The 288,358-nt window shown below is 44.0% G+C and overlaps 1 protein-coding gene across 1 annotated transcript; it reads right to left on the bottom strand.

Annotated features, from left to right (window-relative positions):
* Positions 1 to 35,827: 35,827 nt before the first annotated feature.
* On the bottom strand, positions 35,828 to 197,927 carry KIT (KIT proto-oncogene, receptor tyrosine kinase). The gene is made up of 19 exons (XM_029587549.1): positions 197,774 to 197,927; positions 114,092 to 114,370; positions 113,549 to 113,833; positions 111,043 to 111,179; positions 108,914 to 109,073; positions 104,210 to 104,396; positions 102,774 to 102,889; positions 98,640 to 98,746; positions 98,408 to 98,534; positions 95,692 to 95,796; positions 95,498 to 95,608; positions 89,600 to 89,750; positions 82,779 to 82,864; positions 80,987 to 81,114; positions 80,123 to 80,245; positions 67,718 to 67,829; positions 67,492 to 67,591; positions 57,596 to 57,701; positions 35,828 to 38,847 (listed from the first exon to the last, which is right to left on the bottom strand). The coding sequence occupies exons 1-19, from the start codon at positions 197,820 to 197,822 to the stop codon at positions 38,722 to 38,724; spliced, it is 2,595 nt and encodes an 864-aa protein (XP_029443409.1). The 5' UTR covers positions 197,823 to 197,927; the 3' UTR covers positions 35,828 to 38,721.
* Positions 197,928 to 288,358: the final 90,431 nt, after the last annotated feature.

Below are 288,358 nucleotides of genomic sequence, written 5' to 3' on the forward strand. Positions count from 1 at the left end.
TGGCTAACTCATATATTCAGACAGGTAGGATGCATTTCACCAGTGATACCTGGACCAGCATAAATGCTACACATGCTTACCTATCCTTGAAGGCATACTGGTGGGACATGGCTGAGAGGCAGGGGTAGGAAGCCACTCTAATAGTGAATCAACATCAGGATGCAAGTGAGCTGTGCTGCACACCCAAGTGATGAATAGCTGCCATACCTCATGCAATATCCTATCAGCCGTAAAAACGATGCTGAAGGATTGCCAGCTAGACCAGAGAGGCAGGAATCTTCAGGCAGGTTTCTTTGTGACAGACAGTGGTGTAAATATGTGAGTGCTGTTAAAGGAGGAGGAATAGCCTAGTGGTTAGAGCAGTGGACTATGAACCAGGAAACCAGGGTTCAAGTCCTGCTGTTGCTCCTTGTGACCTTAGGCAAGTCACTTTACCTTCCATTAAGTTTTGTACCCTCAGGTACAAAAATTAGATTGTAAGCCCTCTGGGGGTAGGGAAATACCTACAGTACCTGAATGTAAACCTGTGATATCTTGATTGAGATCAAATGTCGGTATATAAAAAAAATAATCTACCATATAAATGGACTTGGACCGACAAATGCGCAGGAGAAAGCAGCTCTACTGCGCATGCGTGAGAGCATGTCGGTCAGAGGGGAGCCCAGCGGTCGGCTGTCTTGGCAGCGGCGGCAGCACAGAAGGTTTCCGGGGGGTCTCTCTCTCTCGCGTGGGGAGAAGCGGCGGCAGCAAAGATACGGAATGGGAGGTCGCCGGGAGTCTCTCTCTCACGTGCGCCTCATCACCGAGCGTCGGGCGGGCCAGCAACGAGCCCGGTGGAGAGGCGCGAGAGAGAGACCCCCGGAGACCTTCCCATTTCTGTGTCTGTGCCGCCACCACTGCTTCTCCCTGTGCGAGAGAGAGAGACCCCCCAGAGACCTCCCATGGAGCAGCGGCGGCGGTTAAGTGTCAGGCAGGCCAGAGAGAAGAAGAGGGAGTGGAGGAGGGCTGAGGGAGAGGGAAGGGGTTGAGGAGGTGGGAGGGGAAGGAAAGGGAAGATGAGAAGGGATGGAAGGAAGAGGATGTGAGTAAGTGGGAAGGGTAAAGTGGAGTAGATAAAAGAGGGAGTGGAGGAGGCCTGAGGGAGAGGGAAGGGGTTGTGGAGGAGGTGGGAGGGAAAGGAAGAGGATGTGAGTAAGTGGGGGAGGGTAAAGTTGTGGAGTACAGAAAAGGGAGTGGAGGAGGGCTGAGGGAGGAGGGAAGGGGTGTATGAGGTGGGAGGGGAAGGAAAGGGAAGATGAGAAGGGATGGAAGGAAGAGGATGTGAGTAGTGGGAAGGGTAAAGTGGAGTAGAGAAAAAGATGGAGTGGAGGAGGGCTGAGGGGAAAGGGGAGAGAAGGGGAAGGAAAGGAAGGTGAGTGGGAAGGAAAAGGGAAGAGGATATGACTTGAACAAGTGGAAGGGTAAGAAGTTCTGGAGAAGAGAAAAAAGAGTGGAGGAGGGCTGGGAGAGGGAAGGGGTTGTGGAGGAGGGTGGGAGGGGAAGAAGAGGATGTGAGTAAGTGGGGAGGGTAAAGTTGTAGAGTACAGAAAAAGGGAGTGGAGGAGGGCTGAGGGAGAGGGGAGAAGGGGAAGGGAAAGGGAAGAGGATATGACTGAACAAGTGGGAAGGGTAAGAAGTTCTGGAGAAGAGAAAAAAGAGTGGAGGAGGGCTGGGAGAGGGAAGGGGTTGTGGAGAAGGTGGGAGGGGATGGAAGGAAAGGAAAGTTGTGGAGAACAGAGCGGCTCTAACCGTGCCAGTCTGAACGATGGAATCTCCCCCCGTTTTAATGGGCTTAATGGCTAGTAAATAAATAAAATAAAAATAAATGCAGTAGAAGATGGGGGCTTTCACATGTTATGACCGTGTGGGCGGCCGCGGCTGACCCAACTCATGTCATGTCATGCTCTGCTCTCCACTCCTGGTGAACTCGCGGCTGTGGCTAGCCGCTACCCGTCGCGTTCCTCCTGGCTCTCGAGACTCCATGTGGCGGCTGGGACGCCGCCCGACCTACACTCCAACTCCAGGCCTCCCTAGGCGCGTGCTACCTGGCCTCCCTTTAAAGGCCTATGGCGGGAACTCCAGGGGTGTCCCCGGCTGATGACATCACAAGCCGGAGATATTTAAGCACCTCCTTTGGCCTATGCTAACCGACTTGGCAACATGTTCCCTGAGCACTCTGGTGCTTGTACTTGTTCTCTGGAGCAGGGATCCAAGGCAGTTCTGCCTTGGATCCCTGCTCTTCAACCTTGGACTCTGGCTCTGGTATCCACTCCTCGGGGGCCTGCTCAGCGCTTCCCATTCCGGGACTCTGTCTTGCGCTGCTCTGCTCCTCGGGGCAGCCTCAGCGCTACTTTGCCAGAGATCCTTTCTCCCTGTTCTCGGGGTAGCTTCAGCGTTACCACACTAGACATTCAGTCTCTACGCTTCCCCGCTCCTCGGGGTGGTCCAGCGCTACTACTCCAGAGATCCTGTCTCTATGCTTCCCTGCTCCTCGGGGTAATCTCAGCGCCACTACTCCAGAGTTCCTGTCTCTACAGTTTCCCATTCCTCGGGGTAGTCTCAGCATTACTACACCAGAGATGCTGTCTCCACGCTTCCCCGCTCCTCAGGCCTGCCCAGTGCGTCTCTGCATTGGAGATCCTTCCTCTGGTTTATCCTATCTCCTGACCTGCCTGGCACTGCAATACCTTGGATTGTTCTCTCAGATCCCGCTCCTTGGGGCACCCTGCAGTATTGCCTCAGTGAAGGTGTCTGCGATCATGTGGCTGTGATGCAGACAACTCGTCTATGCCTCCTTTCTCCTGGGCCACAGCTGTGATCCAGTTGCTTGTGTTTCCATTCCATCTCACCTCCTGACTGTGGGGGCCCTGTAGGGCTCAACCCCTCAGGGAGAGACAACTCCCACCTCCGGCCAAGGGTCCATGAAATCTACAAAACCTAACAGCACACTTGCTGCACCTGGCAGTGAGAAATGTGCTGGGGCTGGGGTCCAAGGACCATAGGAATTGATTCCTGAAGAACCTGATAGAAAGGTGTGGGACAATAGCAGGACATTTTCACTGAAGGATGAAGGGTAGGCAGCTTCTCTGTGAGAAGCATTAAGATTCAGGATGCCTCATAAGTATCTGATTCAAGATATTAGCAACCGCTGGAACTCCACCTGTATGATGCGTCAGAGTTTAATAGGGCAGCAAACACCCTTTTATGATCTGTTTCTGGAAACTCACATAGATATGGATTGGCCCCGGGACATCTTGATTGGGTAGTGATGAGACAGCTGATAGAAATCCTGAAACCCTTGAAGATTGACATGGAGGAACTGAGTTCCCCCGATGTACCACCTTAGGTTAATCTGCCTACCTGCCATACCACAGATATACCATCTTAGGGATCTTGTTACCACTCTGCCTACTTGCCATGCCCTTGATATACTATCTTAGGGATCTTGCTGCCACATGCCTACTTGCCATGCCCATGATGTACCGCCTTAGTGATTTTACTGCTATCTACTTACCTGCAATTCATAAATATGCCACTTTAGGGATCTTGCTATCTCTCTGCCTACCTACTATGCTCCTTATATACCACCTTAGGGGTATTGAGACCATTCTGCTTACTTGCCATGCCCAAAATATACCACTTTTGGGGTCTTGCTATTGCTCTGTCTACTTGTCATGCCCCAGATATGCCACCTTAGTGGACTTGCTACTGCTCTGCCTACCTGCCAGACCCTTGATGTACCACCTTGGGTCTGTTATGCCTGTTTGGTCGCAGATGGCTGTTGACCTCTCATGCTCACCTCTTTTTCCCCGCTCCATCTAGTCTGGGAAGAATGGTGGTGTCTGCCAGTTCACGATGACCTCTCCGGCGTCCCTGGGCCAGCGTGGGTGCTGCTGGCCACCATCTTGGACCTGGAGTTACCTAGGCGTGCATGCGCAAGGGCCTTATTGAATACGTCATGGCGGGAACCTCAGGGGCGTCCCCACCTGATGACGTCAACCCACTAGTGTATTTAATCGAACCAGCCCTTACCTTCATTGAGTTAGCAAGGAGTTGGTCTTGCTGTGCTCTGCTCATTCAAGGACTTCCTGTTCTTGATTCAGCTTTGGCATTTGGACGCTTGGATTACCCGCTCCTCGGGGGCTCCCTGGCATTCCTGGCTATCCACTCCTCAGAGGGCCTTCTTGTCTGCTGCTGGATCTGCTTCTCAGATCTACCGTGCTTCAGAACCACAGGTTGTGAGTACTTCTACAGACATCTTCATTTCTGCACTACCCTGAGGAGCCTACACGGCGTACCCCAATCCTCAGGCCACTACCCACCTATCTTCATGAGAGCCTTTCATCCTTCCTGCTCTACAGTATTCCTGCTCACCATCTTCACAGAACCACTTCCGGGTTTGGCATCGCTATGTATAAACAACTGTACAGAATTCCTTGGCGTACCCCGCTCTGCAGGCCACTACCAGCTCTGTATCCTGAGGTGCCTACTCTCGCCAGAGGGGATCCACAGCGTACCCCGTCCCATGGGCCACTACCAGAACTTCTCCACTGTGTTTCATTCTGGGTAATACCCTTTGCCCAGGACTGTACTTCCATATTGCTTATATTGTGGACTTTGCTTTCCTTCCTACATAAAAAAGTCTCCTTCTTTAGCTGTGTGCCATGCCACTGAGACCACGCCTGCTGACAGTGAGGTTTACAGGGCTCCTCCCTGTGGGTGGAGTCATCACTCATCTCAGCCAGGGGTTCACATTCTCCCTTAAACATAACAGGGTCTTGCTACCACATGCCTACCTGCCATGCCCTTGAAGCATAGGGATTTATTGCTCTCATGCCTACCTGCCATTTACAGATATACCACTTTAGGATTCTTGCTACTACTCTGCTTACCTGCCATGTCCCAGATATACCACCTTAGGGATCTTGCCTACCTGCAATGCCTCAGATATTCTACTTTATGGGTCTTGCTATTGCTCTGCCTACCTGCCATGCCACCTGATATACCACCTTAGGGGTCTTACTACTACTCTGCCTACCTGCCATGCCACCTGATATACCATCTTAGGGGTCTTACTGCTACTCTGCCCACCTGCCAAGCTCCTGATATACCACCTTAGGGGTCTTACTCTTACTCTGCTTATCTACTATACCCCAGATATATCACCTTAGGGGGGTTTTCTGCTACTCTGTCTATCTGCATTGCAATAGGTATACTACTTTGAGCATCATGCAGTTTGTATGTGTTATGGATTATCTAGGTCTTCGTGCTGTTTGCAATTGACCACACTTTTTGCTTTTGAGGCTATGACATCTATGCACTGTTTGCAATGGACCACACTCTAAACCTTGGAAGTTTAGCTCCTTCCCCTATGTTATTTGATGATTCTTGGTCTTGCCTTGACCATCCAATGATTTTACAATGACCTTATCCTTGCAGTTATCTTTAATGGTTTCATGACCTCCATTTTCTTCAAACTCTGTTCCCTTATGGTTCTTGTGATTATTGGTCTCATCTGGTATTCAGCCTTTGATGGATTATACCATAACAAAAGTCAAGGGCTACAGATGAATAGCACCCAGAACCAGGACCACATTACTTGATGAATACTGCTTCTGAAGTAATGTAGGTAGTATTTGCAATAACTGATTCAGAAGAAGAATCATGTCCTGGATTCACAGGATATTAAACAGCTAGTGGCTAAAGAACATTTGGTGCCTCTGGTTTGTAGCATGTTATCCTAAAGTAAAGACCAGTTCTAAACCCAAACAGCCAGCTCCTTCACCTAATGATGCCATATAGAAATGATATTAGGCCTCTTCCAGGGATTTCCTATGGCTTCTCACTGCCTAGGGCTTTCTACCAATTTGATTGGTACTCTTTGCCCTCATTTGGAGCCTTGGAGTGTTCTTGCCAATCTGGATGGTTGCTTTGCATCTCTCATGATGCTTTGAGGTCTTAATGCCAATCTTTCACTTGCTTTGACCATCCATCATTGCCTTGGGGGTTTTCTACTTCTTTTGGTGCTTTGTTCCCCCTTCATGGTTCCTTAAACTCTTCATGAACACTTGGTGATACTTTGCCCCTCTTGTACAGCCTTAGGGATTCCATGACACTGTTGTTGGTGCTTTTTACACCACTTTTGCAGCCTTGGGGTGATATGGCCACGCTTGCTGCTGTTTTGCTCCTCTGACAGTGCCTTGGAGAACCTCTACCACTGCTGGTACCATTTTGCCCTTTTGCAGGTCCTTGGGCTCTCTGTGCCATTTTTAGTGCCATGTTGATGTAGTCTTGATGTGCTGGCTTGCCTTTCTTCTTCTGATGATATCTGTCCACCAGTTTCATTAGAAAGTATTTGAAAAGCCCAGTTTGGGAGCCCAAAATAGCTTATATTGCTTCACCTATTTACTATAAAGGTAAATGAATGAACAAATAAAACAAACACTTTATTTTTCATTTGAGACAAACCTAACAAATGACTGTGATCTATAAAACAAATTAATGTACCAAAATGAATTTTTTGACTCTGCACATGCCAAGGACATTTGCATGTATGCTGGTGTAGCTAAAGTTACAGCAGTGTCTTAAAAACTGTGTGGTGTGAGCCACACAATATATAAAACACCGTGCATTTCTGCCCCTAAACCACGCATGCATGTTTCAGTATGCACATTAGGGATGTGAATCGTTTTAGGACGATTAAAATTATCGTCCGATAATTTTAATATCGTCTTAAACCGTTATGGAACACAATACAATACAGATTCTAACGATTTATCGTTATAAATCGTTAGGAATCGTGAGCCGGCACACTAAAACCCCTAAACCCACCCCCGACCCTTTAAATTAAATCCCCCACCCTCCCGAACCCCCCCCCAAATAACTTAAATAACCTGCGGGTCCAGCGGCGGTCCGGAACGGCAGCGGTCCGGAACGGGCTCCTGCTCTGAATCTTGTCGTCTTCAGCCGGCGCCATTTTCCAAAATGGCGCCGAAAATGGCGGCGGCCATAGACGAAAAAGATTGGACGGCAGGAGGTCCTTCCGGACCCCGCTGGACTTTTGGCAAGTCTCGTGGGGGTCAGGAGGCCCCCCACAAGCTGGCAAAAGTTCCTGGAGGTCCAGCGGGGGTCAGGGAGCGATTTCCCGCCGCGAATCGTTTTCGTACGGAAAATGGCGCCGGCAGGAGATCGACTGCAGGAGGGTCGTTCAGCGAGGCGCCGGAACCCTCGCTGAACGACCTCCTGCAGTCGATTTCCTGCCGGCGCCATTTTCCGTACGAAAACGATTCGCGGCGGGAAATCGCTCCCTGACCCCCGCTGGACCTCCAGGACTTTGGCCAGCTTGTGGGGGGCCTCTGACCCCACGAGACTTGCCAAAAGTCCAGCGGGGGTCCGGAAGGACCTGCTGCCGTCCAATCTTTTTCGTCTATGGCCGCCGCCATTTTTCGGCGCCATTTTGGAAAATGGCGCCGGCTGAAGACGACAAGATTCAGAGTCAGGAGCCCGTTCCGGACCGCTGCCGTTCCGGACCGCTGCTGGACCCGCAGGTTATTTAAGTTATTTGGGGGGGGGTTCGGGAGGGTGGGGGATTTAATTTAAAGGGTCGGGGATGGGTTTTTAGGGGGTTTTAATGTGCCGGTTTTTCGATTTTTCGATTTTTTCGATTTTTAACGATTTTTAACGATTTTTCACGATATTTTACCCCCCCCCAACGGCCACAATACGATTCCCTCCCCCCCCCAGCCGAAATCGATCGTTAAGACGATCGAGGACACGATCACATCCCTATATATTTGTAATACAGTAAAATGCATACTTTCTCTGCTCATTTTATAAAATTCCATGCATATATTTTATACACATAATAATTGGAACATGTGTGTGTTATAACCCTAAGTTATATGCAGAGGCCTTTTTTTTTTATATAAAGAAATGCATGTACTCTGCTTATGAAAATAATTATATTTGCATAAGCTTCCAATAACCAATTTGCCGATACCTCCAACAGTTCACCTTGATCCCCCATCACTTAATCTAGATCTCCCAATCAAAAACTGAAGACAAAGAACAAGTGCAATTTCACTTCTGTGACTTAATTAGCAGGTACAAACGTTCTGCAAGATATGCACACATGCCACTTACAAAATAGAAACTGTGTACTTCTGACCCCAGTTGCAGATCGCCTCTCAACTGCCCCTTCTTTCCCCCCTTTTAGCATTTAGGTGCGCCATTGCAAGTACATGCGTACATGCATGTTTCCATAATGGCATATGCGTGTGCAAATACTACTTACATGCATATATAGAGATTTTACGTATGTAACCACCGCATAACTTGTTTGAAAATTAATTCCAAAAGGTATCCATTCTTAGAGGATAAACTTTCAAACAGTTGCTTGTGAACCCAAATCTGCAAGCATATGGGCACAAAAAATTTACTCTTGTATTTTATAACCTGTGCATATATGATATACCTAAGTTACGAAATACATATAAATGCGCTCTGCAACTTGCGCAGGTATGTAAAAAAACATACGACTACATATTGCACTTATCTGGATAAGTTTTGATTTAGTCAGCTAACTAGCGGCACTTATCCAACAAGTTCTGATTTTCTATCTAGGCGGCAGCAAGGCTAAGTTCGTCAGATAATTCATCCTGGATATTCAGAGGGATAAATATCAAATTGAATATCCCCTAATAATGTTATCCAGCTAACAATAGCCAGATAATGTTATACATAACTGCGATATTCAAAGTATATGCACTATGTTTAAATTTATCCAGCAAACTGTAGCTGGATAACTTGATTGCTCACTGGCTTAGTGAATATTGGGACTTCAGTGCTGTACTTGGATGCAGGCCACAGCTGGCCAATGTGGGCCATAGGTATTCATTTTATTTGAAATGCGTTTCACGTCACTGTGCTGGAGTGTATTTAGTTAGCTAGCACTGAACTGTTTTGAATTATTTGGGCTTCTGTATTGCTCTGTATGTTTACTTTTTTTTCCTGTTTCTGTGTGAGTTGATTGCTAGCAGCTAACACTCCTTTTTACATTGTTAATAAAAAGTGGTGCTGTTTTTACTGTTCTTGCAAAGAAGAACCTTCTTGGCTTGTTTTTTTTTTTTAGAAGGCATGCTTTTATCTAAACAAAATCTCTTATTGTTATTGTACTAATCTTTATACCACTAAGAAATCTTTTATACCACTAAGAAATCCCAAAAAGGGAATATTTCTACACAAAACCATGTCTATAATAAATTACAAATCACAGTTCCAATATAAAATCACAATATATAAAAACATTCTTAACCAAACTGCTGAACTTTCATGCCACAAATCTCTAACAATGTCACCAGTGATATCTGGTTCAGCTAGAATGGTAGGCATGCCCTACTCTCCAACTGGTGGAAGTTAGATGAGGCAGGATCAGGCGTGGTGCACCAGTAGATGAGGCAGGATCAGGCGCTCTAGCGTGGGTGCACCAGTAGAGTACAGGTGATGCCTATCCAGGTGATGGATGAGAGCTATATTTTGGCCCCAGTCCTAGCAGCAATAATAGTGATGATGGACAACTGGTGGCTAGGTCAGAAATACATGACTGTTCCTGTTTTTTTCGACACAGATTGCGATGGGGTCATGTTCAGGACAGTGGGTGGGAGCTACTAGTGGATCCATTATGTTGAACACTTGCTGTACCTGGCAATATGGGTTGCCTGGATCTGGGGGCCAAAGAAGGCAACAGATTTATCCTGTGGGAATTGATAGAGAGATGCAGGAAAATAATGGGGTGAAAAGCAAGAAGCAATGGGGGATGGAGAGCACCTCTGCACCAGCATATTCAGAATGTAAGCACCAGGAGGAATTTCACTTGTATGATGATGCAGAGGTTAGTAGAACAACAGACACCCCTTCATGAGTTGACTGTGGATGCCAAAATCAGTTTAGATCATCCTTGGGGCACGCATACTGGTTACATATGACACAGGTGACACAAGTCCTGAAGCCCATCAAGGTATGCCATGGAGGATCTGAGTTCAATATTAACCATCTTGGGTAAAGTCATTCCAAAATCAATATCCTGGAGGAGAGGTTACAAAGTTTCCGGCAGGAACGGGGACTAGTATCAGAGTGTTGGTGCTCATGACTCCACTGCAGTTGCAGCTGCAAAATCTGATCAAACACTTCATCCAGCTGGATCTTTTCATGTTGATGACCCTGTGTGGCCCCCAGCTGAAAGGAAACATTGCCAACCCATCTGGTTTACTGGAAGGAGAAGCTGGTGGTTCTGGTGCAGGAAAGGGAGTACCAGAGGCAAACGGACAGTTGGAATGTAGTAAGGAAAGAGCAGGCTCCCTACTCAGTTCTGTCAGCAGAAGCAGCACCCCTGTCAGCTACCCTCCCCAACTTTATTTACCACTCCCTGTGAATACCACAGAATGGGCTTTCCTGATACAGGCCAAACCCCTGATCAGAATCTTCCTCTTGCAAATGAGACCCCGCACAAGTTTTAGTGATATATTGGAGAGTCCATCGAGGGCACACAAGGCCATGGTGTCTCCAGACCTCATCACAGTGGTCCACCATTTCCTTTTTTATCTGCCAACCAGTGTGTCTGGTGAAGAGGACTTCCTAATGACAAGTGGTATTGTGAGTGCACTACTGTTGTTGGTACTTTTTGCCCCTCTTAGTATTATATATTTATTTAACATGTATTTGCCACTTTCAATTTTTATCTTACAATTCACAAAAAACAACTTCTATTAAATATTATAATTTTTAATCAACAGTTTGTACTACTTTGACTTTTTTCTGATGCTATGGGGTATTCATTCCTCTATTGGGCCTGCTTTGCCCCTCTCATCCTGCCTTGGGGAGTTTATGCTGTTTTGCTACTCTCAAGATGCCTTGGAATGTTCTCACTATTATTGGTGACATTTTGCCCCTCTCTTGATGCCTTAGGCTGTTCTTAACTGTTCTTGGCACTGTTGGTACCACTTTTCTCTACCCTTTGCTTCTTAGAGTGCTTTTTCCTTTGCTGCTGATGCCTGCCTGCAAATTTAATTAAACTTGAATAGAAAGCTAAAATTTCAGAGCCTAAAATATTTGGAGGTCCCATATTCAAATGTATTTAGCCAGCTAACTCAAATGTTAAGTGACTAAATTAATATTTGGGCACATATCCAGCTAAATTCTAGCCAGCTAATAAGTTAGGCATTAGAATTCAGCTGGATAAGTTAGGGTTATTCCAGGGGCGCAACTGGGAGGATTTGAATTAGCCAGCTAAGTTAAACCGGCTAACTCTGATATTATAGTTAACCAGATGACTTAGCCAGCTAAGTCTGGTTGGGCCAAAAGAGTTTCCCTAACAATGGACTGCTATAGTTAGCTGGCTAACTTTAAGATAGCTATTTTCAATAGTGCAGCTGCCACTTATTGACTCTACCTACTCAAAAGTTAAGTGACTAAATTAATATTTGGGCACATATCCAGCTAAATTCTAGCCAGCTAATAAGTTAGGCATTCTAGCCAGCTAATAAGACTGGCAGTAACTTTGCTATCTTGGACTGTGTCTGAATATGGACCTATCAGAAGCTATCCAGCGAAATGAATATTTTGGCACTTAGCTGGCTGTATTTTAACTGGCTATAAGGTAGCCAGTTAGAATTTAGCCAGTTAAGTTAGGCACTTTCTGGGATCATAACTGGGAGGACTTGAATTAGCCAGCTATTTTTCCAGCTAACTCTGATATTCAAGTCTGGCTAAGTCTGGTTGGGTCAAAGAGCTGTCCTAAAGTTAGCCAGTTATATATTCAATAGTTCAGCTGCACTATTGAATATACCTCCAAAGTTAGCCGGATCAGTTTATCCGGACTGGGATTGAATATAGACCCATATTTATTTATTTATTTAAATGTTTGTATGCTGCATTATCCATTGTTCTAAGCAGCTCACTCAGAACATCCATAAATAAAGCAGCTAAATCATAAATAGGACACATTTCTTTCACCTTTGACTTTAATGGAAACAAATTAAGGGGGTCATTTACTAAGCATTTGCCCCATAGACATGGAATGGAAGAAAAACCTTAGTAAATGACCCTCTTATAAATGACAGAACAAAATGAATGAATTAACTTGGAACCCAAAATGAAACTAAACAAATTAAAATAGCAAATGAACCAAAATAACCTAACCAAAATATTTTCTGTGCATATCCCTGATATAAAGTGCAATTTGTTAATAATACACTGAAATGTAGATGACAGCAGGTCCTTGATTATCTTCTCTGTCTTTATTCTTTGTGGACATATTATACAATGGTCAGTCATAGTGTAAGATCTATACTTAGGTAATCTGGATCAGTCATAATTCTGATCAGTGCACATGATTATCATCTGATATTGAACACGAGAGAAATGCTGCACAATTCAGGAAATGTTTAAAAGGAAGAATTGTTTCAAATCAAAGCACTGACAATGCCAGGGGCTTCCATGAAAACATGCAAGCGTTTGGAATGTGTAAATTCAGTAGGACTGTCTTGTTTAAGAATTCTTACTACATAAATAAACTGCTAGGGTAAGAGGAGGTGGCACCAGAATAGAAAGTCAATTGTAAATAGCCTCACTGTGAATCCTATTTGATAGAAAGTTTAAACAGTCTAAGAGAAAAGCAATATAAGGGACTAAATAATTGCTTGTTCTAGGGTTTGCATTACAAATTGTTATTTGTATTTGTCACTAGTGTGTTCTTTGTGATTTTATACGGAAATTTCCATGGTGAAGGTGTTAAAAAGATGTGCAGGAACTTTGCAAAAATGCATTAAAGTCCTTCAGTGTGCATATTTCCTATATCTTTGAAAATATTCATTTTTATTTAAAGAAAAAATACAATAGAAAACAAAAAAAGGGAAATCAGATAATGTATGTAACAAGGGCCTATCCCAAAAAATGTATTAAAACTATTTTAAAAAACCAAGTAGCCTCATAGTTAAATTACTGGACATCATAAAGAGAATCTTATCAATATAATGAAAAAAGGTTCACAGGTTTTAATAATAGGTCCTACCTATAATAATTATGGTATATGTTAGTTGTTTTTTTTTTAGATTGCAAATAAAATGTATCTGGAAATTGTAGTCTCTTGAAGTATTCTTGAGCACAGGCCGATGCAGTCACTTAGAGGTGAATTCTCAAAACTTGAATGCATAAAATTTAGCATACCGTGCATGTAAGTAAGCCTCTAGTCGCTTATTCTATATTTTATAAAAGTAAAAAATTGCGCACACAAAAAGGAGTGGTCTAGGAGGTGTTTCAGGGTGGGGCTAACACTTACATGCAGAAGTTGCTATTAAAAGACTCTTATGCACATATATTTACCAACTTACTTGCAATTTTTAAACTGCTATTATCTGGCATAAGTGATATTAAACATGCTTATTGGTAGGACTGACTAATGGGAGGTCCTGGGTGAACTGGGAAGGATGAAGAACCAGGAAGGTCTTGATGATCTTGAGGACTCAACGAACTGGTGGACTAATTGGTAAACTGGCAGTGATGGATTGGCCTATCGGGATTTCAGACATCCCCAGAGGACCAGTCCAACCAATCATGTGCTCATGTTTTTTTTAATTTAATTTTATTAGATTGTAAGCTTTATTGAGCAGGGACTGTATTTTGTATGTTTGTACGGTGTTGCATATTGGGTGGAGTGCTATAGAGAGACGAAGAAATGGCGGAAATATTAAACAAATACTTCAGTTCGGTGTTCACTAAGAAAAACCCTGGAGAAGGACCATCGCTGGTTAATAAAATTGTGGAAGGGGGTGGAGTAGACAAAACTCCATTTACGGAAGAGAATGTATGGGAAGAGATAGGAAAACTGAAAGTGGACAAAACCATGGGGCCTGATGAGGTTCATTCCGGGATACTGAGGGAGCTCAGAAATGCCACAAAATATTTCTTCACAGAGAGGGTGGGGATGCCTGGAATGCCCTTCTGGAGAAAGAGGTGAAGACTAAAACCGTGAAGGATTTCAAAGGGGCATGGGATAAACACTGTGGATCGGTAGCTTGCTTGGAATGGTGGTTACTACCCTAATCCAATACGCCTTCATACAGTTAATGCAACTCCAGCATTGCTCTCTGCTTCAATGGAAGGGGAAAATGTGGAAAAGAGGATTTACATTCAGACAACAACCACAAGGACATGGAACTGTACAGTGTGGAAAACAAATAAGCATGGGGGTAACTTGCTTGATTGCTGCGGTACTACCCTAAAATGTGGAAAAGAGGATTAGATTCAGACACATGGCACTGAACTATATAGTCTGGATAAACAAGCATGGGGTAACTTGCTTAATGTGGTGGTTACTACCCTTAATCAATAAGCCTGATATTTCACTTTTGATGCAATTCCAACATTACTACTCTGCATCAATGGCAGGGGGTGGCAGGAAATGTACTCAAACAGTACCAACAGGGCCCTGACCTTGGCAGTCTGTGAAAACTGAATAAGAATGAGAAACTGATAAGTATGGGAGCTTGCTGGGCAGACTGGCTGTGCCATTTGGTCTTTTTCTGCTGTAATTTCTATGTTTCTATGTAAATATTAAGTAGTAGTAGTAGATTTGAAAATAAAACATATCCGAAAACTGTAGACTTGCACTGCCATACAATGGGAAACCATGGCTGCCTGAATTTTACAGACACATTCTGGGATCTTCTTTTGAAAAATCTTGTGTCCATTGATTTAAAAGCAGCCTCAAAAAGGTGGGCTTTTAGATGGGATTTAAACAAGGTGAAAGAGGGAGTCTAAAGCACCAGAGCACCAACTCAAGAGGTCTATTTCAAGCATATTGTGCAGCCAGGTGAAAAGCAGAGTCAGGAATTGGCAGTAGAGGAGAAGGTCATAGATAGGAGTGACTTGCCCGATGAGTGGAGTGCACAAGAAGGGGTGTAGAGAGAGATAAGAGAGGAAAGGTAGTGAGGACCTGCAGAGTGAAGGCTCTTGTAGGTGAGAAAGAGGCACTTGAATTTATGTAGGAACGGATAGGGAACCAATGCAGTGACTTGAGAAACTTTATATGGGTATAGTGACTTTGGTGAAAGACAAGTCATACAGCTAAATTTTGCATAGATTATAGTGGAGAGAGATGGCTCACTGTGAGGAGCAGGTTGCAATAGTCTAGGCGGGAGATGATGAGAGAGTGAATAATTGTTCTAGCAGAGTGTTCAGAAAGGAAGGAATTAATTTTGGTGTTATTATAGAGAAATAAATAGCACATTTTAGCAATATTTTGGATATGTGTACAAAAGGAGAGAGAAGAGTCAAAGATGACACCAAGGTTATTAGCTAAGGGGACTGGGAGGATTACAGTGATATCCACAGAAATAGAGAAAGAAGAAAGAGTGGAAGTGGGCTTGGAGCGAAAGATAACGAGCTCTGCCTTGCCATGTTGAGTTTTAGCTGGTGGTAGGACATCCAGGCAGCAATGTCAGACAAGCAGGCTGAGATCTGGGATTGGAATCCTGATGAAATTACTGGTGTAGAGAGCTAAATCTGGGAATCATCAACATAAAGATGGTATTGAAAGCCATGAGAGGAAATCAGAACACTAAGGAATTCATATACATAGAAAAGAGGGCCCAAGACAGAACCCTGAGGCATACCAATTGATAGTGTGATAGAAGTAGAAAAGGATCTACCAGGGGAAACACTAAAAGAGCAATGGGAGAGGTAGGAAGAGAACCAAGACAAGACAGATTCCTGAAATCCAAGTGAGGAAAGAGTGTCAAGGAGTAGGTGATGATCAACAGTGTCAAAAGCAGCAGATAGGTCAAGGAGAATAAGATAAAGGCCTTAGGTTTCAGCCATAAACAGGTCATTGGAGACTTTGGTAAAGGCTGTTTCTGCAGAATGCAGAGGATGAAAACCAGACTGAAGTAAATCAAGAATGGCTTGAGATGAAAGAAAGTCAGTGGCGGTGAATAGCACTTTCAATAAGTTTGGAAGCAAATGGGAGGAGAGTGATAGGATGACAGTTGGCAGGACAGGTAGGGTCCAGTGAGTGGCATATCATCCGGCCACATGTGGCCAGATAACTTTAGACCTGTTCTGAGGCAGGCCTAAAGTGATCCAGCTAATTTATTTTATTTATTTAGGTTTTTTATATACCGGCATTCATGATAAGATCACATCATGCCGGTTTACATTTGAACAAGGAGTGCAGAATAACAATAAAACTGAAACTAGTGCCTAGGAAATGAAGTTACAATGAACAAGGGTAATGGAACTAGGAGAAGAGAGAGAAAGGCATGAGTAGGTTAACATCATAGTTAATTATTTACAGAGCCAGAGTGGATACATTCTTTGAGTAGATGAGGTGAGATTTAGGAGTGTTCTGGGAAGGCTTGTTTAAATAGCCAGGTTTTAACGTCTTTTTCGGAATGTGAGGAGGCAAGGTGTCATGGCGAAGATTCGAGGGGATGGAGTTCCAGAGAGAAAGTCCAGCTGTCGAAAAGGCCCGTTCTCTCAGGGTTATATGGCCGCGTGAATTCATATTGGGTACCCTGGAGGTTCCTCTGTATGCTTCTCTGGTCGGTCTTTTGGAGTTATGTTGGCTGAGAGGGTGTTGAAGGTCGAGTGATGTAGGTGGTGGATGGTTTTGTTATATGATGGTGATGGACTTATATGATTCTGAAAATGGATGGGGAGCCATGAAGGTTTTTTAGTATGGGGGAGATGTGGTCTCTTCTTCTGGTGTTGGTAAGGATTCTTGCCGCTGCATTTGGACCATCTGTAGCGGTTTAATTGTACGATGAGGGAGACCTATTAGGATAGCAAGTACAGTATCTAATTTGCAAAGATAATTGCTTGAAGAATTGTTCTAAAGTCGTGGAAATGGAAAAGCGTTTTATTCCTTTTCAGCACTTGGAGTTTGTGGAAGCAGTCCTTGGTAGTAGGTTGACAAATGCTTTCATGTTCATGTTATCAATTAAAGCTCCTAGGTCTCTGACTTGGGAGGAGAGTGAGTTACTTGGAGGGGTGTTGGCATTGTGGTTCATTTCTGGAGAGATTAGCATGAGTTTGTTTTGGTGGTGTTTAGACAAGGTTTAGGCTGGCGAGCAGGTCATTAATTTTTACGAGGCAGGATTCCCAATATTCGAGAGTTTTGCCAAGTGTTCTTTAAAGGGATCACTATCTGGACATCGTCCGCATAGACAAAGTGTTTGAGTTTTAAGTCAGTTAGAAGCTGGCACAGCGGAAGAAGGTAAATATTGAACAGGGTGGGTGATAAGGAGGACCCCTGTGGGACTCCTACAGGAGCGTCATGTCGGGAAGATTCTTTGTTGTGAATTTTCACTTTGTAGCCTCTATTGTTGAGGAAAGTTTTGAACCAGGCTAGAGCCGTGCCTATTATTCCAATGGTTGAGAGTTGGTTATGAGGATGGCATGGTTAATGGTATCGAAAGCTGCTGAAAGGTCTAATAGAATCAGAAGGAAAGATTGTCCTTTGTCTAGACCCAAAATAAGGTGGTCTGTCAGCGATACAAGGAGAATTTAGCCAGATACAGCTGAAAATAGTTAGCTGGACAACTTAGGCCTGCCTTGGAACGCTTACAGAACACCTTTCTTTATCCAGCTAGATTTTAGTTGGATAATAACTTATTCAGCTCAAACCTAGCCAGACAAGTGCCCCAATATTCAAAAACTTGCTGTTTAGTTGGATAACTATATTTTTGCTTCCCATTTTAATATATGGAATCTTACACAAGAACAGGAAAATGAAAAGTTGTATGAGTCTGACCTTCTTCATTGTGGTTTGTGGCTTAGAAGCTATTACATTTCTATCTTGCATATAAAGAAGGAGACAGAGAAGCAACCACAAAAAGAGGAGGGACTGTTCTACCTGTTAACCCTTTATAGTTTAGTACGGGGCGGCCAACTCCAGTCCTCAAGAGCCACAAGCAGGCCTGGTTTTCGGGATATCCACAATGAATATGCTGGAGATATTTGCATACAATGGAAGCAGTACATGCAAATCTATCTCATGCAAATTTATTGTGGATATCCTGAAAACCAGTCCAGTTTGTCACTCTTGAGGACTGAAGTTGGCCATCCATGGTCTAGTGTTTAGCACTTGGATGTGCCCTATTTTGGTCTGGGTTATTACAGACAATGTTGAGATACCTTAGACTTACAGAAGGAGAAGTTTCAAGATCTTGCCTTTTTTTTCCTGTACCTACTGTCCACTGTGTGGCCTTGACTAGGTCACTTGACATCTTATATTCTGAAGCAAGGAAATTACCATGTGAATTTTCTTGTACAGTATGATTATGGTATGGTGGTCCATTGGCTACCACCTTGAAAGCCTTTCAGACCGGCAGTATTTGTCTCCAAAATCTCTGTGAGCAGGGGCAGATTAAAGTAACTTTGAGCCTTGGGCAGACACTCTCCTCCACCTATACTGTTTACCCTTACCCTAAATCTAACACTGTACGGTCTCCCTATAGCCTTAGATCCCAGGTAACTGCCTCATTCACTAAACCACCCATCAGTATCTAACACCCCAGCCTTTCTGTGTAATTATAGTGACCCTCCTGATACAGTGACTGAGGCGCAATAATGAAATAGGGTTTCAGATGTTATTAGAGAAGTCACCATATGAAGAAAACCAAGAAGGGGAGGGCAGAAAGGCAATTCTCCTTGCAACCAAGTCTCCCTTAAAATTGAAAAAATGGGTCCAGAACCCACCCAACACATTCCTCAGGGGTAAAGGGGGGAAGGCAGAATCAAAATTACAAATGCAAAATTTAAAGGTAATCAGATGAAAACCCTTAGAGCATTCAAGATACTTCAAAACTGATGAATTTTATTTTCAAGCAATAATTATCAGTGTTGTATCTGCAATGAATAATATCTTAAAAACAAAACAGGATGACAGTTCTTCATATACATATTAACTAACAAGTGCCCTTTTCTTATTTTTCTTAGCTCCAGGAACTAACAGAACTGGTTCTGAATATAAACCCAGATAACTATTAGATAAGTCCTCTATTAGTCCTCTCCTTTAACAGTGGACTATTAAGATGAAGATTTAAATCAATAGTTGTTTAAAGAAGCTGATTCTTTGTGCAAACTCTTTTTCAGATGCTAGACTTTCTGGTGTCTGAGTTGTCTGTGTCCTTATTTGAGAAATGTGACATGTTAGTGTTAGGCTGTGCTGGTTCTTCGTCCTCTCATCGAGTCTGGGGGTCAATGATAGGGGGCGCTGTTTGTGTTCACTGCTTGATTAGCTGAGAAGCATTGGTAGATCCTATCTCAGGAACACTTTTTTTAAATCAAATATGCTGATCGTCTCCTATGCTGTACTTTAAATAAATGAAAAACAGGATTCCTGACTACACTAACGTGATATAATCTTCCAGTCAAGGAAACTAAAGTGTATACTAAATGTCTCACCAGCTTGGTGTCACTTAATACTAGCTGTGGCCTCAAGAAAATAAATGATAGTTAAGTTTCCTGAGGCCAATATTCACTAGGCCATTTAGTGGACAAGTTATCCTGCTAAAATTAGCCGATAACTTGTCTTGGATATTCAGCGAGATAAACAACCCAGTGAATATCCCCAATTAAACTTTTGCGACTACACTTAGCTGGATAACTTTGAACATATCCGGATATTCTTTTGAAAATCACTGGTTATGTATAAAGTTATCCAGTCTTGTGCGGCCAGATAACTTTTTAACCGACTATATTTAAAAGAATATAGCCGGTTAAGTAGAGGTTCAATGGAGAAAAAAATTACGGGTTTGCAGGTCCAAACTTTTACCTGCCTCCCTCCTACCTGCTCCAAAAGCCCTGCAGAGTCAAACTTGCTGCCTTCTCATCAGGGTTGCGAGTCCTTCAATTTATTGCCCCCTCCCTCTCCCTCTCCCCCACACCCTACTCCCACTTCCCGTTTTTTTAAATGCTAGTATCTGGTGTCCGTGCCTCCCTCCCCCCACCGGACACTTCAACCCCTTTCCTTACTGTCCACTCCCCACCCCCTTAAATTTTTTTATTTCTTCACCTGGATCGCAGTAGCACCCTACCACGATCTGGGCCCAGCATGTCTGCTATTGCTAGCAGGACCAGTGCAGGGGTATTATGCGCCCTAGGTGAGCCTTCTGCCTTACGTCTGCTCCTCCCATTGCACCCCCCACAGTCTTGGCGGCGAGATGTAGGGCGCTGGGATCGTGCAAGGCACCTCCTCTGCCAGCCCCGCCTCTGCCTCCTCCCCCTGCCTGTCACGAGATGAGCTTGTGCACCCTCTCCCCCTCCTCTGCACAGAGAAAGCTATAATTTAGATGGATAAGTGGCTGAATATGCCACATTTGCCATAGACAGATAGCTTGTGAGTTATCCGTCTAAATGGCTTTTGAATATTGACCTCCCTATGTCTAACATGACAAAGAGGGAAGTTGTGGCGAGTATTGGCTGTGCTGACTCAGACACACAAAAAGCCGAAGCAAGATGACGGGAGGTGGTGCGAGCCAGGGTCCGGCCTGAGGAAGCCTCCACAGGTGAGGGGGGGGGGGATCCAGGTTGCCGCACAGCTGGCAAGCTGTTAGTGCCTGCAAGGGAGAGAAAAGTCCTGGCCAGTGCCCAGGGAGGAGGAGGGGGGACGACACACGAGTTGGCCTGGTGCATTTCAAGGCCGGAGGGCACCTTTTCAAGGGTCAGCTGGGAATCTACATGGCTGCTCTTGGTGCCCCCTAATGGTTGGCGCCCGAAGTGATCACCTACTTCGTATAATGGGACGCGCCGGCCCTGATTGTGTATGCTTCTATTTTTTTTTTTTTTCAAATAATTTTTCTTTATTGGGAAGAAACAGCGACAGACATTACAACCCGCACTGCAGGTATAAACAAATTACATAGCAACTAGTACAAACCAGAGATAATGAGTACATAGTATCAGCCACTAAACATCAGCCGTGGCTCAGTCCCAATTCTTTTATTTGCATATCCCAGTTTCCCCAGCCATACTCGCAGTAACATCCAACACCCCAAAGCCAGGCTTACCATTCACACCTCAATCCATTGATTGTGTATGCTTCTAACGTAGTAGCCAAGCAATGACAGATGTGCCTGGCCCAGATTTTGATAGGATGCTACCCTCATCTGGGTACAGAAATACAAAAACTTAAGGTACCTGGGAGGGGGGGGGGGATCGTAAGGAAAGGGTTGGGGTGTCTGGGAGGGGAGGGAAGCCTGGACACCAGATGCTAGCATTTAAAAAACGGGAAGTGGGAGCAGGGGGGTTGGGGAGGGGGAATAAATTGCATGGACTCGTGAACCTGATATTTTTTTAAATCCTAAAAATGGAGCGCTTTGATGAGAGGGCAGCAAGTTCGGCCCCGCAGGGCTTTTGAAGTTTGGGGAGGAGGGAGACAGGTAAAGGTTTGGGCCTGCAGGCCCGCAATTTTTTTTCCCCACTGAACCACTCCTTAACCTGCTATATTCTTTTAAATATAGCCAATTAAATGTAAAGTTATCCAGCCACACAAGGCCAGGTAACTTAGCCGGTTTTAGTTGAAAATCAGCTGAGTTAGCCGGATAACATTGTGATGCCTCAGGATACCCCCAAAATGCCTCTTTTTTATCTGGCTAAATTATAGCCAGATAACTACTTATACGGCTATAATGTAGACGGATAAGTGGCTGAATATGCCACATTTGCCATTTAGACAGATAGCTTTTGAGTTATCCTTCTAAATGGCTTTTGAATATTGACCTCCCTATGGTTAACAGAACAAAGAGGGAAGTTGTGGCGAGTATTGGCTGTGCTGACTCAGACACACAAAAAATTTCCTCTCACTCTATATGCTTAGACTGACTCAGTCCACAGTTATCATGAGAGTCTTAAAGTTGTAACTTCTACAGGTATTATAAGTAGGGATGTGAATCGTATTTCTGACAATTGAAAATATCGTATGATATTTTCAAAGTCGTCAGAAATTGGGGGCTCCCTGAAACCCGTTTTGGGGGAGGGCGGGAAAAATGGCACGCAAAAACAACTCCTAAAACCCCTAAAACCACCCCGACCCTTGAAAACAGCTCCCTTAGCTTCCCCCCCCCTCCCGACCCCCCCCCCTAAACCTTTTGAAATTACCTGGTGGTCCAATGGGGGTCCCGGGAGCGATGTCCTGCTCTCGGGCCATCGGCTGCCACGAATAAAAATGGCACCGATGGCCCTTTGCCCTTACCATTTGACAGGGTATCCATGCCATTGGCCAGCCCCTGACACAGGGTAGGAGTAATGGAGGGCCGGCACCATCTTTAAAATGGCACGGGCCATCCGGTGCCTGTCACATGGTAAGGGCAAAGGGCCATCGGCGCCATTTTTATTAGTGGCAGCCGATGGCCCGAGAGCGGGAGATCACTCCCGGGACCCCCCCCCCGGACCACCAGGTAATTTTAAAATGTTTTTGGGGGGGGTCTGGAGAGTGGGGGAAGCAAAGGGATTAGTTTTAAAGGGTCGGGGTGGTTTTTTTGTTTATCCGCACGAAAAAAAATTCACGATGTGAATCGGAACCAGAATCGGAACAGATTCCGGTTCCGATTCACATCTCTAATTATAAGTGCAGCTTTGGACTGTAATGTGACTTTTATGTCCTGCCACTGCAAATTAACCTGCACTTCGTAATTCTCCAGACTCACAAAAGCCATTCAAATGGATAACTGAAACATTATCTGTCTAAATGTCTTAGCCGCAATATTTGGTGACCCATCTGGGTAAATTGTAGCTGGATGACTCTTTTTCTGGCCAGAATTAGGCCAGATATGTTGGGAGCATTCTTGGGGCAAGCATTAGGCATTCCAGGGAGGAGTGGAGTTAACTGGTTAGGTTAACCAGCTAACTCTGATATTCGGAGTGAGCTGGTGAACCTAACCAGCTAACTCTGTCCCGGTGTAGGCAGGTTTAATGTTAGCTGGATATACATATTTGGCTAACTTTTAAGATAGCTGGGTATATTCAGTGGTGCTGCCATGCTGCTGAATATCCCAATTAAGTTAGCTGGATAGGTGTATCCAGCTAACTTAACTAGCCACTCAGCAGCTGAATATGGACTCCACAAGTGTTTAACTCTAAAACAACTTTGATCTAAAACAACTTTTGATACTGTAGCTGTAATAAGACAGGGATCACTATTTTCTCCCTCTCCGTGTTTTCTGTTTCTGTTCATTCTTGTGGTATAAAAAAAAAATCGCTTTCACATAAACCCTCTTCCTGCATTTAGAATACCCGGTTTTCTTAACTTTACAATTTTTAGTAATAAACCAGCTTAAGAGTAGGAGAGCTTATTTAAAGAACATTTAATCTCTGTAAGTTTCGCATACACACATCCCCCCTAAATCTTAAATGTGCTCATATTTTCCCTCATATCATTTTTTACAGTAAAAACAGCACTTAAAACAGACTCTGTGAAAGAGTAGTTGCTCGGAACTCCTTCTCTGAGTTGTGCGCCACATCTCTTTGCATGTGCTCCCCTCTCTCAAAATGGTGGGGCTGCAAATTTACATATCATTCAGCATGGGATTCCCATCAGCCCTAACACTGGCTGTGCTGCCTTTGCAAAATGAAAAGTAAAATCTCAGCAATTCTGCTTCTGCTTGGATCAAAATTCACTCTCTTCATTCCTGCCCCCCCTTCTTGGCTATATGGTGCTGCTTTCTCTTTTTACTCGCAGCTTGTCACTGTCTGCATTTTAAAAGCAGACTAACTCACAGTTCCAAAAATCTCTACAAATATGGGCCACTACAGTCACACAAATCAAGCCAGGGACACTCCAGAATTTTGTATTCTCTTCAAAGAGGCTATGACAGCCCTAACAATTCTCTCTTCATGCTGTCTTGTTCACAGCTCAGAGCAGACATGGGGCATTCAGGACTGTTTAGAATGAGCTATAACAACTCCACCTCAGCCTAGTTCAGTCCTGTTTTTAATTTTTAAAAAAATTATAACTCCCCTCCTTCTAATCTTTTAAACCCAGGGGTTACAAATATCTTTGGATATACTCTCTGTTTTCTACAAATCAGGTAGGCAAAAGAAATATGACCCAGGTGTGGAGAGAGACAAGGGAACTGCCTGTCTCCTCCTTTCTTGTTTTCTGGAAGCTTGGGGAAGAGGAATAAGACCCCATTTTATTGGAGCTATCAGCATATGTCTTTCTAATCTTACCCTGACTCCCACAGGTTTGGACCCTTCTCTTGACTCTGAATGGTCCTCACCACAATCCCTCTATTGCCAACATATGTGGTGAGGTGGCCCTCCTACTACCTCTGTAAGGAACTTTCAGACTGGCACATCTCCTCTCCAAAGTATCTGTAAGAAGATTTCCCTATACCTAATCAAGGCCCTTAGCAAATTACCATCTTGGCAACTCTATCCCTTTTTCCACTGGCCTTCTGTTCCATCACACATACCTTGCTAAAGACTCTTAACAATTTCTCTTTAGCCTTGGCTTTCCCCACACTAGAGTTTACTGATATGGTATCCTCTCAGAATTGTTCTTGCTTCCTGTTCTTTGAGATCATGCCTTTCTTTCCTTCCTATGTCATTTTGTTGAGTTCTCCTTTGTCTTCCCCCTTCTTGTTATTGAGGCTGCCTTTCTTTCAAGCAGGGTTTGGAGCTTGGTCCCTTGATTTTCCTGAGCTCTACCATCTAGAGACTCCCTTTTTGTAGCTCATCTGGCCTTTCTCTTTTCTTTTCCTTTGCCAAACTTTATTATCCTTCTTTTGTCCCAGGGTTGACATTGTTATTGCATCTTTGGTGTTTCATTGCTTCATGCTGGATATGGAGTAATGACACTCCTTTATACAATGAATAGCAATGGTAATGTATAATAAATTATTTTTAATATCATGCAACCAAGTATACATAATTATATTATTTATTACATTTTATATACCGCCTTTCTCCAAATATTCACAAGGTGGTTTATAATTAATTCTTCAAGCAATAAGCATTATATACTCAATACATGCCATAATTGCTACAACTCTTCCCACTCCCTCCTATATATATATCTCCATCTCTTCATAACAGTACCCTATAATATTCAACGACTGTCAGACTATTCTTTCCCCAACTGTATTCATGCTGACACACATCTCACCTTCTCCTAATGCTCTCACCAAATAAAGTCAGTGAGCCTCACAGTGACCAATTACAAATAATCCCGCAGATATAAGCCCAATACAAAACCCTAGGCTGTCCACTCACCTCACATCTCATACTTACAGATAAGAACATAAGAACATACGAAAATGCCATACTGGGTCAGACCAGGGTCCATCAAGCCCAGCATCCTGTTTCAACAGTGGCCAATCCAGGCCATAAGAACCTGGCAGTACCCAAAAACTAAGTCTATTCCATGTTTCCGTGGCCTAAGCTTTTGTCATTTTACAGAATTTCAAATAGTTTGTTTCAAATCTCATCTCCAATTGGAGGCTAATCCACAAAGATGGAATCATAAACAGAACACATGTTTCCAAGTGCTACTTAATCTTGCTTGTGAAAAGTGAAGAGGGTGGCTAGCTATTCCAATTCAAATGATTTTGGTGACCTTGGTGCATGTAGTGTTAACATTTTCCACTAAATAGCTAGGAGAATTTCTATAAATACACTTAATAGTACAGACAGAATTTTAAATTTAATCTGCTGACCCCAGCAGCCAGAGCAGGTTTCACATTAGAGAGGTCATATTATTCGTAATCTTAGCCCTCAATGGGTGGCAGCATGCTGTATAATTGAAACCACTTCAAAGCGATTCTCAGGAGGTCCTGAAAAAATGAATTGCAAAAATCTAAATGGTTAATCCACCATACATGAATAAGTGATTCAAGATCCATCATTCCTAAAAAGTACGCAATTACTAAGGAGGTGTGGGATAACTGCTGAAAATCTGACACTGCATAGGTTCGGCCGAATCACATCTCTAATGTTGAGGGTCTGTCTATCTAATTTATTTAATGGGTTTGAAAATTTGGGTCATGCAGATGGTAAACTAGAGCCTGTTAGAGCAGTGGGGCAGAATATTTTTCCCTGGCTGGTCAGGAAGATCATTGCCTATCCTCTTTTTCATGAACCTAGTTCCCATATTTCTCCATTAGTACTGTCATAAATAAAGGATAATAAAAAAAGTCACACCACTCACAAGCCCCCCAAACCTCCTAACTTTATTTTTTCTGGATTTTTCCAGCCAGCAACTATGTACATTTTAGTAGACGGTAAAACAGTTAGTACTGAATAATCAGAGTTCATGGGATACACAGTCAGAGTAAAACATACACTATAAAAGAACTAACTGGTAGTTGAAGGTTTAGAATACTCCCAGTCCACAATTGAACAGAATTAAGATCCTTCAATCTATCCTCCTTATCAGAGACACCGATATCCATCCTCCAAGTTTCTTTCTTTCTTTATGTGTGGGACATGGAGTTTAAATCTCAATTACCTCCGAGCCCACCCACATCTGACCACGAGCTACTTACAACTGCTTGACGTTAGGCACTTCTCTCCCATGGTCTTAGGCCTCTCCCTCCAGCAATGTGTGCAGGTTTCCCTGGTTTCCTCTACACTCCAGTCCTTCTTTGGGGTCTCCTATATGAGGGTCACCCCCTTCACCTTCTTCTCCATGACTTTTATTTTTCTTCCTCCTTCCTTCAGGGGGAAGAAATCGCCTCTTCTCCAACATCTCATTCCCACAAGTTCCTCATTGGAAGGAATTGCCTGCTCTCCAATCCTCAACTTTGGACCTTTTCATAGGGGGGAAAAGCCCATACAGGGCCCACTACAAACTGGAGGGGTCCCATGGACCCCTCAAGTTCACGGGCTGGCTCCTTCAGCCTCTCTAGCCTGGAGGTCCCTCTCTTCCCAAGCTCCAATCTATAAAGAGCAATTCCTGCCAATTTTGACCCAGAATTCATACCTTCCCAAGCCATGTCCCCACCAATCATGTCTTCCTGGGTATGCTTGAAGGGACAAGCCTCATTAAAACCTCTTGTAACCCAGCTTTGCTTTTCACTAATAGTGTTCCCTTTGTATTTTTCCATCATGAGAAAGGTTGGAGTTTTTGTGTTTTTGTAATTCTCCCCTAGCTTTAACCCCACCTTTTTCTGGGAGGCTTGAGTGGGCTATAACCCCCATTGATCCAAAGTATGCTCAGTGGTTGGTGTGTTAAGGAAAGAGATACTGGGAAGGAGTAAGTGCTTTGCTGAAGGTCATTGACTCATCTTTGGAGGAGTGATCAAAAGGAAGAGTAGGAATTTGCTGTTAATCTTGGCCATCTGTCATTGGGATTGATAAAGGAAGAGCATTCCCCCCAGTATCCAGAAGGTCTGAGTCACTGATCTTTTTGCCCAAGTGTTAGTCAAAGGCAAGGGTGAGGAAAATTGTGATACTTGTCATTCCAGTAGGATTTTTCTGGATTTGGTTTAGAGTCTGAAGACTTGTTTTTGATCCTGAAGACTATTTTTGAACCCTGGGATTTTTGTCCCCTTTTCCCAGTTTTTGTTGGAATTACATTCAAGTTACCCTACCCTTTGAGGAGAGGGGGTTGTTAAGTGGTGGTGAATAAGGAAGAAGATCAACTAAGAGTAACAAAATGGACAAAGAAACTATGAATATTCTGACCCTTATATCTTTGGTGCTGTTTCTTATTTTCATAATACTTGCTTGAATACTTAATTATATTCAAACTAAAGTACATTTTTTTCTGTTTGAACACCAGACTATTTTCTTTTTACTCTCTTTTGTAGTTTTAATGTTTGTTTTCTTGTGGTGAATGGATAGTTACTTGAACTGGAAAATGTTTTTTCTTTACTTATTTTCCTGTGTTTCCTCCTAAACCTTTCTTATACCACATATCTGCATTGTGAGGTTGTGAGGAATGATCGACTCTGACTATGCCTAGGGCCCAGAAAGTTGAACTTCCCTCCACTGGATGAACCCCGGCAAATGTAGCTCCCTGGATGAAGTCAAATGCCAAATGCTATATTCTTAATTTACGTTGCCTTAAAATATCTCTGAAACCAGATCCCAAGTGTAACCCTTTGCCAGGGGATTTGTGGTTTCCCCTAAGGCCATAAAAGTATTTTTCTTCAGGGCTACTCTCTCCATCCTTCCTCTTCTTTCTGCATCTCCCAGACAGTGAGCTCTTTCTGTGGGGGAAAAGGAAATCTTTTGTGGCCCAGTTGATGAGAGTGTTTTGTCTCTTCTTCCGGATGTGCGTGTATCTCATAGCTGCAGTATTCTTCTCAGGGACAAAAGGGCTGGACTCAGACTGGGTGTTCAAATAAAGTTTACTGATTATTTCCAAAATGTCAATCGCTATCCCACAAACCTTTCACAAATTAAACTGTACTTTCGAACTATTAGCATTGCCTCTCTGCTGGGGTGCTTGTGTCCATTTTTCTAGCTCCTGGGAGGGAGCTTGCCACTGTCTACTCATCAGTGCACAAACACTCAGTAACTCCGACGGAGCGCACTGTTAACCTGTCATTGGACGCGCATTTTCCCTTACCCCTTATTCAGTAAGGGGCGGAAAATGCGTGTCCAACCCGCCGAACCTAATAGCGCCCTCAGCATGCAAATGCATGTTGATGGCCCTATTAGGTATGCACGTGCAATTCAGAAAGTAAAATGTGCAGCCAAGCCGCACATTTTACTTTCAGAAATTAGCGCCTACCCAAAGGTTGGCGCTAATTTCTTCCGGCACCGGGAAAGTGCACAGAAAAGCAGTAAAAACTGCTTTTCTGTGCACCCTCCGACTTAATATCATGGCGAAATTAAGTCGGAGGTCCCGAAGAGTAAAAAAAGTTAAAAAAAAATAAATTTGAATTCGGCCTGCGGCTGTCGGGCTGAAAACCGGACGCTCAATTTTGCTGGCGTCCGGTTTCCAAGCCCATGGCTGTCAGCGGGCTCGAGAACCGACGCTAGCAAAATTGAGCATCAGCTGTCAAACCCGCTGACAGCCGACACTCCTGTCAAAAAGGAGGCGCTAGGGACGTTTTTACCGCCAGGCCTAATTTAAATACTGAATCTCGCGCAATGGCAAGGCTCTCCCGCGGACTTTACTATATCGGCCTGTAAGTTGGGGAATCCTAGGGGGATCCCCACGCCATGAAAAGATCCTACCTGATTCCAAAGTTCTATCATTTGCTCCCAGCTTGTGTTCTGATCCCTTTGGGATGGAGATCCTATTGGGAGTCTCCAGATCTTGATGTTTTCAATCCTGTTCCCTCCTTCCTCTCTGTGTGACTTCTCTAGGAGAAATCCTGATGTTCCAGTCTTGACCAAAGCTCCCTATCCCCTTCTTTTCAAGTTGTGAAGAAGGGTAGGAAAAAGCCTTCATACTAAGAAAAAAGTGTAAAATTGAAATATCTCTAAGTTCAAAAATCCCATGCTGGGTAGTTCTGTCACTGGTCTTGATTCCTCTAGGTTGTAGAGGGGGTATCTCACTGGTCTCCAGCCACTTCTCTCTGGATTGGGGCTTGTACTTCTCCAAATCCCAGGGTGTTCCCCAGAACGAGAAAAAAAATTATCAAAACCTGACCAAAATCTACAGAAGCCTCTCTTTCTTCAAAAATGAGGCAGACCATACCAGACAAGGTGTGTACTGATAAGAGATCCCTTCTGAATGTAAGAAAAAACATCAAGTTGGGTTAGTGGGCAACTGGGCATAACTCAGCAGGTGAAAAGGAAAACAGCTCCTTACTTTTCAAGAACCAATTCAAAATGACTACACTTTCTCTACCTTTAGCTCCACCTTATGCCCTTGGGATAGCCAATGGAGATACTGAAAGGGAATGGAAAATCCCTCTGCTGTTACTAGTCCTGATGGTAAGGGACCTAGGGTCATCTAGTGGAAAAACCAAAGGGTCAGCCACACATGAATCCCTTATCACACACAGAATGACATCCAGAGGACACTTAGTAGGAATTGCAGGTTCAAATGTTCAGACATTTTCCATAACACTTCAAACAATGACGAATCCTGTAATCTCCTCCACCCAAAATATCTTGTACTACTAAATGAGAACAAGGCATAATCGGGGATCCCCGCACATATGTGAATGTCCATATTTAGGGGCAAAGGTTTTGGGGGGGAGGTGGACAGCTGCACTGGGGCCCACACACGGACTCTGTGGCTGTCAGCAACATCTCGTATTGTGTCAGCGAGCTCTGCAGAGTGAAAGCACAGGAAAAGAGCCCCCCACTGGCAGAACAGCCTGGTCACTGACATCAAATAAGGTCATGTCCTTCCTTCTTGAGGCACTGAAAGCATTTAAAGTTAGTGGAGGGACTGCATAGAAGTTAAGAGTGGCTGCAGCAGTGTGAAAAATGAGTAGCTGTGGAATGCAACTTAGCTCTGCTTTTCACCGATCACTGGTTTACTGACAGCGTGTGACAGAGCAAAGCTGCACGCTGCAGCATGCCCAGAAGCCTCTTTCATACGACTGTGTGTACTCACCTTTTAAGAAGTTCCGATGCTGACTTTAAATGCTCATGGTGTGTCAGAAAGGGAGGAAGCACTCTTAATTGATATCATTGACCAGGCTGTTCTGCCAGTGGGAGCCCCCTGCCTCTCATTCTGCAGAGCCCTGCTGACACTGAAACAGTGGAGCCAGCAGCCACGGGAGCTTCCTTCTAGTGCTCCCCTCTCATTCTGTTGGTCTCAGTGTGCTTGTTATTAATAAGAGCATGGTACGTCAATAAAGGAGGAATTCCATATGAGAGGTTGAGAGCCATGGCCCCCACAAGCACTTGCCACCAATGTTAGCACTATGCTAGCACTTTATTCTCTGGTGCCCTAAATCCCTAGGTGCATATTCCTATCTCTGGCCTCTCCACTCTGTGATGGTCCACAGCTCTGTGCCCCTGTAACTACTTGTGCCTTTCCTCTTCCACCCTCATGAGTCAATGATTAGCTGTTTGACTTGCATGGGGCTCTGTAATATAGTGCGTCATGCAGATCAAACAGCTAAACCTTTGAACTGGGCCAGAGCATGGAAGATGATAGGTTCTGGTGGCTAAAGGCATAAATGGATTAGGGTTGATGAGCTGTGGATGGACCACTGCCACCAAAGCATGGTATGAGGAGGTAAGGGAGAGAGGCATTAGGAGGCTGATGGGAGAAAGTGAGTACTGAGACATTGGCGGGAGGAGTTAAAGAGAGAGCAAGACTTTTGGAAAGGGGAGAAAAACAGGGACCTAGGATTGGGGAGGCAAAGTGGGCTATCAAGATAGTAGCAGTGGGAACTTGGAGACTGTGGAAAGAAAAGCAGAAGCTCAGGATTAGGTAGGACTTGGGAATTGGTTGGAGAGAGATTGGGGATATGGGGAATGGTTGGGGAGATTAAGGGGGGACTGGGAAGGGTAAGTAAGCAGAGAGGGTAGGGACTCAGCAATTGTGTGGAGGTCTGGGTGGGGTGTGTGTTGGGCTGGGAGGGTATGAACGCAGGGTTTGAAAAGGGGCTACAAATGTAAAGCGGGTATAAGAACATGCGATCTGAAGGACGGGGATAAGTCAAGAGGCGGTGTGAAGGATCTGGAGTGCTGAGGAAGAGCTGTAGAAGGGGAAGAAAGGGGTTGAGAGGCAGCAGAAAGGGTCAGGAGATTCTGGAGAGGGAGTATAGTGGAAATAGATGGGCCTGTGAAGGGATGAAAAGTGGCAATGGGGAGGTGGTGAAAGAGGGATAAAGGGATGCTCGGTAGGAGGTAAGAGAAAAATGATGCTAGAAATGGTGGAAGGGATGAGTTACAGAAGATGGCGAGAGCATCCACTGTAATCCGGGGTTGTGAAGGGACCCTCTTCTGCCTGCAATGGCAGTGCTGGCCACTGTTTTGAATTAAGAGAGTGAGTGATGGTGGGTGACGACCCACTGGGTGGGTATTGCTGTACCTGCAGGGAACAGCTTATGGTATATTTATTGTGTGATATGTTAAATTTTCTGTATTTAAAGTAAGACCTTCAGTTTTCAGGCTATGCTGGTCACAACCTCCATGGGGATAGCAAGCACTCTGGTGGCAATATTTATTATTATTACAATTTCTTACTATTGTATATTATTATGTTAAGAGGTGTATGTAAAAAAATTGTGAGTTTATAAGTGTCCTTCCCCCTCAATCAATTTTTTTTTTCTGTGTGGAGGGGATAATGTGGCAGACACCTTGGTCCTCCACCAGACGCCCCTAGGTCCTTTATCACAAAACTAACAGCTCAGTGAGTCTTCCATTCCTTTCAGCCCCACCCACCCTGGAGGGTTGTGATTGGTTGTCTCAGCGTACTTAGTGAAGTGAATGGTAAGTTTGGTGTGGTCATTTTTAGTTAGACCTTGGTAGAGGAGATGCTCCTCAGTACACGCCCTATTTGAGAGGTCCTGCCTCAAAATTTTAGAGGTAGATTTTTGACGGATTCCTTTTTGGATTTTCATTCTGGGAAAAACCTTGGCTCTCATGGAGGGACATACTCAATCTTGGAATCAAAAGACCTGGAGCCAACCCGCTACTCCCTAGGGGATGCAAGCACCAGTGACAGCACTACCCAGCATGGGAGTTTTGATGGCTCGAAAATATAGGGGCAGATTTTAAAAGCCCTACGCGTGTAAATCCAGCTGGATTTACGCACGTAGGGGGGTTACGTGCATAGGCCCGGCGACGCGCGCAAGCCCCGGGATGCTCGTATGTCCCGGGGCTTGAAAAAAAGGCGGGGCATGGGCGGTCCGGGGGCAGGCACAACTTGCCAAAGGTATGGGGGGGGGGGTTAGGTAGGGCTGGGGGGGGAAGGAAAGTTCCCTCCAAGGTCACTCTGATTTCGGCCTCAGAGGGAACAGGGAAAGCCATCGGAGCTGCCCTAGGGCTCGGTGCACGCAAGGTGCACAAGTGTGCACTCCCTTGCACGTGCTGACCCCGGATTTTATAACATGCACGCGGCTGCTCGCACATGTTCTAAAATCGGGCGTAGATACTAAAATCTGGCCCACACTGTTTTTGAACTTGGGGCTGTTGTTTAAACATTGAACACTTTTGGAGAAGTCAACCCCTGGACCCAAGGGTCAAGGACTGGAGAATTGCGAGCCTCTTCTACTCCCTAGAAGAAGCAAGTACCAGTGATAGCATAACATCAGCCACAGAGAAATTTTTTAAATAAAAAGATATTTCCATTTTTGTTGTCGGGAGGATTCAGGTAGGACTGTTTTTCTGTGTTTGAGGGAACCCCTCCAATAGGATTCCCGTTTAGTCGATGGGAAAGCTTTGTGCACTTAGCACCACCATGGGAAGCTTGAAATAAAGGACACCTACCTAACAAGAAACTCACATCTGTACCATCAGTCAGCTGTAACGTCATTGTTAAGGACAAATTGGGACTTTAATTTAAGTCTAGCAAAATCAGTAAATTTTATTTTAACACCCAGAGCCTTGTCCTGCCCAGTTTGTCCCAGCATCTCATGCCTTGGGATGCAGCTACTTACAACACCCGGGGGAGAACACACCACTGTCTGGGCCATAAGTGAGAGCTTCCCCCCACAGAAAGAATGCACCCTGGGATAGAGAGTTAAGCATGGGAGAACTGCTAGCTGGATTCATGGCCCAAAGAGAACTAATAAGTTTGTGTGACCTTGGGACCTAATCCCCCCCCCCCCCCAATTAAGGGTTACACTGGCAAACATATAAATCGGATCATGATCTACAGGGGTAAAGGGTTATGGGCTAGATTTTAAAAGCCCTGCGCGCGTAAATCCTGCCGGATTTACGCGCGCAGGGCACTCGCACGCCGGCGCGCCTATTTTGCATAGGCTGCCGGTGCGCGCAAAGCCCCGGGATGCACTTAAGTCCCGGGGCTTCGTAAAAGGGGCGGGAGGGGGCGTGACCAGGGGTATGTCGGCAGTCCGAGGGTGTGTCCAGGGGGGCGTGTCAGGGGGTGGGTCCAGGGGTGTGGCGATGGTTCGGGGGCGGGACGGGAGGGCGGTCCCGAGTCCCCTGGCACTGCAGCCTGTGCCGGGGGATGCCGAGGCAGCGCGCGCAAGTTACGCCTGCTTCAAGCAGGTGTAACTTGCACAACAAAAGGTGGGGGGGGGATTTAGGTAGGGCTGGGGGGTGGGGTAGATAGGGGAAGGGAGGGGAAGGTGGGGGGATGCGGAGGGAACGGAGGGAACGGAGGCAGGCTGTGCGGCTCGGCGCACGCAGGCTGCAGATTTTGCACAGCCTTGCACGCGCCATCCCCAGATTTTATAAAATACGCGTGGCTACGCGCGTATCTTATAAAATCCGGCGTACTTTTGTTCGCGCCGGTTGTGAGAACAAAAGTACGCGCGCTCGTACTTTTTTAAGATCTACCTCTATAGCTTTAAGCTTTCTTTGTGTCTTTGAGGCAGGGATGCTTCAGAATTGCTGAGATTTCACAGGTATCTCTGGGGTTGTCTTTTGCAGTACCTCCAATAGTCCTTTTCTACTCCTCAATTTCCTCACCCAGTCCAGCTCTATGCAAAGAGGAAGAATCCTTCATAGCTGCCTTGATTTCATTCAGTTGGAGCCAGAGGGGGTTAGAGTTCTGTTCCACCTTATTCTGAAAACCTTTAGCTCCCCCTAAGTGGAGCCTTTGCAGCCATACTGCTTTGCATGCGTCTTCCTAGAACCAAATTAGTACAAGTCCTGAGAGTCACATGTAGGGAATGTAAACACATTATGGTGACGTTTATAATTTAACAGTATTACTTACTCAGCAGAAATTGCTTCAATTTACATATTTTGTTAGGTACCATGGAGGGAGATACAAATTTAAAAAAAAACAAAACTTTGTAAAAGTAATGCAATTTCTAACAAAGCCTTGCATTACAGATTTAAAGTTCTGGAGAAAATCATAATTTTCCATTTTATGCTGCTGCTTAAATTTCCTGGTTTACTTTTATTTCTCCTTCTGATATATCAAAGGCATGCAAGATGAGCCAACATGATTGTCTGATCTTGGTGAGCAAGTTCCTAATAGGCTGCAATCAAATCTGTATTGCCTCAGTTTGCATGACACTGCTGCTGCACCACAATCATAAACAATGACACACTACCATAACTTTGTCATGTTCACTCTGGGAGTGGGTGAGTCTCGACTGTGCTTTATTTGGGGGCTATAAATTTGATGTTGGAGAATACAGGGGCAAATTTTCAAAGGCAATACACAACTTATATGTGGGTGAAAATAGTTAATCAAAGACAGTCATATCCAGGTATGTGGATTTTTATGCGTGTACTTTCATTATGAGAGTACATTTGGTGTTCTGGGACAGAGGGAAACATTTTGGAATCATTTTTTGCAAATTAGGTGTATTCATAAAATTTTGCATAATTTGCCTGCTTTGTAGGTAAGCCACTAATGTAACATACCATTATTTTGAAACATTTAAGGGTACACTCGTTTCTTTAGCCGCCTAACAACCTGATGTTCAGACGCAATATACACGGGTATCATTGAAAATCAGTTTATTTTATGTGGGCCTAAAAGCACATGCACACTTCTGCAGTTAGGAAACATATTGAAAGTTGATCTGTACGCATTTCACCCTGAACGCATTTCACCCTGATGAAGGTCTTGCATTAACACAAGTTTTTTGTTATTAAATATGCATTATTGAATTTTAACTTATTATTGATATACTTGGCGCTTTTTTCCAACTATTATCATTTTACCAATCCTAACAGTGTCCTTCCAAGCTTTCTGGACAGTAAAAATACTATTTGATACAAATTTCTCTTTAATCTTTTATTAGAACGCCTTAGATTTACTGTTCAACAAATTAGGTAACTTATCCAAAACTATTTTATGCAGTCACAACACTTACATATTTATCCATATATAAAAAATATTTTGAAAAGTTAAGGGTTTAGGAATAGTCAAAAAGTTATTGCTACATATTCAAATATTTACAAATATAACACGGAGTTGAACAATTTTAAACATCCATTCACTGTAAAATAATTTTTAATTAAAAAAAAATATAAAAATATAACCTCTTAAAAACATTAAATGAAACAACTTTTCCAACTAAGTGCCCCTGAAGTACCTTAGAGACTACTTTAGCTAACAGTGTGATGCGACACAGCAGAACTTCACTTTCAAATAAGTCAGCTTAGCGATATAAATGCATTCAGGAGGGTGCACAGACTGCTTAACTTTGGAAAGGTGCAACAATAAAGACAAGTTCAGTGCAAATACAAAAAAAATTGACGGGCATTTTAACATCATTGAGCAACAGTCTGTCTGTACTCAACTAAGTAACATACTTTCAACTAAGGCCAGATGGCTATACAAGTTTATATAAACACTGATGGCAATTTGGTATTCTGTGTGATTGCAAAACTGCAAGAGGCGTGATAGGAAAGTCTGTCTGCACTGACACTCCTAGCTACTCACAAACACATTGGATAATGTAAACACAACTGAACAGACTAGCATGTTAACAGAATATATCAGAGTGCTACTGTGCAGACAGAACAGGGAATCCCTTCACAACTGTGCATTATTTCCCCACATGAGAGATTTCATGCACCAGTAAAGGCAGAATCAAAAACTAATTGGCTGACTCAGCCTTTGCCAATATTTACATCTTTTATGTCAGGGGAACACATGCTGCAAACAGCAAGGTTTCAAACCGATCCGCTGGCAATAAATAGATATTCAAACAAAACCTCTGTTTCAAATGCCTTTTGTTGCATGCTTTTGTCACCATTCTTTACATTAGCATGTTTGTAGGCAAAGCTACAAGAGAATATTTTTTTTCTTGCAAACAGAGAATACTTTGGGAGGAGTTTAACAGTTTCTTGAGCTTGATACTTCATATGTAGCCGGAACTCATATATTTAGAAACAAATATGTGTAAAAACTCAGTTTTCTGAGTCTGAAGTTACACATTATTCACATCGGCTGCCTGCCCGCTCCATGCTGTCAAAGGAAACTGCTGAAGAAGCACTATTAACTGGACTCTGAAAAATATCCAGTGTCTTTTTGCTTCTTTCTCTCTGTCGAAATATATTTTATTACTTTTGTTTTTATACTTCTTTTCAATTAAGGGTTTTATTATAGCTACATCCCGTTATATTATTAAAGATCTCCTCGCCTGGATCCATGGTATTACCTGCATTTTAAAAATATCACTGTGGCAACCCAATGGGATTCCTATACGGATGAGCAAAGCAGCCGCCCGATTCTACTTGGATTTAGGATGGTGGGAAAAGTCAACTAGGAACAGCATTCAAAAACCTGAACATAAAAATACTGGGGCAAAAGCCCAAAGTCCAGTGACAAAACGATGTAGGATGTACACGTCAGCAAAAAGCTACACAAGGCTCAGAATCCCCTGCGCTGAAAGCAGCCACAGTCCTTCAGAAAAATCTGCCCAGAATAGGAGTTGTCACACAGCTTCTGAGCAAAACAGGTCAGAGAAGAGAAGGAAGACTGCATGCAAGAGTATGAAGTTGATACTACTCAGGAGGAAATGTTTTATGAAAATATTTGCTTTACAATTACTGTGGAAATGCATATTTAGTAGCCCTGTACTCAGGAACCTATGAAGGGAAAATGAGTTAAGGCCAGCAGGGCTTTATATAGATTGCAGCTGCTTTATTTGCTTGTATTTTGTTTCCTTTATCTTGAGGGGTAACCACGTAGCGCCATGTCCAGTGGAACAAGCCGAGTCAGGTTCTTGTCTTACTCCACTGCATGCATGAAGATGGAGATCTGATATCCCTGCTGAGTTTCCTAATAAAGGCCACGGACAACATCTCACTGGATGCTGTGGGGTAAAACCAGAATGAGCTCAGCTTATCCCCCTAGGTTTGGAGCCATGTGGTCGCCCTTTTTATTTCTAAGCTGCTTAAAAGAGTCTACTCTAGATGGCTCATAGGTCACCTGCAAATGCATTCTCATTTTGCATTCCTGGCACAAAAAAAGTCAGTGATCTTTTCCTTGGCTTCCTGATATTGCCTCCAGCGATTAGAATTGTACATACTGTGGAGCCCCAAAAACGCCACTGTGACAATACTTCCTCACAAGTGAAATCTGACATAACAAAAATGGAGGATCTTGATTATTTTCATTTTCTTATCTGCCACATCATTCAATGTCTATATTTTTAATGGTACTGCTGATTTAAACATTAAAATGACAACAGATTTGTTACAAAATGCAGAGGCCCTATGAGCGCCATCTGGCAAAATCTCTTGAGGTGAACCTCTCTGAAGAATATTTTTTCCATTACGCCCTTTCAAAACAAACCATAGCTAAACTGGTTTATTTCCCTTTTTCTTTGCTTGTAATGCAGAGTAGTTCTCACAGCGCAAAGTGGTAAGGTAGTTTTGGTCATAATCCCATAGATGATTACGTTTTCCAGAGAATGTTCAAGCTTGTGAGAAGGACATTTCACCCACAGTTTCACTTTTGTCAAACAATGCAATCGTAGTTGATGGGAACGTTGGTAAAATGGATTATAAAATCACAGTGGGTAGAAAGTATTGTATTAGATCAGTGTTGCATTTCCTACTACTTGATGGTAGTCAGTCAGAAGGAAGGAAATTATGAAGTAAAGCCATACAGCTCCAAATCATCATCTGGGTTTGTGATTTTTTCTCTGGACTCATTCAGTCTTATTCATCTCCTTGTACCAGTAATGGCTGAGTGGAGGAAGTAGTGCTGCCCACAGAATTCATCCTCATAAATTGATCCGATGTTCCTTCTTTATTGGCAAATACAGTTGAAACATTTGAGTATATCTGTTGAATGGAAGACATAACAATTACCGGGTTTGTTACCTATTACAAAATGCATTCTTATTAAGTTTTTGCAACAATTTATTTTACCTTCTATAAACCATTTAGCATTTTAGGGAAACAAAAACAGAACCATAAGTTTGCTTACCTGTAAAGAGAGTTCTCTGTAGAGAGCAGGATGAATTAGCCATTACGTGTTTGTAATGTCATCCAATCACAGACCCATCTCTCAAAGCTCAGTAAATATTAGTGAGCATGTGCGGGAGTTCCCATGTGCACGTGCTGCCTCATAAGCCCCTTAGTCTCTTCCAGAGCTCAAGTTGTAGCGAGGTAGTCAACTCTGCAGGGAGGAGGGTGGGCATTGAAAATGGCTGGTCCACACAGTGGGGAGACCAAGATCGTAGCTTTAAAGAGGCTTCACGCAAGCTGAGCTCCCGATGATTAGCTGAATATTCATTTATTTGAAGTTCTTATGGGGAAGAGAAAAGGGAAAAAAGAGGACTTATCCTTCAGTCCCCATTATTCCTCCAGCTTTGGGTCCAATTGACTTGTTTGTGCTGTGTATACCCATCTGATACTGAGGAGTGATCAGTGAACAGTGCTGGGGGTGAAGTCCCCCTCCCTCTTTTGGACTCAAGCATTTAGCCCAGTGTGGAGAGTACCTCCAATGGACGCCACAGAAGGAAGAGCTTGGAGCAAGGCTTCCATTTCTGCGCAGGCCGATGAGGCAGCTTGTGATGCGTTGGCAGGGAGAAGTGGAGGACTGCATTCTGTGGTGCAGGAGGATGTTAGTACCACTATCAGAGGAGGTACTGTTAGTTTTGGATGGCCTAGCTAATCTTCTATGGCAAGCTCTGGTGACTCAGGTATTTTGCAGCTTGGGGTCAGCTCAGGAAGAGAAGCGTGAATTCCACCAGTGGAGTTCACTCTTGAAGAAATATGGAAGGCTGTTTTGGGGTTTAGGAAGTCTCTGTCAGCTCACATCTCCTTGACTGTAGCTAATACACAGGGTCTAGAGGGCAGAATGAGTGTCCAGGGATCCTATTTGGAAAAGCTTAAGTCTCAAATTGATACTGCCAAGGAAAAGATTGTTAAGTTGGAGACTCAGAATGCCATCATGAGGAATATTCTTGCTTTTTAAAGCTGAAAACTTGGAGAAGGTGATTAGACACCAGAATCTTCATCCTATTAACTTTTCAAATCTTCTTATTATATCTGCTATGGAGATGTTTAAGAGATATTTGGTGGAGGTTTTAAAGATTCCAACTCAATCTGTTCCACCAGTTTGTAAGATATATTCTCTTCCACCATATAAGAAAAAAACAGTTGATGGAAACTTAGCTGAACTATTTGCAATAACAAATATTTGCTCTCCTGGAGACATCAGATAATAAATTGCCTCCTCCTGCAATGTTAATTGTTTCCTTTGTACATGACCTTGATTGGGACTGGGTAATGAGACTCTTCTTTAAATATCTTGCAGAACTGTTTTGGAGAAGAGGCAGAAGGTTCTGCAGTTAGGAGCAATGTTTGTACTTAGCTCCCTTGGAAATGTTATATTAAGTATCAGAATGTGTCTTCTTTGAGCGTAATCAGTTAATCGTGTTTTTATGAAATAAGACTGTGCAGACAGGAATACCCTTGGCTCCTAGTTCTTAGTCTTCTTCATGATTTAATGCTGTCCTTTAACTTTCTAAGAAGAATTTATAGAAAGTTATATATATTTGCTTTTTATATATATATATATATATATATATATATATATATATATATATATATATATATATATTTGAAATTAGACATTGTGATACTGGACTCTTAATTCAGGGCTTGGTCTAAAATTTGTACAGTTTTTGGTTGATTTCTTTATATAATTGTTCTTATTTTTAATATTTGTCTATATGTTATTTTTGTATTTCAAGTTTATTTTCTTGAATTTTATTTTGTTTAAAATATAACAAATAAAGAGAAAAAAAAAGCATGGCCAATTCATCCAGCTGTCTAAGGAGAACTCTGTTTACAGTTAAGCAAACTTGCTTACTCCGTTGACAAGCAGAATTAATTAGCCATTATATGTAGGGAGTCCCAAGCTGAGGATTGTACAATGGCAGCACTTAAGACAACCCAGCCCCAGCAAGTGAAGAGAACTGGAAAACAGGCTGCATAGAACTGCTTGCCCAAAGTAACTGTCACTTTGGGACATAATGAGCAGTCAATAGTGGGGCCTGAAGATGTACACAGATTAGAGATGAGTTTCGTTTTTTACTACCAGGTCGTTTTTTGAGTCGGACGCTTCGGGGTAAAGTTCGTTTTTTTCCTCGGTTAGTTTTTTTGGAAAAACGAACAAAAAACTAAGCGGGAAAAACGAAACCGGCCCAAAAAATGATGCAGGAAAACGAAGCTCAAAAGAAAACCCACCCCAAGCATTAAAATTTACTATAAAACATTAAATAACCCCCCCCCCACCACCATCCTGATCCCTTCCTAAGACTTACCAACATCCCTGATGGTCCGGCGGGGTCCCGCGAGCAATTTGTCCCTCTGTGCGTCTGGCCTGCCTTGCTCAAATTGACGCCGATAGCCTCTGACCTACTATGCAACAGGGCTAACGGTGCCATCGGTCAGCCTCTGTCACATGGCCATCAGCGCCATCTTGTGCTCCTACCATGTGACAGGGGCTGACCAATGGCACTGGTAGCCCCTGTGACATAGTATGGGCAAAGGCTATCGGCGCCATTTTGATTACTGGCAGCCGATGGCCCAAGGGCAGGAGATCGCTCCGGGACCCCCGCTGGACCCCCAGGGACTTTTGGCCAGCTTCGGAGGGCCTCCTGCCCTCCCAAGACTTGCCAAAAATCCCTGGGGGTCCCTGGGGGTCCGGGAGCGATCTCGCCGTCGGCTGCCAGTAATTAAAATGGCGGTGATAGCCTTTGCCCATACTATGTCACAGGGGCTACCGGTGCCATTGGTCAGCCCCTGTCATATGGTAGGAGCACAAGATGACGCCGATGGCCATGTGACAGGGGCTGACCGATGGCACCGGTAGCCCCTGTGACATAGTAGGTCAGAGGCCATTTTGAGCGAGGCAGGCCAGATGGCACGGAGGGACAAATCGCTCGCAGGACCCCGCTGGACCACCAGGGATGTTAGTAAGTCTTGGGGAGGGATCGAGATGATGGGGGGGGGGGGTGTATTATACTAAATTTTAATGCTTTGGGTGGTTTTTTATTTAAAAAAATAAAATATGCCCCTCCCCCCGTACAAATTTTTCTTGTAGTTCGGGGAAAATCTGTTTTGGGGGGCGGGGCCCCTGAACCACGACAAATTATGCAATTTCATTGAAATTGCCTAATTTTCAATACCTCCTTAGCTCTACTTAAGTTGATTGTAACTGTACATATTGTCAACTGTACATAGTTTCCTCTATTTTGTTTTTACTTCATCTATCTTTTCTGCCTTTCCCATCCCCTCCTTATCCCCTCCCTCCCCCACCCCTCCTTATCCTCCTACCCTCTCTCCTCCCCCTCTTCCCGCTCCCCCTTCTTATCCTCCTTCCCCTCTCTCCTCCCTTGTTTTATTGCTCCTTTGTTTTATTGTTTTATTGTTATTGTTATTATTGTTTTATTGTATTTTTCCGCCTGAGTTCATTGTAAACCGGCATGATGTGCTTCACGAATGTCGGTAAATAAAAGTTAATAAATAAATAAATAAATAAATAATTTGTCATAAACGAAATCACATCTCTAACACAAAGCTTTGCAAATGTCTTCAGTGGACGTGTTCCTGAGATAAGCTTCTGAAGTCATCATGGTTCTCACTTGATGAACCATGACAAGGCCTGTAATCTGAAGGCCCACCAGCACATAACAGTGCATGATACAGTCTGCTAGGCAGCTGAACAGAGTTCATTTGACTACTACCATTCCTGATCTATTGGAATTAAAGGATACAAACCGAAGCATGATGATGGGGTTGAGTCCTTCTCAAATAATATGCAGTTCTCTTACAATCTAAGGAGTGAATAGCCCTTTCTCCTCTGTGCACATGCGGTCTCAGGAAAAAAAGTAGGCACAGACTAGCTTGGTTAATGTGGAATGGAGATACCACTTTTGGAAGGAATTTAAGGATAGTATGCAGAACTACCCTGTTGTGAAAAAAATGCAGGTATGATAAGTGGGAGACCAGAGCTTGCAATTCACCCACTTTCTGAGCATAAGTGATGGCTACATCACTTTTCAGGTGAGAAATATTAAGTCCACCAGCTCGAGAGGTTCGAAAGAAAGTTTCATGAGTTGACCAGTACTATATTGATGTCCCAAGGCACTGGAGATTTACTGACTGGAGGCTTGGAGGTCCACAATCCTTTCATGAATTTGAATACCAAAGGGTAGATCGTTATCAGAGACCCTTCCACCTGCTGATGATATGCCACAACAGTGCTGAGATGAATTTTGACTGAAAAGGTACAAAAGCCTGAGGATGACAGGAAGAAAAGGTTCTGGAGTAAATTCCTTGGACTAAAGGAAAAGGGATTGAAACGGCTGGTCTTACACCAAGCTGAGGTCCTCTTCCTTTTAAAATTGTAGGGCTTACTAATTGAAAGCTTTCTTGCTGAAAACAGCATGTCCTCCATTTTCTTCAGAAGATGCAAGGAGGAAACTAATTTGTGCTCAACATCCAAGCTGTGAGGGCCAAGGATGTCAGATATGGAATGCAGAGCCTGCCTTTCTCCTGAGTAATGAGGGTCACAGATATCCCCATTGGGATTGGAGACTATGCTGATAGACAAGATATGGGAACTACACCTACCGTGGCCAGGCTGGTGCAATGAGGGTCACAGATATCCCCATTGGGATTGGAGACTATGCTGATAGACAAGATATGGGAATTACACCTACCGTGGCCAGGCTGGTGCAATGAGGATCATCCCTGCCTTGTTCTGAAGATTTTCTGGAAAGTCCTGGCAATTAGAGTAATCACACGGTATACAAAATTTAGACTGATATTCCAGTTTAGAAGAAAAGCATCAGGAGTTGATTGGATGCATTTAGAAGAACTGTTCAACCTTCCTGATGTCTTCTGAGGCAAAGACGTCAATCACTGGCTTTCCCTAGTGAATGAAAGCCAATTGTAAGAGAAGAACTGGCATCTAGACGCAATCATATGACCCTCTACTGCAGCTAGAAATGACTGCAGTATGAATTAATGTCCTAAATCAAAGCCACCATCTTCTTAACTTCAGCATCAAACAGGTTATCCTCCGTTCAGTGCACACCAGTGACATGATCATGCAAATCTTCTCAGAGGCTGCCAGCTTGCAACCCCAGTAGCCATTGCCGAAGTTGTGACTGGGATATCGAAAGCTTCCACTGTCCAACATATGTCTGCATTAGTGGTTTACCAAGGGGGGGGGGGGGGGCAAGGTCCCTTGGTGCCAGGCTTTAAGGGGCACTTGGAGGTCTCTACTGGCCATCCTAATTGCTAACCCGTGGCCTCCGGAGGATCCTATTTTTCCTAGCAGCCCACATGATGGAAGCCTGCGCAGCCATTGGGGGATCCCATCCTGCTGGGCGGCCGATGTAAAGAAGGCCCCTTGGTTGCAGGAGGATTGTGTCAGGCTCAGCGGCCCAAGTGGAGGAGGCCCAGGGGGATCTCCTCCAAACTGGAAGAGAGGGTGCAAATGTGTGTGCTTGTCTGTCTTTGAGGGAGCAAGCATATGTGGGCATGAGAGAGAGGGAGGCAATGTGTGTGTGTGTGTGTGTGTGTGTGCTTGAGCCAGTGTGCGTGTTTGACTGTCTGAGACAGTAGGCGCCAGTGTATGTTTGTGTATGTGTCTCCATCTGAGAAAGAGGGAACTAGCCTGTTTGTGTTTGAGAGAGGGGAGCCCGTGCATGTGTGCGTATGTATCTGTGCTTGAGCCAGCATGAGCCAGCGTGTGTATGCGTGCCTGAGAGAGAGGGAGCCTGTGTGTTTGTGTGTGTGTGTGTGTGCTTGAGAAAGAGAGAGAGAGAGCAAATGAGTGTGTGTGCTTGAGAGACTCGAAGCACGTGTGTATGTGTGCTTGAAAGAGAAAGAGCCAGTGTAAGTGTGTGTGTGCATGAGTCAGAGGGAGGGAGCGAGTGTGTGTCTGTGTGTGCCTGAGAGAGACAGAGGGAACTAGTGTGTATGTGTGTGTCTGTGAACATGGGTGAGTTTTGAAAGCATTTGTGTATGTCTGTGTGAGCATGAGGATGAACTTATGTGTATATGAGAGAGGAGAAAGTTTGTACACCTCTCTTCCCCTCCCACTAATCCATGACAATCTCAGGGTGACCAAAAGAGTGAGTGATTTTTTTTTATTCTTATTGATTTTAATTCATTTGGTGTTATTTGATCTGTATGATGTTTTGAAATATTTTATTGGTGTTTGGGAAAGTAAGAAAAGCTAATACGAGTTTTTAATTATTAGATGATGTTCTGTTCCGTCAGCTGTTTTGAAATATTCATTCTTTTTATTTATTTGGATTTACTATTATGATTAATATTTTATATTTCTTGATTTATTGCTTAATGTTTTCTGAGGAATGGTGATGTGTCTATTTTTCACTGGTGCACTACATACAGAGTCTGACTTGTTGCGGTTTCCAGTTCAGTTTTTGTCTGCACTTTTCCCATTTATACTTTATAGTCACTTTATTCTGTGTTTGGTGAGGGTCTATCTTTGTTCTGCATGTAACTGGTAGTTAGTGCTGTTTTGGAATATGAAGTTTTTTTTATTGTAATTGTAATTCAGTTTGCTCATGGCTTCCTGAGGACCAAACCCACACCTAACATACATTATGATAGTGTCTCAAGTGTCTTTTTAGCTTTTATGCAGGATTTTCTGGTTGACACCACAGTAGTACTTGTAAATACATGCTGTTGTGATACTATTACTTCAAAAGACTATATCTTGAGTGTCAATTTTCATGTAAAATCGTTTATTATAAATGCATAATTTTAAATTGTGTGTGCCTAAAACCCTTGCCCTGGCCCTGATTAGAAAAAGAATACAAATTAAAGGTAAAAAACAGAAACTGAATAAGGGAGGGGCCAGCATAGTAATTGTTCGCACAGGGCAGCAAAAAAACCTAGCACTGCCCTGCGTGGCAGCCTCTTGTGGTGATGTGCTGGAGGGATTCCCACCACTTCCCAGTGAGAAGAGAGCCCATGTGGTGGTAAGTGGGAGGGAGTAAGTAACTGAGAGGGAAAGGGAGGGGTGAACGGGAGGAAGGGGTGAGTGACTGAGAGGGAAGGGATGGGGTGAGTGGCAGGGAGGGGTGAGTGAGATCAGCATAAAGGATGTGCTAGCCTCGTGATTTTTGAATACTGTGGGGCTGGCACAGGAGAAGGAGGAGCAGCTGAATGGACTCCTTCCTGCTCCCGGTGGGATCATGCACAGGCCTCTTCTTGTCTTCGCCACTGGTAAAACGGGGTACACACAGGCTGCTTTCTTCTTTAAGAACATAAGAACATGCCATACTGGGTCAGACCAAGGGTCCATCAAGCCCAGCATCCTGTTTCCAACAGTGGCCAATCCAGGCCATAAGAACCTGGCAAGTACCCAAAAACTAAGTCTATTCCATGTTACCATTGCTAGTAATAGCAGTGGCTATTTTCTAAGTCAACTTAATTAATAGCAGGTAATGGACTTCTCCTCCAAGAACTTATCCAATCCTTTATTAAACACAGCTATACTAACTGCACTAACCACATCCTCTGGCAACAAATTCCAGAGTTTAATTGTGCGTTGAGTGAAGAAGAACTTTTTCCGATTAGTTTTAAATGTGCCACATGCTAACTTCATGGAGTGCCCCCTAGTCTTTCTATTATCCGAAAGCGTAAATAACTGATTCACATCTACCCATTCTAGACCTCTCATGATTTTAAACACCTCTATCATATCCCTCCTCAGTCGTCTCTTCTCCAAGCTGAAAAGTCCTAACCTCTTTAGTCTTTCCTCATAGGGGAGCTGTTCCATTCCCTTTATCATTTTGGTTGTCCTTCTCTGTACCTTCTCCATTGCAATTATATCTTTTTTGAGATGCGGCGACCAGAACTGTACACAGTATTCAAGGTGTGGTCTCACCATGGAGCGTTACAGAGGCATTATGACATTTTCCATTTTATTCACCATTCCCTTTCTAATAATTCCCAACATTCTGTTTGCTTTTTTGACTGCTGCAGCACACTGAACCAATGATTTCAATGTGTTATCCACTGTGACACCTAGATCTCTTTCTTGGATAGTAGCACCTAATATGGAATCTAACATAGTGTAACTAGGGCGTGGGTTATTTTTCCCTATATGCATCACCTTGCACTTATCCACATTTTGATGCCCAATTTTCCAGTCTCACAAGGTTTTCCTGCAATTTATCACAATCTGCTTGTGATTTAACTACTCTGAACAATTTTGTATCATCTGCAAATTTGATTACCTCACTCATCGTATTTCTTTCCAGATCATTTCTAAATATATTGAAAAGTAAGGGTCCCAATACAGATCCCTGAGGCACTCCAATGCCCACTCCCTTCCACTGAGAAAATTGTCCATTTAATCCTATTCTGTTTCCTATCTTTTAGCCAGTTTGTAATCACGAAAGGACATCGCCACCTATCCCATGACTTTTTACTTTTCCTAGAAGCCTCTCATGAGGAACTTTGTCAAATGCCTTCTGAAAATCCAAGTACACTACATCTACCGGTTCACCTTTATCCACATGTTTATTAACTCCTTCAAAAAAGTGAAGCAGATTTGTGAGGCAAGACTTGCCTTGGGTAAAGCCATCCTGACTTTGTTCCATTAAACCATGTCTTTCTATATTTTCTGTGATTTTGATGTTTAGAACACTTTCCACTATTTTTCCTGGCACTGAAGTCAGGCTAATCGGTCTGTAATTTCCCGGATCACCCCTGGAGCTCTTTTTAAATATTGTGGTTACATTAGCTATCCTCCAGTCTTCAGGTTAAATGGATGATTTTAATGATAGGTTACAAATTTTACTAATAGGTCTGAAATTTCATTTTTTAGTTCCTTCAGAACTCTGGGGTGTATACCACCCGGTCCAGGTGATTTACTACTCTTCAGTTTGTCAATCAGGTCTTCTAGGTTCACCGTGATTTGGTTCAGTCCATCTGAATCATTACCCATAAAAACCTTCTCTAGTACGGGTACCTCCCCAACATCCTCTTCAGTAAACACTGAAGCAAAGAAATCATTTAATTTTTCCGCGATGACCTTATCTTCTCTAAGTGCCCCTTTAACCCCTCAATCATCTAATGGTCCAACTGACTCCCTCACAGGCTTTCTGCTTCGGATATATTTAAAAAGGTTTTTACTGTGAGTTTTTTCCTCTATGGTGATCTTCTTTTCAAATTCTCTCTTAGCCTGTCTTATCAATTTCTTACATTTAACTTACCCACGTTTATGCATTATCCTATTTTCTTCTGTTGGATCCTTCTTCCAATTTTTGAATGAAGATCTTTTGGCATGCTGGTAATCATTTTGCCTTCCTTCCACCTTTAATGTGTGGAATACATCTGGACTGTGCTTCTCGGTTGGTATTTTTTTTTAACAATGACCACGCCTCTTGCACACTATTTACTTTTGTAGCTGCTCCTTTCAGTTTTTTTCTATTTTTCTCATTTTATCAAAGTTTCCCTTTTGAAAGTTTAGCACGAGAGCCGTGGATTTGCTTACTGTCCCCCTTCCTGTCATTAATTCAAATTTGATCATATTATGAGCACTATTGCCAAGCGGCCCCACCACCGTTACCTCTCTCACCAAATCCTGTGCTCCACTGAGAATTAGATCTAAAATTGCTCCCTCTCTCATTGGTTCCTGAACCAATTGCTCCATAAAGCTATCATTTATTCCATCCAGGAACTGTATCTCTCTAGCATGTCCCGATGATACATTTACCCAGTCTGCCATGGCCCCCCCCCCCTCACCTGCGAGTACCAAGCCTGGGCAGGAGGAAGAGAAAAGGCTTCATGGTTGCTGATGGAGCACAGCCTGGCAGAAGGAAGAGAAAAGGCTTCATGGCACAGCTTGCCAGCGTCAGGAGGAAAGAAGAGGCCCCCCCATCTGCCTGCTGAGCTCATCTCTTTCACCACAACAGAAAGGGGAGACTGAGCCTGATGGACAGCATGTGTGGGTGGGTATGTGATAGGGCATGGGTTTACATGAGAGAGAGCGCATCTCCGTGAGTATGTGTGCGTGTGTGTATGAGAACATGTGCCTATGTGAGCATGTGTGAGAGCACCAATGTGTATGGGTGAAAGCGAGTGTATGTATATGCATGAGAGAGCATCTATGCAAGTGCCTGAAAGCATGTGTATGCATGAGAGGGCATGTGTTCTGTGTTTGTGTGTGTGTAAAAAACAAGTGTTAGAGCAGGTATGTGGATAAGAGCATGCATATGTATGAGAGCATCTATGTGTATGTGAAAACATATATTTATTTATTTATTATTTTTATATACCGATGTTCCTGTATAATATACATATCACACCGGTTTACAAGGAAATAAAACTGTCGCCTCGCGGGCGGCTTACATTAAAACAAATAAGAGCTTAGGGGGAACTTACAAAGAACAATCATTTCTAATTAAGTAACAAACAGAGAACTAATCTGAAAACCTATGTACAGAAGGAGATCTATGTATATATTTATATATAGCAGCAAACGTAAACGCTAGTGTCCCAAAAGTTTAGAATATTATATAAACGTGAAATCACAGCATCATATAGAATGTATCTCAAGGAAGACCTCATACAAGGCATACATTGATCAGTGCTGATTAGCATCAAAAGTACACCGCCAATATAATCATGGGTCTGTGATGTGCTGATCAACTTTTTTTCTTTTTTTAGCTCAAGTGAGTGTGTGGTCCATTTTAGACCCGTATTTCATTATGCATAATAGCACTTAACTTAATGAAGTCGAGGAACGCCAAGAACATGGTCGCGAGGTCGTATCCAAAGCCAAGCCCGACACGGACCGCGTTTCGGCTTTACAAGCCTTCTTCAAGGGCTGGAAAACTCTGTGAATGTAAAAATTATTTGTAACATCATTTATAAAAAATCACCAACATTAAATCCTTACAAAGCGTAGGTACTAACGTGACAGTGCGGTAGTGGCATACTACAGCTAGTAATGTTTCTCCTCTACCGGAGGGGCCGCATTCGCGCGCTTTTTCAAGATATGCAGACCAATGGGACAGAAGGTCCACCCAGGAAATGACGTCAGCCGTTGTTAAGAGACACAGAAATGGGTAGGTCATAGCAACGAATACCATTCAATGGCTGCGTTAAGACCATCTGGGTGCATGCAATTCAGATTGAAAATCCAGCGTTGTTCACAGAAGTTGAGGAGCTTTTGAAAATCACCCCCTCTCTTCGTCAATAGTATCCGATCAATGACACGCCACCTAAGGTCGCCAAAAAGATGATGCATATCAAGACAATGTTGAACGATAGGGGCATTTACTTTGCCTGTATTCAGACAACTACGATGCTCAATCAGTCTCGTGCGGATAGGGCGCTTTGTTCTCCCCACATAGAATTTAGAGCAGGGGCACACAATGAGGTATATGACGTAAGATGTAGTACAGTCTGAATGAAAACGAGATGTGTGAACCAGCCCAGCATTATCAGTCCACGTAATGCCATCCAAAGATTGAGCACACATAGTACATTTCCCACACGACCAGTGTCCTACCGGTTCTTCGGATTGTGTAGAAAAATCTGTCTGAGTCGAAGCGTGAGTGAGAAGGTCACGGAGATTTTTGCCCCTACTATAAGCAATCAAAGGACGGTCTTTAAACACTTCATGAGTATGAAGTATATACCAATGGTTACGTACAATTGATGCAATCTCCTGCGACCTGGTGGAAAATCTGATGGTACATACCAATGGAAAATCCAACGAGGTATCTGTAGATTCCAAAAGGAGCCATTCCCGCTCAGCATTAGTGGCCCGTTTGAGAGCCCTTTTAATAACAGAGGTAGGGTAGCCACGGTGAAGTAGTCTAGACGCTAAAAGTTGAGCTTGCTGAGCAAATTCATTTTTATCTGTGCATAGTCGCCGGAGGCGCAAGAACTGTCCGATGGGTAAACTCTTCTTCAAACTATACGCATGGAAACTGGAAAAATGTAACAAGGTGTTGCGATCGGACGGTTTTTTATATATGGTAGTGACAAAATGGTCATCAACAAGCCGAATATAAATGTCCAAAAAGGGGATCTGAAATAAATGATACTGCATAGTGAAAGTGATGTTAGGATCTAGCGTGTTTAGCCATTGTAAAAAATCATTTAGCGAGGGGATGTCGTTGTGCCACAGAAAAAAAATATCATCAATGTAGCGGGTCCAATTGGAAACATAAACAAAAAGAGGGGCCGGATAAAGAAAGTGTTCCTCAAAATTAGCCATGTAAAGATTGGCAATACTGGGGGCCATGGTGGCCCCCATAGCTGTTCCATGAATTTGGTTGTAAAACTGGTCACCGAACAGAAAATAATTATCACATAAGGCAATCCTAGCTAGCGTAACAAGGAAGGAGGTGGGTACTCTATGAGGACGAGGGCGAGTGTCCAAGGCTTGCTCGAGGATAGTAAGAGCCGCGTCTTGGGGTATACTGGTGTAAAGAGCTTTAATGTCCAACGTTACCAGAAGGCATGGGCTCGAGATCCGAATGGAATCCAACTTAGTAAGCATGGTTTTCGTATCTACTAGCTGTAGTATGCCACTACCGCACTGTCACGTTAGTACCTACGCTTTGTAAGGATTTAATGTTGGTGATTTTTTATAAATGATGTTACAAATAATTTTTACATTCACAGAGTTTTCCAGCCCTTGAAGAAGGCTTGTAAAGCCGAAACGCGGTCCGTGTCGGGCTTGGCTTTGGATACGACCTCGCGACCATGTTCTTGGCGTTCCTCGACTTCATTAAGTTAAGTGCTATTATGCATAATGAAATACGGGTCTAAAATGGACCACACACTCACTTGAGCTAAAAAAAGAAAAAAAGTTGATCAGCACATCACAGACCCATGATTATATTGGCGGTGTACTTTTGATGCTAATCAGCACTGATCAATGTATGCCTTGTATGAGGTCTTCCTTGAGATACATTCTATATGATGCTGTGATTTCACGTTTATATAATATTCTAAACTTTTGGGACACTAGCGTTTACGTTTGCTGCTTTGTTGACCCGCTATCCCTGCCTTATTTTTAGTGCTATAAGAGATCAGTTTTCTATTTGATAGTTTTATATTTATATATAAGCATGAAAGAACTTGTGTAAGAAAGAGAAAGGTTTTCCTGCTCTCTCCTGCTCTCTCCTGCTCGCCCACTAACCCCCGGAAATCTCAGAGTAATCCAGGTATGGAAAGCGGGAATTTTTTTTTCTTACTAGTTTTAATTAGTGGATGCTATTTAATGTGTTTGCTAGTCTGAAATATTTTATTTTTTTTTTTAATATTTTTTGTTTGATGTTTTATGAGGAATGGTATTTTTATTTTTCCATTCTTGCACTGCATATAATCTGGCTTGTGCTTTCTAGTTCAGTTTTTGTCTACACGTTTATCCTTTATGATCTCTTTATTCTGCATGTGTGTGTTTGGTAAATTCATTGCAGATTTATTGTGGCTTTCTATGCTGCTTTACCTATTGTTTGGAATCTGCCTTTATAATTGTTTGTAACATTTAATTTGTGTTCTGTACTTTTAGATATTTTGTTGACTGTTTTGCATTTTGCCGATTTTATTATATGCATTTATTGTTATCCACTAAGAATTTTGGATTACCAAACTACAAAGTTTCTAAATAAATACATAGACAAATAAATAAATAAATGTGCGAAGTGTGAAGTTTGTGTTGGGATCTATAGCAACCTGCATTGTTCTGTTTTCCTAATAGGAAGTATATTGGTGTTTAGGGCTTGCTGTAATATCTGCAGTGCTGCATTTTCATAGATAAGGTTTTTACTTTTTGAACTAATGCTATTTTTTAGTATAGAAGGCTTACTATATTGCAATTGTAATTGAGTTTACTCACGGCTCTCTGAGGACAAAGCCCACACCCAACATGCATTACAATAGCCTAATACCAGATGCATTCCAAGTGTGTTTTTTGCTTTTTTGCAGGGTTTTCTGGTTGGCACATGGCGATGCATTTAAAAATAATATATATGTTATTGTGATACTTTACCTCAGAAAACTGTATTTTGAATGTCCTTTTTCATGTAAAAGTAGTTATTATAAATGCAGAATTTGTAATTCTGGGTGGTGCAGGCAGAAGGCTGTACAGGGCCTAGTCTTCTTTATGCCCTTGCAATGGCTCGGAGAGAATACGCCACACACAGACCACCACCATTCACCCATCTCCCACTTCTCCAGGAGGAAAATGCTGGGGGGAAAGTGGGAGGCAGGTCTTAGGGTTCCTGGGAATAGGGCAGGTTTGCCAGCTTCCTAGAAACATTATCACTCTGCCACTCTGAGAACTGGGACCCCCTTCTTTCCTCCCTTCCGCAACATTTCAAATCACTAAAAGGGCCAGACTGCATAGAGACCCCTCTTGATGATTTGACCTGTGTCGTTCCCTGGCTGGGTGAGGTGGGGTGGGGCTGGGGGGACGCCATCTCATTCCTCACCTCAGGCAGCAGATTCTCTTGAGCCGTCCCTGAACAGATGGGGATCTTCTGCACCATAAATGTTTAATGTATTTGACAAAGGTAACGCATAAGTTCCTGCAAATTTTGTTTAAATGTAAACCGATGTGATATGTAAAATCGAACACCGGTATATAAAGTAAATAAATAAATAAAGACAGCACCTGCCCAGATGAGGCTACATCCCTCCTTGGCAGTGGGGAGGGGGCCTGTGGGGACCTGCACAGGAGGCACTATCCCTTTTTTCATTCGTAATGTGGATAGCCTCAATGGGGATCCCCCCCTGTCACTTAGGGGCCTTTTACTGTGCCTCCTCTCCAGTGCTGATAGCTTTTGCACCATGCTAAACCTCTGACCTGGAACAGATCCAGAGCCTGGATACTTTGTTGGAGGGGGTAGAAGTATTCTCGTGCTTGTGGGGATGAGAGGGAGAAACCTCCTGCCTCGACTCCTTGTGTCGGGATCCCGAAGACACGTCCCGCCACGATAAAGAGTGGCTCTGTTGCTCAACTTCTCACTTATGCTTAAGACTGTTACCCATCAGTATCTTCATCAGGGCCTCCATCTTCCAGACACAACGCTGTTTGCCCTGGGGCACGTGTGATCACAACTGTAACAATTTAATAATCGGGGTCTGGGCTGGTAACAGATGGCATAAATATCTATGATGGACAAATAGCAACCACAGCTGCAGGCCTTAAACTGCCTACCACAAGATTCTTGACCTTGAGTTTCTCCGATTTTGACATCCATTCTTTCTTTCTTTTTTTTCATTAGAATTTAAAAATTCTATTGGAGTGGCTGCCAAATCAGCAGTGAAATGTTTGCAAGGAGGCAGAAAAAAAACAAGAAGGTGCTAGGCCTCAAGGATAGAAAAATTTAAGAGAGAATGGGGAATGTTCATGCAGTAGCTCAGATGAAGAAAAACTGAGGGGCTCACGAGGCAGCGTGTTTACAAACATGGGAACTTCCACACATACTCGATAAAGTTTTACTGAGATTTGAGAAATGGACCTGTATAGACGATGCTGGATGACTTCACCCTTGCAAAATGGCTAATTCATGCCTGCTTGTCGATGGAGAATGTTTCAGATCTCCCCTCCCCCAATCATTAGCCATCTAAATGGCTAATGCGACATATTCAGCTACTTATCCAGCTATAATCTAGCCATATAAAAAAGGGGCATTCTGGGGAGGAGCTGAGATATCCAGCTAACCTAGCCAAATATAGAGTATATCCGGCTAGGTTAGCCAGCTAACTTAGATATGTGGCTTTGTATGGCCAGATAAGGTGCTACTTAATAGGGATGTGCGAAGCCCGAACCTATTTGTTCGGGCTTCGCACTAAACCCGAAATTTCGTGAAAAATTCCTTTGGATTTCGGGCTCCCCGATCCAGGACGAATTAGGCAATTTCGTTGAAATTGCCTAATTCGTCCTGGACAAATGTACATCCCTACTACTTAACCGGAAAAGATATCCAGCTAAGCAGCAGTGTCATCACCTACTAAACTCAAGGTAAAAATAAGCTGCCCAATCCCTTCACTCCCTCTCCCCCTAAAGCATAATAGAAGTCAGCCTGTGTATCCCAAACCCCCTGCCCCTAAATCTTTTTACACAGTGGTGAATTGCCTGGTACTATGAACCAGGCCCCGTCCCGATTTTCCCACAAAAAACAGATCAGCCTGCTTCCCCTCCTTTCCTCCCACAAGGAAGAGGTGTCGCTCCCGCATCCCCTTCCCCTGCCCCTCCCCACTCCCGCTGATACCTTTTGTTAAATGAGCCAAGAGGGAGGGACCCTCTGTCCCGCTCCCAGCTCCTCCAGCGCTGCCTCTGTTTTTAAGAAGGTGTCGGCGGGGATGGGAAGGGGCAGGGGGAAGGGGAAGGGGATGCAGGAGAGACACTTCTTCCTTGTGGGTTGGTGGAAGTGGGGAGGCAGGCTGATCTGGTTTTTACAGTAAAATTGGAACCGGGTCTGGTCCATAAAACTAAGCAATTAACTACTGTAACAAGCTTAGGAGCGGGGGGGGAGAGGGGGGGGGGAGATGTTTGGGATACACAGACTTACTTCTATTATGCTTTGGGGGGGGGGTGGAGGGAGGGGATTGGACAGCTTTCTTTTACCTTTAGTATAGTAGGTGTTGACAGTGCTACTTAGCTGGCTATCTTGTAAAGATATCCGATTAAGAAGCACCTTATCCGGCCACACACAGCCACATAACTATAAAAAACCCTATCTGGCTATATTAAAAAAATAGCCAGGTAGGTTTTTTTTTAAGTTATTCGGCTATATGTAGCCGGATAACTTTAGACTGGTATATTCAGTGGGACGTTTCTTCTGCTGAATATACGGGACAAGTTATTCGGCTAACTTGTTCACTAATCAGCCTACCGAGTGTGTGTTATAGTTTTAAAATAGGTAGGAAAAGTACAAGCATCCAATGCACTGCATATATTTATGTGAACGCCTTCATACATGCGTATGTTGCAGATAAGACATGTGTATTTTATAAAATGCGTGTATATCATACGCACAGTTTATAGAATACTAGCATAGATCTGCTAGTAACCATATATGCACATATATGCCGCTGCTCACATTTCTTTCAAAGTTATCCTCCCTGGTTGGAGTTGTTTCTATGAAGGGAGCCATCTGCTTCTAAACTCAAGAAGGTTTTCCAGTCCCTAGGCTGGAGGGATAATGGGTGTCATCTAAAAGATTGAGTTTCTTTGTGGGGGAGAAGAGGATTTTCCTGGATTTCAAGGGTTTGAATGAGAGAAGATTCCTAGCTCTTCCAAAAGGTAAGATCCCTTGAGTCCCTGAAGCAGTCTCAGGACATATCTTTGTTCCCTGACACTAAAGAAATCACTTTTGGGGCATTTTTTATTTTCTTACAAGTTTTATCTCTGAACTGTTTTGCTTTGTGTAATGCTAGACTGATTTGTATATTTTTTTTCTCTTCAGCAAGAGTCCTTCTTGATTTGGAACACAACACTTTGAGTGTGCACGTTTTAAAAAATGTATCCAAGTGTGATCCCCTGAGCCTTACAGGTTGACTTGTCCCCCATTAGCAGAATGTGGTTTCCCCATGCTGGGTTGAACTGAGGAGAGCTCTGCACTCTATGAAGTGTGGTCCCTTGTGAAAGGGGGGATGGGGGAGCAGTACACACAATACTAAAATTTAAAGACGACCACATAGGGAAAAACCCATGAATGAAAATATGTAACACTACTAACCATTTGCTCTACCGCATTCACACTTTGCTGTGTGAGCAGAGCACAGCCAAAGTTTGGTATTTTGTGCTAGTTGAAAAATAGCCCTGCAGTATCACTGGACAATCTTTTCTTTTATGTTCTAAATGCTCTTAGTGTCCCATAAAGCATTCTAATCATGGTCACATCATGCAACTCATTAGACAGGTCTTAAAGCTAGAACCTATGGGCCGGATTTTCAAAAGGTTACGTGTGTAAATCGCCTTACGTGCGACAAGTCTATTTTAAAAAGGCCCGGCGGTGCGTAAAGCTCCAGGACACGTGTAAGTCCCGGGGCTTTACAAAAGGGGTGGTCTGGAGGCGGGGCGTGGCCAGAGGCCTCTGCATGGCTGCTGGGCCGGGGATCGCGCGCCGGCAATTGGCCAGTGCGCGCAACTTACTTCAGCCACAGGGCTAAAGTAAGTTTTGAAATAAAAGTAAGAAGTCATCAAAGGTAGGAGGGAAAGGGCGGGGGAGGTAGGGGAAGGGAATGGAAGGTGGGGTGGGGGGGGGGGGGGTAGGGAACGGGAGAAGGCAGCATGGCTTTGAGTGGCGCACACAAAGTGCACAATTGTGCACTCTCTTGCTTGTGCCGACCCCGAATTTTATAACATATGCGCGCCTGTGTGTGTATGTTATAAAATCTGGTGTACACGTGCACGCGCCGTGTAGCGCACACACATGTAGGCTGCGTGAACTGCTTTTAAAATCTACCCCTATTTGTTTCTCTTATACTGCCTTTGCGTTTTTTGAAGTTGTTTGAAACAAGAATGGAGATTTGAATGGAAAACAACACTCACATGCTTTGTACCATCTGACAGCTGCTCCTGAACAAGCTGCACAACTTGTTTGAAGGTTGGCCTCTGTAAAGGATCTGCATCCCAGCAACTTTTCATTATGTCATACCTGCAAACACAATCACATTTCATGGTCTTCTGACTGGAAGTCACATGTGGGCCTGATTCATTAAACTTTGTCTCCACCGATACAGAATGAGAGAAAAGCCTTAATGAATCTGGCCTATACAAAACAATCAAAGAGTGAAAACAAAAGTAATAACTGAATAAAACAGAGTATAGGAAAATTGGTTCTTACCTAATTTTCATTCCTGTAGTACCACGGATCAGTCCAGACAGTAGGTTGAGCCTCCTGTCCAGCAGATGGAGCCAGAAAAAAACTGAAAGGGTATCCTATATGAGGACAGTGCTCACCCTGCACCCCTCAGTATAAACATTAGCAAAGCAGATAAACATAACCAGAAATTGAACCCGAATAAGAGCAAGCAAGTAAACAATCCAACATGAATAATAGAATGCGAATTTGGAACAGTGCAAAAAACAGCTCTTATCTATTTGGTAGATACATCTGGTGCCTTAAAGTTCTGTTATAGAAAAGTTCTGCAAGGAAGAAGGCATTCTCCATATCTGTAAAGAAAAAGACTATGAGCGGACTGAAAAAAGTAGAACGGGAGGGAGTCTGGACTGATCCGTGGTACTACAGGAACGAAAATTAGCAGGTAAGAACCAATTTTACTTTCCCTGTACGTACCCGGATCAGTCCAGACAGTGGGATGTACCAAAGCTTCCCTAACTAGGATGGGACCGAGACAGTCCAGCACGGAGTACCTGTCTGCCGAAGGAACCAAACACTGGCGCCTGTACGTCAAGACGATAATGCCGAGCAAAAGTAAGCAGAGATTTTCAAGTAGCTGCTCTGCAAATTTCCTGCGGAGAAACCAGCTGGCTCTCTGCCCACGAGGTAGCCTGCGAACGCAGAGAATGGGCTTATAGACCCTACGGAACTGGCCAGTCCCGGCAAAGATACACAGACAAGATTGCTTCATTTAGCCAGCGAGCTATGGTGGCTTTAGAGGCCTTCTGTCCTTTATGAGGCCCACTCCATAAAACAAAGGTGATCGGAGACCCGGAAGTCATTGGTAACCTGTAAGTACTGTAGAAGAACTCTCTTAACATCCAAACGTCGTAGATCGTCACCAGACGTGTTAGCAATATCCTCTGGAGAAAAGGCAGGGAGCTCCATTGACTGATTTACATGAAAAGAGGACACTACCTTTGGCAGAAAAGAGGGAACCGTCTTTAGAGAGACCATCGAATCAGAGAACCGCAGGAAGGGCTCCCTACAGGATAAAGCTTGCAGCTCGGAGACCCTCCTGACTGAGCAAATAGCTACTAGAAACACCGTCTTAAGTGTCAGGTCCTTGAGCATGGCCTGTCGGAGGGGTTCAAAGGGCGCCTCGCAGAGGACACAAAGGTCCAAGTTAAGATTCCAAGACGGGCAAGTAGCCCAGACCGGTGGTTTGAAATGCTTAGCCCCCTTAAGAAAACGTGCGACATCCAGATGGGCCGCCACTGTGTAACCATCTAGCCTCCCCAAGAGGGAACCGAGAGCTGAAACCTGAACCTGCAAAGAGTTGAAAGACAAACCTTTAGAGAGTCCGTTCTGAAGGAAAGAGAGAACCAGAGAGACCAAGGCCCTGCACGTCGATACCCCAGCCTCTGCACACATATTGTCAAATACTCTCCAAACCCGAACATAAGCCAGAGATGTAGAGGTTTTACGGGCCCGCAACAGCGTGGATATCACTTCCTCCTTACAGCCTCTCTTCCTTAGTTGCCGCTGCTCAAAAGTCAGGCTGCAAGACAAAAGCGATCCGCTGGATCAAAAAATACTGGACCTTGTCGCAGAAGGTTGTGGAGGTGAGCGAGACGAAGAGGGCCGTCGAACGTGAGATTCACGAGATCCGCGAACTACGGTCTCCGGGGCCACTCCGGCGCGATAAGAATGACCGGCCCCTTGTGAAGCTCTATCCTTCTGAGTACCTTTCCCACCAGAGGCCAAGGTGGAAACACGTAGAGGAGGATATCGCTGGGCCAGGGCAGGACCAGAGCATCCACGCCCTCTGAACAGTGCTCCCTTCTGCGACTGAAGAACCGGGGAGCCTTTGTGTTCCTCAGGGTGGCCATCAAGTCCAAGTGGGGAGCCCCCACCTGCGCACGACTAGATCCATCGCCTCTTCCAACAAATTCCACTCTCTGGGGTCGAGATGCTGACGACTGAGGAAGTCGGCATGAACATTCTCCTTCCCTGCAATGTGGGAGGCCACCAGGTGGTCCAAATGGTGCTCTGCCCATGCAAACAGTTTTCTGGCTTCCAAGGCCAACAGGCGACTCCTGGTGCCCCCCTGGTGATTGATGTAAGCTACCGTGGTGGCATCGTCTGAGAGGACTCTCACCGCTTTGTGACAGATCAAGGGAAGGAAGAACTTGAGTGTCAGTCGGACCGTCCGGGCCTCCAGGCAGTTGATGTGCCACTTGGATTGGATCGCGGACCAATGTCCCTGTGTCGATTGAGACTGACACACTGCTCTCCAGCCTGAGAGGCTGGCATCCATGTTCATGACAATCCACTGTGGAGTCTCCAGGGGCATACGCTTCGACAGGTGATCGAGTGAGAGCCACCACTGCATGCTGGTGGTGGTAGATTCGGGAAGCGGTAGGGGCGCTCGAAACTTCTCTGAGACTGGCTTCCTACGGGCTAGCAAAGCTTTCTGCAAAGGACGCATTTGCACAAACGCCCAGGGAACCAGATCTATAGTGGAAGCCACAGAGCCCAGTACTTGGAGGTAGTCCCAGGCCGTGGGTACAGAGAGAGATACGAGATGCTGTACCTGCTTTATGAGCTTAAGCACCCGGGCCTCGGGCAGGGAGACCTTGGACACGCGAGTGTCAAAATGAATTCCCAGAAATTCCAGAACCTGGGAGGGTATGAGCTTGCTCTTGGAGTAGTTGACTATCCACCCGAGGGAGGTGAGCACAGACACAACACGATTGACTGCTGTCACACAGAGCTTCTCCGACTTCGCCCGGATGAGCCAGTCGTCCAGGTAGGGATGGACTAGGACTCCCTCTCGCTGGAGAAAGGCCACCACCACCACCATCACCTTGGTGAACGTGCAAGGAGCGGTTGCAAATCCGAACAGGAGAGCTTGAAACTGGAAGTGCTGACCCAGTATGTCAAAGCGAAGAATCCTTTGGTGGTCCTTGCAAATCGGGATGTGAAGGTAAGCCTCCGTGAGGTCGAGTGAAGCCAGGAACTCACTGGAGCGAAACGCTGCTATGACCACTCTCAAGGTCTCCATCCGAAAATGGGGAACCTTGAGCGCCTGTTGACTCTCTTGAAGTCCAGAATTGATCAGAAGGAGCCATCCCTCTTGGGAACGACGAAGTTGATGGAGTACTGGCCAGATCCCTGTTTCTTTGGGGGAACAGGAACTATGGCCCAGGAGCCTGTTGAGAGTCTTGACACACTGCTGGCCGTTTCCGACTGCCGCATGGAGAGATCAGGTGGCTGTCCAGAAGGTCCTGAGCAAATTCTAACATGTAACCTCTTCCGACCACGTCGAGGACCCACTGATCATTAGTGATTTTGGCCTATTCCTCGAGAAAAAGGGATAGACATCCACCTAAGGCGCGAGCGGAGGAATGGGCCGGCCGCAACTCATTGTGAGGACTTGGGGGTTGCCATCCTGGAATGGCCGACGTCCCCAAAAGCAATGAGACCATGCCTGCGATCTGATGGAGGTATTCCGCTGAAAGGACCCCCACGGTTTGTTGTACCTGCACTGACCCCTGAATCGAGAGCGTGAAGGAAAAAAGGATTTGGACTGTTTAGGGCAGTCCTCAGGCAGTTTATGAACCTTGTTGTCACCCAAGGATTTAATAAGCTGTTCCAGGTCCTCCCCAAAAAGCAACTTGCCCTTGAAGGGGAGAGTGCCCAACTGTGACTTGGAAGACCAGTCCACCGCCCAGTTTCACAGTCAGAGGAGTCACCTGCACCCGGAGGAGATCATAACGGGCATCAGCTACATACGCAATCGCACTTTCGAGCCGCTGTGCTTGTTCGGCCTCTGCAGACGGGAGGTTCTGGGTGCTGAGTAGTTGTTGAATCCACCTGAGGCTTGCCCGCTGCATGAGACTGCTACAAACCATCGCCAGGACTCCTAAGGCCAGCACCTCGAAGATCCTCTTGAGATGTAGCTCCAACTTGCGATCCTGAAGATCCTTTAAGGCCATCACACCCACCACCGGGATGGTGGTGCGTTTGGTGACAGTGGACATCGAAGCATCAACCTTGGGGACCTTAAGCATGTCAAGAGCCTGATCCGGCAGAGGATATAGCTTATCCATCACCCTGCCCACTCGGAGACCAGACTCGGGGGATTCCCATTCCCGGAGTAGGAGCTGCATGAGCATAGGATGAAAAGGAAAAGTATGAGGCGGAGCCCTCAGGCCCACTAGGACCGGGTTGATGGTACGGGAAGTGGAGGCACTGGTGGGTTCTTCCGAGGGAACCTTAATCCCAAGTTCATCCAGAACAAAGGGAATAAGCGGATCAAGCTCCTCACGTTTAAATAATCTCAGGACCCATGGGTCATCTCCCTTCACAGGCGGATTCACAAGAGACAGATCTGGATCCACATCTGGATCTAGTAGCAGAGTGGACTGAGGAGGGTCAAATGGGTCCTGCCACCTGGGCACGGTCCTGACCCTAGTAGCACCCTGCGGTTCTGGGGCACCAGAGCCCTGGCCACCAACTAAACGAGGGATTTTTGCCGAGGGGGGGCCGGGGTTGGATCCCCCTGTTCCTCCAAGCTTGCCAAAAAAGATCTGTGTAACAGGAGCACACACTCCGTAGAAAAATGGTGGTGTGCTTTGCCAGGCAAATGGGGGGAGGGGCCCCGTGGGGAGGGTCAGAAACGGCACCAGGAGAGCCCATAGGGCTTAAGTTAGGCGGCGAATGGGAAAAATTCGGATCCCCTCCCCCAGAGGCTCCGAGTCTGCTGCGAGGTCCGGGCACAAAATGGCTGCCGTTCCCGCGATTTTCTGCGAGGACAATGGCCCAGATGCATGCTTCCCAACCCGACCTCGGGTCATCGATTTTAGCGGTGCTACAGAGGGTTCCTCCCCTCCGGGCAAGCAGACCGAGCAAAGCCCGTCACGAAAGAGCCGCGAAGCAGGCTCCTCGCAGGCGATACAAAAAGCTGATCTCGGCATCGGGTAAGTGCAGCTTTGAGGTAATCAGCTGTGCCTGTCAGCTCTGAAGTGCGGGAGCCGGCGAGACAGCTCCGCGCTGCTTCTTTCCCTGCCGGTCGGCGTACAGCCGTGAAGAATAGACTTTTTCCTCTTATTTTTTATTAGTTGTTTCTCCTTTTATTTTTTTTTTGAGAGGATTCTCTTAACAGGCTTTACTGTTCTTTGCCACAGCAGAGGAATAAGATTGTCTCTGCAACAGGACCCGAGGCATGTGCATCTCTGGGGTCACCAAACTCAAAGAGGGGGAGTGACTGGACCACCAGTATCACCCCTAGGCAGGGAAGTTCAAAGGCAACTGGGTATAAGAGACCTAGGCTGATTACTCAAATGGGAACCCCCCCCACCTAGGACTCCACAAGAGCTAGGAGACAGGACTGTCTCCTGTGAAAATAAAACACACTGTTCCTCTTTTTTTTTTTTTTTATAATACTGCTTGACCTGAAGGAAAAACTTCTGACGAGAAGAAATAAAGAAATATCACTACAGAGAGGGAACCACAGGTTCGTCTGTCTGCATCTGCTGGAGCCAGAGAAATACTGAGGGGCGCAGGGTGAGCACTGTCCTCATATAGGATATCCTTTCAGTTTTTCTCTGGCTCCATATGCTGGACAGGAGGCTCAACCCACTGTCTGGACTGATCCGGGTATGTACAGGGAGCCATTAGTGAAAATCATGCATGAAAGTCTATAATCTTGAGGTCAATATTCAAAAGACATTTAGATGGATAACTCAAAAGTTATCTGTTTAAATAGCAAGTTTTGAAATATTCAGCCTTTATCCGGCTAAATTATATTTTTAGCTGGATAAAAAAAAGAAGCATTCTGGGACCGTGCCAAAGTTATCTCACTAAGGACCAGATTCAGTAAGGCTTATCTCCCATTTTGTGCCTATGGGAAAAACCCTTAGTGAATCAGGTACTAACAGCTGATTTTGTAACTATAACCAGTTGAGAGATGAATCAAGCCGTGGTAGGGCTCTAACGTGCGTTAAACAGTGTATATCATGCGATATTACCTTATCGCAGTGACATCTTGCGATATACATGATATTTAGCATAGCCCTGCCTAGATTCCCTTCCCTATTACAATGAGCTGCTATGCTGTGATTTGTATACATGAATTTTGCAAATCCACGCAAAGCAGCACATTAATAGGTAATCTGATGTAAATAACTTATTGCAGCCCACTTAGAAAGTTGTCAGCCGCGATAAGTTAACTACATCTCCTTTCCTTTCATATATGTCCCACCATGGACCATCACCTCCTTTCTCCGTTGCAAGTTAAAAAACATTGTTGGTGTATAGTGTTCCCTCATCACCCAAATATTAAAAAAAAGTAATTGGCTTCAAATTTTTACCCTAAACCCCATCCCCCATACTCCTCTCCTGCACTCTCTAACCTTAAAATAGCCAAAGGGATCTGACAATGGAGCCCAGGGCACCCCTTACCCGGTCGGCGCCATTTTGAAAAACGGCACCAACCTGACCTTTCCCCAGTCATGTGACTGGGATACCAGACCTCGATGAAGTGGGGCAAGGTCAGGTTGGCGCCATTTTGAAAAATGGCACTGACCAAGCCTGGGGCTAAGGGGCACCCTGGGCCCCATCGCTGGATCCTTTTGGCTATTTTAAGGTTAGAGGTGCGGGGGGGGGAGGGGGTGTTTGAGGGGAGTATGGTTTAAACCAATAACCTTTTCTAACAATTGGGAGATGGGGAGTGGGGAAGGTATTGGGGGGAGACACTATACAACAATGATTGTGTTTTTTAAATTGAGGGTGGTGGTAGGAGGAAAGGGGGGGGGATCTACTTGATTATTGAATGAATTGGGGGGTTAAGGGGGTCCATTGTCATGAGAGCAAATTTGATTTTTTTTTTGTGTTTATGTTTGGGTGTTGGGGCTGCCTTGAGTTGCAGCCCTTGGATGAGCAGGGGAGTCAGCCATGACCCCCTCACACCTTTGTCCTATTCTGAGCCGCTTTCTTTTTTTGGCATCAGCCCTTTAAGGTTGGGGCTGCCATCATGCATAAAGAGCCGATGCCGCATTGTTTTGACCTGCAGTGTTTTGCCATGAGAGAAAACAACACCACATTAGAGTCGCAATGTTTTTTCAGGGGAGGGGCTCACTATCGTGGTAACACCCCCCTGCGATAGTGGGACCCTTCCCGTGAAAAAACACTGCGGCTTATTGTTTCTAAGTCATCCGGCCATGTGCGACTGGATATCCTGCCACTTAACCGGATATCTTCAAAAAATATCTGGTTAAGTGGCAATCCTATCACTCCCCCCATCAGGACCCCCTCTAACTCCTCTAAATTAAAAAGGAACCTTAATCTGTGCTGGCCCTCCAGCACTTCTTCCTTCACTCACCAGTAAACATTAAACAAAATATATAAAAATATTGCCTCCTCACTTCACTTCATATGTTACATATTGAACTGGACAATTTTCAGCTCATTCAAGGTTAATACCTTGTGCAATCCAAGATCTCTATGTGGACAGAGCCCATAGAGATCAATCTTCTAAAAGCCACTGAGCAGCAAAGATAACCAGTTAATTTTAACTAGCTATCTTTAAGCAAATTGTCAGCTGAATCAAACTGGCTAGGTTTGCAGCTAAATATTCAGCTAAATCTACCACTACTCTCTCATCCCTTCCTGGGCAAGATAAGTGGCTAAGCCTCCTTAAAAACATAAAACAGCCCCCATGCCAAGACCATGATCTCCTTCCCTCCTTCCTCCTCTTGATAGCCAATCTCCAAATAAACGTCCTCTGAGTCCCGAGCTCCCCTTAGCTCTGAAACAAAATGTAATGATACTGACCAGGAGCCATGCTCCCCCCTACTTTATGACAGTCAATACTAGAAAAGACTGCCTGTCAGCTAGGATCCCCTCACTCTGACCCTGCTCCTCTCAACAGCTGACATTTGTAAAAACTTCCTGTGCGTCTGGATCCCCACATCCCAATCCCTCCTCACTCCTGATGTCTCAAAAGTATGAATCCCCCACCCCATTCTCTCCCACTCCCAAACTAAGGGGCCGATGCAATACGGTGTGCTCAGGTGAGCACACTGTTTAACCCGCTATCGGACATGGGTTAAATAGGCGCTAATCCACCCCCTAATGCAATAGGGGATTAGCGCCTATTTAACGCATGTCGGACGCGGAGTGAATGAGTTAGCGCTCATCACATACAAATGCATGTGAACGAGGCTATTACTCATTCACTCCAAATGCAAAAAGATAAACGTGCATCTCAGATGCACATTTATCGCTCAGATATTAACGCCTGCCTGGAGCAGGCGTTAATAGCTGAGCGCATTGAAAAGAAGTACAGAAAAGCAGAAAAAACTGTTTTTCTATACTTCTTTTTTAAAGTAAAAAAAAAAAATAACTCGGCAGACCACCGAGTATGGCGACCAATGCTAGTAAACTCGGCGTCGGTTTTCATAACCTGCCTGTCTGCCAGTAATGAAAACAGCTGCCGAAACTCGACGAGTGGGTGACATTTGTTCATTGTTTGCTCTGTGTAGGGGCCGGTAGGGAGAGGGCTTGGGAATATATATTTTTTTAATTTGGAACTTAGATTTCCATGGCTAAGTTAAATGATTAGTGGTGACAAATTAGCATCAGCCGCTTAACTTTCTCCCCCCCCTCCCCAGCCTAACCAATTTTAATTGCTCGATTTGTGTGCCTTGCACATTTTGCCAGTTAAATTTGGCCTGACAGAAAGAGTCAATTTTTAACCAGCGAGGCCGAAATGGGTCCATTAAACTCTTTGAAAATTGACCAGATAGCCAAAAAAAAAAAATATCAAAACTTTGAATATAAATCACAGAAAAGGAGAATATGATGGCAGATAAAGACTGTAAGGCCCTCACAGTCTGCCCACTAATAGAAAGGGAGATCCTTAATATTAAAACCATATGCAAAATAAATTAGAGAGCAACATTCAAAAGTGTTTGCCCTGGTAACCTGGAGTTATCCAGACAACCTCAGAGTTTTAGATCTTCCACCCTGCTGGGCAGATACCTTTTACCCAAGAGAGGCAGGGTTGGGTGGGGGAATGACTAAACATGAGGCTGGTAGCGCCGACATTCAGAGCTACCCAAATACACTTAAACCGGGTAAGTCTGGTTGGGAAAAATCACTGTCCCGAAGTTCCTCGGGGACTGTTAGGTAGGTAAAATCAGCAGCAGCCTTATTTGACTCTATGGTGCTGAATATCTGTATAACTTTACCGCTCAGCAGCCTGCTGGGTATAGCTCTCCCTACAAATCACATTTCTGTGCAGAGATTTGTTTATAGTACTAAGGCTAATTTTTTTAATTTTTTTTTTTGTTTAATGAGAGAGCTGCATTTTGAGAGGCTTTCTCCAATTTTGAGGAACTGTGACAAAACCCCTATATATATATATATATATATATATATATATATATACACACACACAGTAGTAAGATCAGAAGGCATGACAGGCCCTATAAAAGCAAAAGTGTATGGTTCTGCTTAATTTGTGTTTCCCCAAGACAACGAATACTACTATTCAATCTTTTAAGAATAATTAGACCAATAAATAAATGTCTCTTACATTTTAAAAGGTGCACATTCTGGACTATCCATTCTGTATCCATCTTTAATCATTTTATAGAATTTTGAATCCACTGGCATTCGAGGATAAGGACTGCCTCCTGTTAATCAGAGTTATTAGTAAATTTTCAAATCAAAGATATCAGAAACAAAAACATGCATTTTTTTATAGACTAACATTCATAAGAATATATTCATTAAATTAGTATTAATGAACACTAAGTTACCTAAAGAAAATATTTCCCAGAGCAATATTCCATATGACCAGACATCACTCTCGAATGTGTACACACAGTTGAAAATGCTTTCTGGTGCCATCCACTTTACCGGAAGTCGAGCCTTAAGAAAAGATATGTGCACACATATATATTAACTGCAAAAAATATCTGGTGCGAAAAATACCCACATTAATGTATCAACTCGCAACATACAGAATGACAGATCAATTTTATTAGTTATAAAGTGTCATACAAAGAGGGTAATTTTAAAATGTATTTACATTCTTAAAACTGGGTTTTACAAATGTAAATGCAGTTTACCCGCATAAGTGGGCTTTTTAAAATTGCTACAACATATGCCATTGAATTGTCCATGGGATTTTCATGTGGAAGTACACTTTACACACGTAAATCGATTTTTAAAATTGCTACAATAGTATGTTACATTTACACGTGTAACATCTTCTAAAATTCACCTGTATGCACGTAAATGGCTTTTGAAAATTACTACAATGTTACATTTATATGTGCAACTCCTTTTAAAATTATCCTTTTTAATGTGCATGTCAAACTTAACCATCAATGGTGTAATCAGCTCTTTTGCACAATCACACAAGAATCTGATCATTCACCATACATTTTTTTTTTTACAAATTTTCATAAAAGACTGAATAAATCAATAACAACTTATCTTGAAATCATGTAATTCCAAAGAAATTCCTTAGATGTCCTTTGCAATAAATAAAAAATACAATTCTTAGAAGGTGTATCCCATATGTTTGTAAAACGTTTACCATTCAAAGATCATGAAACCTGAAAAAGACTTCCCAGTGGAACATCAGATGAAAATACCCGATGCTAGCATTTCCACAGTCCAAATGGTCTGCTTCAGGGCATTTTCAGCAAAGCCAGGAGATCTCGAAGATGCTTCTTTGTAGGTTGCCCACCATCTCCAAATTTTTAGATCAACGTGTGCTTTTCTGTATCTCTGCTTCTGCCAGCTAGCCTTCCATTTTCAAATTTCATGATCTTTAAATGGTGAACTTTTTTTTACAAACATATGGATTCACCTTCTAAAAATTTTCTTCTTGATTTTTTACATGGAAAATCTTAGAAGTTTCTTTGGAATTACATGGTGCAAAGTTTGTGCTTCAGTTTTACCCGTGTATTTTGCACCACTTTTCAAAGTGAACATATTTACATACTTTCACTTTGAAAATTAGTCTAGGAAAGATACCCACACACATTGGTACCTCTTTAAAGTTGTGTGGATGGTTTTCCCCACAAGAATAAATGTACGTGCATACTTTTGAAAATTCATAAATATTCGCATAAGTGCAAAAACCCTTCACTCTAATTGTCACCCCCTAAGAACGCCTCTTTACAGTGCAGGTAAAGCTCTGCGTGCGGTGTCACCGCATGCCTAAGTGTACCCTCACACATGGAGGACATTTTTCTGTAAGCCTTTTTAGCAGACAAAGTTTTGAAAAACAACATTTTGTCCAGCTCCACAATTGATTCCAAGAACTTTCATTATGTTCAGCACTTGACAAACAATAAATATTTAGGTCAGTGATAGTGGCAACCAAAACCAGGATGGGCCATGCTTGGAAGAGTCATAGAACACAGCAGTAAGAGCAGGCAGAAGAAATGAGAGAGGAGGCTTGAGTGTTTGCTCAGTCATATGAAACGTTAACGAGGACAAAAAGGGAAGCATGGAAGCGAATATGCACAGGCACATCAGGCTTACAAGGTAATTGGTGTAACCTGCATGGCACAGCCATGGTTATAATCCTAATATCAATGAGCATGGAGTGTCTGGATGTTTTGGACAACAGTATGACTAGTTTTGTGACTGTGTGGATTAATATAAAACTTGGTGCTAAGAGGAGAAGGGGGAGAGCATCTGGACCCCAGGAAAGGAGGTGAAAGATGAAAAGACTTCAACGAGAGGAAAAATCAGATGCCACAGATGTCTGCTAAGAAAGAGAAGAAATAGCATCAGGAGCCTCTGACAGTCCTAGCACATCCAACATTGGGAGGAGGTGGGAGGTTAAGTTTCTGTAGTTGAACTGAAGTGCTCATTCTGTTTGTTTACTGCTTTTGTGCCTATTACAAAAATGCTGAGAGTAATTTTCTCGTTTGCCCTCCCTTCCTGCTCTTTACCCACCCACCCCATTTCCTGTTTTCTTACATATAGGGTTATGGTGTTTTCACATGCATGAAGCGCCTGCGATGGCGCAATGCAAAAAAGAGGAGGAGCAGACTTTACTGGAGAGGGAGAGAGAGAGAGAGAGAGAGGGAGAGAGCGACTAGCCGTAATGCCCTTGTACTAGATAGGTATTTATATCTCTATGGGAAGCCCACCTAGTAACTCAAGCTGAGATTTAGGTATTAGTGTAGGGGTTAGGGGCCACTTTGACATTCAAAGTGAGACGTACGAACAGCACAAGGCTCTCTTGTGAAGATTTCATGACCTTCGGAGTGAGGAAACTCAGCCAAAGATGAGATTTATGCAGTGCTCTCTCAATCTAGCTTGATGTTACCCAGGTAGAGAGTCCATCAAGCTAGGTTGAGAGAACATTGCTCAAATCTCATCTTTGGGTGAGTTTCCTCACTCCGAAGGTCATCAAATCTTCACAAGAGAGCCCTGTGCTGTTCGTACGTCTCACTTTGAATGTCAAAGTGGCCCCTAACCCCTACACTAATACCTAAACCTCACCTCGAGTTACTAGGTGGGCTTCCCATAGAGATATAAATTAGGGATGCGCATTCATTTCAAATGAATGTGCAATACGCAACGTATAGGTCCCTATTCATTGCATTCATGGGTCCACAAAACATATGGCAAACCCCCACAAATGCAACATATCACTAACTAATAACCCCCTCCCCCCTAAGACTTGCCAAAAGTCCCTGGTAGTCCAGCGGGGGTCTTGGAGTGATCTCTTGCACTCGGGCCATCGGCTGCCAGTATTCAAAATGGCACCGATAGCCTTTGCCCTTACTATGTCACAGGGGCTGCTGGTTCCATTGGTTGGCTCCTGTCACATGGTTAGAGCACAAGATGGTACCCTACCATGTGACAGGGGCTGACCTATGGCACTGGTAGCCTCTGTGACATAGTAAGGGCAAAGGTTATCAGTGCCATTTTGAATACTGGTAGCCGATGGCCCGAGTGCAGGAGATTGCTCCAGGACCCCCGCTGGACCACCAGGGACTTTTGGCAAGTCTTGGGGGGGGGGGGGGGAGGGGAATCAGGAGGGTGGGGGGTTGTAGTTAATTAAATTTAAAGGGTTTTTTTTTTGTTTTTCCAATTTTAATGGAAAATGAATACTGAATGCAACTAATGGATGAATCGGGTTTCCCCCTATGAAAACGGATGCAACGGATTTGGGTCCCGGCGCAATGAATACCGCATAGCAACGTATATTTGCCCTCTGCACATCCCTAATATAAATATCTATCTAGTGTGGGGGCATGATGGCTAGGGTCTCCCCCTCTCTCTCCCCCTTCCCCTCTCTCCCCCTCCCCCCCCCCCCCTCTCTCCCTCCTCCCCCCCCCCCCCCTCTCTCTCCTAGGCTGGCTCTCTGGGAGCTTCAAAACTACTAAACATGGTCCACCCAGTGGTTGTATGCAAGAAATACAACAATTCCAAAATGTATTGGAAAATGTGAAAAGTTTAGCATTTCGCATAGGTATTAGTGCACTTTGTGATAAACTGCCTATTACCATAAAACACACCCATTTTCCTATCACATGCAATATTTAGTGCATTTTGATAAATCCAGGCCATAGATTGTTACAGAGGCACAGTCTTGATTTCCTGCAGATTTACTCAGCTAGTTTATCTATTTACTCACCTCACACAAAATTCCCAGAACCTCTTATTTGTCTTGCATGTGAATCTTGACTAGATTGTAAGCTCTATGGAGAAGGGACTGTTTCTTAGAGTGTCTGTAAAGTATTGCATATGCTTTGTAGTGCTACATAACTGAATTATAATAGTTGATGCAAGAAAAGGAAATCTGCCAGCCCAGAGTCAGGAGGGCACTGGCATCTGACTATCCATCCTCTATGAGCACCCTGTATTGTTGGGTCAGCAGCATAACGATGACAGTTGTTTATAATGGAATCTCTAAATGTCTTTAGTAGTCTTTAGACAGGCTTGCCACAACAATGGCCATCACAATATGCTAGCAAACAAGTTCATGTAACTGAGAACACAACCACATGCCCCATTCTCTGAAGCTTCTCCCATCTCTTTCACTATATATGCATAGTCTAGTCCAAATGTGACTGAAGATTGCATAATAACAACTGGAGAAACCTCATATAGTACCAAAAATAGACTATTAAAATGTCTATATGGCTACTGAAAATCTGACTCCACATCTGTGGATGTCAGACAAGGTTATAATCATTGGTGACCCCAGGAGGTATGATGCTTTGATTGACTGTTAAAGCTATCATATGAGTCAGGATAAAAACGCTGGTATCCAAAGATGTTTTACCAGACCATGTTATGCTCACTGTTGTGACGCCAAGATTATGCAAAAATCTTCATGCTGTGAGTGTAACAGTCCCGACACTGCAATGTTTCGAATAAAGATTATTCATCAGGGAATCACTTTTTAGCATGGATTAAGCTCAAAAGTCTTGGCTGTATTGGTACTCAGATGTTGGTGGTCAATGCATTCCCATGGTGAAAAACTCTAGGTGCAATTTGCGGTCTCTGCACGTACGGCTGGTATGACAGTGACCTCTTTCACAGCATCCACGCCACCTCAGAGGGATACAGAACAAGGATGGAAAGACTGGAGAGAGATATCCAATCTTGGGAGGGAAAAGGCTGAGTTGCAAGCTTCTCTTCTATCTCCCATATGATGCCTTCTGTGAGGGACTTATGGCTCAACTACTGCAGCATGGTCTCCACTGCAACACCTGTCCATACCATTTAATACCATGCAGTATGTACAGCACATGCAGTGCAATGGTTTGGCACAATGACATTCAAATAGAACTTGTGGGGTTAGACTTATATGCTGTGCAAAGTACTTGGAACTTGTGGGGATAGACTTATATACTGTGCAAGGTACTTGAAACTTGTGAGATTATAACTCATACTGTATACTGTGCACCTTTGCTTTGAAAATACATGTTCTTGTTGAAATAAATGTGGATTGTTTTTGGACGTGCTCATATACACTCTTTCATATACATCTAGCATCCTTTCACTTACATCAGATCTTCGTAAGGATTATGATGATCAAATTTCTTCCTTACAGACTCAGGTATCAATGGAATCATATGAAACTAAACTATCGGAGTTGAAACAATCCATTGAATCTTTTCATTTTGAATTGAAGCAATTGAAATTTAAAAACTTTAAGCAAGATAAGAATGATTATGTTAATGGTTTACCCCTGGCAAGCTCCATAACGTAAGGGAGGTGTTAGAAAAAAGGTAACTTTTGATTCATCCTCTGAAGATTCTTTGGATGATGATCTACATAGGGGTCAGTCTTATTCAAATAATTTTTTAGATGATACCAGCCACAGGAGGGGCAGACCTGTGCTCTGCAGAGGGGATTTCTAACATTCACAAAGCCCCATGCATCTACATGATCGATCGAGACCATACATGAACAAAAAAGGGGTGCTTCGATGAATTCCTCCTCAAGGAATGTATTGAATTTATCTAAGTGGGTGCGTACCCCAACTGAATTACATATTTTTGATAGAGGTTTATCTTTTGACCCTACTACTTTTTCTATTTTTCAGTTTTATGTTTATTCATTTCATCAATTCAAGCAGGACAATCTTATTAACAATAAGTCATTTTCCCAAAAGGAAATTCTATGTGCAGGGCATGTAATATTGGGAGAAAAATAGGAATCAAACATTCAAAGAAATCAGCTTAACGTGAGATTGACTACCTTATATCATGGCTCTAAGTAGACCTGATTTTTCCAGGAGAAGAAATCAATATACTCCTGAAGTTAATAAAGGATTTATGCTGTTTTGGAAAAAAGAATACAAAGCATTCGTTCAATGAACAAATTATACATTTGCAAGGGTACCTTAATACAAAGGAAAACTCCAATGATATAATCTGAGGGTGGAGAGTAAGGAAACTATGTCTTCGTTCTTGGGTATCATGAGTAAAGTCCTAAAAGATATGAATTATCTGCCCATAAAAGGGTACAGAAATGTTCTTAAAGTATCTCTTTATTACTTCACTCAGTTCATATTCTGAAACAAAGGAAACAAGAAGCGTTGAATGATCATAAACTTCTGCGGTAGAGTCCTCCAGAAATTAAGTTAAATCAGCAATAGCATCAGGACTTTGATCTTGAGAGTTTTTCCCTTTATTCATAGCTGGTAGGAAAAATGACTTATTTATAGAGGGAGTTTTTCCCTCTTCATACTGCAATATTTCCAAAAAATATTTCTGAAGAGTTTGGTAGGCGTTTTCACCTATAACATTAAGGGAATTCAAAAATCGGAGATTTAAATGCTGAGTGTAATTTTCTAAATACTCCAACCTTCTAGAGCAGTTACCAAAATCTTTAATCAATTTTACATTACAAGATTGGGTCTCAGAAGCTATAGCCTCCAGGGCCCTCATCTGAGACTGTAGTTCCCTGTATTTCTCCTCCCATTTCACCTCAAAAGTGTCCACCTTCGTAGTAAGGTTCTTGATCTTCACCTGACAATCTTGTAAAGAACAGTCAAACCCAGCAACAAGGTCCCATAAGGCATCTAGAGTGACTATTGCTGGCTTAGGTGGTAGATGAAAAGTCTCAACCAAAGCTCCATAGATGACAGTCTTTGGAACACTTTTTGCCGGCTCTGCAAAAGCCCTTTTGAGCTCTCCCTCAGACTCAGCCGGGAAGGAGGTGGCTGGACACACAGCTGCTTCATTGATATCCAACACTGCTGATAAAGATGGGGACTGCAGGGGTACCAGGGGCTGAACTCCACTCTCTCCCCCCCCCTGCAGTCGCAAAAGGCGCGTCACCGCCCTGCGCCATGGTCAGAGTTGAAGCAGGGCCGGCGGAAGCAGAAGATCTGGAGGGCTCAAGGAAACTTCCCCAGGTGAAGCCGGTGCTTCCTCACCGGTTTTCACAGTGGGGTCTAATGCCCCCTCAATTGTGGCCGATCCAGAGGTGAAGGTAGTGATCAACCACCATAAGGAAGAGGAGAATCCAGGGGGTAGATTCGGACCTTCCCTTTATGTTTGAATGGCATCTTAAAGGTAATACAGCTGAGTGGAAATAAGGAGCAATTGAGCAAAGGAGCATCTTGCCTCCATTGACCCTACTACTAAATATGATTCTTTTGAAATTCAGGTTTGTCTTTTTCGCTTTTTGTGTACATTAAAGTTACATTATTTTTTTTGTGATACTATTATTAGCACTGATGGTAAGCAAGAAGTCAATATGGATCCCTGTTGGTCCTTTTGATCCATTAATCTTGGCATTTGAAAAGCTAGTAGAAAATGATTTGCACGCTTTTGAGTATTGTCCTCTTAAGCCATCATATAAAAATTTGTCAGTACAAAAATGGAAGGCAGTACGTTTTTTGTTGGAGGATCAAAATATAGTAATTAAGCCAGACGATAAAGACAGCTGCATAGTAATTTTGGATTGAAATGATTATATTGTTGAGATGGTTTGTCAGTTATCTGGTTCAGTGTACTATGTGAAATTGCTGGAAGATCCTACCCCCAGTATTAATGGAAGAGATTTCAATGCTTGTGTCCATTGCTTTATCATGGAAAAGGAAGCTAATTTTTTGATAGAAAAACATCCTGTTATACCAACATTTTATATATTGCCTAAGATTCACAAATCTGTTACCAATCTTCCTGGTCAACTGAATGTTGTGGGCACAGGATCCATTTTGGAACCATTATTGATATTTGCAGACAAGCTCCTGCGCCCGTTTGTACTTTAGAACACTCTTATGTTTGTGACTCTTCCAAATTATTAGAATGTTTGCATAATGTACCTGCTTGTTCAGAAAGGATCATATTAATCACACTAGATACTGAATCCTTGTACTCAAATATCCCTCAAGCTGAAGTATTTGTAATCGTTCAAGAGACAATAAACAGTTGGGGCTGGTACGAGTTCCAACTATTTTTAGTGGAGTTAGCATCCCTGTTGACAAAATTTTTTTGTGTTCCAAGGAGACTTCTACCAGCAAATTAAAGGTACGGCAATAGCGGCCACCATGGCCCCCGATGTAGTATGTCGATATGCATCATCTTTTGAGGAAATCTTTTTCTATTTTAGCATGTTTTGGATTCAGGTGTTGCTGTCACTTCGCTATACAGATGATATTTTTTTAAATTTGGCATGGGGATTAGGGCTCGTTTAGTCCTTTTTTGATTACTTGAATACATATGACCATAATTTATGTTTTACTTATACAGTTGACTCCTCTCAAATAACTTTTTTGGATATGTGGGTGATTCATTCTAGTTCAGGTTATGAAACAACTTTGTATAGAAAGACGACAGATTGTAATTCTTTGTTAAAAAATGATAGTTGCCACCCATGTTGAATGAAAGAGGGGATACTGGTGAGTCAATTCTTTCGACCTTGCCAGTTGTATTCATCCCTTGAGGACTTTAAACAAGCAGCATGTTACTGATCTGTTGCTAGGGGTTAGCAATCTGTTATTGATCTGTTGCCTGATGGGAGGAGCAATCAGATAGTAGTAGCAATCTGTTGTTATATGAGAGTTGAGGGTGGATCCTTGGACCAGTGGCAGATGACCACGCCCTCGGGGGATGATTCTGACAGGGACCACCGGGTCAGGCTCAGAGTTAGGAGACAAACACACACTAGTTCTTTTGTTAGACAGTATACTGAACCACCAGAGATGGCAGTAGTGAGCTGGTAAGCCCGGCTGGGCTGTAGTTCCTCAGATACTGGAACAGCGATCCCTGGAGGCTGAGCTGAAGAAAGAGACTGAGATATAGTGAGTAGGCAGAGTATGCAGATGGTAACACTCACACAATGTCCCAATGCAGCCCAGGAGCTAGAAAGTATAGGCCCTCGAGGAGCGAGTACCTGGTTCCAGGGAAAGCTCAGAGAGAACGATGGTAACTCACTGATGTAGCTGATATAGTTGGTAGTGAAGACTTCCAGGCAGAAGAGTATACGAAGCGAGTCTGGGATCAGGGCCCTCGAGGAGCGAGTACCGATACCAGACTGTCACCTGAAAAAACAAAGAGAGAGCGAGGCCCCCGAGGAGCGGGTACCTCTGGTAAGTCCAAGGAGGCAGAGTTGCTTAGGTAGCGAAACCCTTTGCTAACTTGATGTGTTAGTAAATTCCAAGACCCTAAATATCCATCGCGGGTGACGTCATCTTCGGGGGACGCCCCCGAGGTTCGTGCCAATGCTGGTACTTCAATCGGGGCCGTGCGCGCGACCCTAGGCCTCCAGGAACATGGCGATTGCAGCGTTGAGCCGGTCCGGGAACGCCCGAGAACAAGTGGCAGAAGAACGCCGCGGTAGCCAGTCTTCCCACGGACGGAGAGGGAGGCGCCAGAGAGGTAAGGAGGGCGGAGAGAGGGCGTCGGGCACCGACGGACACAACACAGCAGTAATGAGTACAGCTTTTTTGGAAAAGGGATATCCATGGAAAATGATAAAACAGGTATATAAGGGGGGATATTTTTGTGACTGTGATTTGTTGTCAAAGAAGAAACCTTTTGTTTCTACTGACAGAGTAGTTTGTGTTCTGCCACATACTCCAGTCGCACATAAGGTGGTTGGCATTATTAAATCTCATTGGTCTTTTAAAAGGATTCACTGCAGTAACTTAAAAAATGGATGTATGGAGGCGCCTTTAGTCTAACATTCTATTGAGGCTGGACATGACAGCTTAGTTTGCGGATTTTTACCATACAACAGGTGTGTTTACATTAAAGATGAGGAGATTCACCTTGACATTTGATTAAAATAGAACAAAAATGGATTCATCTGTTGAACTCGATAATACAAGTGGGGCTTTACTATAAGATTGACGGGGGGTTTTTCTTGTATTTTTTCATCGGTTGAACTTGATAATACCAGTGGGGCTTAACCAGAGGATTGACTGGGGGGTTTTCTTGTAAACAAGTTTGTTTATTTTTTTGACTTTTGATGTCTGAGGGAAGATGATGCTGAATTGACATTCCTGATAATATAACTGTGACTGGCCGTTGCAAATATGTGGTGGCCAATTATTGGTACATTTGTAAGTTGACATTTGGTTTATAAACGTAACTGGATAGAATGGCTGGCCACCTATCAATGGTTGTTTGCTTTGAGAAGGTGAAAGTTTGGTGTTTAAATGCATTGTCTGCACTGGTAAGAATACATTGAGATTCTTAAATGTTTTTAGGGGATTGATAAGTGATTCGATTTGGGATTAGCCCTTTTTATCTTGTTTTTTCTTTTGGTTTATTTCTATGGGCTTGTCGTTCAGAGACGTTGACAATGAAGTAAGATATATAGCGATTTTCCTCGCATCTGTTCTTTTAGGAAGCAATTCTAATATTAATTTTTTTTGAGGAGCTTTGGCAGATTGCGTTATGCAGTGGGTACTGTTATTTTGAATTTATCTGAATATATATATTCCTTTGTTTCAGAAGGGTTCCTTAACGTTTTGTGTCCAACGGATTGAGAGTATTTATTGTGCATCTTTGTTGGGTTCAGATATAAACCTTTTGGTAAGTTTTATAGTGGGTATAGTTGGGGACTTTAGGTGAATGTTATATTGGATTATAATGTTTTTCATTTGTGATTTTTGTAGTTCCCCTGAAGAAGCCTCGTTTTGAGGCAAAACTTGGGCCCTGGTCAGGAGCTTGTGATATTACAGTTTGTGATATCATCAATTGAAAGAAAAGGGATTTGTGATGCCACGACTCTTGTGATGTCATTGCACTAGCAATTGAAGTTTGTTGGGATATATTTCCCTGCATTGAGGATTGTTAACCCTAGAGATGCTTTACATCTGTTATTGAATAAATATTTAAAAGGATGCTAGATGTATATGAAAGGGTGTTAAATGTATATGCTTTTAAAATAACATTGTGGAGATAATACATTTGGTGTGGGTGGGATTAAGTTTTATAGGTTTGATGTATGCCATTGGTAAGTGAGAAAGCACTTTGGGTGTGTATATGAATGCTTTTTATGATGGTTTTATGGGATATGATAAAAATGCTTGAAAAGAATGTTATTTGGATGATGCCAATATGCTATGTATATTCGCTACTTTAATTATTGAAAGTTTTCTATCATTGGTAAATAAATATTGATGACTGAAATTGATGAATGCACTTTGCCCCATAATATATTAATATGTACATATAAAACATATTTCATTTTTGTCTATTGTGCTTTTTGTGTGAGTATACTGCATCCACTCATTCAGAATCCTCGTAAAGACACACATTTCCAGATTGTGAATGTCATATCTGTTACAAATTGAAACAATCCCTTTAAACTCTCCAGTGTCATCCTATCAATGAGAATTAATCTAGTATCTGTTAGGGATGTGCAGCAGGGATGGATTCGTCCCATTCGGTATTTGTATTTGTCGGGACCCAAATCCGTTGCATCCGTTCTCGGGGGACCCCGATCCATTCATTAGTTACATATGTATTTGTTTCCCAAAAAAAACCCCATCCCAACCCTTTAAGTTTAATTTACTACAACCCCCCACCCTTCTGACCCCCCCAAGACTTGCCAAAAGTCCCTGGTGGTCCAGCGGGAGTCCTGGAGCGATCTCCTGCACTCGGGCTGTTGGCTGCCGGTATTCACAATGGCGCCGATAGCCTTTGCCCTTACTATGTCACAGGGGCTACCGGTGCCATTGGGTGGCAGCCGACAGCCCAAGTGCAGGAGATTGCTCCAGGACTCCCGCTGGACCACCAGGGACTTTTGGCAAGTCTTGGGGGGGTCAGGAGGGTGGGGTTTATTCGTTAGTGATACATTGTATTTGTGGGGGTTCGCCATACATTTCGTGACCCCCACGATTACAACTAATATGGCATATACGCTGCGGATTGCCAATACGTTGCAAAAGAATGCACACCCCTAGTATCTGTTTATGTGATAAATAGCAACAAATGTATAAAAATACAGACGTGTACTGGTGTGTGATTATTTATGACCATGTGTACAGCAAACACAGTGTAAATGCTTATGACAAAGGCATTTCACAGAGAAGGAGAATAGCAGCTTTTCATTTCTGGATTACAAAGAAATCATTCATACCATATAATGTATAAGAATCTTTAGGAGACTGTGATATGACGTGTTTTCAAAATGAATTTTCTTATTCCAAGTCAATAATTAACATGAAAAACTAAATCATTTAGGACAAATTGTTATTGTCTTGTACTTACATTTCCCTTGACAACATAATTTGAGTCATTCCTGATATCTCTAGCAAGGCCAAAATCACATATTTTTGTTATTCGGCCATGAGTGAGAAGAATGTTTCTTGCTGCCAGGTCTCGATGAATGCACTGACAAAGACAACCAATTCCAATTATCATCTAGCACACATTATTAACATAATACATTATGCCATAAGTCTCATTGACTACAAATAATGATATTAACATAGGAGTGTAATTTCAAAGTAGTTTCTAATATGTTATATGTAGAAAAGACTACTTGAAGAAGTCGTTAAAATCCAAATGTTTTCAATATTAAAATACACACAAGATTTGGAATTTTGGTCTACCAGAAGGCGCTCTGCTACATTCAGCCGCCTGGCCTGCAATCTGATCACTACAAAGGAGCAAAGCTTTTAGGTGCCAAAGGAAAAAAAAACTTTGATTCGATTCAAAATAAGCTCTGCTATATCTCAAAAAGGATCATCTGTACAGGTCCAAAAGTTCATACAATAAAAACAACCTATTTTGCTTTTTGGATTCTGTCTCAATTAGCACAAGTTTGAAATCTCTGAGCAGCAAAGGCGCGTCAAGCCTTTGGCCTTGTAGTTGTCCACTTGCCTTTCACTAACATGCAGTCTTCACAGGCAGCTGCCAAAAATGGTTTCAAGAAGAAAACGGAGAAAAACCGTGAGAATATCGATTAAGGAAGATTAGGCTGAAATGTCATTGCTTTTCTGTAGATTACTGAACACAGCCTCATTCCACTCTAGATGGTAAAAAGAAGGGAAAGGTAGCGATGTGTGGGAGGAAGTGGTGGGGAGGAGGAGGAGGAGGAAGGCACCCTCGGTTTCTCATAATAGCACTTACATTTTTAGAGGCAAGGAAGCTCATGCCCTTTGCAACCTGGTAAGAAAAATTTAATAGATCTTCAATATCCAGAGCAGATTCATCTTCCTCGGGCAGAGCTATGGTAACATCTCGATCTATGTATAATCCTAACCAACACACAAGGAGAGCTCATGAATAGATTATCTAAGTCTAAATCATTCAGTTAAAGCATCTAAAATATAGTAGCATTACCCGGTCAACACTTCCCACCAAACATTTTGGGAAAAAATTAATTTCTTATTTAAGCTTTTTTCTACGTGTTCTTCTTTCTTACTCAGTCTTTTATAGCATTTGACAGCAAGAGAAACTGAACTGTTCTATTTCTCTAAAATGGGTATTATATGAGTGGTGCCAAGCAAATGCAGATTTCCCCGCCAAAGTGTTTCTCTTTTTAAAACTTTTTATAAATAACTCATGTAAAATACAGAACACAACAATTCAAAACACAGAGACAAGGTAGAACACATACACAGGGAAATCTCACATTGCCACAGTACCACAAGGTCACTCTTCTCTTAACCAACAAATTCACATTTAAATAACTGCATTTACAATATACATTCCATGCTAGAACCTATAACCACAAATATTATATTAAATAAAACCCTGCATTTCATTTTTAACGTAATCTGTAAAAGGTTTCCAAAACTTTGCAATATCAGAAATATGTAACCTTGCAGGTAAACTGTTCCATTGAATAGGAATTCCATAAACTTTGGAGCCTCAATTCAAACACTGGGCTTATTAGGGGGCTTCCAACATTTGACTAGACTATGCCTTGCTATGACTAGGAAATAGTTACTAGCTGGACCCCTTTTAGTTTCTGCGGGCATGGGCATAGAGATGGTGAACAAATAATACCACAGCTGGCAATTTTCAACATCTGCAAGTAGCTCCAGGTTTTCTGTCAGGATGCACTGGTGTACTCCTCTAGCTTTCCTTTGAATGTGATGCATTAGGCTGGCCCTGGAGATATCATTTTCATTTCTGCCAGCTGAAGGCACTTCCAATATGGTTTCTCTGAACCCTGCCACAAATCACGTCACCACATCTCTCAAGGGAGAAAACTGATCAGTTAAATACCAGTAGCACCTAATGCAGCAGACTCTCCCTTACTTTACATATGTATTTGGCCCATTTACAGCAAGACTGATCTCTTGTTTCTGGCTGTGATTGCTATTGAGGTCTGTAATTGGCCACACTACCATCTTTGGGCCAGCGCTCCCCTCAAAATATTTCTACTTCATTCTGCAGAGACCATCTCTTAGGATAGCAATGCAGTTCAACTTCTCTGCTGATTTGGTGCTTAATCTCTGCAGTGAGACTGACAAGTTGAGATACCAATTGGTGGCAGCTGTGGTGTGGATACCTGCTCAGTTCATTTCAGAGGCAGCAGTAATCTAGTGGTTACAACACTAAACCAGGAGTCAGGAGAATATCTTGCAGACCTGTTTCGGTTTCCCCTCTACTACTCTGTGTGACCATGAGAAAGTCATTTTCTCTCTTTCTGTCTTTTTAATCGCCTTTGGAAATTGTCTTGAAGGTGCCCAAAAAATTGTCAGATCACATATCCTAGAGTTATGTTTGAGTATTAAACCTTAAAGCACATCTACATCATCTCTGCATGGAAGGAAATCTAAAAAAAAAATAATACAAACTAACACAATTATGTTGATTTGTTTGTTTACAAATAAGACATTTACTGAATCTCTGAAAATTGTTACAAGGGAATATTTTATGTAAGGAACAGCTTACATAGTGGATTATTTACCTGTCCTCACTGATCTTTTTTTGTCTGCTTTTGTTGGAACATAAGGCACTCCAGGCTTCATATCCATGTATTCATTGATGCCATCACTGTACAAAGACAGAGGGCAACAAACAGTCAGAGCTTACTATATAAAACTGTATTGTAATACTTAAGCTTCAGAAATAATTTCAACATATTTTGAAATAAAATAGGAAAAGCAACAAAATTATTAGTAAAAATCAATCAAACCTTGCCTTTATTCAGCTAGCAGAATAAAGTGATGGCAAATACAAGCAGGAAAGACTAAGATTAATAACATGAAATGTAGAAATAAAAATGTATATAATCTGGACTTTACATGGGTGTCAGAATGGGGAGGGTCACCCAGGCTCTGCTCCACTTGGATTTTTGGGCCACTGTCTCAGAAGCAATGTTATTGCTGCTGCTGCCGCTGGAGGCATCCCATGGATTTCTCCCTAACTCATGCTGGTCTTGCAAGAAAGGAAGAACAGTGTGAGAATACAGGCATTCGCATAGGTGCCCATATTCATGCTCTGTTCTGTAGGGAATATCCCAATGTTTGCTGACAGGACAAGCAGCTTAGACTCTCTGGCATCAGTAAAAATGGACATTGGCCTGTTTAGCTATGTGCAGCCAAAGACAGATATGAGAGAGAGACTTTGCAGTTGCTGTATATGTGACCAGAATGACAGATTTATATGCCCCTCCAGCCTAGATGGCACCCAGTGAGGCCAAGAGAAAACACAAAGACAATTGGTACTCTCTGAATCTGGGATGCCAGAACATTAGGGACCTCTTTTTATGGATCTGGGGTCAATCTGAAAACAGGACTTATCAGTGCACTGTTTGATGTGAACAGCTGGCAGTCATTAGGCTGACTGCTTGCTGAATCTGGAGAAAAAAGGACCTGGAAAAGGGTGTGAAAATCAGCCTACCAAAGCCTTAATTGTATATTCACCTGACTATGCATGAAGCTGATGAATTATGCATTGGTAAGCCCTTAAAAGCAGCAGGGTTCAAGGGTTCATCCATTCAGGGTCATTATCGATTGATCATGAAGCATCTTGGGGAGAAGGCACTTGCAGAGACAAAGGGCACAGCAGTGCAAGTCCCACCACTACAGGTATTCAAGATTGGACAGCTGAACAGCCCCCCCTGTTGCTTCAATGACAGAAACTGTCCTCTCTACCTCCTTGCTGAAGACCTGAGAAGGGAGAGACTGCTAGACCGAAAACCCAGAGAGTGTATGTCGCTGAAGTCCCATATTGGTGAGAAACTGTGGGCTCTAATCCCGGTTTAATGGATGAAGAAGTTAAGGCTCTTTAGCAGTTTATATATGCAAGTCCAGGCATGAGGAATGTGAAGCTAGCATTAATTCTGTATTCTGATAATCATTGGATGTCAAGCATGCTTTCATAACTATTGTTTTCTTATTTTTTGTTTCCCTAATGATGTGCTGTCCTTGTATTAGTGTCATTATGGGAGCCCCTGAATAAATAATATTTTCCTCAAACAGTTTGATAGATTCTCTAACAGACTGACAGGAGGACTGCTGGTGAATAAAGGAGTTAAAAGGGGATGGACTAGGAAATCCTAACTCTTTTCCCTACAGTTCTTCCTGTCTTGCAAGACCAGCCTTAGATGGGAAGAAAGCCATCTGATGCCTCCAGCAGCAGAGTTTCCTGAACAGATTCAGATGTCTGCACTAAAGGCAGGTAAGGAACTGGTCGAGGTGGTGAGAATCTGAGGCTGGAGGCAAGCTTGCTGGGGGAAGGGTTTATGAAGCTGGAGGTTGGCTGAGGGTCTGAAGTCAAAAGGCTGGTTGGGAGATGTCGAGGGAAAGTCTGAAGCTGAAGGCTGGCTAGATGGAGGAGTGGTCCTATGAGGTTGGCTTAGGGAATGGATGTCTGAAGCTGGAGGCTGGCTTGGGGAGACAGGAGTGGTCATCTGAGGCTGGAGGCTAGCTGGGGCAAGTTGAGGCTGACTGGCTTTGAGATGGAGTCAGGGCTGGAAGCTGACTGGCTGCTATGCACAGGGGAAAGAGAAAGAATCAAAGGCTACTGGAGCCGGGGAAAGCAAAGTACCACAAAGAAGAGCGGGTATGGGAAGTGTTGTGTTAGGGCCACGAAGCCCATGTTGTTTTTATGGATGGTGATACAATGCTAGGGATTATTAGGAAAGGAATGGGGAATAAAACAGAGAATATCATAATGCATCTGTAGGTTCCCAATGCTCCCGTGCTAGAATAATGTTTTCACAAAAACTGAAAAATTTCTAAGTTATGTGCATTATTTTATTTGCATAGAATTTACTATGCATTAGCTGCTTTATATGCAATATGCAAATCCTGTAACAGGGTCGGATTTCATGCAACAACAAAGCATAATATTGTAAATATTAGCATAAATCTCCGCATGTCCACTTACATACACAAATATTGTCCCTCAAATAGATTTGAAAATTAGGCTCCTGAGGGACAGCATTTCTATGCATAAATGGACACATGGATATTTATGCTAGTATTTTATGTTTGCTACTGTATGTATGCTTCAGTACGTGCAAATATTTCCAATCCAAGAAAACACATACTTTCTCCAATCATTTAATAAATATACACACGTATATTCTAGCTGTACACAAATATGTATGCATAATAACCCCGATTTATACATGAAGGCAGGTATTTTATAAAGTATGTGTGAATACCATTTTGAAAATAGTTACTTGCTGAATTATCAGTTCATTGATACCTCTGTCAGTTCTCCCAGTCTATCTCCTGTTCACCTAGATCCTCTAGCACTTCACCCTGAACCCTCACCAGTTCACCCAGACCTCGCACCTAAAAACTGCAGAAAACAGGCAAGTCTGGTTTAACTGGCACAAATATGTTTGCTAATCTATACACCTATGTCTCTAACAAAATAGTAACTACTGTGCGAATTCTGAATCCCACCCTGGAATGCCCCAGCCTGCCTCTTTTTTCCCACCAATAAAATGTACGCGTCATACTGGAAATATGCGTGCACTCTTGATGGTTATAAAATAGCATATCTGTGAGTACATGCTACTTTCCCTCGTGTATGCTATTTTTACATGAAAATCTCTTTGAAAATTTACTGCTGTATGTGTAGCTCACATAAATTATACCTTCCAAAGACAAGCTGTAACTTTATACGAGTTAATCTATGTGAAAACTGGACCAATTACCTGAACATTTTCAAAGCAAATGTATGCATATGCATATAAGTTTGCTTTCAAAATGCTGCTTATGCGCGTAACCCCGAAAACCTGTCCCTCGTGAGCCGAGCCTATTTTGCATAGGCTCGGCGACGCGCGCAAGCCCCGGGACACAGGTATGTCCCGGGGCTTTGAAAAAGGGGCGGGTGCTGGTCTGGGGGCGGTCCTGAGTCCTCCGGCTCAGTGGCCGTGCCGGGGGATGGCGCGCCGGCAGCTGGCCGGCGCGCGCAAGTTATGCCTGCCAGGCCAGGCAGGCTTAACTCCTGAAATAAAGGTAGGGAGGGGATTTAGGTAGGGCTGGGAGGTGGGTTTGATAGGGGAAGGGAGGGGAAGGTGGGGGGGAATGGCCTTGGAGGGAACGGGGAACGGCCTTGGAGGGAACGGCAAAAGCCATTGAGGCTCCCCTAGGGCTCGGCGCGCGCAAGGTGCACAAGTGTGCACCCCCTTGCGTGCGCTGACCCCAGATTTTATAACCTGCGCACGGCTGCGCGCGCATGTTATAAAATTGAGCGTACATTTGTGTGCATCGGGTAGCGCACACAAATGTAGGCCATGCGCGCAAGTTATAAAATCTGCCCCTGTGTGTGTACAAATTACACACAGACCATATCACTACCCACAGAAGTCTAAAATTACCCTCCTAAAACACCATAAAATTACTCTCATAAATGCAAAACAAAAACACCAACCAACCGTACAGAATAAATCAAAAACTAAAGACACATGTAAAAGCCAGACAACGTAACATCCTCTCCTAAAGTCCGCCACTCCCAAAGATAGACCTGGGCCATGTCAATCTACTACCACATTTTCCTACCTCAAAAGTCAACCCAGAAAACTTAGAACCACATTCATTATCAAAACACTGCAAATTCTCAGTATCCTCTTTAATGCTGCATCAGATTAACAAATCACTAGACCCACTGTAAACTGAATGTTAACAGCCAATTGCCTCCCTAAATAGGGTAATCTTAACTAACATTCTAAAATATGAGTAATCTGATCTTACTCTGGTCTCAATAAGTAGTTTGTTTCACAAATGTGCCTTGTAGCCATTAGTCTGGCTTCCTTCAGAGGCTGTTTTACTAACTGTGAGGCCTGTGAAAATCAAAAGGCCTGAGTGGGAGAATAGCAATTTAATTTATCTTATGGATGTCCTGAATTCAATCCTCTAATACCTTAAAGGTCGAACAGAAATAGATTCTGTAGCTAATAGGTAGCTAGTATAATGATCTTAAAACAGGCATTAGCCTTTTCCTGCTGTTACAGCCAAGTAAGGATTTATTTATTTATTTATTATTCATTACAGCTATTTATATTCTGCCCAATTTCCAAAATGTTCTGCACGGATTACAAGCTGTAAAATCATAAAAAAAATATAGGACAGATAAATCTGATTTACAAGACATAACATTTATAGCAAACTTGCTTCAAAAAAATATGACAATCTTTAAACTTACTCTCAAAAAGATACCAGGAAATACCCATGAGCTATATTTAAAACATCCAATCAGGTCAATAATGCTTCCTGAAAAAGATATGTCTTTATCATTTTCTAAATAATTTTAGGACTTCAATTTGATATAAAAATAGTGGTTGGGTATTCCACAATATTGGGGCTATTCTGTAAAAAACCTGCCTACAAGTTTCCTTCAGTCATACCTCCTCAGACTCCAGGGACAGGCAATAAGTGAGAATTTGCTTACTGTAAAGCACGAGCTGGCTTGTACCATTTAGGTAGGCAGGACTATGATTGTCATATAATAGACATAAGGTCAGTACCAGAATTTTGAACTTTATGCATTGTTCTTTAGGGAGCCAGACAACTATCCAGTAACTAATCTGGCCACCGCATTTTAGAGCAGCTGCAAAGCTCTCAGAAAACAGCTCGGCAGACCAATATATAAGGCATCAAGGTCATCGATTGTAGGCATATTAAATGCTTGAATTTCTGATCTGAAATCCTGTCTCTCTAAGACACATTTTAGTTTTCAGCTTAAAGAAACCATTTCTTATGAATGATTTTATTTGAGACTGAAAAGAAAATGAAAACCTAGATTTTTAACTTCCTCAGAAAATGATATGATATGGTAAAATCCTGAAATGAGAAATTAGGTAATGAATACATGACACAACTGGCCGAATTTTAAAACGGCCCGGGGGTTACGCGCGTGGCCGGGCCTTGCGTGCAGTGTGCGCATTTTCAAGGGGACTTGGCCACGCACGTAACCCCCGTTACACGCAGAATTGCCGGGCCCAGAGAAAGGGGCGGTCCGGGGCGGGGCGGGGCTGGAGGCAGCCGGTACAGCAGCCATTTGCTGCTGTGCCGGGGAAGCGCACGTCGGCAGCCTGCCAGCGCGCACAAGTTGCTACTGCTCCTAAAAAGGAGCGAGAGGTAAAATAAAAAATTTGGGGTTAGAAAGGATGGGGGAGGGGAGGAGAGGGGAAAAGGGGGGGGGGGAGAAGGTCAGTTAGGTGGGTTGAAAGGTTCCCTCCCAGTCCGCTCCTTAATTGGAGCGGACTGGGAGAGAACTGGGAGAAGCTCGATCTTGTTGCCGCACGGAGGTTGCACAATTTCTCCCCTCCTTGCCCCCGCCCCCTCCCTTTTCATTAGATTTCTCCTCGAATCAAAAGTCAGACCCTGCCCTCCCCCCACTCTTGGACCATCTCTTACCTACAACATAATCCCTGGTGGTCTGGTGGGCCCCCCACCCCCGGCCCCACCTTACCTCAGAAAGTCACCCTGGTTGTCCAGTGGGGACCCAGAGTGCCCTTTAGGCGCCGGGCCAGTCGCCGCTGCCCCATCGTGTGAGAGGTGGTGGGGGAGTGTTGCTACTGGGAGCACAGGGCTTGATTTTTGAATCTGGGAAAAATTTATTATGAAAGAGGAGGGGTCGGCAGAAAGGAGCAGGGCAACACCATGCAACTATTTTCTATTTGATTTTATTTTTTGTTTTATTCTTGGCCACCTCTAGAGGCAGCAGGCTGGGGGGGGGGGGGGGGGGAACTACTCACACCCCCGGGAGGATTTGAATTTGTCAGGGGGGTTGCTTTAGGGCCACTGGTAGCCCTTTAATGTGCGTTTTCCCGTTTCCCCACGATATTTTTGTCATTGAGTTTTTTTCATGAGAAAAAGCATCGCAGAGAAGCCACTGCAATATTTTTCGTGGGCGGGGAAAAATATTGCAGGAATGACCCCACTATGGTGTTTGTCCCCTCCCACGATAAAATATCATGGCATAATAAGTGATCCCTTGAATTATGAAGGAATATACAAAGCCAGTGGTCTCCCCCAACATTTGGACCTTGAGGGTCACAGCCCAGTCGGGTTTTTGGGTTTTACACAATGAACAGGCATGAGCTCTCAGTGTTTGCAAACAGGTCTTATGCCTGTTCATTATGAAAATCCTGAAAACTTGACTGGGTTGCAGCCCTCGAGGACCGAGTTTCAGGACCCCAGCACTACGCTGACAAATAACTCTGAGGTATGCAAAGCGAGCTCTAATTATGGCCTGAACCTGTACCATTTCTACCAAGTGGCTCTTTTCTCCCGACATCTTCTACATAATCTCTATAGTCCTTACCAGACAAACTCTTTTGAATATAGAAGATTCTTGTAAAGTGCCAGCTCCACATGATCCTCAAGCTTTGGGCAAATAAATGAATCACGTTTTCTCCTCAGATAATTCAGGAGATCTCCGTAGCAGCAGTATTCTGTGATAACTAGGGTAGGACCTGAAAATTATAATAACACTTATTTGTATCATGCAACTGGACATGCACCCATGCTGTACAATGTTGATAATTATTCAGGTATGATATGTCCCTACCTAGAAGGGCTTTGTGAGTACCAGAGGCAATGGGAGTTACAGTGAGTTGCTTCAGGTCACAAGGAATGTCAATGACCAAGGTAGGATTTGAACCATGAGATTCCTTGGTTTTTAACCTGCTACTCCAACCACTAGGCCATTCCCTATCCAAATTAGAAAGCCTTCTATTTCTAAGCCTGATTATGTACTACATTCATGCAACATGGATTTGCACAGATATTTATCTTCTCTTCCTATTAGAAAGCGCCAAACCCCTTTAGTATCAGGCATCAGGATGAGCTACCAGAAATGGTGCAGCTCCTGATCTGACTAGTGCCTATAGGTTAATCACAGTTCTGCTTTGTACTTCAGGCACAATATGTTTAATGCTTATCCTGTTGTCAGGTTATATTTAAAATAACATTTAATATTCAATTTAGAAATATTTTATTAAAGATTAAACAAACAAGGAGTCAGAAAAGTGCATTTGTTATTCTCTACTGGATGTCTCAGGTTCCCATAGCTCTATTTAGTTTTCCTCACTTCCACAGAAGAGTTATTTCCAAATATTTCAGTAAAATTTCAAACTTTAATCTGTCTGATTTACTTCTGTATACAACACAGTTCAACGCTCTTAACAGTATGACACAAGTTGCACTGTAGGATTAAATGCAAAATGAAGTGGAATTGCTCAAGGCAGAATTCAAACTAGTATATGCTAGATCTTGAAGTATAAAGTATAAAATAAACACATTGTGCAGTCAGATTAATTTGATTGGTTGAACTATAGGGTGTTAATCCCCTAGGAATGCTGAGTTTCTGAATTTAACAACTGGTCAGTGGCAGCCACTTCCCTTAGAAAATTATAATGAAATAAAGACCTTAAACCAATTTTAGTTTAAAATAGCAATAATCAGAAGAACAAAAAGAAATGCCATGTTGGGTCAGACCAATGGCTTAAAATGGTTTAAACCTACTATCAGTAAGTTTCATAGTGTGTCTCCTAGTCCTAGTAGTATTTGGAAGGGTGAAATAATCCTATTTACCTGCTCCATCCCATTCATCATTTTATGAACCTCTATCATTTCCTCTCTTAGTCACCTCTTCTCTATGCAGTAAAGCCCTAATTTATTTCAACTTTCTTCAACCCCCTTTATCATTTTTTGTCCTTCTCTGCACCTTTCTTGTTCTCCTATATTTTCCTTGAGATGGGGCAACCAGAATTGTACACAATACTCAAGGTCTGATCACACCGAGGACAATATTCAAAGCCACTTAGCCGAATAAGTAACGACTTTAACTGACTAAGTGGTGCCTGCTGAATATCCAACTATGTTCAGCTGTCACCACTTAACCAGATAAATACTTATTAGAGATGTGAATCGGAACTGGAATCGGATGGCCCGCGCCATTTTTAAAGATGGCGCCGGCCATCCATTACTCCTACCATGTGACAGGGGCCAGCCAATGGCACGGATACCCTGTCACATGGTAAGGGCAAAGGGCCATCGGCGCCATTTTATTAGTGGCAGCTAATGGCCCGAGAGCGGGAGATCGCTCCCGGGACCTCCACTGGACCACCAGGTAATTTTAAAACGTTTTTTTTTGGGGGGGGGGGCGGGAGGGTGGCGGAACCTAAGGGAGCAGTTTTAAAAGATCAGGGTGGGTTTAGGGCTTGTTTATGTGTGCCGTTTTTCCCGCCCCCCCCCCAAAAAACGATAAGAGAACCCCACGAACAATTTCGTAGGGTTTTTCTATCAGTTTCGGGGAGCCCCTGATTTCTGACGATTTTGAAAATATCGTACGATATTTTCAATCGTCAGAAATACAATTCACATCCCTAATTACTTATTGCATCTGGCTAAGTGGCAACAGCTGAACATAGCTGGGTAAGTAAGTACTTATCTGGCTAAGTAGTTAGCCAGATATCTTACGGGCGGACAATGGGCAGATTGGGGAAGAGCTACTTATCCAGTTAACTTAGCTGGATAAGTGCCAATACTCTTAAGTTAACCGATAAGTTAGACCTGCTCAACAGCAGGTCTAAACTAAGCTGAATATAACGTAAGTAGCAATTTCTAATGGGATATTCTGCAGCATGGCCAGATTATCTGGTTAATTTACATAGACATTAAGGTTGCAATATTTATCCCACCATAGTTTTATATGTTTCTAATCCTTGATGGGTTGGGTTAGGGCTTTTTTCAAGGGGTACTTGCCGGTACTGAGTACCAACATCTTCTTCCTCCACCTGCTTGATTTGCCTGTGGCTCCTCAAAAAAGGAAACATGCATCCTCAATATGAGTAGCGACATCTTTTTTCCCAGAAAAAAAACACTGGGCAGAGTACTTGCTGTTAATGCTCTGTATGGGTTAAAGACAAGGTTCCTTGATGAATCGTATTTTAGTATGCATAAAATACATACTTATAAAATGTACCATTCTCTACAAGAGAGAAATGACAGTGGCAAATGAACTATATCAAATTACTTGGATTTGGGTTTTCCTGGCATGATCCACTAATGCAAAATAGTTATAGACCATCTGCCACCTAGACTAATCTATCATGTCTTAAGACACTAATGTGAATAAACACCTCTGCAACATTCTTGCTCATTACAAATATAGGAAAGAAAAGAAAAATATTTAATGGTCCAGGTAAGGACATTTCTGTGACAGGCAATGCAACCTTGTCTCTGTATAAGCATTTAGCTGTCTTGTTCCAACAATGAGGTCCTATTCTCATGCAGCATGGCTCAGGCATAGGTTTCTTTCATTTTTTTGTGTATGGTAAAAGTGCATATACACATTTAAAGATGAATTCTCAAAATCTGCATGCGTAAAACAACATGTACGCGAGTACATGCTTTTTTAAAAACTGCAACATACACATATAAATCAGGGTCTGTGAGTAAAGCTGAGTATGTTAAAAAGGAGAAGGCCAGGAGCATTTGGGGAAGGGGCCAACATTTATGCAAATAAGTTGCTCTTTTACAACCTGCCAAAATGAAGTCTTTTACTTGTGTATATTTACACCTGATCATTATCTGGCGTAAGTGATCGTAAACATTTTAAAGTGAAAAAAATGACTGGATAGGGGGTTTGAGTGAAATGGGGGACTTCAAGCTGAAGAGCCAGAAGGGTCTTCATAAGTTGCAGATGCACTGGGTAAACTGGTAGACTAATTGGTAAAACTAGTTTCATTGCTGCAACGTTTCTAACAAAATCCTCTAATTTACATGTGTAAAACCTAACTTAGGGGGGAGGGGGGGTAAATGAATTTAGATAACATGTGTAACATCTACTCATATATCCCTTTAAAACTGGAAGTATGAATATGCAATTATATCATTGGCGCACACTTATCTGGCTAAATCCTTTGCCACTACTTAGATGGACAGATTTGAACTTATTCGGATAACTAGCATTTTTTTTTTTTTTACTTATCCAGCTATCTTATATGCCCAGATAAGTCTGAAAAGGGCTACTTGGATGGACAAATAATGCTTTTCAGAATTATCTGGCTAAGTGCTACTACTTAGCCTTAATAAATTGGAACTTATCTGGATAAATGACACTACTTTTCCAGATAAGTCCAAACGGGTGTGGCTCGTGGTTTTTACATATGCACACATTTGTGCAAGTATATATACTCTTATTTTACAATTTGTACATACTGTATCCATGCAGGTTATAAAATAAAGTAGCAACTTTGTGTATGACCATATATAAATGGGCACAAGGAAGCAGTTTTGAAAGTTACCTTTCCTAGAAATGCAATGGGCCGGATTTTAAAAAGGTTAAGCGCGGCGCCATCTTTAAAAATGGCGCGGGCCATCCATTGCTCCGATAGCCCCTGTCACATGGTAAGGGCAAAGGGCCATCGGCGCCATTTTGATTAGTGGCAACCGACGGCCTGAGAGTGAGAGATCGCTCCTGGGACCCCTGCTGGACCATCAGGTACTTTAGAAAAGTTTTGGGGGGTTGGGAGGGTGGAGAATTCTAAATAATGAGATTTACAGGGTCGGGGTGGGTTTGGGGGTTGATTTTGAGTGCCCTTTCTTCCCTCCCCCCCCAAAACGATAAGAGAACCCCACAAAAAATGTTGTGGTGTTTTCCTATTGCTTTCGGGGACCCCTGTTATTTGACGAGTTTGAAAATATCATCCGATATTTTCAATCGTCAGAAAAACGATTCACATCTTTACAGAGAAGGGCAACCAAAATGATAACGGGGATCGAACAGCTCCCCTATGAGGAAAGGCTGAAGAGGTTAGGGATGTTCAGCTTGGAGATGAGACGGCTGAGGGGGATATGATAGAGGTCTTTAAGATCATAAGTGGTCTTGAATGAGTAGATGTGAATCAGTTATTTACACTTTCGGATAATAGAAGGACTAGGGGGCATTCCATGAAGTTAGCAAGTAGCTCATTTAAGACTAATCGGAGAAAATTCTTTCACTAAACGCACAATTAAGCTCTGGAATTTGTTGCCAAAGGATGTGGTTAGTGCAGTTAGTGTAGCTGGGTTCAAAAAAGGTTTGAATAAGTTCTTGGAGAAGAAGTCCATTAACTGCTATTAATCAAGTTTACTTAGGGAATAGCCACTGCTATTAATTGCATCAGTGAAATAAATATTCTGCTATAGTAAAAGGCTCTTATTATATCACTTAATGAAAATTGAAAGTGACCATCATATAGTGTCTCTGGTGCTAAAAGACTTATTTAGTGAAGCCTTTAAAGCCCGAGGACCTGGTATCTCTGGTGCAAATGGCTTATTGGTGAAGCCTTAAAGCACAAGGACCAGTTTAATCATCGGTCACTCTTTTCATTATCTTGGCTGTGGCTGTCTTAGCTGTAACTGTTCAATGTCTCAAAGTTGTGCACAATTAAAGGGTATGTAATGAACATAAGAACATAAGAAAATGCCATACTGGGTCAGACCAAGGGTCCATCAAGCCCAGCATCCTGTTTCCAACAGTGGCCAATCCAGGTCATAGGAACCTGGCAAGTACCCAAAAACTAAGTGTGCACTTATCTCCTTAATATGGTCCTGAAGTTGATCCTCCAACGCTGCAGGGTTTCGGAGTATGAAACTCCTTCTTCAGGGATTTTCAGGAGAACATAGTTATATGCAAATGAAATCTGCTTTGATTAGCCCATAAATAGCTTTGGTGTGGTCAGCTGTGCTCGCTGATAATGAAAATTGTTTATGGTCTGCCCAGCTGTGTGCTACATGCTTCGGTTTTTCTTCTCCGTGCACAAGTTATAAAATCAGGCGTACATGTGTGCTCGCCGGGTAGCGCGCGCAGATGTATGCTGCGTGTGGTCCTTTTAAAATCTACCCCAATGTGTTTAGAACACCATAAATTCCACCCAGAACTGGAATACCTATTTTCTGGGATGCAGGCACATGCATGTTTGCAGTCCACATATATGTGTGAATCTGAAAAAAAAAAAAAAAAAAGCCACCCCTATCAGTTGTTCATATTCCCCTAATTGCATGCTGATAATCCGGTGTGCATAGGTCACCAAATAAAAAAGTTATTAGGAGGACAGACACAAAGTGATCTCATAAGCCTTCTTGTCCTTCAGAAAGTAGGGTAAAAAGCAACAAGAATTTGTTTTCAATTTAACAAAAAGCTAACAAAAAATAATATTTTTAAAATGTTTACCTCCAATAGTACAGGCTCCAAGAAGATTCACAATGTTCATATGATGCCCGAGGTAACTCAAGACCTTAAGTTCAGACATGAGGGCTTCTCTTTCAGTTGCATGAGCGCTCGCTGAAATTGAAATATATGTTAAACATAGCAAGTGGTGCAGAGCAGAATATATGAAATATTTAAATCCATTAAGAACAACTTACATTTGAGCATTTTAACTGCTACTGTCAATGCAGAGTCAGATTTAAACAGACCATATGCAGTAGCCTCCACAACTTTTCCAAAAGCTCCGGCACCAAGAATTTTACCTAAAATAAAATAGAATGATATTGTTCCTTGTGCTACATATCATATATTTGTTTCATCTCTGAACACAAAACATTACCTATTGTGGTGATTATATCTAACTTTCCTTCTCAATTAGTAATGTTTGGTCATTTGAGAAGGCAAAGGAGAAATGCATGCTACTCAAGTGGATTCTTTGAAGACTAAAATATTTTCATTGGATCAGAATTAAATTTATCCAGCATGAGCTATTTATGGAGATGTGTCAGGTTGGACACTATCATACAGAGAGGGAAAGTGAAGATTCAACCTGGTAAGACCTGCCTATGCTGCTTATTTCCAGGCTGTTTATGCTGCCAGGATGCTGAGGCCCTGCCCTCTTGCTGATGTCACTGTGGGACATCCTGAAGAGGTGACTTACTGCAGGTAAGAGACATTTTTGAAGGGGCTTCTCAAAGAGGGCCGCCCCTTGGGGAATTCCTTAGAGAAGGTTTAGCATTGTTTAAGCTGTTCTTTTTAGGGAGGTATCATAGATTGGGGGAATCTCATGAGTTAGGGTGTTTTATGGGTTCTGTTTGTCTGTCTTGGTTATTGAGGTTTAGATTTTAATTTCGTTAATTATTTGTATAACTTGTGTCCCACCTATCCATTCCCTAATAAGAGTAGAAAGTGGGATTTAGTTGGTGTTAGTGTTTTATTATTGTTCAATATTATTATTTTAAAATGTGTATTAATTTATATTTATGCATTTTGTAATGATATGTTTGTATTTATGAAATGAATTTATATTTATGAAATGTATTTCTAAGGCTTTAAACCATTTTGGGCAGTCTTATAAGATAAAAAATGTAGGCTATGAAATTAGATGATCTTAGTTTAGTTTTTTGCATCTCATAGGCTCTTTCTTCATATGTTTAGAACTCTGCATTATATGCTTCTCAAATTATATGCAAAAAAGGTCAACATTGTTACTGATTTTTCATTCGAACATGACTTTGAAAAATATCAGTTTATACTTTTACTAAATACAGTTAAAATACTGACAAAGATATGGAACGTGATTTATCCAGAATGGCATGATACTGTTCAAACATACTGTTGATTCTTTGAAACTGGAATCAAACACCAATAAGCTATCAATAAACATAAGGCCTAATTTACAAAGGCTTTTTATTCTTCTGCTGCGTCTATGGGAAAAAAATTAGTAATTATCCATACAACCTGATTTATTATGGCTTTTCTGTCATTTTATCTCTATGGGAAAAATGCTTAGCAAATAAGGCCCATACAGGGTCATTTATCAAATTGCGTTATGGCCTTATCGAAGGCCCTAACACCTGTGATAACGTACACCCACAATAAATAATGGATTGCAAGGGGAGTATGCAAATTTTAAAATTTTTCCTGAATGGGAGGAGTTTGAGTGGAGTTAGGGCAGATTAAATTGAGGGGTGCTTAGAAATGCATGCAATAGCGTAACACAAGTTATCACGGGTTTTAGTGCCAGAAATAACTACACCTTTTTTCCTGTCGTTATGCTGTGCCATATGCCTGAAATGGGATTTGCGCTAAAAATCACAAATCCCATTTTGAGCAGGAGAGGGAGAGGGAGCCTATAGGGAGGCACACATATTAGTCAACTTTTTATATCACTGTAGGAGGAGCAACTAAAGACTCAGGGTGAGGTTTTGGAGGCAGCCTGTACATGTAAAACTGCACCTAGTTTTGGGGGCAGTTTTACATGTACAGTCAGAGGTTATTAATGCATTTTGATGAATCTAGGGGTTAGCCGGCTAAGTGGCCGATATTCAGTGGTGCCACTTAGTCGGATAAGTAGTAGTAATCCGGCTAAGTGCCACTTTGAATATCAGCCTCAACAATTTTAACATATAGATCCTCCCAAATTAAGGGGGGGCATTTTTCAAAGCGATTGCACGCGAAAAGTGACTTTTTGCGTGCGATCACTAAAAAGGGGCGGCATCAAGACCGGAACAGGAGGAGTCGGGGTGGCACTGGGGCGGACGCCGCGAAGACAGCGTGGACGGTGAAAAGGTTAGGAGTCTTTTCGTTGCCTGTTTCACGCCCAATAGTACCACCTTTTACGATGGCTCTATTGGGTGCGAAAGCCCGCCCCCGCTTCAATCCCCCCGCCCCCCGGTACTGCATGATTCACGACGCTGCGGTAGGTTAGAAAATCTAGGCCTCAGACTAGTTCAGCAGGAACAATTTGTATTTGCATAAGTAGACAATATTTGATTGAAAGCAAAATTAATAAATATTATTATAGTTGTAGAATATTTTAGCAGGAAGTTAACAATACTGTGTTGCTCTTATTTACACACTGAACGAATATCATGGAAGAATGGAATTGTGAACCAATCTGTGCCAGTGAATTTAGGGAAATATGATGTGGAGAGCACATTTTATCAATGTGCCCTTTTGCTGAACATGGCGACCTCATCTCTCATGAAAGCAAAGTCTCTTTTTGGACAAAGCACAAAACTGAAGAAAGACAAACCCTTCTCAAATTCACTAAACTGTGAAAAGATATTAAACTGAAGGTAAATGAAAGGTAAGTCATGAACACAGTCTTTGGCAAGAATATGTCACAAGAGAAAAATGTTATAAACTAACCAAAGCACAATCTGTCTCTTGGAAATTCCCATTTTTGATCATAAGGAAGCTGGGTCGGGTCTATATAAACATAGTTGTTTCCATTGATTTCCTCAACAACCTTCCATTGGATTTCATACTTTGGTTTCTAAGAAATAAAAAATAAAACTTTATACCCCGTTTTCACTGGTCAAGAAAGCATGCTGAGTTAATTAAATAAAAACAACCCAAAAGTGATACTGCATGGCTGTACCTGTAGGTATTTATACATGAGTACTGCAACTGCAAATCCCATCAATCCTGCTGTTACTGCAAAGCCAATCAGTAAAGGAGTAAAGAGTGTGTGGGAACTGAGATTTTCTAGAAAGAAACAAATTATTTATTTACATTATCAACCAGTATTAATATTGTTACCAAGAAAAAGAATACGTTTTCTAACACTAAGTAGCATGAAGTAATACATTTGGCCACTGGTACTCTGTAGCTAAAAGAGCTGTTTACCTTCTCTGCTGTACCTCAGTGCCTCAGCTCCTCTCCTCTTCCAACAGATAGCAGGTCACCTTTTTATACATTTCACAACAAATGAGAATGTATGAAAACTGATAATTGACTAAGAATCGCACGTGAAAAGAAAAAATACAGGATGTGGCTGAGGCAGCTCTTCTAATTATTGTTTTGGCTTAAAAGATGGCAAAACTATACGGGTGCCTCCAGGATGGGTTGTAAGAATATTACTCTGGAGCCGAGTGCAGTTTAAAAGGGAGAATGTTAGAAGGAAGTTTTGCACGGAACAAAATTCCATTCTAGACAGAGAAAGTAAGTTTCTAGATCAGGGATAGGGTAAAGAGCCATCCCCTCACATAGAATGCTTTTCCATCTGGCTCATGCTAAGACAAAACCTCCTTTGTTTTCCTGGTTCACTCTTCTATCCCAGTCCAAGTAGTGCAATGACTTTGTGATTTTAAACCTAACCAGTGATATTCAATGACAGCTGATTAGGTTTAAAGATTAGCTAAAGGTACTTGGATAACCTTATTTGTGGACATTCAGCAGGACATTTATCCCACTGAATATCCAGGATAACTTCTCTGGCTAACTTTAGTCAGACAAGTTATCAATTTAACAGGGTCATTCAATAAAATGCGCTGGGCTGTTATCGAGTGCATTAGGGCATTATCGCACGTGATAACGCCTTAACGCATGTGATGCGAACCGCATCGTGATGTTAAGATTTAAAGGGGGGGTCATTTTCTATCCCTATCGCACGCGAAAAGGTGGTGCTATTGGGCGCGAAAGCCGACAGCGATAACACCGCGTTGGTGCGATCGCTGCCGGCTTTCGCAGGCCCGCCTCCCCGCTCCCCCCCCCTCCCCGTTTATGCGCAATTCACAAACATTTGCAAAGATAGAAAATCCAGGCCTAAAGGAGGGAAAGGAGCGGGGTTAGGGTGGGGGTTAGAAAAATGTTGATTCCGGTACTACTGTGGGCGATAATGTTTTAGACATTATCACCGGCTGTAGCGCCAGAAATAACTACACCTTTCCCACTGGTGGTACGGAGGTGATAGTTCATGCCGCGGGCAAAAAACGCACCACCACCGTGAGGCCAGGTGCACACTATCGTCCCCCTGCCCTTTCCTGGCCATGGCTCATCATTTTGCTATATTTATAGTAAAATGATGAATGTAGGCCTTAGGGTTTGTTATTTTTTAATATAGGCCTCTATATGTCTGGTATTTAACTTTGTAAGAAGTATGATTGAAGGTCTTTAGATTCCAAAAGGAATAAGGTTTAAATCTCATTCAAACACCTGAGGCTAATATAAATCTTCCATCAGAAAAAAAGTCTACTCTAAGAGCTGGTTAGGGATTGAATTTTAACAATTGTCTTCCAAAAATGAAATCTAAATTGTTTTGGTCTAAAAGTCAGACTGTATCCACTTCAGATGTTTATTTTGTTATTTAAAATATTTATAACTCACAGTATAAAATGCAACTTGTTCTAATCTGGTAACTATGTTGGCTTACATAATAAAAACAAAAACCAATAATGAACAGACCTTCAAATAAATTATAAGAAACACAATCTTGCAGAAATGTTTCTTGGCCAACACCAGGAAGATGGAACATTTTTTTAGTTTTAAACAAGATGTTCTGAATATTGATACTGAATTTTCAATACAGTATCCTTGCACATGTCAAATGAAATCTAAAATTGTAATTTTCATTTCTCAGAATCTTAAATAATTGTCTTTTTCAGGGTAATTTTCAAACCTCCAGCATATCTTATGCTATACATACACAAATATGCCAGTTTTCAAAATGAATTTACGAGAGTAGGTACACTCTGAAAATTATCCCACCAAATCTAACCCCACAAATGTTACATCTGCAATTTAGTTTGCAAACAATTTTCCTGAAATTTTAGGTGCATGCCATCAAACTTTACAAAGTATCTGCCTAAGCCCAAACCGTACTCCATACTCTGCCCCCAGGAATAGCTCCAATCAGTCCGGGTAACCTCATCCAGGAGCATGACCTACGTGTGTAAGGAATGCGCTGATCCCTTACTGAGCAGATTGCCCTTGGTTAAGTCTAAGGGGTGAATTCCACCAATTCTTAAGGACTCATTTTTTCAGCTTGATCAGCCATCCTACATAAATGTGCACAGTACACGTGTAAAGCTGAGGTTGTAGTTTTGTTTTGTGGGGGACGGGGGAGGAGGGAGAGGAGAGGAGAGAGAGAGAGATAGTGAACTACTATTCAGACAAGCCTTCCCATAACACTCGTCCTTGCCTCATCCTCCACGGACCTTCTTTTCCTAAGCTCAGATGCCTAAGCACTTTTTCTTCCGCTGCCTAAGCTATTTAATTTATGTATATTAGTTTCATTAAATCTATGGTAACCCTCCGCTACCCTCCCCCCCCCCACCTTCCAACCCCCTTCCAATCCCTCATTCCTACCCCCTCCCTCGGAATACCTTGTTACCCCAAAAAAGCCAACTCTTATCAGTTCTTACCAGTTTAGGACACGTTACTCCCCATGCTTAAGCTGTATCCAAGTTTTTCTCTCCCCCTGTTCTATGTAAGACAACTTTGTCACTGTTTTTTATGGTTGCAATGTAAACCGGAGTGACTATTAACTCTGTTATTTGAACTTCGGTATAGAAAAGGTATAAATAAATAAACTATTTTTGGGTCCCCCAAGGCCTATTCAGTGGGTTGGGGGCTTTAGTTTCTCAGGTGTCCTTACAGGACCTGGACACACTGTCCCTGAAGGAAGAAGAAGAGATTTTTAAGGAATTGTGTCCTTTTTGGCAGAATTTATTTTGAGACCTGTTCTGGACCAACGCTGCAGCCTGACCCAGAGGCCGGGTCCCGGCGCATGACTACCGTACATCAAAATGGCATCGTCCGCAGGGGTGAGTTTAATTAACTCCGGTGTGACCCCAGCGGATGCCATCATTGAAGAGCCGAAGCAAGAAGTTCCGAAGATGAGCTCCCGGGCTTGGAGGTCCGAGGCCTGCGACTGACCCTGGGCCTGGGCCCCGGCGTCAGGGCCCAGCCTCTGGGTCGGGTCGTGGCTTTGAGCTTGGGTCTGGATCGAGGTTTCAGCATCGGGACTCTGCCTCCGGGCTGGGCTGCAGCATTGGGCATGGGTCTGGGGGCTCCAGCCTACGCCTCAACCTCAGCCTTGAGTAGGCTGAGGCTGCAGTGAACTACCACGGTCGCCTTGGCCTATGCATGTCCGAGACTTCAGCCTGGACCTTGCCGGCAGATCCCCACCAGACCGGGTAAGTGGTGGTGAAGAACCTGGACCCGACATTTTTCTGGGAGGTAGGATTCAGTTTCATTTTTTGGCTGGTTTTTTTTTTTTGGGGGGGGGGGGGAGGGGTTATTGCTTAATTTGCTTTTTTTTCACACGAATGAAATGAATCAAGCAATCCACAAACTGAAATTTGTGGGAAAAAACCCTCCCAAAAACAAACCAAATAATGAGATTTAATTTCTTTCCCCTGCACATCCCTAGTAAGAAGAATTTAGAAAAAATAAGTCAGGCACATGCTCTGTTTTACATGGACTTTTTAAGTGCGTTGCGGAGAGGCATTCTGGGTCAAAATCTTTTTATTTTAAAAAGTATACACACATAAGTTAGTCTGCACAAACTACAGGTGTAATTTTCTGTTAAGTAATTTGTGCACATACTTGGCCAACTGCCCAAGGATTTTCAAAGCAAACTTAAGTGTACAATGTGCATGCAGACTTTACCACTATGAGAGCTGCTATAAAATCACCTTCTTTACATTTAAATTGACTTAACTGCATATTTCTGCTTTTATGCCTGGCATTTTTCTTTTCAAAAAAAAAAAAAAAAAAGCCATTTACTTACTTTTCACATTGACTTCAAACGAGAGAATGGAGGAGGCATCATCATTGAACACATAAAATGTATAAAATCCTCCTTCTGTTCCTTTCAGTCTGATCAGATGGAGTTCACTTACATATCTGAATAATTAAAATATAATTTTACTTTTTTTTTTGCAAGAATTCTTCATCTTGAAGAATTCTTGGCATCTATGACATCTGTCTTTAGCTAGCATGAAAACACTGGCACTGTTTTGACTCTTTCAATTTTCTTTTAATGATTTATATATATAAATCATATATATATATATATATATATATATATATATATATATATATAAATCATTAAAAGAAAAAAAAATATATATATATTGGGAGGGTGGGAGGTAGGCAATACACATTGTAATACCTACATTCTAGATTAAGAGGCACCAGGAACAAGAGAGTCCTTTCAGGAATCCCTTTAAAACTGTTGAAAGTGCATACTATACACAAAATATCTATGTTGCTACCCTTATAAAGTAGCAATACGATGAATAGGATGCATATTTTTTCTATTCAAGGCGGTGCTTTGGAAGCGTAAAACAAGCTCAGCTATCCATTGTTTCAGGGTTGTCAGGAAGCAGAGCCCCAACAAGATAGGAATTCCACTTATCATGTGCACAGTACGAGGCAAAGCAAAGATGTGGACAAGCAAGAATTCTAAAATTCAAGCTTCAACCACCAAAAAAATAAAAATTCTAAATTAAGCTGTGGCCAAAAAAACAACAAACATTAACCGTACCATGATTAAACTTGTTTTTACTTCTGGCTAAGCCCAAACCCGAACTGTGTGTTCTGAGCACTAATTTTCTTTTAAAAAAAGAGCACTAACCTCCCTCAAGTGACTCTCCCTAAAACCTCTTCTAAAATTCCCTCCAGTGGAAGTCTGACTACGCCTCTGGTTTCAATTCCTATACCTTTGCTACCGCTCATTTTGCCAACACCTGACTCGGCAGTAGATTTCCCAAGATGTAGCAGTAATTTTGTGTTTCAAACAGGACTGAATATTAAATAAGGTGGCCTTCTTCTAACTGAAGATGAGGACAGATAGCTTTTTTCACATGAATGAAATGAATCAAGCAATCCACAAACTGAAATTTGTGGGGAAAAACCCTCCCAAAAACAAATGTTTGTTTTTGGGAGGGTGAAACTACCACAGTAGCCCAATTTTACTACCAAAAATGTTTGTCGTAATCAGACCTCTGGTTGCATTCCTCTATTGATTCAATTTTAAAAAACACATTAATTTTGCTATGTTAAAAATTCAACTAGAATCCTCACTTGATGCAATACTACATACTCCACGCCTTTCAGAGCACAGTGTTTTAAAGATTTTCCCTATAATGTTAAGCTTTTATAATAAAATAGGGAACCAAGAAATCGGTATATAGAATTAAATTTATATAACTATCCTATTACCTGTGATCTTCCTCTTCTTGTGTTCTGACATAATGATCTGATGTGTTCAGCAAGGTTTCATTCATATAGGTCCACAATCCATCTGGTTTTGGATATGCCTCATAATCTGCTCTCAAAACCAGATTTTCTCCTGCATTTACTTCTATTGTTGCATTAGGCACAGCAGACAAGTTGATGAATCCTACCTCTGGTAACCAGAATGAGAAAGGAAAAAAATCAGCACGCAGGACAATTCTCAACAGAATTCTCAAGTCCTTCCACAGCACTCCAAAATGTTTAGTTGGTGCTAGTGGAAGGGTTTTTGCCAATGACATATTCAAATTAAACACAACATCTCAGCAGCTGTAGTAGCAACATGTTCTATAAACTTAGGGGCAGATTTTCAAAGGGGTACGCGCATAAGATACGCGCGTACCCCCCGAAAACATGCCCCAAGTTCCCCCTGCACGCGCCGAGCCTATATTGAATAGGCTCGGTGGCGAGCACAAGCCCCGGGATGTGCGTAAGTCCCGGGGCTTTCCTGGGGGGGGGGCGTGTCAGGGGCGTGTCACGGCGGCACGTCATCCGGGGGTGGGGACACGGGGCATGGTTCCGTCCCGGGCGTGTTTCGGGGGCATGGCCGAGGCCTCCGAAACTGCTCCTGGGCTGGGGAATTGCGCGGCTGGGGCAGGCGTAACTTTTCAAACAAAGGTGGGGGGGGGGGTTTTAGTTAGGGCTGGGGGGGTGGGCTAGATAGGGGAAGGGAGGGGAAGGTGCGGAGGGGTGGAAGGAAAGTTTCCTCCGAGGCTGCTCTGATTTCGGAGCGGCCTCGGAGGGAACGGAGGCAGCCTGCGCGGCTCGGAGCGCGCAGGCTGCCGATTCTACACAGCCTTGTGCGCACCGTCCCCGGATTTTAAAGGATACGTGTGGCTACGTGCGTATCTATTAAAATCCGGCGTACTCTTGTTTGCGCCTGGTGCGTGAACAAAAGTACGCGCGGGGCGTACTTTTTTAAAATCTACCCCTAATTGTTGTTTAAAGTTGTTAAACAGATCTGATATCTGTTGTGCGGTATATAAGAAATAATATATAAATAAATAATGTGCCATAGCCAACTGATTCAACAGAAGGTCTTGGAGCTGCCAGAATAAATGGCAAAAGGGTTAATATAAAATGTTGGCTTTTCTAGGGAAAACAAAGGCAGCCATGTGGCCAGATTTTGTAAGGTTTCTATTCATCTCAACATTTTACACCGCCCATTTTTATTAGCTTGAGGCGGTAAACGCACAAAAATACAATACAAGGCATAACATAGTAACAAAAATAAATATTTAATAAATGTTATGTTCTCGTAAAAGAATACACATCCCATTGTGGCCCAGATTCCTACTGAAGGAAAGGGAAACCTATTCCCAGCCCTCAAAGACGCACGGCAGGTTCAAAACAGCAAGTAAGCCACAGAAAGAGTATAGGGCCTTGGTGGCAGAGCCCACTGGAGGGGGAAGGCCCGAACTCCTTCCCCACCCCTACTGTGAGGTAAAAAAAACAAAAAACCAGAGGATACGGGATAGTGGCTGCAGGGTAAGTAAATGAGTGAGAAGTCCAGTCAGCTGCTAGTAAAGATTTAACTACTGGATAAAGTGGAAGCATGTGTTTTGTGAGTAAAGAAACTGATAGAGGTAAGCACAGAACTGCTTTGCTTTACTGCCTTGTTGAACTGAACCCAGCGCCTGAGGGGGTGGAAGCACCCAGCCTATATATATATGGAGAAAAGTCTGCCCAAGCACTAAAGCTTAGCAACTGTTTGGGGCAGGGGAGGGTCCTTCAGATTCACTGAACTAAGCTGAAGGCATGGCAACATCTTCAGCATTTGTCAGTGAAAGTCTGCTGAAGAGTAAAGAACCAGGAACTAACTGAGGGGTTTTTTGGGGGGGTTTGTTTGCCTCACTGAGCTAAGCACCCGAGGGTGTATGTCATATGTACAAGGCTTTGCAGAGAAGCCTCCGGCTAAGGAATATGTGTGCGTGCTTGTGCACGTGTGAGTTGGGGGTCCTTTTCTTGTCTTTTGTGCTGCTGCTGAGCTAAATTGGGAGAGGGAGACATGGTACCTCAAACCTACAGCACCTGAATGTAATGCACTTTGAAGTGCCTGAAAAGCGGAATATAAATCAAATCAATAAATAAAAGAAATGTGTGAGGCAGCTTTCTGTAGAACAACAAACCGAAGGCTGTTTACTTTGCTTTCTTAATGCTTTTTGTTGCGTGACTGTAGAACTCAAACTGAACTCAGTCTGCATATGTCAGTTCCCTGAAGCACAGAGAGGAAAACCTGTTTAAAACAAAATTTGATTGATTGGATTGATTGAATTAAAACAAAAGTGCAACATGCATCATACAAGGCCGATTCATTAAATTTGGGGGGCCCCGAACTGAATAAGGGGCCCACCGAATAAAACAAACCAATTTGTTTTAAACTAATGCATCGGGATTAGGAAGCCAGGGCCTTGCCTAGGGCATAAACCAAGGCACAAAGCAAGGGCCACAGCCTATGCAAAGTGCGACGTCAGCACCTCGGCCTCAGCCGGAAGCCGGGTCCTCGTCTAGGGCATAGGCCAACGCCCAAAGCAGGAGCTGTGGCCTAGGCCGAGCACTACATCAGAGTCTCAGTGGAGGCCCGGGCCAACGCCAAGGCCCCTGAAAATTAAAAAAAAATTACCTGATCCATCGGATATCCAACGAAGGCCAGGTCCCGAAACCTGGGCCTCGGCCTAGGCCAGGGCCTGGCCCCAGGCCCGACACCGTGGCCTTGCCTGGAGGCCAGGTCCCGATGCCAGGGCCTCAACCCGGATCCAGGCCCGATGCCGCAACTCAGCCTGGAGGCCAGGTCCCGAAGCCTGAGCCTTGGCCTAGGCAAGAGCCTGGACCCAGGCCCAACAGCGTGGCCTCAGCCTAGGCCACAACCCTGACCCAGGCCCAATGCCCTTGACCCAGCCTTGAAGCTGGGTCTTGGCGCCGGGGCCTCATCCCAGACCCAATCCCAGAGGCTGGGTCCCAAAGACTGGGCCTTGGCTCAACACTGTGACCAGGTCCTGAGTCCTGGGCCTTGCCCTAGCCCAGAGCCCAGACCCTGGCCTGACTCCGCGACTTGGCCCGGAGGTCCAGTCCTGACACCAGGGCTTTGGCCTGGACCCAGGCCTGATGCTGGAGCCCGGGTAGGTGTTAATTTCTGAGTGCACAAATGTCTTAGATGCACATTTTCTTTTCACATGCGGAGTGAATAGCTAATAGCCTTATTGTGATAAGCACTACTAGTTTCACTCCGTGTTGGACGCACATTGTGGAGGCGCTAATTCCCTTATTGCATCCAACTGCAGATTATACAATGCGCTTGGCTGAGCGTTCTGTACTGCATCGGCCCCTAGGTTTCTAATTTAAAAAAAACAAAAAAAAACCCTCTATCATTTGATAATACTTCCGTTGATAAAAGTACTATTTAAATTGCTATTTGCAATGTTAAGTTAGTTTTCTTCATTAACTCGTTACTTTGTCCTAGAAGATAATGCTCTAATTAGCATTAAAATGTGATAACTAGCATGTGCGCGTATTTCTAGAGCTTGACATGCAATGTCAATTTGGTAAAGAAATGCTACAGTTCTTAGTTTCCTCAGCAGAGCTGGTTACGGTTCAATGACTGACCACATTCTAAAATTAAACACAACTTTCACAACTGCGCAGGCGGCTGTAAAGCCTGAGCTGCTTTTGCCCACAGATTTTGCGCCAATCTTCAAAGGTAAAATATGAGCAGACTTTCCCTTTGAAAATGTCCAAGGAAAAAGTATGCGAGGGGTTTTGCCCCCGTTTTTCTTCTGCGTCGACTTTACCCCGGCCATAACTACACATGTTACTGCCTCTCCCAGCTATAAACTCTGCCCTTGGGACGCCTTCATAAAAATGGGAGTAAAAGTAGGAGCCTGCCGTGGATCAAGGAGGACACTTTTTATCTGCAGCATGGTGGGCAGTGTTCATATCGCCCTTTTACTCAGGTAACTAGCCACTTATTCAGACAACTGGCTTCTGAAAACTGCCTTCTGACAGGACAAGAATAATAGTCCCTGTGGAGCTTGCTGTCCCATGGGAATTTGTTTCAAAGAGAAACTCCCTCATGGAGTTGCCCTTTTGAAAATCCTGTCGGCCAGGCGCAACATGACTACAAGTTAAAAAAAAACAAAACCTGCTTCAGAAGCATAACAGGGTTTCCGAAAGGATTAGGAACAGGAGAGAAAGCTCCAAGAGGGACTGGGAGTTTCACGGGGAAGTTCTCTACAGAGGAAGAGCTCCAGAAAGACATTGCAAACTACAGGATGAGTAGTGAATTCTCTGGGATAAGGGCAGAACCTAGGAAGTGTGGGATAATTTAAGAGATTAAGGGAGTCTTAACTAGATGGTGGATGAAGAAACAAGTCAAGCGTAACTGTTTTCCTTGGGATATCAGAAGTGAGTCCTGTATATAAGAATTTACGGAGCGAGGTTCTTGATCTGGCAGAAAAAGTAACAGTAACCACAGAGTGTTGCCTCTGAAGAAAGTGAGCTTTTTCTTTTAGTGCAAATCACTCCAAATTTGCCCCTAAGAAAACGGCCAAATTTATTTTATGAATATTTGCTTTCATTATGAGACTACAAAACCCTGAAACAAAGTTTCTTACAAAAGCTAAGAAATGTATTTACCTATAACTTTCAAGCTTATTGAGGCATTTGACGATCCAATGGTGTTAACTGCAAGACAGGTGAATGTTCTGGAATCATTGACTTCCACAGACTCGCTGATCAATGTCAGATTACTCTCATATGAATGACTATTGGGGAATGTACTTTGGATGTTTACCACCTGTGAGAAAAAAAAATCTGCCAATTTAAAAATAATATTACATTTTCTTACTAATATACCATCCTTCCAAGCACATAGGGATGACAAAAGCAGTACATAACTATAGAAATGCAGTAACTTTTGCGGCTAACTCTGCTCCTTCCGGAAAAATCTCCCACCACCTCCGGCCTGCCCCTACCTTATGTCGCATATGGATTTTTCAGTTATTCACCTAAATGGCTTTTGAATATCAACCTCATTATTTTCAAAGCATTTGTTAGAATAAAACTGTATGTTGAGTTTAAAATGTGTCCATTTTAACAAATATATCACTAAGCTTTTGCATTATATTTCACATACGATATACCTCAGATGTATGCCAATGTTGGAATGATTTTCTATTTCTCAAGACACCTTTAACTAAGATGCCATATTAATAATTAAGAAAAACTTGTTTCACAATGAAAAACTCTAAAATAGCATTATGACCATGACAGAGGAGGAGAAGGTAGCAACTCTCACGTGCCAAATAATTTTACTGACCGAATAAGAAATATTAAAATGAATGAGATCGATATTCAAATGGTTTGTCCTGCTAACTTTTGGAGTTAGACAAACAAAACCTGAAATCTGAATATTCCTTCAACTCTCTGGCTACATATTATCCAAGCAGCTTGCACAGAATTTGCCCAGGTGAAAAAGGACAGTTCCGTGGGAGTTCCCGCATCACGGTTTCATTTTCATATTAATGCTGCCTGGACAGAGTTAATGGGTTAAGTCTGCTTGGACAAATACCTGTCCCAAAGTTACATGAGTAAACTATCTGGATATTCAGCAGAGTAAGTTCTGCTGAATATCTGCTTAAAGTTATCCGTGGAATTTTACAAGGATGACTTTTTGGCTCTCTGTCTTATTCACTCCCAGGCCAATGCAGAAAGGTGTGTTCAGCCGAATGCACATTTCACCCCTCCTTCAAACGTACATTTTTTTGAGCATAAAGCTTACTGCTGATGTAGCAAGGAGTTTTATACTCACAAAATGTGCATTCCAAAATAGGAATACTGTTTACTAGGGATGTGCATTTCAATGAAATTGCCTAATTCGTCCTGTTTCGGGGAACCCGAAAAATGAATGCAATTTTTCCGAAATTTCAGAAAAATTTGTTTTTCAGGTTAGTGGGCACTAACCCGAAATTTCAGATTCTCCCCCAAAAAAAAGCCCGAATCGTGGGTTAAATGAAATTTCCTGTGGTGGGCCGAAACTGAAGCCCGAACCGAATGGTTTGGGTGATGCACATCTCTACTGTTTACTACTCTTGCATGGAAATCCCATGTAAGTGAGGGCATTAAGCAGTACTTCCCGATGCCGAGAGGTGTGCTGGCCAAACACAGTCTTTCTTAACGATGGAAACTTAATTCCTGGGTCAGAGATGGAGTTAGGTTTCTAGCACTGACACTCAAAATCCATAAAAACAGTTTAAAAAAAAAAAGTAAAAAAAAAAACCCCCGAAGTTGGGATTTATCAGGCTAACTGCAGCCACTTAAGACAGAGAAATACTATCTAGCTATCTGGCCATGGTTTTGCCATTGATTCTTAGCCAGATAGGTCAGTACTTATTCAGCTAAGTGGCAGCCTTGAAATCATGGCCAGATAGCTGGACAAGTTAGTACTTAGCCAGCTAAGAGGCAGTGGCATATTGCGGCCAGATAGCCAGATAAATCACTACTTATTGAGCAACATGGCAGTGGCTGCCACTTAGCTGCATTATCACTGTCTCCTCCTGGCTCCTTATTGGGTTCTTGTCCTGAGTTAAAATGTATGTTTGGTCTATGCCGAACACACATTTTACAGTCTGAAATCCAGCGTAGTTTCTTAATGCCCAGATAACTGCATTGGCCTGTCAATATGGATTTCAATATTTCTCCCAAAGCATTGGAAGTTTAGTACCACATTATGAAACATACTAGTAGAAAGGTAAAAAGTACCTCACCATATTAGAAGTTTCCAGCCAGCTACCAGTCACTGAACTAAAAACATCCCTTATTGTGCATGTAACTTCAAACTTTTCTCCTCTTTTAAGAAGTTGCTTAGTTTTTGATAAGAAGATGGTAGGAATCTTCTTGTGAACTGGAAAATAGATGAGAACATATATTTTGTTTTATTTCCATCACATTTGAAGCTTCCATTACAGAGAAATTAAAGCCCTTGACTGCCACATTTAATTTCCAGGTCTTCTACTCAATAATTCAGCCTCCTCATAGATTTCTAAGTGCCCCATATAATTAAAACTATGCATTTGTCCCAGCTGAGCCTGTCCTGGATTAGTCTTCAGACTTTCCATGTTTTTTCTTCCCCCACCTGCACCCACAGATGGCAAATGCATGTAAAAGCACTGTTGGACATGCAAGATGACTCTCTCCGTGCTGAGCCTTAATCTGAAACCCAGGCTCAGGATCAGCCTGATGCATGTGAGAGGAATAATCGAATTTCTGTGAAGTAGACTCTCCGCAAAGCGAAAGGGCAAAGGAAAGTGGAAATGGTTACTCAATAGCAAGCACTCTCTTTATGGACTTTGTTTACAAAACCTTGACAAGATTTCTCTCATTGAAGGTAAGTACTAAACATTTTCCCCATACCCATAAGATAGGAGACAAGCCCGAGTGCACTTGGCCCATTCTACCAGCACTGTAGCATGTGATCCACGGCACAGGCTGTCCTTTTGAATGAATAATTATACATTCATATAGGGAAAAAAAATGCAAAATGAGAAAAGTCAGCTTTGTCAGAATGCATCACTATGACCTCTGAAGTTTTTAAACATTGATTTGATCTACAGTTAAAACATTCTCTTCTTGTTAACTTAAGGCAGAAGTTCTTAAACGTTAGAGGCAGCATCTTCTTTCAAGACCACACAGATAAATATATATTTAAAAATAAAGGCCAAAGCTATTTTTGTGCAAGATTCTATTATTCCCAGTGGTAGATAGCAGCAACATTTTAGGAATCTGATTAGGGTGGTCGTACATTGCTACATCAAATGATAACAGGCATTTTTGTAATGATGGCAAACTTCAGTTCTCAGATACAGCAATGAGGTGGCTCACAAGCTAATTTTTAAGTCAAATGTATGCAAACATTTCATGAATATTCATAGTGGAAATTATGAAATTTAAGAAACTTCATACATTCTCCAGGGAGTAAAACTGGCTTAGCCTGTCCCTACTGACATCGAAATATATGGTCACCCAGGCCTGATGGAAAGGAGCATGGATCATCTCCATTGCAGGTCTACAGAAATTGGTGAATTTGCAGTGAAGCTGTCAAGCAGAGCAATGTCAGGAAGGGCTGAGGAGGAAGGGATTAGAAATATAATGAAGGATAATGTGCTCAGTTTGATTAGAGGCAGCCTACAAAAAGGTGAGCAGATGCACCACATATCCCAATGAGACAAACATACATTTGTATAAGAAAGCCCATTAAAACCATATAATATGCAGGAGCTAGTGATTGTGGCAAACTTTATGGAAAGGGACATAGGGCCTCATTTTCTAAAGTATCGCAGGCCTGCAATACTTTAGAAGATGAGGGGCGGGGGGCCAAAACGGGGGGAGGGCCTGTGCTAGTCGGCAGCGATCGCACCGTGACGGTGCGATCGCTGCCGGTTTCGCACCCAATAGTGCCACCATAGGAGGTGTAGCTATTGGGAGCAAAAGCTGCCGCGAAAAGGCACTTACCTTTTCGCTGTCTGCGGCGTCGGCCCCGGTGACGCCCCGACTCCTCCTCCTCCGGGGCCGACTCCACCCCCATCCTGGTATCGCACGCGCCAGGTTCTTATGGCCTGGATTGGCCACTGTTGGAAACAGGATGCTGGGCTTGATGGACCCTTGGTCTGACCCAGTATAGCATGTTTTTATGTTCTTAAAGTAATGGTACAAGGACCCACTCAATGGCTCAGTTGGTAAGTGATGTGCACTGCTATACAAAAGGTCCCTGGTTCACTCCCTGAGTTGACTGGAGCTAGGGGATGCTGCAGATTCCTGGGGAGCAATGGGGGTTGGGCAAAGTAGTCATGGTTGTTTCCTAAAGATTACACCTGCTGCCTGGATTTAGGCAGTCCGTGATTGTAGAAGGAGCTTTGGTGCATGGAAGCTGGAAGGGGGCTATAAAGGAAGGGAAATGTTTCCAGGGTAGTTACAAGTGAAAGTTTGTTGTGGCAGATCCCAGCCCTGGTTCAGATTGAGCTAGAAGTACAAGGAGCAGGAGGAAAATTCCAGTTAAAACAAAAGGAAGGACATGAAAATGTCATCATGCCTGCAGATCACACAACTGCATATATATATATATATATAATCAGGTGTGATGAAACTATTCTTGTGGTGATTATAGGTAAGAGAGAAACACAAGCTGGACATGGTAATGCAATGACAGAAATGGTAAAATAACACAAAGAACTGTAACAAGCTCCTTGGAAATGCAAGTGCATTGTTTGATTTTACCTGGTGTTACACTTAAGGTAAAGTCATTTGATGTTCTCACAATGCCTTCTTGTTGTGCTGAGCACCTGTAACAGCCAGCAAAAGACCTCTGTACGTTTTTTATAGTAATGCCAATGTGCAGATCTGGAACGTACGTCAGGTTCTCGGGGAGGGTTGTGCCATCACATTTTAGCAAAGAAAAATTTGAGATGCTTGGATCTGTCACAGGACACATAATAACTGCATCGCTGTTCTCTTGTCCATCAGCAAAATCAGAAAAGGAGTGAAGAAACGGAGTGGATAAATCTGTAAGAAACACAAGCAGGAAATGTTTAGGTGGAAGAATTCTTTTTACAATAAACAGAGATTAAAGAAAAGATTGCAATATGATGATATCAACCAGAACACAAAGATCCACATCTTTGTCATATCATGACTTGCACTGGATTCACTCATCATGTGATTAGTTTAGGATGATCTGAAACAGTGCTTTTTTTCTTTCTATCTCACAAATTACTTTCTGATTGACAAAAATACCAGGGAAAACAAAATAAAAATATTTACCCTTGACATACACATAAATGGAAACGTTTTTCAACGTCTCCTCATTGATGCATGTATAGTTGCCCGTGTCTTTGCTGGTTGTTTTCGGCAGGTAGAGCACCTTGTCTGTGTCATTGCCTTGGATTGATTTAGGGCCGACTGGTTTTCGTTTCGTCATCCAGCCGATCTTCTGAACACTCCAGCTCACGCCAGAATCATCCCTGCAACTTAATCTCAATTCTTGACCAGTCATCACAGTTAAGTTGCTCTGTGCTGGAGTAATTGATGGCACTAAGCAAGCTGTAAAGATAACAACATTCATTAATATGTAATGACTGTTGTCTGCACATAACTATTTGAATATGGGCAACTAAACTGGAATTAATTCAGATGTGCCTTCAATAACAACAGCAGCTACGATACAACATACAGATGGGAAACATTAGACAATAGAAATGTTATTTACGTGTAACACCGTTTCAAGCATCTCAATGGAGAAGGAGGTATACAGCTGGGGGCTGCTGGGCCATATTGCAACCCATGGGGTTCCCTAGGATTCCTCTGGCTGGGGTGGGAGCTGACAATCCCCAAATGTTTTCAAATAAAAGATAGTCCACACCAGGATTTGTTATTCCAAAAAATATTTACTGGTGTATAACTTGGTGGACAACGACAAACTGGCAAAGCACACACTGCTTTCTGGTAATATCCATTGAACACAGTCACACAAATCACTTGCTCACATCAAAAACATGTAGAGGCCTCCTTTGACTCTAGAGACAACTGCAGGTTTCTCCAGGATTCTAACCATTAACCTTGGACTGTGATTTGTACCTGAATCTCCTTGACTCCAAACTGTGTGATTATTACTCCTTCCTTCTTTGTTATTTCCTCTTCCCTCTTGAGAAAGTTCTTCTATACTTCTCCACTTTAGATACAATGGGACCCTTTTTGGTGGCTTGTGTCCACTCCAGTTCCACAAAAGAGTACTGGGAGAGACAATTCCCAGCAGAGCGAGGAATCTCCTACACTCCCCTCTCTCCAGGAGTCCCTTCCAGATTCCTCCAGCCCTCATAGGCTGCTCCAGGAACTTATTCCTTGACAAACTCACAGGCTCCTTCCTGGAACTCTTGGAAGAGCCCCCAGCACATTTTATAATTCCCAAGGCACTGCTCACTGGAGTGTGTCTATGGCACCTTATCCCCCTATTCTATCTCTGGTCATATGTGTACCCTGGTGGAGACATATGATCTTCTTGGTAAGAAAATTTGAGTCATTTACATATTAATTAGGATTTTCCCAGGAAGAATCTTTCTGATCTTCTTATTTTGGCTTACCCTGAAGGAAATGAATGTGTTAAAGTAGCTTACAATACTTAGAAGCCCTCAAACTACCAATTTTGTTTTTTCTCGGCTCTGGATTTCATTAGTCACCTTTCCAAGCGCAAAGTCAAAGCAAGTTACAATTCAGTACTGTAGTTATTTCCCCAGCCCAGAGGGCAAATAATCTAAGTTGCACCTGAGGCAGTGAAGTAACTCGCCCAAGGTCACAATGAACATCAATAGAAGAAGCAAGATTTGAATCCTGGGTTCCTTACTTTTCAGCCCTCTGCTCTAACAACTAGGCCAACTTTCCACTATAATTAAGGCTTGTTTATAGTTTATAAAATGTAGGTTTTAATGTTGGGTCTTTTCTCTTTTTTATTTTAGGGGACTGTTTACAAAAGTTTGTTGAATCTCACATTAGCATGCAATTTTAATGTATTTTAGGCTCAGCGGGATTTACTAGTGGTGAGCACTGCAATTTAGTAAACCCTGCATTCCTGGCTGCAGGAACACCCGTTGATAGCCACAAGGCCCACATGGGCAGCTAGCCCCAAATGACCCCTTCCAAGCAGATTCCCTCAGCACATAATCCCCTTCAGAGATCCTCTCCTGCCCCTCCAATGACACCTCTCCGTAGTCCAGCCCCTCTGTCTATAAGCCCTGCCCTCATCTGAATACCAAACTAAATCCACTTCTCACTCAGGACACCGCCTTTACCCTTTTGATGCATCAAGGGTGCCCTGGGCACAGCAAAGCCCCATCAGCACCGACATTAAAAACAATGGCAGCTGAATCAATGCTCACATTTGTCTTGCACATGCAAAGCAAAGGGGGACACTCAATTCAGCTGCCACCATTTTGAATTTTGGCACAAGCAGAGCAGGAGGGACTGGGCGTCACTCCAGCCTTTGCACGCCTGATGCAAGCTGTTTTGGGGGCAAGAGGGGCCAGATTAGGTAGGAGAGACATCTTCCAGCGGGGCATCACACTTAGGGCCAATTACCCCTTTTACTATTGCGGGCCAGGGTTGGGAATGAGAGCACTGGCAGATGTGTTAGCCTATGGATGCTCCCAGGGAAAATTAACTATACTTCTTAAAGTGTAATGAACTTTTGAGGTTTAATGTGGTTGACAATGTCTGTCACAATCCGAGCCATTTTAATACTGACGAACTGCTATATATGTTACACAGCTCATTAATATGTGGCACATTAGGACTGAAATTTTCATGTTACCCGTCATGCTTAAGCAGGCATTAACATACTTTTACAACATGTCAAGGGCCAAATTCTGTGCTTAATCCACCTTAACATTAAGAATATTAAATAAGAGTGCCCTGTCAGTTCTCTTATTTAACATTTACCTGTGTCCAGTCTGCAGCTTTCTTCATGTATGCAGCTGACAGGTTGCAACTACCCAAAGTTGACAGTCACTGGCTATTTGCATGCTATTAAGCGCTAGATGTCTGTGAAAAGACTTATGTTAAATGTTGGCAGGAGAGAGAGGTGATGGTTTTAAGCAGATTTCCTCTCCATTACCTTCCTTCAATCTTTTCAATTTGAGGAGCGGAACATTTCGCTCTCTCTTCCATTGCAAAACCTAGGTGTGTTGTTCTTAGAACCTGACCTTTTGTTACAGTTTCGAATAAAGGCAGCTACAAACATTGATTATTACAAACTGCGCATTCTGCGGAGATTTATAAACCTTCTGGAGTCTTAAGATCAATTAGGCAAAACCTCCTTAATGTTACAACCATGTGTCAGGTTGGGCTAGAAGAAACCTGTAAAAGAACAATTTTGGAACGCTGTCCCCATCAAGATCACAATTATTGAATATTTCCGGTCTTTAAGGAAACAGGTGAAAGCTTTTTTTTCTTTACACATGCTTATGGTACAGAATAATATGATTTGAACTATCAGAATGCTTGTGTGATAGGTTATTTTTGTATTACTGTGCCGCATTTTATTTGATGGAATCAGTTTCGTAATTGGGTCTGTTTATTTTGTTATTGATTGAAATGTTATTAATCTATTTTATTATGTATGCATAATTTGTTGCCTGTTGGGTATGCCAGATCGTGTGGGATCTGAATTTTTCAATAAATAAATATACATATCTTCTGAGTTTTATGTAGAAGAATAAAAATCAATGTTTCTTTTTGGGGGAGGAGGGAGGTTTCTACCCTCCCAGCAGCCTGTCTCTACCATTCTCTTGAACCCTCCCTACCTTACTTATCAGTTCTTACACACCTCCCTCCTTCCCCCCCCCTCCCCCCACCCAGCACCTATGCTCAACCCCAGGAACAGCTTGCAGTGGAACCAGCAAGAGGAGAGAGAGGATGTCTTAAATTCTGATGGAGTTCAACGTGCCCAGAGATGATAACTTGTATGAGGTTTTCCCTCACTCAACAATCCACAGCAAAGTACTGTAATGAGATTAATGATATCCAATATATTTTCAAATCTGTGATGTAGATCTTTGCACTTAGCTTTGTGAAGCTCAGAAGTCTCAGGGCTTGACCTTGCTCTCTGCCCTATCCAGCTCTGGTGCAAGACTATTTGGCACCCTTCGGTCATCCAACTTACCTACTGACAGCAGCCAGGGCCGGTGCAACAGCTTTTGGTGCCCTTGGAAAACCTTTGGTCATGCACTTCCTCCCCCAACTTACCTCTAAGCAGAGCGCTCCCTTCTATCTGTGGCAGAGGCTCCAGAACAGTGCTTCCTTCTTAGTTCTGACAACACCCTTCTGGGCCTCATGCTGGTAGCATTTTCATGCCCCCAAACTTTGGTGCTCTAAGCAACCGCCTAGTTTGCCTAATGGAAGCACCAGCCTTGGCAGCAGCTCCAGCACAACGCTCCCTTCTTTGGCAGTCCTGGCTTTCCCCCTCTGGGCCTCATGTTGGAGGGGTTTTGCTGCCTTCAACGTTTTGGCGCTCTAGGTGGCCGCCTAGTTTTCCTAATTATCCTGCATCGTATGCACAAATTCACTAGTGATTCAGCACATCTGTTTCCTAAAGATCCTGCATCATATGCACAAATTAACTAGTGATTCAGCACATCTACTTCCTAATTATCCTGCATCATATGCACAAATTCACTAGTGATTCAGCACATCTACTTCCTAATGATCCCGTATCGTATGCACAAATTCACTAGTGATTCAGCAGCACATCTACTTCCTAATGATCCCGCATCATATGCACAAATTTACTAGTGATTCAGCACATCTACTTACTAATGATCATGCATTGTATGCACAAATTTACTAGTGATTCAGCACATGTACTTCCTAATGATCATGCATTGTATGCACAAATTCACTAGTGATTCAGCACATCTACTTCCTAATGATTTTGCATCATATGCACAAATTCACTAGTGATTCAGCACATCTACTTCCTTATGATCCCGCATCGTATGCACAAATTTACTACTGATTCAGCACATCTACTTCCTAATGATCCTGCATCGATTGCACAAATTCACTAGTGATTCAGCACATCCACTTCCTAATGATCCCGCATCGTATGCACAAATTCACTAGTGATTCAGCAGCACATCTACTTCCTAATGATCCCGCATCGTATGCACAAATTTACTAGTGATTCAGTACATCTAGTTCCTAATGATCCTGCATCGATTGCACAAATTCACTAGTGATTCAGCACATCTACTTCCTAATGATCCTGCACAGTATGCACAAATACACTAGTGATTCAGCACATCTACTTCCTAATGATTTTGCATCGTATGCACAAATTCACTAGTGATTCAGCAGCACATCTACTTCCTAATGATCCCGCACAGTATGCACAAATACACTAGTGATTCAGCACATCTACTTTTCACTGTGCCAGGAGGCAAGCGTTCTACAAGCAAGCAATCTAGGGCTTTATGATTTGGATTCTTCATGCTAACTCACTGTATTCCTAGCAACCTGATACTTTCTGTTCTAAATTTCTTTCTTAAAAATTCAAGATTAAGGACTTATTTATAAATTAATTTTATTGGACTATTCTATCCAATTATGTACTTGTAATCCACTTATTTTCAGCCAAACAAACATACCTATATTATAGTCAGAGTATATGAACTAAGATTTTCTGCTCCAGCTCCATCAGGATATCAATCACATTTTTGCAAGTAAAGGAATTCTCTCTCTCAGTTCTTTTATTTCTGACACAAACATGCAGACTTACATTTCTGGAAGTTAGCAGAGAACGTCACCCTTTCATCTCAAAAAGCTGACTTTGCTGTAATGTTCCCATGAGTATACAGAACACTGGAACTATAACCATGCACGTCGCAGCAGAAAATAACCTTTCAATTAAAAGGAAACCCAGTCGCACACTAAACCTTCTACAGTGCCTAACAGAGGGAATATTATGCTAGTTTTACATGAGCAACTAGCATCAGGATCCAAGAGTGGATATTTTCAGGCTGCTGAAGTTCGAGCCCCCAGTGGAAACTGCCAGGCTTAGGGGGTCATTTACTAAGTTGTGGTATTTTCTCCCTGAAGGGAAATACCACAGGTGTGTGGTACTCGATACTGCAGCTTAGAAAACCCACGCGGTATTTCCCACCATGGTATAATACAGCAGAAAAAAGCACCACAGGATAATAGGGCCCAAACGTCATGCAATAGTGGCCCCTTCACACAGGGGCACCATCTTCTTAAGAGCCATATTGGTCCATCGACGCCCCATCACCAGTTGTAACCCACTACAGGGGTCTTGTGAGAGCCCCACCTATCCCCCACTGACTCTAGAGGCGGCCCTCATGTACACAAAAATGTTACATGTCATGCCGCAAACTCCCCTACCCCTACCCAACCCTGCCCCTTATAAATAAATTTCATCCCCTCCCCAGCTCCAAACCCCCCCCCCCACGCAGCAGATGCCCCTCCAACCCCACCTCACCCCGATCCACTAATCTGCAGAAGTCTACCCCCCTGGGCATACCTGGTGGCCTAGTGGGCCCAAAGCGGGCCCCCAAGCTCCAGGCTCATCACTACCCCTGTTCAAAACTCCATCAGCTGGGGTACAAATTTATGCCCCTACAATGTGATACTGATAATAGATTTCCAAAACAGGGAAAATATTGTACAGCAACTGCGTCTGCTTTGTAAATTCTAACAGAAAGTAAGGTCTCCCCTGGTTGCTTCTCCTTCGATTACTAATGGTGATTTTGTAAATCTGGTGGAGGGAGGAGTTAAGAATGGTGAGAAAAGGATTTTGTAAGTTACTAAATTAGGAGGAGAGTTGACATGGTGTTTATTTAAATGTAATAAATAGTTCCTTTGCTTACAATGGAGATCTTTGCAGTTCCCTGATACACACTGCTATCATTGAGAAGCTCAGCCTGCTGGGAACAGCAACATTTTTTTTGCTGTTATGCAGCAACTTCCATAGCCAGTCTTTGGAATAAACCAAATGTATGCTTAAATATAGGGCTGGCCTGATGGCTCAGGTGTAGATTTCCAGTCCCAGCTGTAATTTACAGGCCAGGTGGGGCTCATGATGCTGCACAGGCAGTCAGCCTGAGCAGTCCTCGAGGGGCGAGAGTCCCAGCCCGTGCTCAATGCCGACACCTACTGCTTGGAACTAGGGTACTCGCTTGCCACGTTGGAGGGAATTGTGCTCTGTGGCTCCCAGGTAAAGAGGGTCACTGCAGTGGCTGGGGCAGGGAAGGTTATAAAACTAGGGGCAATATCCCGGGTAGTGGTGGGTGAAGGCTCATGACTCCACTGTCCAATAGATGCTGCTTCCATTTATGCTGGAAGCCCAGAGGAGCAAGAGGAAACTGCCAGACCAAAAATAGAATGCCTACAGAAAAATAAAAAAAAATATCCTTATACACCACAAACGGTTGTTTCAGCTTGCTTCTTTTTGTGTGTGTCAGTGACTGAAAGAAAAAGGAATACATTTGTTCTTTCTGTATCAAGAGATGCATTTGTTCCTTGTGCCTTTTTTTTTGACACAAGTTACCAATTTTAAACTTTGCAAATGAATGGACTTGAGATCCCGATCAATTTATTTATATGGTTCCATCAACGTTACACATGTCACATGAAAACCGTGCATCTGCCATCTGAGTTTGATCGTGCATAGCGTACGCGGTTTGCTGAAGTTATACAGTGAATGATGGTTTAGGGAAGGGATATTTGGTGAAGGGAGAGTTACTATTGAAGGGCCACTAAGTAGTGGCAGTGCTAGCAGGAGAGCTTTTCAGTCCCTCATGCCAGAGAAAAACAAAGGAAGGGATGGCTTAGGTAGCCCCAGGGACCTTGGCATTCTTGCAGGAAAAGGGTGAGTCCTGTGAGGGTTTCCTCTTGCAGGGGAGGATCAGGGTAGGGGTTGAATCATTCTTGTGGGGAGTGGGTGGATCTAGTGGGGCGTGGCTCTGTAGGCAGCCTCTTCTGCCAGGGGTTTGGGACTTTGTATGGGGTACTCAGGGTCTGCAGGAGGGGGGGGGGTTGTCACAATCTTTATAGGGGGTGGAAATAGTACCCCCCACCACTAACCAACCCTTTCACATCAGGCTCTAATTAGCACTGGAGGGTTCTGCAGGAGTTGGCCTTCTTAAAGGTTAACACCTGGTCTGAGACAAGGGATCCATTTCTGGCTTTATCGGGCTCATGGTGGATGCCAGCATACCAAACTATTTATCCCGAGCATGTGCTGCGAGAACATTTGGTCCCTTATTGGTGGGTTCATAGTCAATAGTGTTTAAAGACACAGGGGTTAAAAGCTGTTCAGACCTGGGATCCTACAATGAGTTTAGTAAACAAAACTTGACTGTAAGGGAATGTGGAATAATGCTAGGTCTCTGAAAGTGAAGTGAAAGGTTACTTACAGTAGACTGGGTAAGGATGAATATATGAAACTTGGGTTTGAAAATCTGCAGTGAGGCAATAAAATTGGATTGTGGAACAGTCCCTATCACATCCTTAAAAATTGGCTGTGCAGAGATTTTACTTGGATTAGCATAAAATAATGTTTAAAATGACTAGCTGTTAAAAGTAATGAGGTTAATATTCAACACCATTTAACTGGCTCAGTTCCAACATAGCTGGCTAAGTGGTACTGTTTGTATATTCATCCATGCTTAGTGGCTGCCACTTAGCCAGCTGTTTATCCTGTTGAAAGCTGGTTAAAAGAGGAACTGGACAGGGGCATTCAGGGCAGAACTACTTATCCAGCTAACTTAGGGCTTCCTTTACTAAGCATTTTTCCCATAGACGCAGGCCCTCAGATAAATACTGATATTCAGCCTTATCTGGCAGGTTCAATGACCCTCCCCAGCTCTCTCCCTTTTATGATTTGTACCTCTTCCCCATCTTTGATCTTTCCTCCCCCTCGGGTTAATCCCGAAGTTCACTTGCTACTTCCCTATCTCCCAAGGCTAATCCCTCCCTCATCCTCCCCCCCCCCCCCACCAGATTTCTCTCACTGCCACCCCCTACCTCACAATGTTTGAACCACCCTCTCCAGTTCTCTCCTTCACCACAGCAAGACCCCCTAGCTTTCCCTCTATTTCCATCTGCCCCCTACTTAGCAAGACAGTTTTTCTCTGTCTGTCCCACCCCTAAAGCTTGACGCTTGGGGGGGGGGCAGATAGCTCCCCCCTCTTCCAGTTCTCGCCCCTCACTGATGTAAGACCTCCATAGCTTTCTCTCCGTTTGCCACCCACTCTTTAGCAAGACCCCCTAGCTCTCTCCAAACTTTTTCCAAGCCATATATATATATATATATTTATTTATTTTTTTATATATATTTATATATATTTTATTTAGGTAACCTCCCTCCTTACAGAGGGGTTATACTTTGCAGCTGTGATGAGTACTGGCTCATTCTATGAAAAAAGGATAGGATTAACCTGTAGAGTCTTAAGAGGTTCACACTTGACAAAATAAACAGTTCACACTAGAAATGGTGTGCTCCAACATAAAACATAAAGGTGAATTTTAAAAGTCCGGCACGCCAAAACCGGTAGATAGCCACCCAATTCTGGCCAACGTGCGCTGACTGAAGTTTAAAAGCTGCCTGCAAACGCACGTATTTGGGTGTTCCTGGATTTTAATTTAAAATTAGGACGTAAATACTTTAAGGGGTAGATTTTTAAAAACTGCGCGATCGCGTACTTTTGTTTGTGCAGCAGGCGCAAACAAAAGTATGCTGGATTTCATAAGATACGCGCGTAGCCACGCGTATCTTCTAAAATCCTGGATCGGCGCGCGCAAGGCTGCCAATTTTGGGCAGCCGGCGCGCGCCGAGCCGTGCAGCCTGTCTCCGTTCCCTCCGAGGACGCTCCGAAATCGGAGCGGCCTCGGAGGGATCTTTCTTTCGCCCTCCCCTCACCTTCCCCTCCCTTCCCCTACCTAACCCACTCCCCGGCCCTATCTAAACCCCCCCTACCTTATCCACGGATTTACGCCTCCCGGAGGGAGATGTAAATCCACGCGCGCCAGCGGGCTGCTGGCGCGCCGAGACTCGACCCGGGGTGGTTCCGGAGGGCGCGGCCACGCCCCCGAAACACCCCGAGCCAAAACCATGCCCCAGGTCCCGCCCCCGAAACGCCCCCAAAACGCCGCGTCATCGGGTCCCGCCCCCCGACACACCCCCGACATGCCCCCTTCCAAAAACCCCGGGACCTACGCGCGTCCCGGGGCTCTGCGCGCACCGGCGGCCTATGGAAAATAGGCGCGCTGGCGAGCAGGGCTTTTAAAATCCGCCCCTCAATATTTATGCACACAAGCACGTGCCAGGCTCCCCTGCCACGTACCTTTACTTCTGCTATGGATGACGTGTAAATAATAGAATAAAGATAAATAGATGGGTGGGGTTTTAAGGGTAGGGGCTAACAGGGAAGAAGGGAGGCTATTAAACTAGGGGGGGTCTGGAAGTCCTATCCCTTATCTGGGCGATCTGGGAAAAGTGGCAAATGTGTTGGTATATGTGTCTTTTAAAATCACCCTACTTAGGGGCTGATGCTATACAGTGCGCTCAACTGTATAACCTGCACTCCGACACGGGTTAAATAGGCGCTAATCCACCCCCCTAATGCAATAGGGGGATTAGCGCCTATTTAACCCGTGTCGGACGCAGAGTGAATGTAATAGCGCTCATCACATACAAATGCATGTGAATGAGGCTATTACTCATTCACTCCGCATGCAAAAAAATAAATGTGCGTCTCAGATGCACTTTTATCGCTCAGATATTAACACCTGCCTGGAGCAGGCGTTAATAGCTGAGCGCAGGTAAAAGTACAGAAAAGTGCACATGTGTGTTCGCCGGCCTGTGCCAGAGAAATGGCCATTTATAATATATGTGTGCATATGCACACATGTTATAAAGTGGCCTGAAGGCGTGCACATGTGCACACAATTTTAAGTGGACGTGCAACTATGAGCGCAAATGCTACTTCTACTGCCTAAGGGGCCGATGCAATATAAAGCACGGAAAGCGGGCGCTGAAAAGTCAGCGCCCGCTTTCCTAACGTGTGCATGGTATGACCTTAGCACCTCCTTGCTAACACGATGCCGCCGCGGCTGCCGGTTACAAAGACCAACGCCGGTAAACTCTGTTTTCATAACTTCTGCGACATTCTTGAATGCAGTTTGCCAGCAACCACTGCTTGCCTCCTGGATATCCTGAATGCCACCTGCCACTGACCACTGCCTGCCTCCTGGACATTCCTGAATGCCGCCTGCCATTAACCACCGCCTGCTTCTGGATTTGCCTCACCTACGTCTACTGTGACTCAACGACCCTGACAAAAATCTCCATCAGCAGAAGCCCTGGCACCCAAAGACTCATCCTGAGGGGAATGTGGACTGGTAAAGGTGAATCTCAGTTAGGCCTCTGTCTCACAGGGTCCGCCTACTGATGGTGGGGACTTGCAGAGCTCCTTTATGCAAGCTGCATCAACTCCATCTCGGTGTTCGCCGGCCTTTAAGATACCTGGCTATATTCAGTAGTGCAGGTGCACTACTGAATATAGCCAGGTATCTTAAAGTTAGCTAGCTAACTTTATCTGGTTAACTTTATCTGGAAAATCAGAGTTAGCCGGTCAACTTAGCTAGTCAACTTACCTCCTTCCGGTTATGCCCCTAGAACACCCTTGACTTATCTGGCTAAATTCTAGCCACCTAACTTATTATCCGGCTAGAATTTAGCAGATAATTGCCCAAATCTTCATTTAGCCAGATAACTTCTGAATATGGACCTTCAAATGAATGATATCATTTTTTTGCATCTTTGCTATAATGTTTGCATATCTTTTAGGTTTTACCTATGATGGCTGTGCCTTTCTCTTTTCTTTTTTTTTTTTTTTTTAGAAAACCTCTTAATAGGCCACATCAGCAATAACCAAGGCTAGAATCCTCTCAGCAAAAAAAGTTTATTCAGTTCTCAAAATAAACATCTCCCCTGATGTGGTGTGCAATAATAAAAAACCCAAAAGGTTTACTCAAAAACTTTTCTGTAGTGCTGTAACGCACGTTTACAAATATTAAGTGGGTTCAGCCATAAATGAGGCACAATTTTCCCAAAAGCAAACAGCACATCTTGAATACCAAACAATACACTTCCATCGCTACATTTCAACCAATGGGTTGCAGAAGTGCACCTTCTGAAGTGCTGAACTTTCTCAGACCAGACATGAAAAAATAAATGAATGTTACATATCTATGCATACCTATACAAGCACATGTACAGGAAAGGATGGCACGCTGTCATCTACCGATACCTTGAGGACCAAGAGCTGTATTTTGTGTGATAAAGGGCTGCGGACAGTTCAGCTCCCAATTCTGCACTGTTGGTAAACACCAAGGTAAAATGACATCCCAAAGAGGTTATTACCATGCTCTTTGCATTGTGTGGCCGTATACAGGTGCATTTAATGTTACTGCTCCTCCATTGGCGCAACATAGCGCTAATTCGGAGGTTTAGTAAATACCATATTACTTAACGCATATGCTAATGGCGGTCAGCATGCACATTAATTCATTGGTCCCTTTAACTCCCATTGCCTCAGGCATATGACAAGGGAATGAGAGAACTTCTGTCTTTCAAACACTCCATTCACATCACCACTCTTTCAGCTATTTCACAGCTTCTGTATTCATATTTTCGGCTACTATCATCATTACACCATGAATCACCAGAGGAGGGGGGGGGAGTCTACTTCTGTGCCCTAAAGGAGTAACAAATCTGGTGCGAAAGACCCTAGAAACAAATAATTTATTGTGGTGCTGAAATATTTATAGTAGATGAAAAGATTGTCGGTACAGAACAAACTCTTACTTTGTATAGTTTTAACACCACCCAGGAATGCTGCATAGTGGAACTCTTAAAAGTGCATGGGATCTCCATGCATTTTAAAATAGCTGGAGCAAGGTGACACTGGTAGCAAAATTAAAACATTGATATGATAAGTACACTGGGTAATTTACTAAAAATTAGGTAACTGCTCAATAATGGAAGCTTAGTCATTCAAAAGAATGAAAGACTCAGCAGGTTCAGGAACACTCCTCATACCCCATTCTCCTAAGAGGCAGAGTCCATAACACAAACCTAATTTACAGGAACAGTCATGGATGGCACAGTCTATCAGGAAGCAGTATTAGCAGGGCCACCGGCTTTCAGTGCTTCCTGAGCCATGGTGCCGACTGCAGAATCTGGACCCTGATGCAGAACTGTGAGACATGGCCATAGTAACTGCCTCCTTCTCTGTCACTGCCCATGCAGGGCGACTGCCGGCTCAGCACCAACACCACCGACTCTGTCCTCTTGTCACTCTACAAGTCAGCTGTTCAGCGCTGACTTAATTCCAAGATCAGACAAGGCTTGGATTTACAGAAAGCACAGCAGTGCGGTGTCAGCACAAATGCAGGGGAGGGATGAGGAAGGGTCATGGAGAATTTAAGGGAAGAAGGGATAATGGAAGCAGGGGCATGAGAGGATGAAAGAAGGATGAGTGCATAGAAGTGAGGCAGGCATTTAGGAGTTTGTTGGCACTAGGCACTTTCAAAGCAAGCACTCCCCCCGTCATCCCTTCCCCTCCATCCCTGGTGAATTTATATAAATCTACTGGCACTGTGTCTAGGGTGGCAAAGTTCTGGGCCCAGCAAATCTCCTCCCCCCACTACAGACCTCCTGATGTCCTGACCTTGTGACTCTGTTGGCAATATTTATTTATTTACACAGATTTATATTCCGCAGAATCTTAAAGATTTTAGTTCAGGGCGGATCACAAAATAACAGTAATAAAAAATGAAAACTAACATCAAAAATAAAATACAAAAAAATGTACACATATAAAACAATACCAAACAAATAAAATGAGGAAATAAATGCTCCATTACAATAAAATGTTTTAACTTTCTTTCTAAAAAAATGTGATATCCTTGCCTCTCGAATTTCCTCTCGAAATGCATTCCACAAAAAAGGCCCTGCATGGGAAAATGCCAGGGCACATGTCGGATACTATCCATCTCAACTGGGGCAATGAGGGGATGGCAAGTAACTGGGACCCTGAAGAATGTAATGACCGAGTAGACTGAGTATGAAGACTGAGGCAGCCCACACTCACACTTCTTACCTCTCACACTGATGCCTGGAGAGGTCAGGGTCGCTTTGGTGCTGTAAATATGGGCTGGCTCAGTTCCCAATGCTCACCAACTGCTGATACTGATGTTTAACCAGAGTTTGAGATAGGAGGTGGTGAGTGGAGAGGAGCAGAAGGAGAGACTAGAGGTTTATGCTGTGGGGAGGGGAGAAGTGGTCAGCAGATCCATGCGGAGGAGGAGAGGAGGCAGAATGTGATCAGAGGTTCATGGTGCGAGGGACCTTTGTCTCCCCGGACGTTTTCTGGTCTAGACACAGGCCCAGTAGGTCTATGCGTAAATCCTGTCCTGGAAGAAGGACGACGGAAGTGTGTGGATGGAAATGAGACTGAGAGTGGATGGAAGAAAAGAGCAGGTGAAATGGAGGAAGGTAGAGGATGCATGAAAACCTAAAGAATGCAGGACCAGTGTTACCTCTAACCTGCTCGGAGGTGTCTGACTGCATTTCTAGTCACCAAGCGCTGCTCCAGCTGTCTCAGGGTTTGAAGCATGTGGACCTTCCTCCAAGGAACTACAGCCCTTGTGTGGCTCAAGCCATGAGACAGCTGGAGCGGCTCCCCGATGCTATAACTCAGCTCCAGATTCCTGTACAGGTTAGTGAGAACAGTGAGTAGGAACAGATTATGGAAGGGAGATGAGAAAAGAGGTGACAGGAAAATAAATGAAAATTAACTCTTTAAAAGGAGAATAAAATGGAGACTTTTTTGTTGGTTTTTAATTTCCACCTTAACCAGATATACACAAAAAGATTGGGAAATATGTTTAAATGAAAACATAGAATTGCAAAATTTGCATTAAAAAAACGAGGTCTGTGCATATTAAGTAGTGTAAAATTGTGTACAAATGAGCTGCAGAGTTTGAAATCTACCCATGAATCTTCAAAACCTCGCTGTGGAACCTACTACCCCATAGCCGCCTCTGGAGACAGGAGACCACAGGTGGCTGCCTAGGGTGGCAAAGTATAGGGGGTGTCAAATAAAAGTGCTCTCCTGAACCACCTTCACCATGGCTGGATGGCATCCAGGCTTCCACCACAACTGCTGCTGCTGTCCCACTCTGTACACTTCCACTCTTCCTGTTTAGAAACAAGATTGATGTGGAAAAAAGATGGAGGTAGGATTGGCAGGGGAGCTATTTCTCCATTCATAAACTCAGTTGCTGATAGCAGCCAGGCTCAGGGAAGCCCAGATCAGTAAAAAGAACCTAAATGGATTGGATTGGATTGGATTGGAGTGGGGGTGGGGGTTGCCACAGGTCATGAAGGCCTGGCACTTGAGGGGCAATACATTTTGAAGACACTGAGGTAGCAAAATTTCTTGCACCAGCTCTTTGTATAGTCAATTTACTTTTTTACACAATGAATTAAACACTGATAGTTTCAAACCAAAAGAATGTGACAGGCAGTAATGCAGCATGCATTCAGAACTGGCTTGAAACTATAGTGTTGGCTGGAAAATTTAATGATGTCTGCACACTATTCTAAAGGCACGACGTACATACTTTGCTAGAGCTTTTGATTCTATGTCCTTGCAAGGCATCAGAACACAGATTTCTACTCTTACGGAGTATTTTTTTACAAGAAGAGTCTGGCACTATTTTCTAGCTTTTAATTTTACATCAGAATTTACAGTAATCCCATCATGTTCAAAAGCTAAACAGAAGACCGGGGTTTGATTTACAAACCAGCTGGGGATACTGAGGAGACAGGATTTACTGCCCCTGGGACTGGGGAGCTGGAACTGGTGCTCCAGCCATTGTTCAATGATGACACTTATTGGCTGGAGCAAGGATACGTATGTATGGTCTATGGCTGCTGGCCAAGGACGGTCATTGCAATGGCTGGGCTAGGGAAAGGTTTAGAAATAGGGGAAACACCCCAGGTAACACAGGTTGGCTCTCATTGTACATCTATTGAAAGTACAGAATTCCTTGGCTGCAATGACCTGTGTGACCATATGCCTCTTTCACAAGGAGCATTATACCGGTTTACCAGTTTTCACTGAAAAAGCCTTTGATCATTGTTATGCCATTTCATTTTCTCAAAAAGAACACCTGCTATCTAGTGAATATTATTATTATTAATCTCGCAGACTCAGATTATTCTGATGAATAATTTAACAGATTAGATTCCATTCTTAATTTACCTTTCTCTCACTTTTAGCAAACTTGATAATGTAAAAGGGACAGAGATGACGTTAGTAAACGTTATTGCTGCTGGGGAAACACAAAGACAATAAACTAGCACAAGATAAGAAAGAAAGGTCCAACCCTCTGCAGAGATGGATTGTCATGTTAGAATTTTAAAATTACAGGTCTGAACGCTAAACATAATAATTAGCGATAGAATGGCTTAAGCTGTATAGATAATTGAAGGACCACCACAAGTCCAATCGTTTTCTGATTGCCTGACAATTGTCACTATCTGGGAACTCGGAGGTAAAAAGAAAAACACACTGCATCAGGAGTGAATTCTGCACACACTCAGAACATATCTCCTGGTCAGCCTTTCCTTTTTACAACTTTTTATTTAGAAAACACAGTGGAAACAGCAGCAATTATACAGCATTACATAACAAAAGTTTCTGAAAAAGCAAACTACCGGTAAATGTCAGGAATGGTACAGGATTCTATAATTGGTAAATCATCCCACAAACAGAAATAAACATTACTGCTGTACATAAAAATATATCTAGTCATTTGTAAAATGGGAACATCTCCACTGCCAATACAAGTGCCACATTTTTTCATATTTGTCCAAGTCATTGTTAAGCAAAATGGTTTAGTCATTCCATCACATAAAATCAGCCAATACTGATTCCCAATAATTAATGGAAGGTGTGGACTTCCAAAAGTAGGCAACGGTATTACGTGCAGCATGCAAAAGATGAACCAAATTTTTTTTTTTTTTTTTAATAGAGGGATAAAGTTTTATCTCCCCAACTACCCCATCAATCACAATGTAGCTGAAAAAAAGAATACGTTGACCAATTATTGCCTCAGCATTATCTTGCACGTGCTTCCAAAATCCCTGCACAATCACACAATCCCACCACATGTGAATATAGGAGGCCTGAGATCTGCAACCCCCTCCAGCACAATGGAGTGGAGGTACTGAATCTAGAGTAAAATAAAGGATATCTATAAGTACGATGTAAAAGTTTGAACATTAATTCTCTGACCTTATTACAATGGGACAACCTAAAGGTTTTCCTCCAAACCGCCCTCCAATCGTTCTCATCATAATCTAAGGATAAATCTTTATTCCATGTTTTAATCAACTGGTGGTCAGCCTTTTTCCGTAGTCCAACTGCATCCTACCTACCAATTTTTTCTCAGAGCTTCTGAAGGAGGAACTTGTTTCTTCTCAAAAAGTTCAATCACTCATTTATAATGGCTTTGCATTATTCTTCTGTTAGTCGTTTAGAAGGTATCACATTCTACAAATACTCCATCATTCTTTGAATGAATAATCCCTGCCGTAGAAGGTAGTGAAATCTGTTTCCCTGTAGGTTTATTGCTCCTGAGATCAGTGGCATAGCCACAGATGGGCCATGGCCCACCCACTTTGGGCTCAGGCTCACCCAATCAGGGCTGACAGACACTAGAATAGTCCTGCACAGCAGGGCTGCTGTGGATCCTATCCCATGGTATCTGAAGAAGAGGGCTGCCGCAGACCCCTTCCTGTGGCAGCTTAAGAAGAAGAGGGCCACTGTGGACTCCATCCTGTGGTAGCCGAAGAATCCTGTAATATAGCTGTCAAGGATCCCATCCTGCGGCAACAGAAGGAAAGGACTACCTCTCACTCTATCCCACTGCGACTGAAGAGGCCTTCAGCATGGCTGCCCAATGGGTCCTAATCCAATGGCGACCGAAGAAGGGGTCTGGCAGTGGCTGAAGAACAGGTCCTGTGTGAGAGTGAGAGCCTCTATGTGTATGAGAGAGAGAATGGGAGCCACTGTGTGTGTGTGTGAGTGGGTGTGAGGAGAGTGGGAACCAGAGTGCATGTGTGTGTGTATGAGAGTGGGACCCTGTGTGTTTGTGTGTATGAGCATGAGAGAGAGAATAGGAGCCTGCAAGTGCATGTGTATGAGAGAGAGAGTGGGAGCCTATGTGTATGTGTGAAAGAGACAGGGAGCCTGAGTATGTGTGTTTTTGTGTGCGTGTGTGAGAGAGAGAGTGTGAACCAGGATGTATGTGTGTGCGTATAGGTACGAGAGAGAGTTGGAGCTTGTGTGTGCGTGTGAGGATGAGAGCCTGTATGTGTGTGAGAGACAGTAGGAGCCTTTGTATGTGAGAAAGCGTGGGAGTCTGTGTGAGTGGGTGGGTGTGAGAGATAGTGGAAACCTGCATGTATATGTGTGAGAGACAGCATGGGAACCTGTGTGTTTGGTAGCCAGTGTGTTTGAGAGAGAGTGGGAGCCTGTGTGTATGTGTTTGTATGAGCCTGAGAGAGCAAAAAACTGTGTGTGTGTGTGTGTGTGTGTGTGTGTAAGGGAAAGCATATGAGAATGAGAGAATGTGTATATGAGAGCCTATGTGTGACAGAAGACAGTGCATGTCAGAGCCTCTGTATGTGTGTGTTGCGTGAGCGTGTTTATTTTTATTTTTGACATTTCATATTTTGTTTTTACCATGAATAATCCCAAAGCGGATGTGAATGAGAACTATGTGCGTGAGGGAGCCTGTGAGAGAAAGCATATGGGACTCAGAGCTTGTGTGTGTGTGTGAGAGGGAAGAAGGGAAGATGTTTATGTGTGTGTATGAAGAAGCCTGTGAGAGAAAGTATGAGCCTGTGTATGTGTGTATGTAAGAGAGCCTATGAAAAAGCATGTGAGAGTGAGAATGTGTGTGTGTGCGTGTGTGTGTGTGAGGGAACTTGTGAGAGAAAGCATTTGAAAGTGAGAGTCTGTGTGTGTGTGAGAGGGAGAAAGGGAAGAAGATAGGAGGAGAGAGAAGAAACAGAAAGAGAAGAGAGACATTGAAAAAAACAATTATGAAAAGAACTACGAGGAAAATGGAATAAAAGAGACCAAGACCAACCGATTAGAAAAATAAAAAGAGCAGATAAAGGTTAAACAAAAAATTATTTTGAGTTTTTAGTGATTGGAATGTGCCATCTTTGGGAATGTGCATTTCTCATATATTTGTATTTTGCTTTCTTTAGAGTTCCAATGTTCAAAGTCTGTTTCTCTGGCTTTATATTTCTGTTTTGTCTGCATGTTTCTGTTTCTAATTTGTATTCCCTTATTTCTGTATTAGGTAAGGGTCAGTCTGTGTTCTGCCTGTATGTGACAGAGGTGCAGTATTTCTGCTAGTGTGTAGCTTCTCTGTAGGGATTTGTATCAATCCGGCTTGCTCTGTTATCCCAACAGGTGATGTATTAGTGTTCTAGGGCCTGGTGTAATAATTGCACTGCATCCTTTTCATAAATTAGGTTGCTTGAGTCCTGAGATTTAGTGCTGTGATTGGATAGTATGGCAAGGTTCTAGGTGTTTTTTTTTTTTTTTTTTGGCAGCGAAGTAGCAGCAGGCACTACTTATCCAGCTAAGTGGCACTACTTAGCCAGATAAACTGGCATTTATCTGAACAAGTCCAAACTTGTGCGGCTTGTGGTTTTATATGCATGAGCATTTGTGCGTGCATATGTACTCATATTTTATAACCTGTACATATTGTTTCTGTGTAGGTTATAAAATGCAGTAGCAACTTTGCGAACGCCCATATGTTTAAAACAGTTTTTACAGTGGAGGTATTTTGTTTTGCTGAGGTGACACGAGAATATGAATATTGGGGGGGAGGGGAGTTGTAATGTGAACTGTTCTTGTTCTGCTCTGCACTCATTCTTATGATTGTATTGCTATTTTATTGTAGTTATGATGTTCTCTTCCTTGCTGGAAAGATGATTCATTTATATTTGTTTTATTACATGATTGATTGGATCTGATGTTTGTTAGGTCTCCTTTGCATTTTACATGATATTCTTCTTGTATATTTATAAACGGCAATAAATCTAAAATAAATTAATACAGATGAATAAGAAATTAGTAATTTTGGTAAGTGCTTGAAATAATAGAGTTAAAATATTTTAAAGTTTCATTCATGATGCATAATGACGATTGCAGACTACTTAGAAATCCATTTTAGGGTGCACACTAAATGCCTGATTTTAAACCTCTCCCCCAGCGCATAAAAGAAGACACACAGCTGCACGTGTAACCCCGTTATGCGCACAAGAGCCAGGCCTCTATCAAGGGGCGGTCTAGGGGGTGGGGCGAGCTGGAGGCCGCTGGTACAGAGGCCATTGGCTGCTGTGCCGGGGGATTGCGCACCGATAGCCTGCCGGTGCGCGCAACGTATGCCAGCTCAGGAGCTGGCGTAAGTTCCAAAATAAAGAAGTCCACAAAAGGTAGGGCCTTCAAAGGGGTCGGGGAGGAGAGGGGAAGAGAGAGAGAGAGAGGGTAGGTAGGGGGGAGGGAACTGGAGGAGGCCCAATTTCATCACTGTGCATAAACTTGGGAAATCTACCCCCCTGCATGTGCCGGCCCGGATTTTATAACATGTGCGTGCCAACAAATCATACGTCCATGTGCACGCACCGGCTTAGCGCGCGCGCACGTGGACGCATGCGCTTATTTTTTTTAAATCTACACATAAGTCATTATTTATCAACAGGAGTACAACTAGTACTGTTCAGACCATTAGATGACTGAGGGGTTAAAGGGGCTCTTAGAGAAGATAAGGCCATTACAGAAAGACTAGATTAATTCTTTGCTTCTATGTTTACTAATGAGGATGTTGGGGAGATACCAGTTCCGGAGATTGTTTTCAAGGGTGATGAGTCAGATGAACTGAACCAAATCACTGTGAACCTGGAAGAATTAGTAAGCCAGATTGACAAACTAAAGAGTAGCAAATCACCTGGACCGGATGGTATGCATCTTAGGGACCTGAAAGAACTCAAAAAGGAAATTTCAGATCTATTAGTTAAAATTTGTAACCTATCATTAAAATCATCCATTATACCTGAAGACTGGCCAATGTAACACCATTATTTAAAAAGGGCTCCAGGGATGATTCGGGAAACTATAGACTAGTGAGCCTGACTTCAGTGCAGAGAAAAATAGTGGAAACTATTCTAAAGATCAAAATCACAGAGCATATAGACAGACATGGTTTAATGGAACACAGTCAACATGGATTTAACCAAGGGAAGACTTGCCTCAAAAATCTGCTTCATTTTTTTTGAAGAGGTTAATAAATATGGGGTAGATTTTAAAAATTTGTGCGATCGTGTACTTTTGTTCGCGCACCGGGCACGAACAAAAGTACGCTGGATTTTATAAGATATGCGCGTAGCCGCGAGTATCTTATAAAATCCGGGGTCGGCGCGCGCAAGGGGGTGCACATTTGTGCAACCTGCGCGCGCCGAGCCCAGCGCGCGCTGCCTGTTCCCTCCGAGGCCGCTCCGATTTCGGAGTGGCCTCGAAGGGAACTTTCCTTCGCCCTCCTCCCACCTTCCCCTCCCTTCCCCTACCTAACCCACCCCCCCGGCCCTATCTAACCCCCCCCCTACCTTTGTCGGCAAAGTTACGCCTGCTTAAAGCAGGCGTAAGTTTGCGCGCCCTGGACAGCAGCCCCGCTCCGTGTTCCGGTCCCGGGGGCTGGTCCAGAGGCCGCGGCCACACCCCTGGAACACCCCCAGGCCGAAACCACGCCCGCGTCGCCGCCCCCAAAACGCCGCGTCACGCACGCCGCCACCCCCAAAATGCCGCGTCACTCCGGCCACGTTCCCGACACGCTCCCGACACGCCCCTTTTAGAAAGCCCCGGGACTTACACGCGTCCCGGGGCTTTACGCGCGCCGGCGGCCTATGCAAAATAGGTGCGCCGGCGCATGCAGGGCTTTTAAAATCCACCCCTATGTGAATAAAGGTGAACCGGTAGATGTAGTGTATTTAGATTTTCAGAAGGTGTTTGACAAAGTCCCTCATGAAAGGCTTCTAAGAAAACTAAAAAGTCATGGGATAGGTGGCGATGTCCTTTCGTGGATTACAAACTGGCTAAAACACAGGAAACAGAGAGTAGGATTAAATGGTCAATTTTCTCAGTGGAAAAGGGTAAACAGTGGAGTGCCTCAGGGATCTGTACTGGGACCAGTGCTTTTCAATATATTTATAAATGATCTGAAAGGAATATGATGAGTGAGGTTATCAAATTTGCAGATGATACAAAATTATTCAGAGTAGTTAAATCACAAGCAGATTGTGATACATTGCAGGAGAACCTTGCGAGACTGGAAGATTGGGCATCCAAATGGCAGAAGAAATTTAATGTGCTAAGTGCAAGGTGTTGCAAATAGGGAAAAATAACCCTTGCTGTAGTTACATGTTAGGTTCCATAGTAGGAGCTACCACCCAAGAAAAAGATCTAGGCATCATAGTGGATAATACTTTGAAATTGTCGGCTCAGTGTGCTGCAGCAGTCAAAAAAGCAAACAGAATGTTAGGAATTATTAAGAAGGGAATGGTTAACAAAACAGAAAATGTCATAATGCCTCTGTATCGCTCCATGGTGAAACCGCACCTTGAATACTGTGTACAATTCTGGTCGCCGCATTTCAAGAAAGATATAGTTGCAGTTGAGAAGGTACAGAGAAGGGCGACCAAAATGATAAAGGGGATGGGACAGCTCCCCTTTGAGGAAAGGCTGAAGAGGTTAGAGCTGTTCAGCTTGGAGAAGAGGTGGCTGAGCGGGAATATGATAGAGGTCTTTAAAAGAATGAGAGATCTTCAACGAGTAGATGTGAATCTGTTATTTACACTTTCAGATAATAGAAGTACTAGGGGGCACTCCATTAGCACATTTAAGACTAATCGGAGAAAATTGTTTTTCACTCAATGCACAATTAAGCTCTGGAATTTGTTGCCAGAGGATGTGGTTAGTACAGTTAGTATAGCTGGGTTTAAAAAAATGTTTGGATAAGTTCTTGGAGGAGAAGTCCATTAACTGCTATTAATCAAGTTGACTTAAGGAATAGCCTCTGCTATTATTGGCATCAGTAGCATGGGATCTTCTTAGGGTTGGGTAATTGCCAGGTTCTTGTGGCCTGGTTTGGCCTCTGTTGGAAACTGATGCTGGGCTTGATGGACCCTTGGTCTGACCCAGCAAGGCAATTTCTTATGTTCTTATGTATGCCTACTGCCCACCCATGTTAATACTGGGTTCACCCAAAAAAATCAGTTCTAGCTACACTACTGCCTGGGATACACAATAACCTACAAGATTCCTATAAGCCTCATATTTATAGGTAACTCTTCTACCCCTCCACCAAACACTTTTTTAAGAAAATTTGTTCCAATTTAGACAATCTCTCAGCATATGTAAACTTCAGGAATTTTGTATAATCTTAATGATTCTGTTGAAGGTGCATGGCTCAGAACTGAATACAGTACTCTAAAATGCTCGGTCAAGAACAATATCTGACCCTGTATCCAATTTAACCCAGATTCTCCAAAAACAGTTGTTACAAATCTGTCCATCCATCACTTTGGTTAATATAAAACATAGTAACATAGAAATGATGGCAGGAAAGGACCAAATGGTCCATCCAGTCTGCTCAGCAAGCTTCTTATGGTAGTATTTGCCGCGCCGTGCCGGTTACCCTGCGTTTCTCTTAAGGCTAGCAACTGCTGCTCCATTCACCTATCTCCAAGCCTTATATCTGACAAGCTTTGCTTATGAATCTGGCCAAGAAGCAGTTCTGTGTTTAAATATGATAGCTCAGTCAGGGGCTTACTGGACTTTCAAGGAGAAAAGTGATTAGATCTTCCCTGAAATAACCTTAGATAGCCTACTGCTGAATTCTTGTTGAGGAATGAAGAGATAATTCATTCCCTTGTTAAAGGGATGTCTTTTGGAATTATACATTTCAATTTTGATGGAGAAATTGTTGTGGACTTACTGAGAGATCCTGAAAGTTTGAAAGAATGGATATCAGGATGGTAGCTGTGGAAAAACCTTCTGAAGATGCCATGTAGGTTGGATTTATTTGTGTATCTATTATTTATTTATTTTATTTTTATATACCAGTGTTCGATATCACATCGATTTACATTCAGATGTATTACTTAGTAACTTCACTACATGTTCCCTAGTCTTTGTACTTCTTGATAAGAGTATAACAACCAATTCATGTTTACCTGTTCCATTCCACTCATTATTTTTTAGACCTCTGTCACATCTCCCCTAAGCTATCTCTTTTCCAAGCTGAAAAGCCCTAACCTCTTTAGGATTGTCTCAGAGGAATTGTTCAATCCCATTTATCATTTTGGTTGCCTTTCTCTGTATCTTTTCTAATTCCACTATATCTTTTCTTGTGATGGTGAGGCCACACCATGGAGCGATACATAGAGGCATTATTATATTCTCTGTTTTATTACCCATTCCTTTCCTAATAATTCCTAGCATTCTATTTGCTTACTTGGCCGCTGCAACACTAAGCCGAGGATTTCAACATGTTACCCATGATGACACTTAGATCCTTTTCCTGGGTGGTGACATCCATTGTGGAGCCTTGCATTGTGTATCTGTAATTTAGGTTGTACTTCCCTATGTGCATTATTTATTTATTATATACCAACATTCAATCTGAGATATCACATCAGTTTACATTCAGGTACTGTAGGTATTTCCTTATCCCGAGAGGGCTTACAATCTAAGTTTGTACCTGAGGCAATGGAAGGTAAAGTGACTTGCCCAAGATCACAAGGAGTGACAGCGGGACTTGAACGCTGGTCTCCTGGTTCTAACCACTAGGCTATTCCTCCTCCTTCTATGTTGCACTTGTCCACATTAAATGTCATCTGCCATTTGTATGCCTACTCTCTCAGTCTTGCAAGATCCTCTTGCAATTTCTCGCAATCCTCATTAAAGACAGAACAAAGAATTAATTTAATATCTTTGCTATAGCCTTGTCCTCCCATAGAGCCCCTTTTACTCTCAATCATCTAATGGTCCAATTGATTCCTTCGCAGGCTTTTTGTTTTAAAATATACTTTAAAAAAGTTTTTATTATGAGGTTTTGCTTCCATAGTGTTATGAATCGGCTCCTACGAAGGGAGGAGTTAGCAATCTGTTATGATCTACTACTTAAGAAGGGAGGAGTTGGCAATCTGTTATGAATCTGCTCCTGTGGAAGGAGGAGTTAGTAATCTGATATGCTCAGCTGCTGTAGAGGGAGTAGTAAACAATCTGTTAGGTTTTAGACTACAGAGTAGCAATCTGTTATGACTCTGTTGCTGAAGACTCCTGATGGGAAGGAGTAACAATCTGTTACCAGCGGAGCACTTGGAGAGGGCACTCAGCTGTAGAGGAATGTAGATAAGTGGATCCTTGGGCCGATGGCAGATGACAGCGCCCCCAGGAGGATATTCTGAGAGGGACCATCAGCTAGGCTTGGGTATGGAGACAAACACAGATAATTATTTTATTAGACAGGTTAGTAGAACCACCAGAGGTGGCAGTAGTGAGCTGATATGCCCGGCAGGGCTGAAGTCCCTCAGGTACTGGAACAGCGATCCCAGGATTGCTGAGCTGTAGAGAAACTATAGTTAGTGAGTAGACAGGGTATGCTGTGTTCATAGCCAAAATTAGATGACAAAACTCACATAAGGTCTTAAGGAAGCTCAGTAGCTGGAAAGGGTTAGGCCCTCGAGGAGCAAGTACCTGGTTCCAGGGAAAGCTCTGAGAGAGTGATGGTAACTCACAAATGTCTGTATCTGCGATAGCTTCCAGGCAGTAGAGAGAGAATTCAGCGCAGGAGAACTGCCCGGTTTACCTGGTGATATATTTCCTTTTTTCATTGACTGTGTCTCCTTTGCAACCGGAGGTGAGGGTGTGACCCTAGCCCCAACGGAGAGTGTCCACTGCTGACGACATCATGGGCTGGAAGGCCTTAAAAGAAACGCCCCCAGCGGCGCGCAGTCGACACCAGCGTGCTGGCGCGCGGTTTAGCAGCAATTTGTCGCCTGGAAATGCTATTTACTATTAGAAAGAACTTCAATAAGTGAGTAAATGGTCTTGTTTGCCTGTAACTCTTCCTGAATCTCTCTTCTCCCTCCTGACCAGGAGATAACAAGAGTACTCTCTCAGAGAAAACATAAAAGAGGTGATTTATTTGTTACTTATTTTACCATATGCCTCATACAAAAAGAAAGGCATGGGTGAGGGAGGCTACTACTTCGTCTCCCTTCCCCACACCATCACAGCCTCAGATCAGGTCTTTTTTTATGACGCAAGCCACTTCGACGCCGGTGGAGGGTGCCGCAGGGGATGTCACTATAGAGCGAGAAGTGTCCCCCAGGGCAGAGGTCATCTCTTTGAGTCCCGGCGCTCCTTGCACTCCTTCCCCACCAATCAAAAATTTAACAAATATTACAAGACCCACCTCGTTAGATGAGGGTCTTAATAATAATTTAGTTATTGAAATGGGAAAAGAGGACCTTGCTGTGGGGGGTAAAGAGGATCATAAGTTTGAGTTTGATGTAATACTTCCTTCAGTGGCACCGATTACCTTAGAAACTGTGTGGACGGCAATCAAATCATTGGAAAAGGTAATTATAAATTTAACTCAGTCAACATCTGATTATCAAAAGAAAGTTTTGGACTTGGAAAATGCAAATCTTTCTAGTAAGAGTAAAATAGATGAAACTGTAAAGCAATTAGATAATGTAGAGTCTTTACAAATGAATTTTGTTAAAACTGAAATGATAAATGTAAAGAAGTTAGAATATATTGAAAATACATTGAAATACCCTAATTTAAGGGTTTTAAATTTTCCTATTCAAATCTAATATCAGCTAAAGATATGTTTGTAGATTATCTACAGAATATATTAAAAATGCCTCAACAGGCAATACCAGCTATAGCCAAGATATTTTATATAACAAAAAGGGGGAAGACTGAGAATCAATTAGAAACTCCACAAGTAGAGGAAATAAACCTGACAGAGGTATTGGAAACCTCCATAAGTACTGAGATTAGATCACGATCCACTCTTTTTGTACAATTTCTATTCCAATCTGAAAGAGATACAGTTTTAAAGATGTTTTTGAGACATCGAGGAGACACATTTTAGGGACAGCAGATTTGGATTTACGCAGATTTAGCTAGAAGTACCCAAATAAGAAGAAAAGAATTCTTGAAATTAAAATCTGATCTACTAGCTAGGGGTGCCAGATTTATGCTGAGATATCCATGCAGATGTGAGATAGTATATAAAGAACATAAATATGTATTTTTGGAGGTTCCCAGTCTTCAGTCTTTTTTAGATTCTCACCCCATAGACGCAGCTAATGGATAGGAGTAATTTAAGGATAGTGGCTCATTATCTCTGAGAATAAGAGGTAGGGGGAATTTATCCCCCTAGGTTTCTTTTTAAATTTGTTTCTTTTTGTTGAATTCGCTCAATACTTTATTGTCTCCTGGATTACTTTAGTGACGATAGATATTGATTAATAATACATGAAAAATAAGAAATTCTTGTTTAATTATGATATCAATATGTACGTATTATAATGTTTTGTCATTATATTTGTGAAAATTCATAAATAAAAAAAAATAACATATCATCTCATTTCATAACTTCCTTTTTTAGCAAAAATTATCAAGAAAGTCGTGCGAAAACAGCTACAGCATTTCACTAAGGAAAAATGTCTTGATGATTTTCAATTTGTATTCTGAGCAGACCATAATACTGAGATCTTATTCTCTCCAGTTTCAATGGTTTTTTTTGTTTTTTGCCATGGATTCAATTAAGGCACTGAATTTTTCTTAGGTCTACTTTACATTTCCCACAGAATTCGATATTCTAAATCACTCCATCTTACTCAAGCACCTTCATGCTATGGGCATCTCATCAGTCGTACTTGCCTGATTTTCTTCTCTCTTTCATCCCTCAAGGTTCAGCTTTTTTTTTTTATCGAGCTATTAAGAGCAGCTTTTCTACAACAGGTTGCTTTAATACTTGCCAAGTTCCTGTGGTTTCTGTTGTCTTGTTTTGTGTTGCCCTTACTGAGCAGCATTTTTATGTCTATTGTTTATTGATTTTATATTGATGGCCTATGTATATGATAGTGATACCCGCGCCTAGAATTTGTGATAGAGCAGGATAACACTTTCTTAAATAAACAAACCACTCCAGAGTCACAATAATATGGGAAAGAGTGGAAAATCTGAGAGTGTCTGCTTGATGGGTCCCAGAAGGCGATTTGCTTGAAGTGACAGTGGATTAGCTCTCATTGTCAACCATTAGTGAGTTAAGGAGAGACCTATCACAGATCTATCATTCTGAGTGATCTGCAGTATGTCAGCATGTGGAGCCTGAACACTAGCAGCCTTGTTCAAAATGAGCAGCTTTGGATATTTTTTGTTTGCTGTTTCAAATGTGAACAGTCTGCCCTCTTAACCAGATATATCTCAAATGACAGCTGTCACGGAAAGGACCAATCACTATTAGAATTCGAGCTCTGAACAGGGATTGGTCCCTTCACTTACAGCTGTCAGTGAAGGAACCAATCAGTGCCCAGACAGTGAAGTGAATAAATCAATATTAATGCAGGTACAGTGGAGCGCTCTACCAGCAGCCTGACTGGAGGAGGTAAGGTCTTTTTTCTTCTGCGTTTTGGGTTGGGAATTCAGGGGAGAGGAAGGCTGGGAGTTAAGGTACCCTGGCCAGTGGCCACTACTTTTATTTTAAAATGGGTGGGAGGGAGGGATGGAGTTCGTTGCTCAGTCCCTTCTCCAGCTGGAAGTCGAGGGAAGGGAGTGTTAGGAATTTGTGCCCAGGGCCACTATTAGTTTTTTAACTTACATGAGTGGGTGGGAGACAGGGAAGTGGTTCACCTGCTCAGCCTGCTACATCACGGGAAGTTTAATGCCTGCTCTGGTCCAGATGTTACATTTGCCACAGGGAAACAATCCACACAAAGGTGTCTGTCCTTCAGCGTTTCTCCCTGCATTGCTCATCACCCTGTAATTTGCAAGCGACATGCTAATAATCCTAGAGCAGGTTTTAACTCCCATTTTGCTGCATGTTCTTTAAGTGCTAAAACCTCTATTACACACCAAGGTTGAATTAGAACTGAAAAATCAGGAGTTAAAAGCCGAACTAAAGTCAGTGCGGCTCATTACATCGCCCCATTGTATGAGAGAGCAGTTATCAACATTGGGAATAAACAAGTGAATGTAAATTCCCTGTCGATGACCTTCAGCTCATCTTATTGAATCCCTGAGATCTAAAGGGACTTCAAACTTTACATAAACCTGGAGGCTGTCTAAGCCAACCACTTAAAGTAGTTGGGTAGTTCCACAATGGTAAAATGACATATTTATCCTTTGTTTCCACTCTGTTTAATGTACAACAACCAATGCTTGACACTACATACTCATTCTCAGTTTATTGTTAATATGCTTATGTTGTTATTGCTGCCCCAAGGCATTCAAAAACTGCACTATTCTACAGTTGGGCAAATAAAAATTTCAACTGCCACTTCCACATATACTTAGGATATACTTTCCCCCCATGAAATCCAAGCAATCCTGCAATGTTTTTGTAATAGGTCACCGATTGGTATCATCTGCAAATATAACAATATTACTGCTTACTCCTTCCTCCAGATCACTGATAAAAATATTAGCAGTTGATAATCATTAAAAAAGGGGTGTGCATTTATTTGAAACAAAAAATGCCTCCAGGACCCACCTCACCCCTTCCAGGACTCCCCTTTGCCCACCCTAGCCCACCTCCTGAGCCCCCAGGACTCACCAAAATGTCCCTGGTGGTCTAGTGGTGGCCCAGGAGAAACCTCCCAAACCCAGGTCCGAAAACTGCCATTATTCAAAATAGCATGGCCAGCCCTTTGCCCCCATCATGTGAAAGGGGCTGCCCAATGGCACCAGTAGCTCCTGTCATATTATAGATGCAAAGTCAATTTGAATAATGGCAACTGCCAGGCCTGGGAGCAGGAGGTCATTCCTGGGCACCCACTAGACCACAGAGACATTTTGGTGAGTCCTGATGGCTCGGGAAGGTGGGCTAGGGTAGTCAGCTGGTTGGATGGACTGAATATTTTAATAAATGGGAAAGATTGGGGTGGGTCCTGTTAGCATTTTTTTTCCAAAAATGAAGCAAAAATATAATTAACGATCTGGAGGGAGACCTGAAATAGCCCTCTCCCAAAATGATGGGGGAACCAAAATGAAAATTTTTGTTGTGTACTGTACACCCCTATTCATTAATCCAGTGAGTGCTAATATGACTCGATAAGTCTGCCACTGAATGTGCTCTGCTAATGTTACTCAGATAAAGTTATCCAGCTATATTTAGGGATGTTTTAGGACAGATTTCTCTCACCAGACTTATCCAGTTAAATGTATATGTATATTGCTGATTATCGATGCTAGCTAGATACATTTTAGTCATGCTCCAGAACACCCCCCTGCCATGCCTCTTTTTATCCGACTAAATTTTATCTGGGTAAAAGGATACACCAGGTAAAATGTAGCCAGTCAGAGAGGGAAATTCTAATCTCTGGGTTTTTCAAAAGCTTTGGACTTCTAAGACAGTGTTTCCCAACCCTCTTCTGGAGACACACTTATCTAGTGTTAGGATTCTGTTAGGGTAGTTGGTACGTGGGCCCTGGGCCGAAGTGAGTGGTGGTATAGGCCACAGGGAGGAGCCCCGTGAGCCTCACTGTCAGGAGGCCAGGTCTCAGCTGACATCAGACACAGAGGCAGGTTAGAGTCTTTATTAAAAGTATAGAAGCACTACCCGAGAAGCAGGGAGTTCCAGAAAGGAGGACTCACAGACCCAGAGGGAATACCTCTGTAGCGTTAGTAAAGGTCCACAAAGCAAGTACACCAGCGAGGTCTTCAGTAGTGGTGGTAGTGGCCCGCAGCACGGGGTACACCGGAGAAGTCTCTAGTAGAGATGGTTCTGGCCCGCGGAGCGGGGTACACCAGAGAATGTCCTTAGGAGAACCAGTAGTGGTCCGCAGAGCGGGATACGCCGGGAAGGTCCTCAGGAGAGATGACAGTGGCCCACGGAGCAGGGTCCACAGATGAGGTCCTTGTAGAGATGGTAGTGGCCCGCAAGGCGGGGCACGCCAGTGAGGTCCTCGGTGGAGTAGGTAAAGACCCACAGAGCGGGTACATCCGAAGGAGTCCTCCGAAGAAATGGTAATGGTCCGCAGAGTGGAGTACACCAGGGTGGTCCTTGATAGAGCAGAAGAAGGTCCGCAGAGTGGAGTACTCATGAAGAGCTGTGTAGGTTCCAGGAAAGCCCCGGGGAATGGGGTAGGCAGAATCCCAGGCGTAGGCCCTCCAAGGAGTGGATAGCCAAGATAAGGAAAGGGTCCCCGAGGAGCGGGTACCCGAAATGTCCACGCAGGGAAGCAGGAACTGGAACTGGAGCGAAGGTCCTTAGGAGTGAGGCGGAATTAGCAAGGATGGAACTCTTTGCCAAGTCGTCCATAGGCAGGGCCAGCGAGCTTAAGTATCCGAGAGGGATGACGTCATCCGGAGGGGACACCCCCGAGGTTCCCGCCATGACGTGGTTAAGACTGGCTCGTGCGTGTGCACACACGCCTAGAGAGTCTCGATGGCAAGATGGCGGTCAGCAGCGTCCGTGCCGACCCAGGAGGCCTGGGAGCGGTATGCAGGTCGTCGGCAGCTAGTGGAGGCTGCCAATCTACCCCATGGAGTCAGGGAGGCAAAGGAGGTGAGCAATAGTGGTCGCAGCCATCTGCGACCAACGGGCGTAACATCTAGTCTGGTTTTCAGGATTACCGCAATGAACATAAATGAGATACGGGGTCTCCAATGTATGTAAACTTATTGCAAGCATATTCATTACGTATATCTTAAAAAGCTGACTGGTTAGGTGTGTCTCCAGAAGAAGGCTGGGAAACACTGCTGTAAGATACCAACATTTCAAGCACTGACCTCTACAGAATCCTACTTGTTACCTTCAGCAACACTGATAATAAAACAAGTGATTATTAGTGATTAAAACAAAAATATATTTCATTACTATGAATAAACCCTTGAAATAAAACAATCCAGAAAGAAATTCTAAACAAAATAAAGCAATTAAAAGCAGGCTTAAAAGCACACTAATGGATATTTTTAAATACATTAGTACTTGAGAATCAGTTTGCTTTATTGTTTTTCACTTTCCTCTAATTAGCTTTTGACATCTGCTTGAAAATTGCTTTGTTGTCTGTGTACATTTTGCAGAAAGTGCTCCTGTAAAACCTAACCAGAACTCTAGCTTTAATGGGAAAATACATTCGTAGTAATAATGAGGACAGGGAGAATATAATCCCCTGCCACAAAAGGACACTGGACTGAAAATGCTAACACTGGTAATATTTTGGAGCAATAATATTTTCTGTATTAGCAGTGTGTAAAGAAAGCTGCAGATTCAGATTCTGATTTCTTATTCTCCACTCACTGTGTGAACTCAAGCATTTTAATTAACTGTAGTCAAACTTATAAATATAGGGGTAATAAGTTGATTTGCCCCAAATAAAAATTGGTTTCTAGAGAGTATACTGAGGAGGGGAGGAATGAATAGCCCCTGTCACAGAAAGAAGATATTCACGAAACACACAGCCCATATTTGTCACAGCCTGAAAAAAAGCGATTCGTGGGGGCATGAAGGAAGAGCCACAGAGGTTCCATTAATGCATTCTACTCTGTCCGCAAAGACTGAATTTCCCCAATACAAGCACAACTTTTATTTGCCTTTCTTTTATTCAGTCACATCTCACACACACTTACACTGTACATTGCTGAAAACTGCAGAACAGCAATAGCACATTTCATATGCTGAGATTTTTTTTTTTAATTCTGCTTTTTGACACTTCAAAGCAGATTACATTCAGGTAATGTAAGTAGATGTTGGAGAATCAGAGGGGCACATGTCTCCTTACTGCCTCAGCTAATACAGACTACACAAGGTACACAATGCCCAGTGGATACTACAGTATTACCCTAAGCTGCCCACAGAAATCTTACATAGGAACCCAGTACAGTCATATTGCTCAACTATAATAAACAGGTAAGTAGGGGGTGGGGAGAATATTGAGAACACTTAAGAGGTCGATATTCAAAACTGGCATATTCAGCTGCTTATCCGGCTAAATACTAGCTTGATAACTCGTTATCTGCTTAGAATTTAGCCAGATAAGTGTGTGTGTTTGTGTGTGTGTGTGTGTGTGTGTGTGGTGGGGGTGGGGTTTCCAGGTTCCAGGAATGGGCAGTAGGTATTCTGGAGAGGAGTAGTGTTAGCTTGGATAAGTTATCCAGCTAACTCTGGTTGGGCCACAGTTATCCGGCTATCTTTAATATACACTGCTAGTTAGACAGTTAGTTAGCCACACAGCAGCTGAAAATGGACCCCTTAGGTGCTAGCCAAAATTATTTAGCAGCCAAGTCAAAATGTTTGTTTGCGTTTTTGCTAATTTATAGGGGGTTTTGTTTTTGAACTTTTTGTTGCTTTTTTTGCTATCTCCCCCTGTTTTGTCTGTTTTGAATTTCTTGTTTCATATTTGCTCTTTTTTGGTTTTGCCTGCATTTTTGGTTTCTTACTTTTTTTGTTTGTTTTGTCATTTTGGAAATTTTTTTTTGTTTGGGATTTTGTTTTGTTTCTTTACTTTCTAAACTAACAAAGGATCATGAATTTCAAACCAAGCCACAGTCTTTTAACACGCCACCAAAAGAGTCAGACCTTTGGACACTATAGAATTCAAGCAAACTGTTATGGTTTGTGGGTATGTGGACCCTTGGCCCGAGGTGAGAGTTGTTACTACTTGTGGGGAGGAGCCCCACAGGTCCACATTGGGAGGTGAGGTCAGGCACAGCAGGGAGTTCTGGGTAAGGCTGTGGAGAGATACCAAGGAGCCAGGCAGAATCCTCCAGTAGGTAGGCTGGAGACAATACCTGGGCAGAGACCCCTGAGGGGGAAGGCGCTAGGCCGGCCATAGAGCAGAAGGTGTGAGACTGGCCATGCAGGAGGTATTCCAGAGAGGCAACCCCGAGGGGCAGAGCTGTGCAGCGAACGAGGTGCTGATGAAATGATGTAGGCCAACCCGCGGAGCAGGGAAGCCCCAGTGATGACGTATGCTCAACCCCACAGAGTGGGAAGCACTGACAGTCTCTGTATAGCATGGAAGTACTGCCCCGAGGAGCAGGGAAGTGCTGACAGTCTCTGTATAGCCCGTAGGCGTGACCCCGAGGAGCGGGGAAGCACAGACAGTCACAGTGTAGCACGAGTTGCCCTGAAGAGCGGGGAAGTGCTAACAGTCTTTTGTATAACACATAGGCGCAGCCCGAGGAGCAGGAAAGTACTGGCAGTCTTGTACAGCACTTAGGCACAACCCCGGGGAGCGGAGAAGCCCTGAGGTAGAACTCCCGAGTGGTAAAGGTGTTCCAGGGGTCAGCCCCGAGGAGCAGGGAGCCTTGCAGGGTAGGACTTCCGGAGGTGCAAGGCCAGCCCGAGGAGTGGGGAAGGCTGGAGACAAAGTCCCTGTAGAGTGCGCACACTAGCCCCCGAGGAGTGGGTACCAGACAGAGTCCAAAGTCCACGGAGTCAGATAGCGTAGCCACAGGAACATGGAGGCAGGAGCTTGTAGAGACGTATGGAACTCGTTGCCAAGTCGGCTAGCTGAGGGCGAAGGTGGAGCACAAGTACCTAGATCCAATGACCTCAAACAGGGATGCCCCCGAGGTTCCCGCTGAAGAGGCTTCAAAGGAGGGCCTGGTGGCGCACGTGCGCGTGCCTAGGAAGGCCCAAAGTCAACATAGGTGGCAGCGGTGTCTTGGCCGCCACAAGGAGCCATGGGGAATGTGGTGCTGGAGACTGGCCTGCACCGCGAGCAGACCTGGGTGTTGTGTCCGTCAGTTCCCGACGCCCTCTCTCCGCCCTCCTTACCTCTTTGGCGCCTCAATCTTCAATCGTGGGAAGATTGGCTGCCGCGGCGTCTTTCTGCTGAAGTCCTCCGGCGTCCCTGGACCGGCTAGACGCTGCTACCCGCCATGTTTCCTGGAGGCCTAGGGGCGCGTGCGCGGTGCGGCCCCGACTGAAGTACCGGCGATGGCGCGAACCTCAGGGGCGTCCCCCTGAGATGACGTCACCCGCGACGGATATATAAGGTCTTAGAATTTGCTAACAGATTGAGTTAGCAAGGGTTCGGGTTACTCTACCTAAGCTACTCTGCCTTCTCGGACTTACCAGGGGTACCCGCTCCTCGGGGGCCTCGCTCTCTCCTTTGTTTTTCAGGTGACAGTCTGGAACCGGTACTCGTTCCTCAAAGGCCCTCATTCCCAGACTTGCTTCGTATTCTCTTCTGCCTGGAAGTCATCACTGTCAACTATATCAGTGAGTTACCATCGCTCTCTCAGAGCTTTCCCTGAAACCAGGTACTCGCTCCTCGAGGGCCTATACATTCCAGCTCCTGGGCTTCTATGAGACATTGTGTGAGTGTTACCATCAGGTTCAGTACATGATCTCTGCATACCCTGCCTACTCACTATATTTCAGTTTCTCTACAGCTCAGCCTCCTGGGATTGCTGTTCCAGTATCTGAGGGACTACAGCCTAGCCGGGCATTCCAGCTCACTACTGCCACCTCTGGTGTTTCAGTATATTGTCTAATAAAAGAACTAGTGTGTTTCTGTCTCCTAACTCTGAGCCTGACCGGTGGTCCCTCTCGGGATCTTCCCCCGGGGGAGTGGTCATCTGCCACCGGTCCAAGGATCCATGCACAACTCTGCTAAATAACAATAGGGATGTGAATCATTTTTGAATGATTATAATTATCGTCAGATAATTTTAAAATTGTCCTAAATCGTTAGAGTGCACGATACAATACAAATGCCCCCGATTTATCGTCAGGGGCATTTGTATTGTATCGTTAAATAGGGCACGGGAATTATTTGGGGGAGGGCGGGAAAACCGGCACACCAAAACAACCCCTAAACCCACCCCGACCCTTTAAAACCAATTCCTTACCCTCCCCCACCCTCCCGAACCCCCCCAAAATGTTAAATTACCTGGTGGTCCAGTGGAAAGAGGGAGAATTAAGAGAAACATCCCCATAAAGTAGGCCAGTATCGTGCTGCTCACTTGTTCTGATTACCTGCCCCATCCCCAGAATCTCTTTCTTATATGCTCAAGAAAACTTCTCTCATGAGGACGGATTATGTAAATGAACTTCACACACACACACACACACACACGCTGTACACTTTACAAACACACCATCATTATTAGTAAAGACTGCAGTCCTTTACATGAATTTCCATGCAACACTCATGGCTCGGTGCACTTTGATCCCAAGTAAGCTCAACTGCTGGACTTACTGGGATTGTCAGGTTTAAGAGGGAAACATTCCAAAGATCCCATTCCATAGACAGAATGGATTTACCTGCTACGGCTGCAGATTAGACACCACTATCTTAATCTTGAAGCAAAGAGTTAGATTATTTAATCACTTTCTCTCCCGAGATAAGCTGCTGCAGCTCTTCACTGACTCATCGATCCTACATATCTTCCTTACTCCTCGCCAACCTAGACGCGAAATCAATATCCCTCCAGAGATCCTCCTACCCCCTGGTTGCCATATACCATAAATGCACACATCAAAAGTAATGTATGCATCCACTTAGTGGATTTAATTATGATTTTTAGTGCGAGCGTACAGGGGCCCTTCTACAAGTCAGTGGCATTGGGAAAGCCGCAGATAAAACATCACATTTCATGTTTTAGCATCTCATCAGGATTATTATTCCCTATCCAGTCATGTTTTGGCACCCCATCAGGATTATTGCTCCCTACAGATTTGCTTCCTTTCCCTGTTTTAGGATTTTATAAAAATTAGATAAGCAATTCAAGATATCAACTTTTTATAAAACCCTAAAACAACCTCAGCTGATTGCATTTGTTTTTAGCTCTAATTAAACAAATAACATAGGATGTGATTTTGATGGTAAATGTAGCTCTGCAATGCAGGCTGCCGTGTGGCACCTCAGTACTGCTGCACTGCTGACTGGCCAGCAAAACCTTACATGGGCAAATATTCTTAAGGACTGCAATTTCAGCAGGTCTAGAGAAATGTCTCTCGGTGCATATAAGGAAAAGGCTAGCCAGCCAAATCTAGCTCCCTGGCTCAGGAGACCTTCACTGTGTCACATCTCATTCACTCCTAGTAAGGAACATTAGTAAGCTGATGTTCCATGTGCTGGAACTGTTATTTATTTACATGGATCATTAAAGGGACTTCTGCTCCCAAATGGAGTCTATCCAATAAATCAGCAAAGTAGCCTGCCAGCAGCCATGGCTGCACACCGTCAGCCCATACTAGCGCATTACCCCATACTCTCTTACAGGTCGATACAGTTAAAGATTGCCCGTCTGTAAGGTGCTGGGAGCGCACAATACAGACGAGTAAGGCCATCCAGCGATACAGTCTCCAGTTTCACGCATCCTTAGCGCTTCCTAAAATAAACACCTAACCCTTTCCGCACCCAGCATGTAAATGAACGAAAAAGCTGTATAATGAAGGAATTAGCTATTCCCCTCCGATACTGTAACGGGCGCTGATATTATCTCCTTAGGAACGCGCTGTTTTGCCGCGGCCTTAACCTGTTAGTTTACCGCCTCCCCCTAGTAGGAGTTAGGACTGTGTAACAAATCCATCGACACCGCTTAAGATACTCAAACACAATAAAACAATAAGCCTGGCACCTTCCTTGATGTAGTACGTCCCGGATGCCCCCCCCTCTCCCCAGCGTGCCCACTACCCCTTTCATCAGCTGCATCCACCCATTATGCCCCTCACGGGCATGTCCCGCTTCACAGAGCGCTCCCACTCAAATCCGTTCATGGGTATATACCCTTTCGCCCCCCTCACAGCGCCATGCTACCACTGCGACCCGGAGGAGGTGAGGCACAGTGGCGAAGACAGACGGGAGAGGAGAAAAAGCAGAGCCGAGCAAAGCAAAAGCGTGCGAGCAAAGCGAAAGCGTGCAGCAAGCCGGCGAAATAGACCTGCGAGCAGAGGCAATGGCAGCGGTTCGGTAAGCCTGGCACCCTCCTTGATGTAGTACGTCCCGGATGCCCCCCCCTCCCCAGCGCGCCCGCCAGTACCCCTTTCATCAGCTGCATCCACTGCGACCCGGCAGTCCCGTGAGGCCTACAAAAAAAAAAAATCCCCGGCTCCCGCGCCCCCGCACTGGCCCGCCGACTCTACCCCCCCTCCTCCCGATCGGGCGGGTAGGCGGCGGCGAAAAGCAAAAAAAAACCAAAATCAATTTTTTTTTTTTCAAAAAGCGACATCACACAATGCATAAAATAATTTCTCCAGCCTTAAAGCGACAATTTTGTTTTTTTCCAAAAGCGACTTACTTTTGGGATCTGTCAAGATCCCAAAAGTAAGTCGCAAAAGTAACTTACTTTTCTGAAGCCATCAGGAACACGATCTTAGCTCCTCCGGACGAAGATGAAGATGGCCGCCTGCACGGGGAAAGCGTGCAATTGGCAGCTGAAGACGTGACGTCACGTCTTCAGCGGCCAATTGCACGCTTTCCCCCGTGCAGGCGGCCATCTTCGTCTTGAGCTACGATCGTGATGGCTTCAGAAAAGTAAGTTACTTTTGCGACTTACTTGACAGATCCCAAAAGTAAGTCGCTTTAAGGCTGGAGAAATTATTTTATGCATTGTGTGATGTCGCTTTTTGAAAAAAAAAAAAAATTGCTTTGGTTTTCGCCGCCGCCTACCTGCCCGATCGGGAGGAGGGGGGGGGTAGAGTCGGCGGGCCAGTGCGGGGGCGCAGGAGCCGGGGATTTTTTTTTTTTTGTAGGCCTCACGGGACTGCCGGGTCGCAGTGGATGCAGCTGATGAAAGGGGTAGTGGCGGGCGCGCTGGGGAGGGGGGGAGGGCATCCGGGACGTACTACATCAAGGAGGGTGCCAGGCTTACCGAACCGCTGCTATTGCCTCTGCTCGCAGGTCTATTTCGCCGGCTTGCTGCACGCTTTCGCTTTGCTCGCACGCTTTTGCTTTGCTCGGCTCTGCTTTTTCTCCTCTCCCGTCTGTCTTCGCCGCTGTGCCTCACCTCCTCCCGGAGCAAGGCTGCTTTCGCGCCCTGCTCCGGGAGGAGAGACACAGCGACGAAGCAACAAAGACTTTTCGTGTTTTTTTACACTTCCTGGTGCCTGTCATTCCAAATGCCATTTGAAATGACAGGTACCAGCGCACCCAGGTTACTGTATAGGCGCTGTATTAAGCGCCTATACAGTAAAATGGGTTGCGCGGGCATAACCCTTCCCTATCGCTTCACAGCCGCGGCATGCATTTGCATGCGATTAGAAGAGAGTATCGGGGACTTACAGGTCGATACAGTAAAGTGTGCTCCGTCGGAGCGCACTGTCAGCCTGCTCTGGACGCGTGTTTTCCCTTACCCCTTATTCAGTAAGGGGAGGAAAACACGCGGCCCACCCGCGGCACCTAATAGCGCCCTCAACATGCAAATGCATGTTGATGGCCCTATTAGGTATGCGCGCGGGATCCAGTAAGTAAAATGTGCAGCCAAGCCACACATTTTACTCTAAGAAATTAGCGCCGACCTTTGGGTCGGCGCTAATTTCTTCCGGCGCCAGGAAAGTGCACAGAAAAGCAGTAAAAACTGCTTTTCTGTGCACCCTCCAACTTAATATCATAGCGATATTAAGTCGGAGGTCCCTAAAAGTAAAAAAAAAAAAAAAAAATTTGAATTCGGCCCGCAGCTGTCGGGCCGAAAACCGGACGCTCAATTTTGCCAGCGTCCGGTTTCCGAGCCCGTGGCTGTCAGCGGGCTCGAGAACCGACGCCGGCAAAATTGAGCGTCGGCTGTCAAACCCGCTGACAGCCGCCGCTCCAGGCCAAAAGGAGGCGCTAGGGACGCGCTAGTGTCCCTAGCGCCTCCTTTCCCTCGTTTGCACGGTCACTCATTGCATATGAATGCCGGAGGGGGAGAGCGGGCGTTCGTCCGCTCTCCCGCGGTTTTACAGTATCGATCCGTTAGTGAAGAGAACTGTGCATGCGGGGAGGAAGGGTGCGCCTGACACTGCCGCACTGTTTCTACTGCGGCCTTACTGTATCGACCCGTTACTCCCGTTTGGAAATGCGTAAACCATGCAACACTAACCGTCCTCCTTCCCCAGCAGGATTAATCGGTATACATTTTCCACCATACATGCAGTATTTGGCCAAGTCTGACCATCTTAGAACCAGTCAATTTGCATAAATGCTTCATCTGACCTCAGTCTGGCAAAACTTTAAACCTAGCAACTGTTCTCTAAAATGGAATATTGACTTACGAACCATGAGGCTACTTTTAACTCTATCCCCAACAACTTGGATTTAATATAAAAACGGCGGCCAGATGTTGTTTCTCCCATTTTTTTGTTATGAAAAAATGCTTCGGCCACCTGGCCCACAGGCTCTTTCCTCAGACTCCAGATTTGTTTTTGTTTTGCATTTTTTTTTTTTTTAGATCCGGCTTATAACTGAGCTGATTGAAAGGCATTTCTCGGCAGCGGAGGCCACATTTACTGCACGTGCCGAATAGCGATTTCTTGCAGGATGTTACAGCCTGTTTCCTCATGCGCTTATTTCCAAGCTGGGAAAAAAAAAAAAGTCTCAGAGGAAATGAGTCGAAATCCTGAAAGAAATCCCCACCAACACAGAAGAAAACCATTAAGCCTAAAGGAACCCTGGAAAGCACTTGTATAAAAGACGTCTGACCTGCTTTCTCCCCACCAACTGGTTTGACGAGCTTGCATTTGCCCAAGCTCAGTAATAAACACCACCTGTTAAAACAGTTGTCTGGTCACCACAAATCACATATACCAACAAAAATGCGTGCGTGCATGTGTACATACACAAATACACACCCCCAGACAGAAACTGTAGTGTGCACATCATGCACCGATTCACTGACAACATGAAACACATTTCTATGAAAATGGCAAAAATACTACTGCAAAGGTCCAGCGGCTTTTCTTTTTCTGCCCCAGCTGTGAGAGAGAAAATTCACAAAACTAATTTCAATTGCGCACAGGGCAACTTTAATTGTGTAAAGCAGTGGTCCCCAACCCTGTCCTGGGGGCCCACCAGCCAGTCGGGTTTTCAGGATATCCACAATGAATATGCATGAGAGAAAATTTGCATGCACTGCCTCCACTATATGCAAATCTTGAAAACCCAACTGTCCTGTTGGTGAAAACCCAACAGGACAGGGTTGGGGAACACAGGTGTAAAGGGCCCTGGACAAACTTTGGTGGCCAGGCCCCTTTTTATATTTTCTTATATTGATTGCCCCCCCCCCCCCCCAGCACACTCCTCCTCCTTTCTCTCTCCAGCCAGCCTCCAACTAACCCTGCCTCTGGGTACATTTTTTGGTTTCTTAACTTTTTTTTGTTTGTTTGGTCATTTTGGACATTTCAGCTTGTTGCGGGGGGGGGGGGGGGGGCGGGATTTGGTTTTGTTTCTTTACTTTCTAAATTAACATAGACGATCATGAACGTCAAACCAAGCCACGGTCTTTTAACACGCCATCCAAAAGTAATAGTGGAAATTCTTTAATACAAGTCATTATACTACAGATGATTAACAGTGAACAAAATAAGAATTAACTATGTCAGCCCTTGAGAACTATGCAGACTCAAGACAGAACTACAGAAGTCTTCTACTGGCACTGAGCATTTTCCACTTCAGTCCAATCCTGTCATTTGGCTGTCCCAGAATGCCCCTGGCCCGCCCCTTTTTCACATGTGTACATTTACTCCTGGACCCTTACTTACACGTGCATTTGAGGTTTGGAAAATAGAATATGCGCGAGTGTATGCTAGTTACACGCATAAATACTGATTTTTATGCGTGCAACCTTTTGAAAATTCACCAGGAGGCGGCTTCGGCTCTTGAGGCTTCTTCAGATAGTCATTGCTCTTGATGATAAAAGAAGGGTATCCAGCATCCACAGCACTCTCCCTTCAGCAGTCATCTCAGCAGGCAGGTTGCACAGTTAGATCCTGAGGGCACCGCCTTGGATCCTGGTTTTGCGAACTTCAAAACAACAAGACAGATGCCAGAGACCTGGAATTCTGTGCGTTTTGTACATTTTACACACATGTGAATCCATTACGTGTGCTGCAGGATCATGCCTCTTATAAAGCAGGTTCTTTTGGAAAGGAAATATAAATAAAAGTAGATATATTATAAGTCATGCCTTTTATGAGGTCCTTAGACAGGTCTATCGCTTGGATCTGAGTATTCCTGGTCACTCCTTAGGAAAGGCAGGATATAGGGCTTGGTCTCCCTATACCTCCAGGGATAGGGTTATGCTCCAGAATATAACTTCACAGACAGACTTGGGAGTCGGGGAGTATTCTGGTTTCAAGCCATACCCTTGTTTAAGGGTTAGACCATCAGGGTTACAGATAGTTGATAAAAGCAGGTACTCTGAGAAGAAATGTTGTGGTGTGTAGGAGATACTTATTTTTCCTAGGCCCGATTCTTTTAGCTGCTGTGTTTGGGCAGAAGGGTATCTCTGCCAAGAGAACTTCAGGACCTCAGATTGTAGGACCTTGTGGAGTCCTTGCACTGGCATCCTGAATCAGGTGGGGTGTATTTGCTCAATCTGTTCAACCAGAAACAAGCTAATATGTTCAAGGCTCACTGTTAGCAAAGTAGGCGAATTTCCGAATTTATTTTGGTGGACAGAAACCAGGACAGTAAAAAATAAATATACATTTATTAAGCAGATTAGGATCCTAGAACAGGGATTCACAAACCTTTTATGAAGAGGGCCAAACAACTTTCAAAATCCTTTGACGGGGCTAAACGAAAGTTTTTATGACCTCTTCCAGCATCTCCTCTCAGTCATTCCCCTCTTTCCAGCATGTCTCCTTCCCACCTTTTCCCCCAGTATCTCCTTTCTCTCTTTTCCCTTTGTCCAGTGTCTTACCTTTTCCTTCCCTCTTCTCTCAGCCCTCCCAGTGTCCCCCTCCTTCAAGAAGTTCCCCATGCCTCCCCTCTCAATAGTGGCTCCAGTGGCAGCTTTGGCCTTCCTTCCCAAAGGCCACTCCGACACTCCCTCCAGCACAGTTGCCCTGGTTTCTCTCCCTGGCGTCTGCGGCAGCTCTGGCTTTCCTTCTCCAGTACAGCTCTAATGGAGAAATTACTTACCCAATAATTGTGTTTTCTGGTTTAGCCGGTGGATCCCATCACCCATTTCCACTTGCAACTTCCTTTTCCCTGTGAAGTGGGCATGTAGTCGGACCAGCAGCATGCATGTATACAGGCTGCGCCTGTTCATGTCTACTGCACATATGCTCCAGGCCCAGTTCGTATGCATGCTCCATTGTTGGTCTTCTAGGGGAGGAGAAAGTTTTGTGGGCCTGCAGCTATGTTTTTGAAATTAAGAGTGAAAATTAGTTTATACCGATTTTCACCTTTGCAAACACCTGGGTTTAGCAGTGAAAACTGGATTAACCTGAGAAGAAATGGCCCTAACTGTGGCAAAATCTGAATCAATTTGTGAAAATGTGGGCCACAGTACCTGCCCCTGTGATGCAGAGGGATGCAAGAGTTCATTAAAATTGCTTTGTAGTCTCAAATGGCTATTTTAGACATCAGAATGAATCCCTTGGTTCAATCAGTCAGTCCAGGGGAGTTATTGGTGTTTTTTGGACCCATAGAAAGTATATAGTTATGGTTATCAATTAACCTGTGTCATAAGAAGACAAACAGCACAATCAACCATTCCAAATGGAACCACCTCGGCTCCCAGAATGTTTACACAGGGTGTTGATAACACTGATTGCCAAACTATTTGTCTTTTCATAACTGGTTGAGATACTCAGAGACCTGCAATAAAGAGATTTATTTGTTGCAAGACCATGGACAGATCATTAAATGCAATGAGAGTTCTATAGGCCTATCAGTGAATATCTCACTTAAAAGTGAGAATCTGTACCAATGTTTTTAATTCTAAGGCCCTGGAGCCACTGTTATCTCCTATCAAGTCTAAGTGCATGTTCCCTACTTTTCTTCCCCAATACACCCTCCTCCCATCTGCTCCAGGCCAGCTGCTCTGTTTATTTCTGACTTTGTGTAGCTCACAGTGGGTTTGAGCTGCGTAATGCCCAAACTCTCACGGAGCTATGAAGCGCCTGAAAATTAAAAAGTAAAATAAAATAAAATATTTTCTTAAGACTGTAAGAATGATCTGGGCGTTCAGGCACTGCACATCTCAAAACTCACAGAAAGCTGCACCATGCTGGAAGAACACAAAATAGCTTTTCTAGAGACAGTGCAAAGTGCAAGACTCTGGAGAAGGTGGGGGAAGGATTAAGACACTGTGAATGAAAGCTAGCTTAGAGGGCACGGGAGATGGGACAGATTTTTATTTATTTAAAAAATGTATTACTTGCATGAGCTTGATGAATTACATAATATCATATATATATATATATATATATATATATATATATATATATATATATATATGTAAATTGTCTCCCAAAAAGGAGATTTTTCCATCACTGAGAAGACCCCTAGAGAGGATTCTGGGTGGGGAGGACTACTTAACCTCCGAGGCCCTGCCTTGGTCCGGACTATGAATTACTCCTATGCCTTGGGGTAGAGAGTTATATTTACTAATATGATTTATATACAGGTTCGTAGCCTGAGAGGGGGATGAGACAGGGTCCCAGTCACCCCAATACCACAATTCTGTGCCCTTCTCACTTAACCTCTCATTTGTAGCACTACAAACCAGATAAAATCATCACACCAGAATAAACCAGTAATTAACCCTTTTATTATTATTGTGTAAGTAGACAATAAATACAACCGGAACACTAATTGGGAAAAGTATAGTAGTGAAGTATAAAATAAACTTACAGTTTTCTTATTTTATATCAAGCAAAAATAACACCGGGTAATGCCTGTAGCCAGGGCAACCAAATTACTCATATGGATAGTAAACAAATAGAGAAGGCTAACAGAAAAAAGGTGCATGTGTGTCTATGGGGGAGGGGGGGGGAAGGGGAGGCAGTGAAGTTCACAACTTTCAAAAATTGTCTTTACCCTTGAGTACTCAAAAAAAAAGGTGGGGGGGAGGGAGCAAATCCACCCCAATTTTATCAGTTTGTAAAGGGTGCACCCTGTCCCAAACACAAAACTGTGTGAAAATCAAACAATCAAGTAAATAAAAAAGTCCCTCTTGAGCAGGTGAGATGGAAAGCCAAAAAGATGAGCACTGCAGTGTGTGAAAGGTCTCTCTCTCCTGGGGAGCTTCTCCAAATGGTTTACTTGGTACTAGACAGAAAGCAAGCCTGGTTTCAGCCTCTTACAGAAAGCCGATTGTCCACCAGTTTTTCCTCTCAGTACCTGCCAGCTAGGGTTTATTTTTTACTTCGGCTGAAAGACTGAAGCAGTTAAAATGAGATATTGAATTTGTGACAAAAGGCAAGGAAACTGAACTTCTCCCTCCTCTGCTAAGATATCCTCTGTTTAGATTACTTAACTCAGTCTCTTGGGACAGTGATCTAGCCTTGTGTTCCTGGGTCTGGATATCTCTGGAAAGGAATTCTCTCAGTCTCTCAGCTTCTGGTTCCTCTGTCCCTTGGGATTTTACATGTAGTTCAGCTATGAAGCAAAAATAGTTGTCTGTCTTTCTATTTTCTCAAAGTGCAGACTCCTCTGTCCCTCTCAAAAATTAGCTCTTCAAGAGAAGAACTGATTGCAGGGCTGCCAGATGAACTCCTCTCTTCCTGACTCCTGGCTCCAACTCCTGGCCATTCCCACCCTGTACACACAGAGAAAGCCAGCCAAATTGCACTTTTCTACCTTAAATGGTCTCCCAGCCTTCCTTTAGCTTCTTCCTTCACTGCTGGCTATATAGTGCTGTTCTCTGGGCAAGCTAAACAGTATAGTCCTTTTCCCAACTTGTTAACACCGAGTGCTGGATGCTGGTTCTTGCAGAACATTTGTCATTCAAAGGAGAGCACAAAAGGGTTTTTGATGTATTTTTTATACTCCTTCACCTTGGCTGAGGTGGCTTCCAGCCTCTGCAGGATTGAAAACCCTCTTAAAACACATCACTCAGATCCAGTTACAGCTCGGCCCATACTGTAAGGCTCCAACACATGATAAGCTTGTGGGAGCAGGAACCCGATTTATAGTAGCTTGCTACACTTCTGTTTGGAGACCAATGCTAATCTGTGTGGCATGCAGGAGTTGAGAGGATACTGTAGGAAAGCAGAAGCTGTCAGCTACTCCTAAACTCACTATTGTGGAATTTGTAGTATCCTGAATAGCCACTAGATGGCATCATGAATGATAAAATTATACTATGCATGTATACTAAGGAAAATGGAAAGATTATTCATTGGACTCTATTGGGGAATATTCTCCTTTAAAGAATGATATAAGAGACGTCCTGGAGAGTTTCACAGTATAAAACATTGAGGTTAAAGCTTGGTAAAAGTAGATTTCAAGGACCTACAATGGGAGGGCATCTTTCCCTAAGGAGAGGACTCTGCAGGGACCTTCCCCCTTAATGGGAAAGGCCCAAGGCAAGAAAGGCTTTTATTCCATACAACTCTAGGGGCTCGTCCAGAGTCCCAGAGGAAGAGAAGTGGTTGAAAATATCACCAGATTTGTAAGAAGGATGTGCTCCAGAGAAGCTTGACTTGGGGGGAACCCTGGCCAAGGCTTTAAGGAACATATTGGAACTGTCCTGGAAGAAAGATGATTCTAGGGTGGTAAGATAAAATGATATGTGTCTGGGAGGAAGGATATCAGGGAATTTTGTGGCATTTTATTCAGGGATTGTAATGGGGAAGAGAGATGCTTGTAACATTTTATGTAGTATTGTTCTGAAAGTTAATGTTGATAGCAGTAAATGTATTAGTGTTTAAAACTAAAGCTGCAACAGCTTTGTCTGTAGAAGTTTATGAACCCCTGAACTAATTTATGTATTCTGGGTTTAGCTGTAATGTCTGACTGCTGGTAACCCCAGAAAATAATAAGTTGATTTGTTTGATTTTACTTTGGAGTGAACCCCTACTTTATCTCACTCTCAGGCCGATACAGAATGGTGCACTCAGCTGAACGCACTGATTAGCCCCCGTTTGGCCACGTGTTTTAGACGCGCTATTATTACCCCTTATACTGGAAAACGCATGGAAAACGTGCGGCCAATCCCTCCGAAACCTATAGCAAATGCATGTTGATGAGCCTATTGTTATTACCCCAGAATACTGAAAGTAAAATGTGCGGCCAAGCCGCACATTTTACTCTCAGGATTTAACGCCTGCCCAGGAGCAGGCTTTAACATTAGAAAGCACCAGGAAACGTGTACAGAAAAGCAGTAAAAACTGCTTTTCTGTACATCCTCCGACTTAATATCATAGCGATATTAAGTCAGAGGCACCAAAAATAAAAAACAAATTCCCCCCCCCCCCCAAAAAAAAAATCTGCCCGGACACTCAATTTTGCTGGCATCCGTTTTCCGAACCCATGGCTGTCAGCGGGTTCGAAAACCGACGCTGGTAAAATTAAACATCGGTCGTCTGACCCGCTGACAGCCGCTGCTTCCACTAATAAGGAGGCGTAGGGACGCGCTAGGGACAGCTCTCCCGCACATTTTATTGAATTGGCCTGTTTGGGAGTTCCTGGAGAATAAAATTGGAAAAGCAAGAAGGAGTTCATAGGAGGGGAGACCTATGTTGTTTGGTTCCCTGTCCAGCCCACAAAAAAGAAAATCCCACCCATCTCTCTGGGCCAGGATCCATTACACCATCTGCTCGACCCATTATTTAGTGAACCCTACTGAGACCGGCACTGTTCTGCCTAATCAGCACGCACCCTTTCACATTTTATTTGCCTCTCCAGGGAGGTTTACGTACGCGACCCACCAGATAGGACACATATAATGTGAGAGGGTCCGGTGCCAGTTTGGGAGCACAGCACCAGTCTCTCGGAAGGGGTTAAGGGTGAGTAGGTCACAGAAATGGTGTTGTGCACCCAAGCCTAGAGACAAGGGTGAGTTTCCTGATCTGGGCAAGGGACCAAAGCACCTAGATCTCTCCTCTACGAATCCCTCTGACTTCTCTCCCAATGTGCTCTCCAGAACTCATTCCAAGACATATTCAAACACACCAGCAATCAATTTACAAAAGAAGTTTAAAATGCACAGATTCAATCTGGAGTTCATTGGTATCTATAGCCAGGCAGCAGCAGCAGCAGCAGATTCAGTTCCCAGACAGAATAACTTATTCCTCAAAACTTTCCAAAAAGTATGTCTCATCCACTTTTCGCATTATTATTCCTTGAATTGCCCTTCTACAACACCACGTTCACGTTAGCATCAACTGGATTCCAGAATACCATTCCTTTCTCATGACAAATTTCCCTTACCACCTTGAAGTATTCCCAGACAGGGGTGGATTGGCCTATCTGGGGATCGGGCATCCCCCAAACCTCGCTGCCACGGTCACTGCACCCTTCATTCATAGCCAGCTTTCGGGGTATTTGACCCGGGAGATCATACACCATGACTTAGGGGATGCTGCGGGCCAGTACGAAATAATGGTGTTTCTCAGTCCCCTCTCCAACAAGCACCTTCTTTTCTTTGATCTCTCGCCTACCGATGGTTCATTGGCTGATCTCATCAGTAGGCTGCAACCAGCAGCCTATCACATTCAGCCCCTGTGGAAGTCAGACCTGCCTCTGCCTGATGCTACACAGCCCTCCTCCCGCCCGAAGCAGCTAGCCCAGGAAAGGGAGTACCATGTGTATATAGGAGGGAAATTGCCCGATTTGCTACTCCTCCTGCTGCATCTCCCACTCCTCGATGGTAAAATGGCCTGTGAAACCATAAAAAGTCACTGCTGTGGTTGGGGCAATCGCATAGTTGGTATGGTCGCAGCAGCCCCATCCTTGTGAAGCGGCTGTAAGCAACACCAGCCCTGCAGCAATTTTTTTTTTTGCAGCAGGCACCTCCTCTCTTCTGAGTCTCTCCTTCCTACTGTTACATTTTTTCTGCATGACAGCAGCAAAGTGTCAGCGGCCCCCACCAAGAGTCTCCTCCTATTGCTCTGGGTGCTCCCCTTCCATCGCTGTGACAGCAGAAATGATTCCCGCTGCCTCGCCTCACACCTGCCCTGCTTTGGCCAGCAGGAAGCAGGGCTGTGCAGAGACCTCCCACTACTGCCTTGCTGCTGCTCTCAGCCACAGGCTCCCCTCATGCTGGGGCCACGACAAAACATAAAAGCATCTTGGCCTTCCAGCTTCTCCTCCCTTTCCACACCAAAGGACATCACCTTCAGGTTGGGAGTAGCAACAGGGAGCAGACCCAGCTCTTATTTTTGGGGGGCCATATGCCCTGACCACAGAGGTAGAGGGGGAGAAGAGTGAGTCAGGGAGCATGGGCATCAGTGTGCAAGGGAGTGTGTGAATCAGGGAGATTGTGTGTCAACATGTGAGGGAATGTGTGAGTCAGTCAACATATGAGGGAGTGTGTGTGAGTAACGGAGCACGTGTGTGTGTCAATGCATGAGGGAACGTGAGAGTCAGGAAACGTGTGTGTCAGTGTGAGAGGGAGCGTATGAGTTAAGAAGCATGTGTGTCAATATCTAAGGGAGCCTGTGTGTTACTGTGTGAGTCAGGGAGCGTGCATGTCAACGTGTGAATGTATCAACATGTGAGGGAGTATGTGAGTCCAGGAGCATATGTGTCTATGTGTTAGGGAATGTATGAGTCAGGGAGTGTGCCTGTCAGTGTGTGACTCAAGGAGAGTGTGTATGAGGGAGTGTGTCACTATATGAAGAAGCGTGTTAATCAGAGAGCATGTGTGTCATATTCAGAGAAGCATGTTTGTTAAAGAGCATGTCTGTGAGCATTTGAGAGAGCCATGTGTGTGCATGTCAGCGAACATGTATGTGCATCAGTGACCTTGAGTGTGTGAGCCCGTAAGAGTACATGTTTGAGGGAGTATGTATGTGAGTGTGAAAGTGTGCTTGTGAATGAGCATACAAGAATGTATGTATGAGAATGAGAGTGTGTGCATATAAGAGAGAAGAGAAAGTTTGTGCAGCCCCCTCCACCCCTGACTAATCCATGACAATCTCAGGGTGACAGGAATCAAACGCTCCCAGGTATGGAGAGGGAGGATAATTTCTTCCTAATTAGTTAATTATTGGATTATAGTTAATATGCCTGCTGTTTGAATTATTTTATTAATGTTTGGGAAAATTTTTAAAATGTTTATATGAAATATTCTTTAAATTAGTATGTTTTTGCTCATATGATATTTTATATTCTTGATTCTATTGTTTTATGAGGAATAGTGGTGATTCTGTTTTTCCATTGTTGCACTGAATACAGAGCCTGGTTTGTTGTGGTTTCCACTTTAGTTTTTGTCTGCACATTTCTATTAATACTTTATGGTGTGTATTCTATATTTGGTGAGAATCTGTCTGTTTTATATGTGTGACTGAGGTTAGGTATTCTGCCAGCGTGTAGTTCAGTTTATTCCTGGCTTTTTGTGAGCCAAGTCCACCTCAGTGCACTTTACCATAGGCCTAATACCATATGGGATCCAGTAAAATTCCTTGATTATTATGAGAAAGGCAGTTTATTAAGCCTATTAAACTACTATTATTGAAAGTGTCTTTTTTTTGCCATGCATGTAATTTAATGTATATGTTGTAAATTATATTTTTACTTCAGAAGATTTTAATTTGAATGTCCCTTTTCCATATACAATCTCCCTTTTTAGGTTGGGGAAGCAGTTAATACATTTTAAAATGGAAAAGAATGCATACTTTTTTATTGTCTGGGGAAGAGAGGGAAGGGGGAATAAAAGGCTGTAAGGTTCATCTAGGACATTTAATACTCTTGCACCGGTCCTAAGAGAGTGTGTTCCACACACACAGACTCCCAACATTCACCGACCTCTCACTTCCCCAGGGGGCCAGGTCCTGGGGAAGGGTGGGAGACGGGTGATAGGGAGTGGGGGAGTAACGGGCTGGGAACCAGGAAAGCCAGGGCTCATATCTCACTGCTGCCACTTCATCCTCCATTGCTTTAGGTACAAACTTAGATTATGAGCCCTCTAAGGACAGCAACATATCTACAGTATCTGAATGCAATCCGCTCTGAAATGGCTGAAAGGTGGAATATAAATAAGGTAGGGTTCCCTGGAATGTGGCTTCCTAGAAAGAAGCTCAGTGATAATATATCTGCCACTTCTTTGGGACCCCTAACTTCTGCCTTTCTCCTCCCCTCCCCCCCTCACCCACTGGATTTGTCAATTTTGCCAACCTAGGCCTGTGCCCAGGGTGGCAAAATTCTAGGGGGAGTCAGCAGGTCAGCTGAAGATTTGCTGCCTCCCAGCTGTGCTAAATGTCACTCAGCGGAGAACATCTTTCTGCTTCCTGCTCCAGCCCTTCCTCTCCTAGTGCAGAGAAAAAGAGGGGAAGGGTGAGGCTAGGAGGGACAAAGCAAAGAAAAACAGCTCTGTTGCCCATTACAGCACCCCTCTTCCACTGCCGCACATCCCCCACCATCCTGTGCAGGGAACCGGAGGAGAGGCTTCAGGCCAGAACACACAGCAGGGAGCAAAGAAAAGCCCAGCTCCCTAATCCAGCTCCTCTCCTTGAGGGAAAGAGGTGAGCCTAGAGCAGATACAGCAGAGCAAAGAACACTGTTCCTTACATCTTCTGCTCTGTTGTCCCTTGTTTGGGGGGAGGGGAGCAGAGAAGTAGGGTGACAAATCCTAAATCTGTCACTGCCCCACCATTCCCACGCATCACAAGTCACTAAAAGGGCCAGACTCCAAAGGGGACAACCCCTCCCCCCCCCCCTTAAGGGAGAAGGGGTGCCATTTCATCTCTCGCCTCAGGCAGATTACCTTGAGCTGCCCATGTGCACCCTCTGTCCCCAATCCCCTTTTAAATTTATAAAAATGCGCCAGGGTACGCTGCCTCCCCCAAGCCCCTTCCCTGGTTCTCTCCCTAATATAAAGTATTACTGCCACTGGGCTCTCTCTCCCCCACTTCCAGGCAGTTTACATATCCTTAGCACTGCACCCTCTCCTCCCTCAGATCATACCCCCATCCCCTGAACCATAAAAATTGTCGCCAGGAGCGGGATCTGAACTTACCTGCTCCCCATGCTGTCCAACGTAGCCTCTGCCATAAACTGCGCTGGAAGTGTAAACTACACACAGTAGCTCCTATCCAGTTAGGTTATATGAATGCTCATTTGGACAGTGGTTCCAGAGGCCATAATCTCAATGTACAAGTTACAAGAAGTTCACTTGCCGATGGTTAAGGATAATTATTGCAGTGTTCCCTGAGCGGAGGAAAAGATTACTTTCAAGGCTCTTCACATTGCTATTCTTAATTGCCAGGCCCTGCTCGCGTAGATTCCTCTAGTACTTAGTACTTCTAAGTACTAGAGGAAAACATCTGATTCACTGAATGAATCCTATATATCTCTGAGAGATCCTAGACCTCATATTTTCCTTCCATGGAGAAAAACTGAGAAGTAAGACCAGCACCCAAAACATCATCATCATCTGTAAGCTTTAAACTCAAAAAGGGGCCTGCATCCAACTACAAACAGAACCTCTGTGTGTGCTCTATATTACTCCAGTGCTGAGATAACTTGCCTGGTATGGTAAAGTTCTGCCAAGCAATGAAAATTCACCTGGTTCTGAATTATCTCAGGCTGCCTTTGATCAACTAATCTCGGTTCATATATCCTTGCTGGAATAATGCCACCATATATCTGAAACATCATGGTTCATGAGAAAGAGAGGAAGCAACAGGCGACATTAGCCATCCTCTGTACAGTGACACTACAGCAAACACACACCTGAAGTCCTGCAGGAACTCCCTTAGAGAAATAATAAACACCACACCTGTGACTGTTTGCAAAGAGATGTGGCAAACACAACTTGGGGATCTCGCCACTGGGATTAGTATTGATATCAAATTGACTGAGCTTCTTCCTGCAGGGGCAGAGGAGGACTGGATCATTTGGAGGGCCCTAACTTGCATCCATACCCAATCTGGCTGATCAAGAGCTCACATAGCAGAATGAAGACACTCCGACAGACCCAAAGCCTAACATTTATTTATTTTATTTATTTAAAGTTTTTTATATACTGGTATTAGTGTGAAACATCATATTGGTTTACATCATAACTGCAGATTGAAATTACATGGAACAGGGTGAGGGAGGAAACAGGGACTAATAGATGACAGAGTGATTGGTTATAGGAAAGGCAGAGTGAAAAATGGAACAAATAATGCACGAAATGTAAAAATAACAATAACAATAATAATAAACATGATTATATCATTACATGGAGCTGATATAGGTAACATTAACAGCAGGGGTAGTAGGGGAAGAGGTTTAGGGTAATAGGACTTGGTGGGAAGAAAGACTACTTTATGGGGGTAAAAGAGTAGGAGTAGCACGGAGGGTAAGATTAATGGAAGAGCAAAGAAGGAAAATATCATATATGGGATGATCAGAGGGATGCAGGGAATATATCGGGGTGGTCCTATTCAGGGTATGCTAGTTTAAAGAGCCACTTTCTCTCTAATATAAGTTGGCATGCCTTCAGGTTTTTTGGCCCTACTATTTAGAATTCAATGTCAAAATAATTCTAGGATGAGCTCAACTATATTCATTTTAGAAAACAAAAGTTGAAAAATTGGATTTTCACAGAGTCTTATGGGGTAACAAGCTAACTGATGGGGGTTTGGATCAGGTCCAGAGGAGGTTTTGTCTAAAAGATGGTACCCATGGTTGCTTAAATTAACATTCATCCTTAGATGGAAGTTCAGTCTAGAAATATTGGGGGAAATATTCAGCTGGTGAATGGCTTAGCTAGTTAGCTGGATAAACTTATCTGGCTAACTAGAAGGCTATATTCGGCAGCATGGGCACACCACCGAATATACTCCGCTATCTTAAAGTTAGCTGGTTATGTATAACCAGCTAACTTTAGGACAGCCCTACAGCCTGACCAGAGTCAGTGGGATAAGTTAACCAGCTAACTCCACTCTTCCCCAGAACGACCTCTACCCGCCCCCGGAATGCCCCAAACTTATCCAGCTAAATTCTAGCCGGGTAACTAGTTAAGCTCTGAATATACCTAGGTAAGCCATTTAGACAGATAACGCAATCCACATATAATCCACATCACCTGTCTAGAGTGAAATTGTAATGGGTTCCAGTACATATGAATATTATTTATTTGGATATTGATTTTATATAGATCGTATATTTTACTGAGACTGTGTTTAATTGTAAGCCAAGATACTGAATGATTGGCATGTAATTAAATCTGAATAAATGAAATGGAATTTTGGGATTTTGATCACAGTGCTTCCTGCTTTACTCCTTTCTCAGTTTCTGTGGGCATTGATGACACTGTGTGGGATTTTTTTCTAACCAAGGTGTCTGTCTGTTGTGTGTGTACGAGTCCAGTCCACACTACTGGGAGTATTGTATCACTAAAATCCCCTAGCTTACAGCCATACATCTCACCCTAAGCGTTGAGATATTCATGCCACTGTTGATGCTGCTCTACCCCCTCATATGCCTTGAGGTATTCATACTTGTTTGTGTATTTTGCCCCCTTACTGTCTTGGTAACTCATTATCTCTTTTTTGATGCCTTGGTGTGTTCATGCTTCTGTATTTCCCCCTTCCCCAGAACCATAGGGCACTGATGCCACTCTTTTTGCTACAATGCTGTGCACCTAGAGTTTGTGATTTTAATGCCAGCACCCCTGCCTCTCTTGGTGCCTTTGGATGATGAGTGTTTCTGCCTCTGCTCCTGCTATTTTTAAATTTCTTTTCAAATTCCATCATGGTATGTAATATTTGTCTTGCCATGACAATCTAATGCTTTATACACTTGTTGCACCTCTCATGGTCCCTTCCAAGTATTTATGCCACTGATGATATAGCTTTGGCCCTCTTCTGGAGCCTTGGAGTGTTCCTGCCACTCTTGGTGCTCATTTGCTCCTCTCAAGATGCACTGGGGTGTTGATGCTTTTGTTGAGCTACAGTGCCCTCTTATGGTGACTTGGACTACTGATGCTACTCTTGGTGCCACTTTGCCCCCAGCTTAATGTCATGGAATGATTTTTCTTCTGCTACTGATGTCTGCTTGTAAGTTTCACTAAACCTGAATAGAAAACTCCAGTTTTTGAGTTAAAAAATAGGATACATTTCCTTATTGACTTTCATGGAAAATGAATCAACAAATGGAACAAATATATGAAATAACATTTTTATTTGAAATAAACAAAATTAATTATGGAGGAAATTAAACTATTTTTTTTTCAGTGCACATGCCTACAAAGTATAGCTGAGTAGGATACTGTAGTTCCTGAGATAACAAAGAAGATGACAGCGGTAAAATATGATCTGGCCTCTCCAATATACCTAGTTATTCTGTCCACACTAAGGAATATCCACAGTGTATGACCACCTACAAGATTTTTTCTTATCCAGTACAGACTTATTTTCCTCCTTTGTTCTCCTCCATCTTGGGCAGAACAGCATACAAGATTCTCAAATAGTAAGGCTGGAGAGACGAGGCAAGGCAAGCTGAAGAGATGGTGCAAGGCTGTAGAGATGATGAAAGATGCTGGCAACATGCACTACTCAAGATAGGAGGACCTGTTGTTGAGGCATCTAAGGCTCCTCTGAAAGAGCCTTATGTATGACAGTGCCGATGATGTCATCAGGAGGCAGTGGGGTAGGTTTCTCGCCATGGGCCCTATAAGGGAGGGCACTTCAAGTGCATGTGCACTTATGGGATGTCCAGAGGAGCTTCCTCTGCTGCACGGAGCAGCACTGGCTCTTTGTGGTGGCATCAAGGATGAGTAGGCGGCTAGTGGGGCCATCTCACAAGCTGCTGAATATAACAAGACCATAGAGACAAAATTGGTTGAATCGTGGTATAAGAACTCCTAAATATTTAATATTTAACTTATTCAATGTATCCTGCAGAATGAATCTGTTTTTGTTTAATAGTTTTCAAAATGCCATATTGGAAGCCCAGTTGAAATGTAACTCACTTATTAAAAAATAGAGGAAAAGAACCAAGATGTTACCAGCTAAATAGTGGAGTGAAAGAAGCTATTAGAATCAAGAAAGATTATTTTAAAAAATGTAAAAGAGAACCAAAGAATGAAAATAGAAGAGAACATAAACACTGCCAGTGTGGCTGTAAAACACTGATATGGCAGGTAAAGAGAGGTTATGGAAAGAAAAAGCATGCCAGAGAGGTGAGAAACAAAAAAAAATGATTTTTCCAGTATATCAAAAGTAAGAAATCAGCAAGAAAAGCAGTTAGCCTACTAAATGACCAGGTAGTCAAGGGAATTATCAAAGATAAGGCCATTGCAGATAAGCTGAACAATTTCTTTGCATTGGTCTTCACCAGGGAGGATGTCGATGTGATCCCTGAACCAGAGGCTTACTTTAGGCATGATGTCTATGAGATACTAAAAGATATCAATGTAGAACAGGAATAAGTGATAAGATTTGTAGTTAAGTTAAACAGTAGCAAGTTCCCAGGGCTGGATGGAATCCATCCCAGAGTTCTGAAATAACTAAATCTAGAAAATGCAGGCACATTTACACTGATTTCCAATTTGTCACTAACAATGGCTGTCTCCAATTTTTAAGAAGAGCTCTAGAGGACAACCAGAAGATTAGACACCTGTAAGCCTGACATCAATATTGGATAAGGTGGTAGAGACAATTATCAAAAATAAAATCATTAATCACATAGAAGGAAACAGAATAACCAGCATGGATTTTAGGAAGCCAAGTCATATCTCACAAATCTATTAGAATTCTTTGAAACTCTAACTAGGGACCTGGATGCTAGCGAACTGGTCAACCTCGGATAGTTGGACTTTAAAAAAGCAATGGATAAGGTACCACATGAAAGATTTCTTGAGAAACTGATGAGAACATCATAATTCGTGAGCCAGTAACTGGTAAGGGAAAGAGATGCGTTATTACCAGAACAACATTAGAAGTGGATAGGATAGCATTGCACAGGGATTCCGGCCTACAAAATAGGGAGCCCTGATTCATATACTGGGTGGGTGGGAAGGTTTCTAGGAGAGGGTGCTGGCATGGGAGGGAGAAGCTGGGTGGGGAGGTTACATGGTGAGATTTCGAGTAATATTTCATGGAGAGGAAGGAGGGAGGGCTGGGCCCAGTGGAGATGATACCTCTTTAATTTTACACATTTCAAGGGGATGGAAGGCACCATACCAGTGGATGGGTTGATAAATTTGTGGTGCTGGTGGGGGCCCATGACTTTTTTTTTTTTTTTTTTTTTTTAACAAGGAGCGCTAATTATATCTTTGAAGATATCCAGGTAAGTAGTTAGTGTGGCCGGATAAATTTAGGCCTAACTGGCCATTTTCAAACGATGGCTGGATAAGGTTAAAGTTATCTGGTTATATGTAGCCTTTTGGATCCCCTCAGTCATAGCACAGATAGAATGCCTCCGTTCTTCTTCTTGATCTACATCTGCCCTCTAGGTTCATGAAAGGCCCATCTGAAAGACAGGAGTTCTTGCTAAATGTCACAAAAGGAACCTAAAGGGACAAAAAGGACCTCTCATCCAAAAGCCTAGTACTTTTCCCTGTATCCATTCCTGCCTCCCACCCCCTTTCTCCAATTAATAGATGTTATCCTCCTTATAGTGTGCCCTTCTTATAAAATTTTGTTCTCATTAAAGGGAAGCCATGCATGTCTTGATAAGCGATATCAAATTGGATACTGAAGGTTTTTTTCCCAGGGGCAGATTGGCCTATTGGGGGATCAGGCATCCCCCAGTGGGCCGGTGGCATTGGTCATGTGGTTATCTCAGCTCCTGCTGAGGAATTGCTGTGGAACTCGATGCGGCCCAAGGCAGGTGTCGGTGGGGCCATGACGGAGCCCAACCCATTGCGGCCAGGGGGAAATGTTGGCACGGCCCAAGGGAGGTGTCAGCAAGGCCCAAGGAAGGTCTCGGCACAGCCACTCGGCCCAAGGGAGGTCTAGGCCCAAAGAAAGGCCTACAGGCTCAGCAAACGGAAGCATATGGTGGTGGCAGGGCCACTTCCTTCCATTTCCTCCTCAGGCAATAAATGAGCAGAACAGGCTCGGCCAAGGCTCAGAAGAAAGGAAGTCACCTGAGAGGTACATGTGTGTGTATGAGAGAATGAGCTTGCAAGTGTGCATGAGAGAGGGAGCCTAAATATGTGCATGAGAGAGAGCATCTGCATGTGTATTAGAGAAAGCGTGCCTACATATTTATATGAGAGTTCCTGCATGTGTGCATGAGAGAGTGAAAGCCTGCAAGTGTCCATGAGAGAAAGAGAGAGAGCCTGCATGTGTGTATGAAATAGAGAGAGCCTAAATATGTGCATGAGTGTGAGTCTACATGTGTGTATGAAAGAGAGCCTGCGTGTGTATGAGAGAGAGCCTGGATATGTGCATGAGAATGAGCACCTGCATGTGTGTATGAGAGGCAGAATCTGCATATGTGTGTGAGAGCCTGCATGTGTATGAGATAAGTAGGACTTATGTGGTTAAGTAGCGGCTGCTGAAGTTGTGCTAAACGCGCTTTGAAAATTGGGCCCTCTTTGTCAGCTGCTTTCATATATGTATTCTTTTCATGGTTTTAATATTATGAATGATGTCTTATATCTCTTGATTTTATTGCTTGATGTTTTATGAGGAGTGATTATGTTTGTTTTTCCACTGTTGCACTGCATAATACAGTCAGGCTTGCTATGATTACCAGAGCATGTTTGTGAGCAAGAGAGAACAAGTGAGCCAATGGGCATATGTTTGAGCAAGGGACTATTTAAGCCAGTGGGTCAGTGTGTAAGTATAAAAGAGAGCGACTGAGCCAGTGAGCATGTGTGTGAGCAAGAACGAGTCAGTGAACATGTATGTGAGCATGTGTCTGAGAGAACAATTGAACCAGAGAGCATGTGTGTGAACAAGAGCTTGAGTGTGTGACACAGTGAGACTGTCTGTGAGAGAGAGCATGTGAGCCAGCGAGCATGCAGGACAGACAGCATATGATCTAGTCAGCATGCGTGTGAAAGAGAATATAAAGGAGTTCAGTGCCAGGAAAAATAGTGGAAAGTGTTCTAAACATCAAAATCACAGAACATATAGAAAGACCTGGTTTAATGGAACAAAGTCAGCATGGCTTTACCCAAGGCAATTCTTGCCTCACAAATCTGCTTCACTTTTTTGAAGGAGTTAATAAACATGTGGATAAAGGTGAACTGGTAGATGTAGTGTACTTGGATTTTCAGAAGGCGTTTGACAAAGTTCCTCATGAGAGGCTTCTAGGAAAAGTAAAAAGTCATGGGATAGGTGGCGATGTCCTTTCATGGAATACAAACTGGCTAAAAGACAGGAAACAGAGTAGGATTAAATGGACAATTTTCACAGTGGAAGGGAGTGGGCAGTGGAGTGTGAAGAATATGATTGATCAGATACACAATATTAGGAAGGAAAAATACCCAGACGCCTCTGCTGTACTGTGGCCTGTCAGAGGTGAATGAACTTTGAGTGCCTTTCTGAGCATGACTTGCAGAATATCCCTGAGATCGACCTACTGGCAGGCTCTGCAAAGCCTATAATTACAGGCCAGGAAGGCATCAATGACAATGTTTGCACTACAATACAGGGAAGCTGGGTCCAGGATGCAAGCTTTTGTCTTACAAATGCATATCTCAACGGACAGGAGCCAGGTGAAAAGATTCTTCTTTTAAAGTTACAGTTTTAATTAAATCCTGGTGCCAAGAAACGGAATTCAGGCCTAAATCCTATTGAAGCCACAGACTTGCGATTTGTTTACACAACAAAGAATATCAAGAGAAGAACAGAAGAACAGAGTACATCAAAGCCAGGGTGATAAAGGAACTTTTATGGTAGAAGGGTGGTTTCAGGAAAGACAAGTAAAGAATATGATTTTTACAAATGAATGAAGGGTGTCCTCACAAGCATTTCCTATACATGATAGATTGTCATGACAACAGCATAATGTATCTTTGTAAAGAAGTCTTTGGGCAGTCACGTCATTCATTCTGGAAACTTCGGTAGTGCTGTATTTTGATTATATAAGTCAGGGCATGTCATATATTCATTGAGATGCTAGTTATTACAGATAGAGGGCATATCGCATCTCACAGGAACACTTGTCTTTTAAGAAGCCAAATAAATTAAATTTAAAAACCTCTTGCTGATTGGAAGTGTTCTTGTTGCCCTGGCTTTGAGTCCAGAAATTATTGACAAGTGCCTCAGGGATCTGTATTGGGACCCTTACTTTTCGATATATTTATAAATGATCTGGAAAGAAATACGACAAATGAGGTAAATAAATTTGCAGATGATACAAAATTGTTCAGAGTAGTGAAATCACAAGCAGATTGTGATAAATTGCAGGAAGACCTTGTGAGACTGGAAAATTGGGCATCCAAATGGCAGATGAAATTTAATGTGGATAAGTGCAAGGTGCACATTGAAATTGTCGGTTTAGTGTGCTGCGGCAGTCAAAAAAGCAAACAGAATGTTGGGAATTATTAGAAAGGGAATGGTGAATAAAATGGAAAATGTCATAATGCCTCTGTATCGTTCCATGGTGAGACCGCACCTTGAATACTGTGTACAATTCTGGTTGTCGCATCTCAAAAAAGATATAGTTACGATGGAGAAGGTACAGTGAAGGGCGACCAAAATGATAAGGGGAATGAAACAGCTTCCCTATGAGGAAAGACTAAAGAGGTTAGGACTTTTCAGCTTGGAGAAGAGATGGCTGAGGGGGGATATGATAGAGGTGTTTAAAATCATGAGAGGTCTAGAACGAGAAGATATGAATTGGTTATTTACTCTTTCAGATAATAGAAAGACTAGGGGGCACTCCATGAATTTAGCATGTGGCACATTTAAAACTAATCGGAGAAAGTTCTTTTTCACTCAACGCACAATTAAACTCTGGAATTTGTTGCCAGAGGATGTAGTTAGTGCAGTTAGTATAGCTGTGTTTAAAAAAGGATTGGATAAGTTCTTGGAGGAGAAGTCCATTACCTGCTATTAATTAAGTTGACTTAGAATATAGCCACTGCTATTACTAGCAACAGTAACATGGAATAGACTTAGTTTTTGGGTACTTGCCAGGTTCTTATGGCCTGGATTGGCCACTGTTGGAAACAGGATGCTGGGCTTGATGGACCCTTGGTCTGACCCAGTATGGCATGTTCTTATTGTGTGAGAATGAACATGTGTGTTAGAGAGAGAAGATAGTTGTGCATATCTCCCACCCCTTACTAATCCATGACAATCTCAGGGTGTGGAATCTAAAGTTCTCAGATACAGAGAGCAAGGGATTTATTTTAGCTTTAATTTTAATTATTGGGGGTTGTTTGCTGTGTCTGCTATTTTGAAATATTTTATCGATGTTTGGGAAATTAAAAAACCAATGTTATATGTTTGTAATCATTGGATGTTCTTTTAATTAGTTGTTTTGAAATACTTATTCTCTTTATGAGTTTGGTTTTACGATTATGATTGATGCTTTATATTTCTTGATGTTATTGTTTGATGTTTAGTGAGGAATGATATTTGTTTTTCCATTCCATACAGTTTGGCTTGTTGCAGTTTCAAGTTCAGTTTTTGTCTGCATGTTTCTTTTTATATTTTATTATCTCTTCATTTTGTATTTGGTGAGGGTTTGTTTGTGCTCTTCATTTGTGACTAAGGTGAGGTATTCTGCTAAGTAGACTTGTGGGGTGGATGGAATGAGGGTCTACAGCTTTGTTTACTCACTGCTGGTCTAGAGTATGCTCTATTTCTTAGTTATTAGGAAAAATGTGAAATTTTGGTGATATTTGAGCTTAATTCACCTGTGGGCCGGTTTTGAGAAATCTCCTGAGCTGATATTTTCCTGCAATTTGCCCCTGATTTTCTCCTGATATCTAGACTGTTAAGGATGTCTGGAGTAGAAAGTGGTTACTGTGGTCATGAAACAGACTAAGGATTTATGGATTTATGATTATCTATTGTTAGGGAAAGTAGGTTGGAGTGAGAGTATGACAGATTTTAAATGATTTAGCTGGGATGGATAGTTGATAGGTCTGGATAGTGAGGAAGCTGGTGAGTAACTGGAGTTATGGTGGGTCATGTAAACATTTATATTACTCTATCACACTTTATCTATGATGAAAAATATGCAATCGGGTTTTATTAAATAAATAAACAAACCCTCTATGATGGCAGGCTTTGAATGAGTACTTCTGTATCTGAGATGTGTTACAATTTTGTCTGCCGGGCAGCCTCATCATACCTTGATTCAGACTACTATAACACCTCCCCTCCTTCGGGGCTTCTGTGCTTCCCTTGTCTGCCTTGTCTAAGTCCTGCCCTTTCTGCCTAGTTTAGTCCTTGTCCAGTCCTATCCTGGTGCGTCCGGTCTTGCCTTGCCCTGTTCCCAGCCTGTACCAAGCCTTGCTGTCGCCTTCCCTGTCTTGTCCAGACTCACTATGATGTTCTGCCACCACAAAGACCTACTGGCCCCAGAACCCAAGGGCTCAACCTGCGGGGCAGGGGGCTGGCTGCACGGAAGACCGGCCCTTGCCTAGCCCCTTGTCATCCTGTACAGCTCCAGGGGCGATGCACTTAAGAGTCCAGAAATCCTGACAAAAAATGGGTACTCTGCATGTTTCAGATGACTGACTGTACATGTCACTTTAAGGATAGACTGTACAGTCCCTTATTGTCTGCTGTGAAACAGGAATGAAGAAAGTTGCTGATGTGATGCTATCCTGGCAGGAAGATAACAGGAAAGCCCTGACAGACCTAAAGAAATTGCCATAGGATGTAGAATATTTTTAATGTCCCAGGAGACGTGTCAGAATAACATCACTAACACAGAGGATTAATAATGCCTAACATCTTTAAAAAAATGAGTACTGTGATCTGCTGCACAGAAAACTACAGGTAAGTAGTCTGATTTATGGCACAATTGGCTCCTGAAGACTGCATCTTAAGTTAAAATTTTGTATCTCAAACCCATTGTACTATAAGAGCAATGTTATCAAAGCGGGTTCGGTTCCAGCATCAAGGCCTAGCACTCTATTTTCACCAAAATGTAATAATATTTAGTATTGTAAAAAGCATAGATACATTTTAAAGGCATTCATTTTTTTAAAGGCTACATGCCAACAGGACATAGCACTGAACATACTGCAAATTCATTTCTTCTTGATTAAAAATATTAAACCCCCACATTACCAAAACAGACTTGCAAGACCGTAAGAGTCTGGATTTACCATTCATATTGGCTTCAGTCATGGAAGCTAACATCTGTATCCTGCACACGGACTACTTTTAAACTGACTGCGAAGTCCAGGCTTGGTCCACAGTACCCTCCTCCTCCTCCTCCCTCCTGTCGATGTCAGTGCATGGATCATGTGCCTACTGAGACACACACGTGCATCTTAAAATTAAAATATTCATTGTAAGGCAGCATAATGGTTTCTATCTGCAAATGTAAGTTGGGATCATCGGAACACAAACGTTGCAAAGTCGTGGACTGCCCCTACAGTCTTCTAAAATGCATCTTTTGCCACATAAAAATGCAGCCAGCAGATTTTAGACTGCCTAAGATTTTCACCTCAAAGACTTCTCTTGCTCTCTTTCTCTCTCTCTCTCTCTCTCATATGGCGTACGATGGAGTAAAATCACAGCTTGGTTTTTCGTAGGTTTGCCAATTTGCCCATAAGAGGAAAAGAAAATGAACGATTCAAAAATCACCTTCTTTGACATATGATGGGAGCTGTGTGGATGAGGCAAGGGTCTTCCTGGGTATAATCGAGTATTGGGCTGAAGTAAATATAAACAGATTGCACACTCTGGGAGGTGAATAAGAACGGTGTGGGGATTAGCTCTTGGGCAGAGCAGAGGATGTTAAAGGAGGGTCTATTTTTCCCCCTCTCCCTGAATATTATTTTCAAGCCTTACAAAACCACCCTTCCTATTTCCCATTTAGTCCTTTTTATAGCATTTGCTATTCGTCAGAACTCGTATCTGGTGATATTTGCCCTTTAGAACCCAAAAATACAGGGATGGTAACTTTAAAACAAGCCCGCGGGCACCCACACACACACACGCACGTAGGCTGGAATTTTAAATGGTGCCCACAGCTGCACGCATATGATTTAAAAAATGCCTACCGTGCATACGTGTGCTCCTAATTTTAAGTGCTTACTCAAGCAAACGTATTTTGTGTATCTTAAGACTTTGTCGACTTTAACTCGCACAGGTGAGTGGATTTTAAAACATGCTCGCTTGAAGGATATTCCGGTTTTACCAATTAGTCCACCAGTCTGTCCAGTCCGTCTCGAGGTCATCCAGACCCCTCTGGTTCTTCAGCCTGCACTCCTCCCAGTTCACCCAGACCCCTCCATCTAGTCATTTCCGGCCTGAACAAAAATGTATTCAGACTTGCACCTCATCAAGAGCAGAAGTAACATGCGCAGCTAACAGCCTTACATCCAGCTACGGCCGCTGGATTCAGAATATGGATTTACACGCATAAAATTTGGCCTTGCCCTGGAACACCCCTCACATGCCCCCAACTCTGCCCCTTTTTTAAACCTGCGCATGCGCATACATGCGCATAATTTGTGCTTTTAAAAGACAAGTTGATCAGAGGCGGACTCGAGTATACAGACCTTTTAACACAAGTAATGCTTTTAAAATTCACCTCTTAGCCTGAATTGACTCCTCCTTTTTCCAGAACTAGTCACTCACTAAAGAAGCCCGTTATGCCCCAAAAAATAACTTTTCCCTGATGCATGAGGGATTTTTTTTGTAACAAAATTGTGGCAACCTGGGCGCCTTGATTCTACCAGAGGTGTATTCTTATAATTGACCTTCAACTAGTTCTGCTTAAAATTGAGTTTTAAGCACTGCAATGCAAAAGAGTTTTGTGACAGACCTCATAAGCATTCAGTGGTAGTCACTCTACAAAATGAATGAATTAGGAAAGTGACAAATGACTTATTGAAGACACTATAACAGACTGAACTAGTCAGAAACAGTTACATTAATTGTGATAAACAAAAACACCCATTTATTCACAGTATGATGGAGTAATTAAAACATCTGTCCACTACAAATAGGACTCATTCTCATTGATAAGGAGTCTCTGTGACTAGCACAACCTCATTGCTTGTGGGATATGAGAAAGCCTTTTGTGAATGATCAACAAAAATTTAAAAAGCTTACATTTTGCAAAAACAGAGTTATATGCAAAATGCACATAAAAGGTTCAACTGAAGTTGATTAGTATGTGCGGATGTCTTGCTCTGGTAAGAAATCAAGACTCCACACTACAGATATGCAGAGAAAACATTTTTGTTTTGGTTCGTACATTCATTCCATAGGTCACCTCCATTTATTTCATTAGTTTCGTGAAAAAATATATAATTTATTTGTTTCATTCATTTCCCATTAAAGTCCATGGGGGGAGACAATGCAGCCTATTTTGCCCTTCAAAATTGGGGTTTTCTAATGAATTCTAATGAAACTTATGAGAAGACAACATCAGAAGGGGGGACAAAAACTCCAAGGCACCAAAACTGTGGGGCAAAGTGACGCCAAAAGGGGCATGAAAAGCCTAAGGCATGGTAAAGGGGCAAAAAGATACTGTCAGAGAAGCAAAGCAGCAGCAAGTGTCAAGAACACCCCGAGGCTTCAAAGGAGGGCACCTATAGCAGTGGCATGAACACCTAAAGGCAGTGCAAAGTGACACCAAGAGTGGCATGAATATCCTAAGGCACCATGCATGGGAAACAAAGCAGCAGAGTACATACAAAGATCCCAGACACTGACAGAAGGACAAAGCAGCACAAATTGTGGTCTGAAGACCCCAATGCAGCATGAGAAGTGCAAAGTAGCCACCCACAGTGACAAGAACTCCTCAGGGTGTAGGCTCTACGGTATGGCAGCAAGGCAGAATGGCATGAAGTCTGTAGTATGGCAGTAAGTCTGAGTATTAGAAAGACCCTCCAAGGTGCAGCATAGCAGCAAGCCAGAGTTGCAGAAAGAACTCCAAGATAGTACGGCAGCAAGGCAGAGTGGCAGGCAGACTCCCAAAGTATAGCATAAGGGGGTACAGCAGCAAGGCAGAGTGGCAGGCAGACTCCCAAAGTATAGCATAAGGGGGTACAGCAGCAAGGCAGAGTGGCAGGCAGACTCCCAAAGTATAGCATAAGGGGGTACAGCAGCAAGGCAGAGTGGCAGGCAGACTCACAAGGTATAGCATAAGGGGTACGGCAGCAAGGCAGAGTAGCAGCAAGACCTGCATGGTAACGCATAAGGGATATAGCAGCAAAGCACATTGGCAGCCAGACCCCCAGGTGTAGCATATGGAGTATAGCAGCATGGAAGAGTGGCAGCAAGATGCCCAAGATGTAGCAACTAGGAAATGGATGAGAGCAAGGTAGCGTGGCAGCAAGATGCCCAAAGGTGTAGCATGAGGAGCAAGGCAGTAAGGTTTAGTGTTTGCAAGACCCCCCAGGTGGTACATCAGGGGTATGGTAGCAAGGCATAGAGGCAGCAAAGGTAGCATAAGTGGTACAGCAGCAAGGAAGAGCAGCAGGAAGACCACCAAGGAGTAGCATAAGGGGGTTAGCAGTAAGGCACGGTGGCAGCAAGCCCTCAAGTGTAGTTTCAAGGGCATGACAACTAGGCAGAGTGTCAGAAAAATCCCCAAATATAGCATAATGGGTTTAGCAGCAAGGCAGCGTGGCATAAAGACCCCCTAATGTGTAGTCTCTGGGGTATGGCAGCAAGGCTGAGTGGTAGCAAGACTGCCAAAGTACATCATCAGGAACAGGGCAGCTTCAACTTGATCGATCATCTGTCTTGTCTACTTGCTGTTGTCTCCTACTTCATCTCTGCCCTGGTTACTATATCACTCAGATATTTCTTAGTTGCTATACTTAGTCGTCTCACTGCAGCAGTTTTCAATAGGCCGTAGATTTGAATTGTAAACATAAATGAATGAAACTACAATTTTTGTTTAATTCATGGGCACCTTCCATTCATTTTGGCAGTCCACAAATGAAACAAAAATGGACTCATTTGTTGCATTTTACCCATTTGTTTCAAATGAATGCACATCCCTACTCTACAAATCTAAGGTCACTGTAATGAAACACCAAGAAACATTCTGGGGTCCATATTCAAACGCTACTTAGCCAGATAAGTTGTACTTATCCACTTAAGTGGTGGCCGCTGGATATCCAGCTATACAACTTAGTCAGATAAGTCACTTATCCAGCTAAATAGTTAGCTGGATAGTCCGTGGGTGGGCAGTGGGCATAATGGGGCGGTGCTACTTATCCAGCTAACTTAACAAGATAAATAGCAATATTCAGACTTATCCAGTTTAGTTAACCGGATAAGCTAGATATGCCCCATAGCAGGTCTAAAGGTAGCTGGATAAGCTTATCTGGGTATATTCAGCGGCACTGCCATGTCGCTGAATATCTTGTGTATGTTAGCCGGCTAACTTACTTTCGGGCCAATTCAGTAAAGTCCGCGGGAGAGCATAGGCCACTCGCCTGTGCGAGCAATTCAGTATTTAAATGAGGCCACACGGTAGAAACGGGCCAAAAGGCGCCTCCTTTTGGCCCGGAGCGGTGGCTGTCAGTGGGTTTGACAGCCGACGCTCAATTTTGCCGGTGTCTATTCTCGAGCCCGCTGACAGCCACGGACTCGGAAACCGGACGCCGGCAAAATTGAGCGTCCGGTTTTCGACCCGGCAGCCGCAGGCCGACTTCAATTTTTTTTTTAATTTTTTTTTTACCCTTCGGGATCTCTGACTTAATATCGCCATGATATTAAGTTGGAGGGTGCACAGAAAAGCAGTTTTTACTGCTTTTCTGTGACTTTCCCGGTGCCCGAAGAAATTAGCGCCTACCTTTGGGTAGGCGCTAATTTCTGAAAGCAAAATGTGTGGCTTGGCTGCACATTTTGTTTTCTGAATCGCACGGGAATACCTAATAGGGCCCCCAACATGCATTTGCATGTTGAGGGCGCTATTAGGTTTGGTGGGTTGGATGCGCGTTTTCGGCCCCTTACTGAATAAGGAGTAAGGGAAAACGCACGTCCAATGGCGGGTTAACAGTGCGCTCCGTCGGAGGCTATATTTAAATATTGGCCTCACTGTATTTAGTGAACTACCTTTCACAATCTACAGTCTCACAAAGTCTCTTATCCATTCTTCAAAAACAAGTTATTATCTGGCTAAAGGACCAAGCTGTACTCTACTATGTGTTAAAATAAATACAAGGACTGCAAAACATAGACAAACAATATACTACTAACACAGTGTTTCCCAACCCTGCCCTGGAGGCACGCCTAGCCAGTCAGATTTGCATACAATGGAGGCAGTACATGCAAATCTCTCTCATGCATACACACTGTGGCAGTCCTGAAAACTTGACTGACTAGGTGTGCCTCCTAGACAGGGTTGAAAAACACTAACTCACAAAAGTACACACTTTCTTTAACCTGAACATCAGCACTATACGTTACCTCATCAACTGTATCAAAGCTTGAAAGTGCTACTGTGAGAGAGATCAAACAGTTTCTCAAACTAGGATAAAATCACAACAGGTACGCTACATTGGATAGACCACCCACACACCTGTAGGATTTTATTCTCCTACCAATGACATGTGGTCTCTGACTTACCTGTATTAGAATTAGGAAATAACTTTAAATACATGCAGAACAGATGGACACCGAAACTTAAATATTAGCTCTCACTGATTACTTATATGCTGATTTAGACAAAGGCCACATTTTGTTGCTGATCTTAATTGATCTATCGGTGGCTTTCAACACAATTGATCATGCTGTTCTATTACACTGCCTACCTGAATCAGGTGTGAGAGGCTAAGAATTACCGTACGTTGGTTAAATCTTTTCTACAAGTCGGGGCACTAAATTTTGACATACCTCAAGGGTTCATTCTATCATCTTTGTTGTTCAACCTATACTTGAGGTCCTTAGGTCATTTGATTCAAGAATTTGGTATTTGATAACATTCAGATTTATATTGACTTACATACAGATGCAGAAGCACCAATGGTAAACCTGAATGCCGGCCTAAGGAAATCAACTGAAACTAAGGGGGCCATTTTCCAAAGCGATCGCATGCGAAAAGGGACTTTTCGCGTGCAATCAATAAATGGGGACGGCGTCAAGACTGGAACAGGAGGAGTCGGGGCGGCACCGGGGCGGACGTAGCGAGGACATCGCGGACAGCGAAAAGGTAAGAACTCTTTTTTGCTGCCAATTTCATGCCCAATAGCACCACCTTTTATGATGGCGCTATTGGGTGTGAAAGCCGGCGGCGATTGCACCGCAGAGGTGCGATCATGCCGGATTTCGCAGGCCCGCCCTCCGCTTCGCCCCCCCGTTACCGCGCAATTCAGGAAGCCACAGTAGCTTAGAAAATCTAGGCCTAAATCTCTCTCAAATAGAGGTCCTATGGGTAGGCAGGTTATCGACTTCTGTTTAAGGAAGTTATTTATAGAAGGTAAAATCACATCGGTAATAAAACTTTGTAAAATTCATCGTATGTGACCCTTGTTTGAGAAATCTGCCTTTGCAACTGTGGTCCACGCATGTATTTTATCCCATTTGGTCTATTACAATTCCTTGTATGTGTGCCTTCCTCTAAGATTAAGCCACAAGTTAAAGTTAGTACAAAATTCAGCATCTCGTATGCTGTGTAATGCTAATTGCTTTAAAAAGATCACCCCCATCCTATCAGACCTCGCTCAGTTTAAAATCTTAATTATAGTCTCTAAGTCCCTACACGATATGGGGCAGTCACGTCAGAAATTGTCTCTCTGTAGACACCATTTTGCTGCTTTAAATCTGCTGGGGAAGCTTTTCTCACAATACCTGCTTTGTCTAAAGTAAAAAAATGTCAGTATCACAAACCAGAGTATTTTCAGCCATTGGCCCATCCATCTGAGCCTCTATTTCTAAGGAAACATGATTAACTCAAAATGTTTTTGTGCTCAGGAAGATGATCAAAACTTGCTTTTTTTTGTCACAGTTTGGGTTGAATACTTTATTGAAATGTGGGATATTGTACTCAGTTGTCATGATCTTTAGCAGATGGCTATGTCTTTTTAAAAATTAATATTACATCTGTATACTAATGTATTTTGGAGGGTTTATAGTTCTGTTTTATTTCTTTTTTGTAATTATTATCTATTTTATTATTTACCATTTTACAATCATTTATTTCTGTTGTTGCAATCTCGCTTTTACCTCACAGTTCCAATGAGGTTCATTATTAGCAAAACATCCTGTTCACAATGAAGAAAATTTTCAAAGCCATTTACAGAGCAAAATATTTGTCTGCATAAATTGGCTGTCCTGGGCCTTGCAGCTACAAATATGTACACTGGGACATTTGAAAGAAATGTATCCAAGGGCGTGCTCAGGTTGGAGGAGGAAATTAATGCGCACACTGAGTCAGACCAAAGGTTGATCGAACCCAGCATCCTTTCTCTGCCAGTGGCCAATCTGAGTTACATGTACCCACCCAGTATATCCCACAAAGAAAAAAAGTAATCCTTGTTGCTGATTCCCAGGGATAAGCTATGGTATTCCCAAATTTACCTAATAATGGTTTATAGATTTTTCCTCTAGAACTTGACCAAACCCCATTTAAACCCAACTATGCTAGATGCCTTGACCGCCTCCTCCGACAACAAATTCCACAACTTGATTGTGTGTTGAGTGACAAAAATACTTTCTCCAATTTTAAATCTGCTACCTATTACTTTCATGGAGTGTCCCCTATCTGAACGGATAAATAGCTGCCCTCTATTTACCTGTTTCATCCCACATATGGATTTTAAAACCCTCCATCATATTCCTTCTCAGATGCTTCATCTCCAAGCTGAAAAGCCCTAACCTGTTCAGCCTTTCTGCATAAGGGAACCATTCTACCCCTTCTATCTTTTTCATTGCCTTTCTCAGTTCCTTTTCTAGTTCCACTTTTAATTTTTTGAGATGGAATGACCAGAACTGCACACAATACACAGGGTGCAGTCAAGCCATGGATCGACAGAGGTATTATGATATTCTGTTTTATTTACCATTCCTTTTCAAATCATTCCCAACATCCTGTTTTTTTTAAAACTGCTGCCACACAGCAAGTTGAGGATTTCAATGTTTAGTTCACAATGATTCCAAGATCCTTTTTCTTGGGTGGTGACTCCTAACATAGAACCCAGCATTGTGTACTTATAGTAAGGATTATTTTTCTCTATGTACATCACTTGGCACTTTTCCAGTGTAAATTTCATCTGCTAAGATGTCCAGTCTCCCAGTCACGCAAGGTTCTTCTGCAGTTCCTACCATCTACTCGTGTTTTAATAACTTTGAATAATTTTGTATTGTATGCAAATTTGATCACCTCACTCATTCCCTTTTCCAGATCAGCATACATCCCTGGGGAAACTGACCATTTAGACCTACACTGTTTCCTATCTTTTAATGAGTTACCAGTCCAAACAGGACCTTACCTCTTATCTAGGGTGACCATATAGCTCCATGCCAAGGGGGACAAGCCAATCCAGTCCTGGTTTTACCCCACTGCATTCATAGAAATATAGTTCTGATTTCTCTATTGATTTCCAAAAGAAAAGCAGAACTATGTCTCACTGCATGCATTGGGGTAAACCAGGAACTGGTTCCGTTTTTTTTTTCCCTTAATGGTTGTTTTAAAATTTACCTTTGCATGTAGAGTGACCAAACAGCTCCTTGTCAAGGGGAAAAAAAACTGAACCAGTTCCTGGTTTACCCCAATGCATGCAATGAGACATAGTTTTGCTTTTCTTATGGAAATCAATAGAGAAATGAGAACTATATTTCTATGAATGCAATGGGGTAAAAGCAGGACTGGATTGTCTTGACCCCCTTGACATGGAGATATATGGTCACCCTACATCCTATCCCATGACTATTTCCAGGAGAGCCTTGGTCAAAAGCCTTCTGAAAATATAGAAGCACTATATCAACTGGCTCATCCTTACCCACATGTTCATTAACATCTTCAACTCTATAAACATTATTTTCCATGGGAAATGTGTTAGCTCAAAAAGGAAGTGAAAAAATAAATACCAAGCTTCAAAGTGAAAGTTCACGCATACATTCTCTTTGAAAACTGGTGCAAAGTTAATGGGTTAAAAGTATTCATGGACACTGGCCAAAAGTAGACAGTCTGAAAATTGCACCCAATATTTGTAACAATTATAACAAGGGTTGTAAAATATTTAGAAATGCTATGTGCAGTCACATTTTTAGGAATACAAAGAAAATGTGATCTTTTGCTTAATAAATTTACTTTGATTTTTGTATTCTTTTACACTTATTTTGCACATTCTTTTCCTGTTTTTTTAATTTCTTCTCCTAGCCTCTTGCTCTTTCTTCTTTTTGTCACCTAGTTTTTCTCAACCTTCCGTTTTTTCCTCTCCCTCCCTCCCCAGTTACTTTCCCCTGAGGTCTTCTCCCATCTCCACTAAACACAGGGCCCCGCACTGGGCTACAACTGCATGAACTCTTCAGTGGCCTAATGAGGGCTCACTGGCTTTTTCTCTTCTCCTGGTGGTGCCCTGCCGCAATGGCGTCTCCTCTTCCCTAGGTGATGCACACAATGCCACACTGCTCCCTCATGTCCTTTTCCAGTGTCTCAGAGCACCATGCTTTCATGATCATGTAGTCTGGCAGGAACTGTGCAGGCACATTCACAACCCCTCCGATGAGAGGAGGAAGCCATGATCATCATGTAGGGTGACACCTGGTGGCTGGAATTAGAGCCTGCGATATTGGGCTCCAGATAAGAGACCTCTGGGCACGGCTCCTGGCCTCAGCATCATTGCTGCAATGAGCAGATAAGGATCAGTGGGAGTTAGTTTCTATTCAAATAGGAGAAACAAAATCCCTGAATATGTTTGATTGAAGGCTCAAGCTGACAATATCCCAACATTAGTTCCAACTCAGCTGAAAGTAAAAGGATAAATAAGGAACCACCAGATCCTCCCAAAAAAAAGAACATGCATTCTGTCTCATTTTGGTATAAGTCTGCTAGAATAGTATTTTATTTACCTTCAATCTTAAATGGCCTTCTTTGAACTGTAAGCGAAGCAGGCTATAAATAAATAAATAAACCCGCAGCATACTCAAGGATAAAAATGTAGCTGTAAAATACCTCTGTTTCAGTGGATTTACATGTGTAAAACAACATCGATGACATCAATGACATAACACTGAACTGTTGCTACTGTCCTTAATGGATATTCTATGCTGTCAAAGTGGTATGGGCGATACTGGTATATTATTCCAGTTAGACGTGTCCACAGCCTTCAACACCATAGACCATGCCATGCTTTTACGACAATTACAACAGATTGGTATAGGTGGTATGGTATATAAGTGTCTTGTGTCATTCCTGAGTGGTAGAAAAATGAGGGTCCAGATGGGGCAGGATTGTTCGTCTTGGAAAATCCTGTCCTCAGAAGTACCATAGGGATTAGCACTTTCTTCGATGCTATTTAACATTTATCTTGCACCAAAAGGTGTTGCGGTCCTGCCCGCGAGGAGCGCGGGCAGGCTCCTTACCCCACGCGGCCAGTCGGGCCGCTGACGCTGCTGCCTCCGCGGCAGTCTTGCCACTGCGTCCGGGCTCCTCCCCGGCTGCCTTCTGCTCTGTGCAGCGGGGCCGACCCGTCGCGAGCTCTCCCTTGCGGTCGGGACCCCCACTGCCGCTCCTGTGTTCCCTGACGCTCTGCAAGCCTTCCCCCGGGGTCTTCAGCCGGCAGGGAGGCCGTCCCTGCCGGTGCCAGCAGCCTGCCTACCTTCAGCTCCGTGCCAGGGCTGCTCCGCTGCCTGCCTGCTTCTCTTTGGGCCTTCCACGTGGCTGGGAACGCCACCAGCAGATCCTGTCTGTCTTCATCCAGCTTCCTAAGGCGCGGGCGCGCGCCTCTCTCCTCCTCTTCTAGGGCCAGCCAGGTGTGGCCCCCTGCTGACCCCTCCCTGGGCGTTGTCCTCTTCAGCCCTACAAAAGGGCTCAGCGTCCATTCCAGCTTTGCTTTCGCAAGGAGTTGGTCGCTCCTGGGATCCTGCTGTCCTTCGCTCCAGGAGTCGTCCTTGTTCCAGCACTTCTTCAAGGTCCTGTGTTTCCTGTTCTTCGTTGGAGCTCCTCGTCTTGTCCTTTTGTCTATGTTCCATTCCTGATGTTCACCTGCTGTTCCAGATGTCCGTGTGCCAGCCCTAAGGTCTGTCTCCTGATCCAGTACCTGTGTTCCAGTCCAGATGTTTGTTCCTGATATCCATGATCCAGCCTGATGTTGCTTTTCCTGATCCTGAAGTCCTTGAGTCTGTCTTGCTGTCCTGAACCCCTGGTTCCTCGTACCACGCTTCCTGGTGTGCCATGTCGTGGTCCGCTACCAGCCCCACGGGCGGGCTGTGTAGGGCACCTCATGGTACGATGCCTGCCTCTCTTCTGCAGCACAAGCCTCCGGGAGACTTCTGCTTCAGTACTTGTCCCTGGTCTACGGAGTCCCTAGTGCTTACTCCGTCCGTGCCAAAGACTCTGCCAGAACTTGTACTTCCAGTGTGGTCCGCGACCAGCCACTGGCGGCTGAGTAGGGCGCGCCTCGGTGCAGGCCTCTACAGTTTCTGAGACATGCTTCTTTCATTGCTCCATTTCTCGTCTAGAGGCTCCTCGAGTCCAGAGTGGTCCGTGACCAGTCCCGCGGGTGGACTGTGTAGGGCGCGCTGCGTTGCAGTCTCATCCCAGTGCTTTACCTGAATCTTCTGATTACCTTGAGCCTTGTCTGAATCTTCTGAAGGCCTTGTACCTTGTTCCTGAGTCTTCTGTATGCTTGGTACCTTGTGGCAAGTCATGTCGTGGTCCGCGACCAGCCCCACGGGCGGGCTGAGTAGGGCGCTTCATGATGCAAGCCTTGTACCTTGTTCCTGAGTCTTCTGAAAGCCAAGTACCTTGTTCCTGAGTCTACGTCTGTTCCTGAGTCTTCGTCTGTGCATCCCAGAACCTCGTTCCTGAGTCTACGTCTGTGCCTGAGTCTCGTCTGTGCATCCAAGTACCTCGTTCCTGAGTCTCGTCTGAATCCCCATGTTCCGGTCTTCGCTGCCCTGGCTTCCATCAGGCCTGCCGCTTCTTGCCGTACCCTGCAGCAGGTCCGAAAGGGCTTGGAACGGTCGGAGGACTGTTCATAAGACCATCATTGCGTTCTGGGTCTTCTGAAGCGTGCAGTTCGGAGGAGGGTCAGTGTCTCCAGTCTTCAGTCCAACCTCGCTCCTGTCCAGCCCATGCTCTGGCATGCCTTGCCTACCGTGGCACCTCTCCGGAGTTCCTCTGGGGTCAAGCTGTGGCCCAAGAACACACATATCTTGGTAAGTGGGACCACTCTCCTAGCGGTCCCACGTACCAAGAGATGTGTGTTGGGCATATCATATTTCATCTATGATGATGACATACAGGTGTTTGTTCCTAATGATGTTCGGCTCCCGTACCTACAAAATTGTATAAGCTTATATCACATAGTTTTGCCTTCAATGTCACTAAGACGAATATCTTGTGGATAGGGAAAGGAAACCACAGATGATCTCTAATTAAAATGTGAAGGTACCGTTATACCAATGGAATCTGAAGTCAGAAACTTTGGAATCATTTTAGTTTCTGGCCTCACTCTGAACTCATATAAAGTTAGTAACCAAAACAGCATTTTTTAAATTGAAAATGCAGAAACCTTTAAAAGCCTTTTTACCCACAGATCTGTTTAGAACTATTCTCCAGACCCTAATATTGGTGCAATTTGACTACTGTAACAGCCTAAGCAGGGCCAGTGCTAGGCTCTCTGCTACCCTGTGCAAACAATGATTGTGCTGCCTCCCCCTCCCCGCCGGGCACTAACAATAATTGTGCTACCCCTGCCTGGTTCTGTTTTTTAACACTTAAGCATTTTTCCAATAACCAAATATACAACAGAAAGGCAAGGAGGCAGTGCAGGATATCTCCCTGTACACCTCACCACACACACACACACAAAAAAATTTAAATTCTGGTGTCATCTAAGTAACAGTAACACAAACTCCCTTCACTACCAGGCACATTGATATCGTGAGGTAATACAAAATCCTGCAAAACGAAGAAAAATCACTCAGGACACTTGTGGCAAACCTTAAACTTGCCATACCATAGCAATACTAACTCGCAGGATTCACACAGCAACAGCTCTACCTATGAAAGGGCAGCACTGCAAAGGTTACACCAGGATCTGCAAAAAAAAAAAAAAAAAAAAAGATCTCCTGTTGGAAAGCACAATGCATAAGACTGCTACAGATCCCTACACACTAGCAGAATACATCAGCTTGCCTCGGCTCCATCACACCTGCAGATCACAGACAGAACGTCACCAAATACAGAATAATTGATCACAGATTACAATTTACAACCTCCTCACAGCCAAACAGCCAGCCTCCAGCACATTCAGTGCACAATAGGGATGTGCAGCAGGGACGGATTCGTCCCATTCAGTATTCGTATTTGTGGGGAGCCAAATCCATTGCATCCATTCTCGGGGGACCCCTATCCGTTCATTAGTTACGTATGAATTTGTTTCCAAAAAAAAAAAAAACCCATCCCAACCCTTTAAATGTAATTAACTACAACCCCCCACCCTCCTGACCCCCCCTCCCCCCCAAGACTTACCAAAAGTCCCTGGTGGTCCAGCAGGGGTCCTGGCGCAATCTCCTGCTCTCGGGCCGTCGGCTGCCGGTATTCAAAATGGCGCCGATAGCCTTTGCCCTTTGTTAACGGTGCCTTTGGTCAGCCCCTGTCACGTGGTAGGAGCACAAGACGGCGCCGGCCATCCTTTGCACACTGCCGCTCACACAGTCCGCAACTTCTTCTGCTCCACCAGCTCACCAGCTACCGCTCCCCCCCCCCCCCCCCAAGTGTGCCACTCCATGCAAATGCACAGCATGTACACCCTATGACGTCGAGCCTGAGCCTATGGGTTGGGTTACCAGATAAGTTATTTCAGGCATTACGGTTAGTTCAGCAGGCAGCTGCTAGACCTGTCAGTCCGGAAGCATATTACCCCAATATTAAAGGAGCTCCATTGGCTGCCTGCTAAGATTCACTCTCATTTTAAACTAATGGTTTTACTGCGCAAGTGGCAATATTCAGAGAATGACTGCATAGTAGCTGGTAAATTTCTGAAATATGAGCTCGCCTGTATGCTGCGCTCTGAAGAACAGGGCAACTGATGATACCTTCAACTCGGAAGTACAGGTCAGAATTTATTTGAAGGAATACTGTGGCACTCCATTCCAAAGGAACTGTGTCTATAGATTTAAAAGGTTTCAGAACGTGATTAAAAACGCTATTTTATCAGAGGGTATTTACGTAGGGCATTTATTAACCTTAGTTTTTATACTCCAATTACATTTCTAGGACCCTTTTGTATTAGAAAGTGTGTTGTAAGATTGTTTTATTGTGTTTAATGTAATATGGGTGTTTTAATTTGTTACCCGTACTGAAAAATAATATAGGAGGATGTGAGCCACAAGACTTTTTAAATAATGACATGGTGCCGTCTGGATTATTAATCAAAGTAGAATATTAAACCTACAAAAGAGAAACTCTTCGACTTCCGTGTATAAATTACAAGAGAAGGGATGGCACCTTATAGACTAACCAATTTATTGACGCATGAGCTTTCATGGTTAGAGTCAGATGTATGAAGTGTAGGGATGGGGGGTGGGGGAGGATACAGAGCAAAGAGAAGGCACCGAATTAGGCAGACAGGGTTGGAGTGTATGTTTCAAGTTCACTCACCACGTAGTTACAAGATTTTATCAGAGATATAACACAAATTTCCCTGCTGGTGTCCAGAATCTTAAAGATATCTATTAGAAAGTTTTCTACTATAATTAGAGACTTTTACTTATTTATATTGAGTATTCTGTTTATTGTATTATGATGAATTTGGTAATTTTTCTATTATGCTGAATTTCTGTACAATTGTAATTCTGTTGCATGATGGTTTTATATTTACATTTGTCTTACTCTGTAAACTGCCCTGGGCAATCCTTTGTTTGCAATGGTGTCTAGAAATGTAATTTAATAAATAAATAGTGCCTTCCACCACACATACAATTACAATCTGCACTGGTGTCAGCTCTTCTTTAAACTCAGGCTATAAACCAATTAAAATGTTCAGCACTACCAGCAGGATACAGTCCCAGGATGTCATTTAGATATCTGGTTAGCATTAAATAAAGCAGTTTTTCCAAGGCGAAGGATATACAGCATTGTTAATTATAAGCAACTTAAAAAGCAAACATCCTTTCCTGTGCAACATACTAGGCGCCTGCTCTGTGTATTTCACTAATACAACTTTTTATATTTGTCAAGATAATGATTTTAAAAACCACCATCCTACATCTATTTATATATATACACACACAGCTGTGTACAGAGTTGTTGTTCTAGACCCAACACCAACCATTTTTCGTCTTAGTGCAAGTTAAAAAGCAAATATTCCAAAGGAAAATCAGAAAAAGGCTTGCACTCCACCCACCACTAAGGAGGTAAAATAATCTCTCTTTATTAGAAACTTAGATCACATGTTGAGGCTTTGTTTCTTGTAGTCTGGCAAGTTATTTTAATACAAATGGACTGATGGTTTCTTTTTTTACCACCATCCTGGTGCACCCTTTTTTCTGAGATTTGATCTGAATTTTCAGGCCTACCCCATGAAGCTCACATTTTTAAGAATAAGCAACAACCACCAGATGCCACTGTTTTCACACCCTCAGAATGCAGCCAGCAGTTGCTAACAGCTAATAAGTACCACAGCAAAATACATTTTAAACAGTTTTGTACACTATGGTCCTGATTTTTCAAAACCATTTACATCCACAAACATGGTTTTTTGCTTGTAAATGGCTGTTATAAAATAGCCCAGGGCTCAGTGCACATCAAACTACGGTACATGCAAAGCCTGATTTCGTGCATACGTCTACGTGCATTGGCAACAGATGTTCCGGGAGCGGCACTGGGACTATTGTGCGCACTTTTTTTTTTTTTTTTTTTTAAGTATGCGCGGAAGTTAACCTACACATCTAACACCCTGTGAGGAGCCGTGTGCAACTTCGTGCAGGTTATTTTGTGTGTGATGGACACTTACTAGAGTAATTTCAGAATGAACTTATCCATGCAAGCTCACTTTGAAAACTATGGGGTAAAGTCCATGCGGAAAAGGTACACACAGACTCTATCCCAATCCACACAGTTATAAAATTACCCGCCCTACGCCCTTCACTCTTTATCTAGACAGCATCAACAACACGCAGATGGAAGAGCAGATTCAATGATTCAAGAGCTGAAAAACTTACAAATCCATTCCTCTCAAGCAAGAGTAACTTAAAGCAGCAGTGCCTCTTAGAGACAGAAACAAAAATGACTGTTAAAAATCTCTTCCTTCACTGCCTCTTCCCCTAGTACATTTTCTCTTTTTCCTCCCTTTTTTTTTTTTTAAATAAAATGTTACATTTTAGAGCACGTTTCTGTTTTGGGTATTCTTGCTGGGCTCTGCTGTCATCAAGCTCCTCTGTTTTTGCCTGTGACGTCCCCAGTACCCCTCTATTTCTCACCTCACCCTTGCTAGCTCACTAATAGGAATTCACGTAATACAGAATGGGAGAGTGCCAATTTTGAGAAGTGCCAGTGATGACCAAAATTTTAAGTAGATGCACCACACACCCCCCAAAAATATATATTTTAAAAATTCCAATCTTACTTGAGCAGAATTTACTGTTTTAACACTGTGTACAATTCAGATCAATAAAAAGAAATGTTCATTTATTCTGTTTTATGAAAAAAAAGGACATATCTACAAGACTGAAACCTAAAATATTTACTTTTTTTTTCTTATTTTATGTGCTAAGTGACCATTTTATGTTTCATGTGCTACTGATTTAAATCTAACAGGAAAATTAAACTCCGAAAGCATGCAACCTCTGCATCAACTGTCTAAGTGTGAGAACAAAGTTCAAAGCATCACTTGTCTCAGTGCAAATAATGATACAGAATGACATGTGCAAGCTTCATGCCACTGTAAATGTCCTGAGAGGAGATAATTTTCATCCATGGCTTCCCAGTCCCAGCCCGGTGATCGCCTGCATCCAGTCGGATTTTCAGGATATCAATAATGACAATGCCTGAGACGAGTTGCATATAATGGGTCCCTAGTGTATACAGATGTATCTCATGCATGGCGGATATCCTGATAGTTCCACTGGCTGTGGGGGTCACCACGACAGGTTTGGAATGTTCCTATATAGTTGGAAAAGAGGAGCTCCAAAGCAGCAGTATTGGCTTAAAGACTACAGTGCAGTTTCCCAGTGAGTCGGGGGAAAATCTGAAATGGATCTTATACATCCCAAAAAATCCACTTCCAGTTTTTCACAGATGCAAGGCAGACTGTCAAAGATGTGGATTTTTTTTTTTAAGGGGAAAACTCCTTTGCAATCTACTTCCAGATCACCTATGTTTTTCTTCTCATTTCTACCATGTTTCTGCATTATTTTTTTTTTAAACAAACAAAAAGGTGTACTCCTTATATTATGGTCATAGTTTTCCCCTGAATCCACTTCTGTATGGGCCAGTGAAGTTTTGATGCAAATCAGCAAAGAGGCACCTAAATTTACTCAGATTCAGAATCATGCAAGCAGCTAAGCAAATGCAGGAGCATCTTAGTGATTACATTTGTTTGACCTTTCCATTGAATTGGTTAAAATAGAAAGGTGGTTTACAAATAGAAATGCTGGTAAAAGAAGCTTGTAAGCAGCTCACTCAGTTTTCACTTACAGCTAATGAGATCATTAAAATTTACATTTTTTTCATCCTTTCTCTTTAATTCCTGGGGAGATATTAAAATATAAATTTATGAAAGTGACTTCTACTTAGCACCCACTGTTACAAATCTATGCAAATTAACTGAAGCAAATCAGGGTGCTGCTGTACTGATCATTAGCAGAACTTAGCACAGGTACCAATCTGATACAGATAAAAGAATAAATATATCAAAAACAACTGAAACCATATACTCAGGGAAAAAAAAAAGTTATAACAGGAATGGTAAAGTGTTCACTTTAATTTGACAAAAAATGTGTGAAAATACATGAAAATATGCTTGGACAAAAAGCTGGTTTGTCAAAGCAGATGACCAATAAAAAAAAAAGTAGCTACAGAGCCAAGAAGATGATATTTTGAAAACTCTAGTGCTGTAGCTGTAAAACGCCCTGTTGCCAGACTTAATGCTGGATAATAACTGTTTGTGATGTTAAAGGCTATTATCTACTGTTTCTGTTACCTTAACAACAACAGGGGATCTGATCTCCAAACGGCCAGTATGCATTGCCACTTCTAAGGTTTCGCAAAAAAAGTTGGTCTTGTAATTCCTGAGCAACCTCTCCAAACACAGGGAGGGGGGAGAGGGACGTGGGGGGGAGGGGAGGGGAGCAATCAAATACCTATTTCTGTTAAACCATAAACATGCAATCAGATCCCAAGAGACAAAAGAAAAAAAAATCACCAAAAGTTTTTGCTAAGGCTGATTTTACAAAAAGCACTTTTTGCTCGAGTTGGTGGTGTCTTTAAATTCAGAAACACAGAAAATCACCACCCACAAGGCGTCACTCACATGCCCCAAATCTTTGCTTACATTACCTAAACTAATAGGCCAGTGCAATACGGTGCAACTCGGCTAGGTGCACGTTAACAGTTGTGGGCACATTTTTGTAGACACTTTACACCTGATTTAACAAAGTTTCGCACACAAAAGCTGTGGGCACAAATTAGCTCTCTTCCATGCAAATCCCATGTTAAGGAAATTTAACTCCTGGTCAGAAGTGGAGTAAAATTTTGGGGGCTAGTGTTAGACTGTGGAGCTGAACGTGAAGTTCATGGTGCAAGGGTCCTGTATCCAGGATTCAAGAGCAGAAAATCATGTGCACAAATCATATTTTCAGTGCATAAAACATGGTATGTGTGCATAAATGTTGTTTTATCCATGCTTATAATTTTGTGCACACATTTTTGGGGTTACTGTTTTTTTAAAGCTTCGATTCAGTTGCATAACTTACTGCACTGAGAATAACTATTTTTTAGCAGGTGAGCACTGAAACTATGCACCGAAAGTCTGCGCATATTTATTTAAACGTTTTTATAAACCGTTTATACAAGCATATTGGTCTACACCGTTTACAGGTTGTAACATACATAATACTCACGTCTTATTACATCCGTCTCTATCTCTAACAGTGGCAACACATGGCAGCTAATCACACAATAAGAGTTTTCTGCTCACGTGACTTCTAACCTTCTTGGACACTGTTTTGCCGGGGACCCACTTTTTATTAGTCAAAACCTACTCCTAACATGAAACTAAGGTTTCCTCAATACCATACAAAAGTTCCCGATCAGATTCTACTATTCACAGCTCCACCTGGTGAACAAAAAAAAAAAAAGTTTTACTTCAGAAACACCCACCAGATATTAAAATGATCTAGCTGTTGGCACAAAACGAACGATCGTTATAAAATGCAAATTCTCCATAAGACGGTGAAAAAAAAGGCTCACCAGGATAAAGGATGTTTGTGTAGATTTTTTTCCCCTCAGTCTGACAGCCAGGAAAAAGCATTAAAAAAAAAACAAAAAAAACAACCCCTTTTACACTCAACAAAACACTTCAGAACTTCAGCTGCATGGATCATCACAAGGAAAAAAACCAAGATAACATAATCCACAGCACCGTATAATCAACTCTACTCCTCCAAAGCACCATTCTACTCACTTTATAAACACTCCGAATCTCGGACTGATTGATTTAACATGACTTATATATCTGCAATTGTATAATATCCATTGTGGATTACAATAAACATGACACAGACATCTGCAACATACACACATCAAACCACCAACCAAATAACCTCACCAAGATTACTTTTCACAGTTCTACTAAAACAAATGCACCTTGCATTTTATTTCAGTTCATTTAAGTTTTTCTTCTCATACGTGATTCCTTGTTTTTGTTTTTTCTATTTAATTATTGTTTGGGGGTAGGAAAGAGGATGAGTCACCCTTTCTCTGTGAAGATCACAATGTAGTTTGTTTCCCCTGCTCTCTGCGCCGCAGATGAGAGGAGTAATCCTGAGCCTGGAATCGCCAAACAAGAGCAGCCTCCGACCCTCCTCTGGCCCGCTTTAGGCACAGGTGACAGGTGCCAGGCGCTGCACAGAGGCAAACTTTCTGACAGCTTCGCCTTCAACCTCTTCTCGTCTCCCCCCCCGACACAAAGAAATCCCCAGAGCAAGAAAAATAAGTGGGAGCAGCAGACATCCCGATTACAAGAAAGAAAGGAAGGAAACAAATGCTCCCACCTGGATGCAAGCTCACAAGGAGCAGGAAGGCCAGTAGGTTCCGGTCCATGACCGCGGGCGACTTTAGCGTGTCCCGGCCGTCCGCGCCACCACCGCTGTCGCTTTCTGTACTACTCTCCTCCGGGGGTTTGCAGACTCCGATTTCACTGACTGACTGAACGGCTCATCAATGGTACTCCCTATAGCCTAACCCCGCCCTCCTGGACTCGCGCGGGAACGCCCCCTCATGAATAAATAAGCAGAAGAATCTTCCACCGACTACCCCGCCTGCCAGTGCAAGGGCGGGAGCTCAGGCTGCAGGTGAGTCCCGTCGCTGGGCTTTAGCGGAATAGACTCGCAGTGTTTGCTTTAGTTGGGGGGTGGAGGAGAAGGGATTATAAACTTCGAAACGTGAGCACGTGGAAATAACCGATGTTGACATGCATTTAGCTTTATACCTTTTAGATTCCCTTGAGCTGAAATGCCCAGCTCCAAAGTTGTTTTGGGGGGGTTTTTTTAACGTCCTTGTTAGTGATTTTCCAGAGAAGCTGGAGCTAATGGCAACATTTTTCTTTCAGTTTATTGATTCATTTTGTAGAAAAAAATGTTTTATTTGTTTTCTGTTTCCTATCAAAGTAAATGGGAGAAGCAACACAGCCTATTATGAGACTAAAAATTGGAGTTTTTTTATTCAGTTGTAAAGAAACTTGTGGGGAAACATCATGAAAAGGAGAAAGAGATCTCCAAGCCATCAAGACTAGCAAAATAGCACCAAAAGTGGCATTAATAGTCTAAGGCATTGTAAAGAGGCAAAAGGATCTCAAAATATTTACCCAAACCATCCAACTAGCAGAAATATCAAGAAAACATATGGGACAATGGTGATAGAGTCCCAACCATTAAGTGCAAACTTTAGCCTCTGAAGCAAACAGGTTCTGTGGAAACACTGACAGTGTTACAGAGAACATAGTGTTTGACAGAAAAGATTGAATAAGCAAGCATACTCACCACACAAAAACTATGGTTTTAGCCTTTTTGACAGAGTTATTTGTTTGTAGTGGTCCTCATGTTTTTCCTATAAGTTTGAATATGAACTGGTTTTATTGTGCATACGAACATTTAAAAAATTCAGTTGGAATGTAAAATATCACTTTTTGGACTTAAGCTGGTACATGATTATACAGTCATGGTTGTTTGCTCATTTGAGGCCTGGTGCCTGTTGAGTGTGATAAGTACAAGTATTTATAAAACCAGCATTATCTATATGTTCATACATATAGATACTCCTTTGTTGTTTTCAGGAGGCAAAAGGGTATCAGTAGGGCAGAGGATTAAAGGAGTAGAACAAGTGGCCAGAGCACCCCAAGACTTCAAAAGAGGGCACAATAACAATGCTATTACCCCCAAAAAAGCCGCACGAGAAGGGAAAGTGGCATCAAGTCTGGCATGAATATTCTAATGCACCATGAAGGGGGAAAGAAAGCAGCAAAGTTGGCAGAAAAAAAAAAGAGGTACTCAGGGAAAAAGCAGCACAAACAATGGCATGAAGACCCCAAGACACTACGAGAGGTGCAAAGCAGCTACCCACAGTGGCAAGAACACCCCAAAGTGTAGAGTCTGGGGTATAACAGCAAGGCAGAGGGACAGAAATACCCCAAAGTGTGTAGCATAAGGAGTATATCAGCAAAGTAGAGTCGCAGCAAGAACCCCGAGACGTAGAGTTTAGGGTAATGCAGCAAGGCAGAATGATAGCAAGAACCCCATGAGCATGATAGATAGGCAAAGTGGCAGCAAGAGCCCCAAGGTGTAAAGGCTGCAATATGGCAGTAAGGAAGAATGGCACTAATACCCCCAAGGTGTAGCACAAGAGGTATAGAACGCAGCCAAGGTGTTATGACAGGAGCAGGGCAGTTAGGCAGAGCAGTAGCAGGACCCCCAAAATGTAGTGGCAAGGGCATAACAGCTAGGCAGAGTAGCAGAAAAATCCTCAAGTTTCTTTCAGTCGTCTTGCTACTCACATGGAAATTTTAGAAAATCCCGCAAATTCAGGCTGATTTTCAAAAACACCAACTTTTCCATCAACTCTGGTACCAGTGAACAATGAGAGCAAACGATATCCTATGCCATTTAGAAGACAAATTCACTGGACATGCTAGTTACTTGGCAGGAAAGATAATACTGGCCTACCTTGGCCAGGTCTGGCCAGACCGCGCATTTGTCTAGCCAATATGCTGGTGGATCTGTTGACATGTCCTCGATGGACCCTGTTAGATGGCATGTCACAGAAATTTCTGCTGAGGTCTTACTTTGGGGGAGGGGCTCTCTTGCAGCTGTTTTAGCTATGGCCTGTGTCAGGAGAAATGTGTCTGTGGGTGCAATGAGACTGTGGCATATTAAGGTGGGGGAGAAAGAAGAAGCTAACAGGATGCTGTTCATGCTCACACTACTCTTTGGGGTGGTCACTTTTTCCTGTGCTACATTCCCATTGCATCTGCCTCTAGCATTACTGTTCACAGCAGAATCTCCTTCATGTAAGTAAGGCACTGGTACTGGAGAATGAGATTCTCTTTCACCCATGACTCACAAACCATGGCAAGCTTGTAAATCAAGGCTTCCCGAAATGTGGTTTGGGACCCCAAATGGGATCATAAAACCTTCAGCTGGGGTTACAAGTAACTTGATCAACATTGCTGTTCAGGTGCTAGCAGCAGCATTACTAGTGGACGTCAGCATGGGCCCTGTGACCCAGCATGCACTCATAGGCCCTGCAGTGTCCCAGCCCTTGCATGAATTTCTGTTGTAACAGGAAGCCCTCACAAGGAAGGATCAGAAGTACTGCAGAGTCTGTGAGGTTGTACTAACTCGCAGGCCCCATTCTGACTTCCACTATTAATGTTTTTCCCATTTGCCGATCACCGTTGGACTTGGGTCTAACCAAGAAGGGATGGGAGAACTGAGAATGTAGGAACCAGTGGAGATAGCCATTGCTTCTTTCTCCTTATCTGCCACTGAATCAACCCCAAAGAAAAATGTTGCCCCTGTCATCAGCCAGCCCTCTTTTTTTACCAACTGTCATCCACCTTTGATTTGGGGTCCCAAGAAAAATAGTGCTACTGACTCTAGCCTGGGGGGTTTGAAGGAGGAGGAGGTGTTTGTACGAAGTAATCAGATGCAAGAGGGGTTTCAGTGTTGGATCAGCTGGAGAGAAATTGACTGTGGAGGGTGAGAGGAGGTTAACACAGGATCAACTGGAGGTTGTAATAGATACTGGGAACAGGGTGGGAGAAGGGATGAAGAGGAGGAGGTGAGCCTGGGAGTTGAGAGGAGATGGGGATGAGGCGTGAATGGGGGATGAGTTGAGAGAAGGGATGACAGGATCAGTTGGGCATTATAAGAAGGATGGGGATAAGAGGAAAAGCTGAAAAAGGGAATGGGCTGGGGAGGTGGTGCGTTTGGATTTCCAGAAGGCATTCAACAAAGTTCCTCATGAGAGGCTTCTAAGAAAACTAAAAAGTCATGGGATAGGAGGCGATGCCTTTTGTGGATTGCAAACTGGTTAAAAGACAGGATACAGAGAATGGGATTAAATGGTCAGGTTCACAGTGGAAAAAGGTAAACAGTGGAGTGCCTCAGGGATCTGTATTTGGACCAGTACTTTTTAAATATATTTATAAATGATCTGGAAAGGGGTACGACGAGTGCGGTGATCAAATTTGCGGATGACACAAAATTATGCAGAGCAGTTTAATCTTAAGCGGATTGTGATGAATTGCAGGAGGACCTTGTGAGACTGGAAGATTGGGCTTCCAAATGGCAGATGAAATTTAACGTGGACAATGTTAGGGTTTGTGGATCCTTGGCCCGAGGTGGTGTTGGCGCTACCTGTAGAGGGTGAGCCCCACAGGTTCCCACCGTTGGGAGGCGAGGCCGGACGGGAAGCAGAGGCCAACAGGATCTTCGCCAGTACCAGTCCACGTTCTCCGCAGGTTGAGCCCTTAGGTGCCGGGGCCGGCTGGTCTTAGGCAGGCCTCTGAGTGGCTGGTCCTGGGAGAGCAGCCAGAGGATGTCAATGTTGGGTCTTGGGCCCGAGATGGGCGAAGCTGGAGGTAGGCAGGAGGAGGAGAGGCCAGGTCCGGTCTGAGGTCAAAGGCAGGGTGCAGCAGGCAGTGGTGAGGTCCGGTCTGAGGTCAAGGCAGGCGGCAGAAGGCGATGGTCAGGTCCTAGGTCAAAGGCAGGTGGCAGCAGGTGGTGGTGAGGTCTGGCCCGAGGAGGACCCGGAGAGGGCCGGAGCCGGAGGCGAGGTACTGACAGCTGTCTCCAAGAAGTGGAGAGAAGACTGCTGAAGCTGGGCCGCTGAAGCAGGAACTTCCGAGGCAGGAAATGTTGAACCAGGAACCTCCGAAGAAGGAACGCTGAAGCAGGAACCATGGAACTCGTTGCCAAGTCAGTCGGCTGGAGCTAGAGGCGGACCTTAAATAGGCTGGAGGGCCTGACGTTATCACAAAGGGCCGGACCCTGTTTTGCTGCCGCTGGCCCTTCAAAAGGAGCCAAGACGGCGCGCGCAAGCGCCTAGAGAGGGCTCAGATGGGAGCAACGGTCGGCAACATCTCGGCCGCTACGCGGTCTGCGGGAGGCCCGGACCAGAGGTGGAGCGCGGCAACAGCGGCTCGCTGCTGCCGCAAGGACGCTCGGAGCCAGAGAGAGAGAGAGAGGTGGCAGGTGAGTGGTGTGGGCCATGGGTTGCCGCTGCCAGTGAGCATAACAGACAAGTGCAAAGTAATGCATATAGGGAAAAATAACCCTTGATGTAGTTACACAATGTTAGGTTCTATCTTAGCAGTTACCACCCAGGAAAGTGATCTAGGTTTCATAGTGGATAATCCATGGAAATCATTGGCTCAGTGGGCTGTGGCGATCAAAAAAGCAAACAGAATGTAAGGAATTATTAGGAAGCCTCACGGCTTGCACGGCACTGATATCAGTCAATTGGTTTATTGAACTCCAACATCACAATACAGGGGGCAGGATGCTGCTACGCTTGCGACAGTTAAAGGCAGACCAAGAGGCCTGGGGTCAGGTCATCACCTTGGCAGCAGTACCTAGTTCAGTGACATTCACAGTACAGACCACTCTGGCTTATATGACCATCCACCCATGAGGGGACAGGTTATTTTTGCTGCAACATGACACATACCTTTGAGTCATTTTCAATTTGTGGCTTTCTTCAAGCAAACCCTGGAAGCTGCTGTTCTAACGAATGAAGGCCATACAGTGGATTGGCACTTTAGAATGTACACATTGTACATTAGACATACTGATGGCTTACCCATGCTCACCAGCATTAGCCTGTATTTGAATGTGTAAGTGCACGTCTTTTATTTCCCCTTCCAGATGCCGTCTGATGCTGACAATTTATTTATTTATTTAAAAACTTTTCTATACCGTTGCTAAGTTAAATACCGTCGCAACGGTTTACATGTAGGCACATATTTAATGTAGGTAAAAGTGTACTATAGTACATTCTAACAGGTGCCGTCAAAGGTTCGGTTACAATATATCATTAAACATAGACATTTAGCGAAGTAGTTCATGACCAATTGTACCAAGGTACTTACACCGGTAGCTTTATTACACATAGTATTATAGTTATGTTTTATTGTGGTGTAGAGTTCATAGACTAATCTAGTGTATAGTCCTAAGGACTGTATGTCGGTGCCTTTCTGTCTTTTCCTGAAATATTTCTCTCTATTCTCCTGTCTCTGTAAAATGCTTGTTTAAAAAGCCATGTTTTTATGTTTTTCTTGGATAGTTGGCCATTGTTTTTCACTTTGGATAGTTGGCCATTCCTTTGTTACTCATGCACTGTGGCGGGCTATTCACAGCAGCTTCTGTCATAACCTCAGTTTAACCAGGGAGGCAGCACGAGGAGGGTAATGGCACCAGCTGCATAGTTGCTGCAGCCGATGAAGAGTCCTTTACCTTTTCATTTGGTGCTACTGAATGATATTGCACCCCTGGGATTGGCTGACGCCAGTCTTGGTGAAGTAATTTGAACACAACACCAGTCCGGCCAACCTGAATTGGTTCCCAAGTTGATGGAGTGATGCGGGTGAGTGGGGCAGAGACAGTGTGAGATTTTAAATCCACTGGCTCCCACCGCACCCTTTGTTTGCTGCCAGTTCTTAGATAGCATTTTCTCACCCAACCCACCCCTTTTGCTGATAGGTAGGATGTTCTATGATAGGCCAGTTTAGGGATACAATTGTTATTGTTACACCTGCCATGCTAGAGTTACTGAGTTTGTATTGGGGGGAGGGCAATAATAGGGGAATTGCCAATGCCTTGTATCACCCTACATTGTTCCTCTTCTCTGGGGTCCCAATGGCTGAAAATTGGAACCCCCTTCAAACAAAATAGTTGGATGGAAGCTAAAAAGTGACAGCCATGGTATGTGCCCTTGGCCATTGATGGGCGGCCACCGATGGGTGGCCATGTCAACTCAAACTAGATTGCTTCCCCTGTTCTCGGCACCGCTGATGTCAGCAGAGTGATCCTGAGTTTAGAATCTCCAACCAAGTGCAGCCTCCAACCTTCTCTGGCCCGCTTCAGGCTCAGGTGACAAGCGACAGGCCCCCCGCACAGAGGCAAATGTTCAGAAACCTTTGCTTTCAACCCCTTGTTGTCTTTTCCTAAGACACAAAGAAATCCCCAGAGCAAGAAAAATAAGTGGAGCAGCAAATGCACCTGATTAAAGAAGGACAAAAAAAAAAAAAAGCTCCCCCCTGGGTACAAGCTCATAAGGAAAAGAAAGGCCAAGGGTGAGCTTGTTGCCATGTCCCTGGCCATCTGTGCCACCACCACCACCACCTCTAGTTCTACAGTCCTCTCCTCCGGGAGTTTGCTAACTCCTGTTTCACTGATTGGCTGGGAAGCTCGTCAGTGGTATTCCCTACAGCCTAATCCCACCCTCTTGGACTCGCAAAGTCACCACCCCCTCTCCCTGACTAGGCTCACCAATAAATAAACAGCAGAGCCTTCCACCAGCGACCACACCTGCCTGTGCAAGGGCAGGTGCTCAGGCTTCACGTAATCCCCGTCTCTGGGCTTCAGCTAAATAAACTGACGATCAGTGTTTGTTTTAGTGTGGGGGGGGTAGAGGAGAAGTGATTGCAAACTTCCAAACTTCAGTAGGTGGAAATAACCAATATTTACTTGCATTTAGCTTTACACCTTTTGAATTTCCTTGAACTGGAATGCCTAGCTCCAAATTTGCTTGCATAGAGAATTAGTGGGAGGTTGAAAAAAATAAACCTGAAGAGCAACCCTGCGAAGGCAGGTTCTTTTTTTTTTTTTAACATCTTTATTAGTGACATTCCAAAAAGGCTTAAGAGAAAAATATGCCTGTTTGCAAATGATACAAAAATCAGTGGCTAGGATGGAGGGGTGGGGGCAGGGAGGGCAGCTTCACCAGGGCCCATGCAGGGAGGGGGCCCTGTAGCCACTGGCAGCATTATGGTACCGTTAAAAATATCATAGGCAGGTCATGGAGAATGAGGAGAAAGTGCAGGAAGAGGGACGCCCTGCTGAAATGTGAACCAAGGCCAGTCAACTACAATACTAGCGTTTTTTTCCTTGCAGATACTCTGTGCCTTTAATCCAGCATCTATTCTGTCCACGGCTGGAGCAGTGGCAGAAGTGTGAGTAAGGCTTTGGAGCATGCCTTGCTATGCTACCTAGCTCCACTTCCCGTGGCTCATTGGTTCACTTGCAGCAGGAGATGGAGCCAAGCCACCTGTGGCAGGGTGCTTGGAAGCGCTGCAGTAAGCAGAGAGGTAGTGGGTGCCCTTCAAGGGGCTCTGCTCAAACAAATAATAATGGAACCCACCAGGAAGGATGTGATACTTGACCTGGTGCTCACAAATGGGGCTAATGTCGCTAATGTCAGTGTAGGTGCCCATCTGGGTACCAGTGATCATCAGGCGATACGGTTTGATATCACAACTAGGATACAGCGAGGTTACATGAGGATCCAAGAGTTACGTTTAAAAAAAAATACAGACTTTGTCAAAATAGGATCGTACCTGGAGGAAGAACTAGAAGACTGGGAGAAAATGGGGGAGACAGAACAACAGTGGGCCACATTTAAAGGAGCTATTACAAAGGCAACAAATCTATACGTTAGAAAAGGAAACAGAAACCAACTTGATTCTCAAAGGTGGTAGTTGAAAAAAATAAGGAACCCCCCCCCCCCCCCCCCAGCATTCAAGAAGTACAATTGATCCCCAAATTAGAAACACAGGGAAAAATACCTGAGAAACTGAGGGAGATGAAGAAAGAAATCAGGAAAGCAAAAGGGCAAGCAGAAGAAAGACTTGCCCAAAGAGGTAAAGCGAAGTGACAAACCATTTTTCAGATATATCATATGTAACCCCACCCCGGTGTTCCAGTCCAGCATGGGTGAGGCCATAAGATTATTTGAACTCTTTGGGGCAGGGACCCTGACTAGCTCTGGTGCCTCCTTTACTTCCCAAGGTGTGGATTCACTGGACTGGGGGAAGAAAGGAGTCCTTTCAGGGGTGGTTTCTTTACACATTCCCTTGTGTTCCCCCTGGGGAGGATGTTGGTCTCTGATGGGGGTGCAGTGAGTGCAGAAATAAATACTCTGGAGCCACTTGGTTAGTGTCCAAAATAATACTGGTAAACACTGGTGAAACTCAAACTGCAGCACCACAGATATCTCTCTTCAGTTCCTTTACAGTCTCTTCCCTCTGTGCAGGACCTTTACAGTCTCTTCCCTCTGTGCAGGACTCTTCCCTCTGTGCAGGACTCCCTCTGTGCAGGACTCACTTATATATCAGGGCAGGGAAAACATCCACTCTCTTCATTTAAAGTGAAGTGGAGCTCCCAGATGGGCAGGGTCCTTAGGATGGTCAAAATCCCCTCCAAGCTGATAAAAATAGCAAAGTCTGTGGCACAGAAAGTAAATCCTCTCTTTCTCTCCCCAGGGTGGTGAACACCGGATGGGTGACCCCAGTGATGTTATTTTCCTGTACTCACGGTTAGCAGATTTTCAGGATCTCCTTGATCTTACACAGTCTCTTCACTACTCTCTCTGGATCTTTGATGTAAGGGACCATCTTTGAAACAAGCAGATCTCTTGCTTCTAGCAGGAAGGGGGAGCCAAAGCCTTCCTCCCGAATCTTCTAACAAAATGTATTCTTTCCCCAAAAAACTGATATTAACACCAGAGTTGTTCCTTGCAGTGGGTCACTGACTCCCCCTTCCTCACCGAGGTTATGGAGGGCAGGTTTTCCCTATCCCTGGGCATCCCAGACACAGGGTACCCCAATCCCTGTGCCAAGGAAAGGCGCAGATGTCTCACAAGGATCCTACCATGAAAAATCTCAAAACCCTCAAAAGCAACCCAGAGGGATAGCCCAACCAGCTAGTGAGTAGACTGGAAGGAAAACCCTCCCGACCCTGGTCAGGACCAACAGACTGGTTTAGCCTGCCAGTACCAACTGGGCCTTTAAACAAAAAAATGTAAACTCCTAACACCTCTGCACTCTGTGCTAGCCTAAAGGGACTGCCTCCCGAGCTCACTGTGGAGAGCTCCTAAATAGACTTCCAAGGGGACGGCCATTCCAGACTCCACAGAAGGAGGAGCTGTATTTGAATGGTACCTCCCTCTATTGTAACCTATTCTCTCTAGCTAAATCAACCAAATCTTAATGGTGACATGGCCATAGGGTCCATCACTCATAGAAAGGAGGAAGGCCAGAGGTGGTATTATAAATCTGAAAGGTGACAAGGAGCAATGTGTGGAGAAAGACGAAAAATAGCAGAAATATCAAACAAATACTTCAGTTTGGGGTTTACTAAAGAAGACCCTGCAGAAAGACCACTGCTGATTGACATGACCATGGATGAGAGTGGATTAGTTACAACCCCGTTTACAGATGAGAATGTATGGGAAGAGCTAGGAAACCTGAAAGTGGACAAGGCCATGGGGCCAGATGAGGTACATCATAAATTATAAGGGAGCTCAGAGATGTGCTGGCGGGTTCGTTGAAAGACCTGTTCAGTAGATCCCTGGACATGAGAGTGGTGCTGCATGATTTGAGAACAGCAGTTGTGCTCCCGCTTCACAAGAGTGGTAGCAAAGAGGAGGCTGGAAACTACAGGCTGGTTAGCCTTACCTGAGTGGTGGGAAAAGTAATGGAGACTGCTGAAGGAAAAGATAGTGAACTATTTACAATCTGGTGGGTTGCAGAACTTGAGGAAGCATGGATTCACCAGGGGGAAGATCCTACCAGACAAATATGATTGACTTCTTTGACTGGGTGACTAGAGAACTGGATCAAAAAAGAGTATTCAATGTGATTTACTTGGATTTCAGCAAATCTTTTGATACGGCCCTACATAAGCTTGGGTGTGAGCGCCAAGGTTGTTGAGTGGATTACTAACTGGTTGACTGACAGGTAATGGTAAATGAAACCCACTCTGATGAGATAACGGTGTTAAGTGGAGTGCCTCAAGGATCCATTTTGGGACTGGTTCTGTTTAATATCTTCATGAGCGACATTGTGGAGGGGTTAGAAGGAAAAATGTGCCTTTTTCGCGGATGGTAATAAGATTCGCAAAAGAGCAGACATGCCTGAAGGAGTAGAGAAAATGAAAAGTTATTTAAGAAAGTTTAAAGAGTGGTCAACGATTTGGCAGCTGCAATTCAATGCCAAGAAGTGCAGAGTAATGCACCTGGGGTGTAGTAATCCAAAAGAGTTGCAAATGATAGGGGGAAAAAGACTATCATATATGGACTAAGAGAGGGATCATGGGGTGATTGTGTCTGACGATGTGAAGGCAGTGAAGCAATGACATAAAGATGCTGAGCTGCATAGAAAGAGATATAACAGCAGGAAAAGGGAAGTGATAATGTCCTTGTACAGATCCTTGGTTAAGCCTCACCTGGAGTACTGTGTTCAGTTCTGGAGACCGTATCTAAAAAAGAGACAGGACGGAAACAATCCAAATCATTTGGAAACAATCCAAATGAAGGCTGTTGCGGCTCTCCTACCTGCTCCTTCGCTCGCCTCCGCTGCGGCCCGGCGTGGCATGAATCACTCCACGGCAGGCCAACCATGGCCTACTTCATGGCCACAAATGCTGTCCTCCGTCCGGCGGGGGCTCTCCCTAGGCGTGCGTGCGTGGGAGGCCCCACCCTTTAAAGGGGTCGTGGTGGGAAAACTCGGCCTGGCCCCGGAAGATGACATCACTAGGGAAGGGTATTTAAACCCCACAGCAGCCTGCAGTCCTTTGCTTTTGCAACAGGTTATCTCCTTGGAGTGCTAGTTGCTGTTCCAGATGTCTTCGTTCCTGTTCCTGCTTGATCTTTTTCCTGGTTCCGTTCCTGCTACTCCAGTCCTTGTGTTCCTGATTCCTGTCCCGGCATTCCAGTTCCTGCTTTCCTGCCCGTGCCTTCATTCCAGTCTCCTTGATCCTCAGTTCCTGTGACCCCCGTCCTCGGCTTGTTCTCCTGGTTTGACCTTGGCTTGTCTTTTGGTCTCTGCCTGTCTGCTGCCCATCTCGACTCTTGGCCTGATACTTCGCTCTTGCTTGTCTGCTGCCTGCCCAGGATTTTGTCTGCTGCCTGGACTCCCTTCTGCTTCTTCGCTGCCAGCCCAGACCCGGACCTCTGACTCTGCCTTCTTCATCAGCTTCACCATCTTCCTTGAGGCACCCGCAGCTAAATCCTGCCGGTCCCGGCACCCAAGGACTCAACCTGCGGGGAACGAGGGCTGGTATAAGTGAAGGTCCTGTCGGGTTGTCCTCACCAGCTTCACAAGATCCATTGGGGGCAATTCCTCAGTGGTCACCACCACTCACTCCAGTCCAAGGGCCACAGTCCTAACAGTTTGCAAAGGTCTTGGACCCAGTGGATTTGTCCGGTCTACAGGCCATTCCTGGTTTGGCCCAATGCTTGCAGGAGCAACAGCAATGCCTTGAAGTCTTGTCTGTCACGGTTGAGCGCTTAGCTAATCATCTGAAGTCTGCTTCCGGTCCTGTGGCAATTGCTCCTCCTCCGGTGATTCCCTCGTCACCGTTCCCATTACTACAATTGCTTGTTCCACCTTGTTACGCCGGGGATCCGAAGCAATGCAGAAGGTTTTTGAACCACTGTTTCATGAGGTTCTCTTTTCATCCCACACAGTTCCCAACTGACCAGGTCAAGACCATGTATATCCTGTCCTTGCTGGATGGCAAGGCCCTAGCCTGGGCCTCCCCACTGTGGGAATGCAGGGATGCGGTGCTCGGAGACCTGTCCCGGTTCGTCCAGACTTTTCACCAGGCGTTCGATGATCCCGGTCACCAGTCCACTGCTGCCTCTGAACTGCTCCATCTCCAGCAGGGTTCTCGCACATTGGCAGAATTTGCAATGGAATTCCGCACCCTGGCCTCCGAGCTAGGTTGGCGGGAAGACAGCCTGCGCAGCATCTTTCTCGAGGGGCTGTCCTCACAGATAAAGGATGAACTGGCTGCTCGGGAACTCCTGAAAGAACTGGAGGGGCTAATTGACCTGGCAGGTCGGATTGACCGGTGAATTCAACACATTAAGAAAGGTGGAAAGAAGGCAAAACGATTACCGGCATGGTTAAAAGGGGAGGTGAAAGAAGCTATTTTAGCCAAAAGATCTTCATTCAAAAATTGGAAGAAAGATCCAACAGAAGAAAATAGGATAAAGCATAAACATTGGCAAGTTAAATGTAAGACATTGATAAGACAGGCTAAGAGAGAATTTGAAAAGAAGTTGGCTGTAGAGGCAAAAACTCACAGTAAAAACTTTTTAAAATATATCCGAAGCAGAAAGCCTGTGAGGGAGTCAGTTGGACCGTTAGATGATCGAGGGGTTAAAGGGGCACTTAGAGAAGATAAAGCCATCGCGGAAAGATTAAATGATTTCTTTGCTTCGGTGTTTACTGAAGAGGATGTTGGGGAGGTACCCGTAATGGAGAAGGTTTTCATGGGTAATGATTCAGATGGACTGAATCAAATCACGGTGAACCTAGAAGATGTGGTAGGCCTGATTGACAAACTGAAGAGTAGTAAATCACCTGGACCGGATGGTATACACCCCAGAGTTCTGAAGGAACTAAAAAATGAAATTTCAGACCTATTAGTAAAAATTTGTAACTTATCATTAAAATCATCCATTGTACCTGAAGACTGGAGGATAGCAAATGTAACCCCAATATTTAAAAAGGGCTCCAGGGGCGATCCAGGAAACTACAGACCGGTTAGCCTGACTTCAGTGCCAGGAAAAATAGTGGAAAGTGTTCTAAACATCAAAATCACAGAACATATAGAAAGACATGGTTTAATGGAACAAAGTCAGCATGGCTTTACCCAGGGCAAGTCTTGCCTCACAAATCTGCTTCACTTTTTTGAAGGAGTTAATAAACATGTGGATAAAGGTGAACCGGTAGATATAGTTTACTTGGATTTTCAGAAGGCGTTTGACAAAGTTCCTCATGAGAGGCTTCTAGGAAAAGTAAAAAGTCATGGGATAGGTGGTGATGTCCTTTCGTGGATTGCAAACTGGCTAAAAGACAGGAAACAGAGAGTAGGATTAAATGGGCAATTTTCTCAGTGGAAGGGAGTGGACAGTGGAGTGCCTCAGGGATCTGTATTGGGACCTTTACTGTTCAATATATTTATAAATGATCTGGAAAGAAATACGACGAGTGAGATAATCAAATTTGCAGATGACACAAAATTGTTCAGAGTAGTTAAATCACAAGCAGATTGTGATAAATTGCAGGAAGACCTTGTGAGACTGGAAAATTGGGCATCCAAATGGCAGATGAAATTTAATGTGGATAAGTGCAAGGTGATGCATATAGGGAAAAATAACCCATGCTATAATTACACGATGTTGGGTTCCATATTAGGTGCTACAACCCAAGAAAGAGATCTAGGTGTCATAGTGGATAACACATTGAAATCGTCGGTTCAGTGTGCTGCGGCAGTCAAAAAAGCAAACAGAATGTTGGGAATTATTAGAAAAAGAATGATGAATAAAACGGAAAATGTCATAATGCCTCTGTATCGCTCCATGGTGAGACCGCACCTTGAATACTGTGTACAATTCTGGTCGCCGCATCTCAAAAAAGATATAATTGCGATGGAGAAGGTACAGAGAAGGGCTACCAAAATGATAAGGGGAATGGAACAACTCCCCTATGAGGAAAGACTAAAGAGGTTAGGACTTTTCAGCTTGGAGAAGAGACGACTGAGGGGGGATATGATAGAGGTGTTTAAAATCATGAGAGGTCTAGAACGGGTAGATGTGAATCGGTTATTTACTCTTTCGGATAGTAGAAAGACTAGAGGACACTCCATGAAGTTAGCATGGGGCACATTTAAAACTAATCGGAGAAAATTCATTTTTACTCAACGCACAATTAAACTCTGGAATTTGTTGCCAGAGAATGTGGTTAGTGCAGTTAGTATAGCTGTGTTTAAAAAAGGATTGGATAAGTTCTTGGAGGAGAAGTCCATTACCTGCTATTAAGTTCACTTAGAGAATAGCCACTGCCATTAGCAATGGTTACATGGAATAGACTTAGTTTTTGGGTACTTGCCAGGTTCTTGTGGCCTGGATTGGCCACTGTTGGAAACAGGATGCTGGGCTTGATGGACCCTTGGTCTGACCCAGTATGGCATTTTCTTATGTTCTTATGTTCTTATGCATGAAAGAACTAAAGCCAGCATGCCGAACAGTGCCACTGGCACCGACCTTCTCTCACCCCTTGGTCTCCTCTGCTGTCCCTGTGACTCAACCAGAAAGCAGGGAGGAACCTATGCAGCTGGGTCGAAGCCGTTTAACTGTGGAGGAGAAACAATGCCACAGGTCCCTTGGACTTTTCCTATACTGCGGCAGCAAGGGTCACTTGTTGGCCCAATTCCCGGAGCGTCCGGGAAACTCTCGAGCCTAGGAGTCACCAGGGAGGTGACCCTAGGCTGCATCAATCCTGCTCCTCAATGTACATTTCCTGTCACGCTTCAGTTTTCCGGAGGATCCTTTACGACCCTGGCCTTCATTGACTCTGGGCCCGGAGGAAACTTCATCCTGGCCAAACTAGTACACCAACTGCAACTCCCTGTGCTTTGTCGCACCCCACCACTACTGGTCTCATCTATCTAGGGGGATCCGCTCCCTTGTCGAGTCACTCTCTGCACAGCTCCGGTGACCCTCCATACTGGAGTTCTCCACAAGGAGGAGATATCCTTCTTCATCCTAGAAAAGGCCATTCACCAAGTGGTGCTTTTTCTTGGTTGCAGAAACACTCGCCTACCATCGACTGGAGGACACTCCAAATCACTGCTTGGGGATCCGACTGCTTTGCCACCTGCCTATACCAGATGCCCCAACCTCAGCTCTTACTTGCAGCTGCTGCCCTTCCTCTGCCTCCACAGTATGCTGACTTTTCCGATGTATTCTCCAAGGAGGAGGCGGAGTCTCTTCCGGAGCATCGCCCCTTCGATTGCGCCATTGATCTCATGCCCAACACAGTTCCGCCCCATGGACGGGTGTATCCGCTATCTCTGTCGGGTTCTACAAAGCCTAAGAAAACATCGCCTATTCGCGAAATTAGAGAAATGCCACTTTGAACAGGAGTTCCTGCCCTTCTTGGGCTTTATCGTTTCCACCTCTGGCTTCCGAATGGACCTGGACAAATTAACCAGCATCCGGGAGTGGCCACAACTGGTGGGACTTCGTTCACTGCAACGATTCCTTGGCTTCGCCAACTTTTACAGGAACTTCATCCCACAGTATTCCCATATCATAGCACCACTTACAGTCCTTACAAGGAAGGGCTCTGACACCAAGCATTGGCCCGCTGAGGCTGTCCAAGCCTTTGAGGAACTATAGAGGTTTTTCCTGCAGGAGCCCTGTCTCCACCACCCTGACCCGGCTCGCCGGTTCATCGTGGAGGTTGACGCCTCCGACATAGCCGTAGGGGCAGTCCTTAGCACTCCAGCCAAGGGACTTTACTCCCCTGTTCCTTCTTCTCTCACAAATTTTCTTCCGCAGAGAAAAACTATGGAATTGGAGACAAGGAGCTATTGGCCATAAAGATGGCCTTTGAAGAATGGAGACAATGGTTGGAGGGGGCGCAACACCCCATCACAGTCTACACGACCACAAAAATCTAGAATATCTCAGCAAGGCGCAGCATCTGAACCTGTGCAGGCCCGCTGGACCTTCTTCTTCAGCCGTTTCAACTTTATACTACGCTATCGTCCCGCAACGAAGAATGCCCAGGCAGATCCCCTGTCTAGACTTCACGAGGCTGAAGACACACCGGATCCACTCCGTTATATTCTGGACTCCGCCAAGGTCCTACTGGCCATCATGGACACAGTACCTCCAGGGAAGTTGGTGGTCCTACTCCGCCTTCGACCCAAGGTGTTATCTTGGGCCCATGATTCCCTCACTGCTGGGCACCCAGGCAGAGCATGAGCCTTGGACTTGTTGTCCCATTATTATTGGTGGCCTCGTATGACTCAGGATGTCCGTGCCTACGTCAGTTCCTGCCCGACTTGCGCCCAACAGAAACTGCTACCCGACCGGCCATGGGGACTCCTACAGCCTTTTCCAGCTCCGCGAGAACCGTGGACCCACATCTCCACAGGCTTTGTGGTAGACCTGCCCATCTCTTCCGGCAACCAGGTGATATGGTTAGTAGTCGATAGGTTCTCCAAGATGGCACACTTTATACCTCTTCCCAAGCTGCCATCGGCCCCTGAGTTGGCACGGTTGTTTACCCTGCATGTTTTCAGGCTACATGGTCTTCCCCTGCACATAGCATCTGATTAGGGTTCTCAATTCACAGCCAAGTACTGCGGTGCATTGTGCAAAAAAACCGGATGTCAGACAGCCACCGTTGCCCCTCTCCATTCTTTAACCTGGGGGACCGGGTTTGGCTCAGTACCCGCCACATCTGCCTTAGGGTTCCTTCCCTGAGGCTGGCTCCCAGGTACATCGGACCTTTCTCTATCAGTGAATGTCTGGGTCCAGTGACCTACCGCTTACGACTTTCCGCCAGTCTCCGGATACATAGTTCTTTTCATGTATCTCTATTGAAGCCCTTGATACTCTCTCCTTTCCATGCTGCTCCACCCAAGCCTCCAGAAGTGGTGTCTGAGGATGACCCTATCTACCAGGTCTGGGATATATTAGATGTCCGTCGGAATCACAGATGCTGAGAATATTTGATCGCCTGGGAAGGCTTTGATGCTGAAGAGAACTCGTGGGAACCATCATCCAATATCTTGGACAAATCCTTACTCCAGCACTTTCATCGCACACACCCAGGCAAGCCCGGCCCTTCTGCGAGGGGGCGTAAGAAGGGGGTACTGTTGCGGCTCCAGGCTGCGGCAGGCCCCAGCCGGTCCCTCCTACCAGCTCCTTCGCTCGCCTCCGCTGCAGCCCAGCCTACCGCATGGCCACGAACTCCGTCCTCCTCTTCCGGCGGGGGCTCTCCCTAGTCGCGCGCAAGAGGGAGGTCCTTTAAAGGGGCCGCGGCGGGAAAACTTGGCCGGCCCCGGAAGATGACATCACTAGGGAGGGGTATTTAAACCCCACAGCATCCTGCAGTACTTTGCCTTTGCAACAGGTCGTCTCCTCGGAGTGCTAGTTGCTATTCCAGACATCTTCGTTCCTGTTCCTGCTTGATCCTGTTCCTGGTTCCATTCCTGCTACTCCAGTCCTTGTGTTCCTGATTCCTGTTCCGGCGTTCCAGTTCCTGTTTTCCTGCCCGTGCCTTCATTCTAGTCTCTGGTCTTCTCCTTGATCCTCAGTTCCTGTGACCCCGTCCTCGGCTTGATTTCCTGGTTTGACCTCGGCTTGTCTTCTCGTCTCTGTCTGACTGCTGCCCATCTCGACCCTTGGCCTGGTACTTCGCTCTTGCTTGTCTGCTGCCTGCCCAGGATCTTCTGCCTGGACTCCGTTCTGCTCCTTCACTGCCAGCCCAGACCCGGACCTCTAATCCTGCCTTTTTCATCAGCTTCACCTTCTTCCTTGAGGCACCCGCACCTAAGTCCTGCCGGTCCTGGCATCCAAGAGCTCAACCTGAGGGGAACGAGGGCTGGTATAGGTGAAGGTCCTGTTGGGTTGTCCTCACCAGCTCCACTTTCCAGAGATGAGACCCATTGGGGGCAATCCCTCAGTGGTCACCACCACTCGCTCCGGCCCAAGGGTCCACAGTCCTTACAAAGGCGATCAAAATGTTGTGGGGTCTGTTTCAGAAGACCTACGAGGAAAGGCTGAAGGATCTAAATATGTATACCTTGAAGGAAAGGAGGTGCAGAGGAGATATGATACAGACCTTCAGATACCTGACAGGTATTAACAATGCACAAACTTCAAACCTTTTCCGTTGGAAAGGAAATAGTAGAAATAGAGGTCACGATATAAAGCTCTAGGGAGGATGACTCAGAACCAACATCAGGAAATATTTCTTCTTGGAGACCGTAGTGGATGCCTGGAATATCCTCCCAGAAAAGGTGAAGACGAGAGCAATTAATGAATTTAAAAGGGTATGGGACATACAATGCAGATCCCTAAAGGTCTAAAGAAAGGAATTTCTGCATGGTGGTAACCTGCACAGAATGGCAGTTACTACCCTTAACAGAATGCATGGGGTAATCTGGATGGAATGGCAGTTACTAACCTTAACAGAACTCATGGAGGTAATTTGCACAGATGGACCATTTGGTCTTTATCTGCCGTCATTACTATAGTACTTTGTTACTATGTTATGTCACTGCTTGACAGTTTTGAGGCTGTTCCTCCCCAGGAGACCCTGATGTTGGTTTTAAACACATGGTGTGTCAGCAAGAAAAGAAGTTAAAGAGAGGATCAACATAATGAGAAAAATAAAATGCCCAGATAACAAAGATAGAAAATATGTTTTACTTTCTTTAAGTGTTTGGAATATGCCAGTTTTGGGAATAGGCATCATATCTTTGTATTTTGCTCTGTACAAGAGGAAGTGTATTTTCTGTTTCTGTTTCTCCAGTGTTACACTACATGCAGATGGATTCTGGTTTCTTGGGGTTTCCATTTCAAGTTTTTGCATATTTCTGTTTCAAATGTTTGGCCACTTATTCTGTATTTCGGGAGGGTTTGTTTTAATTGTGTGCCTGTATATTTGGAATGCTGCTTTTTCCTAGGTAGTATTGTTGCTGTCAGAGTCATGGCATGGCAGGTTCTGAGAGGGTTTGCTTTTTTTAGTGTTTTATATTCATTCATAATGTGCCTGGCAGTGAAAGGAAGATATGTTGCTGATAGATACTGAGGTGACACCAGAATTAAAATATTAATTTAAAGTTTAATATTTAAGAGTATAAGATGTAATTTTCTAACTGCCCACATTGGTGTAAAGTCTATGGGCTCTTTTTGCCTGCAGAGGTTATACTGATTTTCAAAGGAAAAATGCACGTGTACTTTCCTTTTGAAAATTATCCTACAAAAAATACCCACTCACATTTACACCTGCTCATGTGTAAAAAAATGCATGTATATTTTTAATACTTCCAAATTTTGTAAGTGCAGACTCTGCTTACTGCAGATAAACTTCCGCATAAACATGCCTTACAGACATAAGTTTACCCCCACTTATAGGGAGGGCAGTTTTGTAAAAGTCCGTATCTGCGGTTAAAAGACTGCTTTGCCCACAGAAATGGCTTTGAAAATGATCCTCCTGATGTCCAATTTTGTGTTTCTACAGGATCATTCTTGTAATGGGGCAGAGAGATTGTGATCAGTGTTTTAGTTATCAAAATCTTAGGTAGGAGCTCTATGGGTCTGAGCCCTGAGACTTTTTAAGTACTTAGCAATTCTGCTTGCCATCTCTCTCTCCTGCTTCCTCGGTTCCCTCCTGACACCAAGCAGCCTGATTCCCAGCTGATAGCAGAATAGTGGAGTCTGGGGTGCGGCAGGCCCTGTGCTTCTTTATTCCACTGTTCCAGCCTCGGGTGCCCCTCCTGTTCAGTTCCACATGGTGAGCTGTTTAAATCTGGAGCGCACCTCATGTTTCAAACAATTGATCCGAGAGGTGCCAGTGGCAGGAAAAATGGGTTATTGAAGTATTGGGCTCGCTGTGCTCTCCTCCTGTCAGCTAGGATTGGGCTGCCAAGTTGATTGGGAGGGGGGGAGGGGCCAAAAGTAAAACTTGGTGCAGGGGCTCCAAATGGTTATTGTTCCACCATTGGAGTATTCATTAGGGATGTGCAGAGGGACCGCATAAGTTGCATTCGATATTCATATTCGTCGGGGGGGCCGATACGTTGCATTCGGCAAGGGGGGCCCCCGATATGTTCATGCATTCATTCTATGTCACAGGGGCTACCGGTGCCATTGGTCAACCCCTGTCACATGGTAGGAGCACAAGATGGCACAGGCCGTCCATTGCCCCTACCATGTGACAGGGGCCGACCAATGGCACCGGTAGCCCCTGTGACATAGTAAGGTCAAAGGCTATCAGCGCCATTTTGAATACCGGCAGCCGACGGCGTGAGTGCAGTAGATGGGTCCCGGACCCCCTGCTGGACCACCAGGGAGTTTTGGTAAGTCTTGGGGGGGGGGGGGGTCAGAAGGGGGGGGGTTGTTTAAATTCGCTCCTTTAGATGGCCGAATAATTCGGTGAAGATTTGTTGTATTCGTGGGGAATCGCAATACGTTTCGCTTCCCCACGAATACAACGAATATGGCCCTATACGTTGCGGATTACCAATACGTTGCAAACGAATGCACACCCCTAGTATTCATATACTGGGTCTGTAGCAGAGGATCTCCTGTAACTCTTTAAGAACCTTGAAAGACTTCCCTGCTCAGAGGCAAAGGACAAGAGTCCAGCAGCATGGATGCCATAATGACCCATGACTTCCTATGTGATCTCCTGTCGCCAAAATTTGAGGCAGGGGCTGCATGAGGTTCCAGATTTTTGGTGGGCAAATCTGGGACATTTGTTCCCATCCTACAAGTGGAGAATGCAGTGACATGTCCCCTGAGAAAAGCCAAGCAAGACTCCGAGAATGGAAGTTTCTGGAGCCATGAAACATATTTTAAGTTTATTTCCCTCTCGCAGCCCAAATAATATTGACCTTATTTAACTTATCTGGGATATGTTCTATCAGCCAATCAAATTCAGCTTTTCCAGAAAATAAATTCTCTCTGGAGATTGCACACAGCCCATTCTGCTTTAAAATGAGTCCCGAGGTTCTTTACATCCATTAGTTCACATTCCCTTTCAGAAAATAAATCAGTTTTCCCAATCTTTGGTATCTCTGGCTGATGATCTGCTTCTCTTTTTGTTTTACTCCTCTCTTCCACCTATCTCTGCCTGACTTTTTTCTCTGTCTATTGTCTCGTTGTTTTCCTTCCATGGGAGGAAGGCAGACAGGTATTGGGCAGGAGGGAAGGAAGCAGGCAGCAGCAGCAGCATGGGTTGAGTGTGAGACTGCATTGGCAGCAGAGCCATCTTTAGGTTGCAGTGAATGGGGTCCTGCACTTCATTACCACATCAGCTATGTCTCCCATCACTCCTTGTTCACATCTCTCTCAGGCCCCCCTCTCTCTCTCTCTCTCTCTCATCTCTCGCTTTTCACCCCTTTCCTGCTCAAGCTTGTTCCCTGCTCTTATCTCCCCTTTGCTCTGTCACCTCCCCATTACTCTCACCGCCTGCTTTTACCTCCCTCTTTCTCTTTCATGTCCTGGTCTCACCTCTCACCTCTCCCTTTTTTTTTTCTCTCACCCCTGCTCTCATCTCTTTTTAATTTATTTTTATTAAATCATATTTGATTACTCATCATATCAGAATGTCCATCTCCCCTCCCCTTGCCCTCACCTCTCCATCTTGTTTTACCTGCTCTCTCCCCCCTTGCTCTTTCACCCTTCCTGGCTCTCATAGCCATCGCTTACAGCCACAGGAGGAAGCAATTCACTTGTTGCAGCTTGGTTGTCTTCGGCAGCTGACTGATTAGGTTTGCTTTTATCTAGAACTAAACATCAGGGGAAGCAGGAAAGCAGCAGCAGCAGCAGGGGCCATGTTAACCATTAGGCAGACTAGGCAGTCAGCTAGGGCAGCAGCTTCTGGGAGGAGGCAGGAAAGAGCAGCTGCAGTCTAAGGAAAACGATAGGTCCTGTCAGCCACACAAACTCAAAGAACTGTCAATGCTTTAAATCACTTTGACTAATCACACTTGCCGTATCTGTGTACAATTATACAGCTGTGCCAAGCACGATCTATTTATTTATTTGTTTATTTGTGGGGTTTTTTTCTTGACCGACCATCATCAGAGACATCATGCCGGTTTACGTATAGCAGGGGTAAAAACAAAGCAGGAAGAGAGAAGTTACAAAAAACAGGTTAAAGAAGAACTGGGAAGTGCAGAGTCAGGTGCACGCAGGAGCGATAGCTTAAGGCTTGAAATCGGAATAGCAAACTTATGTACATAATATGAGTCCCAACATTAAGATGTGATGAAGGAGTGCAAATATCCAAATATAATGCGTTTCACTGTATGGCTTTGTTTATTTTTGTGCTTTAGGCTTTATGATTTTTTTTAACAAGTTTGCCTGATTTTGTGCCTTTGCCCCTGCCAGAACCCTGAGTTGGTAGCTTTCAGCTCTGCGCACTTAATAGAGGAAGAAGAAAAAGAGGAACTTACCCACTGGAAAGGGAGAGAGTAGAAAGGCAGTAGCTGCCAATTTATGGACTCTTCTTCTCTTCCCACTGCCAGCCAAGTCATCGGAGATATAAATGTTTAATAAACTAGTTACTCCTGGGGGAATTCTGCGCAAAAAATTTTTAAATTCTGCGCACAAAAACTGGAAATTCTGCAAAACTCTGGAAACTTTATATTGGTCAAAATAACACAATGTACATGACAATCTTTAAGTAATTACATTTTAAATTATTAAAGAAAAAAGTTATTACTTAAAGTTGCAGAATTTTAAATATTTTGAGCAGAATTTCCCTAGAAATTCACTGTAAGAGTGTCCCTTCCACATACACACACTCTCATACAGGCTCCCTCATTCTCTCGCGCACACACACACATCCCCTCATATAGGCTCCCTCTCTGAAACCCACACTCAAGCATCCCCCCCACCCACCCTCTCTTACCTCCCATGCTCTCTCTCACACCCTCCCCACCCCTCTCTTACCAACCATGCTCTCTGTCCCCCCCCCCTCTCTCACACACACATTCTCACTCACTGGCATCCCCCCCCCCCCATGCTCTCTCACACCCTCCTGCTCTCTCTCACCCTCCCCTCCCCAACACACATTCTCTCTCACTGGCATGCTGCGGGACTCGTGCCGTTCGCAGCGAAGATAAAGGCCCGGCACGCCGTTCGTGGCACACGGGGGCCTTCCAGTTTTGCCTTGAGCAGAAAATAGCAGCAGAGACCCCGGCATGCCGCGAACGGAGCACATCCCTCAGCACACGCTCCTTTCGAGGCGAAGATGAAGGCCCGGTGCACCGTTCGTGGAGAAAAGGGAAGGCCCCCATGTGCCGCCATCGGATCGTCCATGCATTCATCTTTGCCGCGAAAGGAGCGTGTGCCGAGGGACGCGCTCCGTTCGCGGCATGCCGGGGTCTCCTCTGCTATTTTCTGCCTGTCCCACAATGGCCGCTGTCCTTCCGGTTTTGAATAGTCTTCCGGCAAGGGAGAAAATCGGCGAGGCGACAGTGGAAATCTGAACGGGCTCCCTCCGCCTGGATGAATGCGTGCCCACCCGCCCGCCGGCTCCCGCCGCGGCCTGGATCGAACGCGCGCCCACCCGCCGGCTCCTGCCGCTGCCTGGATGAACGGGCGCCCACCCGCCCGCCGGCTCCCGCCGCCACCGCCGCCTGGATGAACGGGCGCCCACCCGCCCGCCACCGCCTGGATCGCATGTGCGCCCATCCGCCCGCCGGCTCCCGCCGCCGCCTGGATGAACGGGCACCCACCCGCCCGCGGCTCCCGCCGCCGCCACCGCCTGGATGAACGGGCACCCGCCCGCCGCCGCCTGGATCGCACACGCGCCCACCCGCCTGCCGGCTCCCGCCGCCGCCTGGATCGAACGCGTGCCCACCCGCCCGCCGGCTCCCGCCGCCGCCGCCTGGATGAACGGGCGCCCACCCGCCCGCCGGCTCCCGCCGCCACCGCCGCCTGGATGAACGGGCGCCCACCCGCCCGCCACCGCCTGGATCGCATGTGCGCCCATCCGCCCGCCGGCTCCCGCTGCCGCCTGGATCGAACACGCGCCCACCCGCCCGCCGGCTCCCGCCGCCGCCTGGATGAACGGGCACCCACCCGCCCGCCGGCTCCCGCCGCCGCCACCGCCTGGATGAACGGGCGCCCGCCCGCCGCCGCCTGGATCGCACGCGCGCCCACCCGCCTGCCGGCTCCCGCCGTCGCCTGGATCGAACGCGTGCCCGCCGGCTCCCGCCGCCGCCGCCTGGATGAACGGGCGCCCAACCGCCCGCCGCCGCCTCGATGACCGCACACCCGCCCATGTGGAGATGGGGGATTCGGAAAGTGACAGGTATTTATATATATATATATATATATATATATATAACAACTTTACGCTGCAAATGTTAGTATATATGGAGGTCGTCCATGGTGCAGTCTGGTACGTAGCTGTTCGAACACCACACTAACACCAGGTAGAGGGTAGGCGGTAAACTAAGAGGTTAAGGATGCGGCAAAATAGCGGGTTACAAAGGAGATAATTGGAGCGCGTGTCACAGTATCGGAGGGGAATAGCTAATTCGTTCATTAAATAGCTAATTCGTTCATTTACATATCATATACATGCTGGGTGCGGAAAGGGTTATGGGTCGGTTTCAAGAAGCGCTAAGGACGCGTGAAACTGGAGACTGTATCGCAGGATTGCCTTACGCGTCCGAATTGTGCGCCCACAGCGGGTTACAGACGGGGAATCTCCAACCGCATGTTACAGTATCGAGCTGTAAGTTTGTACCTGAGGCAATGAAGGGTAAAGTGACTTACCAGAGGATACATAGAGCATCAGTTGGGATTTCAACCCACCGCTCTAATCACTAGGCTTGCTCTTAGGGAGGGGAACTAAACTGGGGCATAGAGTGGGTATGAGGAGAAAGGGAGTCAGCTGGAGCGGGCACGAGGGAGTCGGGGAGATGGAAAGCTGGAAAGGAGTAAGGGAAAGGGGATAGAATTGATTTGAAAGTGAATGCCAGAAATGGAGAGCTGGGATGCTGTGATAGGAAAATAAAATGGGGAGAGAGGGCTGAGAATTGGAAATAGATGAGTTGCAAATAAATGAGAGGTTTGAAAAGGGTGATGGATGGAAGAGGCAGAGAACAGAGATGAGGAGAAGTGACATGGAAGGGAGAGGGAGAGCTGGAGAAAGGAGGAGAGTCAAAGAAATAAAAGTAACATGGAAAGGAGTCAGGAGAAGCCAGAAGATGAAAGCAGAGAAGATAAAACAATATAATGTGAGGGAAAAGACAAACACATTTTTATTTTCAGTTTTAAATTTACTTATGCAACTTTGGAAAATTGTGCTACATGGGTGATTCAGTATGAGTCAAGGGCTCACTCTCAATATTGGGGGTTAAGTCTTACTTAGTCCAAACATTTCAGTCTCCTTGAGCCCTGAGAATTCTGTTTGTCTGTCTCCGGGTGCAAAGAACATGAAGAGTAGGTGAATAGTACTGTTCCAGCTTAAAGATTTTACTGAGGACTTGTTCAATATCAATAATTGGATACATGATACACTTTCTCCGTGAAAAATCCGTAGTTCATAAATACATTCTTCAGACATTAACTCTGTAGTCCCTTTTCTCTGTTACTGGGGCCCCAGCTTTTTCCCTCTTGAAATTAATTTCTCCCAGGAAACTATACACGTAAGTCCCTCCAATTTAGAGATTCCTATTTGGTACCTGAATTTTCTTGATGCTCTAATCTGATCCTTTCTTCTGCTTCTGCTCCTCTTTTTGTTACCCTGCTTATACTGGATGGGTACCTCCTTTACTCTTTCTCTTTGTATGGAATATGTATCTGCTGTGTATATATTTATCTATATACTGTATATATATGAAACAAAGTTAATTATATATTTTATATATATAATATATACTGTGTGTATATATATATATATATATATAAAACTAAGATTAATACTATATATTTTGGGGCGGATTTTAAAACGAGCGCGAATAGCCTACTTTTGTTTGCGCTCCAGGCGCAAACAAAAGTACGCTGGATTTTAGTAGATACGCGCGGAGCCGTGCGTATCCGCTAAAATCCTGGATCGGCGCGCGCAAGGCTATCGATTTCGTATAGCCGGCGCGCGCCGAGCCGCGCAGCCTACCCCCATTCCCTCCAAGGCCGCTCCGAAATCGGAGCGGCCTCGGAGGGAACTTTCCTTTGCCCTCCCCTCACCTTCCCCTCCCTTCCCCTCCCTAACCCACCCGCCCGGCCCTGTCTAAACCCCCCCCCTTACCTTTGTTGGGGGATTTACGCCTCCCAGAGGGAGGCGTAAATCCCCGCGTGTCAGCGGGCTTCCTGCGCGCCGGGACACGACCTGGGGGCGGGTCCGAAGGGCGCGGCCACGCCCCCGGGCCGCAGCCACGCCCCCGGAACGCTCCCGACACGCCCCGAAAACGCCGTGCGGTTCGGGCCCGCCCCCCGACACGCCCCCTCCGAAAACCCCGGGACTTACGCGAGTCCCGGGGCTCTGCGCGCGCCGGTAGGCCTATGTAAAATAGGCTTCCCGGCGCGCAGGGCCCTGCTCGCGTAAATCCGCCCGGTTTTGGGCGGATTTATGCGAGCAGGGCTCTGAAAATCCGCCCCTTTATGTATTATATTTATATCACAAAGTTTTAATATATATATGAAATAAATATTGAAAATGTTTTTATGTAAAATGAATGACGAAAAAAGTGAACATTATTTCACCTCTAGTTTCCAAACATAAACATAGAAGTTCCATACTGGATCAGATCGAGGGTGCACTGTTTCTCTTTTTGATAGTGATGTTTTTCCAGTTTGGGTATTCAGTCAATCTCATTTAACATTACTTATATAAGTGATTATTTATATAAGCGATATATATATATATATTTACACACACATATATATTTACATATATATATAAGTGTAAATATATACATTTACTGACAGACAGTATATATGAAAATACATAGTACAATTGATTATGTATAATTTGAACTTGATAAGGAGATACTCCATTGTAAAAGTGAAATATAAATCAAATAATTAAATAAGTATGTACCAAGACGGCAATCAAGTGAAAGAGAAGGAATGGGAGACTTTATAGTGAAAAGAACAGGAGCTCAAAAAATGTGTAAAACAATATTTTGCTTCAGAAAAATATCATTAACAAGTCCAAAAGAAAAATGCTTCTACAATGTTCATATAGTGAGACTGAGCATGAGGGCACTCTCCAAGTTCACTAATTAGATGTAAAGTTAGGGGTTGGGAGAAGATGTTTCAGAAATATTAGACATTCCTTCTGTTCGTCTTGCCTGTTTGACTACAACCAGAGAAACCTAATTTTCAGTAGCAGCCCCTTCTTTATGGAACTCACTGCCATATGATTTCCGTCTTCAAGATAATCTAAAAAATTCTGACCCCAATTGAAGTTCTTCCTTCTACAGCAGGCCTATGGCTAGCTCGTGCTGATAGTGGTTTGATAAGGTGACATTTGTCCAAATGACAATTCTAAAAAATCACAGACTCCTTCTGAAGAACCCTCTACTGTACTAGGCCCATGTTTATTCTGAGCTGTTGTTGGTTGGTCCTTATTTTTGTCTTTTTATTGTATATGTTTTGTCACCAATTTTAATTTTATGTAAATCACTTAGGCCTATTTTGTGTTAAGCGATTAATAAATTTTAATAAATACAAATATTTATTGGGGGTGGGTTGGAAAGAAAAGTAATAATGAGTATGGCACTGGATGTTTCAAAGCATTGCCATAGAAACTTTGCCAGCCTCATGGTTGAGTCTGAGTAATGAACAAAGTAATTTGCCCATGCAAGGTCGTCAAAAGTGTACTATGATCAACTCCCCTGGGATTTCCAGAGTGATTTCAAGTAAATTTAAGAACGTAAACCTTAAGGAGAGATTGCCACTACCTAAAATCAGCGATGGAGTTGTTTATGAGGAATATCAACATACCCTATGGGCATTACTTTGATGCTGACATCAGAAGTGCAAGGATACCACAAACAACCAACATCTGTTACAGTTAGTACAGTTGGGGAGAACAATGGCTGGAAGTGCACCATGGAGAGATGCAGTGCTGGAGCTCTGCCAAAGTGACAGCCTAGTGTTTGAGCACACAAGCATTGAGAGAACAATTGAAAACTTTTAAGAATGAATGTGTGTGATTGAGTGGGAAGTATTTAAATAGTGAATTCTGTTGATAAGAAAAATTTAAAGGTTAGGATCGGAGTAGAAAAATGAAACAGTATTTGGAAGCTAAGTTGTAATATTTTGTTCAGCTTATTAGTTAGAAATTGGAGTGATTTCCATAAGATGTGAATATTAAAATTAAATAAGCTTAACTAGGCCATATATGTGGCTATGCCCAGGGCTCTGAGTTAATGACCCAGCATATTCTTTTAGAGTGGGAGCACTAGTAATGCCAAATCTGATGAACCTGAGATACTCTAAATCTAGTAATTAAACAGAAAAAGAACTAAAGAGCTATAAGCATTAGCTCAAACTTGAGCAAGAATAGCAATTAGAGAACGGGCAATTATTGAGGAAATCTACATTATTCTTTGATGTAAGTGGTAAGGATAGGAAGAGACTATAGGGCTACCAAAATGATAAGGGGAATGGAACAGCTCCCCTATGAGGAAAGACTAAAGAGGTTAGGACTTTTCAGCTTGGAGAAGAGACGACTGAGGGGGGATATGATAGAGGTGTTTAAAATCATGAGAGGTCTAGAACGGGTAGATGTGAATCGGTTATTTACTCTTTCGGATAGTAGAAAGACCAGGGGACACTCCATGAAGTTAGCATGGGGCACATTTAAAACTAATCGGAGAAAGTTCTTTTTTACTCAACGCACAATTAAACTCTGGAATTTGTTGCCAGAGAATGTGGTTCGTGCAGTTAGTATAGCTGTGTTTAAAAAAGGATTGGATAAGTTCTTGGAGGAGAAGTCCATTACCTGCTATTAAGTTCACTTAGAGAATAGCCACTGCCATTAGCAATGGTTACATGGAATAGACCTAGTTTTTGGGTACTTGCCAGGTTCTTATGGCCTGGATTGGCCACTGTTGGAAACAGGATGCTGGGCTTGATGGACCCTTGGTCTGACCCAGTATGGCATTTTCTTATGTTCTTATGTTCTTATATAGGGTCTGCAACACAAACACAAATTAGGAAAATAAAGTGACTATAGAAGAGAAGACTGAAGAGTAGGAGAGTGTATGTATAAACTATCACACATACACAATTGTTCCCACAATGGACATTCTAGACTAGGGAAAACTAATTATCCTTTTTTTTTTTTTTTTTTTTTTTTTTAAACAATTTTTATTGAGTGGTTGACACATAGAAACAATATTATCAGGCGAACAATAAAACATGAAGCATAATACAAATACGGACAACAATAGTCAAAGGGTATAAGAGAACCACTCCAATACCAGTATCCTTGTGCACCCGAGCCCACACTCATAAACCACCAGGGTTGCCCACTGTAATGACCAATTCAGGCAGTGTTGGGAATGCTGTTCTCTGAGACATCCCCCTCACCAGTGTATTAAGCAGCCGTAACGAGCATACCCTAAATTCACAAAAGTTGGTACACAAGGCCTCCACTCCTCCACGGTCTTTCCCCTCCCCCCACAGAGCCCATCCCTACCCTCCCCCCTATTTCTCCATGTCTAGGCAAAGAGAACACATAAAAATATAGTGATTGAGAATCCACACTAATTCGTGAGAGTGGGAAATCTATTTCTCGCTCAAAAGTATCGTCTTCATTCGGTATTCAGGCATTTAGTATCCAACTCCGAGCATGATGCGGCAAAGTTTGCAGATAGACCTCCCATGTGTCCATGAAGGAACGTAGTCGCACTGGAGTGAGTTTAGAGGTGACATTGTCCATTTGCATCATTCAATGAAAATGATTCCGCCAAGTCCAATAGGAGGGCGCTGACTGTTCCACCCAATTAAGTAGAATTACTTTCTTCCCCACCAACCAGGCCTTTTTAACCAAAGTTCGCCATCCCCTCTTTTTTACGACAGACTGGGGAATGCAATCAAATAAAATCAGCTGCGGAGTAATTGTGAAGTGTACCTTCAATAGGCGCTGTAAGTAATTTACAACTTTACTCCAAAACAACTGTATGAGAGGACACGCCCAAAAGGCATGTGATAAAGTACCTATAGCAAGGTGACATCTGGGGCACGTAGATTCGGATACTAAACACGCTCTCCAAGCTATCTGTGGGGAAACAAAGGCTCTCCGCAGAAATTTATATTGCATTTCCCAGTAATACATATTATCAGTGACCATGTTTAAGTTCCCCATACACGCATAAAAAGTTTCAATAGGTATCGTAAAATCGCCATCTTTACCCCAACGTTCTACAGAAGTTGCATATGTGCTTTGTGACAAATTCCTCTGGAGACCCCTGTAATATATGGAAAGGGATATAGATCTCTGTCTGTCCAAGTGAAAAAATGATTTTAGCACTAGAAATTGAGATGGACTCCAGGAATCGAGCTTTAACGCCAGAATGTAATGCCGGAGCTGAATATAACCAAAGAACTGGGCAGCCGGTACCCCACAAATGCGCTGTATCAAGGGAAAAGACATTATCATCCCATCTGTATCCAGCAAATGTCCCACGTGAGTAATGCCTTTCTGCGCCCACCCCCTTAGGCTCATCGCTTGGGAGCCTGGAAGAAACTGGGTTTCCCTGTATGGGGAGGAGGTACGGACTGCACTAAGGTAGACCTAGCCGCTTAATAAGGTATTTCCAGGCCTTTCGAATTGGAACTACTAAAGGATTATGGGAAATTTCAGGCAGCAGCTTTTTACCTGGCCCCATCAAAACATAACTAAGCTCAAAAGGGGCCACCAGAGTACGTTCCGCCTAAAGGTTGATATAAAATGAGGTGTCTGACAGCCAATCCAAAATAAGACGAAGGTTCGCCGCTACACAATACTCACTGAGATTAGGAACACCCATGTCCCCAGCCCCCCATCGCAAGGTGAGCCAAGACAGTGGCACCCGTGCCCTCTTCCCCTGCCAGATAAAATATCTGATCATTTTTTGCAGAAGTAAATTATCACGGCGCCTAAGTATCAAGGTTAGATTCTGCAACACATATATCCACTTAGGGAGCACTATCATCTTAAACAGATTAATGCACCCCCCCATAGAGAGTGGCAAATTTTTCCACAGGGTAAGTTTATCCTTAGTGTGTTGGAGTAGTCTCGGGATATTTAATTCATACATGGCTGACAGATCCAAAGATAAGTGTATCCCCAAATACTTGATTGCACCATCTGCCCAATGTAAGGGGAAGGGACCACCCCATTGAGTTTGAATAGTCGATGGGAAACCCAAGGCCTCAGATTTCTCCCAATTAATCCATAGGCCTGAGAAGACCCCGTACTCCTTCACCACCGCCAGTAATGCCGGTAGAGACTGACGTGGATTAGTAAGAAACACCAATATATCATCCGCGAACGCGGCATATTTGAAAACCTCTTTCTGGCCATGGGCCTGAAACAGGACCCCTCGAACCTTAGGAGAGGCCTGAATGGCCAACAATAAGGACTCTAAGGTCAATAAGAAGAGGAGGGATAACGGCCACCCTTGTCGGGTACCGCGAAGCACCGGAAAAGAAGTGGAATATTGACCATTCACCAACAGCGAAGTAGTCGGGTTTGAATACAGAAGTTGGAGTGCCTGGAAGAAGAAACCTCCAAACCCCATTTCCTCTAAAAGGCCAAACATAAATCCCCATTCCACACGATCAAAGTCCTTTTCGGCATCTAAACTTGCGATAAGAAAAGGAACCTGGTGTCAAGTGCTAAGCTCAATAGCCACAGTCAAACGTCTAATATTAGATAATGCATACCTTTTCTGAACAAAGCCCACCTGCCCAGGTTGAATCATTTGTGGGAGAATGTTGCCCATCTGATCCGCCAGAATCTTTGCTAAGAGTTTATGGTCCACGTTTAGTAGGGAGATGGGGCGATAAGAGGCAGTCTATAGTAAATCCTTCCTGGGCTTAGGGATCAATGTGATATAGGCCATATTACCATGAGCTGAAAAACTCCCCTTAGCTATCAGAGCAGTAATCACTAGTGGAAGGAACTGGGAAAGGGGCTCATTCAAGCAACGATAAAATTCAGAACTATAACCATCCGGTCCAGGTGCTTTAAACCTGGGAGAGCCTCTTATAACCTTCCTGACCTCCTCCTCAGAAATGGGCCAATTCAGCCACTCCACCTGAGCTCGAGTGAGTGACGGAAGCTTTAGGTGAGCACTGAAGGTCTCCCATCTATCCGGACTCCAGCCCTCAGTTTGATAGAGTGCAGAATAGTAATCCTAAAAAGCATTTAAAATATCTGGGGTTTCATGCACTATCTTGCCCTGGGGAGTACAGATAGCCGCAATATGGCGCGAACCCCTACCAGACTTGACCAAGTTTGCCAGAAGTTTCCCAAACTTATTACCATGGCGATAAAGCCAATGTTGATAATAAAGGAGACTATGTTTGGCTCTCTGATGCAAAAGAGAGTTTAGGGCCGACTGGGTAGCCATATAAGCACTAGTGGTAACGGGAGTAGGGGATCGCAACATCGCCTGCTTAGCCTGTTGGAGTTTCTTGGTCAATAACAATAGCTGGCTATCCAATACTTTTTTCCTATGAGCCATGTATGAAATAATGTCCCCCCGAAGTACAGCTTTTGCTGTATCCCAAAACAATATATGATCAGTGTTATGTTGTGCATTGTGTGTTGCAAAATCTTTCCATCGTTCGAGCAAGAATGTTTGAAAAGCTGTGTCTGAGGCCAGATAGTAAGGGAAGCGCCAACTGCGCCGAGTGCCCACCTGTGGGAGTAATGCCAATTTAACCCAAATAGGGGCATGATCCGAAATGATGATATCCCCAATGCCTGTCTCACAAATCTTGGAGAATGAATGAGCACTGAGGAGCCAATAGTCTATCCGGGAGTGAGTCGCATGCGCTCTAGAGACATGGGAAAAGTCCCGCTCAGTAGGATGCAATGTGCACCATGTGTCTACCAAATGCAAGTTTCTTTCAAGAAGGGGTATCCCCTGGCCCACAGCCCCAGCCTGTCGCCCAGTCGAGGATCTATCCAGCTCAGGGTCTCACAGGGTGTTAAAGTCGCCCCCCACCACCAGCAATTTATCAATATATGGAAGTAGTAATTGATGTAAATTCTGGAAGAAAGGCATTTGATGGGAATTTGGGGCATAAATGTTACAGAGCACCACAGAGGTTTGATTAATTAAGGCTTCTAGAATGAGAAAATGCCCTTGAGGGTCCCGGATCTCTGATATAATCTGCAGCGGGACATTCCTGCGAACCAATATAGCCACCCCTGCAGACCTCGTGGTGGCAGAAGCAAAATATACGGATTCCACCCAATTTTGACGCAATTTCCGGTGCTCAACATCATTGAGATGTGTTTCTTGCAAGAATACTACATCTGCTGATTGGCGTTTCAAAGCCTGCAATATTTTAGACCTTTTGATGGGCGAGTTAATACCACATACATTCCATGAAATCAGTTTAAGTCCTTGCGTGGCCATCACCCCCACTCATACCACTGTACAAAGATCTGAGTAAAAAGAAACTTCCATCTCCAAGGGAGAAATGGCCATCCCAGCTCTGACCACCTCCCTATGACAGTGAATTCCCCACCCCTTACATCCACCTGAATATCGTCAACCCCAGTTTGCCTAGACCTAGAACCCTCTCCTTGCCCCACCACCCTTCTCCCCCCACCATGCCCCCCTGTATCCCCACTATACTGCGTTCCTTCTGCAGTTTCCCCAAAAACCCCATCATAACTAACCCCATCCTCGGAGATCATCACTGACACTAAGGCTCCCCTCCTCCCTCACCAACCCCATCCCAGCAGTGAAAAAAAACATAGCAGAGGAATTAAGCAGTGAAATATAGATTAACTGATTTAACCACAACTACCAGTCCCACAACTTATCCCATTAACTAATTTAACCACAACTACCAGTCCCACAAGCCTTCTCGAACTCTACCTAATATGCACCATAAACAAACTCTCTACTCAGAGACTGTACATATGAGACACCATATTTATATTGAACTTTTGTATATAATTATTCTCCTCTATCTCTTTCTATTTCTTACATTCCCAGTTCATTAGCCCTTGTTAATTGTAACTGCTTCTCTTCATCACGTTATTTATGTTTTTTGGTTGTATTATCCGCACCCCTGTTTTCTGTAAACCGACATGATGTGAACGAGTTCATGAATGCCGGTATAAAAAAACCTTAAATAAATAAATAAATAAATAAATATCAGCTTATTCCTTATGTTGACATTAATGATCCATAACAGAGAATATGTGAAATGAGAACTCAAAACTGTAACTATTATAGGCAATAGGGATCCAGATTAATAAACAGAGAAATACAAACAGAGGCTTTCAATCGCCCGGCCCCCATATTCGATAATCCTTTTCTTTAAAAGTAGATAGTGACTAGAACAGCAAGCTTTCAGGATTTTCACTATGGAACATATTAGAGGATCAAAAGATCTGTAGGGTTAGTGCTTCTTTCCTCTTTTATTTAAAGTTATAGAGTAGTGACGGACAATGCACTCAAGAGAAGAGATGATGCACTCAAACGAGAAAGACAATGCACTCAATCCTCGAAATGCTGTGCACTCAAGGAACACAAACAAAAGAATAAAGCTAAAAGGTGAATTTTAAAAGCCTGGTGTGCACATCATTTAGGGGATGTGCAAAGAAGTCGGGCTCATGTGCACCAACCGTATTTTTAAAAGCATCCAGATATGCACATAAATGCTGCTGCGTGCAGATCTCAAACGTTTCCAGAAGGGGGCAAGGCCTGGGCATGGTCTGGGTGGGGCATGGGTATTTCGGGGCATGGCCAAGAGATGTGTTCGTAAATACTTATGTACCCCAGCGCACCCAGGTCCCCTGCCGTATAACATTACTTCTGCTGTGGATGAAGTATAAGTTATAAAATAAAAGGATTGAGCCATTTCCAAGGGGTTTAAAGAGTCTGGGGTAACTGGAGGGACTGTAGGCTATCAAACCAGGGAGGGTTGGAGGACCTAGCTGTTAACTGGGTGAACCAGTGGACGAATTGGTAAACTGGGAATTGCATGATTGCACACCCACTTTTAAAATCTCCCGACTTACATGATAGAAGTGGGGTTTGCATGGCCAGGTCCACATCTACTTAAATTTAAATGCATGTGCGCACGGCCGGGCTATTTTACAATATGTGAACATATACGTGCGTAAGTTATAAAATGGACACATCTCTAGCACGGGCCGAAGCACACATGCTGATGGGCATTGATTTGAAAGTTACCATCCCTGTTATGATTGCCACCTGCGGGAGGCCTGTGGTAGGCCCTCTCACCTTCTCAGACGGACCTCAGCGCTCTCTGCTCCATCATTGGCGGCAGTCAGCCGCTGGCTCTGACCTCAGGCCCCTGACAGCATCCCTGGTTCCGCCATTCTGCCCGGAACAATCTCTGTGTGAACACCACTTCACAGACAAACAACTAGTCTAGCTAGATGAAACTAATAATGATACAAAACATGCAGAAGAGGAGGAAAAAACTTTATTTAACATAAAAAGAGCAATTGAGAGACACTATACTTACCTCCGAATCATCACCTGAAATTTTGAAATACCTGTAAGGAGGAAAATCACACAAAGAATCAATTTCTACAAAATACAAACTAATTATCTTACCAACACAATTAGAAGAGATAAGATAGAACTATACTTATCTGATAGCACACTTTTCACTCTTAAAATAATTGATTCTATAAGAAAATAAAGACAGAATTTTATTTTAATTTTTTGTATTTTGCTATATTTAATGCTAATTTCCTGTATACTTGCTGCCAGCTTATTAATAATAATATTTATTTATTTATTTATTTATATGTACTTTTTTATATACCGAAGTTTAGCTAGAGGCCTTCACTCCGGTTTACATGTAAAACAACATATTACAATAGGAGTAACCATTGATATAACATTGTAACTGGTAAAGCGATATATAACAATATAACTATTGCGAACAGGATAAAGTATAACAGTCACGGGAATAACAATATAGCTGGAGTGACCATATATATGTGCATGTTATGATTAAGCAATCGTATTGGTTATAGTCAGACTTACAATGTAGTGTTGTCGAAACATAGTGGGTATCTATTATATAGCAATTCACATAATTTATTTATTTATTTATTTTTAAAATCTATACAGTGAGTTAACGTCAATGCTAATATAACTGTCCGTGATCGAGGTTGTCTGTCTGTGGTTTTATGAAGTGGTCTTAATTGTTTCTGTGTTTAGCCATTTCCGTCTTTGAAGGCTTGTTTGAAAAGCCATGTTTTGAGTTCTTTTTTAAATATTTTGGTGTTTTGTGCTCTTAGTTGTTTTGGTAGTGAGTTCCAGAGTTGGGGTCCGGCTGTGGAGGTGGCTTTTTTTCTGACGTTGGAATGTTTGGCGGTTGAGATTGGTGGTATGTCTAGTAGTAATTTGCTAGTGGTTCTTGTATTGTGTTGGGATAGGTGCTTTTTAATAATGTTGTTGAGGCATGTTCCATCATTGTTGTATATTGTACTGTGTAAGATGGATAGGGTTTTGTATTCGATTCTCTTTTCTACAGGTAGCCAGTGTAGACTGTTTAGCACAGGGGTGATGTGATCAGATTTTTTGTGACCGGTGAGGATTCTGGCTGAAGCGTTCTGCAGTAGCTGGAATGGTCGGATGGAGGCTTTGGGAAGTCCTATCAGTAGGGAATTGCAATAGTTGAAGCTGGTGAATATAAGTGATTGTAGAACGGTTCTGAAATCGTGGTGGTACAGTAGAGGTTTTAGTTGTTTGAGGATTTGTAGCTTGTGGAAGCCTTCTTTGATTTTGGTTGAGATGTGCTTTTTGAAGTTAAGCTTTGGGTCTAGCCATATTCTGAGATCTCTCACATTGTCTTTATTTTGATGTATGTGTTGTCAATTTTTATGGAGTGATTTGAGTTCGATCCTGAGTTTTTTTTAAATGTATTTTTAAAAAATGTATTTTTTAAAATGTATTAAATTTAATACATTTTAAATTTAAAAATCCTTTAGAATCAATTCACATGATTTATCTTTCAACCCTGATTTCCCTTCCTACTCCTGGGAGACAAGACTGAATGGATTCCAGATCTCTTACTTATTTTATGCTTGGTAAGAAAGATGCATCAAGCGGTTCACCTGCAAGTATTACATCTAGTAGTCTTGCACAAATATAACATTCTGAAATTCCATTATATATGCTCAGCCAGTGGGAAGGACACTGCCACAGGAGGGGGACTAATTAGATATGCATTACATCTGTTTCTCACAGGACAAGCAGGATGGTAGTCCTCATATATGGGTGACATCACAGGATGGAGCCCAATCACGGAACACTTTTGTCAAAGTTTCTAGAACTTTGACTGGCACCTACTGGGCATGACCAGCATGGCACTAAACCTGCAGCTAGCAGGGGTCCCCTTTCAGTCTTCTTTTTTCCACGCAGCAGTAGCCATGCGGGTTAAGGAGCTCCACAGAGATTCCTGACAGGAATTTTCCTGACAGAATTACTAAAAACTTTCATACCCTACAGGGGTCCCCCTTTCAAATTTTTGATTCCGCGGTACTCCAGTAAGTTTTTTACCTGTTTTTGGTCGATTCCCGTTGAGTTTGGCCCTTGCGGCCTACTGGCCGTCGACCGCATCGCTGCTCAATTTTTCAAAGGCCATGGCGGGGTTCCATCGGTGCCCTGACTGTACTCACATCGTCCATAACAGATCCTCATAAAGTCTGTGTAATGTGCCTCGGGAGCGAGCATGATGTCTTGACTTGCACCAAATGTGCCTTAATGACACCAAAGGTCGCAAAGCCAGAATGGAGAAAATGGAACTTCTCTTCCGTTTTCAAACTCCGACGCCGTCTATTGCATCGACATCATCTGAACCGGCACCGTCCACTTCGCGTCAGCATCGGACATGGCCGGTGACCGTCCAGCGTCGACGACTTCCTGGCCATCGACTACCTCAACTCCCCCTCAGGACTGAGGGGATCATAGAGAGAAACATTGGCATTGACACCGGAAGCCTCAGACCATCGATGAAGGAAAATCATCGTCTTCGCCATCATCCAAGCCGCCATCGAAGAAACCCTGTCCAGAAAAGGCATCGACCCTTTCTGGCATCGGGTCACCGAGGCAACCCTCACCCGGACGGGTATCGGAAGTTGTGACTCCGCCTTCATGGTGACGAGTTAACATGCAGAAACAGACTTAAGAGCATTTTGACGGAGGATCCAAGATTCGGACATTACAAACCTTTTCTTGTGGCCCCTGAAGCAGGCAGATTACTGCCGAAACATGGCCAATGTCGGGCAAGCGGAGGTGAACCCATAAGTAGCGGCAGCGATTGAGCAGCCAAAAGATAAGTTACCCTTACTATTAAAGATAATAACAAATGAAGGGTCGGACCGCATAACGGGAGAACGGAAGTACATAGTTTTAAAGTGGATTTGCACAGTAGAAAAACAGAAAAAGATAAAGAAATTTGTTAGCTAAGAAAATTAAAGAATAAAATACGGGAGCTATCCCAATGAGCCAGCTAAAATAAGAGGCTGATCCATAGATAGCAACCGCACAAAAACCACACATCAAGAGGTTTCCTTGATAGTTTGGAGGTTGCAGAGGTGTTGCACCAAGGAAACAAGGTTGGTTATTGATTAGTGCCATCTCAGGATACTCTACTTCCTTGGGTCCTGGAAAAAAGGTGGCACAGTGCCATTCAGAAACAAGTTTGAAACTTGTGAGCTGTAGTGCTTATTTTGAAGGCCAGGCTTGAAGCATTGACAATTGGTACTATTGCTATTGTTCATAAGTTTCAAACTTGTGCTGATTGTACCTCTTTTTATGTCTGTTCTTTGGTCTGCAATATCTACTTCAGGATCATCCCTTCTCCAGGGCCGGTACTAGATTTTTTTGCTGCCCTGTGCAAGCGATTACTGTGCTGCCCCCCCCCCCCCACCTGCCCCCCTTGTTCATTTATTGTCTTTCCCGAGCCCACCCCCAAAAATTCCAGCTCGCTTCAGAGATACAAACTTTGAAAACTGATACCATCTGCCCCCCCCCCCCGAGTATTAGGTGCCCCTGGCGAACCTTATCGTCTTGCACAATGCCCCCCACCCCCAAACTCCCCCTCAGCCTGCTACACACACACAGTTAAGAATTATGCATTTATAACATTTTACATGAAAAATATCAAAGTACAGTATTCTGAGGTAAAAATATCACTTACATTATATTTACATGCACTGCAGTGATGCCAACAAGAAATCCCTGCAGAAAAGACACTTGGAACCCATGTGGTATTAGGCCAATTGTGATGTGTGTTGTGTGTGAGCTTGACCCTCCAAAAGCCCTAAAACAGTAATATACTTCCTATTAGGAGAATACCTCAGTCACATATGCAGAACATAAATAGACCCTCACTAAATACAGAATAGAGCAACCATAAAGTAGAAATATAAACAAAACCTGAACTGGAAACCACAAAAAGCTAGACTCTCTCTACAGTGGAACAATAAAAACCAAAATCATCACCATTCCTCAAACATCAAATAATAAAATCAAGAAATAAAATAAATACATAATCATATTAGTAAAGACATGCAAATAATAATATTCCAGAAACAGATGACAAATAAAAGTTCAAATAATTAAAAACTCACATACAAACACCAATAAAATATTTCAAAACAGCAGACACATTAAATAACACCTGAAAAATAAAACTAAAAAAGATTTTAAAAATTCATGCTCTCCATAGCTCGGGAAAGTTTGATTTCCAGTCACCCTGAGATTGTGGTGGATTAGTGGGAGTCTCTCACATACACAGGTAGGTCCCATTCTTTCTCACACACACAACTCAGACAAGCTCCCATTCATACCCACATACCCCAGGCAAGCTTCCATTCACATCCACTCAAATGCTAAGCAGGTTCCCATTCTCACACACATACCCCCTGCCCATCCCAGGAAGGCTCCTATGCATGCATGTGCTCACACATACGCATACCTCCATCCCAGGCAGCATCCCATTCACACACACACTTACACCCATCTCAGGCAGTCTCCCATTCACTCACAAACTCATGCAGACCAGGCAGGCAAGAGTCCAAGAGTCATTTCTCCTCTGCTGCTGCTGCCATCCTGAATCTTCTTCGTTGGGGAGAGCAGCCGTTCTGCACCTCCTCCTGCATGCTAGCCCCGCGGTAATTCACTCACAGTGCTAGCACTTCCTGCATTCTCATTTTGCGATGCATGAGTGTTGAATTATTGCAGGGCCACCAATTGAGGAGGAGCTGCAGGGCAGGCTTTTTCCACCGCCAGTGGGTTGGAGTCCACTGGCGGCCACATGGGCTTTCTGATTCTTCCGCTGCCGGTAGGATTGGGTCCACCAGCAATAGCATGGGCCTCTCCTTGCTCCCGAAGACCCCCCCCCCCCCCCCCCCCGGCTATGCCACCGTGTGCAATTGCATGGTCCTGCTGGGCCTGCCCTTCTACTCCTCTTCTCTGTAGAAGAGGAGGGGGAAAGGGGAACAACAGGAGAAAAGGGCCTGGATTAGGGAAAAGAATGGCTATTCTCTGCTCTGTCTGCTCCAGGCACACTACTTCCCCTCTCCTTCTCTGCAAGCTGCCTGAAGGGGAGGGATGAGCAGAGCACCCCTGCTGCTCCTCTTCCTCTTAAGTCTGAAAAGAAGTGGTGGAACTGCGATCCATGCCACCCCCCCCCCCCCCCCCCCCAAATTAAGACTTGGTTATTTCTATGTGTCTGTCCAAAAATGGCAACCACATTACTTTGCTATAAACCTAAATACTTTGGTGCTATTACATAATTGTTCATGTTAATAACTACATTTTTATTTATATTGATTGGAGAATGAATGAGAAGGATAGAAGGAATATGAAGTTGAATCCTATCTTAATCACTTTCGTCCACTCCCCTATGGCATTAACTGCTCACTTGGTGGGAACCGACCTGGATATTACGATTTTTACTGTGTTCTGTACACTGTTCCATGAATAAAAGTATAGGATATTTGATGGATGATTATCAGCTCATGGAGGAGATTGAAAAAGTACAGCAGAGAAAGTGCAACAGATATAAGGTAAATGAGTGAAAAGCTTTGAAGAAAGTGAGCTATCCTAAACATGCTGAGCGTGGAATGAAGAGGATGGCTGTTTTGGTACTTGCCAGGATTGGCTGTGGTTGGAAACAGGATGCTGAGTTTGATGGACCCTCGATCTGACCCAGTATGGCAACTTCTTATGTTCTTACAAGGAAGAATACTTTTGGTTTCAGCAAAAACACTGTTAGGATAAATCACAGCATGTTATTCAGTTTAATGAACTCCAGTATGATTGGGAGATAATTAATTACAGAGCATGGATTAAGCAGACATTAGATTGTGTGGAATATTTTGAAAGTGGTAGGCCCAATATTGAAAGCTAGTGGCTATGCCGCTGAATATCCGTGTAAAGTCACTACTTAGCCAGATAAGTTATATGGTCTATGGCAGGCCTAACTTATCCGCTTCACTTAACTGGATAAGAGTGAATATCTCTACTTATCCAGTTAAGTTATCTGGTTAAGTTAACTGGATAAGTTGCATTGCTCTTATCTGCCCACTGCCCACCCACTGGCTATCCAGCTATCAACTTGACTGGATAAGTGACGTTTGGCTTGTGGCAGCTATTGAGCAAAGCAGGATATTCAGTGGCTGCCTTTTGGCAGGATAAGTTATACGGCTGAGTAGCACTAAATGTGCTCTGAATATCGGCCTCACCATTTTTAGCAGGGCATTGTGAGTTTGAGCAATTGCATAGCAGAACAGTTAGAGAAAGCAAATAGTGCCTGCTGTATGGTGTGCCGAAGGAAGCATAGCCTGCTATTTAGAACTGTGAACTGCAAGTCAAAAGAGCTTTTGAGAGCTCAAATCTTCCTCTCCTACTGATTTTATATGTTACCTTATCCCAATGGTGCTCAAAATGGTCCTAGAATCTCACCTTCACCCCCCGCCCGCCACCTCTTCCAAAGTCAGGTTTCAGAATATCTCTAATGAATATGCATGAGATATGTTTGCATGCATTACCTCTTATGTGTAAGGGTGTCCCAAAGTGTATCCCTTCCTAGTTGCATCAGTGTCTTCACAGACATTCGAGTATGAGTTCAGAGGGCAGGAGTGTAGCGATTGTCAGACACTGGGAAGTGTTTTTGATCATTGGGACTCAAAGGCATAGTCCTTGCACCACCAGGATTTTGGGAGTCTTCTTGGGGTCTAAGAACATAAGAACATAAGAAATTGCCATGCTGGGTCAGACCAAGGGTCCATCAAGCCCAGCATCCTGTTTCCAACAGAGGCCAAACCAGGCCACAAGAACCTGGCAATTACCCAAACACCTAGAAGATCCCATGCTACTGATGCAATTAATAGCAGTGACTATTCCCTAAGTAAACTTGATTAATAGCAGTTAATGGACTTCTCTTCCAAGAACTTATCCAAACCTTTTTTGAACCCAGCTACACTAACTGCACTAACCACATCCTCTGGCAACAAATTCCAGAGATTTATTGTGCGTTGAGTGAAAAAGAATTTTCTCCGATTAGTCTTAAATGTGCTACTTGCTAACTTCATGGAATGCCCCCTAGTCCTTCTATTATTCGAAAGTGTAAATAACCGAGTCACATCTACTCGTTCAAGACCTCTCATGATCTTAAAGACCTCTATGATATCCCCCCTCAGCCGTCTCTTCTCCAAGCTGAACAGCCCTAACCTCTTCAGCCTTTCCTCATAGGGGAGCTGTTCCATCCCCTTTATCATTTTGGTTGCCCTTCTCTGTACCTTCTCCATTGCAACTATATCTTTTTTGAGATACGGCGACCAGAATTGTACACAGTATTCAAGGTGTGGTCTCACCATGGAGCGATATAGAGGCATTATGACATTTTCCGTTTTATTAACCATTCCCTTCCTAATAATTCCTAACATTTTATTTGCTTTTTTGACTGCTGCAGCACACTGAGCTGACGATTTCAATGTATTATCTACTATGACGCCTAGATCTCTTTCTTGGGTGGTAGCTCCTAATATGGAACCTAACATCGTGTAACTACAGCTAGGGTTATTTTTCCCTATATGCAACACCTTGCACTTGTCCACATTAAATTTCATCTGCCATTTGGATGCCCAATCTTCCAGTCTTGCAAGGTCCTCCTGTAATGTATCACAGTCTGCTTGTGATTTAACTACTCTGAATAATTTTGTATCATCTGCAAATTTGATAACGTCACTCATCGTATTCCTTTCCAGATCATTGATATATATATTGAAAAGCACCGGTCCAAGTACAGATCCCTGAGGCACTCCACTGTTTACCCTTTTCCACTGATCCTAAGAGTAAACAGAACCAAATGGTGGTCTTGTGTGAGAGGGGAGTTAATGCCAAACTCCTCATCTGCATTGGGAGTTTACCACAGTTTGTTGGCAGAGAGTATTTTTCTTGCTGGAGTCAAAAAGGAAGACTGACAGGAATGTGAATGTACTGCAGGGTTTCTGTTCTGAGTGTCTTGCCTGTATCTTGCTCAGGAGAATCTTCCCGTTCTGTCTGCTGGAACCCAGAGATTTGTACATTATTGATCAGGTACCAATGCAGGGAAAGTCCCAGAGAGGGAATATTTCTCAACAGTGCACTGTGAGGAAGTTGGGAGAAAAGAATTCCCTAATACAGCAGATTTTGAGACTGTAGCTATTGATCGGGCTGATTTTCTTTTGATTCTGTATGAATTGCACCTGCTGCATGTGTGTACTGTCTGCTAAATTATTCAACTTCATCTACAATGGATTTATTATGGAACAACCACAGACTGTGCAATTGTGTGTTTATTTTTACTGGGAGGTGCTAGAAGACATTCCACAGGCCTATGCTTCTTGAAAGAATTTTCTTTTCCCTATGTCAGGAAAGGACCCAGGGAGCATGGGATGCTTAGTTGCCTCACCAATCCTGATTGTGCCCCAAATTTTACTTGCTGGCAGAACAGGCGTTACAAATATATGCAAATATATCTCATGCATTTTCATTATAGATATCCTAAAAACCTGACTGTCTAGTTGGGGCCCAGAGATCGCTTTAACCATCAATGCCTAAAGCAGCTGCTCGGTGCTAGTCATATTCTTTCTTTTTTAATGGTTGCAAGTTAGCATGAACGAACAAAGCAAGTCTTTATTTTCTGTCAGAAAACATGTTCCGTTTTTGCATTTATTTCCTGTTTTAATGCTCTGTTGTAAAACTTACTGTGACCATCTTTTCATTTTTTTAAAGCTGAAAACTTTCATTACTTGCTCCCTTTATGAAAGGAGATAAATGGAGGGAGCTAGGCAAATTATTTACATACTTCTTAGGATAAAATACCATGACACATTCACCATTTTCCTATTCTATGTCTATGGGGGAAAAAAAGATTAGTGAATTAGGCACCAAGAACATTATTTCTAATAGACAGTTTTACATTCTTTACTCTTTATTGAATAATGTCCTAAATTAAGTGGTTTTGCCAAGGAAAATAAATATTGCAGTTAACCTTTGATGTGTCATAATTATGACATATTCCTCAAAATGTTGGCATAAACAGCAAGAAATGCATTGTATATGTGTGATGTAATAATTAGTGTTACCGAACCCCTCTTGTTCAATCATGTTTTCCTTGCCTGCCTTCAGGACCAGTACTAGCATTTTTGCTGCCCTGTGCGATCAATTACTGTGCTGCCACCCCTCCCCCCCTCCCACCCCCGGTTCATTCATTCTCTGTCCCGGGCCCACCAAATAAAAGCCCGGCTCACTTCAGTGATACAGACGTTAAAAACTGTCACACACCCACCCCCCCCCATCCCCAAACCCATGGCTGGTACAAGTGTATTAGGTGCCCTAGGCAAAACTTACAACCTTGCAGATCGCCCCCCCCCCCCCTCTCCATTCTGCGAACACAGTTAAGAGTTATGCATTTATATTTTACATGAAAAATATCAAAGTACAGGATTCTGAGGTCAGATATCACTTACATTATATTTATATGCACTGCTGTGATGCCAACCAGAAATCCTTGCAAAAAAAGACACTTGGAACCCAAATGATATTAGGCCTACTTTGATGTTGTGCCCGTCGATCACAGACAGCTGAACCCTCTATTGCTCACCTTTTTCTTGCCTAACTCAGTTCCTTTCAGGAAGATGGCTGCCTCTGCTTCTCCACGCTGACCCCTCCGGCGTCCCCGGTCTGGCAAGGGCGATTTCTACCGGAATCACCTAGGGCACGCGTGCGCACGCAGCCCCGTCCTTTACATGCGTCATGGCAGGAACCTCGGGGGCGTCCCCACCGCATGACGTCACAAGTTCTGGTATTTAAACTCCATTCACGATTCCTAATACGAGTTAGCAAGGAATCCTCCAGGCTGATCTCTCTACGTTACCAGATGCTCCCGCTCTGTGTACTCTCGCTCCAGGATGACTTAGGTACCCGCTCCACGGGGGCCTTGCCTCGCTCCTCTACACCCTCCGGGGTTATCTGCTACCAACAAGGATGCTTAAGGTACCCAATCCTCGGGGGCCTTGCCTCGCTCCTATCTAACCTCCAGGGTTGCCTACCACCTACAAGGACGCCTAAGGTACCTGCTCCTCAGGGGCCTTATTTCGTCCCGGACCTCCGCTCCTCGGGGGTTCTCTCCTGCTACAACTGCCAGCATCAGAGTGAGTACTACCGCTCCAGTTCTGTTTCTGCATTGTCTCATCTCTCTTTTCATAGATCCTTGGCCTACCCCGCACCACAAACTACTACCAGATCTACTCTCACTGGTCTTTCCATCTAGGCCTGGGTTCTCGGCCTACCCCACTTCGTGGACCATTACCGGACCCATCTCCCTCTCAGGACCTGGTGAGAATGTGGAGCTGCCTTTCACACTCAGCAGCCTTCAGACAGAACATTGCCATCAGACATCTCCTCTGCTGGCTGGGATCATTACCCATTCCTCGGGTTACCATCTACGTTGCAGTATAATAAAAACTAACTTCTCTGTGTCCATCTCTGCTCAGGAGCTAGCCTATCGCTGCAAGTCCTTGCAGGGCTCTGCCCTGTGGGAGGTGCCATCTCTTTCAGCGACCAAGGTCCCTCGCCTCAATATCCAAAGTACAACAGATGTGTGTTGGGTGTGGGCTTGACTGTCTGTAAGCCCAAATACACTAATACACTTCCTGTTATGAAAATGCCTCACCTCAGTCACACATGCAGAACATAAACAGACCCTCACCAAATACAGAATAGAGCAACCATAAAATAGAAATACCAGGGGTGTGCATTCGTTTGCAACGTATTGGCAATCCGCAACGTATATGCCATATTCGTTGTATTCGTGGGGGTCACGAAACGTATGGCGAACCCCCATGAATACAACATATCACTAACGAATAAACCCCCACCCTCCTGACCCCCCCAAGACTTGCCAAAAGTCCTTGGTGGTCCAGCGGGGGTCCTTGAGTGATCTGCACTCAGGTTGTCGGCTTCCAGTATTCAAAATAGCGCCGATAGCTTCTGTGACGTAGTAAGGGCAAAAGTTATCGGTGCCATTTTGAATACCGGTAGCCGATGGCCCGAGTGCAGGAGATCACCCCAGGACCCCCACTGGACCACCAGGGACTTTTGGCAAGTCTTGGAGGAGACTCCTGACCTCCCCAAGACTTGCCAAATGTCCCTGGTGGTCCAGCGGGCGTCCTGGAGCGATCTGCAATCGGGCCGTCGGCTGCCGGTATTCAAAATGGCGCTGATAGCCTTTGCCCCTGTCACATGGTAGGAGCACAAGTTGGTGCCGGCCATCCATTGCTCCTACCATGTGACAGGGGCCAACCAATGGCACCGTAGCCCCTGTGACATAGTAAGGGCAAAGGTTATAGGCGCCATTTTGAATACCGGCAGCCGACAGCCCAAGTGCAGGAGATCACTCCAGGACTCCCGCTGGACCACCAGGGACTTTTGGCAAGTCTTGGGGGGGTCATGAGTGTGGGGGGTTGTAGTAAAATTTAAAGAGTTGGGATAGGGTTTTTTTGGGGGAAACAAATACATAGGTAACGAACGGATCGCGGTCCCCCGAGAACGGATGCAACGGATTTGAGTCCCGACGAATACGAATACCAAATGGGACGAATCCATCCCTGCTGCATATCCCTAAGAAATACAAACACACAGACAAAAACTGGAAACCATAAGAAGCCAGATACTCTATGCAGTGCAACAATGAAAAAACAGAACCATCATCATTCCTCAAACATCAAACAATAAAATCAAGAAATAAAATAAATACATTATCATAATACTAAATCATACAAATAATATTATTTAAAAAGCTGATGAATAAAAGATCAAATAATTAAAAAGTCATGTACATGTTTTTTTAAATGTCCCAAACACCAATAAAATATTTCAAAACAGCAGACACATCAAATAACACCTGAAAAATAAAACTAAAAAGGATTTTAAAAATTCACGCTCTCCATGCCTGGGAACTTTTGATTTCCAGTACGGATGTGCAGAAGGAAAAAAAAATGTTTTCGTTTCGTATTTTCATTTCATGGGGACCACAATTCATTTCATTAGTTTCATTAGGGAAAAAAACAATTCATTCATTAGTTTCATTCGTTTTCGTTTGCCATTAAAGTCAATGGGGGAAGTATTTGCGGCCTATTTTTGGCTGCAGAATTAGGGTTTTCTTATCAATTCTGATGAAACTTCTGGGGAGCAATCATCAGAACAAGAAAAGAGCTCCAAGGTACTTAGACTGTGGCAAAGTGGCACCAAAGTGGCATGAATAGCCTAAGGCACTGTAAAGGGGCAAAGGGGTACCAGGAATGGCAAGAGTGCTTTAACAGAGGTGCAAAGCAGCAGCGAGAGTGTCAAAAACACACTACAGCTTCAAAAAAGAGCACCAATAACAGTTGCATGAGTCCTCGAAGGCAGCACAACAGCAAAGTGGCAAGACAAGTGGCATCAACATCCTACAGCACAATGAAGGGGGAACATAGCAAGCAGAAAGAGTGTCAGAAAAAAACACAAGGTGCCGATAAAGGGACAAAGCAGCAGAAAGACTAGCATCAACACACTGAGGAACCATGATAGTGGCAAGAACACCACAAGGAATAGAGTGAGTCGTCTGGTGTATGGCAGCAAGGCAGAGTGGCAGAAAGTTGATAGGGCAAGACAGGCTGGCAGAGCAGACATAGTTTGGCCCTGTGGTTTTGATAGGGGCAAGACAGACTGGCAGAGCTGAGGTAGTCAGGTCGCTGTGGTTTTGATAGGGGCAAGACAGGCTGGCAGAGCTGAGGTAGTCGGGTCCCTGTGGTTTTAATAGGGGCAAGACAGGCTGGCAGAGCTGAGGTAGTCAGGTCCCTGTGGTTTTGATAGGGGCAAGACAGGCTGGCAGAGCTGAGGTAGTCAGGTTGCTGTGGTTTTGATAGGAGCAAAACAGGCTGGCAGAGCTGAGGTAGTCAGGTCCCTGTGGTTTTAATAGGGGCAACTGGTCAGATTTTCTCATTTATAACATAACCACATGTGCAATAACCCACATATATTGTTTGTAGGACCCACAATGAGTTTGTCTGTCAATCAAACTCATGATTATGGTCATGGATCACTTTAATTTATTTTTTTTCAATTATGGACTTTTTAAATATTTTTGTTATTTTTTGAAATTTTTATCTTGAAATCTTCATAAAAGCTGACGTACTAAAGCTGACCAACTCCAATATTTATCCCAACACGGGTATATCATTGCAGATCATATTTGGAAATTATCACAAAAGAGTCAATGGAGCAATAATCATCTGTGCTACTTTAGAAACAGTCCCATGTTCATCACAAACTGGATATACCATTGCAGATCATGTTAGAAATTATCACAAACAAGTCTGTGGAACAATACTCATCTGAACTGCTTGAGAGAACAGTCCCGACACGATCGTGTTTCGGACCGCTCGGTCCTGCTTCAGGGGAAACCACTCTTCAAAAACTGTACTCCATATCCTGCAGTGACTCCAATTTTACACTGTTCCATCAGCATAACTTCCTTCCCTGGCTAAATCAACATCTTTTTCTCACAGTCTGCATGCAGTTCCGCAGTTTTATGAAGATTTCAAGATAAAAATTTAAAAAAATAACAAAAAAATTTTTAAAGTCCATAATTAAAATAAAATAAATTAAAGTGACCCATGACCATAATCATGAGTTCGATTGACAGACAAATTCTTTGAGTGTGGGTCCTACAAACAATATATATGGGTCATTGCACATGTGGTTATATTATAAATGAGAAAATCTGACCAGTGAAACCTATTTTGTTTCCGTGAGTGTGTTGCACTTGTGAGGGTTTCTGGAATTCATTGGATATTGGGCGATTGTTGTGTTTAATAGGGGCAAGACAGGCTGGCAGAGCTGAGGTAGTCCGGTCACTGTGGTTTTGATAGGGGCAAGACACTGATCCTGACAGTGTTATTGCTATTGCATACTTGTTTTTAAAACTCAGTGAAGTGTAATAAACACAAGTTAATACTTTCAGTTATTTACATATCAAGTTATTTACATATCAGGTCGCTGTGGTGTTGATAGGGGCAATTCCAAATCATTAAATATTTGAGCATGCTACACCAATACCTCTTAATCCAGATGTAACCTCAGTTTTTGAAGTCTTCACTCTTATAGAAATAACCGCCAGTTCTTATTTACTTAACCCTATTCTGTAGACGTAAACTTTTCATGAAGACTGCAATCTGTAAGCACCTGTATTTATTATAAGAATTTGTATTTACTATTTATATTTATTATTTAGCTATTAACATTGTTCTGTTACCACTTGGTACTATTTCTCTCCTTTACCTCAAACTCTAAGTTCCTACTAAGTTAGCCATGTTATTTATACCCAATCGTTGGATGTAATTGTATATTTGTTTAATTGTTCAATCTGTTTGATGTAATTTTCTGTTCCTTGTTCTGTGTAAACCGAAGTGGTATGCACTAGTGCATGAACTCCGGTACATAAAAGCCTTTAAATAAATAAATAAATAAATAAGGAGGCAAGACAAGATGAGGCTCAGCCCGCGGATGGTGTTAGGCCGGTAGTAGAAGTTCCCCCGGCACGCCGGGACCAGGTCTTCGAGGAGTCAAGTTTGTGAATGCAGCCAAAAGTGGGTGGTAAACTCCATCTAAGGCTAAATACTGGCACGAGACCGATAGTCAACAAGTAGTTCAATAAAAAAAAGTGCAGTAAAAAAAAGCCTGGCTGCCTGGCAGGCACAGCAGCAAAAAAGAACAAATATCTTTTTCAGCAATAGAAAATGAATTGTAGCAAACTAGCAATTGAATAAGCATTTGAGACACTCTGAGAGCTCAAACAGCAAACAAGTTTCTCAGATAGAACCCAAGAAGTGGGGAGCGGGGCCCCCTGCATGCGGCACGACTGTCAACCGGGGCGTACTGTCCACCTGACCCGTCTTGAAACACGGACCAAGGAGTCTAACACGCGTGCTAGGACCTGAAACATAATGAACTATGCCTGGGTGGGGTGGAGCTGCTGCGGGTGCAGATCTTGATGGTAGTAGCAAATATTCAATCAAGAGCCCTGGAGAGAGTTCCCTTTCCTTTGTGCAGGAAAGGGCTCCCTAGAATGGGTTCGCCCCTAGAGTGGGTGGTTCCGTTGGCATCTAGTGAGCTCTCGCTGGTCTTTTAAAATCTGGTGGACACAGCAGATATACAAACAAGAATTTTGAAGGCCGAGGCAGAGAAGGTTTCCATGTGAACAGCGGTTCAATATGTGACAACGGGTGTTAAGAGATAGGCGACACCCGGGGAAAGTTCCCTTTCCTTTGTGCAGGAAAGGGCTCCCTGGAATGGGTTCGCCCCAGAGTGGGGCACGAGACTTGGAAAGTGTCGCGACATGGAGGAGGTTTCCAAGTGAACTGCGGTTCAACATGTGTCAGCGGGTGTTAAGAGATAGGCGAAACCCGGGAAGAGTTCCCTTTCCTTTGCGCAGGAAAGGGCTCCCTGGAATGGGTTCGCCCCAGAGTGGGGCATGAGCCTTCAAAGTGTGGCAAGTGGAGGAGGTTTCCATGTGAACAGCGGTTCAACATGGGTCAGTGGGTGTTAAGAGATAGGCGACACCTGGGAAGAGTTCCCTTTCCTTTGCGCAGGAAAAGGGCTCCCTGGAATGGGTTTGCCCCAGAGTGGGGCACGAGCATTTGGGGTCAGGCCCTTGTAATGATGTAAGGGCTGGACAGACAGGCACAGCGTTTGGGGTCAGGCCCTTGTAGTGATGTAAGGGCTGGACAGACAGGCACAGCGTTTGGGGTCAGGCCCTTATAGTGACGTAAGGGATGGACAGACAGGCTTAGCGTTTGGAGTCAGGCCCTTGTAGTGACGTAAGGGCTGGAAGGGCAGGCACAGTGTTTGGGGTCAGGCCCTTATAGTGATGTAAGGGCTGGACGGTCAGGCACAGTGTTTGGGGTCAGGCCCTTGTAGTGATGTAAGGGCTGGATGGGCAGGCACAGCAGTTGAGGTCAGGTACATGTGCTGATATTATCTGGAGCATATGAGGCAGTTGGAGCTGCTGCAAGACTTTAAATTGCTTTTATTCATCTTGCCATTCACAGGGAAAATCTGGAAACCCAAGCAAAGGCATGTTTATTTTCAAAAACACTAGCATTTCCATCAACTCTGGTGCCAGCCTTGAGCAATGAGGGCTCATGATATCCCCTGTCATTGAAAATACACATTCACTGGGCACACTGATTGGTGGACATGACAGATATCGCTGAGCCACTTTGGATAGGTGTGGCCAGACAGTGGACTTGTGTGCCCAGTATGCCAGCGGATCTGTCTGCATGGCCTCTATGGGCTCCGTGAGATATCGTGTCACTGACATTTGTGCTGGTGTCTCCTTTGCTTGGGTGGGCTGAGAGTCCTTCTTGTCAGCTGCTTTTGCTCTAGCCCGTGCCAGAAAAGATGATGTTTTAGGGGCAACATGGCTTTGGCATACTGAAGTGGAGGAGGAAGTACTAGCTGTCACTGACAGAGTGCTGCTCCTGCTTCGGCTTGCACTACTCTCTGAAGTGCCCGCTGTTTCCTCCATGCCTAATCTGTCTCTGCCTATGGCGCTCCTGTTCACGGACGTTTACTAACAGCAGGTTCTTCACAAATGTGAGACAATCAGACTGTAGGGCGAGTTTCCCTTTCACATGGGAATCACAGACTGGGGCGAGCATGTATCTGTGGTCTTTTGTTTAAGGTCCTAATCTCTCTTGCACCTGCTTCTGCAAAACGTCCAGATAATGCAGCACCTCTGCTGTCATTCCCTCTTCCTGTCTAAAGCCCTCCAAATTTTCCTCCAGAAAATTAACTATAGGGATGATGTCAGCCAAGGTGGCACTTCAGGAACTCAGCTCCTCTGTGGCATCCTTGAAGGGCTGCAGGATTTTTATCAGCTGACTCATGACTAACCAATCATGATGCCCTAGGGGACTCTGCACACCTATGTCCATTTCCACAGAAAGGTCATGAAGGGGTGTCTGCTGCTTCACTAACCTCTGCAGCATCATATAGGTGGAATTCCACCAGGTGCCAATGTATTGAATGAGATGCTTGTGAGGCATTCTCAAATCAGTCTGCTTTTCATGGAGAACCTGCCCCATCTTCACAAATCTATGGACGTGCACTGCTATGTTCCTACACTTGTGTATTAACGTATGCTGGTATTCATTCTCTTGGTGATTGGACTCCAACCCCAGAGCTGACTTCACTACTAGATGCAGAGTGTGTGTGCAAAACATCAGATGTTCTGAAAGCCCCCGTCGGATATTGCCTTTACCATGTTTGCATCATTGTCTGTGACAAAGAACCCTGCCTGAATATTCCTGTCTTTCTGGTGTAGCTGCCAGCCCACCAGCATCTGTCTGATGCATGCTAGAATATTGGCTGAGGTATGGGCATCGTCCGTCAGGTGGGTGTGCAGTAAAGCCCACCTCCACCCTGATACTTGTTCACTAATAGAGCTGCTGCCTGCCCCTGCCTCAGCCAGGTCATGCCAGTGTGCTATCAGGGAGAGGTTAGAGTGTGCAGCATTCATTGTGGTCCAGATATCGCAGGTGAAATGCACACTCCCCTCTGCCTTAGCTAGCAGCTCTTGGATGTGATTGTGACAGTGGTTGTACAGGCTGGGGATGACCTTTCTACTAAATGTGGTTCTGGAGGGGACTTTGTAATTTGGAACTAAGACCTTCAGCAAATGCTTGAAACCCACATTCTCCACTACCTGCAAGGGCTGGTCATCAAGGGCAATCATTTCCCCAATGCTCCTGGTTACAACTTTTGAGGCTGCCTGCCTACTTCCACGGGATAGCGTTACCAAACACCACCCATTTCTTCCATGGTGGATTGTCGCTTCTGACACATGGCAGGGGGCTGCTGGCCTGCTGGCCTGCCACCTGACTGCTAGAAGGAGCTGAGGGTGTGGGATGACTCTGCTCCTTTTCAACCACTTTATGCTGCCTGGAAAAAGGGGTCCCCTGACTGGAACTGCCACCATCCCCAGATGTCAGTACTGTTGGGTGTTGCTTCTGCAGATGATGCATCATGCCAAAATTAGTTAGATGTCCCATTTGCTTGCCTCTGCTAATATCCCTAGCACAGTAATTACACTGAGCAAAATGCGGGTCCTCCCTCACTTTAAAGTGGCTCCTGATCACAGATTTCTTTCGTGATCCCTTCTCTATAGCCTTCGGGGTGGATGCTGACACTGGAGTTTAAGTAGTGGGTGCACTCTGAGAAGCTATGCCAGGGGCATCAGTCACACTCTGTGTCTGCGCTGACTGCTCTTCCTCCTGATCATCATCATTTTCATCTCTCCCCTCCAGCACTGAAGTGGAGGCTAAGACAGAACTAACTAATCCTCCTAAACCTTCTTCAATTAATTCTTCCATTTATGATGATGAGAATCCCACACAAGATGATTCTTCATCAGAATCAGAAGCAAACAGTGTCTGCGCTACATTGTCAGTGAAAACTGACAATGTAGCGCAGACTGCACTGCTGCTTTTGGGTCTCACTCTTTTGTCTTGCAAGACTCATCCTCCCCTTCCCTCACCTCCAAAACAACAGGGTCAGAAACAGGTGGTGGCAGTGCATCATTTTTAAATTTCAGTTTTTTCCAGATGGAGCTGCCTGCCCCTCCAGAGATTTTAGATTGGAACAGCTCCCTTTTTAACTTTAATGGGGGACTGGCAATGCCTTTTGAAGTGCCTCCTCTGCCAGTGCCAATCACTCGACCATGTGTACCTTTCCCTAACGTCGTGGATTTAATGTCACTGCCTACTAGGGATTTCAATTAAAATAATTATTTCTTTATTGGTGACTGAACACCTCTGTACCAATATATGTGAGTGTGGAAAACTACACACACACACACACACACAGAGAAAAGACTGGAAGCCTGAGCAAGCCCAATTCCTACAGCAATGCTGCTTGTTCTTTGAAAATACCAACTCCCAGACAGCCACTGCAACTCTCACACTATCTCCTACCCACCCCACCCAAACCCTGCCTGCAACCTATCCCAGGGGGGTAAGATCAGCAGCAAAATGCCACTGCTGGCAGCTTGTCTCAGTGAGAGAAACAGAGAGACAGTCTGAGTTCAATTAAAAAAAAAAAAGTGCAGTAAAAAAAAGCCTGGCCGGCACAGCAGCAAAAACACACAAATATCTTTTGCAATGGAAAATTCTATCAAAGTAGCAAGCAATAGCAATTGAATACAGATTTGAGACACTCAGAGACTAGCTCTGAGTACAGCAACCTCCTCAGACAAAAGCCAAGAAGAAAATGTGTGGCGCCGTGTGCTATGCTTGCTTAAGGTAGAAATACAACCCGCATGCACAAAAAAACTTTAAACAGAAAAAATGGTTTTCTTTATTTTATTGAATTTAATCACCTTCGTTAATTTCTTATAAAAGTCACAAAAAAACTTTTTGAGGTGTAAGGTGGTCGTTTCATAAATGAGCACAGGCCCCATCCAGGTTAACCCAACTCTTACTTTTAATCACAAACGAACCGCTTATTTGTATCACTTTTAATCAAGAAATTCAAAAATTCTCAAAAAATTTCAAAGATAATAGATTATCCCTATGAGGAAAGGCTGAAGAGGTTAGGGCTGTTCAGCTTGGAGAAGAGACAGCTGAGGGGGGATATGATAGAGGTCTTTAAGATCATGAGAGGTCTTGAACGAGTAGATGTGACTCGGTTATTTACACTTTCGAATAATAGAAGGACTAGGGGGCATTCCATGAAGTTAGCAAGTAACACATTTAAGACTAATCGGAGAAAATTCTTTTTCACTCAACGCACAATAAAGCTCTGGAATTTGTTGCCAGAGAAGGTAGTTAGTGCAGTTAGTGTAGCTGGGTTCAAAAAAGGTTTGGATAAGTTCTTGGAGGAGAAGTCCATTAATGGCTATTAATCAATTATACTTAGGGAATAGCCACTGCTATTAATTGCATCAGCAGCATGGGTTCTTCTTAGTGTTTGGGTAATTGCCAGGTTCTTGTGGCCTGGTTTTTGGCCTCTGTTGGAAACAGGATGCTGGGCTTGATGGACCCTTGGTCTGTCCCAGCATGGCAATTTCTTATGTTCTTATGTTCTTATTAAAACTTTTTTAGTGAGAATAGCTCGCCGCCACATTCTTTTAAACACACAGTTCCTTCGTAGATGAAAAAATCTTTGTATCAATCTTAATAATGACGTAAAAGAGAACACTTCGTTATGTCAACTAAACAAGAGCTCATATGGCTATAGAAAATGACGACGTGAAAGAGCACTTAGTTTGATCAACTGAACAAGAGCGCTTGAACCCAGTTCAATCCACCTGGTGCTCCCATTCTCTCTCACATACACACATATCAACCCAGGCAGTTCCCATTCTCTCACTTTCTCTCTGTTTCTCTCTCACACACACACACACAACTCAGTCAGGCTCTCATTATCTCTCAGACACTCATACAAACACACACACACACACACACACACAGACAAGCTCCCATTTACACTTTCACAGCCCAAGCACACTGCCATTCACATCCACCCAAATCCCAGGCAGGATCCCATTCTCACATGCACACCCCTTGCACATCCCAGGAAGGCTCCCATGCATGCATGTGCACATGCATACACACACCCACACATGCACAGCCCCCATCCCAGGCAGGCTCCCATTCACACACCCACTCAACCCAGACAGCCTCCCATTCACACCCACACACACATCCCAGGCAGCCTCCCATTCACACACCCACTCATCCCAGACAGCCTCCCATTCACATACACATATCCATGACAGGCAGCCTCCCATTCACTCACACACACATGCAGACCAGTCAGTCACGATCCATGGGTCTTTCCTCCTCCACTGCTGCTGCCAGCCTGTGCTTTCTTCTTTGTGGAGAGCAGCCGTTCTGTGGCTCCTCTTCATGTTCTGGCCCCGAGGTAATTCAATACTCTTGCCTCGGCTGCCTGCCTCTTACACTGTCTTCGGTGTTTACAAACTACACCCCTCTGAAAAAAAAAAGATGCAGTTTCCTATGTCATCGAGGCACCATTTCCTTCTGCCTCCCTTGAGTTTTGGCGCCTGGCAAAGCAAGGCCCGTGCCTTGGGTTGCACTCTCTGTGGCTCGCAGAACTGCTTTCTGCATTGGGATTCTGCTTAAGTCCCATGCCATGACGCCAGTCTTGTCTGCCTTTTCCCTGCCTCCGCGGATCATCAGAAAAGTATCAATGTTACAACAGGCCTAATGCCATATGGGTTCCAAGTGTCTTTTGTCTGTAGGGGAGAGGGGATTTGGGGAGCTAGACTGCTGTAGTCCGGGGAGGGAGGGGGAGCACCATCTCATTCCTCGCCTCAGGCAGCAGGTTGCCTTGAGCCACCCCCGATTAAAATGCTTGATGCCAGAAAACTGGATTTTATGATAAAGAAGCAGGATCAGCTGTATCTTCCTGAGGAATGGATTCCCATCCAATAAAAAGAGAAGGAGTTATTAGGGATGTGAATCGTGTCCTCGATCGTCTTAACGATCGATTTCGGCTGGGAGGGGGAGGGAATCGTATTGTTGCCGTTTGGGGGGGTAAAATATCGTGAAAAATCGTTAAAAATCGTTAAAAATCGAAAAATCGAAAAACCGGCACATTAAAACCCCCTAAAACCCACCCCCGACCCTTTAAATTAAATTCCCCACCCTCCCGAACCCCCCCCCAAATAACTTAAATAACCTGCGGGTCCAGCGGCGGTCCGGAACGGCAGCGGTCCGGAACGGGCTCCTGCTCCTGAATCTTGTCGTCTTCAGCCGGCGCCATTTTCCAAAATGGCGCCGAAAAATGGCGGCGGCCATAGACGAAAAAGATTGGACGGCAGGAGGTCCTTCCGGACCCCCGCTGGACTTTTGGCAAGTCTCGTGGGGGTCAGGAGGCCCCCCACAAGCTGGCCAAAAGTTCCTGGAGGTCCAGCGGGGGTCAGGGAGCGATTTCCCGCCGCGAATCGTTTTCGTACGGAAAATGGCGCCGGCAGGAGATCGACTGCAGGAGGTCGTTCAGCGAGGCGCCGGAACCCTCGCTGAACGACCTCCTGCAGTCGATCTCCTGCCGGCGCCATTTTCCGTACGGAAAATGGCGCCGGCCATACACGTATGGCCGGCGCCATTTTCCGTACGAAAACGATTCGCGGCGGGAAATCGCTCCCTGACCCCCGCTGGACCTCCAGGAACTTTTGGCCAGCTTGTGGGGGGCCTCCTGACCCCCACGAGACTTGCCAAAAGTCCAGCGGGGGTCCGGAAGGACCTCCTGCCGTCCAATCTTTTTCGTCTATGGCCGCCGCCATTTTTCGGCGCCATTTTGGAAAATGGCGTCGGCTGAAGACGACAAGATTCAGGAGCAGGAGCCCGTTCCGGACCGCTGCCGTTCCGGACCGCCACTGGACCCGCAGGTTATTTAAGTTATTTGGGGGGGGGTTCGGGAGGGTGGGGGATTTAATTTAAAGGGTCGGGGGTGGGTTTTAGGGGGTTTTAGTGTGCCGGCTCACGATTCTAACGATTTATAACGATAAATCGTTAGAATCTGTATTGTATTGTGTTCCATAACGGTTTAAGACGATATTAAAATTATCGGACGATAATTTTAATCGTCCTAAAACGATTCACATCCCTAGGAGTTATCAAGGAACATTTCAAGAGAGTTTTCACTATTGACTTAAGTGTGTTATGCTTGGGAGGTGAGTGCTCACTCAGTGCTACCAGAAGGACTTATATGGTTTTGATTTAAACTTCCAGAGAGATAGGGGAACTGGGATAATTTTCAGTGTATAACCGGTCCCCAAGATGGGTGCATTATCCATCACTTTGGGGTGGTACAGGTCTGGTTTCTATCCAGATGGGGAGGAAGAATAATCTTCTGGGTCCCCTGGCATATTTATCCACTCTTCTCTCTCAAGGCTCATACTGAAGGTAGAGGACCTCCAACAGCTGCCAAACAGTTCAGAGAAGGAGCAATGAAGGCAATAACAACAAAGGCAGGAAGATCAGGAAAAACACTCTCAGGAGTCCAAGAATGGTGTACAAATAAAATCTCTTTACTGAAGCTTAAATACAATAATCCATGCCCCAATGCCAAAAATAAAGAACAGCATCAAAAATATATTAGCAGTGAAGATGATTGATAATTTGTCCATCTTAGGTGTTACCTCCCTTCTCACTTCTTTTGCACCATTTTTCATAGTGAAAAACTGCTCCCCTTGCAATGTGGGGAAACTGGAATGAGATTACAGCATGAAGTCAATCAGCAAACAAGAAAATTCAGAGCACAAAAACTGCAGGACAACTCTCCCCACATACAAAAACATCCAACTGCAAAAGTTTTAACACACAATAAAGCTCTGGAATTTGTTGCCAGAGGATGTGGTTAGTGCAGTTAGTGTAGCTGGGTTCAAAAAAGGTTTGGATAAATTCTTGGAGGAGAAGTCCATTAACGGCTATTAATCAAGTTTATTTAGGGAATAGCCACTGCTATTAATTGCATCAGTAGCATGGGATCTTCTTAATGTTTGGATAATTGCCAGGTTCTTGTGGCCTGGTTTGGCCTCTGTTGGAAACAGGATGCTGGGCTTGATGGATCCTTGGTCTGACCCAGTATGGCAATTTCTTATGTTCTTATGTTCTTATGTTCTTATGTTCTTATAACTTTTCCTCAAACTGGAAAACTGTATCACTATCTCAATGAAATGCAGCACTTTGAGTTCTTGTATCAAAAAGTAGCAAAATCTTCTTACCGTTACTTCTTCAGGTCACTCAGGCAATCAGACTCTTGCCCCAATCCTCTGGGATAGTGGTGGATACCCCCTTGCTTTCAAACTAGTCAAGTCAAAGTCCAAAATTCCTTTAAACCATTTCTTTCAATATTCAAATGCAAGAATGACGAGCAAAGGCCCATCCAGAAAGTCCTCAACTATTTTCTTTTGAGAGCCCGAAGAAAGTCCCAGACTCCTCACTCTAGATCCTAAAGGGATCCAAAATTCTCCAGTACAGCTGAGATCCTGAAAGGATCACCAGATTTCTAGTCCATGCTCTATTTTTCTTTTCACTGCTCAAAATCCTGTACGAATCTCTGGCTGCCTCCTTCCCTCTGAAGTTCTGAACAAGCTCCTGGGGAATATATACCCCAGTGGTCATACCCCCAAAAGGTGGGGTTATCACAGAGGGAGGAATCAGAATACAAGTCGGCTGCCAGTATTCAAAATGGCGCTGATAGCCTTTGCTCTTACTATGTCACAGGGGCTACCGGTGCCATTGGTGGGCCCCTGTCACATGGTAGGAGCACAAGATGGCGCCAGCCGTCCATTGCTCCTACCATGTGACAGGAGCCGACCAATGGCACCGGTAGCCCCTGTGACTTCATAAGGGCAAAGGGCCATCGGCGCCATTTTGATTCATAGCAGGCCCGACGGCCCAGAGGGAGAGATCACTTGCGGGACCCCCCCCCCCCCAAAAAAAAACTTGCCAAAAGTCCTTGGTGTTTCAGCAGGGGTCCTGGAGCCATCTCCTGCAATCGGGCTATCGGCTGCCAGTATTCAAAATGGCGCTGATAGCCTTTGCCCTTACTATGTCACAGGGACTACCGGTGCCATTGGACGGCCCCTGTCATATGGTAGGAGCATAAGATGGCGCCAGTCGTCCATTGCTCCTACCATGTTACAAGAAACGATCTACCGAAAAACAAAATTTTTGACAAAGCGCCCGAATCGAAATACGTCCCAATACGAAAAAACAAAGCTCCTCTCTAGTTCTGTCTGTAGGTTGCAGGGTGGAAAAGGCAGTTCCACAGTCTCACCAGGTCCCAAGAGGGAGATGGGTCTGGTAATGGACCATGAAGCGGGGTAGGCCGAGAACCCAAGCTGAGATGGAGAAGCCAATAGATCCAGTAGTGGTCTGCGGTGCAGGGTAGGCCAAGGATCTATGGAGAGAGAGATGAGACAATGCAAAGACAGAACTAAAGCGGCAGTACTCACTCTGATGCTGGTAGTTGTAGTAGCAGGGAACCCCTGAGGAGCAGAGGTCCCGGACGAACAAGGCCCCCGAGGAGCGGGTACCGTAGGTGTCCTGATAATGGGTAGACAACCCCGAAGGGTAGATAGGAGCACGGCAAGACCCCCGAGGAGCAGGTACCTTAGGCGTCCCAGTTGGTAGGAGGTAACCCCGGAGGGTAAGGAGGAGTGAGGCAAGGCCTCCATGGAGCGGGTACCTAAGTCATCCTGGAGCGAGAGTACACAGAGCGGGAGCATCTGGTAATGTTGAGAGAACAGCATGGAGGATTCCTTGCTAACTCGTAAAAGGCAGGTCTTCTTTGCCGCCATGGGGACGGGATCCTGTGGCGGCCTTGCTTTGGCGGATCTTCTTCGCTATCATAGGGATGAGCTCCCATGGCGACCTTGCTTCAGCGAGTCTTCTTTGCCGCCACGGGGACAGGATCCCGTGGGATCCTTGCTTTGGTGGGTCTTCTTCGCTGTCATGGGGATGGGCTCCCATGGCAGCCTTAGTTCAGCGGGTCTTCTCCACCCTGCAGCCTCTCCTGCTGCTGCTTCTGCCACTGCCTGCAGCCCAGCGGCATCTCCTGCTGCCACCGCCACCCTCCCAGGTGTGCTGCCCCATGCAAATGCACGGTGTGTACACCTGGTCACACCGGTCCTGATTTTATTTTTGTATGCCATTGGGCACAGTTATCTGGGTTCTCCCACCCAGAGGGGGTTACATGAATTTATAATGTTTACACAATTTCCAGAGGATGAATAGTGCAATGTTATTATGCTTTTCTGCACACAGGCCTTCTGACATCAGTTTTTGATGTCCAGTGATGAGGTGTGTAACCATTTTTTGTTTTATTTTACAAAATCTGTATTTACCTGTTTTACCATTTTTTCATTGCTGGCTAGGAACCATTTTGCCCATAATTTACTACCCAGAGATGGCCAACACCAGTCCTCGAGAGCCACAAACAGGCCAGGTTTTCAGAATATCCACAATGAAAATGCATGTACTGCTTCCATTGCATGCAAATCTATTTCATGCATATTCATTGTGGATTTCCTGGAAACCAGGCCTGTTTGTGGCTCTCGAGGACCGGATTTGGCCACTCCTGCACTAGCCTGTGCTGCAGTCATCAATCTCGCATCCTCAGATTTAAGTTTATCTCTCCTTAGCCATACCCGTGGAGATTTTGATCCATGTGGGGTTACTGAAGCAACTTTCTACATTTTCCATTATATTTGTGCTTTTGCTAATAAGTTTTCCTTATTTACTGATCATATTCTTTGAAGAATTTTTCCTTTAATTGTGCAAATTTTGTTGCTTTCTCCCCCTCATGTGCTGGTAGATTCTCAATCATTCCTTCTACTCAATGAAGCAATTGCTAAAGCTTAAGGATAGAGACTGATTTTGCCTGTTTAATTTTGGACTCCAGCACTTTTGAGTATTGGTATCTGTTGATACTATTAAATATGCTTGAAGGCCTATAATAGTAGCTCTATATGTATAATCTATAAGACCCGTACCGCCATCCGCTCTTTGAATATACAATCTCGGCATATCCTGATTCTCATAGATTACTTGTTGGACATGGAAACGTTTTCTTGTTCTTTGATCCATCTATTTAAGTCTTTCTCAGGCTAGTCTACTATTCTAAAACTGAAGGACAGTGCAGGTTGATTGATAGTTTTTATCTTATTTTGTGTTGTTAAGGTGTTTTTCAAAATCAATTTCAATATCCTATAGTATTCTTTGTTGGTCTTTATTTTCTCTGCAGGTTGTAATGGATTATTGCACCTTCACCACCCCTAGATATTTAAGTGCACCTTCCTGCTCAAGTTCCTTTTTGCTACAGTCCTCAGACAGAGAGATGTTTTCAGTTTTGTTTAATTTTCTCTTATGGAAAGTCACCTTAGTATATTTGTTCAGGCAGAATGTTATCCCGATGACATCCGAGAAGCTCTTCGCTAAACTGAGCTGTTTCACTAAATGATGATCACAAGAACTGTAAAGCTTCAAGGCATGTACAGACAGTAGGTGTGATGTCTGAATGTGAACACCTGTGTCCTTCAACTTTATCCACATTGGGGGGCGATTTGCATTCTCCCTGTGATGTTTGCAGGTCTGCAGATACAAACCTGCAAGTTCATTCTGAATGGGAAACTCCTTGCAAAGTTCATCTTTGAAATGTGATCCCTGTGGGGGAGGTACTTCTGTGCTCCTGCACTTTCCACCTGCTTTGAATTAGGTGTAAAGTACGGCCAGGGATATCAAAATGAAATCCCACTACATACTTTCCCTCCCCTGACCTAACTCTGCTCCGCTTTCCGCCGTGAAACAGTGTGCACACTTTGACTGAAATGGGGAAATCTACAAAACACATTTTTGCTTTAAAAACTGACCTCCCCAAATGTATCTGTATCAATTTTATATATAGCAATGTTTCAATTAGGTCAATCCAGGTCTCACAGCATAATGAATTGAATGTTGTTTCCCAGGAATATACAAATGCACTTCCATTCACACAGTGTGAAATTACATGGCTCCCTTATCAAGCTGGATTGTAAGAACTGTATAATTTAAGTCCGTGATCAATATAGATCATGTAATTTCTTAATTTGATTTCATTTTCACAGAATTGTCTTAGGTCAGGGAATTTCTTTCTTTTTGTATTATTGGGTTTTTAAAAAATATTTTTATTCTATTCTTTTTTAGGATGCTGACATTAAAGTAAAATCAAGTTTGTATAAGCTGAAAAGATGCAATGGGAAAGCTATGAATTTTTCATACAATGTCCTTTCTTTAAAGTTAGGAGAATCAGTCATGATATACCATGCTTCAGCGTCATCTACTTTTCTGCATGCATCCTCACATAAGACAGTAAAGACACCTTTGTGAAAATGAAACAAAGCTTTTTAGAAGACCTTTTCTCAAGTTGTACAATTTTTAAGTGAAGTGGGTAAAGAATATCACATGGTATTCATAGAATGTGGAAGTTAATTTAATCTTACAAAAATGATCCAAAGATATTATGTACACCAACTTATTTTCCAGAAGATTCTATAACTTTTGCAACCTAATGTCAAAACAGTTCTTTCTGAAAATCAAGAGGTCAATATTCAGCCAGGGAGACGGAGGATAAGATAGCCAGATAAACTTATCTAGCTAACTTATATTGGATATTCAGTGGTGCAGGTGCACCACTAAATATTTTAAATAGACATGCATAAAAAGCCCACTAAAAATTGTAATAGACAATTGTGGAGTATGGTATCAATTTGTATCCCTTACAGTGGAAAAGACCTCAGAGCTGGGCTTCAACAGAATAGGCCTAATCAAAGCTCAATACCTCAATAATTGGTCTACAAAACCGCCAGCAACGTTTTTATTTTTATAAATGATTTTAGCTTATATTCAAAAGTAATTTCACCGAAAAAGGACTTATCCTAGAAAAAGTTGTTTAGATATGCTTTCAAGCGTGTGTGTTTAATGTTGACTCTTTGAAACTGAAAGAAAAGGAAGAATCTCATGATTTTCAAAATTAAAACACTGAAGTGGCCAACATTTTGCAGAAAAACTGCATTAGCACAAGTCTAGAATAAATTGGAAAAATATAACTAAACATGTCATTTTCATTATATTCCTATTAAAAGAGTAAACTCACTATAACACTCCAATTAACAAAGTCAATCTTCACTATGGCTCAAAGAGCCTACCAAACTTGAAATGCTGAGACACCAGTTTGAAAAATAATGCATATTTTTATAGTAAGAAGCCAATTACAATACCAGATTACTTTTTGGGAGGAAGGGGGGGCTGGGGGTTACTTATTTTGACTACTGTATGGGGGAAAGGAGACCAGGAGGCTGCTTATTCCGGTCTATGTGAGGGGAAGGGAGCTGCTTATTCCTAAGACTGGGGGGGGGGGGGGGGGAGGATGGAACTGTCACCTTGCAGCTACATTTTAACTATTTTTTTCAATTTCTGGGAGTTTGGGCCATTTCGAGTGGTGGCCCTGGGTTAAGCTAGGGGTCAGCCTTGACCCCTGCTCAACCTCACCGTTTTCCTGCAATTTTATTTTGGGGGCCAGCGGCCCTTTAAGGTGATGGCCATCCCTTGAGGTTAGGGCCGTGATTGCGTTAAAGGGCTGCTAGGCTCATTCCTTTGTCCAGTGGTGTTTGGCCGTGAAGCAAATGAATGTGTCATAGAGCCGTGAAGTTTTTCCCGGGGAGGAGCCCCACTATCGCGGAGATATCCCCCCACGATAATGGGACCCCTCCTGCAAAACAAAATTGGGGTGTTCCAGAGGCATAACTGGGAGGAGTTGAGTTAGCCAGCTAACTCTGTTCCAGAGGCATAATTGGGAGGAGTTGAGTTAGCTGGCTAACTCTGATATTCAGAGTTAGTCGGATGTTTCACTCGCCAGACACAGCAATGTGCAGCCGACTTCCCTTATCCGCCGGGGTCCCGGAGCCGAGCCACCCTCTCTCACAGCGGCAGAAAGACGCCGCTGCGATTCCTCAGGGCCAAAAGGAATGCCGCCAATTCTCCAAAACCAAGTCAGGTCTTAAAGGAACCGCAGCGGGAAAAGTTCCCGCAGTTCCTCGCTGATGTCATCCAGCAGGGACTATTTGAACTGGGTCCCTACTCTCCAGCGTTGCCTCTGCAACAGGTCTCCTGAAGCTGCTGGCTACGTTGCGTTTGCTCCTCGTCCCTGATTCCTGTTCCTCTCCGTTCCTGTCCTGCTCCTCACCTCCTGGACTGTCTCTTGGCCTTGACCCTTGGATTGTTTGCCAGATTCTGCTGTTTGCCACCTGTCTCGACTACAGGCTGTTTTCTGGATTCGCCTGTTTGCTGCCCACCTCGACCCTTGGATTGTTTGCCGGATTCTGCTGTTCTGTTCACCACCTGTCTCGACCATGGAGTGTTTTCTGGATTCGCCTGTTGCTGCCTATCTTGACCCTTGGATTGTTTACTGGATTCCGCCGCTAGCTGCCTGCCTCAACCCTGGACTGATATCTGGATCCGTCTGTCAGCTGCTGACCTGGCCTGGCTTGGAACTGAGATCCACTTCCTGTCGAGAGCCTGGGAAGTTTCTCAGGTAGGACCTTACTCGTCTTGGCTCAAGGGTCCACCATAGTAATAGCTTGCAGAGGCCATGGACCCGGCAGATCTCTCCGGTCTCCAGGCCATTCTGGGACTTGCACAAAAAATCCAACAACAGCAGCAATTCTTGGAGGCCCTTGCTGGCTCGGTGGAACAACTCAATGCCCGCCTGTATGCCTATACTGCCTCAACCAGCAATGTGGCTACCGTTCTTCCTTTGACCACTCCAACAGCCACTACCATCCATCTTCCAATACCTCCCAGATATGCAGGGGATCCTAAGTTGTGTCGAGGATTCTTGAATCAGTGCTTCATGCACTTTTCCATGCAGCCCTCACAGTTTTCCAGCAACTCTATTAAGACGACCTTCATCCTCTCCCTTCGTGACAGGAAAGCCCTAGCCTGGGCATCACCATTCTGGGAGAGAGTCCACCCTCGCATTAGTGGAATCCGGAGCTGGGGGAAACTTTATCATGAAGGCCCTGGTGGACCACCTCAAACTTCCCACCATCCATAGAGAGACCCCACTCTACATCTCATCCATCTATGGAGAGCCCTTACCGGGGCAGATCACCACGACTGAATCCTTGACCCTCCGGACCGGCCTTCTCCATCTAGAAATGATAGCCTTTCACGTCCTGGAAAGGGCAGTTCACCCCATTGTATTGTGGCTTCCCTGGCTACAGATCCACTCCCCTAGCTTTGACTGGGAAACCCTTCAGCTATCCCGATAGAGCCATCATTGTTTGTCTTCCTGAATACTCCCAGTGAAGCCTCTACCACTGGTCCCATTAGCCACAGCCTCCCTGGGAATCCCTCCTCGATACGCTGATTACACGGATGTGATTTCCAAACAAACAGCCGACATTCTACCAGAGCACTGTCCCTTTGATTGTGCCATCAATCTGATTCCGGGAACCACAGCACCCCATGAGTCTAATCGCTCTCCCTGCCAGAGACCAAGGCCTTGGCTCAATATATCCGAGAAAACCTTGATAAGGGATTCATCCGGCCTTTCACTTCCCCTGCGGGTGTGGGATTCTTCTTCATAACCAAAAAAGAACGGGACACTATGCCCCTGCATCGATTTCAGGGGACTCAATGCTATAACCAAGAAAGACAGATACCCTCTTCCGCTCATACTGGAGCTGCTTGATTGACTTTAAGGGACCAAAATTTTTACCAAATTGGATCTGCGTGGCACATACAATTTGGTCCGCATCAAAACAGGAGACGAATGGAAGACCGCGTTTAATACGCGAGATGTTGCGCGCCCCGTTTGCGTCCGGCCCGCGCTCAGGCCTGCTCACCTCTCTAGCTCCTCTGCAGGTTCTGGGTTGGCTTCCCTAGCAGCAGCTGCGAGCTTTTCCAGGCCTCAGCGTCCCGTGGCGGCAGTCGCCGGGCCTTTCACTGCGCACCAGGCCTCACGTCGGAGTTTGGCAGCTTCCATTGTGTTGGCCATGCCCCTACGTGCGCGCGGACTGCCCGGCCTCTTGTAGGGCCAGGGGCAGGTCCTAGCTCTGCGGCGCACCCTGATTGAAGAAACTACTTAAGGAAGTTCCTGCCTGCACTTCCTTGCCTTGGCAATCGGGCCTGTATTGCTAGATTGTCACTGTGTGCTAAGCTTATTCCAGTCTCGTTCCAGTCTTGTTCCAGGATCCTTCTGTTCCAACATTGTTCCTGCATCTTTCTGTTCTAGCGTCCTTCAGTTCCTGTGTTCGTCTGTCGTCTCCCCAGGTAGTACCTTCAGATTGTCTCTCTGGTACTGACCTCAGCCTGATCCTTGACCGCTCTGCCTGCTGCCTGCCTTCTGACCTCGGCTTGTTCCTTGACTACTCTGCCTGCTGCCTGCCTTCTGACCTTGGCCTGCCTGTGACCTCGTCTGACCTCTGGAACCTAACCTCTGCACGGTTGACCACTCCTCGCCTGATTGACCACGTCTCCTGATTCTGGCTCTGTCCTTTGCCTTGTCATCGCCTACACTGTTCTGGTCTTCCTTGCTCCATCTGCCCTACAGCCTCGAACCCGATCGCGCTCCTCTCCTGTCTGTGGGCACGCCTGTCTATCAGCTCTCCGGGAGACCCTGCGAGGCCCACCTAAGTCCAAGCAGCCCGGGTCCCTACGGGCTTCCAGTGGTGAAGCTAATCCTAGCCTCTGTCTCCTCCAGAGCTCCGCCCCCTGGGGGCAGGTGCTTCCTGGTCCCTACCAGGGAGCTGTTCTCCACTGCTCCAGGACAAGAGTCCATCCCCGAGTGCAACACAAGATAGACATTATGAGTACCTGGTCATTCCCTTTGGTCTATGTAACGCTCCAGCAGTGTTTCAAGGTATGATGAACGAAATCAGAGATCTGCTGTACACCAGTGTGGTAGTTTACCTGGACGACATTCTCGTCTTCTCTAAAGATTTATCTTCCAATCGTCAAGACATCACTTGAGTACTCCAGAGGCTCCGAGCCCACAAACTTTATGCTAAAGTGGAAAAATGCCTTTTCAAAAGAGAAAGTCTACCTTCCTAGGATATATAATCTCCGGCAAAGGATTTCTCATGGACCCTGAAAAGGTGAAGTGTATCCTAGACTGGCCTCAACCCTCCGGCCTTCGCCCACTGCAAAGATTTTTGGGATTTGCCAATTTTTATCATCATTTTATCCCCAACTACTTGCAGAAAGTGGCCCTTCTCACAGCGCTTATCCGGAAAGGGGCCAATACCAAGAACTGGCCACCTGAGGCAGTTGCAGCCTTCTCTAACCTAAAACAAGCCTTCCTTGAAGAACGCTGCCTCTGTCACCTGGACCCCACATGCCCCTTCGTCATCAAGGTTGATGCTTCATGGAGGAAGTTGGAGCCGTTTTGAATCAACTCTCGGATAGGAGGAGTCTCCAACCCTGTTTGTTGTTCTTGAAAAAATTCTCTCCGGCGGAACGAAAATATGGAATTGGGGACAAAGAACTGTTAACCATAAAATGGCCTTTGAAGAATGGCAGCATTGGTTAGAAGGGGCACAACACCGGATTACGGTGTATACAGACCATAAAAACTTAGAACATCTCTGTAATGCACGACTAAACGCTCGTCAGGCTCAATGGCCATTATTTTTCACCCGCTTCAACTTTGAGGTGAAATATAGACCAGCTCACAAGAACACCCGGGTGGATGCCCTCTCCCAGTCATTCGAAGTGGATGATACCCTAGAACCCCCCAGCCATGTAAAGGTTCCCATGGTTCCTTGCTGATGTCATTCAGCAGGGACTATTTGAACTGGGTCCCTGCTCTCCAGCCTTGCCTCTGCAACAGATCTCCTGAAGCTGCTGGCTGCGTTGAGTTTGCTCCTCATCCATGGTTCCTGTTCCTCTCCGTTCCTGTCCTGCTCCTCACCTCCTGGACTGTCTCTTGGCCTTGACCCTTGGATTGTTTGCCGGATTCTGCTGTTTGCCATCTGTCTCAACCACGGACTGTTTCCTGAATTCGCCTGTTGCTGCCTGTCTTGACCCTTGGATTGTTTACTGGATTCCGCCACTAGCTGCCTGCCTCAACCCTGGACTGATATTTGGATCCCCCTGTCTGCTGCTGACCGCTAACCTGGTCTGGAACCGAGATCCGCCTCCCAATGACGAGAGCCTGGGAAGTCTTCCTTCAGGTAGGATCTTATTCGTCTCGGCTCAAGGGTCCACCATTGTAAGACTGGATAACTAAGCTGGGTAAGTTTATTTGGGCCAAAGACCTGTCTAAAGTTAGCCAGCCATAGTTTATCCAGCTAACTTTGCTATCCAGACTGCATCTGAAAATCATACAAAAGCTGTTCTAAAAAGCCATGTTTTACCCATTTTTTGAAACATTAGAAAGTCATCTACAGACAGAATACCAGGAGGCAAAGAATTCCATAGCTTCGGGCCTACACTGTTTCAATTAAATGCAGGAATCTCCAAGATTTTGTTGGGAAGAAGTCAAGGGATATGATGGTTGCTATCAATAGTATTAGAAAGTAAGGGGCAGAATTATGCATAATTCAAAAAGTCATGCATAAAAGTTTGAAATATATTTTGGACTGTTTTAACTTTGCAAGAAGAACTTTGCTTTCAATTAAAGCATCTGTTATCTTGATGAATATTTTTCTGCAAAATTAACAGTGGGCAGTACTATTGCCTTGGTCCAAATGTGTACGTAATTCTGCCCAATGCACACATAATTTAGTTAAAAGAATACTTCAACCTAGCTAAAAAGAAAAGCTAGCTGGGTTGAAATGTGTTTATTGCTACCAATATTTAGTGCTATACAACCTTGAAAAAGTAATTTTATTTTATTAAGAAATTATTTTCCCCATAATTTGGTATATACTAAGAAAGCCCTTGTTCTCATCTTGGCTGTGGTCCAATCTCTGGCTCAGTCTACTGAGCTGCCAACAATTCCAAGCCATCAGTGAAACTAAACCTATTCATTTCAAACTCCCTTTCCTGTGTATGAGTATTGACAAAACAACAGAAATCCCATAATGCTTAATCAAGAAAAATTAAATAAAACAGGATTAGTTATCACTTGAAGTGAATTCCAAACAGGTGAGAGATATCTTGGTGTGATCATATCTAATGGTGTGAAGGTTGCAATACAGTATGGGCTAGATTTTAAAAGCCCTGCGCGTGTAAATCCACTCGCGCGCCGGCGCACCTATTTTGCATAGGCTGCCGGCATGCGCAAAGCCCCGGGACACGCGTAAGTCCCGGGGCTTCGTAAAAGGGGCGGGGTGTGTGTCCGGGGCATGTCCGGGGTCAGGGGGCGGTCCGGGGCGGGTCTGGGGGCATGGTGACGGTTCGGGGGCGGGCCGGGAGGGCGGTCCCGAGTCCCTCGGCACTGCGGCCTGTGCCGGGAGATGCGAGGCGGCGTGCGCAAGTTACGCCTGCTTCAAGCAGGCGTAACTTGCCCAACAAAGGTAGGGGGGGGGATTTAGGTAGGGCCGGGGGTGGGTTAGGTAGGGGAAGGGAGGGGAAGGTGGGGGGACGCAGAAGGAAAGTTCCCTCCGAGGCCGCTCTGATTTTGGAGTGGCCTCAGAGGGAACGGAGGCAGGCTGCGCGGCTCAGCACGTGCAGGCTGCTGATTTTGCGCAGCCTTGCACACGCTGACCCCGGATTTTATAAGATACGCGTGGCTACGCGCGTATCTTATAAAATCCGGCGTACTTTTGCTCTCGCCGGTTGCGCGAACAAAAGTATGCGCGCGTGTACTTTTTAAAGATCTACCTCTATGTGCCTAGAGCCAGAGGAATACTAGGAAGCAAAGTGAAAGGTAAAATCAGCAGAAAAAAAGGAGGCAATAATGCTTCCGTTGAAACCATCCACAAGTTCTCATCAGGAGTATTACTGTGTGTCCAGTTTTGGAGGATGTACTTCCAAAAGGATATGGGCAGAGCAGAGGCAGTCCAGAAAATGGCTACCAAAATGATGCAGAGTCTACACCATAAACTCTATGAAATGAGACTTGAGAACCCAAATTTGTATGTATACCCTTGAGGGGAAGAGAAGAAGGGGGAATATCATAAAAACATTCAGAGAGGACTTTTCAAGAGTGTGCCTACATCGGCACGCAATAAGGGCAGGATATTCGGAATTACACAAGCACATTGATTTGTGTGCGTAACCCGGCACGCACAAATCCATGCCCGATTTTATAACATGTGCGCGCAGCTGCGCGCACATGTTATAAATCTGGTGCGCAAGGGGGTGCACACTTGTGCACCTTGTTGCGCCGAGCCCTAAGGGAGCCCCGATGGCTTTCCCCGTTCCCTCCGAGGCCGCTCCGAAATTGGAGTGGCCTCGGAGGGAACTTTCCTTCCGCTCCCCTGACCTTCCCCTCCCTTCCGCTCCCTTCCCCTATATAACCTGCCCCCCAGCCCTACCTAAATCCCCCCTACCTTTGTTGTCCTATTTACACCTGCCTCTGGCAGGCGTAACTTGCGCGTGCCGGCCAGCTGCCGGCACATGATTCCCCTGGCACGGCCGCCGTGCCGGAGGCCTCGGTCCCACCCTTGGACCGCCCCCAGATCGGCACCCCGCCCATGCCCACGCCCCCTTCCTGCCCCTTTTTCAAAGCCCCGGGACACATGCGTGTCGCACATCCCGGGGCTTGTGCGCATCGCCAAGCCTATGCAAAATAGGCTCAGTGCGCGCAGGAGGAGTTTTAAAGGGTTATGCACGTAACCCTTTGAAAATCCGCCCCTAAGTGAGTGTGCAGAAAGTTATGCAAGTATTTTATAAACTGTGTGGTGCTAGTCACATAGTTTATAAAATACATGTATCTCCATTCCCAAACTTATACTTGTTTGTTTAAAAGCATATGCCTACTTTTTATGCACAGAAAAATTATGCATGCACTTTCTATGTGTGCCATTTTCACTTCTGGATGTACAGGAACATTGGCAAAGCTGCTCCACAGACCAGTCAGCTTAGCTTCTTGGATGGGACTATGCATCAAATTGCCCACTTCATTGTCACCAATCAGTGCAAGCTGCTTCCTATCCATGGAGTCACGCAGAACCAGAAGAAGATGTTCAGAGCTTGGCTGGCTCCACATAGGGACTATCACAGGACCTCCTACCACAGTAGTAAAGAGCCTGCAGGGAAGTAGATGCAGAAGCTATTCTCTGTAGGCAGGGGAAAGGTGGGTGTTGGTGGCATCTAAGTGGGCAACTTGAATACTCTTCTACCCAGTATAGTATTGTACACTGAAAGTAGACAAAAAGGCAGTCTGGGATATGGGGCTATCTGGCAAGTATTCACTCTTTGGCAGGCAGCTGGTAGATATTGAAATGTAACCCTTTTTTTCATGGATAAGCTGCATCCAAAAGGGCCATAAAAGATTTCCTTATGGGGGCTATCTCAGAGTCTCTTTTCCTTTTTTCTTGTCCCAATGGTTGGATTCTTTTTGTTGGGGGGAAGGATAGCCTTTCATGCCCAGGACATAATATAACTCCTGTATGTTTGTGTGTTACCAAAGCTCTTTGGAACAGGTACCTTGACAAACAGGCTGGACTCACTCATTGGGTGTTCAAAATAAAGTTTACTGTGATTGATTTTAAAAGAATCAATAGAAGCAAATAAAGTGTCCAGTTACATCCAGGTTCTTTAGCCTTATGGGACCACAGATTTAAGTTGTCTCTCCATCTGTGGAAGTATCCCTTAGTATTGGAGTTTGAAACTCGTGTATCATCCATTTTCTCTACTCCTATAAGGTCACTTTACCAAGTAGCCTAATCAACACCAGAGACAAAGGAATCGGAGCCAGCTTTTTCAAAGTCACCCTCCACAGGGCCTTGCTACTTGGGCCTCCCACTATGCACTGACCATTCTGTTCACCCCTGCCTTATACAAGCCTCATTTTTTGTACCACTCAGATAATGGTTTGCAACCAAAGACCAGTGAACGGTTCCATATTGCTTCATTCAAATCCCCTTCAAAGAGAAGCCTGGGGCAAACCCTCAACCAGGAAGTGTCAGGAAAGGTAAGAGTTTGATGGGTCCTCCTTCCCAAGTCATTCTGTAGCTGCACATTATATTTGTTCCTTGGAGATATGCATAGGCAGCATGGCCTAACCAATCCGCTGTCTTGGAAGTTAATCTGCAGTGCCTCAAATGGTCACAAACAGCTACAGCAAGATGGAAGGAAACAGACTTAGGTGGAACTGTCTTCCTAAATAGCGCGCCTCCCACATAGAATCTGCACAAGTTATTACGAAGTCTACGTTAACAATTTTATTAAGCAAAAAGACATGCAACATATTGTTTAGAAGCAGCTCTGACATCCCATAACCCTCACAGAATTGTATGTTCGTACTACTACTGATTAATTAAGCACTAAGGGCCTGGTATTCAATGCCACATAGCTGGATAAGTAGGGACTTACCTGGTGGCAAGGTTTTAATATTCATCCATGGTCAACAGCTGCCACATAGCTGGAACATTCTGGGGAGGAGCTACTTATCTGCCTAACTTAGGCCTGGTTTCACCATTCTATCGCAGAATGGTGAATCCAGCGAAAACGGGGGGGGGGGGGTGAAGGGGGAGGCGGTGTTTTCGCTGCCGACTTTCGCATCCAATAGTGCCACCGTGAAAGGTGGTGCTATTGGGGGCGCTACTGGCAACGATAATGTTGCTTACCTGATCGCCACCAGTGAAGACACCACGGAGTCTGCTTCCTTGCTGCCTCAACTCCTCTCCTCACCGCCCCGACTCCGCCCCCAGCATGCTATTGCATGCAAAAAGGGATTTTTCGCGTGCGATAGCGGATTATCGCACTCGATAAGCGTTTGAAAATGACCCCCTTAATTGGAGAAGTGGTGATATTCACACTTATCCAGCTGTTAGCTGGATAGCTGTTAACTGTTAGCTGGATAAGTTAGACCTGCTATTGAGCAAGTCTGAAGTGAGCTGGATAAATTTATCTGGGTAACTAAAAGTTTTCCGAATATATTTAGTGTCCAATTCTCTGTGGACAAGGCATAATGGCAATCAAAACAGCATCCAACCAATAGTGAATTGCTTCAGTCATGACTCAGTCGTGCCGCTGGCCGCATGCTTAGGTCTTTTTATGTGCCCAAATTCCTAGCTGCAATGGATGGCACTCTTCTTACTGAACCTACGAAGCTTAAAAATATTCATAAGAACATAAGAACATAAGAAATTGCCATGCTGGGTCAGACCAAGGGTCCATCAAGCCCAGCATCCTGTTTCCAACAGAGGCCAAAACCAGGCCACAAGAACCTGGCAATTACCCAAACACTAAGAAGAACCCATGCTACTGATGCAATTAATAGCAGTGGCTATTCCCTAAGTATAATTGATTAATAGCCATTAATGGACTTCACCTCCAAGAACTTATCCAAACCTTTTTTGAACCCAGCTACACTAACTGCACTAACCACCTCCTCTGGCAGCAAATTCCAGAGCTTTATTGTGCGTTGAGTGAAAAAGAATTTTCTCCAATTAGTCTTAAATGTGTTACTTGCTAACTTCATGGAATGCCCCCTAGTCCTATTATTCGAAAGTGTAAAGAACCGAGTCGCATCTACTCGTTCAAGACCTCTCATGATCTTAAAGACCTCTATCATATCCCCCCTCAGCCGTCTCTTCTTCAAGCTGAACAGCCCTAACCTCTTCAGCGTTTCCTCATAGGGGAGCTGTTCCATATCATTTTGGTTGCCCTTCTCTGTACCTTCTCCATCGCAACTATATCTTTTTTGAGATGCGGCGACCAGAATTGTACACAGTATTCAAGGTGCGGTCTCACCATGGCGCGATACAGAGGCATTATGACATTTTCCATTCCATTAACCATTCCCTTCCTAATAATTCCTAACATTCTATTTGCTTTTTTGACTGCTGCAGCACACTGAGCCGACGATTTTATCCACTATGATGACTAGATCTTTTTCCTGGGTGGTAGCTCCTAATATGGAACCTAACATCGTGTAACTACAGCAAGGGTTATTTTTCCCTATATGCAACACCTTGCAGTTGTCCACATTAAATTTCATCTGCCATTTGGATGCCCAATCTTCCAGTCTTGCAAGGTCCTCCTGTAATGTATCACAGTCTGCTTGTGATTTAACTACTCTGAATAATTTTGTATCATCAGCAAATTTGATAACCTCACTCGTCGTATTCCTTTCCAGATCATTTATATATATATATTGAAAAGCACCGGTCCAAGTACAGATCCCTGAGGCACTCCACTGTTTACCCTTTTCCACTGAGAAAATTGACCATTTAATCCTACTCTCTGTTTCCTGTCTTTTATTTATTTATTTATTTATTTAAAGTCTCTTATATACCGATGTTCGTATGCACATCGCATCGGTTCACAAAGAACAAAAGCTTTTGGGCAGAGCCCTTACATATAACAGCAGAATATAAATAACTTTCGGGCGGGGGCCCTTACATGTAACCATAAGAATACATTAAACAGGGGGGGGTAAAATACTGGTAAGGCGATGCAGTATTCCAAACATTAAATGGATACAATCAACTATATACAAAAATAGGTGAGTACAAAGTACAAAATCAGCAGGCATTCTTAGTCATACATCGATAAGGCATTCCTGGTCAGTTACTTGACTTGTTACACGCTTGTTGTTGGTGATGTTTCTGCGTGGGATGGGGGGAAAGTGGGTAAGCTTGAAGAAACAGCCAGGTTTTGAGGTTCTTTTTGAATTTAGGAGTAGAGGTCTCAATGCGGAGTTCAGGCGGTAAGGAGTTCCATATAGTGGGGCCAGCTAGGGAAAATGCTCTGCTCATGGTAGAGGAGAGTTTGATAGATTTGATAGATTGTTTACAGAGGGATCCTTGAAGGGCTGGGCGAGTAGGTCTATTCGATGTGCGGGGGAGGAGAGGGGGGTTGATCCAATTAAGGTTATCATTCAACAGACTTTTATGGATGAGGGAGAGTGCTTTGTAGAGTATTCGGGAGGGTATTGGGAGCCAGTGTAGCTCGATAAGTGTGGGGGTAATGTAGTCTCTTTTTCTAGAGTTAGTCAAAATACGAGCTGCGGCGTTTTGCAAAAGTTGTAAAGGTTTAGTATGCGTTGAGGGGATGCCAAGGAGGAGTGCGTTGCAGTAGTCTATTTTAGACAGGATAATAGACTGAAGAACTGTGCGAAAGTCGGAAAAGTGAAGTAATGGTCTAAGTTTTTTTATCGTTTGAAGCTTAAAGTAGCAGTCCTTTATGATAGAGTTAATGAATGGTTTGAAAGTGAGATGGTTATCAATGAGTACACCTAGGTTGCGAGTGTGTGCAGAGAAAGATGTAGATGCGTGAGAGGGTGGGATAGCTGGGAGCGGGTGCTTATTAGAGATGATTAGAAGTTCAGTTTTGTTGGGATTTAGTGCCAAGTGCATGTCTGTGAAGAGTTGGTTAATGGCTGAGAGGCATGATTCCCAGTTTTGTAGGGCAGTTTGAAGGGAGTCAGAAAAGGGGAAGAGAATTTGCACATCGTCTGCATAGATGAAGTGCTTGATGTGAAGTTTTGAGAGGAGGGTGGTAAGGGGAAGCATGTAGATATTAAAGAGGGTGGAGGAGAGGGAGGAGCCCTGGGGAACACCTTGGGGGAGACTAATGGGTTCAGATTCATTGTTATCCACTAGGACAGTGAAGAAGCGATTTTGGAGATAGGATTGTATCCAGGATAGTGCGATTCCAGAAATCCCAATGCTACTGAGGATGTTGAGGAGGATAGAGTGGTTGACAGTGTCAAACGCAGCAGAAATGTCTAGCATGGCAATCAGATAGGAGGATCCTGAGTCAGTTCCTCTGATAAGAGTGTCAGAGAGAGAGAGTAGCAGGGTTTCGGTACTTAAATGCTTCCTGAAACCATGTTGGGTAGGTGGTAGAATGTTATGTTGTTCAAGGTGGAGAGAGAGGCGCGAGTTAACTAGTTTTTCAAGAATTTTGGCGAGTAGGGGCAGGTTGGAGACTGGTCTGTAGTTGGACAGTGTGGCAGGATCAAGATTAGGTTTTTTGAGGAGCGGTTTTACTACTGCTTGTTTGAGGAAATTAGGAACTGTGCCTTGCTCTAGGGAGCAGTTGAAAATGTTGGATAGGGGTTTGGCAATAACTTTGGGTATAGATAGGAGAAGCTTAGAGGGGATAGTTTCAGAGGGATGAGATGAGGGTTTCATCTTTCTTAGGATGTTCTCAACTTCTAATGAGGAAGTTGAGTCGAAAACGGAGAGATTTGCTGCAGAGCTGATACTGGGTAGAGGAACATTGTTGTCATTGTGTGAGAAGTGTGCCGTGATGGATGCAACTTTATCTCTGAAGAAGTGCGCTAAGTCGTTGCATCGGTTCTTGTGGGTGGTTGCTGGTTGCTGGTTGTGGGCGGGAGTGGTAAGGTCCGCAACCATAGTAAAGAGGGCCTTGGGGTTGTTTTGGAGACCGTGTATTTTTCTAGCATAATAATCGCGTTTAGTATGGAGGATGGCATTTCTGTATTCGTGCATGCGTTGGTAATAGGTGGTCTTGGCTGCAGGGGAGAGGTGTTTGCGCCAGCACCTCTCGGCAGCTCTAAGCTGGGTTTTAAGCATTTTGAGATCATGTGTGTACCATGGTTTTCTGTTTCTATGGTTAGGGTTGAGTGTTTTATTTGTGATAGGGCAATGCTTGTTTGCAATGTTCTGTGTGATGTTAACCCAAGAGGAGAAGGCGTTATCTGGGGAGGAGAGGTCAATTTGACTGTCTAAGTCAGAGCATGCTTGTGTAATAGTTTCCACATTACAGGTTTTACGGTATCTAAAAGATATGGGCTGGGCAGGTAATGTGGGTGAGGCTTGCGGGAGAGTGAGTTTAGTAAGAATCAAGGAATGGTCAGACCAGGGTACTGCCAGGATTGAGGGGGGATTGCTTATGTTGATAGGTGAGTTGATGAAAATCAGATCTAGGGTGTGGCCAGCTTTGTGTGTAGGGGATTGAACAATTTGATAGAAACCCATAGCTTCGAGGGAGGAAATGAAGGCTTCACAGGCCGGGGATTGAGGGCGGGCATCCACGTGTAAGTTGAAGTCTCCAAGGAGAATCGTGGGTATGTCATTAGAAAGGGAGTTTGCAAAGAATTCAATAAGGGGGGATGAATCTTTCTCTAGTAGTCCAGGGGGGGTGTAAATAAGACAGATTTGAAGTGATTTAGATTTGAAAAGACCTACTTCGTACTGTTTTGGGAGATCGCACTTCTGGGATAGAAGTTGGAGCTCCTTTTTTACAGCTAAGAGTAGGCCACCTCCTCTCTTCTTTTTACGTGGGATTGAGAAAATGTCGTAGTTGTCAGTGGGCAGTTGGTTGATGAGGGGTGTATCATGTTGTTTAAACCAGGTTTCAGTAACAGCACATATTTCTGGCTTTGAGTCGGTGAGAATGTCATGTAGGAGATGGGTTTTCTTCTGAAGGGATTGGGCATTGAGCAAAATGATGGAAATGAGTGAGAGACTGATGGCTTGTTTGCGGGTGAAAGTGGGGATCATGATAAGCCTTCTTTTGTTGTGTGTGGTCTTGTGTTGTGTGGTCTGAGAGAAACTTAAGGGCGGATTTTTTGAGTGGTGTCCGATTTGGTAGGATAAAGAGCAGTCACAGATTAAAGGAGGCATTATTGACTGAAAGGTTGGGCCAAACTAAACACTTAGTGTTACCAGTTTGTAATCCACGAAAGGACATCGCCTCCTGTCCCATGACTTTTTAGTTTTCGTAGAAGCCTCTCCTGAGGAACTTTGTCAAACGCCTTCTGAAAATCCAAATACACTACATCTACCGGTTCACCTTTATCCACATGTTTATTAACCCCTTCAAAAAAATGAAGCAGATTTGTTAGGCAAGACTTCCCTTGGGTAAATCCATGTTGACTGTGTCCCATTAAATCATGTCTTTCTATATGTTCTACGATTTTGAACTTGAGAATAGTTTCCACTATTTTTCCCGGCACTGAAGTCAGGCTCACTGGTCTATAGTTACCTGGATCGCCCCTGGAGCCTTTTTTAAATATTGGGGTTACATTGGCCATCCTCCAGTCTTCAGGTACAATGGATGATTTTAATGATAGGTTACAAATTTTAACTAATAGATCAGAAATTTCATTTTTGAGTTCCCTCAGAACCCTAGGATGCATACCATCTGGTCCAGGTGATTTGCTACTCTTTAGTTTGTCAGTCTGGCCTACTACATCTTCCAGGTTCACAGTGATTTCGTTCAGTTCATATAAGTCATCACCCCTGAAAACCATCTCTGGAACTGGTATCTCCCCAACATCCTCATTAGTAAACACGGAGGCAAAGAATTAATTTAGTCTTTCTGCAATGGCCTTATCTTCCCTAAGAGCCCCTTTAACCCCTCTGTCATCTAATGGTCCAACCGACTCCCTCACAGGTTTCTTGCTTTGGATATATTTTAAAAAGTTTTTATTTTGAGTTTTTGCCTCTATGGCCAACTTCATTTCAAATTCTCTCTTCGCCTGTCTTATCAATGTTTTACACTTACCTTGACAATGCTTATGTTTTATCCTATTTTCTTCAGATGGATCCTTCTTCCAATTTTTGAAGGATGTTTTTTTGGCTAAAATAGCCTCTTTCACCTCACCTTTTAACCATGACTGTAATCGTTTTGCCTTCCTTCCACCTTTCTTAATGCGCGGAATACATATGGGCTGCGCCTCTAGGATTGTATTTTTAAACAATGTCCAAGCCTGTTGAACACATTTAACCTTTGCAGCTGCAACTTTCAGTTTTTTTCTAACTATTTTCCTCATTTTATCAAAGTTTCCCTTTTTAAAATTTAGTGTTAGAGCTGCTGATTTACTTATTGTCCCCCTTCCAGTTATTAGTTTAAATTTGATCATGTTATGATCACTGTCACCAAATCTTGCGTTCCACTAAGAATTAAATCTAAAATAGCTCCCTCTCTTGTTGGTTCCTGAACCAATTGCTCCATGAAGCAATCATTTATTACATTCAGGAACTTTATGTCTCTAGCAAGTCCTGATGTTACATTTACCCAGTCAATATTGGGGTAATTGAAATCTCCCATTATTATTGCACTGCCAAATTGGTTTGCTTCCCGGATTTCTCATAGCATTTCATCATCTGTCCGACCATTTTGTCCAGGTGGACGGTAGTATACTCCTATCACTATATTCTTAACCAACACACATGGGATTTCTACCCACATAGATTCTACTGAGCATTTACTCTCTTGTATGATCTTTATCCTGTTGGACTCTATACCCTCCCGGACATAAAGTGCCACACCCCCACCAAGTTGATCCTCCCTATCATTGCGATATAATTTGTACCTTGATATAGCACTGTCCCATTGGTTATCCTCCTTCCACCAAGTCTCTGTGATGCCAATTATGTCAATCTCATCATTTGCTGCTATACACTCTAACTCTCCCATCTTACTTCTTAGACTTCTGGCATTGGCATACAGACATTTCAAAGTGTGGTTTTTGCTTGTTTTAACAACCTGCTTTTCAGTTGTTTGGGATAATTCAGAAATCATTAGCTTTGGTGATTTTTTACATATAGGCATATGAGCTATGTTTGCTTTTGATGGAACCTCTCTGTTGGGATGCCCTAACTCTCCTGTTTCATTAGTATCCTTCAAGGATACATTTCTCCGAACCATGCACTGCTGAGTGACTGTCGGCTTTCCCCCTTGTTCTAGTTTAAAAGCTGCTCTATCTCCTTTTTGAAAGTTAGTGCCAGCAGCTTGGTTCCACTCTGGTTAAGGTGGAGCCCGTCCTTTCGGAAAAGTCTCCCTTTTCCCCAAAAGTTTCCCCAGTTCCTTACAAAGCTGAATCCCTCTTCCCTGCACCATCATCTCATCCACGCATTGAAACTCTGGAGCTCTGCCTGCCTCTGGGGACCTGCACGTGGAACAGGAAGCATTTCAGAGAATGCCACCCTGGAGGTTCTGGATTTCAGTTTCCTACCTAAAATCCTAAATTTGGCTTCCAGAACCTCTCTCCCACATTTTCCTATGTCGTTGGTGCCCACATGTACCACGACAGCTGGCTCCTCCCCAGCACTGTCTATAATCCTATCTAGGTGACGCGTGAGGTCTGCCACCTTCGCACCAGGCAGGCAAGTTACCAGGCGGTCCTCACGTCCACCAGCCACCCTGCTATCTACATTTCTAATAATTGAATCACCAACTATGATGGCCGGCCTAACCCTTCCCTCCTGGGCAGTAGCCCTGGGAGATTTGTCCTCAGTGCGAGAGGACAATACATCACCTGGAGAGCAGGTCCTTGCTACAGGATCACTTCCTGTTACACCAGGGTGATGTTCTCCTGCTGGGAGACCTTTCTGATCCAAGGCAGCACTGGGGCTGCCAGAATGGATTTGGGACTTGGCTACTATGTCCCTGAAAGTCTCGTCAATTACCTATCTGTCTCCCTCAGCTCCTCCAAGTCTGCTACTCTAGCCTCCAGAGATCGGACTTGTTCCCTGACAGCCAAGAGCTCTTTGCACCGAGTGCACACATACAATCTCTCACCGGCGGGTAAAAAATCATACACTCATTGCAAAAGACTGGAAAGCCCCCCTCTTGCTGCTGGAATGCTACCTTCATCTTAGTATTATTGAGTTCCTAGTTAAGTTTAGGATACTGAGGGAGTTGGAATGAGAGTACTTTAAATTTACAGGTGAATTTAGTAATTAATCAGCTAGTGTCCTACAAGGGAATAATTAAACTTTCAATAAGGGCTGGTACAATATTATGTTTTAGATAAGACCCTGATTGATTTTTAATGAGAAAGACTTCTGAAAACTATACTTACCAATCCTCTTAAACTATGGTTAAATTAATCTTCACTCAGCAACAAATAAATACTTAGCAGATGCCCTACAGGGGTTGATCAAGACAAACAGCTGCCTGAGGTGAGGAATGGAATGATTCCCTGCCTCCCCCCCCCCCCCCCCACCCCCCAAGGTATGGCACTGAGGTGAAATCACCAAGAGGGCTGGGGAGGTCCCCCTTGGCAGTGGCCCTTTTGAAGATTTGTAATGCTGCAGAAGGACATGGGGATAGGGGGGGGGGGGGTCACAGTTCCTAGAGAAGTGGCAGATACAGTGTCAATGATAATATTTCTAGGAAGCTGGAAACTTTGCCAAACTCCTTGGAGCCCCATCATCTGCCTCCCACCATTCCCCAGCATTTGCCCCTGGGGATATGGGAGACCAGTGAAAGTGGGACTCTGTGTTTGGTACACTTTTCTAGCGCTGGTAATTTAGTTTATTGATATTTATATTCCGTTTGTAGAAAGCCATCCACGCAGAGGAACAACAATATCAATTAAAAAAAAACCCATATATAGTAAAGTAAATGCATACTAACAATTGTTACATAAGTAAAACCACATAATCAAGGAAAGTAATAATATTACATTAAACTTATAAAAACAAAATATTGGCTAACAAGATGCAAGTGGCCATTAAAGTAAATACCAGTCCTCAAAGGATTGAAAGAACAGCCAAGTTTTTATTGCTTTATGAAATGTTATAAAATCTTTTAGGGAATAGCCACTGCTAATAATTGCATCAGTAGCATGGGATCTTCTTAGTGTTTGGGTAATTGCCAGGTTCTTGTGGCCTGGTTTTGGCCTCTGTTGGAAACAGGATGCTGGGCTTGATGGACCCTTGGTCTGACCCAGCATGGCAATTTCTTATGTTCTTATGTTCTTTTGTGAAATGGATAACAAGTGGTAAAGAATTCCAAAGAACAGGTGCTTGACAACTAGAAGACTCGCAGGTGGTATCAAGACTAACTGAGGGATGAGAAAGGGCTAATAAACCCTTATCTGAAGAGTGTAAGGAATGGGCCAGGAAATAGGGAATCAGCAATTTCAATAAAAATAATCGGAATCCAGAATGGAGCACATGAAAAATCAGACATAATGAGGTCAATATTCAAAGGGGCAGATTTTTAAAAAGTACGAGAGCGCGTACTTTTGTTCGTGCACTCGGCGCAAACAAGAGTATGCTGGATTTTAAAATATACGTGCGTATCTTTTAAAATCTGGGGTTGGCGTGTGCAAGGCTGCACAAAATCGGCAGCCTGCGCTCGCCGAGCCGCGCAGCCTGCCTCCGTTCCCTCTGCGGGCATACTTTTTAAAAATCTTCCTCAAGGTGCCAGACTCTGTACGCAGTGCAATCATAAAATAAAATCAAGAAATATAAACATCAGCCATACCAACATTTATGGGAAGTCCCACCCTTAAAGCATGCCTGCTTTACCTTATCTAGAGGGATGTTGTTTAGTAGGGATACCTTGTTTAGTAGGGATGTGCATTCGTTTGCGACGAAATAGGAAATATAGATGATATTTCCTATTTCGTCACGGTTCGGGGATCCCCGAAAATGATAGGAAAACTCCATGAAATTTCGTGTGGTTTTCTTATCATTTTTTTGGGAGGGGGAGGAAGGGCACATAAAAAAAACCCCAAACCCACCCCAACCCTTCAGATTTAATAAATTACAATCCCTCACCCTCCCGACCCCCTAAAAACTTGCCTAAAGTCCCTGGTGGTCCAGCGGGGGTCCTGGGAGTGATTTCCCCCTCTGGGGCCATCGGCTGCCACTAATCAAAATGGCGCCGAAGGCCCTTTGCCCTTACCATGTGACAGGGGCTATCGGTGCCATTGGCCGGCCCCTGTCACATGATAGGAGCAATGGATGGCCCACACCATCTTAACTGGTCCAGTCTTAGCTGGTCCAATCCTCTGGAATGCATTGCCTGAAGAGCTCAGATCTGAAAACTCCTTACTTCGTTTTAGAAAACACCTTAATATACACCTGTTTGCTATGGCTTTTGCAGACAGATGCCAATCACTGCAGTCTATGATATCCGAGTCAGGCCTTGCAGTAAACACTGTTTTGTTTTATCTGTTACTTTAGTTTATTAATATATGTTATATGCATTAGTCTTGTGCTGTCTGTAATGATTTTAATTATGTATGTATGCTCTGTAATCTGCTGAGACTTGTGGATTAGCGAGCTTCGAATGTTGCAAATAAATTAAATAAATAAATAAACCAATAAATAAATAAATAATGATAAGTCAAATCAGGTGATGAATAGAACAACCAATAATTACATACAAAAATGTTTTAAAAATTACCAATAAAATATTTCTAAACTGTAGACACATCACATCCAATAATTAAAACTAATAAGGATAAAAAAGAAAAATCCCTCATTCTTCATACCTGGGAGCTTTGGATTTCCAGTCACCCAGAGATTGTTGTAGACTGGAGGAGGGCACACAAACTTTATCCTTTTTCTCTTACACAGTCTCACACACGCAGGCTCTCACACACTCACATGCATAGGCACATTCAGGCACTCACACAGACAAACACACACCAGAAAAATCTTCACTATACAAATTTAAACTAATGCTTATTGAAACTGAACCCAATTTGTGTTTACAATGGAGGGAAAAAACCTCAAATGTTTAAACATACTGTTACTGAAAAGCAAGTAGAGCAGGGATGTCAAACTCTAGTCCTCGAGTGCTACAAACAGGCCAGGTTTTCAGGAAATCTACAATGAAAATACATGAGAAAGATTTGTATGCATATCTATCTCAATCACTTGAGGACTGGAGTTCTCCATCCCTGAGGTAGAGCATTCAGATCTTTGTAATCATTGGTCTAAAAACCTCCAAATGCAGGGGAGGAGGAGACGATGACAGCACAGTGAGGTCGTGAATACGAGTGGCTCCAGCTTGGTTTCGTAAAAAATGTTTTTCCTTAGCTGAAATGCCCCCTAAGCAAAAAGGAAAACTACAGGTGTATTCTTCTGCTCCTCTCCCTTCCCCGATTCACCAGCTGGAAATCACTCATTTTATGGCCTCACCAGCATTCACCCCGAGAGCTGAGGAGCCTGATGTCTGGGGTGGTTTGGGAGAGTCGTCCACGCCGGCAGAGGAGGTGTCTCTGAGCCCAGAACTCAGACAACCACCGTTGCAAAGGGCAAGCGTGGTGAACATCTCCGGAGTGCCAGGAAGCGAGTTTATTTCCGGGCCAAGTGCAGAAGGAACAACGTTTACCGCGACAACGCCGGAGCTGGTTAAATCTTTGGCTGTCTCCCTGGCTGAGTTGACCATTGCAGGATCATCAGGGTAGAGGTGGGGGGGCCAAGTGAAAACCCTAATGTGGGGACATTGTCGACCAGATTGAGGGACACTATTGGCAATGAGCCTTTCAAGATCCCGGCTCGTCCTGAGGGGGTGACTTTAGGAGTTTTATGGGACCTTGTGGCCAGTTTTGCTACAACATTAAACACCTTAAACATTAAGTTAGATCACTCTACTTCTAAATGTCTACAAACTTCTTTGGAAATTGAAACGCAGGTTAATTTACTATCAGCTAAAATATCTAGTATAGAAGAAAAAGAAAAGCAAACTCAAGAATTTAAAGCTGCAACAGTTAAGGACAGAGACGCTCTGGCAAGACATATAGAATGTCTAGAAAACAATGCTAGACACCTTAAATCTACGTTTCCTTAACCTTCCCAGAGTGGTTGGAGAGATTCCCTACATAACAGTGAAGACATTTCTGCAAGATACTTTGGAGTTTACAACTGACAATTTACCTTCGATAAATACCTGTTTTTTCCTTCCAAAATCTACATCCTCTAGAGTGGTAATAAATGTTCAAAATGATTTATCTAATTTTTTAGAAAATTCTGCTATGGAAGTCATAGACAGAGGAACGTTGTTGGTTTCTTTCAACACCTCTGGCGATATAAAACAAGGGATGAAAAGTTATTTTAGGAAGTATCCGATTATTTATCTAGATTCTTCCATAAAAATAAATCCAGATTTAGCCTCAACTACTCAAGCACGACGTAGAGGGTTTTTAACCCTTCGTCAAGATATTATTGCATTAGGTTTCTCTTTTCTACTCAGGTTTCCTTGTAAATGCATTATTAGAAAAGGGGATGAGTGTTTTATATTTTTCTCCCCTGAATAGTTAAAATTGTTTTTGGAGTCTAAGAAACCAGTTACTTCTTCTCCGCTAAGCATGTAAAAATAGAAATAATGCTGGATAACTGTGTTAATGCCTTACTTTTGCTTACTTTTTTCTTAATGATTCTCTCTTTAAATTGCATCTACTTCCCCCTATTTCTTATCGTAACAAACAGTTTTTGTTTGTAAATTAAAAATTTATAACTAAAAAAAATTTAAAAAAAAGCAAACCTCCAAATGCACTTTAATTACAATATAACCACTTTTTATAACATTTTTTAAATTAATCTAAAAACTTAGAAATTTCTTCAGTAATTCTTTAAGCTAATTGCTACGTGAAATTGAGATTTTGAGCACAATGGCCCACCGAAGTTGGGAAGTGTTTTGCATAAACTGCTTCAGGGCTGAGTGCACGTCACAATCTGAAACATGAAATTAGCAACAGAGCTATTGCTCCTCAACACACATATGTAGGGACTCACACAGACATACACACATGCAGGCATTCTCACAGGCTGTTTCCTGCTGGCTTAAATAGTCTCTCACTCACTCTCTCACTCACATATACACACACACACACACACACACACTCATACACACAGGCGCTCATACGAGCACACTCTCTGTCACACAAACAAGCACTCTCTCACCTTCACACAGGCATTCACTCACACATAAACTCTCACACATACAGACAGGCACTCATTCACAGGCATTTTCACACAAACACAGGCACTCTCAAACAAACAGGCATTCTCACTGTCACACAAATACAGGCACATTCACACATGCACAGGCACACTCACTTGCACAGATACTCTCACATACACTCTCACTCTCACATATGCATTAACACTCAGACACTCACACATATATAAAGAAACATTTTCACACATACATACACAGGCATTCTCTTACACACACACACACAACCACTCTCACTCAACACAGAGGCACTCTCATTCACACACAGACACACATTGTACACACGCACACACTCTGGACATTGTTTTTTGCTTCAGGGAAATGCCAGTGGGTGGCAAGTTCTCTTCTTGCACTGCAGGGCAAATGCCACTAATGGCCTGACAGGATCTCTTCATGGGCTGCAGGGGAAATGATTCCAGTGACCACAGGACCTCTTCTTCTGCTGTGAGGCCTAACCCTAACCCTAACCCTTTTTAAGATGGCGCCGGCCATCCATTGCTCCTACCATGTGACAGGGGCCGGCCAATAGCACCAGTAGCCCCTGTCACATGGTAAGGGCAAAGGGCCATTGGCACCATTTTGATTAGTGGCAGCCGACGGCCCGAGAGCGGGAGATCACTCCTGGGATCCCCGCTGGACCACCAGGTACTTTAGGAAAGTTTTGGGGGGGGGGGGGGGCGAGAGGGTGGCGGATTCTAAATAATTAGATTTAAAGGGTCGGGGTGGGGTGTTTTTTTTTTTGGCTCAGGACAGCCGAAAAAAAAAGCGGTCAAAACCGCAGGAAACAAAATGATTTTAGAACCGATTCACATCTCTAATATCCAGTACAGTCTCCTGTGGCTGCCCGAGAGGTGACATTAAATGCCATTGAGGAAAGCATGAATGCACAAAATGAGAAGATAGCTAACCTCAGTCACTATAGGGCATGCAGAGAGAGCTCCACTGTATTGGGGATGTGCTGGGGTGCATCTTGCAAGGGATGGATTGTGGGCCCACTCATGGCACTCCTTATTCCTTTCCTCCTCCTTCCCATGCTATAGCAGTGCAAGAGGCCTTGTCCATCATAGCTCATTCTTTGAGCCCTCCCCTATTACCACAGCCTGAACTTGCAGCCCCATCAGACGGTAGTGTCAGCTCAGACTGCACCTCCTGAGGCATAATTGTTGAGTGACTTACCTGAGGGAGACATTAGCAACTGGGAAAAGCAAGGGACAGCCACACAAATCAGCATACTATCTATCTATCTATCTTTATTGAGCACTTAGAACATTCACTGTAAATAAACATTTGCTCACTTTAAAAGTTCCTCTGTATCAATATTTTCCTTATCTAGACAGCCTGGTTTTGGGCATGAAGTTGTATGTCTTTAAGTTTCTCTACTGTTTCTGCCTTCTGTTCCTCCTCCTCAGTGTCAGTGGGCTGTGGGCCTTCACCCTCAGGAGGAGGCAGGCCATGGAGAATGCAGCAGGCTAAGAGAATGTGGGGCAGTAATGCAGATATCCTCCTGTTTTCCTGACACCTACGGTGGTCTTCAAGTAGGCCAAAATTCATCTCCATGAAAGCCCTGGTCTGCCTTTGGGCCTCAGTGTAGAACTTGTCTTCCATATCCTTGGAGCATGCAAGGGGAATTCTAAGCCAAATTTTGAGTGGATAACCTCAATCATTTGTAGGGGAGAAGGCAGAGAAAAAAAGTGTTAGAGAGGCAAAGATGGAGTGTACTGTTGCTAGGCCTTGTTGAGGCAGGAATGACCCTCCTGAATAAAAATGAGAGTAATGGTTAGTTAGGGACTAGTGGGTTTATGAGCTGTATGTACTGTATACCAAAAGCCGTCCCCCAATGATGTGGCCTTGCTCAAAATGGTTATCAATGCATGATAGTGATGGAATATAGGTTCCATGGCAGGATCAATAAGCCTTTAATATATAAAGTGCTATATTTATCACCCATAAAACCCTTTTAATGAATGGTAAACTCATTAGTACCCTTTAGAACATACGACCCCTTAGTGAGTCATATTTGTTCTGAACGCAAAGAACTACATTGCAATGCTTTTTTAAATAAGTGTCAAGTGTCAATCCTGTTTTGTTATGCTCTTTTAAAAATATAAGATCTAGACATATAGCGTAAAACTTTATAACCATCATGAAGGCAGAATAATATTTCAGTACAATCAAGGAATAGCTCCAAATCAATCCAAGGCATGCAAATTCTAGGAAATAAAAAGAAGCCCAAAGTTCGTTCCACACAGTAGTAACCAAAGCAATGGAGGCAAAATTACAGATATGAACCATGCAAAAACAATGTAAGTGCTACCTAAATGACTGTAAAATGCACATGATCCATAGCCAGCCATGTCAACATGTAACCACCATGAAACGTCTGAATCTTGTCTCTAGGAGATCATAAAGATTAATTATGCAGCCAGAAACAATGCACAGAAAGCCCCAGAAATGCATGCATTACCTTTTCCATATTTTATGTTCTGCATATTTCCGAGGAAGCAATCATGCAAAATGGCTACTTTAAATGGCATAGGTTTTCCAGGGGCAAAAATATGTCTGCCATTTGCATCCCAGGTGTTTTGTGTGCCCACAAACTTTAGACCAATCCTTTTATATTCATTACATTTATAAATATAGTTTCTAATAAAAAAAATATGCAGGACTAAACTTTTTAACAAATGCATCTGGTTCTGCTGATCTACTTTGTGTCTAGACAGCTTGTCTATGAAAACCATAAGATCCATTACACAGGAATTCATTAATATTTAAAAATCTTATCAATTTTAATCTGAAAAATGAACTATGTATTATATGAATCTGTAATGATCTCATTTATTAAGAGAATATTAAATTTTATTTGCTTCCAGGTCTTATCAAATTTAGCCAGAATATACTCCTTTGTGCTCTATAGATAGCTTATCATCTTTTAATTATGCATTTATTGTATTTCCCAATAATTTCTTCAGCATATTAAAAACATGAAGGCTCCATTAATAGGCTCACCTATGGGATGCTACTAATAAAATTTGACACTCTTATTCAAGTCTATGATTTTCTGTAATATAGGTACACCCCTCTTTTGTACACATAAGAATATAAGATTTGCTGTACTGGGTCAGACCAAAAGTCCATCAAGCCCAGTATCCTGTTTCCAGCAGTGGCCAATCCAGGTCACAAGTACCTGGCAGGATCCCAAAAGGTTGATAAAGTTCATGATGCTTATCCCAGGGAT

This window comes from Rhinatrema bivittatum, chromosome 1 (assembly GCF_901001135.1).
Source record: "Rhinatrema bivittatum chromosome 1, aRhiBiv1.1, whole genome shotgun sequence".
NCBI classification, from domain to species: Eukaryota; Metazoa; Chordata; class Amphibia; order Gymnophiona; family Rhinatrematidae; genus Rhinatrema; species Rhinatrema bivittatum.

Excerpts from the sequence above, each read along its gene's own strand:
- KIT (XM_029587549.1), bottom strand. The coding sequence starts at position 197,822 with ATGGACCGGAACCTACTGGCCTTCCTGCTCCTTGTGAGCTTGCATCCA. Across the intron at positions 98,535-98,639 it reads TCATGTATAAATACCTACAG|AAACCAAAGTATGAAATCCA; the intron begins GTACAGCCATGC and ends TTTATTTCTTAG. Across the intron at positions 81,115-82,778 it reads AAAAAGATCAGTGAGGACAG|GATTATACATAGATCGAGAT; the intron begins GTAAATAATCCA and ends TGTGTTGGTTAG.